General features: G+C 39.0%; 1 protein-coding gene across 7 annotated transcripts; it reads left to right on the forward strand.

The window, feature by feature from the left end:
- The first annotated feature begins 6,823 nt into the window (after positions 1-6,823).
- Positions 6,824-235,825, forward strand: Rbms1 (RNA binding motif single stranded interacting protein 1). 7 transcript variants are annotated; one of them, XM_048345347.1, is made up of 15 exons: positions 6,824-7,058; positions 134,902-135,077; positions 183,491-183,549; positions 192,995-193,086; positions 202,810-202,967; positions 205,185-205,264; positions 219,614-219,729; positions 220,879-220,928; positions 221,054-221,147; positions 223,546-223,593; positions 224,483-224,533; positions 229,728-229,838; positions 230,879-230,959; positions 232,123-232,207; positions 233,127-235,825. In XM_048345347.1, exons 1-14 carry the CDS (start codon positions 6,984-6,986, stop codon positions 232,198-232,200), a joined length of 1,269 nt encoding a protein of 422 aa, XP_048201304.1. In that variant the 5' UTR covers positions 6,824-6,983; the 3' UTR covers positions 232,201-232,207; positions 233,127-235,825. The 7 variants fall into 7 exon arrangements, with proteins under 7 accessions (XP_048201304.1, XP_048201306.1, XP_048201308.1 ...); XM_048345349.1 differs by having other exon boundaries at positions 6,831-7,058; positions 219,614-219,720; XM_048345348.1 differs by lacking the exon at positions 6,824-7,058 and adding an exon at positions 97,407-97,875.
- Positions 235,826-288,358: the final 52,533 nt, after the last annotated feature.

Below are 288,358 nucleotides of genomic sequence, written 5' to 3' on the forward strand. Positions count from 1 at the left end.
GCCCAAATTGTTATACAAATTCAATGCAATACCTATCAAAATACCTGTCACATTCTTCACTGAAATAGAGAAAGCAATCCATAAATTCATATGGAACAGCAAAAGACCTAGAATAGCCCAAGAAATTCTAGGTAAAAAAAGCAGTGCAGGAGGTATCACAATACCAGACTTCAAGCTCTACTACAGGGCCATCATTAGAAAAACAGCATGGTATTGGTATAAAAACAGATCGGAAGATCAATGGATTAGAATTGAAGATGCAGAAATAAAACCACATTCTTACAGTCAGCTGATATTCGACAAAGGGGCTAAAGGCATACAATGGAATAAACATAGCCTCTTGAACTACTGGTGCTGGGAAAACTGGGCAGACATATGCGGAAAACTCAAGGTAGACCCTAGCCTATCACCATGCACCAAGATCAACTCAAAATGGATCAAGGACCTCAATATCAGACCTGAATCCTTGAAACTACTGAAGGACAGAGTAGGAAAGATGCTAGAACTTATAGGCACAGGAAGGAACTTCTTGAATATAGTCCCAGGGGCACAACAAATAGGGGAAGAGACTCAACAAATGGGACTACTACAAATTAAAAAGTTTCTGCACAGCTAAGGACATAGCCACCAAAATAGAAAGACAGCCAACCATATGGGAAAGCATCTTTACCAGCACAGCAACAGACAAAGGCCTAATATCTGTCATCTACAGAGAACTCAAAAAACTAAGCCCCTCCAAGCCCAATAAACCTATTAGGAAATGGGCAAAGGAGCTAAAGAGAGACTTCACAAGAGAAGAAATAAAAATGGCAAAGAAACATATGAGGAAATGTTCAACATCCCTGGTAGTAAAGGAAATGCTAATAGAAACAACCCTGAGATACCACCTCACCCCAGTTAGAATGGCCTATACTCTGAACTCAGGCAACAACAAATGCTGGAGGGGCTGTGGGGAAAGAGGAACCCTTCTCCATTGTTGGTGGGAGTGCAAATTAGTACAACCACTGTGGAGAACAGTATGGAGGTTTCTCAAAAAGCTCAATATAGACCTACTCTATGACCCAGCCATACCACTCCTAGGCATCCATCCTAAATAGCAAGTCCCAAGATATTAAAAAGACATTTATACTTCCATGTTTATCGCGGCACAATTCACAATAGCCAAAATATGGCAACAACCCAGTTGCCCCTCCACAGATGAATGGATCAAAAAAAATACGGTACCTATACACAATGGAATACTACATAGCGGTTAGGAATGGTGAAATATTGTTATTCGCAGGGAAATGGTCAGAACTCGAACAAATCTCGTTGAGCGAGACAAGCCTAGACAGAAAACAAAGGGGCATGATCTCCCTGATATATGACTGTTAACAAAGGGAGACGGAGATACAGTAGAGACCAGGTCTGTGAAACCAAAAACTTCTTGTCAAATGGTATTTCCCACAGGTTTGGGTCAGCGACCCTTCACTATGTAACTAAAACCAAACAACTACTCACCATATAAAGGTCAAAAATTGACCTCTCAGTGGAAAACAATAGCTCAAAAGCTATGTATGCACGTTCATATAAGACTACTGTGGACATATTGTCTAATATCGACATTACATTTAAAGCCCTAGGTGAATTTTCTTGGGCTTGGCCACGTGGCTACTGTAATATGTTCTTGATACCTTGTATATTGTATATATGTCTACCTGACCTAGAGAAGGGAAAGAAAAACAGGGAGTAAGATATCACAAGAAATGTACACACTGCCCTTCTATGTAACTGACCCTTTTTGCACAACACCTTGTCAGAAAAATTTGTGTTCAATTAATAAATAAATTAAATTAAATAAAAAAAGTTTCCAAATTTAACATGTTATTTTGTTATGGAAGCAAGTCATTATTCTGAAAATTAGCAAATAGAGGAAAATTAGTCTGTGTGTCATGTACTAGTTGTAGTTCAAGTTAACCAGAAAGTGGAAGAAGGAAAGTTCTATACAATAAATGCAAGAAGAAGAATAAAATTAGAGTGATTGGAACATATTGTAAACTTGCAGAAATTTAAGAACAAAATCCCTCTCTGTATAACTTGTGTAAGCTACTAAAAAAACATAAAAGAAAGAAAACCACAATTCTGCAACTTCTGATGATATAGACAACACTTCTAAACATTACAACTCACTTGTGAGTAATGGACAAATAACACTGATATCACTTGAACCACTCTTGATAACATCATTAAAAGTGAGACAATCTGACATTCCATGTGTCCTGTTATCATCCACATCATATCCTCTGTTTTATTCAGTGTCATCTAGGAAGCAATCTTTGTTGAAACATACATTTGTACCTAATCCAACCCTGAGTATTAACTATCATGTATTTTAGTTGTAATCATGTGGTAAATTCAATGAGGCAAATGACTCTAGTCCTTCAACAAATAAATATCAATTTTAAAGGTGAATGGTAGTAAACTTTTATATGTTAAAAGAGGTTTCCAGGGCATATAAACCCAATTTAAGATGTAGTTTGTTTTATCCTGATTTAAATAAACTAACCTCATAAAGTTGTTTTGGACAATTGGAGAAAATGAATAATCATCATATGTTAACTACTGTTAACAAAATATTGAATTTATTAGATTTGATAATGGTATTTGCGGAAAGTTCTTATGTGTGCTTGGATGGTACTAAAACAAATGATGATATTTGTTGTTTCCTTTAAGGAAAATAAATGTGTGTGTGTGTGTGTGTGTGTGTGTGTGTGTATGTGTGCACATAGACAAACCTAAAGATAAAGAGAAAGAAAAAGTGACAACACAGGTGCTGAATTACATTCATAGGATGGTCATCATCCAATTCTCTATGCTTTTCTATTTGCTTGAAAAAAATCATGTTTAAAATTAAACGTTGATTTTTTTTTTTAGATCTGTCAGTATACAATGCAGCAAAAACACAAAACGTCTATAAAATACTTAAAGAAAAATATTGAAGCATATCCCTCTGTAATCTCCCAAGTGGAGCAAAACATAGAACATTATAATTTCTACATCTCTTTTGGCTCCTTCCTAAGTCCTTCACTCTTTCTCTCAGGAAGAACCATTATTCTGAATCTTACGTTATAATCCTCTTGGTTTTCTTTCTGTTTTGTTTTTCCTTTTTTTTTTTTTTTTGTCAGTCGTGGGGCTTGAACTCTGGGCCTGGGCTCTGTCTCTGAGCTCTTCAGCTCAAGGCTAGACTCTATCATTTGAGCCACAATGCCACTGCCTGTTTTCTGGTGCTTAATGGGAGACAAGAGTCTCATGGACATTCCTTCCAAGGCTGGCTTTGAACCAAAATCCTCAGAACTCAGCCTTGCAGGCATGAGCCATTGGCACCAGGCCTTCTTGGTTTTCTTTCTTTTTCTTTTTTTTCTATCTTGAAGTTAATACAAATGGAATCATGCCTTATGCATATTGCATGCTGTGGACTTGTTTAATTTTTCAGTATAAACTTTGGAATGGTCTACATTGTTGTGATGATCCTGCTACAGAATTCTATGTATGCCAACCAAACCTCTTTCGTCCATTCTCCAGTGGGACATTTGAGTTCTTGTCAGTGTCTTATGACTATTCCTGTGCATTTTGTCTGATGCACATATGGAAGAATTTCTACAAGGTATACTTTTGTAACTGCATAGTAAGGTGCATACAAATAAAAATGAGTAATGCTTTATTCCTAAGTGATGTCTTTAACACATCATCAAGGAAGCAGTGTTTTTAACAACTTCTCCCTTTTTCACCTGCTTTTAATATCTTCAAAAATCTTAATTTTTTGCCAGTTGGGTGGTAAATGTGGAATGCTATCTTATTTTTATTGTACTTTGCCTTTGCCATTTTACCTGCTAATAAGCATCAGCATCATTTATATGTTTGTTGACAACTCATACTTTCACCTTTGTAAGTATGTATTCATTTTTTATTATAATCAAAACTTTTCTTTGGATTCTATGTCATTTTTAAATAAGCTATATTGTGTATGCATTTGTGGTTTTTAAAAAAATGTTTTTACTCTTTTTATAGAATCCTTCTATGAACCAAGTTTCTTGTCAGATATACCAATCTTACCCTCATGTTTATCTTATTAACCCTCATGTTTATCTTATTAAAGAAACATCTCCTACATGAAGGTCAACAAGATTTCCCCCTATATTGTCTTCTGAAATCTTCATAATTCTGTTTTACGTATCTAAGGCTAATTCACCTGGACCCCACACCTACCATTGGTATTGGTGAGGTTGGCTTAGATTTCCTCTCTTCCATATGGCTAGCAACTTAACCCAGAATCATTTGTAGCAAGGTTCATTCTGGCTGTACTACTTTGTAAGGTAACTAACTCAGTCATAAATCAAGCATCTATCTATCCATCCATCCATCCATTCATCTTTGAGAGTCTGCTTTTGGTCTCTCTAAATCTGGCTACATTTTCATCATCCAGCATTTAAAAAAATCCCCCACTAAGTAGAACAATTTGGCATTTTCCCATCTACCTTCAAATCTAACCTTTTGAGATCGCACATCTTATTTCTTTGTGTTTAGTCATCTTCCAAATCATCACTACTAGTATTCTTAGGTCCCTAAAACATCAGTTGGTAATTCTTATTAGTTCTCTGCTTAAAAACAATAAGTGGCTTCATAGTGAAACAATTTAAGGAACTTTTAAAGCCTGTTGGCATTAATTATAATATCGGAAAAATTCAGCGCATTCTAGTTTCTTTCTAGTATTTCATAAGGGTAAATAAGGAGGTTATGATTTGCCTTTCGTCATCACCAAATGTTCTCACAGGAATTCCATTTATTTTATTTTATTTATTTATTCTTGCCAGTCCTGGGGCTTGAACTCAGGGCCTGAGCACTGTCCCTGGCTTCTTTTTGCTCAAGCCTAGCACCATACCACTTGAGCGACATCGCCACTTCTGTTTTTTTCTGTTCATGTGGTGCTGAGGAATCAAACCCAGAACTTCCTGTATACCAGGCAAGCACTCTACCACTAGGCCATATTCCCAGCCCTCTGATTTTATTTTTGTCAAACACACATGACCTAGAAATGTGTCTAAATCATATGAAAATACGGGTTTCAGTTCACTGTTCCATCATTGTGTGAAAGTATCTTATCAAAGGGATTTTAGAATACAAATCATATAAAGATAACACTTTAATAAACTCTGGTGTTACACTTTTTTATTATTTACCATGTGCTGTCAAAAAGTGATGATTAGAAGATGAAAAGACAAAACATAGTAATCAAGGTTTATTTAATTAGTAAAATTTGTACTTTTTTATTAGTTGTACAATGAAAGCAATTTTGGACTTTTTTCCTATTGTGCCACTTGATATGATCTCTCTTTTTGAGTTAGAATATAAAAGTTTTCTGTGGACAACTTCAGGGACCAATTAACTCCATTAAATTATATCCAGTTATGTAGTCAACTAAGGCAGTGTTCTTCTGGTGCTGTCTAGAGCTGAAACAATTAGGAGCTGGAGAGCAACAGAGAGAGGAGAAAGATTGATTTTATGTGTCACTGAAGCACACTGCAACAATATGCCGGTGTGACTTTCAAAATGGCCTTAAAATATTCCAAACTAAGGGAGTTTCCTTGCTCATGAGTGGGAGTTGACAGACTGTCTGGCAGCATTAGAAAGAGGCAGAGAAAAGCTGATGTCTATATTGTGTCCTCTGATAGCATTTTGCCTCATTGCAACAGCAGGATCCATCAATTTTGTGTGTGTGTGTGTGTGTGTGTGTGTGTGTGTGTGTGTGTGAGAGAGAGAGAGAGAGAGAGAGAGAGAGAGAGAGAGAGAGGGAGGAGGGAGAGGGAGATTGACAGGCAGACGGACAGATAGACAGAGACCTAGAGTGTGTGTGTGAGAGAGCAAAAGAGAGCTAGAGAGTGAAAGCTTTGACTAACCCCTTATGAGGAAAGGCATGATTTCTCCTCTTACATCTAGGACAACCCAGCCAAAGAACAGTAACCCTCCCAAGGTCACCTAGAAAATTAGTGTCTTAGCCCGGTCTAGGAGTAGAACAGAACCCAGGGGTCCCTATTCTAGCTTTGTGGTTAGGCACTAAATAATTTTCCTTCTCTGTGGGGGAAAAGAGAGAAAGGAGAAAGGAAAAGACAGAGGGAGAGAGAGACTCATTGAGCAAGGGATGGGGGGGGGCGGAGTATTAGATTGATCAGATTTCCTTTTTCCTTGCCTCTCTTTCTCCTTGAGACGATAAAAACTTCAATCGGGTGCCCCAAATCCACCCCAACTCCAATCACCCCATCCCGTCACAAAGCGATCTAGGCTCCTGAAGGCTGCTTGCCGACCTTCCGAGGAGCCCAGGAGGTGAGGAGTGAGGAAAACTCAGCCGTCACCTCCAGCCGGTCTGGAGCTCCGCGGCGCCCAGGCCCCGCCCCCGCCCGCCCTTCCCCCTGCGGCCTCAGCTCGCCGGCCCCTCTCCCCTCTCCCCTCTCCTCGCCGGTGCACCCACCCCAGATGCTGCCTGGCACTGCGCGCCGCCGCCGCCGCCGCTGCTGCACTTTCCACTTGTATTGATCACCTCCCGGCTCCGCTCTGCCTGCTCGCCCGCCCGAGCCCAGCGCGGCCCTTGGCAGCCCCGGCGCAGTCGGGCTCCGGAGGAAACTCCTTGGGAGCGCCCTGTCCCGGGTGTCCTCTGCGCTCTGCAGTGTCTTTCTCTCTGCCAGAGAGGAGGAGAAGGAGGAGGAGGAAGAGAGAGAGAAAAGAGGAGGAGGAGAAGGGAGAAGAGGGGGAGGAAGAAGAGGAGCAGCGGGGGGAGGACGAAGAGGAGGAGGAGGAGGAGGAGGACGTCTGGTCCTGGTTGGGAGGTGGAGCAGCCGCTGAGGCCGCCGCCGCCGCCGCCGCCGCCTCCGGAAAGGGAGAGGCAGGAGAGACCGAGACTTGGAAACCCCAAAGTGCCCGCGACCCTGCACGGCAGGCTCCCTTCCAGCTTCATGGGCAAAGTGTGGAAACAGCAGATGTACCCTCAGTACGCCGCCTACTACTACCCCCAGTATCTGCAGGCGAAGGTAAAGGGGTGCGGTGGAGGGGGGGGGCAGGGTCGCTCGAGAAGGGGGGCAGCGGAGGCGCGGGCCGGGTCGGGCCCGGGGAGGGGCGCGCGGCCAGCCCCCCGCCCGCGGGCGGACTTGATGGAAGCTTGCTAACTATAGCCCTGGCCCTGGTTGAGCCGGGCGGGCTGTGCGCGGGGCGGCGGCTTCCAGGGGAGCCGATTGCGAGGATCCGGTTACCGAAAGCAGCGGGGGCCGAGACTAGACAGGAAAGAGCCGCCAGCCCCTCCCTGGCCTGGGCGGCGGGGAGGGTCGCGGGGCGCGGCGGCGCCCCCTGCCCAGCGCAGGCTGACGGACGGCGGACCCTGGGGTCCATGGCTGCGCCCGACGGTGGCATGGCTTTGCGACCTCTGCCTAATCCAGGGCCTTGCCCTAAGATCAGTAACTCTTTGCTTCCCTCCCACGTCTGGGGAACCTGACCCTCCATCCCCACCCCTGCCGACGCGCCCCTCTCTACCTCCCGCGCGCGCGGGGCCTCAGGCTCGAGGGGCGGGCGGGACGTTTCCCTCGCCTCTGATCTTTGTGCGGTGTGGCACTTCACCTGGTTACTGATTTCTACTTTTACGCCGGTGTTTTGGGTAGGAAAGTGGCCAAAGTTCACTCGGCATTCATTGACGTCCCCTTTCATGTTCTCTGTAGTTTGCTTTTTTTTTTCCCCCCCAAAGAGGAAAATTTAGTGCAGAGACTTTAGTGCAGAGAAAGAAGTGGCTTTGTGTTTAGTTTTTTAAATTCTCTTTTTCAACAACAACAGACTACATTATACGTTTACTACAGATGGATAGTGGTGCTTTTTCAAAAGTAGCCTGGCACACAGACAGCTGATGACAAGCAAACATATACATTCTGCCTGGATTTCTAGGGACTCCAGGTACTTTGTTAATGGGTTTATTCTATTTTAAAGATTATTTGATGCCTCTCGAACCAACTTTAAAAATTATGTGGGACCTTGAAGATTTGAGATTTCACTGATTTTTAAGCTTCTGACATAAGTCTGGATGGCCAAAGGTGGATACACAGGCCACCACTGGCCATTAACATGTAGCCCAACTCCAGAGCCCTTCTAGATCACAAAAGAATCAGGTATGGATGCAGAGGCTGAACTTTCCTCCTAGATTGCAAGAGAGCCTTGCCTAACTGGTGAATGGTCAGTTCTTGCCTGGTACCAAAAGAATCTCGGATTCAGCCTTGATAACCTTTTCTTTCCTGCAACGTGTGTGGTATTGTCATGTACCTACAACATAGTCCTGCATTTGTCCACAGAAGAAAGGACACTTGTCAGCATCTAGACCAGATTTTTTTTTCTTTTTTCCTTAGCACTTGGAGTATTTCTTTTTTTTTTTTTTTCCTATTACCTTCCAATTCCCATCTTGCTTTGGGTATACCAGAGAGCAGAGTAGCAGTAGCCACAAGAATACCTACCCATTATTCATTTATGTGTGGTGCTTTCTTGGTTGTTTTCAGGAACTTGAGGGAAATGTTATGTGTGTGTGCTGAATTGTAGCTGTTCCAAGAAATTTTGTACGTAATCAATGCGCTGCCTTTTAGATGTGTTATATATTTAATGCACTTGTTTAAATTATGCAGTATTGGGTGCCTAAAGGACAGCCTATTCAACACTTAACTCTATGAATAATACATATGTACACTCAGGTGAAGAAGAAAAAAGCTATGTTTCTACAAGTATATTCACCTTAGTAATTTTTATGTACCATTAGTAAGTTACAAACCAAGTATATAACATTTAATATAGCTAATGCAATGCCATTTGTTCCCCCCCCCCCCCCCCCGTAAATAATTGAAAAGAGAGACAAACTGGCAAGAGCCTGCTCGAGTAATTAGGGTCAGATCCCAGAAAGCTTTAGGGCCCATTTTCTGAAAGCGTGCTTCCTGAATAAAGCATTTAATATTGATTTGTGTTACAGTAAATGACATTCTGAAAAGATATTTTGCTGTTTTTCCTATGAACCCGAACTCCTATTACACGGAATCCCTTTGTTTGAGGAGAAAGATACACATCCTTACTTGACCTATATAATGTGATATTAAATCTTAGTAATTAAATCTACATTCCTTATAGTAAAAAAATGTTTGCATCTCTGACAAGTGAGCAGTGACCAGATGCAATTTTTAGAAAAGCAGAGTTTAGAGCACACAACTCTTTCCCCCTTTACCTTACCTGTCTGTTGGTATTGTAGTAGCTGTGTGAGTCATTTTAAAATACAGAGACATTTGATTGGTAGTTTAATAATAAGTATTGGTTACCTAATCTACCTAAAGAGTTAAGAAACTCACTTAGCATCTGGTATCTACAGGGATAATACTTTGCCTGTGTTCCTTTCTGAAGCAAGAGGTAGAAAGCATCATTCTGTTTAAAGTATAGCAATGTGTTTACTAGTCCTAGTTGTTTTAAACTTCTGTTTGAAAGGTACATATAAAAACTAAGGAATGTCATGGTCTTTCAAAGTGGCTTTAACTTGTGATCAAGAGGTAGCTATGATTTTATTGAATCTAGGAGGAATAGACAGATGTGCTTTTTTATCAGAAAGATAATGATTAAAATGGCACTTAAAGATGAATATTGTTAAATGATGGAAGAGGTGACACTGTTCAAAAAGAAATGTACTCATTACCTGACTTACATAACTGTAACCCCTCTGTGCCTTGCCTTTACAATAAAAAGCAAAAAGAGAGAGAAAGATGAATATTGTTACCATACTTTAAAAAGTTGGAGATATAAAACCATGTTTCTTGCCTAACAGTCCAATCATTGCCTGTTTTGACAAGTTTATTCTGTGCTTTTCCTATAAAATATTAGCTGTATTACTATTAAAATAGCATTTATGGGCTCTACTGGGACAAATGACCATATCAGTATGCTTCAGTTCTTGCTACGAAAAAAAATCACCAGTAAAGTAATGTAAAGCATTAAGTAATGTAGTAGACGAGAATGGATAGAAATGAAGGAGATTATGAAATTTTTACAATACATTATTGTAGAGTAACAGACATTTCTGGTTACCTGATTTTATATGCTGTTGGGTTTTAAAAAAAAAAATTGGTAAAGACAGTCTTATCATAGCTATCCTGTTTATGGCCTGGCACAGTTATTCTGAACTGCAGTTTGATGTAGCTTTGTAAACATAAGCACATACTTGTTCTAAAGGATTTTCCAAATTTAAAGCAATTTGTGCTACATTATGAAAAAACAAATTTGGTTTCTGCTTTTCACCTACTCAAAAAAAGAAGTGGTAATGAATGTCTTAACTTGAAGACTTGTATGCAAACATTTTAAGCCAGTGGCTATAGAAATATCACTTGTTATGAAGGCAATCCTGGAATCATGGTTTATTTATTTGATAGATAAGTATGCATTTTAGTCACTGTATGCATGCAAATATTTATAGGAATTGAAACACTTCTGATGAAAGGGAAGTACACACATTTTTATATGGCTTGATACATATTTTGTACCAGCTAAAAACAATTTGAAGCTTTTATAATCTTTATTTACAGTGTTACAATATGCATGCTTCTTCACTACATAGGTATATATGGCTCTACAATATATAAAATTTGATTTATTTTTATATACAGTACTATATTTTGTATTGAATATATGTTTTATACAAAGGGAATGTGTTTTTAAGACAAATGTAATTCATTTTAAAGTCATTTTGTGTAAAATATATATAAAACATATCTGAATTTAGCTTCAAAAATCTCAAAAACAGGTTATAATCTGGAATATACAATAAAAGCCTACTGGGAAAAAGATTTTTTTTAGTAGAATGTTTACGTGCACTTACCATTTTGTTGAAATCCTTAACTCCTAAATGAGTATTGTATCAAGCAATCTGTTCCTTTAGAAATTCTTTAGGAATTAAGGGTCATGATTTGGTACATGATTTGAGAAAGTAAACAGGAAGTACGAGGGCACAAGAGGTAGGTGCTTTGTGGATTGCTTAAATGTTTCAATTTAGTAACGTGCGTTACACTGATAAATCAACTGCATTTCTGTAGTGCAATGTTGTGACTGGAAGAAGTATTGGGAGATTCAAGGTCACCTGAATGTTTAAAATGAATTTGCTTGCTAGTGCAACATTATAACATTCTTTCCAATGGCTTTCATTTCCCCACAATGTTGCTATTTCTATATTGTATTTTCTATGTAAAACTTTAAAGTACTAGGAGAAAAAAAGAAGTGAAATAAGCCATTTACTATCAATATAACTAGATACACCCCCATTTGGGGGCAATATAAACTGAATTTAAACTTAAATGTGATCAGTTTCCATATAGTACACTTTCAAGGTAAAAGTATTTTAGAAGTTTTATTGAGACATCTCTCCAGCTTCCTGTTTGCTTGATGGTTTATTAAAATAATACTAGCTTGCTTAATAAGTGCTGAAATTTTAAGTTACAGATCTTTTAAAGACAATGGATTCTTTTCTTTTTACTAAAGAGATATTCACCTGGATAGAAAACCTCGTTTTTCTTTTCACATCTAAATATCTATTAACCAATAAACATCACACAATAAAATTTGATTTATGTTTAATTTTTTGTTTTTATATGGAAAACTGTCAATTTTTTTTGAATTAGGACAAATCACATGTTGATTACCAAATTCTTATTTTATAGAGTGAAAGGTGTCTTTTTAGGCAATCTTTATTAAAGAATATAAGGGAGCACCAGAGAAAACATTATTACCTTATACTGAGCACACACATTGAACTGGCAACTCAGGCTGTCTAGAAACCATATCACTCAAGCCAACATTGCCTGATGGGAACTTTTCCTGCTTAATTTTCCAGGAAGCTCCTTCTTTCCAGTTTATTTCAGATACAGTGAAAAGATTTTTTCCTTTAATGGGTAATAGATGTTGAGAATTGATTCTTATTACTTCTTAATTAGTAACTACTGAAAGAAGCCTAAACATGACATCTGGCTATCTAGAATTTTAATTGGAAGATGTTGTTTACATCCATTTCATTGGGATATTGTAGGAAAAAACAGGGCTATGTCTTAAGTGGAAGGCTTTTATTTGGTGTAAATACTTTCTTAAAAAAAATAAAACATAGTTACAATGTGTAATATATTTAAATGTAGCACCCTAGTATTTGGTATATGATCAAAGTAAATATTCAAAAATTGCACACTGGGTTTGGGGATGCTACTTTGGACACACATAAATGTTCTGGGTTTTTTCTGTTATGTAGTTTTACCAAGTAAAGAGTAAAACCAGATGGAACGCAGCTCTGCCTCAGGAAAAATAGCCATTAGACAGTTTCTTACCACTGAGAGTTTGTCAGGTGATACATGGAAAATGGCTTGTATGTGTTAGACACACATACAAACTTGAGCCCACACACAAATTTGATAATAAAAACTAAACATTTCTTAATCGAATTGATGTGAGGAGAAAAGTGTAAAGGGAATATGACAGCTAGGCCGGCAATAAACTGAACACATATCTCCCATAATCTGATTCTTTATTTATGCTTAATGTATCTAGTCTTCTTAACATAATTATATGAACATTTTAATTTTTCAAACAAGCACTGGAAAACCATGATAAGAAAATGTTACGAGAAATAGAGGAGGAGGCAAAAACAAACACTGAGAGTAGAGACTTAATACTGACCATTGCCATGTCCCCAACATGATATTCCAGTCAGTTCTTAAATGAATGCAGTTCTCATTTTAGAAGAATAAATATAGTCTTCTGGTGAATATGAATGTCTGAAAGACAGAGATCGTATCATGAGCTAAAATAAGCACTTTGCTTGCCTATAAGAAAGTATGGTAAGCATGCATACTCATCACTTGGCAGATGATTTCTTATATTGCCTATAATATCTGGATTCTGCAATTGGATTATGTTTTAAGGTGGTAGCTTGTTGGAAAATCATGGGGCTCAGGAGAGGATAAAACACTTTCATGTGGATTGTAATAACTGAGAATGTCAATGTCATCTTCTCTGTACTTAGCATTGGGAGAAGTTGCGCAGTAAAATATCTGATCCCCATTTTCTAGCAACTCCCAAACCACTAGGGAAGATATGATAAACACAACAGAACAAATAAGTGAAAAATATTTCCAAAATAATCTACCCAGGTGGCTGTATACCAGCCAAAGGTCTTCTGATAGTGAAGGCACTGAGATTTATGTGGGAATAAAAACTACTATGTACAATGCTAATGTTTTATACCTATAGCCCTAACTAACTCAGTAGCTGAGATCTGAGACTTATCTGCTACAACATACCTGAGAATTTTAGAAAGAAACTGGACGTATGTAAATAAATCAATTATAAATTCTCTAATTGTTAATGAGAAATTTTCCTTTTTTTTTACTTTATATTTTGTCTTAAGATCACTTAGAATTTTTTTTAAAAAATACAGTTTTGGTACCTTAAGTCTTTCTTCTTAAAACCCTGTGCTTTATTTCACATTATTTCCATTTTTGTTAATTTTCTGTTTTATGCTTACAAATGTGCTGCTCAACCAACCTATTTAGTGTTACAACAGGGTGGTAATGTATCTTTAAATGGTGCCATAATGGTGTACAGAAATGCTACTTTTACTGTTTTAAACTATCTAAAATGATGTTTTGTTCTCCTAATTCATTAGCTTTCTTTATGGCAATGGAGAGAAATTCTACACATTTGGAGTTTTAGTTTTTGTTTTTTTCCAGAGCTGAGGACCAAACTCAAAGTCTTGCACTTGCCAGGCATGTGCTCTTCTGCTGAGCTAAATCCCCAACCTCGAGTTTGGAGTTTTAAAGGCTTCTAATTAGGTCATTGCCTGCAATCTACTCATGGATGATGTCTAATGGGAACCTGTGGTTTTTTTCTGAAAATAGATTTGAAAAATTATTTTTAATCTTTTGTGGACATATCTTTATCTCTTCTAAAATAAGCTTTTCTTTGCCTCTGCAAAGGAGACCTCATGCTTTAGGAGTGACTCTGCCCACTTCTTGGCCTCTGTGTGGGACTCGTCTGTGTCTCTGGCTGGCTTCTGAACATGTGCTGTGCAGTTGGGCTCCTGGGTCCCAGACACATAATAATTTCAGGGAAAGCTTTTGTGCAATGAAATGAGATCATTGCATAGAGGTTATAAATAACATTCACTGGTCTTGAAGGAAAAATGGATCATCTTCCCAGCTCTGAGAGTGTGAGCCCATTTCACAAAATACTGGTTGTATTTTTCTATGAGTTGCACAATTGAATACTTAGAATAGCAGAATTGAATGGATACAGCCATAAAACATTTTGTTCTTAACTTGTGTTTCTTAGGGGAAAAATAAAAGTGGCCAAAATGAACTTTCTATTGCAAGCTTACATCTATATTATTTTCAAGTAATTCTGTACTATTTTCCATTTTTCAGCTGTGGTTGGGAGAATATTTCATTCTGGAGATCTGAGCCCTTGTTTCCCTCTGAAATCTCAGGGAAATACTTTCACAGTTTATATAATAAAGTCTCAAGTAGAATATGTGCTCTAAATTTCATTAGAAATTTGTAAAACCACTAGGTATACTTTTTGTCTTCTCAATAGCAGCTTGGATTTTTCATGAAATATGATTTTGTCAAATGCAACAATTATGAAAAGTTTGCTGAACACCTCACTTTCAAGTAATTGGCTGAAATATACCCATAAAGTAATCTGCCTTTTATACAGCCCCACATTGATTAATTTTATTTTTCTCACTGTTCTTATTTTGTTTTTGAGATAGGGTCCTAAAATACAGCCCAAGCTAACTTGGGCCTCTCAATCTTCCAGTATCAGCCTCTCAAGTGCTGGAATTACAAGCATGTACCACCATGCTCAGCCAGTTTCATTGTTTTTAAAAGTGGAAGTTTAAAAAGAACACCAAAAAATGAATTTTCAAATATCCTTTTGTTGTTGTTGTTGTTGTTTTATTCCACATGGTTAATTAGGTACTTTTATTTGAAAAAAGGAATTAACCCAAAAAGACTTGGCTACCAGAAAATTATCCGATATTTTTCTTGTTCTCAGTGTGACTTGTTCAACTTACTAAGCTTTATTCTATGCGGTACACTTGTCAATTGCTGATTTAAAACTTGAAATTCCTTTCACATATAAATTGTTGTACCTCATGATAAGATCTCCAGCCAAGCTGTATACCCACCTTATAATTCACACATACTTCTATAGCAGTACACCATAGAACCACATCACCTAACCAGAAGGTGGTTTTTGTTTTTTTTGTTTTTTTTTGGCCAGTCCTGGGCCTTGGACTCAGGGCCTGAGCGCTGTCCCTGGCTTCCTTTTGCTCAAGGCTAGCACTCTGCCACTTGAGCCACAGCGCCACTTCTGGCCATTTTCTGTATATGTGGTCCTGGGGAATTGAACCCAGGGCCTCATGTATATGAGGGAGGCACTCTTGCCACTAGGCCATATCCCCAGCCCCAGAAGGTGTTTTTTGGAGAGGAAGGTGGGTATTCAGAGTTGGAATTCTAGGAATCCATCTTTGCCTTCATTAAGGGACTAGGAACACAACATTTCCATATAGTTCTTAAATAGTACTTTGAGCTTTTAGAACTGGGGACGGGGCTTTAGGAAGATGGGAGGTATGCCTTACAACCTGGAATGAATTGGGATTTGCAAAATCTGTTGCTGGTGCTGAGATCTCCAGCAGGGGCCAGGCCCCAGGAGATACTCACTCCTAAAATACCATTCCAGTCTGGTTTTCCTTTCTCAAGATAGATTCAGATGTAATAACTGCTTCTCTACCATTTTAAAGCAACCCAATGGTAGTGACACTAGATACCAGTGCTCATTTTGAGCTCACCCACTGGCTCTGTTACTTCAGCCTTACCTTTCTTCCTGCTTCCTGCCCTTCTGCATCCCTGAATCAAGCAAACATGGTTTCTGGCTAGCAATGAGAAGGGAACCAAGACATAAAGTCTTAACTGGCTTGTTCCATCACTTTTGTTTCTACCTGAGGAGTTACAACTTCTGGGGAAGCTGATTCCTGCCTGAGAATCAGAGAGGATGGTACATATTCATATTTGCCTCTATTTTTTAAACTAGTATCTTCCCACAGAACACAGATTAAAAATCCAGCCTTAAAGGCAAACAAAGACGGAATCCATCTATACATAGGAAGATCCGTTGGTATTTTGTTTCTGGATTGTGGCTCAACTAATTATAGTTGACATACTATGGGTGTTCTAGTTATCATACTACAGGTCCAGAAGCCCACAGCAACTTTCCTAATCCTATCTAACAAGGATTTAGACAGTGCACATTCCTACCAGCTTCCTTCCTTCTGCCCCAACTTTTCCTCTTGTACTCTTTTAAGATTGGAGCCACCGTGGGCTGATTTCTTCCCATAACAGGCGTGTGGTCACAGGTGGTAGATCCACCACCGTGACTATCACAGAATATCCATTCTCACTTGATCTGCCCGAATAGGGATCAAGTTTGTCTGATTTATTTGGGCTAAAATAATCTTTACTAACTCTTAAAACTAGTGATTATGATTAAGGATTTGCTAACTACAATTATCCTTTTGAATCAGATTTCCTTTTCTGGTTCCGTATCCAATTTTGTATGGAAATTTTAATAAAATTTTATTTAGTAATGTATAAGTGTGTTATAGAAGACAGACATGATGTAATACTTAGAATCAGAATATGTAATTAGCATAATAGAAAGTATTCAGATGACAAATGTGCATTTCTAATGAGATTGGTGCTTAAATATGATCTAGTCCAGTGGTTGACTCTTCACATTTTTTCTTTATTCATATTAGAACTTGAAGTCATATATAACTGTTTTTCTCTATCTTGATTATTCACTAATCTATTTAGTTAAAAATAATCATAAAAGAATTGTGTGTTAGGAGAGGTTGTTTGAAAAAGACTACAATGGTATGTTTCTTCCTTGGTAATATTTTTCTCATGTTAAAATTTTATTAGCAGAATTCTTAAACATGAATTTTATTTGCTTTTTTATTCAAAGACTCCCTTATAACCTACAAAAGGGTTTTGTAATGACAGTGGGTGACATCTAGTGTGCTATGCCAACCACTCTGTCTCACCGGATTCAAATGCATGTCTCAGCAGCATAGAATGTTCTTCTGTGCATCCTTTGAGCTTGCAGATTTGATTTGACTGCGGGTCTGATGATTGCCTGTTAGACCCGTACAGTGTGATCTGATCTGGGCGTCTGGGCTCTAATGAACATCTGCTTTCTAGGGCGCCACTATGGCACCTTTCTTTGTTTCCTCTTCTTTTGCCTCTTTGATTTAAATCTTGTTTAGCCCTACAAATGGGGTCGGGTTTTGTTTGTTTTTGGTATGCAAATACTTTTATCTCCCTTTTTGGAAAAAAATATTTTAAATATGAATGAATGCTCTGGGAATTGAAAAGAAGACTGAAGGAAACCACAGCTACAGTTCTGCTCTTAGCTTCCCAGTTATATTATACAAAAAGACACGTAGTTGTGATCTTATACATGGAACTACCTGGTGGATTTAATTAAGTTTGATAATCCTCCACTGAGCAGGCATTGTGTTAGGCCCTGGAAGGCACAAATATATAATTAAGACATTATTTGTACTCACAGCAAGCACAGTGGGATGTTACCTTTTTGTTTGTTTAAAATTTGTATTAAGGTAATATACTCACACAGTATAGCACACAAATTCTAAATATATGAGTTAATATACTCATGTCAGGTCCATCCAGGTGACAATATAACATTTGCAAAAGCACCCAGAAAGTATCATTTGTACTGATCAACTGTAATGACTCGTCTGACTTCTCTTTGTAGATTGATTTTTCCCTGTTCGTATACTTTATGAAATAAAATCTGATCATACCCATCCATTTGTGTCTGGCCTCTAGAGCTCATCATTATTTTGGTTTGATTCACTGATGTTATGTAGGTAGTTGGTACTTCTCTTTTTAAATAATGTTTAGTGTTCATTTACAGAATATACCATAGTTTATCTTTTTATTAATATGCATTTGGATTATTGCAGTTTGGGGTTGTTATAAATAAAATTGCCTCACTTAAATCTTGTTCGTGTCATATGTTTGCCATTTGTATGTCCTCCTATGAAGTGATTATAGATCATAGTGTATGTGTACGTTCAGCTGTGGTAGACATTACCACTTTTTTAGTCTAGCCAACGATGCATGAGAAATGGAATTTTTCTGTGTCTCTAATAATGCTTGGCATTGTTAGTTTGAGCCTTTCTTCCTGGTCTTAATTTGCATTTTTCTAATTGGTAATGCTGAATACTTCTTTTAAACTGAAGTTTGACTTAGGGCTTTTTTGATCACTAATCAGGTGTTCTATCACTTTTGAGTCACACCCCAGACATTTTTGCTTTTATTACTTTTATAAAGATGTTCACTTTTTTTTTCTTTTGGTTAGTCCTGGGACTTGAACTTAGAGCATGGGCCCTGTCTGTGAACTCTTTTGTGCTCTATCACTTTGAGACACAACTCTACTTCCAGTTTTCTGGTAATTAATTGGAGGTAAGAGTCTCATGGACTTGCCTGTCCAGGCTTGCTTCAAACCATAATCCTCAAATCTCAGCTCCCCGAGTAGCTAGGATTACATGCATGAGCCATCAGTGCCCAGCAGGCTCTCACTTTCTCACCTGGTCTGGCCTGGACCAGGATCCTCCTTGCCATACCTGGGATGACAGGTGCATGATACTGCAACCAGCTTAGGTTAAACACTGTGTGTATTTTGGTTTTAGTCTTACAATATAACCTTGAACTCCTAGTCTCAAGCTTGTCAAGTCAATAGGACTCGTGTGTGTGTGTGTGTGTGTGTGTGTGTGTGTGTGTGTATGCATATGTATATACATATGGCCAACGTGTCCTCTTTTGCAAAATCTATTTCAAGTTTTTTGCTTATTTAAAACAATGATTTTATTAAGATATAATGTACATACCATACAAGTAAACTGCTGACTTTTTAAATTGGTTTGTCATTGTTTTTTTAGTTTTAAAATATATTCTGGATACTATCCTTCATTATGCATATGTACATGACTTTCTCCCAATTTTCAATTTTTCTCTTTACTGTCTGATTGCTTGCTCTTGATAAACAGAGTTATACTTTTTCTCTACTTCTTTGTCTTCATCTTTTCTTTTGGAGGGAATATACTACTGGGGTTTGAACTGAGAATCTTGCTCTTGTTAGCTGGTGCTTTGCCACTTGAGCCATTCCTTCACTCTTATTTTTTGCTGGTTATCTTGCAGACAGGGTTTTGAGAATTCTACTGCCCAGGTTGATCTCAATTCTTTTTTTTTTGGCCAGTCCTGGGCCTTGGACTCAGGGCCTGAGTACTGTCCCTGGCTTCTTCCCGCTCAAGGCTAGCACTCTGCCACTTGAGCCACAGCGCCGCTTCTGGCCGTTTTCTGTATATGTGGTGCTGGGGAATCGAACCTAGGGCCTCGTGTATCCGAGGCAGGCACTCTTGCCACTAGGCTATATCCCCAGCCCTGATCTCAATTCTTGATCCTTTTGCTCTCAGCTCTCAAGAACCTAGAATTACAGGCATGAACTACTGGCACCGAGCTAGGAGTTCCTCATTTGAATGAGGTCTAGTTTGTCAGAATTTTATGATTGTTGCCTTCGACAGAAATCTTTACCTGTAGTCAGGAAGTTCTCTACATTTCCAGCTAGAAGCAGTAATTTCTCCCTTGCATTTTGTCCTGCAGTTCATTTCTGCATGCATAGAGTCAAGACTTTTTTCCTTTATGGAAAAGACATTTTCCCTTTTGGGATCAGTGTTCCCTCTGTTGCGAAGCCAGTGGCCACCTGTCTGGGTTCGTGTTTTATACCCTAGGGAGCCTGGTATCAATCCTTCACTGTAGCAGCACAATGATGTATACTTTTTTAATGGTCTCCACTATACTAGTTATTTTGCATTTATTTACAAAATTTAGTGTCAACATGTCAACTTTCATTTTAAAAAGAGGAAATGCTAGAGTTTTTATCAGGATGGTATTAAATCCATAGGGAAAACTTAGATTTGGTATCTTAGCATTGATGACCCTCCCAAGCTACAAGTGCGATAAAATCTCATATGTATTTGTGCTTTATAATTACCACCCTAAGTAACTAAAATTAACACAATGGCAAATTACTCTTCTTTAAAATGTTAAAATTCATAGCTCGTGAATATATCCAATGACTTCTTCAAAATCCTCTTCAAAATTTGATAGACTCTATGGAGAAAATAATTCTTTTGAAGAAGTATTATCAGATATCAAAATCAATTTTGAAAAAATAGCTTGTATTGAAACTTATATTTTAAAACCAGATGGAACTATTTTTAAATTTTTGAATGCATCTCAAATGATAGGTTTTCTCCTTTATTTTCTTTTTATTCTTTTCTTGAAGCTTTATTTCATATTGTTGTGAAACTTTATTACAGCGTAATAATGTAGTAATGTAGTAATAAGTTAGAGTTTGTTCTGAGAATTTTCTGACATCTTTTAAAGTTTGGGGTGGGAGTGGATTTGAGACAGGAACTAATTATGTAACCTAGGCTGGCCTCAAATGGTTATCTTTGTGTTCCAGCTGCCTGAGTGCTGAGATTATAGACAAGTACCACTAGGCCTGGCTCTTTTGTTTATTTTTAAAAATTATTTATATTGTTTTTATAAGGGTGGTGTACAGAGGAGTTACAGTTACATAGTTCAGGTAATGAGTACATTTCTTTTTCAACAATTTCACCTCTTCAATGGCTATCTCCCAGGGTTTCCCTTTGGTCCCCACCCACAAGTTGTATACTTTATTTTCAACATATTGTTTAGTGAGTAGTCCCTCGACTTCTGTATCCTCCTTTAGTCCCCACTCCCGCCACCTGTTATAAGTTTTTAATATGCTTCTGATACTGTGGAAGCAAAGATTTGGAATTTCTTATTTGATACTAACTGTTTTTTGTTTTTTTTGGTGTAAATCCTGGGGCTTGGACTCAGAGATTGGGCGCTGTCCCTGAGCTTCTTTAGATTAAGATTGGCACTCCATTACTTGAGCCACAGTTCCACTTCTAGCCTTTTCTGAGTACTTTATTGGGGATAGTCTCATGGATTTTCCTGCCTAGGCTGGTTTCAAACTGCAATCCTCAGATCTCAGCCTTCTGGGTATCTAGGATTACCGGCATGAGCCATAAGTACTTGGCTAGATACTACCTTGGTTAGGTACTAGCAGCAATAGTACATGCTGCTATCTAGGCTTCAGTTCCTTTAAAACTTTTCTGAGATTTTGCAAAAATTACATTTTTTCATGCTTTATATTTAAGGTTTTAGGCTTTGATTATTGCCATATTCAGCCAGCCAAAAACAACTACATAGAACCTTCAAAGCTTATTAGTTCTGGCCAGGTTAACCTAGGTAGAGTGGGTGGTTGAATAGACTTCTGAAGTTTCTTTCAACTCTAAATTTTATACTGAGAACTTATAACAACCAAGAATCATAGAACATAGAATTGGAACAATCTCTGAGGTCATCTGGTCCTAGCACTCATTTTATAGAGGAGCAAGGATACCCAGAGTGATGAGACACAGCCTAGCTCAAGAGAGACAGGGAGAGAGGGTAAGGGGTAGGGAGTCAGGAGTTGGGAGGCTGGACTTCAACTCACATGATTGGTAAATGCCATGGCTATGGAGTAAGTAAAAGGATAGACCACACACCTCCTCAGCAGTCAAGCCAGGAAACAGATCACAGGTTGGAAAGGGTGTGAAAGGGGCCAGTCAGGCTGGGCAGGTGTCAAGAGAAGTCAGGACTGGTCACTGCACTACAGGCTACCCTGAAGTGCAGGCTAGCCAGACTTATGCATTTCCTTCCACCAGCCTTGCTGCATCTTCTGCTTCACTAGAACCAGATTCTGGGTTTCAGCTTCCAAGTTTTGCTTTGCCCTCCATGTTTCTAACCCCCTGTAACTTAGCTAGGCAGTGATCATAACTCCTGGCCTATTCCTGGCCCAGTAAGGCCCTCTGTACACACCTCCTCTACTTGTTAAAATTAATGCTCTGTTCATCCTGATAGGAACCACCTTATTCCTAAGCCAACCATTACACAATATCCTGGTTTCCCCCTGAAATTTGTGAACTGGTTTGAAGGTTGCTTGCCTACTACACTCATCCTACAATTAGGCTTTAGAGGCTGTTTTATTCAGTTATGTGAATAACGTTGGAAAGACAAAATACACAGTGGGAAGCATCAATAGCTCCTTTGTGCCATTTGGGCCTAGCTTTGCTTTCCTTCTGTTTGGGTCATATATTTACTAAGTACAACTGCTGCAAAAGTCATGACTGGCTGTGTGCTACCCATTTGGGAAACAAAATTCAAAAGGACTTAAGAAATAGGAAGCAAATAAGACAGGATGATTTCCCCACAATTTTTTTTTTTTTTTTTTTTTTTTTTTTTTGCCAGTCCTGGGCCTTGGACACTGTCCCTGGCTTCTTTTTGCTCAAGGCTAGCACTCTGACACTTGAGTCACAGTGCCACTTCTGGCCATTTTCTGTATATGTGGTGCTGGGGAATCAAACCCAGGGCTTCAAGTATATGAGGCAAGTGCTCTTGCCACTAGGCCATATCCCCAGCCCCTGATTTCCCCACAATTTGAAGAAAGACTCATCAGTAAAAATGCCTCCTTGTTCATTTGCATGTTTCAAAGACTATTACAGGTCACTAACTCTTTGACAGAATTTATAATTTATGTTAAGCCATCAGGAACCATGGCTTATTAAAGGTTAATTAGATATTAAGAAAAGTGACTTTGTGAAACAATTTCTTAAGTCTTTTGGAAAGGATGAGTTTAGTTTCGCATATTAGATTTCCATCCAACTTCTTAGGATTGCATGATTGGGCAAGAACAAGATCCAACTGGAACTAGATTTTTTTTTTAATTTCTCATGGTTTTAAGGCTCTTTTCCCCTGGTTGTGTCAATCTTTTTTTGCCCTCCTAGGAGATGTGTGTGCTTGAATTGGTGAGCTCTGAAAGTTGGATGACACACATGAGGAACTGATAAAAAGGACTCCTAGGCAAGTTAAAATTGAGTTATCTGCAATAAAATCAAGTGTTTGAACCATTATTACTTGAGAAGTGTAGTCAGGGAGCTTAGTAGTAAAGTTGGGTGTTGAAAGGCTGGGGAGAGGCATACCTTTGTCAAAGACACTGGATATCTTTATTACACAGTGATTGGCTGTTTGGACTAGATGATCCTCTTGCAGTAGTGGAAGAGATCTTAACAACATCCTGAGCCAAAACATGTTGTTAATAATATTCATGTGCAAACAAATTGCTCAGAATCACTTGCAAAAGTGAATTTTTGTTACTTAATCTTCAACAATAAAATATGGGCATACTTGACATCTTACAAGTCAGGTACATTATTTGTTTAAGTTAAGAATATACATACCAATTGGAGACTTAAATGTCTAAGAAAAGAGTAATGGCTCAAAGAGAAGATGAAGAATTGTGTCAGGAATATAGGTATTTTTTTGGTTCTGATTCAAATTTACGTCTGAATCTAAAGTTTCCATTTTTAATACCTTTCATGTAATTTTCTCAACATATTACGAAGCCTAGTTTACTCATGGTCTTAAGAATATGCAGGCAATGAGTTAGAATGTAGCTCAGTGGCAAAGCCCTTGCCTAGCAAGTACAACATCCTGGGTTCAATCCCCAGTACCAAAAAAAGAAAAGACAAAAAAATACAGTTAAAAAAACCCAACCTCAAAAAAAAAAGAATATACAGGCAAAATGAAGAGACTATATCCTACTTGATATTAATATTATTAAGCACACTGTAAAACCTCACTGTTTGGAAATGAAAAATGGAGGTGTTAGAGTTTAATACTTTGGATTTTCTTTTTGTTATTACATTTTAACTTTTATTAAGTGACATTTCATTTAGAATATACAGTTAATGAATTTATATTTAACATAAGGGGAAAAGACAAAGTCAGAAAATATTAAGAAAGAGGAAGTAGATTTGAACAGGATAGAAACAATGAGGAAACAAATATCCATGTGCTTTGTGATCCACAAGATACTTTCAGTGGTGCTTCAGGTATTCATGTCATATGTCATGAGGTGTTTCTTCTACAGTAATGATGGTATGTTTTTGTTAGATTCTAGACTTGGCATAAAGCAGATTCCTGAAGACAAGTTTGAAAAAAGACAAAATGTCATTGAAAGAGCAAAAACAGTTTTCAGGTCAGACTTAAAAATATGTTGCTATAAAGGTGATGTTATATATATATATATGTATATATATGTCATCTATGCATGAATACATATATACATAGGTACATATTTAGAGAAAACAAGCCAGGTGCTGCCTGCTCACGCCTGTAATCCTAACTACTACTCAGGAGACTGAGATCTAAGGATGGTAGTTGGAAAGTCAGGAAAGTCTATGAGACTGTTATCTCCAATTAGCACCAAAAAGCCAGAAGTGGAAATGTGGCTCAAGTGGTCTGTAGCTCTTTATGTTCTAGAGTACGTGTGTCCATATCCTCCCACCCCAGTCCAGTAATTACCAAAAACTACAGTGGCCCAGGTCACTTATATAAGCTGTGTGGTATTTGAAAATAGCCTACATATATCTTCCCATATACATTTAATCATCTGATAAGTTTTAATTTGATTCCAATACAAATGACAAGCAAATAATTTTTACTTATTTTATTTTTTTAACTTTTATTGTTATATTGTATCCTGTCTTTTTTTTTCCCCTCAAAAAATATTTTCACTCCATGGTTGGTTGGGTCTGAGCATGCAGAACCCTCAGATACAGACAGCTAATTACATATCTATTATAATGTGTAGACATGGGGGACATTAAAATGAAAATTACTACTCTCTTAGTATAAAATTTCAAGTAGCATATGGATGGGGCATTATTATTGAATAGCAATGACATTTTAAAAATAAAAAGTAAAAGACTGCATTTTTTTAGGTCTGTATTTCTTTAGCATTAGCTATCTGTCTCCTTGGACCTGTGTCTGGCAACAATAAGTGATTCTGATAGAAAGCACAGGAACTCATATATCTGCCAACATACCATCCAGTGCCTGCCGCTGGAACCCATAGAATCCTAGAGAGAGAGGTCCTAAGGTTGCCGACAAGTGGTCCATTTCCCAGGGTACTGGATAGACAGTTCCAAAGGGAGGCTTGGGGATCCATAAACTCTGTTAAATAAATGAATGGCTGATTGCTACTTTTCTTAGTGGGTAATTTTGTGTCTTTCAGTTAACAGTGAACTATTAACTTTACTGCCTTTGTAAAAATCTATTATTATTACTCAGATAAATGAGATAAACAGATGCACAAAACATTGGACAGGCCTTTTGCCATTGATAATGAACACCTTTCTTTTTCTTTTATCTTTTGTATACCTTTTTAAGAAAATTAGCTATTGGTAGAGTTGTACTATGCTTTCAATAATAAAGACATAAAACAATCAAATAGATGTTGTTATTCCATACTTTGAGGTAACATTATAAGTAACTCATAACATTTCATTTCAGGTAGATCTGGAAACTTTCTATCTCTGTCCAGCAGAATGTTCTCTGCTGATAGAAATGTTCTAGATTGTACCATCTGCTATATTAGCCACTGCCCCTGTGGGACTGTTGGGTATTTCAAATTTGGAGTGTGCAATTGAGGAACTGAATTTTTCCTTTTCAGACACATGTTATTTGTGAGGCTTGCATTAGTAAACATAGTTAGGATACAAATATGCAAATATGCACTTTCTGCTTTTAAATTTCTTTATTCCATTATTTTAGCTTCTGATGTTCAGATTCCTTGACTCTGTGCATAAGAACCCTGCCAATGCTGATAATCAGCATGGAAAGGAAAAGCAACTAAGGTGATAAATGAAAGCCTAAGCAAAAAATACAAAACTCCTTGTCTGTCATATAGTATATGATTCCCAATGGTAGATTTTATTTAAACTAAGTTATAGTGAACATGGATGGCTTATCACCTAAAGGCTGCTTCAATTAAAAATGCAAATTTAAATTTATTGAACTTTTATTTAAGTTAATGGATATATATTTCTATAATACACTTTTTCTGAATACTTTATTCTTACTAAACCAGTAAAGGTCATAGATGTAAAAAAATGATCATAAGTGCTTATTGACCTACCCAGACACAGGAAATATGACTGATTACATATTAAATGTATATTACCATTGCGTCAAGATTTTCAAATTTAAAGACTTCTTTTGTCATCGGTTTTCTTTGATATTTATGTTATAGAACTTTTATAACATTTTTAAAAGTCTGTTCTGAGAATTTTGTTGTCCCTTTGGATAACATACAGTTTGCCTTATTTTTCCCCTGTCTTCAGAAGCCTGCTTAATCCTAAATTGAAAATCTGGGAAAACAGTTGCTGGAAGCTCGTACTTACTGTAGAAAATCGTTATTGTGTCATAAATAAATATGACGCTACCTGCAGCATCACTAAGCTTGCGGATATTTGCTTCTGATTATTTTCTTCTGGCTTCATTTGATCTGCTATAATAGGACCTAAGAATTACATCTGAGAAAGGCTAAACATAGAACTCCCCTATGACCCAGCAGCCCCACTTTTGGGTATCTATCCAAAAGACCACAAACAAAATCACACTAAAGCCACTAGCACAACAATGTTCATCGCAGCACAATTTGTCATAGCTAGAATTTGGAACCAACCCAGATGCCCCTCAGTAGATGAATCGATCAGGAAAATGTGGTACATATACACAATGGAATGCCTCTATCAGAAAGTATGACATTGCCCCATTCGTAAGGAAATGGAAGGACTTGGAAAAAATTATACTGAGTGAAGTGAGCCAGACCCAAAGAAACATGGACTCTATGGTCTCCCTTATAGGGAATAATTAGCACAGGTTTAGGCAAGTCACAGCAGAGGATCACAAGAGTCCAATAGTTATATCCTTATGAACATATAAGATGATGCTAAGAGAAATGAACTCCATGTTATGGAAATGATTGTTATATCACTGTTGTAACTACTTTCAACGTGCTATGTATAACTGTAGATTCTATTATTGATGATGTTCTTGTATCCCCTTCCTGTGGTTGTACCTACACTATCTCTATATCTTATCTGAGTATATTGGAATCCGTGTATTCTGGTATTAGAACTAGGAAATTGAAAGGGAATACCAAAATCGAGAGATACAGGGTAAAAAAAAGACAAACAACTACAAAAGCAATACTTGCAAAACTGTTTGGTGTAAATAAACTGAACTATTCATGGGGGGGGGAAGGGAAAGGGGGAGGGAGAAGGAGGAATGAGGGAGGAGGTAACAAACAGTACAAGAAATGTATCCAATGCCTAACGTATGAAACTGTAACCTCTCTGTACATCAGTTTGATAATAAAAATTTTAAAAAAAGAATTACATCTGAGATCTTGCTCTTTGAAAGGATTGTGTTCTAGATTTAATAACAGCAACACTAGCAATAGTAACAATAACAATGGCTTTTGTTGCACCCATTATGTTTTCATTTTTAACTATGGAGAAGTGATATAAAACGTGTGATCTAAATGACGTTCATGTAAACAGTTCAGTGTCATTAACTATAGTCTCCTTGTGCAGCCATCACTATCCTCAGTATTATAAGGTGATGTTTCTGGTTGTCTTCTTTTTCTAAAAGAACTGCCACAAATTTCCCTTCATATTAGTTTTTCTTCTTATTAGTCAAGGAATTTCATTAAAGTATTATCAAATGGTAGAATTGAATTAGCAAAGCTATTGTTTATCAACTTACACAAAGAAAACTTACTGAAAATAACTTCTAAAATGAAAATTTCATGCCACTTAAAAAAGATGCTATCATTTTGCTTTTTGCTATGTCTATTCTGAATGAATGATGTCAGAAACTCAGGTAATGCTGTAGTCCAGTGATAAGCTGGGAAGAAGAGAAACTGTGCTTGTAATGTATAGGATGATATTGCTTACCTTTTTAAAAATGTATTTTTCAAGTTTGTTTATTAATATCTAGACTTAAGCTTACTTTCTTTTGTTCATTTAATTGACTTCTTGAGATCAGAAGACAATAATGAAAAACTTAAATTCACTTTCATGTGTGATAAAACATATAATTAATTTTCAGTGTTTTAAACAAATATAAAAGATAAAACTGCCTTTCTTTCACATGAATTCAGTTTACTTGTTGCCATGGTAACCAGGTAAATACTAATACATTCCAAAGGTCTTTAATTTTTTTCCACATTTATTTTATTACTAATTCTTTGTAGGATCTTTAAAATTTTGTTACCTGAGTAAAGAAAGAAAAGGCTCAAGCACTAGAAGAGAAGCCGTCAAACTTTACTTGAATATAGGAGTTGAGGGGGTGGGAATGTGTGTTGCTGAGCAAAAGAGTTTTCAGAGCAGCCTGTTCTGGTATTTTATACCAATTATGTGCAGCTATTGCTTTGAATAATTTTGCTGCCCTGCTGAGATTTCCTTTTTACAAATCCTGGAGCAATTATAAGATGGAAGTCTGGAATGTATAAACAACGTCCTTTGAACAGTAAATGAGCCTCATTCTTCTAAAAACTCTAGGGTAGGAATGTACGACCTCTTATGCTATGGTTTTCTGCCTTCCCTTCCTTCTTCAACAAAAGCTTACAAACTAGCATCTACTTCAAGAGTGTACAGACACATGATTTTTGGCCTAAAATAATAATAAATCACATCAAATTAACAAGATCTATTGCTATCATACAATAGCGAGTGTACTTAATATCTGTTCGGTATAACTATTAATTATATATTCCTATTTGATTCTATTGCTCTTTTTAGCCTTAACACAAGGATGTTTAGTGGGTTACCTTTTCCTCTGTCTCTGAAACAGAATGTTGTATACGTGGGGAAACACACAACACTCTTAAGAGTATAACAGTGGGCTGAATTTCCAAATGCCAATTTGTTTTATGTGACAAAGCAATGTGTTAACCATGGCAAACAAATAAAAAATATTTTAAAGGGAAGTCAACTGTCGCTTGGAGTTAACTATATAAAGGCTGATCTCCATTATTTACTGAACTTACAGACCTCATACAGTGTTTACGATAAGGTCTGGAGAGTTGCCTAGCAGTGGAAAATATACAATTAAACAACATAGTTGAGCAGCCTTTTATGTTGATACTGCCAAAAGACCACCATTACGCTTACATGCTAGTCATTCTTGGAACTCCTAACATAAACAGGAATAGAGAACATTCATTTATAATTCTGTCTAAGTTAATGGGGAATTTTATTTTCTTTTATTCACAGAAACCCCCTTAGAAACTAAAAGATAGCAGTAATAAAGGAGTCACTGCAAGAGAATTGTTTCTTTGACTATGGAAGGAAAAAGTATTTGTTTGAATTCTGTTTTCTTTGCAACTGAGCCTCAGAAATCACTAAGCTGTCTGGGCTTTTATTTAAGCCTATGTAAACAGGGAGATTTTATTTAAATTAATCACAAAATGAGTTTTTCTTGGAAATAACACTAAAAATCAATACAAAATATACTTCCTACTACCTTTTTTCAGATTCCACCTTCCCCCCCCAAAAAAAAACCTAACAAATGCTCAGAGGCAATGGAATATTACAGATTACAATGAGCCAAAACACAGGCTACATTTAAGTCCACCTCATGTTTACTAGTAAGTTTGATGAGACAAACATAGTAGATCTAACTCGACTAGAAAGCAAGGCTGATTTTTTTAGTAGTGATGGCAATAAGAAAAGGGAACAATATACAACTTAAGTGATTTTTTTAAGGGAAACATAAGAGTGTTTTATAGTTCTGTCAGTCCAAGATATAATGCATATTTTAAATACACATGTTGGGTTTTCCCTAAGTATTTTTTCCTTTCAGTTTCTCCGGGATGTTTGACTTCGTAATTCTTTAAGAAAAATAGTTTATATTGACACCAAAACTAAGTGGCCTGACATAAAAAGGCAAAAGCATGAGTCAATGTGGAGAGGAAGATTTCAGTTCATTTAGGTTTTTGGATCCAGCTACTCCAGCTGCTCTCCCTGCATTCTACCTTGTTGTCTGAAATTAGGGAATTTGCATAGTATGCTAATAGAGATTTGAGTTGCTATGCACAATATTTACTCATTACATGGAAGGAAAAAAAATCTGTCAACCTGAAATAGAAGATTGGCAACATATTTATATAATTGAGTGGCAGAGAAATTCTTCTGTTAAAAGTTCAAATAATTTTACCTGGACATGAATAATTAAATAGCAATCTAAACATTCACTCCATGTGCACAAAGGCAGACATTCTTAGGAGAGGATCACAAGGGCTCAATAGCTATGTGCATAAGATCATATAAAATGATGCTTATCGAAATAAACTCCGAGACAAGGTTATTTTATTTAACTGTGGGTTTTTAAATTTTTTTTCCTTCTTTCCTTTTTTCTTTGGTTTATTCCATCTTATCACTATTTTTAGTTTCTGTAACCTTTTGTCTTGTATATAAAAGTTTACCTGATTTTGGGAGGTAAGGGGAAGCACAGAAATAGTGGGACAAAGGGTGAACCAATTCAGCAGTGAAACTCACTAGACACTATGTTGTAAATGAACTATACAACTTTGGGGGGATTGATTTCGGGAGAGAATGAGAGACTGGGTGATACTGTTCAAAAGGAAATATATTTATGGCCTGACTTATGTAACTATAACTCCTCTGTACATCCCCTTTACAATAAAATCTTTTAAAAATATCAAATTAATAATAGGAATTAAACATTTTCTATGAAAAAATGTTACTAGAAATTTAACTTTACAAAATACAATGAAATATTTACCTCCATCATAACCAGAAACTTTGTATAGAAAACTCTTGTTCTTTAGTTTCTTTTACAATATAAATCCACACTTCTCAAAACATCATCAGAACATATGAAAGGTTAATCCGATGTAGACAAGAAGATTTTCTCTACACGGCTTTTGCCTCTACTTTTTGGATATGAAGGATGAACTTTTTTGACTCCTAATTGTCAATAGCAAAAGATCAACTGGTGCTTGAAATCTCTTAAGTATGTGAATATTTATTTGCTAAGAACATATTTATTAACATATTTGTTGACACATATGTTTGTGTTAAGAACACAGCAATTTCCAGGCATATGTACAACTGGACTTTTTAAAAAAAACTTATTATAAATGTTTTCCTGCTTTTTAATGGTTCATGATTTGAGGTGTAAGTTATCAATAATTTTATGAATTTTAAAAATTATCCTATATGTTTTTTATATACGTGTTTTCATAGATATTTCTCTGTTCTCTGTTTCATGTTAAGTTATTCTTCATTTTGTTTTTTGGAGAATGATAGCTGCGCTTTGAATTTTCTACATGGTAATATTATGTTTTCCATTTTATGTATAATATATAAAATTTCTCTCCATAATCAGCATAATCAGTGTTTTTTGAACTTTTGAGTAATGGTTGCTTTCTGACCTCTGCCTTTTGGAAATAGCTCACAATAGTGCTCAACCAAGATGCCAGTTAAAATCGTGTTTCTTTGTTTTTTGGCTTGCTAATCTTGCTCCTGTAAGCTATTGGAAATAGATATCACTTCTTGCATACACTTTCCTGCTGCTATCCTAACTTTCTCACTGATATCAGTGCAATTTCACATTCAAGATTCTGTGCACATGTGGAGATTTTGGTGTGGACTGCATCTTTCCATTGTTGTACTGGACAAATTTTAAGTAGGTGTGGATCTCTTACTCTTAGAAACTGAGCCAAGAATTATGTCATGACTCTTTAGTTGGTCTGCTATTAATTTTCTGTGCATAATAAGGCTTATTGCACAGAAGCACTTATTTAGTTATATGGAGTTTTTGAAGGTTGAGAGATGTGCTTATTCTGAGGGAGCCTGTTATACCACCTGATAGAAATAGGCTGTTGTTAGCAGGCACTAACAAATGAGGTAGGAGTCAAGGATGCTTTTTGAAGGGAGATCTGTAGAAAGACTGGACAACATTACTCTCTTCTGAGCTAGGAAAAATGAAAAGGTTTTGTGGATGAAGCATCATTTGTGATGCCCTAAAAGGTAACGCTTGTGAGTGGTATTAGTCTAGAGTTAGGACAGGAGAGTAGTTATGGTGTGTGTTTTAGTCTGCTCAGTATACCACAGGAAAATACCACACAGGGACTTAAATAACAGAAATTTATTTTTTCATTCTTCTAGGGGCTAGAAGTTCAAGATCACATGTGGTGTTGGTAGGGTTAGTTTCTAATGAGGCCTTGCTCCTTGCCTTGCAGATGGCCAACGTTTTACTTTGTTCTCTGAACGGCCACATGCTCCTGCTGTTTCTTCCTCTTCTTGCCCCCTCTTTCTCTGTTTAACAGGACTCTGAGCTTATTGGATTAGAGCTCCAGCCTTGTAACCTCATTTAACCTTACTTACTTCCTTAAAGTTCTGCCTCTAAATACATTGGGGGCTAGGACTTCAATATGTTCCTTTGGGGAGACACTGTTCAGTCTCTTATATTTAGGATGGTTGATATATCCATGGATATAATCTGGCAGTATGGATATAATGACAACATTTTTGGGAAGATCAACCTACAGATGAATGAAAAGTGAGTTGGACGGGAAGGGAAGTCTTAAGTATAGGCCTTATGTGTATGTGTTTTAAAATGATTTGTTTAGGTACCTTGTCAAAGACTTTTTGAAAGCTGCTGTATATTCATTTACTTAAAACCAATATTATTTTTATCACTATAGATCCCACAAAATCTTGAAGTACAAAATGAAATATGGCTGTGATTGTGTCTTGGTTTGTATTCTGTTGTGTCTTGGTTTGTATTCTGTTGCTGTAATGGAGTATATGAAACTCCCTAATGGATAAAAAAATAGAGATTCAGGACTGGGATGTGGCTCAGGAGGCTCTGAGTTCAAAAACCTAGTACATACCCCCTTTCAGACTAAGAGGATGAGCAGTTCACTATGGTTCACGGAGAGGATAGGAAGTCTAAGAGGATGGGCTGTGCTTGTGACAGAGGTACAGGTAAGTGCCTTGTGCTACTTCAACTCACAGCAGAAAGTGGATATAAGTGGAAGAGAGGAAAGTAGCCAAAAGCCCAACATACCATCATGTTCTCACAACATAGGCATTAGTTTATTGCTTAGGGCTCTGGCCTGTACATCTCCCACCAGGCTGCCTCCTCATTCTGCCATATTGGGAATCAAACTTCAGCATGAGTGTTGGTGGGGACAAACTATATTTGAACAATGCAGATGCATACAAAAAGCTTACAAGCCAAAGTCGCTATTACATTTTTTTTCTTCTTTGAAACTTTTATTTATTTTTCAAATTTTTATTATCAAACTGATGTACAGAGAGGTTACAGTTTCATACGTTAGGCATTGGATACATTTCTTGTACTGTTTATTACCTTGTCCCTTCCCCCCCCCTCCTCCCACTTTCCCTTCCCCTGCCCCCCCCCCAAGTTGTTCAGTTCACTTACACCAAACAGTTTTGCAATATTGCTTTTGTAGTTGTTTGTCTTTTTTTACCCTGTGTCTCTCGATTTTGGTATTCCCTTTCAATTTCCTACTTCTAATACAAGTATACACGGTTTCCAATATACTCAGATAAGATTACAGAGATAGTGTAGGTACAACCACAGGAAGGTGATACAAGAACATTATCAATAATAGAAGCTATACAGATACAGATGGGACGTTGAAAGTAGTTACAACTGTGATATAACACTTGTTTCCATAACATGGAGTTCATTTCACTTAGCATCATCTTATGTGATCATAAGGGTATAGCTATTGGGCCCTTGTGATGCTCTGCTATGACTTGCCTAAACCTGTACTAATTATTCCCAATAAGGGAGACCATAGAGTCCATGTTTCTTTGGGTCTGGCTCACTTCACTTATTATAATTTTTTCCAAGTCCTTTCATTTCCTTACAAATGGGGCAATGTCATTCTTTCTGATAGAGGCATAAAATTCCATTGTGTATATGAACCACATTTTCCTGATCCATTCGTCTACTGAGGGGCATCTGGGTTGGTTCCAGATTCTAGCTATGACAAATCGCGCTGCGATGAACATTGTTGTGCTGGTGGCATTACTGTGATTTTGTTTGTGGTCTTTTGGATAGATACCCAAAAGTGGGGCTGCTGGGTCATAGGGGAGTTCTATATTTAGCCTTCTGAGGAATCTCCATACTGCTTGCCAGAGTGGCTGAACCAGTTTACATTCCCACCAGCGATGAAGAAGGGTTCCCTTTTGGCCACATCCCCTCCAACAATTGTTATTGTTAGTTTTCTTGATATAGGACATTCTTATTGGGGTAAGATGGAATCTCAATGTTGTTTTGATTTGCATTTCTTTTATGGCCAGTGATGTAGAGCACTTTTTCATATGTCTCTTGGCCATTCTCATTTTCTCATCAGAGAAGTCTCTTTGTAAGTCTTATTAATATCCCAACACCATTTTTTAATGAAATAGAGGAAGCAATCCAGAAATTCATATGGAACAATAAAAGACCTAGAATAGCAAAAACAATCCTAAGCAGAAAGAACAGTGCCAGAGGAATTACAATTCCCAACATCAAGCTGTATTATAAAGCTATAGTAATAAAAACAGCTTGCTATTGGCACCAGAACGGGCCTGAAGACCAATGGAACAGAATTGAAGACCCGGAAATGAGCCCACAGAACTATGCCTACTTAATCTTTGATAGAGGAGCTAAAACAATAGTTTGGAAGAAAGATAGCCTCATTAACAAATGGTGCTTGCAAAACTGGCTTAACACATGCAACAAACTAAAACTAGATCCTTATATATCACCCTGCACCAAAATCAATTCCAAATGGATTAAAGACCTCGAAATCAAAACAGACACCATGAAAACACTAAAGGAAGGAGTAGGAGAAACACTTGGGCTCCTTGGCACAGGACAAAACTTCCTTAACAATGACCCAGAAAGGCTACAAATCAAAGAAAGGTTGGACAAATGAGACTGCATCAAATTGCAGAGCTTCTGCACGGCAAAGGACATAGCTCGCAAGATAAACAGAAAGCCCACAGACTGGGAGAAGATCTTTACCCGGCCATACAACGGACAAAGGCCTCATCTCTAAAATATATGCAGAAATAAAAAAATTACCTTCTTCCAAAACAAAACCGCAAAGAACCAATAGCCCCCTCATCAAGTGGGGTAATGGCTATTACATTTTTTATTACTCAAATTTGGAATCTCACTCTACAAGACTGAGCACTGTGTCAATTCATATAGTACAGATGTAGGAATTTCTTGGCAGTTATACACTGTTATAATTAGAATTCATTGTAACAAGGTTCATTGCTCTTTAAAAAATTGACAATGATGCTATGACAATGACTATAGTTGATATGTGCATATCACTATTGCTAAAAAATATAGTTAAAATGAATGTATAGTACAACAAATTGACATGGCTGATAAATTGAATAAATTTAATTTATAAATATTGCTCCTTTTCATAAATTGAATAAATTTAATCTATAAATATTATTTTTTCATATAATCAGGAAAATACATATGTACTGTACACTGTTACTGTTTTGTACTGACAATTTAAAACTGTTAATTAACATATGCTAGAAAGTAAAAATAAATCAAGTTTATGCAATAATATTTGGGGAGTGTGATGTGGAGCTATTCCAAGCAGAGCAGCAGCTTGGATTTTTTTTCTTTTGCTGTATTTCTATAGCCTCATAACAGTCTGATAGATTAAAAATGTGTCTGTGTAATTTTCCTGTCTTGGTTCTGGTTTTCAAAATGTGACTGTGCAGCCGGCACCAGTGGCTCACCTCTGTAATCCTAGATACTCAGGAGGCTGGCATCTAAGCATTGTGGTTTGAAGTCCATGAGAATCTTATCTCCAATTAATTACAGAAAAAATCCAGAAGTGGCACTGTGGCCCAAGTGGGAAAGCGCTAGCCTTGAGCAAAAGGAGCTCAGGAACTGAACTCAGGCTCAGAGTTTAAGCCCCAGGACCAGGAAAATAAAAAGTGGCTGTGTAGTTTCCCTACCTTGGTTCTAGAGAACCATACTGAGTAAAAATTGTAGCTATGAGAATTTGGCTTTAGATGTCACCAATGTACCACAAGTATATTTTACTCGGGATCTCCTTTAGCATAGCAGCTTGCAAAAATGTATACTGTTTTCCCTAGCTCCATTTCATTGCTTTGGCTATTCAATTGTAGGTCAACTTTTTATCTCCTTTACTTTTGAAATCTGTTAATCACTTTTACAGTTACATTCTATAATATGTGTGTGTGTGTGTGTGCGTGTGTGTCCTACTATTATGTATGTTATCTTAGAGAGAAACTGAGGGTTCAGATAATAAATGATGAAGTAAATGATACTCTAAAGAGAAAGGGTCTCTAGGGAGGTGGTACCAGAATGAGGAACTAGATAGTGCCCTAGTAAATTATGATTCTTATGAGGTGTTGTCCATACAACAACTGGAACCTGTGGACCTGAGGTCCATCAGAGGCTTGATGTCCAGTCATACCTAGTGTGAGCAGAGTCCACCGAAGCCCAGAATCAGGGCTGTGATGGTGGTAGCAAGAGCCCAGGGGATGAAAAAAGCCCAGGCAAGAAGCTCTGGGTCCGACTTCTCTGGCAGATGGAGAAGAGGCTTGTTAATGAGGGTGAATATGGAAGAGTCTCTAAATGCCATGACAGAATGGTTCAGTGTGTCAACTTGAACTGGCTTCTGTGGAAGTTGAGAGTGTTTTTCTAAAGTGGGTTAATTTGTATGCAGCTTTCCTCTCAATCTTTTCTCTGAATTAGTTAGTGAATAGTTACTACTCATTTGTATATTCCAGTTGAATCTCATATTTTTAAATTGTAAAAGTGACATACAGAGGGGTTAAAGTTACATAAGTTAGGTAATGAGTACTTTTCTTGTTGAACACTATTACCTCCTCTCTGGTTTTCTCCGGCTTTCCCTCCTCCTGATCTCCCCCAACCCCAAATTGCAAAGTTCATTTTCAACATAGTATCTTGTGAATATCACTGTTGCATTGGTTCATTCCTTACCCTTTGTCTCACCATTTCTGTGATTCCCCTCCCATCCTCAAATCAGATAAACTTATATTCCATACAAAGGATATTGAAATAAAAAACATTGACAACAAGGAGTAAACCAAAGGGGTGAAAACTTAAAGAAAAAAGAAAAAACTGCATACAGTACACTAAGGAAATGAAAACTATTGTTTCTTTATCTTGTCGTTCATTTCAACTAGCATCATCTTAGACTTGGAAAAAAAACAAATTAAGTTAAGGGTGCCAGACCCAAAGAAACATAAGCTGGTTAACCTCATTTATTTTGTTTTGTTTTCCAGTGCAGGGGCTTGGAACTCCGAGCCTGAGCACTGTCCCTGGCTTCTTTGTGCTCAAGGCTAGCACTCTGCCACTTGAGCCACAGTGCCACTCTGGCCTTTTCTTTTTTTAATTTTAATTTTTTAATTTTTTTCTTATTTATTGTCAAAGTGATGTACAGAGAGGTTACAGTTTCATACGTTAGGCCTATCAACAATAGAAGTGGGAATAATTAGCAGGTTTAGGCTAGTCACAGCAGAGGAACATAAGAGCCTAATAGCTATGCCCTTATGAATGCATAAGATGATGCTAAGTGAAATGAACTCCACGTTATGAAAACTACTGTTATATCACTGTTGTAATACTTTCAACATGCCATGTGAAACCGTAGCTTCTGTTGTTGATGATCCTCTTGTATCTCCTTCCTGTGGTTGTACCCACACTATCACTGTACCTTATCTGAGTACACTAGAAACTGTATATACTGGCCTTTTCTATATATGTGGCGCTAAGGATTCGAACCCAGGGCTTCATGTATACAAGGCAAGCACTCTTGCCAGTAGGCCATATTCCCAGCCCCTAACCTCATTTGTAATAATTAGTATATGTCTAGGATAGTTCTAGCAAAGGACCACTCAGCTCATTAGCTATGTACATATTGTCTGGTTGACTTTCTGCATTTAATTTGTAGAGCTGATATACTCAAGGTATGGATTAGGATATTTTGGTAGAAATGTATAAAACCCTGATCCACATGGCTATATATATGAATGACACTATTACTGAGATGATAGTGATATACTATGTCCCAAGAAATGGATTGGAGACTTTGTGCATAGGGTTCCATGGCTGGATTTTGACATATATGTATGTCATAATCCTAAAAAAGGTAACTATTAAAGTTAGTGTGGTTAAAGAAAGAACATATACTAACCAATATCTGTTGCTTCTGATGTATTATTTGTTAGGCTGGCTGGCCCTATTATGTCTTTTCAGGCAAGAGTTCAAGTACCTCTTGACCAAGAAAAAAAAAATTGGTGCCAATCCTGGGGATTCAACTCAGGCGTGGGTGCTATCCTTGAGCTTTTGTGCACAGAGCTAACACTCTTCTACTTAAAACTCAGCTTCACTTCTGTGCTTTTTTTGTGGTTAATTGGAGATAAGAGTTTCTTGGACTTTCTTGTCGGTGCTAGCTTCAAACTGTAGTCTTCCAATGAGTAGCTAGGATCGCTTGTGTGAGCCACCGGTACCTAGCAGCTGTTTATTTTTTAAGTTGACTTAAGTTGCTTTAATGATGCATTAAACACCATATGTTAATAAAACTATTAAAATAATAAGAATATAGTCTGCTCATATTTTTCTGCTCTAAACAGAAATTAATCATATCCACTTAATCTGTGTATTTTAACCAAATAATCAAAATTATGCACATGCTACATGTGATATAGCACTATATGTGAATGAAAGCTAATAAAGGCAATCGGAAAGATGCATTTATGTTCCTTTTTTATTTGAAGGAGTGAAAGTGAGTTTCCTTCTACTAATTCTGGCTTTTGAGAGATATCCTTTCAATATTAGACCTTTAAAAAGCCAAGATTAGAGAATTTACTGATATAGCCATTTTGTAATTGATACTGGCAAAATGATCCAGAATATGGTCAGATACAAACACAAATTACCACTCTTAAGAGTAATTGCTTATGAGATGAGGCTAGGATTTCAGACTTTGAAACCTCTATCCTTTGGAGTGGATATGTCAATAGTTGTTAAATGATGCTGACCCATGCTTGACACCATCTTACTGTTCTACAAAACAGATCTTGCTCTTCCTTTCATTTGAATGCATACATTCCCTTCTACTTTAACATCTCCGAAATTCAGGATCATTTTGTAGTTGACCATATATTTGGACCATGAGCCTGGATCAAAGTTCAGTTCTTCTATAGAAGATTTGTGGATTGTTTGCTTGGGCTAGCCACCCACCTCTGGCCACTGGGAATGATCAGATTCTCTTCTGTAGATGTTCTTGTGCCACACTTGTAACTGTGCTTACCAGCTAGTAGTGCACATATTCAGTGAAGATGTTTTGTTTTCTTTTCCTCTCAGCTGGTTATTAGCTGACGACATGCATGTATCCTTGCTGTCTTGCAATGTGGTATGTTTAGTTCTTATTAACCTTCCCAGAAAATGTGATCCTTAGGTATCTCAGCTGTATGTAATGGTCTTCTATCAGATCATTTATGACTTGTTCAACCACTCTGGAAAGCAGTATGGAGGTTCCTCAAAAGGCTAAACAGAACTCTTGTATGACCAGCAGCCCCGCTTTTGGGCATCTACCCCAAAGATGACAAGCAGGACCACACTAAAGCCACTAGCGCAAATATGTTCATCGTAGCACAATTTGCCATGGCTAAAATATAGAACCAGCCCAGATGCCCTCAGTTGAGACAATTTTTTAAAATTTACTAATGGTAAATAGAATAATGGTTTGTACAACTGTTTGTGGTACTTTAGATGTAATGAAACACAATATTTGTTGTGATTGCCATTACCCAGCTGATACATGGTGTTTAAATACCTACATCACTTCCACCTGGTTAGTAACTAGTGGGGCAGAAAGCACATTTTGTGTAGGAGATGTTGATGGTGCCTTTGTGGATCTGAACTTGTAAGTCAAGATGACAGTGTCTGGTAGTGTTATTTCTGTTAAACAAACCTATTTGGTTGGAAAACAAAGTCCATATAATTGATTTTGTTGCCCTTCAAGTGCTGTGCCTAAGATAAACTTTGAATAGGCTCTCAAGTGAGAAAATCAGGAATCTGAGTGGAGTTTTGATTCTTCTCATTGGCTTTCAGTAAACACCCTTTCTTTTCCATTTTAGCCAGGCAATAGGACTGCCAACTCTTTTTTTCAATGCTCTGAGTAATTCTCATCTTCTTGAGGAAAAGGCATGGGAAGAGAATTAATGTTTACTTATTACCTATTTTTGTAAAGTACTTTAAGACATTATTTAATCTCCAAAATCACCTGTGGTGAATAATTATTTTCACCCCATTATATGGGAAAGGAAGCTGAAGTTCATGGAGAAGAAATACCTCCTAAGGTATATATAGGTAAGGATTTGAGCAAGATTTGAAACCTAACTTCAAAGTCAAAGTGTTTCACTCTACTTCTCTACTGCCCTGGGAGCAGAGATTTCACCTAGGTTTTTTTTTTTTTTAGTCTTTAGGCTCATTTAAGTTCTTTATGCACAATAAATATCCAAAACATATAAAGAAGTCAAGTAGAAGCAGATGTGAAGTGAAGCCATATTGTAAATTAAGCCTCTGGAGCATCAAATGTGGGTTTTCATTCTCATTTTTTTGTGTGGTGTGTGTGTGTGTGTGTGTGTGTGTGTGTGTATTTGTGTGTTGTATAAATGATGGCTTTGATGGCCACACTAGCATCTGAGAAATGAATGTTTCAGACAAAAACAAGAGCTGAGGTTCCTCCTGTTCCAATTCTTAAATTTAAAAATTCCTAAAATTAGCCCAATGTGTTCTTTGTTCTCTCATTTTCCCATGGGTATTTAATCTAGAGGGGTTTTCCCCTTTTAACTAAGATTTAACAAGATATCAGTTGAAAGCAAACAACATTTTATATTTACATTTTGTTATATTATGAAGAATCTTGGAATACATTATAATTAACTTATTGAATGCATTTAATATCATAAAAGAAAATGATGTTAGAGGCTTTCATTTTTACAGGTGTGATTGACAGACATAATGTAAGTCATTTCAGATGGCAGTAAGTTGCAATAAAAATATAATAACACTGCATATATACCATGATAGTAATAACCAAATATGTTAGTCTAATAAATACTTTTCTGATAGGTGTTAGACTTACCACAACAGGAAGCTTGCGAAGCTACATAACATAACTACTAGATAAAGACTGGAATTGTAGAAATATAAGTGGAGTGTGTGTGTGTGTGTGTGTGTGTGTGTGTGTGTGTGAGAGAGAGAGAGAGAGAGAGAGAGAGAGGTATAACCATCCCCTGGTGTTCTTGCCCCTCCCCTCCTCTCTCCTCCCCTCCCCTTCTCTTATTCTTTTTTTTTCATTTTATTGTCAAGGTGATGTACAGAGAGGTTACAGTTACAAACATAAGGTAATGAGTGCATTTCTTGTTTAACTTTGTTACCTCCTCCCTCACTTTCCCTCCCTCCCAATACCCCCCTCCCCAAGTTGTAAAGTTCATTTCCAACACTGTCTTCTGAGTATCACTGTTGCATTGGTTTGGCTTTTTTTCACAGTCTCATGTAGCTCAGGCTAACCTATAACTCATAATCTTCCTGCTTTAGCCTTATAAGCATATCCCTTCTGGGATTATAGTCATATGCCCCTATATCTGACTTCTAATTTCTTTAGTTGGCCTCTTGTTTCCTCTTGCTGTAGTCTCTATTGGGATCTTAACATTTATGAGTACCCTCAACAGAAGACACCAAGAAAGGAAGGAATATGTCCTCCTCTTCCCAAGCCACCAGTCTTAGTTCTTGATATAATCCTGGTTTACTGATTCAGAAACCAGGATTCCTTACTCCTGATACCAGTTGTGAAGTGACTCTTCTCATCTTTGGAATGATGATAACCAAACAATTGTTTTAATCATTCATTTAAGTGAAAAAGTTGAGTGAAAACTGTAGGGCTGAGTTGGACAAGAACAATCATGTGTGCATTATTGGGACCTCTACACTGCATCATTTCAATATGTTATTTCAGAAATTAAAGATGAAAAACCTGGTCTTGTTTCTGCTAAGATAGCATTTATATATATATATATATATATATATATATTACATATAATATAGATGTTACCAAGTAGTATGGTTCATACTACTTGTAACATACAAGTAGTAAGGTTCATAGGTGTGAGCTTCTATATCAGACCTTATTGTTGTTTGTTTTTGTGTGTGTGTATGTGTGTCTGTAGTACTGGGATTTGAACTTTGTGTGTCTGTAATACTGGGATTTGAACTTAGTTCTCCTCTACTTGTTAGCGTGTTTTTGTACCACATGAGCCATGCTCCCTGCACTGTTTTATTTTCTTTATTTTCCAAATAAGGTCTCATATTTATGCCTGGATTGAAACTTTCCTATTTACCCTTGGCATGTAGCTAGGATGACAGGCATACACTACCATGCCCAGATTTTTATTGGTTGAATTTTGTCTGGGCTGGCCTCCAGCAGGTATCCAATCTCCACCTCCAGATCACCCCCTCCCAGTAGCTAGGAGTACAGGAATGAGCCACCTTGCCCAGCTCCCAGCTGTGTTTTTAATTTTCATCTATGATTTTGTACTCTGTGTCTTTCCAATTTACTCTGTTAACATAGTTTCTAAGAAATGCCTCTGCCTATTATATGTTCATATTCATTTTACTGCTTGAGTCATTTTTTAAAATCTTGCATCCTTTATTTACCTGTTGGCTCTTTGATAAGCACGTAGGCAGTTCCTGGTTTTGTGTTGTACATAGTGTTAGGTATATTGCAGTGACAGGTATGTGTGGTCTGTGTGCACATGTTTGGGAGCTTCTCTGGGACATGTCTACATATGTGGTGGAGTGGAGTGGAGTGGATGAAGCTTGTGACTACCCAGTTTGCTTTCCACTGGCAAGCAGGAAAGCACTTTGACTTCATGTATTTGCAAAGAGGCTGCATTATTTAGTTAGTAAACTCAGAGGCTTTTTATATAAGGTCATATAGTAGGTGGTTTACATACTATTTAATTTCTTGAAATTTCTCCTTAGAGAAAGGCAGACAACATAATAAAGAAAACACTTGTGGATGACATGAAAAGGAACCACATGGAATGAAATAGGAGACATTGAGTTTAAAAAAAAAAAAAAAGGTTTACTATTGAGGTTGCTATTGAGTCCATGGAGGGCCCATGTGGTTGTGAAGGAGATAGTGGCTAAATCTCCCAGTAACAGCTCTGTTGAAAAGACCACATAATAATCATTTTCACCACTAAATGTTTAGCCTTGAATTGCTTGAACTTTTTATTGGTAGATATCCATTGAGAAGAAGTTCTGTATTAAGTGAGAACCAACTTCTGTGGTTATTAGATTTATCCCTTACAGATTACTGTGGACATCCTTTGGGACTAATTTTATAGTTTTATGGACCATACCTGGCTTTTTTTTTCTTTTCTTCTCCTCATACTGAGTTTCTTTTTTTGTTCATTCTTGAGGAAAAGCCCATCTCCTTGCCATGCTTTACACAAACACACACACACACACAGAGAGAGAGAGAGAGAGAGAGAGAGAGAGAGAGAGAGAGAGAGAGAGAGAGAGAGAAAATGAAGCTCTGCCTTTTAACTTCACATCTCTTCCATTCTTTGGGTGTTCATTCTTCAGCTGAGATGTCCTTCAAATTCTATAGGTGAACATGGCTAATACGATGCTTTTTATCTTGTGTCCTAATATTGTTATTAAGATTTTCTTTTCTATGTGCACAACACTAGAGTCTCAAAATCTACATAGCTTTTGCTGTTGTTTTGTAGTGCTGGAAATGGAACACATGCTAGGCATGTTCTACCACAGAGCAACATCCCCTAAAAGCACCACTCCCTAAAACCAACTAATTTTAGAGTAACCTCACTGACCTCACCTATTTTCTTTCTCTAGCTCCTTCATTTCCCACCTTAACCTGACTAGTGCTATATGATACACTACGTTAAATTATAAACCAAGAGAAGATCTTCCTGAGGAGATTACAAAATTCTGGACTGAAGCAGTACTTCAGAGCAGAGGGCCAGTATCATGTCTTTGTTGGTTCATTGTAATATTGACCACATGTGCAAACTCAGGAAACATGAAGCCCAGTCAAACTCTTGAGTATCTACCTGCCAGTACCTGTGATCACTGGCAGAAACCAGATTGTTTGTTTCACCTCCCCATATGCTATCTGGCCACTTACAGACTCTGCTCCCAAGCCCCCATCTTATCTCTCCAGATGAGTGTGTTGCTCATTTGAGTTTAGAGGCCCCTGAGCTAAGCAGAAGAGAGTTTGGAGAGTAAATTGATGGAGGAGGAGAATGCAAGGCATTTTCTAGATAATAGCATTACTAAGAACCTTCATGCACACCTTTGTTCTAGGACATCTGCTCTGCCACTTACCTTTCATCATCAGAAAACTGAACTTGACTGAAATTGTTAAAAAAAAAAAAGAAGATAGCACTAATGATTCCATCCAGCTGCCTACTTGTTCTTAGAGCTAAGAAAATGGCAACATGGCGAATGCCTTAAAAAATAACTAGCAAGTCCAAGAAGAAATTATATTCCCTCTTTCTATTATTTTCAAACGGAAATTTGTATCTGTGAAGAACTTCTGAGGGTTTGCTGCAGGCAAATACTTGTGTGAGCCTAATGGAGAAGAGAGCAGTGCAAAGGGAGGTTATAACTCATGCAGGAAGGGCTTGAGTGGCAGTGATGGATGACCCAGGCAGGCTGTCTCCCACTATCTTTGTAGCCCTGAGCATATGCTATGGCCCTAATGTGCTCCAGAGGCAGGACTGGCCACCACCGCTTCCTTGCTAGAGATGATGGGGGTGTAAGCTTTGACCCGCAAGTGAAAAAATGTGCTGACTTTACAAAAGTAAAAGTAGAGAGACTGGTTCTTCCACTTACCTTGTGATGGAGTGAGGTAACTTCTAGAACATCCAATAAGGGAACATCCACTCTGCCTCACTCTGGTGCTTGTAATGCCATTATTTGGACTTTAAATTCTTCTCATCAAAGCATTATTGCTGGTTTAAAAATAAAAGGCACATTTTCTAAGATAGCTAATTTTAAGCTTTATTACTCAATTAACTCATACTGTAGTAAACTGCTTGAAGAACTTGGAAGACAAGAGAATGCTGTATATCTTCAGAGAGGTCTGGCAAAGGTCATGGGAAGGGCACTGCTCAGGGACCCCAGTGACTAGAGAGAAAGGTACTTCCTTCCCCCCATCTCAGAGCCCCTCAATGCTATTGCTGCAATAGCGAAACCAGAGTAAGGTAAGTTGCATGCAGCATTAAAAGGGAGCAAAACCACCTAAGAGGAAAGATAAAAGCACAGTGAATTGTCTGGTGCCCTGCGACAGAAAGAGAGATGGACATTATTGTGCAGTAGCAGTTCCAGAACTTTCTCTCCTTCATAACTGGCTAGCAGATAACCCTTGGCCATACCTCACTGGCCTGTGGCCAGCTGTCCCTATTCTGATCTAAGGGAAGACTCCTAGTCTCTCTGAACTGAGTGCCTCCTGGCAGAGCTGTTTTCAGTATTGACTAGAGTGTGGTCTGAAAAGTTCTACTGGAGGTTTGTTTGTGTGTGACCAGTGTAGATTTCCTTACCACCTGGTGACATGCTAAATGCAGAAGATTCCTAGATCTGGCTACCACCTCCTGCTCTCCTGCTTCTTTGACTTGGTACCTTTCAGAGTCATTAAGAGACTTCAGTTTTGTATTCCCCACAGAAAAGCAGATGCCTTCCCAAATTGATGAGCAAAAGCAGGGCATTGACCTTGACTGCCTTGGTTTAGGTAAGGGTGGGCCAGCTGGGGGAGGAGTGAGGCCATTCCTCCACTTTGGGGAGCATCTATCATCTGTGGGCCCAAAGGTGTGTTTTAACTTATCTACAAGGTTAATGGATTTAATTGTGTTACTTGATAATTAGAAATTCTTGCCAATGAGTGTTGCTGGGGTAGGAAAAGCCATAAATCCTTCCATGGTCAGTAAGCTTAAGCTTGCAGGAAAGTGCTGTGCAGGGGAAGTTCCTCTCTCCTAATACATACTTTTGTGCATATTGGGTTCAATCAGTATTGATGAGCCGATCTGTTAGGAAGAAGATATGTGCATTAGGCCTCAGCTCATCTGTTTAGTAATGCAGTGATGCTGGGAGTATTAATGCCAGACACTATTCTGAAACATGGCTTTCCAAGTAATGGAAAAGTGAATTAAATTATTTAAGAACTTTGGTCATAAAATACTCACTGCCTTGGAGGCAATAAGATGAACTGTATGATATGTGAAATAATATGTGATTTGGGTTCACAGCGAATAATGACAAACAAGGAAAAGACAAAGGAAAGTGATTTTTATTTCTCTTAGAAATAGGTCAAATACAATGATTATGATAATTCAGACTTCTGTTTAAAATGACCAGGATTGTTAGCATGGATATTATTTTCAATTTTTTTGGTTCAGCCATTAAGAAATAAGGGCTTAGAAATTTCCCTAAAATATATTTAATCTTTTAAGCATTCAGGCTATTAAAAAGATCACTGAGGATCAAGAAGAAATATTTACATGTAAATCTTGGGATTCTGAAGAATGGCAGTGCTTTGTGTGCTATCCTGTTGATTTTTCTAAGATGGAATTAAATGCCATGTGCTTGGGGAGCCAACCAGTCTTTTTTACTTTTCTGAGGAAGAAAACAATTTATCCACACTGAGAAATAGTAGGTATATTTAGGAAATAGGAATACGTGTGCCAGTGTTAGGTAAGCATCAATCTATGTGAGTAGAAACCATGTCAAGTGGATGAATACTCTTTTAACTGTGGTATTTGAAACATTACTGGTGGTAACTTTGAGCTGAACGCTCTTAAAAATTAGTGTATTACAAAAAGCAATTAGGCCATCTGAAACTATTAGGTCTTACCTCTAAAGCTGTATCTTACCCAAATGACAGAGCTGTTTAGCTGACAGAGATGGTTTTTGTTTTTGTTTGGCTTGGATATTTCTGAATGGCTTAGAAGAGGTCAAAGCAGCATGTAAAGATTAAGATCCCAAAGGGAAAGCAGCATGAGAGTCTGATCCTTCCAGTAAGCCATTTCTCCACAGTGCTGTGTACATAGTACTTCTTATTGGACTTTGTATTTAAGTTTCTTTGAAGATGCTTTTCAGGCAGTGTATTCTGAGACCCCGGAGCCAGAGATGTCACCAACATTTCTTACTATAGGTCAGAGGAAGTTTTCGGGTGTGAATTTTTTTTCTTTAAAAAAATATTTATTTACTGTCAAAGTGATGTACAGAGGGGTTACAGTTTCATACGTAAAGCAGTGGGTACATTTCTTCTATGACTTGTTACCTCCTCATAATTCCCCCCCCCCTTTCTCCCTCTCCCCCCATGAGTTGTTCGGTTGGTTTATTTATTTATTTATTGTCCGAGTAATGTACAGAGGGGTTACAGTTTAATGCGTAAGGCAGCTAGATCCTTATATAGCACCCTGCACCAAAATCAATTCCAAATGGATCAAAGACCTCAAAATCAAAACAGACACCATGAAAACACTAAAGGAAGGAGTAGGAGAAACACTTGGGCTCCTGGCACAGGATGGAACTTCCTGAACAAAGACCCAGAAAGGCTACAAATCAAAGAAAGGTTGGACAAATGGGACTGCATCAAACTGCAGAGCTTCTGCAGGGCAAAGGACATAGCTTGCAAGATAAACAGAAAGCCCACAGATTGGGAGAAGATCTTTACCGGCCATACAACGGACAAAGGCCTCATATCTAAAATATATGCAGAACTAAAAAAATTACATTCCTCCAAAACAAAACCACAAAGAACCAATAGCCCCCTCATCAAGTGTGCTAAAGACTTAAAAAGAGACTTCTCTGATTAGGAAATGAGAATGGCCAAGAGACTTATGAAAAAGTGTTCTACATCACTGGCCATAAAAGAAATGCAAATCAAAACAACATTGAGATTCCATCTCACCCCAGTAAGAATGTCCTATATCAAGAAAACTAACAATAGGGCTGGGGATATAGCCTAGTGGCAAGAGTGCCTGCCTCAGATACACGAGGCCCTAGGTTCGATTCCCCAGCACCACATATACAGAAAACGGCCAGAAGCGGCGCTGTGGCTCAAGTGGCGGAGTGCTATCCTTGAGCGGGAAGAAGCCAGGGACAGTGCTCAGGCCCTGAGTCCAAGGCCCAGGACTGGCCAAAAAAAAAAAAAAAAAAAAGAAAAAGAAAACTAACAATAACAACTGTTGGAGGGGATGTGGCCAAAAGGCAACCCTACTTCATTGTTGGTGGGAATGTAAAGTGGTTCAGCCACTCTGGCAAGCGGTATGGAGATTCCTCAGAAGGTTAAACATAGAGCTCCCCTATGACCCAGAAGCCCCACTTTTGGGCATCTACCCAAAAGATCACAAACAAGAACACACTAAAGCCACCAGCACAACAATGTTCATCGCAGCACAATTTGTCATAGCTAGAATCTGGAACCAACCCAGATGCCCCTCAGTAGACGAATGGATCAGGAAAATGTGGTACATATACAACAATGGAATTTTATGCCTCTATCAGAAAGAATGACATTGCCCCATTTGTAAGGAAATGGAAGGACTCGGGTGTGGGTCTTTTCATATGAAGATTTCTCTCATTTGCGTAGAGATCTGAGTAACTTTAAATACAAGTTCATTTAGAAGAAAATAGGCTGTAAGGAAGTATGTCCTCTATTATAACTTTATGTCAAGTTTCTGAATCTACATTTGTGTGTGTATGTGCATGTGCGTGTGTGTGTGTGTGTGTGTGTGTGTGTGTGTGTGTGTGTGTGTGTGTGTGTGTGTGTGTTCCAGTCCTGAGGCTTGAAATCTGGGCCTGGGTACTGACTCTATCTTTTGTGTTCCAGCTAGCACTCCACCACTTGAGCCACAGCTCTGTTTCTGGCTTTTGGTGTTTAATGGGCGATACCAGTCTCACAGACTTTCCTTTCTGGTCTGGATTTGAACCATAATCTTTAGATCTCAGCCTCCTGAGTAACTGGGATTACAGGTGTGAGTCATGAGCACCCAACTTTGAATTTATTTTTTAAAACATTGGATCATTTTGATGGTCACCATGAGTAAATACAGGTCATGTCAATGCAGTTCACAATCACTTAACATATAAGTACATATCTAGGATTTGTTACCAATTTCTCTGCCATCTTGCATAATATCTGGATTATCCACAGCACAAGGTAGCTGCTTTATAAGTACTGGTTAAACAAATAATGAATTTGGACAACCAGGCTGAAATAGAAAATAGGCTTAAATGAGAGAAATAACTGAATTTTTGGATCACTCAAGTTTTTTTTTTTTCTGTAATGGTACATACAGATTGATGCTAGAAATATTTTAATTTGAAAATGTATTTAACATATGTCATAGAAACCTTTGATTCTTGCATGTTCTTTTACTTGTACAAAATAATCAGCCTCAAGAGTGGAGAGCTATATCCAAGAACACCAGGAAATCCCTGAGAAGCTTCCCCAGTAAAGGGAAGTGTGACATCAGGCAGTGGTGGTTAATGCATGGGCATCATTCAGCTGATCCTATGTTTGATGTTGTCTATTTAGAAAAAAGTCCAGACTATTTCTTACAATCATTATTGCTATGAGAAATGATTAGTTTATTTCTGTCCTTCTATGACAGGGAAATAAACTGGTTCAAATCCCAGCTCTCTACTTGCTAGCTGTGAAAACCTAAGATACCTCCTCTCCACCATCTCCTTTGGTCCTAGGGCTTGAACCCATAGCCTCATGCATGCTCAGCTTGCACTCTACCACTGAGCTGCACTCCTAGGCAAGATGATGCTATCTCTGGTGCATATGAGTGCTTTCTTTTCAATCTCTGTATAAAGGCCTCAGATCTGACCAGGTGAAGTGTGTGTGTGTGTGTGTGTGTGTGTGTGTGTGTGTGTGTGTGTGTTTGATTTGGCACAATGTTTCTACTTCTATTATTAATAAATTTGCTCACAGAGAATGAGTAGAGGTGAAAATAGACCTGATGAAAATTTGCTGAACTGACCAGATTGGAACTTCATCAGCAGAGGATGGTGTAAGAGGAGATAGAGACACAGCCAGATTGGAGGAAAGGGAGGCTGTTATAGCACTTAAGCCGTTTTGCGACATAACTTGACAATGTTTTAAAGTTATGCCTAGTCTATTTTTAATGATTAAGAGAACCTTACCGATGCTTAGAATAATAGTTACTATGTTTAAGAAAGAAGGGAAATCTAAACTATGACTTAGGAAGCTTTTTACTAAAAGGATTAAGATAACAGTGCATATATTTTATTTAATGTCTCAGTTATAACATGTTTAAAAAAACTACAAGAGAACTTACATAGATTTCATTTGCAAAAGCTTGAGTTAAAGCCACCTCACTTTCACATTCTAGCTTCCCTATCCTAGATTTGACTGCATATCCTCCTCTTACAAACATTCAGTACAGGGCTGGGGATATGGCCTAATGGCAAGAGTGCCTGCCTCGTATACATGAGGCCCTGGGTTCAATTCCTCAGCACCACATATACAGAAAACGGCCAGAAGTGGCGCTGTGGCTTAAGTGGCAGAGTGCTAGCTTTGAGCAAAAAGAAGCCAGGGACAGTGCTCAGGCCCTGAGTCCAAGCCCCAGGACTGGCCAAAAAACAAACAAAAAATATTAACATAGATCTGGTAAAACGCTTAAATCAGATAAGCCACGGAAAGCATTATGTATAGATCAGTTATGTATTTTGTGCTAAATATATTAGCTTGTGTTTTCACTCTTGTTGTTCTTGGTGTTATTACTTACTACTATCTTGCCTTTTTTGTGGTTTTTCTTTTGAAACCATTAGATTCTACTTCTTTTGTGTTGATTCCCTTTTCCCTTTATTCTTATTTATTTGTCTTGTTTGTGAATAACATCCATTATTGTCTTTATTATAGATAAGTCACTGGCCATATAAAATCTTAGGAAAGGTCCATGGTGAATAAAAATGTTCTCTGTATTTTAGCTAGATGTTGGGCATGTTTTTGGTGTTATCTCCAAGCTGGCTCACGGATTTCCTACCCCCATGGTAAATAGGACCATACAACAGAGCCAGACACTGAAGTGAGGAGCTCTGTGCTCCTTTAAACCTCTGTGAGCTTTCCAACTATGTTTCCCGCGTTTTCTTTTTCCCTTGTCTGGTTGGGACATGTCTTTTGGCTTATGAGAATATCACAAGAACATTCTAAAAATAATACTACATTTTATCTACTTTGTGTCACAACTGTATCTTGAGTGAATTTATTCCCAACAGAGAAGGATTATGACATTTCTAAATAAACCAAAGCTTCCATAACCCTTTCTTGTATATCATTGATAAAGCCTCAGCTCAGGTGGGAAAGGCCAAATTGTTGACTACAGTTAAAATGAAAACTTGGTATTTCAATCCACCTCAGATACTGGTTTTACCTTGATAAGAGGTTATAAACTTTTTGAAAGGAGAGTTCAGATTAAAAATTTGTGTATGGTTTCATCACAAGAACCATGATCAGCATTGCAACTTTGTATGCTCCGCGTATGTTACTCAAAGAAACAAGAACAGAGAGATAGCTTCGACTCAATTTTTTAAGAAGGATCAGAAACTAAGGAATATAATATTAGACTGATGGATGTTCAACTAACTAATAATATTCTAAACATGCATAAAAATAAAATACAGGGCTGGGGATATAGAGTAGTGGCAAGAGTGCCTGCCTCGGATACACGAGGCCCTAGGTTCGATTCCCCAGCACCACATATACAGAAAATGGCCAGAAGCGGCGCTGTGGCTCAAGTGGCAGAGTGCTAGCCTTGAGCGGGAAGAAGCCAGGGACAGTGCTCAGGCCCTGAGTCCAAGGCCCAGGACTGGCCAAAAAAAAAATAAATAAATAAAATAAAATACAAAACTTTTCTGTCTCATTAGTAATTCTACTTATAATAATTTTTAATTTCTCATGTTCAAAAAAGAATCAGTAAGTCTGATCACTTTACTGCACCCCTAGTCCAAAACTTGAGTGACTTATAATGCCTTCCAAACAAGTGCTCTAGCTGGCACAGCACCCCCCACTTCCAAGTTGCAAGCAGACAGGAATGTTTTCTCTCTCTCTCAGATGTGCCAAGCTCCCTCCTGCCTCAGGACCTTTAAGAGTATTTTCCTTTCCTGTGCATGTTCTCTCTCTCTCTCTCTCTCTCTCTCTCTCTCTCTCTCTCTCTCTCTCTCTCTCCCTTTCCCCCTCCCCGCATGGTTAATTCTTCCTCACTTGTCACTTCCTATTGCTAAAGTTTTTCCTCCAAACCTTGCTCTCTTTACTTGGTTTTCAGTTCCTTTCCTGCATGGAGTTTATTGCAGGTTATAATTATACATCTATTTGTATGTTTCTGTCTTGCTCACAGTTGTATACTGAGTGTCTCACCCAGTACCTGGAAAATAGAAGTTGAAAACCAAGTGCTGAATAGGTCAACACTAATTTATATTATAGGAAAAGAGGAAACAATTGAAACTGTGTGTCAGCCTCTTGTCTTTCCATATCTTAAATGGTCTACATCTCATGAAATTTTTCTCAATCAAACCATTCTAGTGTATTCTTCCTATGAATAGCAAAATGAAGACATTTATGAGTTATGAGCCAGACCACAGCAACAAACAAAGGTTAAGTTGATACAGCTCTGCCATGATAAAATCCATAATATCAGCAGAGATATGGATTTTTCTAACTCTCTGGAGGGTGATATAAAGAGTTTTGTACAGGAAGTGGCTCCCGGGGGCAGGGGATCATTTTGTGGCTTTCTGGAAAGAACAGGGGAAACTTTCACTGAGGAAAGGACCTTAAAAATCATCAGATTGGGAAGGAAGGGTTGAAATTTCCTGAATGGATGACATCGGATGGCTGTTCTTGGAAGTAAAAGTAGATTGAGCTTAAGTGAAGGGCATCAGAGTATATGCCATGTTGAGATATCAAGAGAAGTTCTGTGTGACTTGGAGGGGGTGGGTAGAGAGAGGGAGAAGAGTGGCAGGAAATGGCACTGGACTGATACCTAGACTTTGGTCCTAGGCCATTTGGGCCATTTTACTCAGGAGCTTGAGTAAGATTTGTAAGGCAGAGGAAGCTATGAAATATTTTGGCTTGTGGCTGAGCAGACCTGTGAGATGGAAAAAGTGTTGGTGTTCCGCTTAAAAACATTTCTAAGGGAGCTGTTTAATGGAGTGGCTGCAATGAGTCCTTAAATGAGCAGGAAATGACATGAGGGCCTTAAATAAATCCATACTTTGCAAAAAGGAAGGGTGTTATGGGGTGGGAAATAAGGAAGGGATTCCTATTTTAAATATGTTTTTTTTTTTTATCACGGAAGTATCACATTCTAAGAAGAGAAACTTTGGAAAATGCAGAAATTTTGATAAGGAAAATAAAGACCACAATATACTTTAAAGAATGGAAATGTTTCCAGGATGGTTGGTATAAGAAAGGAAACTTCTGGAAAGGATCTAGAAAGGTTTTTCTTTTCTGGAGAAATACCTTTATTTTGTTTCCTTTTTTCCCAGCCCTAATTCTGTCCATCCAAAGATGCGACAAACTTTTCTGTCTCAATACTCTTGGCATATGTCTTTTCCTCTATCTAGACTAGTTCCTCCTTCTGTCCCTCTGCCCTCCTATTGGCTTGCTAGCTTCAATTCTTCTCTTCCAGCCAATAAAAATAGCAGTAACAAACTATGTTATATGAACAATTTCAGAAATATTTATTGATAATGTATCCAAAATATGTCACTGTGTTTATATTTTCATTTATTATCTAATCCCCTCAAGAGTCCTATATGGTAGAACCCACAGTCACCTAATTCTGCATATGATAACAATGTCTCCCCACCCTCAACTCTACCACCAAAGTTAGGAACCCCTATAAAGTGATCTCATTTTCTCTGGGAGATTTTATTATATTAGTGTTTGTCTATGAATGGGGATCTTCCTTGCTTGGCTGTAAGTCAAGCGAGAGCAGGTTCTGTGTTCCTTTTCCCTGCAATACGCTCTGATGCTTCACTTTGTGATTATTTGGTGTTAGTGGGGTTCTTAATTTATCAGCTGCTTGACACAGTCATGCTTTAGTACCAGGGGTCAGTCTAAGCTTGTCACATACTATCTTGGCAAAAGCACTTGTCTCACCCTAATTAGGGGCACTTTGAGATCAGAGCATCGGGGTTTCCTGGGGTACAGAGACCTCAAGGTAAAAATCCTTCTCTTTCCTATCTAATCTAGTTCTCATAATCCCACAAAGCCTTCTCATTTTCTCGTCAGATTTTCTGGGTTTTGCACTAGATTCCATTCCTACAGCAATGTATGAGATATGGACTCTGGGCCATCTGTTGTTGACATTCAGATTCTCTGAGCAGTCTCCTTTAGTGGGTTCAGGTGTGCTTTTGTTCAGGTTTGACCCACCTGGTTTGCACTAAAGCAATGTAATTTGAAAACATCTGAGATGAAGATCATACAAAGAAAATTTTATAAGACTTTGGTTCACTATAGCTTTATTTTTATTTGTGGTCTGAACACTAAATTTAAAGTCCATTTGAATATTGATAAAGAACACTTTATTACCAAAATGAAACATCACTGATATTTATATTTTAATTCCAATGTAAGTTACACCTCTACATTCTAAAAATGCTTTTCTGGATTATTTTTGGAGTTGTTTCTTTTCCTTTTATCCATGGAGATTAAAAAGATGAAGGCACTAGAAGATGAACACTCTCCTTTACCCAGTTCATTAAAAATATTTTGAATATAACAAAAATGTAACCCAAACCATCCATCTGTGGAAGAACATTAACATCCACAGAGCAAACTTTGAAATTGGTTTGATATAAACAAATCAATTTTAAGAATACTATGATTTTTTCCAAACAGTTAACACAAAATATCATTAAAAAAAGCATATTTTGATTTTTCTCTCTCTAGTATTATAGGGTTGTTTTGTAGCAAAAAAAAATAGTCACAGCATTAAGTAAGATATTTAAGTCAGGTCAACACACAATTTCAAAACACTGGCTTGGGAACAACTTTAGTCTTTATCTTTGCCTTCCTGTTTATTTATAGACTGGAAAAGGAAGATATCCTTTATTAACTCTTCTGTTCCCTTGTGACATCTCAGTTGCACCGAGGCTTTCTATGTCTTCAAAGAAAGGACCATTGCTAACTCGGGGTTAGTAGTTGTCAAATCCAAGCAGTTAAGTGATTTCACTTTATTTAAAACCTAATTCAACTTTCATAAGCTTGGTCTAAAGATTTATTAGAATAGAGACCATGGAAAGAATAGTTTGTAAGTCTAGGAAATATTGTAAAAGAAAAGCAAAAGAAAATGCCATAAAATAGTTGTAAGCCCTAGTCAGAGTGCCTCTCTGTTGATATATATAATACCAACATTTAAGCCATATGGCATTTATGGTTTTTTTTCCTTTATTGTCAAAGTGAATTACAGAGGGGTTACAGTTTCATATGTAAGATAGTGAGTACATTTCTTGGTTAACTTGTTACCTCCTCCCTCATTTTCCCCCTGCCTTCCCCCTCCTTCCCCCCACCCCATGAGTTATACAATTGGTTTACACCAAATGGTTTTCTAAGTATTGCTTTTGGAATCGTTTGTGTTTTTATCCTTTGTCTCTCAATTTTGGCATTCCCTTTCCCTTCCCTAGTTCTAATGTATATACAGTATCCACGGTACTAAGACCAGATACAGTGATAGTGGGGGTGGAACCACAGGAAAAGATTACAAGAGAAGAAAAAAAAATGGACGGTTTCACATGGCATGTTGAAAATAATTACAACAATGATGTAACACTTGTTTCCATAACATGGAGTTCATTTCACTTAGGTTCATCTTATGTGTTCATAAGGGCATAGACATTGGGCTATTGTGATCTCCTACTATGACTAGCCTAAACATGTACTAATTATTCCCTATGGGAGAAATCATATAGTCCTTGTTTCTTTGGGTCTGTCTCACTTCACTTAATATAATTTTTTCCAAGTCCTTCCATTTCCTTGGAAATGGGGCAATGTCATTCTTTCTGATAGAGGCATAAAATTCCATTGTGTATATGTACCACATTTTCCTGATCCACTCGTCTACTGAGGGGCGTCTGGGTTGGTTACATATTTTAGCAATGACAAATTGTGCTGCGATGAACACTGTTGTTCTGGTGGCTTTAGTGTGGTCTTGCTTGTATTCTTTTGGGTAGATGCCCAAAAGTGGGGCTGCTGGATCATATTTTGGCCACATCCCCTCCAGGATTTGTTGTTGTTAGTTTTCCTGATAATGGACATTCTTACTGGGGTGAAGTGGAATCTCAATGTTGTTTTGATTTGCATTTCTTTTATGGCCAGTGATGTAGAGCACTTCTTCATGTGTCTCTTGGCCATTCTCATTTCCTCTTCAGAGAAGTCTCATTTTAGCATATATGGTTTTTCTGTTAAATTTTGTTACTTTTTGGCATGAAATTAAACTTAATGAAGATACTTTCAAGTGCCTAGTATTCACTCAATTGCACTTTCTAAGCATCTGAGTGCTAAGCATTCCAGGCTGAATCAAATCCAGTTCACAATTTCAAAAAGGAGGTGATTTTGGCTTTGCTACACTTGTCAAGGACAGCATCCAAGGGCAGACATTGTAATATCTCTTGACCCATAGTACTCAGAGGAGTGATGCTCTTGTACATCTTTATCTTTGGATCATCAACTAATGTTTTAACTGTCTAGTTAGGAATAGTAAAATAACAGAAGGAACTCATTCGTTAGTTTACTTATTCCCAGATATAAATGGACACTTTAAAGCAGAGATATCTTGTGCTACCTACTAGCAATATAAAAATGAAAGTCACATTGCTAAGCTGGGCATGGTGGCACATAGCTGCAATCCCAGCACAAAAGAGGCTGAAAAAGAAATTACTGAATTTGAGGCCAGTTTGGGCTATACAACTAATGAAACTCTGTCTTAAAAATAAATAGTCACATGGTTGTCCTCCAGTTAGGAATATAAACAAGGAATTTTAGTAGCCTTTATAGCAAATCCTTTTTTCCTGAACTTATCATAGTACAGGAAAGTTTTATATTCTTCTTTATAATGTAGTCTTGTGGATATCACAGGCCTTCTGGGAGAACAAAACCCCTTTTACAGTGGCAGCTCCAATTCCCTTACCTCTTAGCTTGGTTTGCAGTAAGTTTGGAACCCTGTTACTGGGTGTGGGAAGAAGTGACTCATACCATGTGTTGACCTAGATATGAAATCCTTCACCCTATTTTTCATGATTTCTTTCCTTTCTGGTGCGACCTTGGAGTCAGGTGCAGAAGGTGGCAGCCTTCTTGTAAAGAGGCAGCCTGGTCCTTCAGGGATTCTGTAGAACATACCCCCAACAGTACTGTAATAGGATGAGAAGTAAACTTTCATAGTGTCCCTATGGCCTGAAGATTACTTCACAGTACTTAATTTATCCTGAGAAGATGTCCTGTGCACTGTAGGGCTGACTGCCCCGAGAAAACATTTGTTGCCTCAAGAAGAGGAGCAAGGGTGATTCAGGTGGAGAAGGTCATAGGGGAGTGAGGAAGCTGGGACCTTTCCTGCAACCATACTCAGCTGTAGCCTGAGTGCAGTTAGGAGGAGAGGGCAGCCTCTGTGATGGGACTGGAGAGAATGGTCAGGATGAAAATATAGACAGTTGTATGATGGAAGCAGGCAGACCTGGGAGACAGTATAATAGTGGTGTCCCAGAAATAGAGAAATAGGTTCTAACCTCTGACCTCTTATAATTGATTTCATAACAAAAATTTTATTTTGATAGAGATCATTCTTAATGATGGACTTGCCCGTATCACATATGCAATTTCCAAGAGTACATAATTGGAGACCCTTACATTGGTATTTGTGTGGACAGGGGCATGGATGATGCATGGGAGAAGTGGAGGCACTAGGACTGTTTAACTGGAAGAGGAGGAAGCTCAGAAAGACTTAATCATTGCCTTCAGTTATCTGAAGAGACAGCAGGTAAAAGAGGGCTCTACTTGACTGAATAACTCCAAAAAGTGATATAAGACAAATATATAGAAGGGTAAGGGGATAGATTTGGGCTCTACCTAAAAGATAACTTTGTGGAAATTGCCTGAAGTGTACTTGGTCTGAGATGGTATATACTACTTCACGACTTGGCGGGATTGTCACTGAGGTGCCTCAAGTGTTGAACAAAGCAGGAACTAAGATAGCTTATGAGACCTTTTTGTTGATTATTTCATATTCTTTGGTACTGGAAACATAAAGCATTTTGTAGGGTGATGATACTTCTGATGTCAGTATCAGGGAAATATGCCTGACCTGAATGTCTTTTTACCCAGAGTTAACAATTTGGTACTTAAGCCATACATTTTAATTGGGTCCAGTGAATATGAACTTACTCTGGCTAACATGGCTGAAAGTCCTTGCAATGATTTCATGTAAGGGTATCTCCAAGAAAATGTCAACCCTCAACAAGGCAGTGGGTAAATAGAAAGGCACATGCTATCTTCCTCTAAGATACTGCAGATACTAGGTGAAAAAACTTTCCCTAACTCTTGTATTTATCAAAGCCAGATAGCTCAGCTGTTCGAAAACTGTCAGAATTTCTCTCATCACTGCCTCTAAGATGATGGATGGGGATTGGTCTTGCTTAGTAAATGTGCACTGTAGCAAGATACAACTTTATTTAAAATACCATTAAGATGCAAACACATTACGGCTCTTCTGAAGGCCTCTTCTTAAAACATGAATTATTCAAATACCTTCTTAATAACTGCATTGATTTCCACAGTTAAAAGCAGATCAGATTATGGAATCTGCTCAATACCACTTAAATGTTTATAGATGTTATAGTTGACAAAGACCTTTTAGACACTGATAATTCATTTCACAGGATCAGGGTGCTGGGGAACTGGCAGGACTAGTGTGATTTGTGATTATTTTTAATAAATGGGGACATTCTAACAGCCACCATTTAAGTTCTTCATTCATATTCCATTTTAGTACCAGAGTCATTGCCTGAAAATCTAGTTACGCTAAAAATCTGACCAGAAACTTTTGCATTTATATTGATCAGAAGCTTTTATGCTTCTTTTGCAAAGATCAATGCAGTAAACATGTCCTAACCTACATGTACTGGTGTGTATATATAAAAATAGCTATGAATATTTATAACAAAATCCAATAAGATTTCAGTTTTTCATGTGCTTTTAGTGTCTCATGAAAGGGTAAAAAGGGCCAAGTTTGCTAGCACGAGAAGGAATTATAGGTGAAGCAAAAATTTGATCTTAGGTTTGTTCTGCTGCCTTCATCTGGTCAATCTACCATAAAAAATGCCACACAGGGATAAAACAACAGAAATTTATTTTCTCAGGTCTGGAGGCTGAAAATTCAAGATCGTGGTGGTAGTTTGGTCTAATGAGAGCTCTCTTTGTGGCTTGCAGACCAGGCCTTCTCACTGTGTTCTGACTTGGCCTTTCCTCTCTGTGTTTCCAAGATGGACAGAAGGAGCTCTTTCATCTCTGCTTCCTCCTGATGGAATTGGAGGTGTGACTAAAGCTTTGAGTGAGAAAGTGAAGCCAGAATGTCAGGCCCTGAGTTCAATCCCCAGTATGATTGCTTGCATGTGTATATGTGCATGTGTGCTCATGCACAAAATCACACACACACACACACACACACACACACACACACACACACAGAGCTTTGTTCTTCCTCTTCCTGAAAGCCCATCAATTCTACAGGATTAGAACTTATATAACATTAATTATCTCTTTGTAGGCGTAGGCCCTATCTCTAAATTGATTGGGGGTGAGGACTTCAAAACAAAAAAAAATTGGGGGAGACCATAGCTTGAAAGCAGGGGGCTATAGACTCTGCCTGCCTGGGTTCAAATGTCACCCAAAGCAAGTTACTTACATTCTCTCATTCTGATTTTTCTGTTATCTGAGATTAAAGACAGGAGTCATTTCATAATTTTTTCCATATTGAATGAAAGAGTTAAGACATGCGAAGGAGTCAGATGGTATGTAGTATGTTTTAAGAGCTCAGTGAATGTTAATTATTTTTGTTGTTGTTGCTAAATACCAGAGTCTTACATGATTTTATATGTGTGATCTCCAAGTCCTTCATATTTATATGTCAAAAGATTATTGGCATTGGGGATTCACATTATGTTTTGAGAACTTTATAGAATAAGAGAAGAGGTTATATTTTATTATCTAAAAGTCTTATAAAGACTTGCTTCCATCAGGGTTAATCTCTGTTAATCCAGAAAGACTCAAGAGTCAACCTTTAGCTACCCATCACCAAAGGATTTGGGGATGACTTTGTGTGTATTTTACACAAATAGTGAGGGCGCAGTAATTTTCTAAGTGGTAAAATTCTCTACCGCTTACACACACACACACACACACACACACACACACAATTTTCATACTTTTACAATCAAACATAGAACACACAGAGAAATACACTTGATTACTGTGGAAATGAACGATGGTTGTTTATAGTAAGACATTTTGAAATCTTTGGGCTCCTGCAATAGCAAGTTTGAAACCAGGGATCACATTTAGTGTCTTGAAAAGCTAAAGAGAAAATACTTGATAGTTTATCAGATGCTCTGCAGGTAAAGGACAGTGGCCTAATCCATTGCCTTATATAAAATTTCCTGTGTTGAAATTGGATACAAAGTAGAATTGAACTGTTTGGGAAGAGTGGAGGAAGCACACTTAACTGATACTGATATAGTATTTTTTTTTAATGATTTGCACAATACAGTAGGTAGGGTTTAGGTTTACACAGAGAGAATGTGTTATCCACAAAGTTTTTGGTGTTTTTTGTTTGTTTGTGTGTGTGTGTGTGTGTGTGTGTGTGTGTGTGTGTGTGTGTGTGTGCTGTTACTGCAGTTTGAACTCAGGATTTCCTGTTTATGTTTTTCTGTCAGTTGGACCACACCTTCACTTCTGGCTTTTCGCTTGTTAATTGGAGATTAGAGTCTTTTTCTTTAATATTAATTAATTGATTTTTTGTCAAAATGATGTACAGAGGGTTACAGTTTCATATGTAATTCAGGGAGTACATTTCTTTTTTTCTTTTTTTTTTCTTTTTTGCCAGTCCTGGGGCTTGGACTCAGGGCCTGAGCACTGTCCCTGCCTTCTTTTTGCTCAAGGCTAACACTGTGCCACTTGAGCCACAGCACCACTTCTGGCCATTTTCTGTATATGTGGTGCTGGAGAACTGAACCCAGGGCCTCATGTATACGAAGCAAGCACTCTTGCCACTAGGCCATATCCCTAGCCAGAGATTAGAGTCTTGAAGACTTAGCTCCCCAGGCTAGCTCCAAGCTATATTCCTGAGATCTCAGCCTCCTGAGTAGCGGAGATTACAGGCAAGAGTCATCAGTGGCTTGGCTTCCACAGTGTTATGTTGTTTGTTTGTTGTTTTTTAGTGCCCTCTCTAGCAGGCAACTGGCCTTTCTGCCTTCTAAGTCCATGCTGCTGAGCTGGGCCTGCTTGTGCCTGCCTCTCTCTCTCTCTCAGTCATGGATATTTTACACTTAGAAACAGTTCATTCTAAATAATTGTACTTGTGAGTCAAATTAGAAAACTTCACTAAAATTAGAAACCTGAGTCTTTTTTTTATCTGAGTTCCTGCTTTAAAAGAAAATGAAAGTGAAATCTTTATGCACAGCAGTCTCTAGCCAATGCAGCATGTGCAGTTAAAATGACTTCTCCTTACAATACTTCTTGGCATCAGGATTGGCGAGTGATGCCTGAATGCTGAATGCAGTAGGAAGTCAGCATGCTGTGGATATGTACAATTGGCATGGTAGCTATGGTGCTGACAAAGGCTGCGATGCCACCAGTTCCCAAACCATGGATAAAACTCAGTATTTTGAAACCATCCTTCTGGGGTGAGAGGTTGGGGAAATGAATCATTTAACTATCACCATACCCAAAAGGTAATTTGATTTGTATCATAAATTTAGCATATACGTAGAACCTAGCTGAATGCCAGTGGCTCATGCCTATAATCCTACTAGCTACTCAAGAGGCTGAGATCTGAGGATCACAGTTTGAAAACAGCCTGGGAAGAAAACTCTGTGAAACTCTTATCTCCAATTAACTATGTAGAAAAAGCTGGAAGCGGCACTGCGGCTCAAGTGGTAGAGCGCTAGCCTTGAACACAAAGAGGCTCAGGGACAGCACCCAGGCCAAATTCAAGCCCTAAGAATGGTGGTAGGGATGAAGTCCTGTGGAAGGTATAGTGTGATATCTTTGTGACATTGGGGCAGGCCAAGATTTGTTATATATGACACAAAAATCTCACATCAGAAGCTAACCAGATACCAATGACCAATTTACTGATTAGGCACTACCAAAATTAAATATTTCTATTTATCAAAATATACTATATTTGAGAAAATGAGCAGAATAGTACCAGCTAAGTAAATATTCATACCATATATATCTGACAAAGGACATGGGTTGAGAATACATAATAACTTTGTATAAACCTACCATAATATGAGAACCTACTGCATCAAGTGAGCCTGCCTATAACCCAGAAGTCAGAAGTCTGAGGCCAGAAGATCTAGTTTCAGTCTGGCCTGGGCTACCTACTCCGTCAAAAAGAAAACCTAGTTAAACACTTGAATCAACATTACACGAATTAGGCCAGTGATCTAAAAAGTGTCCAATATCACTAGACACTAGGGAAATAAACGGCATAACTACAACGAGATGCTATTTCATACTCACTCAAATAAGACTTTCAGCAGGTCAGGTGCTGGTAGCACACTCCTCTAATCCTAGCTACTCAAGAGACTGAGATCTGAGGATCACCGTTTGAAGCAAGCCCTGGCAGGAAAGGCTGTGAGATTCTTTTCTCCAGTTAACCACCTAAAAACTGTAAGTAGGGTTCTGGCTCAAGGTGTTAGAGTGCTAGCCTAGAGCTAGCCCAGGCCCTGAATTTAAGCCCCACGACTGACAAAATCGTTGTCGTCAGCAGCAGCAGCAGCAGCAGCATCACCTAACAACAATGATAATGATAACAACAACAACAACAACAAAATAATATTAAAAGATTTTCAACATGGAGTGTTTGTGAGGACATGGAACACCTTGAATTCTCAGTCACTGTGGGAGTACCAATTGCCTAATCCCTTTGGATAATGTAAACAGCTTTAATAAAATTAATCCTGCATACCTTGTGTGCATAGCAACTCCACTCTTGGATATTTACCAGTAATAAATAAAAAGATACATTCAGAAAGCAGGCTTGGAATACATAAAATGTTAATGTCATGCAAACTCATTCATGAAGCCAAATGTGGAATTAATCTAAATGCCTATTAGCAGGAGATGGGATAAAATTTTTTCTCACAGTAGAATACTACTCAAGCAATAAAAAAAGAATAAACTATTCAAGCAACAATAGTGATGAATTTTAAAAACATACTAAATAGAATCCTTACTCTATAATTTTATATATGTGAAATCCACTCTAGGCAAAATCTCATGTCTGGTGCTAGACACTGTTTAGTGGTAATAGAAGGACATAGACATGATGGAAGGTAAATGGCTTGTATGTTGTTGGGAGTGGTGGTTATATACATGTCTACAACTGTCAAAACTGGAGCTGAACACATAGGATCTATAGTTCATTCTATGTTCATTGTATTTCAGTCTTAAATATATAAAAGAAAACTTATCCTTAATCAATTAAAAAATTGGAGACCTGTCAATGAAAGAAAGAATCTAGAGAATGGGAAATATATGTGATATTTCTTGGAAGAAGGAGGTACTGCCTATAATTTGTACTAGTATATGTGTATTATGAGAAGTGCTCAAAAGAGTCTTATGGAGGGACAACTGGAGTCAACCATGAACTAAAGGAAAATGAAGCACATACATCTGAGAATGACAAGAGTCCTGAATACGAAATAAATTTCTATAAATCCACCATAAAAGTACCAGTACTCTTAAGCACATCACTAAAGATCACTAAAGTCATAAGGTTCTGGAGAGCAGGAGAGGGATGAAACAGGAGATGCCAGCAATAAAGATGGCCTCTCTCTTCCATCACTTAAAGAGATCCACTCTTGGGATGCTTCAGCTGATCCTCTGCTTGTTTGTAGACTCACCAGAAGATCACTTAGTGTGTGCAGATTGAAGGTCGAGCTAACATGGGAGCATCCCCAATTCAGGAACCTCGCTTCATTTTTTAGTGATGGAATTATTCCTTGTATCCTGTTTCTCTTTTCTATTTTGTTTAAAAAATTACCTTTAAGTAGATCCCTCCTCTATTCACCCCTTCTCTTTCTTCTTATTTGTAGACTATACATTGAATTCTTGACTGCATTCTCCCTCTCTTCTCTTCTTCATTCATCTATCCCTTTCTTCCTGACCCTACCACACTCCTTTCAAGTACCTGCTTCCTTTATTTCATTGAACTTTGAAGTTGATGGAATTTACACTATTTGAGTTCTCCCTTGGATCTACCAGATTTCCATTAATACATTTGTATACATTTGCATATGATACAACGTATTTACCTGTAAGTTTATAATCTAAATCTAGGGTCCTCTTTCTTGAGGCTGGAGATGGTGGGCTCTACCTTTGTCAGAAGGTGGATCCCACACAACCATGCTGTTTGACAGAGGTGGAGAATGCCTTCACATTGACAGTTACAGGAACACATTCACAGTTACTGGAACACATTGATCCTCCAAAGACTGCCTTTCATCTGCATAAACTATAGACCTTATATAGCTTAATTTCTCGATGAAGTCTCTTAGAATGAGTTCAAAGAGTATTCTTGATTTACACATGCTTTCAGTGCTGCTGAAATAGAAAAAGGATTTGATGAGCAGTCAAAGAAGGTGTCAATATCAAAGTGACTTCCTTCCAGCAATGGAAGGAACAGCAGGACCCTAATGCATTGCTTATTTCTGGCCAACTTCTGCCAAAAATCTCAGCTAAATGTTTCTGATCACAGGAGTAAAAATAGTATGAACAGAGTGATTCTCTTACATGTTTAAAGTAGGCTCTTGGAGCTTGTTTCAGAGACATTTGCTTAAATGGAGAAGTACCTAACAAAGCTGTAATTGGTACTTTATTTTAGGAGAACTGTTATGTATCATTGGGTCCTTTGGTAAACAGAGTCTGTGGGTTTTTCTTCAAATGATCACTGTTTGTATTGCATTTGATATGGACTGTGACTTCTCCCTGCAAATCTCAACCATGTGAACACTCATAGGGTTATAGGATACAAGAATGTTAAGAGGCAATGCCCATCTGATCCTTTAAAAGTTGATGGAGAAGGGAGCTTTAACCTCATGGATTCTTTGTATTCAGATTGTTATAGACATTTCAAGATACATTCATCAGCTACAAATTGGCCTTGGTCAACACCATTACTCCTGTACTTACTGACAGGAAGACTGTTCTGTATAGAGAATATGTGACTGCAGTGTTGGCATTTCTGACAGAACTGGCAATTTCTCAATTTGAGTGAGGGGTTAGGTTGACTTTGCTTTATGGATTATGTATCACTTTCTTATGGATTACCTACCATTCTCACTAATAGTGCTAAACTAGGAATGACTGCAAGAGAAATGAGAACAATGCTTTGAGCTCCTCCTTCCCTCTCCAGTGTTGGTAGCTTCAGTGGGGACCACAGACTAGATGAAAACTGATGATGGAGCAGATTAATGCCACAAGAAGTGGCAGTAATCTGAAGTTCTGGGATGGTGGATTTTAGGATGTTAATTTGCCATTCCATTTTTATGTTGTTTGTTTGGGGTTTTTTTGTTTTCATTTTTTGTCTCTTAGCATCCATCACTCGTTTATAGTTCCAATGAAATAGACTAGGAGTTGTAAGAAACTTACCTTAGAGTAACCTCTTTGATAAGTATAGGGTTTTCCTCCTCCCTCTAAGAATACCATAAATATTTAGCCTTGCCTGTTAAGCATAATCTCATCATAGAGAAACAAAAGCAGTCTCAGTAGTCTACAAGATTAATGTTGTATAATACTTTAAAAGTTGTATAATAATTTGAAGTTCTTCTCCCATCATTGAATGAATATTTATGTTTTCTTTAAAGCAACATATAGACTGGGGTGGGTAAGATTCTAGGATGTCACTTATGCCAGAGATGGATAGTATCTAGCTGCTTAATTTCAATGTTACGGGTTTATTTCATCATTTTTCTCTATCATCCTTCATATTCCAGTATAAAGACCTTGATGGAGACTCTTTTGCTAAACACATTATTTCTAAAGTGTATTAAAAGTATATGCTACAAACAGTACAAGAAATGTATCCAATGCCTAACATATGAAACTGTAACCTCTCTGTACATCAGTTTTATAATAAAAACTTATAAAAAAAATTATATGCTATGCTTTTCCAGGACCCTACTATTCTAAACTCTTTTCAGCTTAAATAGGAGCTTAGCTCATATTTTATTTTTATTTGGTTGTGACAATAAGATGAAACAAACATACCAAGGAAGTTTGGGGAGGAATTTCTGTATAGGTATATCAGTAACACACTCAGAAATATATGTGGTTTGCCATATTGGAACTTGAGTGAAAATGGACAACTGAAAGTCCTAAGTTGACTTTTATTCAGAATAAAAAAGTTGAAACAGCAAGTTGGGCAGTCAGTGAAGTGTAGAAATAGTTAAATTGAGCCAAAACTTTGTGACTTAAAATAATAATAATATGTCTCATGATTCTGTGGCTCAGGAATTGGGAAAGAGTTTGGCTATTCCTTGTGTTAACTGGTTCACTCATGTGCATTCACTTGGTAGCTTACAGTTGGGCATTGTGGCACATTTCTGTAAATCCCAGCTGCTTGGTGATCAGGATTACCTGAGTTTAGGAGTTTACAGCCAGCCTGGGGTAGACCTTGTCTCAAAACCAAGCAAACAAACTGAGACAACAACTGAAGCTTAAGTAGACTAGAAAGTTATACAGGCTCCACTTTTAATAGCTGGTCCATCCTGCTATGCTATTAGCCTTTCTCACTCCCTGTGGCTGTTGGACCTTTTTTTACAGGATAAGATAATGGTTTCAAGATAGTTTGACTTCTTACCTGGTGGCCAGTTTCCAAGAGAACATGTGAAAGCTGCCAACACACATCACCTACTCTGTATTTACTGAACAAAGCAAGTCATCCTGCCAACCCACATTCAAGCTGGGATGAGGTAGATGCCAGCACAAGTGCAATGGCAAGTGATTGTTGGAAGGAGGAAATTGGTGATGGCTACTTGCAGATTTCCTATCCCAGTTACTTACCTAGGATGAGTTGGGATCACTTTAGAAAAATGTGCTTTTACTTGATACAATCACTCTTCAAATTATACCAAATTTAACTTGTTAGATGGTTTGCTATTGTAAAAAAATTGGAATGCTTCTTGGTGGACTGGCCAGTAGATAGGACTTTGTTAATCCATTAATGTTGATCAAAACAATATACTCAAAATTTTCTAGACTTATTAAGTAATAATTTATCTACCTGATGAAGCATTGACTGATGTATTATAATTAAATCTTTGGAATACTCTAATGAATTCATCCTTCGTGGTTTGCAATTTGGATAAAAAAGATCAATTTAATCCAGCCTTGAAAATAATCTACACTTTGCATCATGCTATTTCAGCTTTCCATGTCATTCTTCTATCTGTTCTCTTGCATTCCCCTGGGATAGTAGTATAAGTTCATTTTCTTACATCCAGAGACAATCTTAAGAAATAGATGCCCTTTTTTGCGGATCTGGAATTACAAGGTAAAAAATGCTCCCAACAACTGTGAAGACTACTTTAAGGCTTGGTGAATATGAAAGTCTGTTGTAATTGTTAGGCAGTAAGTTATATTGCATGACAGTGTAATATTCAACACTCTGAAGCAATAGACATGAAGTTAGAATTAGGACTGATGTTCTGGTCACTTTGGGCAAATTGCTTAGTTTGAAGCCTTTGTAATTTGTGACGTGAGAAGAATAATTTCCTTCTGTCTGCCTGCCGCCAGACAGTGTTGAGGAAGTTTAAGTGAATAAAGTCTTTAATACCACACATAAGGTAGGATATTGTGTGGTACAAGAAGCATTGGAATGAGTACCAAAGCGGCCAATTATTAGATGAAGTCTCAATGTAGGATCTTTCTAACAAGATATTCAGTTAAAGTATAATGATAGCTCAAAATAAAGTGTTAGCAAGACCTAACCTTCATTCAATTCTTTCTGGTTTTGTTGATTCTGTGGAATGCCAAGTTAGCTGAATTACTTTAGCCAAAGTACCAACCTGTTCTAAATGTCTCTGCGCAGATCTGGTACATGGCAGGATAATAAGCATAGGACTCAGGAAAGGGCTTTTTTGCTGTGGTAGTCTTACCATTTCTTGCCTTCTTTGACAGAATTTTATTATATGTAGTCAGTGCTCTTTTTTCATTATTTGGTTTTGTTTTGAACCTAAGGCCCCCAGGTTGAACTTAGGGCCTCAAGCTTTCTCAGCTCTTTTGTTCACAGCTGGTGCTCTCCTCCTGACTTGGTACTGTAAACTGGAGATAATAGTCTCATAGTGTTAGTCTGCTTGAGCTGGCTTCAAACCATGAGCTTCAGAGCTCAGCTTGCTTAGTAACTAGGATGTAAGCATGGGTCACTAGAGCTAGGTTTCAAAGCTCTTTCTTTTCTTTTCTTTCCTTTTGGTGCCAGTACTGAGGCTTGAACTCAGGGCCTGGATGCTGTCCCTGAGATTTTTGCTTAAGATTAGCACTCAGCCACTTGAGCCACATAGCTCCACTTCCAGCTTTTTAGTATTTAATTTGAAATAAGAGTCTCACAGGCTTTCTTGCTCACACTGGCTTTGAATTTTTATCCACAGATCTCAGTCTCTGGAGTAGGTAGAACTATAGATGTGAGCCACTGGAGCCCAGCTTCAAAGCTCTTTTTGTGGTGACTAATTTAATAATTATTTTAAAAGACCATTACATAAGCATCAGATAAAAATAAGTTGAGGCCAGAAGTGGTGGATTATATCTATAATCCTAGCTACTCAGAAGGTAGAGATTGGGATTATCATAATTCAAGGCCATACTGGGCAAAAAGTTAGTGAGAATCTCCTCTACCCCAGTGAATGAGCCAGATGTGGTAGTATCCATCTATAGCACCAGTTATATAGGAGGATTGTAGTCCAAGTCTGACAAATGAGACCCAATCTTAAGAATAATCCCAAAGCAGAATGTGTTAAAGGGTTATTAGATCAACTAGAAAAATACCTGCCTAGCAAATACAAATCTCTGGGTACAAATTCTACTCCCAACAACAAAAAGATCAAGAGTCCTGCTGGACATAAAATAATTACTATATTTAAATATTTAACTCATTGCATACAGTAGCTTGCTTCTTCATTTTTCAGGGATTCTTCTAATGATACATCTGTGCCATCTAATACAGTATCTCTGAGGTAGTTGAGAATATGTAAATTTGAACTACTTAAAGCTAAAAGTTCAATTGTATAGTCATGTTAACCATATAGCAAGTGCTGATGAGCTGCATGGGGTTAGTGTATTTATAGTGCAGATATGAAAGTATTGCAACCATCATAGGGAATTCACATGAATAATACAACTATAACCCATGTGAATTATAATATACTATGTATATAGTATATATACTATATACATACTATATTACAATACTGTGTATGGGTATTATAATCCATAGTATTTGCTCCTGTTCTCTTCCTCAAAGATGTTCTTTAATTCTAAACTGTTTGGGAGAGGCATCAGGAAAACAGGACTCAGATGCAATCCAGTTGATGAAATGCTTGGTGATTAAATGTACCGAATCCATTCCTAGAGTAAAATGGTTTGTTTGCTTATTATCTAATAATTATTTTGTATGTGTGTGTGCCAACACTGGAGGCTTGAATTCAGGAAGTTGCTATCTCACTTGGCTTTTTTTGCTCCAAGTTGATGCTATATCACTTGAGCCACAGCTCCACTTCTGGCTTTTTGCTGGTTAATTGGAGATATAGGTCTCACCATCTTTACTGCACAGGCTGGCATTCTCAGATATGAGCCTTTTGAATAGCTAGGATTAGAGTTGTGAGCCACCAGTGCCTGGATGAGATTGTTTTCTTCTTAAAAAATAATTAAAAATTTAATTCATATATTTTGCCCAAAGTAGTAGTTGATGAAATTTTTTTTTAATGGACTAGAATCATATGTGAGCTCAAACTTCTCATGAACTGGTGACTTTTTCTATTGAGTATTGTTTCATTGTGTCTTAAATTTTCCTGATAAAAGACAAAATAAACTTGGACATGATAAATTATACAGGATGCTAGGCATTCACAAGTGAGACTAAAGGAAAATATTCTTAGGAGAGGATCACAAAGGCTCAATAGCTGTGTGCATATGATCATATAAAATGATGTCTATCGAAATGAATGCCAAGAAATGGAAACAAGAGGTTTTGTTTTGTTTTCTCTCCTCCTTTGTCACTGTTTTTGATTCTGTGCCTTTTGTTTTGCATGTAAGTTTATCTGTCTTGGGGAGGGTAAAGGGGAAAACAGAAATGGTAGGACATAGGGTAAACAAATGCAGCAGTGATATTCACTGGACACTGTTGAAAATGAACTATATAATTTGGGGAGAGGAGTTGAGAAGGAAAAACTGGGAGAAAACAAGGGAAGAGGTGACCCTGTTGAAAAAGAAATGTACTCTATCTATGCTGGGCACTGGTGGCTCACACCTGTAATCCTAGCTACTCAGTAGGCTGAGAGCTGAGGATCACCATTTGAAGGCATAAAAGTCCCCAAAGTACTCTTTTTTTTTAGGATTCTTTTTTTTTTTTTTTTTTGCCAGTCCTGGGCCTTGAACTCAGGGCCTGAGTGCTGTCCCTGGCTTCTTTTTGCTCAAGGCTAGCACTCTGCCACTTGAGCCACAGCACCACTTCTGGCCATTTTGTATATATGTTGTGCTGGGGAATCAAACCCAGGGCTTCATGTATATGAGGCAAGCACTCTCACCACTAGGCCATATTCCCAGCCAAAGGACTCTTTTTTAAAAAAAAAAATTTAATTTTATTGTCAAGATGATATTCAGAGGGGTTACAGTTATATATGTAAGTTACTGAGTACATTTCTTGTCGAACTTGTGACCTCCTTCTTCATTTTCCCCCACCTTCCCTCCTCCAGTTATCTATTTAAAAATGGAAGTGGAGCTGTAGCTCAAAGTAGTAGAGCACTGGCCTTGAGCAAAGGACCTCAAGGACAGTACCCTGAGTTCAAGCTCCATGATGGATAAAAAAAGAAAGAAAGAGAGAAGAGAAGGAAGGAAGGAAGGGAGGGAGGGAGGGAGGAAGGAAGGAAGGAAAGGAGGAAGGAAGGAAGGGACGAAAGAAAGAGAAAAGAAATGTACTTATTGTCTGACTTATATAACTCTAACTCCTCCATAGATCACCTTTACAATAACATAAAAAATAAAAACAAACACCCTTCCTTTGCAGCAGCAAAATCAGGCAACTATGCTTACCTGGAAGAAAGTAATATGTGTCCTTTGCTCAGTTAAAACAATATTTCTATCCAAGATTGATTCAGATCTTGATACGTGCCAATCAAAATATTGACATTAAATAAAGAGGCCATAAAAATGTAAGATTAAAATAACTAGGATCTGAGTCCTTATCACCTAACCCAAAGTAAATTTGGATTGAACAATGCTGGGATTAAGGAGCTCAGTTTCATTACAGAGACATGTTCCTAGATATTCCACACTGCTTTCAAATGATGGTGCTCATGATGAGAGTGATGGTAAATGAGGCATGGGAATGAAATTCACTTTAAGATGTCTAGTTGCTGAAAGGCTTTCAGGTAGAGCTATGCAGATCTTATATTTAAAAACAAACCAATGAAAGTCTACAAAACCAACCCATATTTTTTCTGATCAGAAAGTTCTGATAAGTAGTATGGTTTACCGAACATGTCTTCTGCAAAAGATGCCTGTTTCCAAGCCTTGAAACCAAAGTGTGTCTTTATGTCCCTTAATGTTTGTTACTTGGTCCCACCCAATTACAGTCAGTTATTTGTGAAATTAAAGGTGAAGTCTTTCTTGTGGCTGAAAACGTAACTTCCATAAGTAGACTTGTTCAAAGTGTATTTTCCTGTCTTATCACAACCAATGAGAGGACCCATTCAGCTGGGAGATTCAGCCAGTGAGCCCAGAAAACAAGCTGCCCTAATTCATCTCCTAGGATCCTGCAAAAGAAGAATGGCTTGAGGATTGGGCAACTGGAGTGTTTTCCCAGGTGCTGTTCTGTTTGGTTTGGGTAACTGGGCAGGTAGATTCATGTGCCTGTACAGAATTCCAAACTGTGAACTGGAATGCTTGTGACCAGCTTCTCCTAATCACCATGTCATGACCCACTGATGGAGACCAAGATTTCCTCATGTTGGAGCAAGCCCAGCTTTTCTTCAGAGATCTGCATCCTGGCACAGTGCCACCAGGCTACCTGTCAGCCTGTACTCTTTCTGTTCCCAGGTACTTGGCATTCCTTATATGTAGACTTAGCCAAGGACTTGTCTTGGGCAAGGTTGGCTTGAAGCTCCTGGTGTGAGTCCTCTCACATATAAGCCAAGCAATCATTGCTGTAGGGGTTAAGTGGGGTTTTCCACAACAGGCCTACAAGTTTATCATTAAATGTCACTTGTCTTAAGTAAAATATTGCCAATATTTAATGACTACTTTTATTTCCAGAAGTCTAGAGGCATTTGGTACAGCAGGTAAGGGTCAAAAGAGAGATAGTATGCATGTGTTTGTGTGTGTGTGTGTGTGTGTGTGTGTGTGTGTGTGTGTGTGTGTGTGTGTGTCTGTGTGTCTGTGTGTGTGTGTGTGAGAGAGAGAGAGAGAGAAACAGAATAGGAAAATGTTAGTGTCTTGACAAACAGTTGTGAGCCTTGCTGTTTCCAGTGGGACAGAGAATCATATGTATAAGTCTTGTCCATTGTTACAAATGCTTTCAGATTTTCCTCACAGAGTTGTGGCTTATGGTCTCCTCATCTAGTCAATTTCTTTCTCACTGTATCCAGTACAGATCTCTATCTTCTTAGTTCTCTATCACATCACCCACCTATCAGTCTGCATTTGTACTTATCTCTTTGTTACTGAGATAGTCAGATCCTTCTTTGTATCTCTGAGAGTACCTATAATACATTAAGTTACATAATGATATACAGTTTAAATTCCTAAGCTAAAAACAGATTCATACTAAAAACGATCACCTGGAATACCTCCCCCTATAGAGCCTGTATTGAACAAGACCCTGGTAGTACAAGTAGGAAGGAAACAAAGTGCCATCTCTTTCTCTCAAGGGGCTTTCCTAACAAAGCAAGGAGGGTGGGAATAAATAACAATTTCAATTGCTAAGATGAAAAGGAAATAAAACATATGTTATCCAAAGCCTGAGAAACAGGAAAGTCCTATCTTATTTTTGGTGATTGGAGGGAAGATTTCTGGCAAAAGATAGGACTGGAAGAGAGGAATTAACTAGATGAAGAGGCAGAGGGAAATGTATTCCATGCAGAAGACACAGCATGTGAGAGTCAGATGGCCAGACCAGTTGCCTTGTAAGTGTTCACTGCTGTAAGATCAGAATACTTGCATCTCAACATCCAGGAGGAGAATGGAGCAAGATGGTGAAAGAGAAGTAGGTCGGAGGCAACTCTTGCAGAGATCTCTTGGCCATGAAAAGGGGTTGGTTCTTTTTTTTGGGGGTGGGGGGAGGTCAGTACTGGAATTTGATCTGGGTGCTGATCCAATAGACTGGCACTCTACTACTTGAGACACATGTCTATTTCTGGATTTTTTGGTGGTTAGTTGGTGATAAGAGTTTCAAGGATGTTCCTGCCCAGGCTGGGTTTGAACTTGCATCCTTAGATCTCCAACTTCTGAGTAGACACAATTACAATTGTGAGCCCCCAGCACCTGGCCAAAGGGGTTTGGATCAAGAAATAGTCAAGAAATAGTCTCTGAAGGTGTAAAATAGAAAGTTGTGCTTAGTCCACGTTTATCCACAGGGCCCTGGAAGTGGCTTCCATGGTTGCAGCGTGTGTAACTTACATGCATGTCTTTCAGGTGTGACTACCGTGGAGGCAGCATGTCCTTAGATTCACCCCAGAAGATGGTGAGAATCTACCTTAGAAAAGATCCTCATTAGCAGATGGTGAACTATCAGTCTGGATCCAATGATTTAGTAACTTCTATTTGTTCTGTTTAGAGGTAGCCCATTTAATCAATTTTGCAAACTTGAGTTCTTTCATTAGAAAATTACATGCATTAGTTACAAGAAATGATTCATTGTGAGGATTCCTCACATGTATACATTGTATCCACATCAAACTTAGCATCTCTATTACTCTCGCTTATCCCCCATCCCTTTTTAGAACAATTTTCACAGGTTCCACTGTTGCCTTTTCATTTATGCAATTGACTATTTGGACCCTGTTTATGCTCATTCATCTTCTCCCTTAGATAACAATCCAGTGGATAACCCTTCCCTCCCCAACACAGCCTGGTTCACTTTCCTGTAATTCTTTTTTTTTTTTTTGCCAGTCCTGGCGCTTAAACTCAGGGCCTGAACACTGTCCCTGGCTCCTATTTGCTCAAGGCTAGCACTCTGCCACTTGAGCCACAGTGCCACTTCTAGCCTTTTCTATGTGGTGCTGAGGAATCGAACGGAGGGCAAGCACTCTACCACTAGGCCCTACCTGTAATTCTTGTGTGTGTGCACACATGAGCTTCATGTATATGTGTGTGCACAATTGTATCAGAAGGCTTCACCATAGTAGTTTAGACAGTCTGATTTCTGTCAGTCATCTTTTTCAAGTTCATTATTAGAGTGCTATGTGTATGAACAAGATCATTCTTGAATTGTGAGACTACGCTGCCAACCACATACAAGTTTTTCCCCAAGAACACTTAGCAAGTTACTGGAAAACACTGTATCTTTTTTCTTGCTGGAGCTGTGGATCCATGCCAGTCACACACAGTCTCCAGGTGGCCCTGGAGGAGAGCGGAGGGAAACTGGAATGCAAAGGACCATGCTACTCATTTTGTTGCTCTGGAACTCAGAATTAGAAGGGTCATCTCAAAAGTCCAGTTTATAACATTTCTTGGAGTTGGTAATGCTTTTAGACTAACATTCTTTTTTTTTTTTTCTCAAATTTTTATTATCAAACTGACGTACAGAGAGGTTACAGTGTCATCCGTTTAGACTAACATTCTTAAACAGCAAGATGATAGTAGAAATATGCATAAATTGAAAGACACAAGTTCAAATAGGTTTTTTAAAATTGCTTTAATTTACAGGACTTGTAGAAATGAATATAATTGTTTAGATTACCCTGATCTAACCAAAGGATGACTAAAGAGAGCATTTTTTACTTAAAAATCTGTTATCTTGATAAATATTACTGTACTAGATAAAAATAGACAAGGAGGTATACATAAGAAAAATATCCTTTACAAAACGGAACTTGTGTTTGTTTCTAAGTGATGAGATTTTGCACAGGGTATTTAAACTTGATCTAGTGTCCTACTGAATGGCAGTGGATATAAAATAGATTATAAAATAGATTTTTAACATTATGACACATCATATAAACATACTTTACTAGTGTTAGTGTTTCAGTTATCCATTACTGAGTAGCAGGTTACCTGAAACTTAAAACAATGATGTCTTACTTTGCACAATTCCCTAGTTGGCCAGGGTCAGATGGGTGGTTCATCTGCTCATGTGGCTCTGGCTTATTCCTACATGTAGCTGTGTGCAGTTGGGACCTCAGCTGAGGAGAGAATGTCCGGAATGATCTCACATATTTCACAGCTGTCTGGCTGTGGGTTGAAATCCCTCTGTTCTCTATGTGGCTTCTTAACTTTGCAAGATTTTTTTTTCTGGCATGGGAATTCTTACTAACTAGAAGACAAACCTGGGCTTTTTTATATGGCAGTTAGCTGAAAGACTATTCAGAATTAGGTCTGAAAGTCACTCCATGATTTGTTTGTATTCCTCTAATCTAGTTGCGATGTCATCTTTTATTCAAAGGCAGGTAAAGTCAGTCCCACCCTTGATTTAGGAGGGTGAGCCACACTGGAAAGTATACATAGAAGGGGAGGAATTATGATGGACATCTGAGGCATATTCTACCGCAATTATCAAAGCTTGGAAGACTAGAATAATTTGTTTCCAAAGAATAAGCCATTCAAGCCAGACTCAACCTATAGTTTCCAGAGCTTTAAAATGTTCAATACATTTTAATATAAATGTGCTACTCTTAATAACTCTTATATATATTCAAAGTTTTTACCCTAGATGAGGGTTTATTCTAGGTTTTCTGCCAAAACCTTTTTAAAATCTGTTTATTGTCATTTGTTGTCAAAGTGATGTACAGAGGAGTTACAGTTTCCTATGTAAGGCAGTGAGCACATTTCTTACCCAACTTGTTATCTCCTTTCTCATTTTTCTCCCATCTTTCCCCCTCCCCCATCTCATGAGTTTTATAGTTGGTTTACAGCATATAGTTTTGTAAGTATTGCTGTTGCATTGGTTCGTTGTGTATCCTTTGTCTTTCCATTTTGGTGTTCCCTTTCCTTTCCCTAGTTCCAATAAATGTATATACAATACCCAAGGTACCAAGATTAAAAACGTGTTTTTGTTTAGTTTTAGTGATTAGTAGAAAGAAAGCATACCTCAATGTTACTTTCTGTTGTTACAGAAGTTAAATTCAGTCTACCTATGTATGGATACAAAGGGAAATTTGAACTCCCCCTAGTGGTTTCCTTATATTCTAACAAAAGAACTTGCTTGAGTTAATAAGACATACAATACATGGAATTATAATAGAACTTGGTTTCAAAAATGACTGGTTCTTCTCACAATGCTCACCTGCTCCTGATTATTATGGAAGGTACTTCCATCTCTTATTTTTAAAAAAGGTTCGGCTTTCTAAGATACATGAATCATAGCATATTAAAGAAATAAGAGACTTCCTATTAACTTTTTTTTTTTTTTTTTTTTTTTTTTGGCCAGTCGTGGGCCTTGGACTCAGGGCCTGAGCACTGTCCCTGGCTTCTTCCCGCTCAAGGCTAGCACTCTGCCACTTGAGCCACAGCGCCGCTTCTGGCCGTTTTCTGTATATGTGGTGCTGGGGAATGGAACCTAGGGCCTCGTGTATCCGAGGCAGGCACTCTTGCCACTAGGCTATATCCCCAGCGCCCTATTAACTTTTAAAAGTATAAAAATTGATGGCTGTTCTCTGTCATGCTAAAATTATTTTAGAAAATAAAATATTCCAATTCTTGATTAAAAAGTAAATGGAATTTTAAATTTTTATCTGCACAATTATTTTTTGAATAGGTGTATTTTTTAATTGCAAAAAGCTTTACGTAGCAACCATAGGGTAGAATTGAAACATGAAACATGAAAAGCACCAATAACCAAACTTGAAAAAAAAATAAAGGCAACAAAACCTTAAGCTTTCCTCTTTAAACACATTCAGATTAGGATGTTCATGGCCAATGGAGAAACAATAGTCATTATAACTCTTAGCATCATTCCACACAAAAGCAAGCACAGCACCAAATGGGAGGGGAGGTATAGGAAAACAACTCTCAGACAAAAGTCCACTTTTCCTAGTCTTACCCCATTACCAAAGATTAACCAGTATTCATTTAGTTACTCTGATACCTGTCCAGTTATAGACAGATTTATTCTCATCTTTTTAAAGACATTTTTTCATAGTGCTATTAGAAAAGACATTCTTAGAAAATATTGTCTTCCCACCTATGTGGGCAAACAGAGCCAACTTACCTTGTATAATCTTGCAGGTCAATACTGTATCCATCTGCTCACATACTAGGAACATGACCAGGTTTGGGAAGAATCTATAGTGGTTGTTGGTGGTGTTGTCTTAGTCTCCAGAAATAACCAAGGTTATCAGAGTGATTTCCAGAGATTTTGTTATGCTTGAGAGTAAGTTATGAACTTGTAAAATCTCACTGAAACAATTACCCCATTTGATTAAAAGTTAGACCTTTCTTCCACTACCACTCTAGCTCAACAGTTATGACTGAGGGATGTCTCTTGTGGTCTCAATTACATCCGGTGTTTTAAGCTGGCAGCATTTCCTCTGTTGAGACTGCTCTGTGTTACTGGCCAAGCTACATTTCTGTGAATATAAAGAGAGAGAAAGAGAGAGAGGTTATATTAAAGAGTGACATTTCAGAAAAACTTGAGTGTAAAAGTATAAGTGACTTTTGAGACAAAAATAAGGCACTTTATTGGTTATCAGCAAAGTTGTGATTATTAAAATCTGGAGCTCACAAATGCACACAGAAAGACTTAGAGCCATCTCATAAGCACAGTGCATGTTCTCTCCTGAATATTTATCAAAATCTAATTTAGCTAAAAGAGACCAGAGATTCCCTTCCTGCTTTAGTCTCATAGATTTGAAATAATGAAAGTGAATTTGAATTCCTTAAAGTGCTGTCTTCCAGTTCTCATAGAAATGTTTTTGGAACAGTGGTCTATGCTAACAGCTGCATTCAATCTTGAGTAAAAGTTACTTCCTGAGGAGAATGAAATTCAACTAAATCAGAACTTGCCTGGAACATAAGCCTGTAGGCAACTGTACTATGTGATTATGAAACTGGACACAGCACCCTGCTGAGGCCACTTCTTGTAAAGAGGACCCAAGAGGAACCATTAGCTGTTGTCTGCTTTTAACTCAAAGTTTGCTCTTCTAAAAGATTGCTTATTCATACAAATAATTGTCTTATTTTTAAAGAGATTTAGTCTTTGATTACTTCTAATATGCAGTTTTTTGTGGCATTAAATGTAGATGGAATTTGTATCCCTACACAAAATTATGTAGATGAAGGATATGTGCTACATAGTTGGCATTAAATTTTTTATTGTACTGTTCTGGATTTCATTTAGTTTTATTCACTCATTTATTGGAGTGTGAGCCCAATTTAAATAATTTTTCTTGTCTTCATAAGATTAGTTGAAATGTATTGTGTATATATACTATACATTATACTATTCATACAGGCTTTCAAAATATCTTATATATAGTTATTACTAATGACTTCTACTCTTCTAAATACCATACTTTTTAATTTTAAAGAAGGCAAATATTGCATTAGTATAATCTGACTATTGCTAAATCTCTGTGGGATCAAACCATAAATGGATGCATTTAGATTGAGTCATCTGGTTGTTGTTTTTTTAATGGATCATCTTTTTGTCATCTAAACAATAAATGCATACTTTTTGGTCATAGGTTATTAAGATAAAGACTATAAAGATATACTAAAGCGTTAAGGCAGAATTAACAAATGTAAGTAAAAATCCCAGCCTTCTCACTTTGCAGGAATCAGAACCATTTCCGGCTTTTGCTTTGGTAAGAAAGATGAAACTAGTTTTGTGTATTTTTTTGTTTTTTCATTGCTTGACCAAACCACTGAGTTGCCTTGAAGACCTTTGTTTATCGTTTCTTTTTGCATTCCTCTTGACATGCTCCCTTCCCTCCAGCTGTGAGATACTAATTAAAGAGAGGCCACTGTGACCCTAGGTTGTTTAGAAGTCACCAGGAATGGGGTGGCGGCACAAATCTGAACAGGAAGTGCTCGCTCCTAAAATATAACACGGCCTTTAAAACCATCTTATCAAAAATCTGCTGGCTTCTGCGAGCACAAAAAGTACTGCCTTTGACTTAAAATATGTGTATTCAAACCAAAACTGAATCTCTGGCACTTATACAACACATCATTTGTACAATTCTTGTAGGAACTTGCCACAATTTACATTACTTTGGGTTTATAAAGCAATAATTTATTTTGGAGACACTGAAATATCTAAACATTAGAGGCATATTTTAAAGATGATTAAGGATAGCATTTTTTTTGTTGTAGGGAGGGAAATCATTTATCTTGTCATTATTCCTTTTCAAGAATTTGAGGCATTGTGTTATTTTAAGAATACCTTATATTGTGTACAGAAACCTTTTTAATTTTTCACTATACCTTAATCAAGATAATAAAAATAAAAGCAGTTCCTGTTTATCATGTGAAAGAAAGTTAGCACTTTCTTTGTATTGAATGTTTAGTGAGAAATGGAAATAATTTGATAACCTGAAATAAAGCCGGTAGTACTATCTACATGTAATTATTTCCTTCTTAAAGTGACTTGATATTGCTAAATACTAATTCTTGAAAGGCACTTTCTTACCCAACTTCATTAGTATTTGTTTATCAAGATACTTTGACTGCAGACTATAAAGACCCTCTGCTGTTTGTATAAATTAGGATTGCTCTAAGAATACATAAGGGACTAGGAATCTCAGTTATGAATTCAGAGCTCAATAGAGCCACCAAGGAAGGCTGCCTTCTCATGTCTCAGAATTGACAAGAGACCCTACTGGGCACAGACCTTGTGGACAACAACTGGGCAGTTTTTCTCAATTCAAGGTTAATTGTATGAGCAAGAGTGAAATTTTCCTCTTGAATGTATACCACTTATATCAGTCACCCACTCTTTGGGTAACCTGTTTCAGACAGTCTAGCTCTTAGCTTCTCACTATCTAATGGCTTCTCATTCTTTCTTGAGTCTCTGTGCTGTTGAAAAATCCTGTGAGGCACATTACAAGTAGTAACTCCTCCCAAAGTGTACTCCTGACCTCTTGCTTCCAGTGCTTCCATCACAGGCCTCCCTCTCTCTCTCTCTGCTCAGTACCCAACTAATAGACTTCCTGTTGACCTTGGCTGAATGAAAGGGGTGGGGGGCGGTGAGGAAGACTGTCAGGGAATGAAAGTGAGAGTAAGCATTTTACGTTCTCTTTTCATTAGTCGGTAAAAGAAAAAATAAGAGGTAAATTTGCTGAATAGTAGTTGACAGCAAAAATATATTTTGAAAAATTTAAGAGGCTTAATCATCTCTTTGGGTTAAAAGAGAATTCACTCCAATTGCTGTTAAAACTAAAAGTATTTGTGTACAGAGGCACTGAAGGGGTGGAGATGTTTAGACTTGAGAACTCAGGCTAGCCCATTAAGCAATGGGATTGCTTTTAAGTCCTCCTCATGCAGTTCCTTTTAGGTAGACAGCTACACTGTCATGAATGGAGACTTAACATCAAATGCCCGAAAGTGAGACAATCATTGTTTTGTTGTTTTTAATACCATATTTTACTCAGATGAAAAATTAGAGTTTCAAATAATATCTGAAGAGTATTTTGTGTGGAGTTTGGATTTTAGATGTTCAGATGATGAATTCCTGATTACCTGAAGGTAAATATCATCTTTCAGTTTGTGTTTTACCTCCCCTTCCCTACCTTGTTGCTTCTCATCTCTTACCTTTCCGTTGATTTGCGGTCTAAAAATAAACCCTGGGAAAAGGTTCTCAATCCTTCATTCTTTTGCCTTCTTTTAGTGTTCTCACATGAAACAGAGGTTCGGAAGTTCATTGTGTAAAGTCTTTCTCAGTTATTGCTACTTGTACAGTCACTTATGAGTGAATAGACAGTAGTTATAATTAGACCCACGGTGTAATTTTTCTTTTCATTTGAAGTTTCCAACTAAAAGTTGAGTTGAACAAGAGGCTGAAATCCAATTTAAAATCCAGCTGTTCAGCTTCCTGTCTTTGAGCATGAAAATCCCAAAGTTGCCAGTCAATGGGGCTTTCGTTCCTCTGCACTTTGGAAGCAATCCACATTCCCAAATGCACTCAGGGAAATTTTCTTGTAGAGAACAAGTGTTTCTCAGAGATTCCAAAGGCTTTGTCTGTGGAAATAAAACATAACACACAGTAGGAGGGCCACATGGATGCAAGGAAAATTCTTTATGAGGCAAGCACTCTTTTTTTTTTTTTTTCTATATATGTGGTGCTGGGGAATTGAACCCAGGGCTTCATGTATACGAGGCAAGCACTCTTGCCACTAGGCCATATCCCCAGCCCCTAAGGAATTTTTTTTTTAATTTTATGAATTAGTACTTTTTTTTCTTGAATTGATAGGACAATACATTTAAAATAACTTAGGTTTCCAGAGTTACAGCCATTTACAAAGCATTGAGGTAGAACACAGGCTCTGGGAAATGGACAGAAAAGTGTAAGTGGTCAGTTGTTGGGGGAGGGGAGAGGGAGAGAATATTAAGAAGTAAATTCTGACCAGGGGACACAGAAGCACAAAGAAATGTGAACCATGAGCCATGATAGTTCTGAATCCCAATAGAAGAACCATGCTTGGTGCTCTAGATCTGGAATTCTTTTGTTCAGTGATGATTACTGATAGACTACTCATGGGTGAACAGCTCTGGAAAATATCTGGAACAGAAGACAAGAGGAGAAAAGAAGCAACTCAAAGAGAAGACAACAGGGGAGCCTAGGTGGTGGGTGGCTGAAGCTAATGTGGAACTAAGAAGTGTGACTGAATGGCCGGGTCGGGTATATAACTAGAATGGGAGATGCAGATGCACACCTTTCCACTGCTGAGCATCTTCCAAGAACTCTGACAGTCAAGGAGAGAGGAAAAACATGACTTAAGAAGCAAGAATAGCATTCCTCCCCCCATTTTTAGGGTAGAGAAGAGTTTATTGGAAGACAACCACTGCACCTGCTGGTCTTATTTCTGAAAGGAAGATATATTACTGTAGTTATGCTTTTATAGTAAAAAAAAAATTAAGTAGCCAAGAAAAACTGAAAACAAGCAAGCAAATTGACACAGAAGTTGAGTTGAAAACAGTTGGGTGAGGGTCAGGGAAGGGAGGATTATATAGGGAAATTCATTTAGAATCAAGGATAGAAGTAGAAACATGCATCTTGAAATGATTTAGAAACATCTCTACTAGTGGGATAGAGAGGAATGCCAAGAAGATATGTAAAAATAGAAGATATAACTGAGAAAAAAAGCTGAAGGAATTTCATGTAAATAGTGTCAGATGATAACTCCCTTGCTATTTGGCAGTGAAGGTGGGATTCAGAGTTTGAGGGGAAAAACAAGATGCTTGGAATTCATTCAATGTTGTGGTGGGGGTGGAAGCCACTTGGAAATGAGAAAAAATGAGTGTTTCTGCAGCACTGAAGGTATAACTAAAATTAAGTACAGGCTTAGCAAAGTCAGTGAGTGTCACTATGATTTGCATGGAAGACTGTCAGAAAGGCAGGGAGGTGAGTAGAAACTGCTGGTTAGAAATGCTCTTTGAAGGACGGACAAAAGAGGCACAAGTACTGGGACCTACAGCAAAGAAATCAAGTTGACTGTTGCACTTAGGTTGGCTAGGCGGTAGAAAAAGGGTAGGAGGTTGGTGATGCAGATGTGATGTGGTGACCTCTTAGAGCAGGGGCAGGGATGAATAAAGAGACTGAAAGGGAAGATGGTTTCTCCCTCTAAAAGGAGAACGCAATATGGGGAGAATCTCAATGCAGGTGAGGACTAATGAGCCTATGCCTGCAAAATACTTGTACCAATGTCTAGTATATACTAAGTAGTCAAAACCCTCTAGAATGCTATTATTTTAATTCATTAGAGTGTGTACAACAGATGGAAAAATGGGAAACTCAGGATTTGACCACACACAACAACACAAGTCCCTGAAGGAAAGTGGATGTATAGATGCAAGACTAGGTTTTTAGATGAAGTGATCCCATCAGAGAAAGTCATGGCTATGGACTAAGTTAACCTAACAGGGTGGCCATTTGCTGCCCACAAATGATGCTAATAAGTCCTCATGAATGAAAGAAAATTAGGACTTTTTTCATAATTGTATGCTTCTTATAAAGACTATTAAACATTTTCTTCTTCTTCATTTCAGTGAAACTATAGATTTTGATGAATGTTGTACAGTTGTGTTTTGAACACAGTAGTTCTTTGTAGGTCTGTACTTTGCCCAGTACTCCTCAGTACAAATGACGGTGGCAGTCTGTAGGTGCTACAATGAGGTGGAGAACATGGAAAGGACCATTGTGATCTTGTATTGAAAAGGAAAAAGGGAAAAGTGGGTGCCTTTTGGTGTGGAAGAGACAAAGAATCACTGGAATTTCAAGGGAAGTTGGTCATCAGGAGAAAGAAAATCTTGAGTTTCTTCAGTTATTCTAAAATGCATTTTGATACCATCTTAGGTTTATTAAGTAAATGCTTTCCCAAGGAAACATGTACTCACTTCCAAATCCTCTTTGGTCAAAAGTGGATAATTTCCATGTACCTTAGAACAAGGCATTTTCTAAACAATTCCAAAGTAAGCAAGATATACCGAGACATGCAGATAGCACAGACAGAGCACTGATAGTAAATGTTCTTCTTGCTTCCTGTAAACACATATGGTTCATTCTTTACAACAATGACTCTCAGGTGAGGAGGAAACATGTGCCCTTACCACTCCTGGTTCTGAGTCATATAGAGGTAAGCTACTGAAACTGATGGGAATGTATGGAAACCTCAGGAATGCTGGGCTGGAAAGGAGGCTAAGAACTACTGGTTTACATCACAGTCAGGTGAACGAGCACATGGTTTGCTCTCCACATGCCTTTGCACAGAGCACACAGTGCAGGGTGCCTGCTGGATCTTGCCCTAGTTTCTTCAGTAGAGGAATTGCTAGTACATAGTAAGTTGTACAGTAAGTTGGCCTAATTTAGGCATTAAAATTGTCCTTAGAAAATATAGCAAGAGGTCTTGGAAAATAGATGAGAGCAGGAAAAACACAGAGGGGGCCGACCATGAGCTGTGATTTCAACAGAGTAAACAGAGAGAGGGATGAATGTGGTTTGGCTGATGGAAAACCAGGCTTTTTCCTGGCAAAGCTCTGTTTCACAGAGCCAGAAAAGAGTGAGTTCATGGCAACCAAAACACAAATAGTAGCTGGAGTAGAGGTAAAGGGGTAAAGGAGGTAGAAAGGCCAACACTTTGCAAGTGTTAGACATGTACATTTAACCTGGTGGTTTGGGGAAGGTGGATGGTATGGTCAAAGGGGACATGAAGAGTTATTTGGGACGCAATATAGGCAACATCTGGATAAATAAGGACTGCTCAGAAGGAAAAAGAGAGTATGTAACATTTTTTCCTTGAGGAATCTAGTGGATAAAAGAGATGGGAGAAGGAAAGTGTAAAAGCCATGAGATGCTGCTGTTTTGCATATAGTATGTGTTGTTATTTCACTCTCTCAAGTGTGGAAATTAGGTGACTCCTGTGTTTAATGACTTTGATTTGTAGTCTTTCTTGATGGACTTGCTGCCAGCTTTGTGTTCTTATGGACAGTAGTGTTTAGCTTCACTTTTTAAATGGCTTGTTTTTCTTTTTTCTTTTCCCTTAGGAGAGATTCATGTAGGAAAAGTGTTAAGTGAGCAAATGAAGTAGTTACTTAAAAGAAAACTCCTAACTAGCTAAATGGTCACTTGGTGTTGTAGCACCAAGAATCAATTTACCTCCTTTGTCCAGAATTTCTAGGAAGTCAACTTCACAAGGCTGATATTAAGTAAAGATACTGTAGTTTGAGGAAGTTTCCAAGTGTATATCAGAGTAGAAAGATAGCTTCAATAGTTATCAGCACTATCTCATTCTGAATAGATTTTTTTTCCATATTGGTGCTTGAACTCAGAACTGGTGCATGCTAGGCAGGCATGCTGTTCCTTTTTGTTTATTTTTTCAAACAAGGTCTTGAATTTATGCCTAGGACAGCCTTGACCACATCCCTACTAGTCATACTTCCTACATATCTTGGAGACACAGTTATGTTCTGCCACTTTTGTCAGTTAACTTTTTGTGGGGATTGGCCTTAAACTGCAATCCTTCCCAATCCCCACCCCCCAATTAGCTAAGATCACAGGTCTAAGCCACCAACCCAGCCTAATAATAGAACTTTTGAATATTATATAATAAAGTGAAATAAAACTATATAGTTTTTCAATTATCAGAGTTTAAATTCTTAAAAAAACTTTTAGTCCAAAGTCATGAATTAATTTTTGTTGTCATTATTGTTAAACAGGGGTATAAACAAATGGGGGAAAACAGTATTTATCTTTTGTAGTCTAGTATTTTTAATTATCATAGTAAATAATTTGTGTGAATTCTAATACTTCCTAAAAGCTATACAAAATAAAATGTGTTTTCAAACCACTCAAGGCAATAGAAATTATAGAAACTGAAATTACATTCTTTCATACTGAGAAAGTTTGGCTAACTAAAAATTTAAGCATATTAAAGTTATGAGTATCTCAAAAATTGTAACTTTATCTTGAATAATAGCACATATTTGAATAGTACTTGCATTTTTGTTTTGTTTTTGTGGTGTTGGTGATTGAACCCAGAACCTTGCACATACTATTAAGTAGTCTACTGTGTCCCCAGCCTGGACTTACAAACATTTTGAAAATGTTTATTCATTTGTTTATGAACTAATATTTGTATACTTTATGTGTACCTAACCCCAAGTTAAAGAATTGGGATATATCATTGGTTTGGTATGTTAAAAATTCTATTAAATGATTTTGAAGGATAATTTTCCCTTATAACAAGAGAAACATTTACAGATAAATGAAATTCAGAGGTAATTCATAAGCTTCAGTTTAATCAACCCTCAGTTGGCGAATTGACCAATTTGTTTCATTTTCATGTCATTTTCATTATCACATCAGTGAAATGATGAGAAGCTCTGCATAATGCATGAGGAAGAGGAGGAGTTGCAAGACACTAGTCATTCCTGAACAGACTTGAATGATCAGATACTAATAGTTGCTGCTCTGAGTGTGAATCAGTCACATCTTTGTTTATAACTAGGTCATTGAATCTGTGAAGTAATTGCTTTTATTCACTTTGCAATTTCATATTAATTTTAAAGGCAATGATAAGCATTTCAGATATTAGTCTTTATAGCTGACTCATCTAATCCACTCAAAAATTCGTTTTTCAGTCTAGAGCCCGAAGAAGACTGAGCTGATACTCAACGTGGGATTCTGTATGGCTTGCCAGTTGGTATTGATGCTGTAGTCAGAATGGTACTGACTCAGGGTATGTTTGCAAGTGATAAGTTCAAAAGCACCAATAGCAAGAAATGTGGAGTGGAACAGTCAGATAAATATCTACCAATCTAGAATCCTTTCCCATTCAGCTTTCTTTTTATAGAAATACATTATGCAGATGAAACTCTTGGCATCAACTTGACTTGATGGTGGGAAGATGGATGAGAAGGGAATCAAACAGCCCCACTTGCATTTAGGGACAGATACCCCTGTTTGCTGAGGGGCAAGTTCCTCATTCGGACAGAATGTGCTAACTACTGTCAGAGTTCCCTGGAAGAGCTTTACAGGTCACCAATCTGTGCCTTCTTTTCTTAGTATGGTTCTAGTGACTGTGTGACAAAATGTATTTCCAGAGCCTAAGTTAGCAATGAAAAGGATGTGTGTGCATTTGCACAAGGTAAAATATGTGGACACACCCATATGCCATAACTTTAGAGATTAAGACAACTCACCATGCTCCCATTTCAATGCTTTGAACCTGAGATACATTTCAGAATTCACAAGGTCTTAAAATTACTGTGTTCGGCTTTTTTCAATGCTGTCATAACTTCAGGCAATTTATAATCTGTGTCATCCTAATTACATGCCATCCAATTAATATCCAAACTGATGGTAACCAATACAATTACTATGGAAATATTTGTGGGACCCTGGTGCAGAGAGATGAATACAAAGGTCTCTTTTATCCCCAAAACAAAGCAAGAAGATGTTTTGTTTTTTTCCTGACAGCAACAGTTGAGGTCAATGCAATGCCATTTCCTTAAAAAGCCACCTACAGCATTTATTATAATCTCCTTTATAATCCTAAGTGATTGACAGATTGGAATGAAAGTTTACTGCATTTAATAGACATATAAAACATATGATCACTACATTTTTACATTCAACTCTTTCTAACTCAGGCATTCAGGATTTTGCAAAGAGGATGAAACCATCATTTCTATCATTTAAGCAAGTAAGAAATCTACCTAGTTTTCTACCATTCACATACCCCACCCCCGCCCCGCCAAAACCTACTATATACAGGAGTATATGTCAAGTAAATGATTAGACATATACAGTCCATTGAGTAAACTTACAACATTGTCAATATATTCCAAAAATAGATGGTCAAGCCCTCACTTTTATGGCAGTGTAGAAGATAGAAAAACAGTAATTTACAGACTACAGCAGACATGAATTCTAGTTCCAGGGCAAAACACTCAGAGTTTCAGATGTCAAAGCTCTTTAACAAGAATTTTCTTTTCTTTTTTTTAATTTTTTATTATAAAACTGATGTACAGAGAGGTTACAGTTTCATACATTAGGCATTGGATACATTTCTTGTACTGTTTGTTACCTTGTCCCTCATACCTCCCTCTCCCCTCCCCCTTTCCCCCCCTGAGGTGTTCAGTTCGCTTACACCATACAGTTTTGCAAGTATTGCTTTTGTTGTTGTTTCTCTTAATTTACCCTTTGTCTCTCAATTTTGGTATTCCCTCTCAATTTCCTAATTCTAATACCAGTATACATGGTTTCCAATATACTCAGATAAGATTACAGAGATAGTGTAGGTACAATCCAAGAAGGTGATACAAGAACATCATCAACAGTATAAACTACAGATACACATGGGATGTTGTAACAAGAATTTTCTTACAGATATGGGTAATAAGAAAAGTGGGATGATTTTATTATTGGTTAGGATGCTCAGTGAGAGATAGTCATATCTATTCAATTATTAAAGTACTTATTGAATGATATTATATGCCAAGCATGGGGATTAGCCTGTAGTAATTCTTTCTTAGCCTTGAAATTATGTGTTTCTGGGCTTCATGACCTGTGGCAAGTTGCCTAATGTAACTGATGCAATCTACCTGTTAATAAAAAAGTAGGGCTAGGAAAGACCTGCTCTTCTTCCTTAATAAAGCATTCTTTTAATGGTCACATGTTACACATGTTTTATATCTGTAGCTGTGAATACACATACACACACAAGTCTGAAAGCTAAACGTGTTCAGAAATTACTTCTTCTTCTACTTTCTCTAACTTAGAAGAACCAAGGAGACTTTCTACAATAATCCTGTGGTTGAAACATGACGTATTTGCTACTAGATCAAATAGATTTGGGGAGGAAGGCAGGAGGGTGGATCTGGGAGAGTCTGTTTAGTGTGGTGTCAGCATTCTGGGAGTGTTCCTTACAGTTTGGCATTAGGGTTGCTGACGTCATGATCAGTCATATTGTCATGACAACACCAGAATTTCCTCATTCGCCTTCTCTTCCTCTGGGGAGTATCAGTTTGCCACAGGTCTGTCATCAGTTCTCCCCATGTGTTCAGTGTATTAGATAACCCAAACTCGTCACTCTTTAAATGCAAAGGGTGGAGAATTTTCATAAGCCCCTTAAGCCATCATATTTCAGTGTATACTCTATAGCCAAATGTTGGGAAGTTTGCCTTCATACATACTCCACTAAATAGAAACCCACTTTTGTAATTCTTTATGTACTTGTTTGAACTTAAATTTCAAAAAGTGTTTTAGCATTCTCATTTACATAAGAGGATGTTATTATATTATTCTAGCATCTTGCTCCAGGTGAAATGGACAATTAACCAAACACTAGGGAAACTTTGGAGATTTTGTTTTCTTCCGTGTTTGTAACACTTTACATCTGGACTTGTGTAATAGATGCTCCTCTTCCCTCACCCCTCAACATGTAGGAATGTCTGATAATAGCCTTTCTCCATTCTTCACTCACATGAGGGTTTTGTTTGTCCCACATAGTGTTTACTGTGTACTGTCAAGCTGTCTTTTGTGCAGGTAGTTTTTACTCATGGAAATGAGATGGTCATTCTAGGTTCAAATTAATTTTCTTATCCATAATTTGAAGTTTGGCTCTCATTTCTCACAAACTCTGATGATTTCTTAAGTGCTTTCTGCAAGAGATGAATATCATTAGTAATTTCCCAGCATACCCCAAGTCTTACTTCTTGCATATGTTTCCAGATCTTTAGGTAAACTGATTTAAAAGATTTACTCACAAGATTCCTCTCACAATTTGAGAGTTTCACCACAATCATGGAAACTTCCTTAACTTACCTTGAAATAGTGCGACAGTAACCCCTTTAACATTAAGGGCTTGCCTACAGGCATGGAGAATGTTGTTTCCTATAATGTCTTTCAGCAATGAGAGAAGATAGAGAATTAGAATTCATCCAGGCCTTTCAGCAAAAGAGTAGCTCATAAGATATGAAAAATGAGCTTCTCTTTGTTATGATTTCCTAAATAGTTTGACTTAATTTCTCTGTAGAATTTAGTCTACAGGTATGAATTTATTGTCCTATAAACTAAATCAAAACAAAATCTTGAACTTGTAACTCAGACTTTTAAAATGGATCCTTTTTCCTTTTGAAAAGAAGTCATATGCTTATTTTTATAGAAAAACATGGGATATTTTTCAGAGAACTCTTATGCCAAAAATTTGAGTAAGCTTTCAATTTATATTAACTCTGAAAAAAATGCTAAAGAAATTAATTATATCCAAACATGTTTTGTGTAACTTGTTTTGAATTTGAAGTATAGCTCCTTAGAGAGAAATGCCCTGAAAAGAGATTAGGGTTTTAGTTGGCCTATAAATATCTGTGAATTCCATAGTGAAATTAATTTCAAATATGGTCTCCTATTTTTTTTAAGGGAAAGTAGGTTGTCAGATCCAGTTCAGGATCCTAGAAATACCTTTCATCAAAATATCATTCTGACATCTGAGTACCATACCTGCTTCTCTTCCAACTCTATCTTCCCAACAATCCCTCAGAACTGGATAAAAGAGGGTAGTTACACCACAGTTAAATGAGATCTAGACACTAAGCTGGAGCAGAATATATATATGCATTGGTCAGCATGTATTCTAACAATGAAGGTGTGCCTTTTTATTCAACTGAATAGACATTTAATGTACAGACATAGTTATATGCAATAAGCCCAGTACAATTTGAAACTATTATGATTCAAAAATAAATTTCATATATATACATATAATTGAATTTCACAGCTCAGCTACACAGTGACTGTAGAGTTGGGACTGTGTCCCCTCAGTGACTCTGTGCCTGACTCTGAGCTTCACTTCAGCTCACTACCACTGCCCAGACAGGGAGTGTGGACCTTGCCCATGGCTAATAGTGATAAGAACCATCATTACTATTATTGGATAAAGGGGACCCAAATGCAAACCTTGACACTACTAGATTGGATGTGACTTTGGACAACTTACTTAAATCTCTGAGTCCCAGTAAAAGGGTTAGCCATTTCTCTCTGTCTCTGTCTCTCTGTCTCTGTCTCTCTCTGTCTCTCTATCTCTCTGTCTCTGTCTCTGTTTCTGTCTCTCTCCGTGTGTGTGTGTGTGTGTGTGTGTGTGTGTGTGTGTGTGAGATGTGTTTAGGAAGTATCTAGAACATAGCAGTTATTCAATAAATGACAGTGAGCCAGTATTATTTAGTAGTCCATGCAGAGAAGCAGCAGTAGGGGAAGAATTCATTTCTTTGGTTTTGCTCACTAGGGTAGATTTAGGAACCATCAGAACGTGGCTTCTGGTGAGACTCATGAGAGTTGCTTATGTTTCTGCTGTTCTATATATATTCTCAGTTTATAGCTATAGTTTCATTTTATTATAGTGGTTTTGTTTATACATATATACATACATACATATATATGTGATTTTGTATGTATCTAGGGAGACTTTAAGTCTGAAATAAGAATTGTAGATTTTTTTTAAAAAGCAAAATAGTAAATAACAAAAAATATTGTTGCTGCTTTAGAAATAGAGTACTTTATCAACTCTATTTTGTACAAAGAAAGGAAGGAAATTTAAAGAATTTGCTGACCCTGTATCTTTTTTTCTTCTGTTTTGCTAGTATCCAGGGTTTTTTCTAGGATCCAGCGGCTCTCAATTTTGCATTTGTGTATGTGTGTGTGTGTATTGATTACTTACAGTAACCATCACTGTGTGGCTATATAGTATGCATTAACAATTGTAATTTGCCATAACACTGAATGATTTTTTCCCTCTTAATTCCTGTCTATTTTCAATTTGGCCCACATAAACTGATGTTGAAAATGCTTTACCTGTGATGGGAAATGGAAATTGCTATAGGTGAGTTCTTTCCTTGATTGAGACATTCTATTCTTATGGCATTGATCATCTTTTTTAAAAGCTAGTTTAGCCACCATACTTTATTTATTTTAGTAATTCTACCTAATCACACAATCATATGTATACTCAATAATATGTGTATTGGGGTGTTTTAGAGAGATAATCTCCTGGACTTTTCACTGTTCCTTACCTGCTTCTTTTTAGGGAATTTGACAAATAGCCATGATTTTAGCTTTGATGACCCTGAATCCTCACCTTTTCTCCTGCTAGCCTTGTATGTATAGTTCTGTTTATTTGTGTTTTCTTTCTGATCATCTGTACAGTGCTTCTTTCTGAGTGACTCTCAAAACATTTATACAGCTGAGCATCCTACAGCATGTTATATCCTGTATTGATCTCTCCCTCATGTCGACTCCCAGAGCACAGTATTATCCAGACAGCTTACCTGGCACTGGCCACATAAACCTTGCTTTGTTGGTGCACAGAAGCTTGGGCACTGCATGGATTACAAGTGCTCATATAGGAATCACAGCATTATTTATAAGACTCTTTTAGATGCAGTTTTTACAGTTCTAAGAAATGCAGGACTAAATCTTTTAACCCTAGCAAGGTCTGGATTTTAACCCTAGTATAGCTGTATATAGGAAGGTTAGTCTGTCTTGCTTAACTTTTCCCCTTTGATCTGCCCATTGAACCTGATAACCCTTCAACTTCATGGAGTTGTTGTGAAAGTGAAATGAGATGTGAAAGCTTGAAAAAACCCATCTCATTTTAGAGTTGCTTTCTATGGGACCATCTTCTCATGTTAGACTCTCAGATTCCTGCTGTACTAGCTCTTTTAAAGTGACAAAAAGGCATCATACCTGTATGTCTCATCCCCCTGCTAGGTAGCAGGCTTCTGTATGCACTGGTTGCTGTAGTTTTATAATTCTTGATTGTATGTGCCTGCCTTACAGAATGATCTCTGAAACTACTCACTCATATTTCTTTGGTACATAGCCCCTCCCAAGAAAAGTGGACAATAATAAATGAATATTTCTAGTGCCTCTAGTTTCTTGAGGAAGGCCTTTTGCTACACATTTCTTTACCTTTTAAGGTTCCATCTGTAGTAAGTATGCAAAGCCCTCAAAAGCATACTCAGTCATCCATTCAACAAGCAGTTATTGAAGGTGACTCCATTTACCTAAATTGGATCTTTTAGCTTTCCACTCATCCCCTCCATATCCTTGCTCCTGTTCCTTGATGGCCAGTCAGACTTACTAAACAGATATTCACATCTATATACCACTACCGGAAAACCTGAAAAAACAACAACCGTAATAATAGCCATTTATTGAGTTTGCACTTTGGGGGAATGGGGGTTGTATTTTACTGAAAACAATCTGGTGAGGACAATTTTGGAGTCTGAGAGATCAGCTAACTTTGGCCAAACCATGTAGCTAGTAAATGGAAGGCTGAAGTGGGTAGCCAGATCTGTTCAACTCTGTCTCAGTTTTGTTGCCTCGATAGCAGAGTTGAGATTCATTTAAGCTGTGGGAATGGGGATGTGGTTTAGGTATATACAAGGTATGTAGGGACGATTGTAAGTCTGCCGAGCCAAAGCAGCTCTAGGGACTGCAGCTTTCTCAGTCATGTCATGGCCAAAAGCTCACCAGCTCCTGGCGTGGGCTCTACTCCTTTGCTGGCTGCCTGTCAGCTTCCTGTTTACTCATAGTTTCTGCTTCCTCCTAACCTTGGCTTGCTGATAGTTTTGGCTTGTCGTGGCCTCTACTCTACTCCCTGGCACTCTTGCAATTCCTGCCTCTTTACTAGCTGGTTCAGCTCTTGGAGTTTACTGAATCAAATTCCCAAGGATGAGAATCAGATTGGCCTTGCTCATGTTCCTTTCACTTTTTTCTTTTTGTCCTAGCCAGGTCATAGGTCACTGGGAAGTCTGAGATGGCTGTCTGTGGATCAGTATCACAGTTTTACCTTCAGGCTGAGAGTCTGAGAGAGGATGTTATATGACAGCCAGGGCATTGGTCTCACTTTCCCTTCAAACAGGATGTACATCTCCAATACAGACTCTAAAATGCTTCTTAAGATGATGTCCTTGCAGTTTCTCTGCACTGTTTTCTTTACTTACTCTGTGTTAAAACATAGTTGATTTAATGGTCAGTAAACTTTTCTAAATGAACCTCATTAGAGTCTTCCCTTTAATTGCTCTTGCAACTAAGCACTTGTGAATATGTCTAAATGATTATATGTGTTAAACACATGCTTTCATACTTCTATTAGATTTCTTAATTGGAATCTTTGGGTTTGAATGACTACATTTCATCTTATACTTTTGAAGTGTGGATAATCAGTCTTTTTTCACTTTGTAGAACTGCTTTATTTTATTAAAAGTGTGGACCTGCAAGGCTCTAGGAGCTAATGCCCACAATTCTTGCTACTAGACGGCTGATCTGAGGATTGTGATTCAAAGCTGGCCCAGACAGAAAAGCTTTATTATTAATTTACCAGCAAAAAGCTGGAAGTGGAGGTGAGCTAAAGTAGTCAAGCACCAGCCTTGAGTGAGAAGACTGAGTGAGAGCTTGAGGCTGTGAGTTCAAACCCTAGTGGACATACTTAAGTTTGGAACTTTTGAACCCCGATATTTTTAACATGCTTTTTTGTTTTTGTTTTCTGGTCCTGGGACTTGAACTCTGGGCCTGGAGCTGTGCCTGAGCTCCTGTTGCTCAAGGCTGGCAATCCACCACTTGAGCCACAGTGCCACTTCTGGCTTTTTCTGTGATTAATTGGAGAAAAGAGTCTCATGGAGTCTCAAAGAGTCTCTTCCTATTTGTGTTGGCTTTGAACTGCCATCCTCAGATCTCAGCCTCCTGAATAGTTAAGATCACAGGTATGAGCACTATTGCCCAGCTTTAATACATGTTTTAAGTCTTTTTTTTATGCTGTTCCCTATTATACAATATACATGTTGCTAATTTTTAGATATCCTTTTTGGTCTTAAAGTTATAGTCCTTTTAGTATTCTTTTAGTATTCTTACTCATTAGAATTATTTTCATATTCTAGTTTTACTTTTATCAACACCTAAAAATTAGCTGATCCTTAAGGATATCATAAGACAGCCGGCCAAATGTTTGCCTTACCAATGGCACAACATCAAGTTATGAAAAAAAAAAGGAGAGGGGAAAAAAGGATCCCTGCTGTATTGTGGTTCAGAATGCAGCTTCTTAAAGACCCATCATGATGACTGAGGTTGTAGAGACTGTTTTTGTGGGCAGCTGGTCTGAATGGTAGAGGTCTTGAGCATCAAGTGCTCAGGAAAAGTCATGTTTAATGTGAACATTTCCAGCAAAAGACTTCCATTGTCGACCTAATCTTGATAACTGTAGAAGGGCCCTGGTGAGAGGAAATGGCAAGCAAACAACCCAAATGATTGGAAATGCCATAGTAGCAGGAAACAGTCCTAGCATATGCACTAGCTCACAGCTGAAAGCTAGTTGTATTCTTAGTTGCTCTCTTTAAGGGACAGATTTTACTGTGAATTTTACCTAGCAAGTTCTTACTTGCTCGTTGTGCATGTACTAGTATGCTCACATTATATTTCTTTGCTGCCTTAAGTGAAAAGAACTAGACATATGTGTATTTTGTGCTTACAGTTGTTTTTAATAGGTAAGCTTTGCTAATCCCCATCCCTTTTTGCTCTAAGAAAGTTGGGAGCATTGAGGAATATGGAAGTAACACCCGGATCCATAGACCAGACAACCAGGATGGAGTTTTCAGTTTCTTTTTGCACATGATGCCCATGGAAGACCTTGTTTCCCTTGTGACCACCTGAAATCGAAACCCTTACTTTGTCCGACAAGTTAGGATTGTTCATTCTCATAGCAGATGGACCTTTCCAGAAGAGTGTTAGTGTCCAGAAGGCAAGGAAGAGCTCTGTCATATTTATTGTGTGTTAACATGCTGTAATCCTGGCTGGATGGGCCTGTCCCAGTGACCTCTCCAGAGATGGTGGGCTCTGGCTGGTCAGCTGCTGTAGAGGCCTTCTGTATGGCACAGGTTCTGGCTTAAAGCACCAGGGAAAGTGATGGCCAAAGGGGACAGCCCTGCAGAAGTAACCTCAGAACATGTCAGGAAACAAAGGAAATTACCTCCTCCTTTTGTCCCTTTTCTTGCCACTTCTGCATCTAATAATTAACATGACGATGGATTACATATTCTTACTTTCAGGAAGGAGAGAAGGCTTACCAACTGATGGCCTTATGTGATGATGTGATGATGGTTCCTGGTTGTTCCTTTTTTTTTTTTTTTTTTTTTTTGACACTGCCCTCTTGAAGGAGGGCTTGTCATCCTGCCTGGGAATGAGATACAAAACTTTCCCCAGTGTATTTGGGTGAGGGGTTGGGAGTGGAGATCTGCTTACTCTGCCAAAATTGAGCTTGTGAAGGTTGGGGAGGGGGAGGGGGGATAAGGAAGACTGGCAGAGGGTTGATAGCAGGCAGACTTGCTCTTGGAAGTAATTCTGCACCTTCTCCTGGGAGGGGGACAGGATGGAAGATCAAAGAAAAGAGATTAAAAAACAACAACAACCCTGGTGACCAGTTTGCTTCTTACCTCAAAGCCTGGGTGATTCCTACCATGATGCCCTTAAAAGGTGCTTCGAAGTGGGGTGCAATGCTACTGTGGGCAGGCTAGCAAGGGGGACCAAAAGGAGCGTGTGGGCCACTCCAAGGAATGTGCAGCACGCGGGGAGCCAGACCCAACCATTGCACCAGAGCGGGGGCGCCGGCGGGGTCCCCGGGTTCTATCCGGGGAGGGAGAGCTGGGGGCCTGCGGGCTGGCCGGGCCGCGGGCGCCGCGCCCAGAGGGCGGGCGGGGAGGCGCGGGTGGGCCTGGGCGCGGCGCGAGGCGGTGCGCGGCGGCTTCCCCGCCCCCGGCCGGCGCGCTCTCCTCTGGGGCGGTGGTTGAGGCCGTGGTAGGTGGGGACGCGGCGGCGTTGCTCCTCCGCTGCCGCCGGGAGAGTCGGCGGCGCCGCCAGCTCCGCGCGCGAACTCCAGTCCATGGCACATAGGGCGGCGGTCCCCGGAGCCACTCCAGTGTCGTCCGCCGCCGGGGCTGCGTTGCACTTTTAGGCGACAGTGGAGATCGAGGACGGGGAAAGTCAGCCTCGGAGCTGCAGCCCCTGCCGGCCGCCGCCGCGCGGCGAGAGGGAGTTCCCGGAGCGGCCCCGGGCCCGGCTGGCCCCCTCCCGCGCCCGCGCCCGCGCCCGCCGCTCCCCTCCCGCCGCCCGCGCCCGCCGCGATGATCTTCCCCAGCAGCAGCGGCGGCCACGGGGCCAGCGGTAACTGCAGGACGCCCTATCGCAAGCAGGTGAGGCAGCGGCGGGGATGCCGCGCCGAGGCCGGCGGACCCCGCGCTACAAAGGGCGGCGGCGAGCGGCGGGCTCCGCTCCCCCTCGCTGGCACCGGGCGGGGCGGTGACCTTGTTTCCGAGGGAGGGGGCGCGCGGGATCGGGAAAGAGATGGGCACGAGGACCTTCTTTAGCCGGGGAGATGCCCTGATCCCGCTCCGCCAGCCCGGGCTGGGTGGGACGGAGGGGGGAGAGGGACCGAAGGGAGAGGAGTGGAGAGGTGGCGCGGGCAGGGGCGCATCGGGCTGGGTGGAGGCTGAGCCCAGCCTTGCAACAAGTTTGGGGTTTTCCTTGAAACCTTTGTGTGTTGACGAGTTACGGGAATAAGTCGTGCAAGGGGTTTGCAAGCTTCAACTTGGAACCTAAAAGAACCTGTCCGAATCGGAGGAAACCCGGAAGACGTGTGAGTGTGTGTGTGTGTGTGTGTGTGTGTGTGTGTGTGTGTGTGTTCGCGCGCGCCCCCGTCCTTATTAAAAAAGAGAGAGGGAGAGAGAAACAGGAACTTCTGTCACTTTCTCAAGGTTTTCAGTTTTCAGAAGCACAGGGAAATCCTGTGACATCCTACTTGCAGAGATATTGGGGTAAACCTGAGTCATACACACGCCTTTTTCTTATTTTAATATTAATTCATACATTTTTAAAAAATAGATTGAACTCCGAAAGGCACTAAAGTGGTTAGATCAAAATTCCCTGCGGGGGGGCGGGGCGAGGAGGGGAGATGGGTAGGAGCATATAGTTGTGGCCTGTTTTGTTTTGTTTTCCGTCTTTGTTTTTGGAAGGTTACTGAAGCCATGTTGTGAGACTATCCCACCGAACCCTTTTCAGCAGCAGCAACAACAAAACCTAGCTTAAAATATGTAAAAAATGTGCAGGTCTGTTGAGAAAAGGTTAAACTGATTTAGAGGTCAGTGGCAAAATGCTTGTTGAAAAACAAAAACAGGATTGCAGATGTTTTTCCTCCATAATGAATCTCTTGTCTACATCCTTAGCCACTGAGACAAATCAATTAAGTTATTATCCCAATAATGATACCAGCGAACTGTGTACCCTTCTATGCGGACTGCGGCTCTTATTACCATCAAGACCCATGACAGTGATGCCTGGTGGGGCTTTCTTATACGGTGCCCACAGATTGTTGAGATATTTACTCCTTTTTCTCACAGTAATTTAAAAAATAGCATTAGTAGAGCTGCAAGTATTTTAGCAGGGACAAAAAGTCACATTCTCTGTTTTCTACTCTGATTCTTTTACATGTTAACTTTCCCTTTAAAAAAAGATTGAAAACATACCCTGGTTGTATGACCTCCATGTTGAAGTCCATGGAACTTTTACTTGGGTTAAGTCCCTTATTTTAATTAAATAATAAAATCTGTATGACTTGATGACTTGCTGACATAGACACACAGATTGTCTGGCTTCCCAAATCTGGTGTCTCTAAACTCACTTAGGGGCATTTTGTAAAATAAGTGACTGGGGGTGGGGGAGTCGGGCAACATCAACTTCCCAAGTGAAGTCAATTTACAATAAGTATTCTCCCAGCCTCTCAGCGCTCACCCACCTCTCTCTACCTGAAAAGATGGCTAATTATGTTAGGGCCTTGTGTATTCATTTATTTGTTGTCAGAACTCAGCAGGGTGTTAACGCTGAAATGGGAAAAGACTCTGAGGGCGAGGCATTTTGCTGTAAAGGGCTGGAGGTTTTGTGTGTGGAGGGGGGACAGCCTGCTGGCTGGAGCATGCTGATAAGATGCTCTCTTTTCACTGGGCTCTCCTTAGATTCAAAGACAAAAAGGGCTGACTGAATCAGAAAAACAAACAGACTTTCTTTTTTTCTATAGGCAAAGAAAGAAATGAATGTGTAGGCATTATACAGACACAAGACCCCGGGTACCAGTGGTATTTGAGTCAAAGGTTTCTTTTGTTAGTACTTAGTCATTCACTGGAAAAGCACACTTCCAGCCCTAGGACCTGGCTACCAGAAGTGACTTTGTGATCTCATCGTGGCTTTCCCTAAATGGGAAGTCTAATTAATGCCTTTTTGTGATGTTAAGTTTGTACTTTTAGTTCATACTACTTTGTTCATTTTGATGAGAGAATTGACAAGATTTAGGTCTATAAAGCTGTTTGTTTTTAATCTAGAAATGAAAAATATCAGCGGATTTCAGATAATTTGCACGAGGAAAAATCTGAATAAGGAATACTTTTAAAAAATCACCTTTGGAAAAGGCCTAATGGGTGAGAATCACTCATATGAGCATAAAAGTAGCAGTTAACAATCAAGGAGAACATTACTGCCTGTGCCTTGATGTCCTAAATGCTTTCGCTGGGTGCCTGATTTCATCATGTTGACAGCAATTCTATAGGCAGGTACCTTCAGTGTCTCCATTTAACAATGAACACTGAGGCATGAATTAAATGGCATGCAGAGTCTGCTACTCAGTACAAAGCCAGGATCTCAACCTCCATGGTCTTCAGGCCTTTAGAACCATCACACTACTGCTACCTGCTTCCATGCATATCCTAGGAAGCACACAGCTTCTCTGTGTCATGGCTCAGCACACTTCAGTCTTTAGTCTCAAGATGTCCAGGTTAGAGCTTCTCCCCACTCAGTGTGCATGTGTGGGGAGTTGGGGGTGGAGGATAGAGTACACGGAAGCTCTAAATTATGAATTTGTGGTGATTAAAAGCAGGATAGTTGTCAACATCATGCTTTAGTATATATGATCATACCATTTTTAAACATTTTAATGTTTTATATCCATAGGAGTCAGCCAGTGTCAGTCATAGTAGCAGTGGGTGGTGCTCAACTCTGTCCCATGTGATATAGCCATGGTATCTGGGAGCACCAATCTCCAGAGTCATCTGGGATAAACAGGATTTTCCTGCATCACAGGCCTGTGAGCACATTAGACACACACCTGCTCAGCCTTGGTGAAAGGATATGCAGCAGTCAGTATGTAGATAAAGTTTCTTGGTTCAAATCTTAGTGAATAAATGTGTACATCGTGTCACTGTTGACTGTGGCTCTTGAGATATGTACTATTTGTTAAGTAGATCTGTCTGATTATGTGAAAACAGCAAACCAAAATGAAAACTACTTATCAGGACTTTGGTAGTTGTAAAAATACTTTATTAAATCTTGGAAGAAAAAGAAGTGCTTCATGTTTAAAGCATTTGAGTATTAAAACTGTGTGTTTTTATTTGTTGTGTATTATTTCTGGAATTTTTAAAGTTTTTTTTACTTCTACTTTGGAACTGCTTTCTTGAGACAGTTGTCTTGGGGTGGCAGATAGTTGATTTCTTTTTGCAAACTCTGGCATAGAGCCTCTTGACAAGGAGGAATGTTGTCCTAGGGGATTGCTTTAGAGATCGGAGAGTAAGGATTTTCCAGTATGAATGTATTTTTACTTACAGATGGTCCATCCTCTAATAGTTGTACTTGTAAATGTTGCTAACTTGTGATGAGTGAAGTACTTATCTCCCCAATTTAAGGAGATTTACATAGTTTGCTGCTTTCTTGAAGATTAACTGGGTGTAGCTGCACGTGAGGAATTCAGCAGTGATTCAATGTTTGGCCTTGTTTGGTGGATGACATACAAAGCTGTTGATTAATCCTCTTCAAGCAGTTTCTGTTCACAGCAATTTGTGTTCCGTAGAATGAGTTTTGTTAAAGTTTAAAGTGCGTGGAAAATGTATTTAAATGAATACTGTGAGCCAATCCCGATTTGTTAGTTTCTACATAAAGGTAAACATATTTAGGCTCAGACTTTGACGATGGGGTTAAGGAGGTAGCAGAAAACTAAATTAGTATATGAGTAAGTATAAGATATTGTTTGCTTTTGTAGATTATGACTTAAATTGACTTGGTTTTGGATGTCCATCCCATAAGCTTTTGAAGAGTAGAATTCCTCATCAATGACTGCATGCTTTTCCTGCTAGGCACACCCTTGGCATCTCACTACATTTCCCATAGTTCACTTAGGGTTTCAAACACATTCCTAGATTGTGTGTTTGTTTCCTTCCTTTTAAAGACAACTGTCAAGAGTGGTCTTTGTGTACTGAGGATTGTTAGATTTTTGAGCCTTTCCTTAGTGGTGAGGGAGAGTATCAGTTCTTCAAAATTTCCAAAAACTGGTTCTGCTGTACTCTGCCAATAAACACATATCTTCAGCATGTATATCATGTATCCTCCCAGGCTCTGGTATATTTTAGTTCTCAAAATAGCCATATAAAGTAGCAAAAGAAAGGCATAGAAATTAAACAGCCCAGTTGGTAAAAGCCAAGTATCTGGGGTCAAGCACTGGGTCTGTCACCAAAGAGAAAAGAGACAGAAGTCAGTGAGGAAGAGTGGACACCCCTCCACTTGGTCTCCAGAAGACGTGATGCACAGGGTGGCCCCCATTATAGCTCTGTAATTTATTAGTGGGTGTTTTGTTTTGGTGGTGTTGTTTATTTCTTAAGAGCCTTTACCTCCAAGGTTGTTGGATAACATACTGGATTCTGAGTGAAATTTGAATTTCAGATAAACAAGGATTTTTTTTTTTTTCTCTGTAAGCATCCCAAATGTGTTGTCCAGCTGGGTGTTTTTCGTTTGTTAAATCTAATATCCTTTTCTCAGAGAATTTAAATCACTTTTGAAAACAAATTATATTTTTAAAAGCCCATGCTTATAAATCATGCAATTTCTCCTTTTTCTCTTTAAAGTTTTGTCTCTGACTTCATCCCTGTAAGCCCTGAGTATATTCAGAGTACATGTTACTTCCTAAGCCATTTGGTCTAGGCATCCTCCTACACTCACCCCAATTGAGAGACCTCAGCTTCAGTCCTGGCTCAAGCATTTGCATGCTTTCACTTATCCTTCCCTAAGCCTCAGTTTCTGTTAAGTAAAGACAATAGTACACACTTCCCATGGTAGTTGTTGCTAATCCTTCTGGGGTGTTATTATTATTAACATCCCCACAAAGCAAGCAACAGCGGGTGGTCCTAGGGGACTCTGTGTAGTCCTGGGAGACTTTGTCAATCTCTTAGGAATGAGCCCTGTTTGTGTGTTTGTGTTTGCAGCCTCTAAGAAGGGACTATGTTTAGAAATTGGATAGCCTCAGAAAGGGATAAGGACTAGGAGGTGGAAAGTGAATTTCACAGCCCCATTTTTAAAAAAGAAATGAAAAAGTGGATTTCCTTTGTAACATTCACTGTGGATTATGCCATGTTGCTGTTTACCTTTTCATAGAAAAAGGAAACCTCTTTGGTCTTTTATTTCATGCAAATTTATGAATGCAGAAGGACAAAAGTGCATTAGTAACCTTAGCTAGGAAAACCACTACCTTTTACATTTGCTTGGAAACTGACAGAAAAGATTATAAATTAGTACATTTGTGGTTAATTCCTGAATTTTTTCCTTTGTCTTATATATTTGAGTTTGAAAGATGTCATCTTTGCATTGTCTTTGGACACCTGTAGATGATTGGTGTGTGTTTGTTTTTAAACATGTGTCTATACAGAATACTATGCTTAGCATTGTAGACATTTAAACAGCTAAATTTTAAAATAATATAGACATACTATAGAACAGGAAGAAAGTTTTTAAAACTTTTTACTTCTTTTAAGAGAAACTAAAACATTAAAACAGGGAAAGAGAATTTCAGAATAGATTAGTGAGTCACTAAAACTGTGGCTATTTAACACTTTATTATGAGAGAGTAACAAAAGAATTTGGTGTTACCCAGATACTGCCTTAAAAAGTGGAAATCATACTGACTCCATTTTATTCATTAGAACAGAGGAAATTTCAAAACAATTAAAAAGAAGATCTCTATGTTTGATAGATGTTTGAACAAGAGTCTCAAGAGTGTAATCTTAAAAACATCCGGGTTGAGTGCTTAGACACACTTGTAATCCCTCCATGTTCAAGAGATGGACACAAGAAGATTGCAAGTTCCAGGCCAGCCTGAGCTATGTAGAGAGAACCCTATCTCAAAAAGCTAAAAACAAACAAAAACAAAAAGAAATATACTAAAACACTAGCAAGGTTTTCTGTGGTAGAGCCATGAGTGAGTTGCTTCTTGATTTTTTTTTCATTTTATTTCAACCTTCTAGTTAGTCCTTCTTAAGTATGTAGTTATTTCTTGGCGATCAAGAAAGAGAAAAAAATGTAGAAAATGTAATTAGTACTAGTACCTAAGAATTGTGATGAAACACCAAAGAATTCTTTCAGGTTGAAAAATCTCAAAAAGTAGCATGAAGCTGGCGTAGTGCGGCATGCCTATAGTCTCCACCATCAGGGAGACTGAGGTAGGGAGATCAGTTAAAGCCATACTGGGCAACAAAGTGGAACCAAATTAAAAATAAAGAAAAAGACATGAAGGTACTACTTTTTCTAATGCTTGACTTTTGAGGTGTGGTCTTTCTTATTCCTTATGCTTGTTTATATTTTTAGGTATTGTCAGTAGCTAACTCCCATGTTACGTTTTAGAAATTAGTTATTTATGCTCAATAATCTTTATAATTAATAACTTTTTAATTTTCCTGTATAGGCTAAAAGGACTTCTGAGCTCTTAAAAAACATTTTAAGGTACTAGTTTATCTAGATGGTTAGTATAAGGGAAAGGCAGCTACAGATACATAGACAGATGCATATATATGTATATACACATATATGTATATATATGAAATTTAATATCCTAGATTACTTTTCAGGAGAATAGGGAGGGGTTATCACAGTCTTCTATTTTAATTTGGCTTCCAACTTGTATTTATTTTTTATTGCCAAGGCAATATACAGAGGGTTAAAGTTACATACACAAGGTAGTGAGTATATTTCTTGCCACACTTGTTAGCTCCTCCCTCATTTTTCTCCCACCTTCCCTCCTCCCCGATCCCCCCAACCTTAGTTGCACAGTTTACAACATATTGTCTTGTAAGTATTGCTGTTCACACACTCACACACACAGACACACACACACACACAGAGGGAAGGGGGAGCGAGGAAGGGAGGGGAAAGAGGGAGGTAAGGAGGGAGGAAGGGAGGGAAGAGAATTCTGTATTTAATGTGACAAATCAAGAGTCTTCTACCTGTGTCAGAATCCTTTGGATATATTTAATTTTGACTACTCATGATGATCTTCATTTCAAATTTACCTAGCTTTTAACATTTGGAAAGAGTTTGCAGCAGGAGGTGTGCTTTCTTTCTTTAATGTATAGTATAACCATGAAAATGTCTGTGAGACATACAGGACCCAGGTGATTATGGGCATTGTAGAAACAATTGTTAGTGCGCAACCAGGGAGAAGGCACATTCAGTATACCTGGAGATTTAGGTGTCCATTGCAGAGGCTGACAGGCTTAAGGATCAAAGGAAGAGGAGAGAGCTGAGCAGAAGATAGAGAAATGAGGCTAAGGGAGAGGGGATGCAGTGTTATCTTGCTAAGTTCTTACACTGTTAGTTAATGCAGCAACAGTCTGTGCATGTCACATTGTTTTGTTGCTGTCTAGGTTGGGAGCAAACATGTAGGCTCGTTGTTTTTGCATTAACTCACATTCTTTATCCCAGGTTTTTTTTTCCCATCCTTCCCCCCCCCCCCCCATCTCTATATATCAGTCCCACCATTTAGCACTTGCTGGTTTTTGCCTCTCCTTTTGGGGGAGCAATATATGTCACCTGTTTTGAAGACTACTAGTGCTCAAGCCAACTGTAACCTATTGAAAAGGTATAGAGAATACTTTGTTTCTACTTTGTATCCTCCATTCAGTGGTCAAATATATCAGACCAGTTGCAAGAGACTAGTTACTTTGTTTAACTGAAACTGGGAAACATTGTGTTTAATAGTTATTGAGTATGTAGCATAGGTGGTTTTGAAATATACATACATCCTTAGGAAGAAAAAGGATGTCCATGGTGTCCAGAGGAGAGGTCAGACAGAAAAGCAGTGAGGAACACTTTTAAATCAGTGCTGAGACTGTGAGGAACCAAAAGATGGCAGTTACATTGTAGATGGGAGGGGCAATCAAACATAGGGACACAAAGACTGTAAATTAAGTGTAAAGTGTTAGAGACATTGTGTATCTCCTAGGTAGAGCTTCAGAGCTTTTATAGGCTTGTCCAATGTATCTGTCCTGCAATAAGTTTTGTGACTGCTGTGGCAGAGAGCTGGAGGATGAGACAGGATGCTGGTTGATCATGGAAGGTGACATTTCAAGGGGAAGGAGCATTGCAACCCAGCATTGAAGATAAGAGAAGACAGGATTTATTAGGGGGCTAGTGAGAAATTCAAGCCAGCAGGATGTAGTATGGAGCTTGAGTTGTAGCAGTGCCAAGATCAAGTTAGGTAAAGTGGACCACTGGAGAGCCTGAATTGAGGAGATATTGTCACAGCTGAAATAAAGATATGAATTAGAGGAGTGGCAGTGTAGATTTATTAAGTAGAACAGAAAAGATTTGGCTAGTGACTTACTGATTGGTGGAGGGAAATATTTTGAGGAAAGAAAATCCTAGGCTTCTAATCTTAAATGATTGAAAAAGGAAAAAGTGTTGAAGAAGTACAAGGCTGTTATAGAGATATTTGACATTTTTAGATGTAAAAAATAAGTGGGATTGCCAAATTCTACTGCTATTCTATGTCCAAACATCAGGAATTCCAAGTCCCAGCTGAGTTCAGCTTGGTTTGTTATAAGAAAAAAATTGTCAAGACTGAAGATCAGTCATACTTCCAGTAAGAATGCCTCTTGGAGTTCAGAGATGAGTTGTAAGCATTTCTGTACTGCTTCCTTGGTTTGCCTTGAAGTCAGAATAGAGGCTGACTCATATGGGTGTAGGGGATTTTTATGTTGGCCCTGGATTCTGAGATTGTTTAGAGTGGAGCACATGTGGCAAATCTCTTTATGGGTTATATGCCCCATCTGTAACTGTATAGTCATTTCTAACACCTGTAAAATAGCAAGCAAGCTCACTACTTAGTTAAAACCTCTCCCAACTCAATAGGATGTAGCCAATGCACGGGTGAAGAGATTAGAGATTAGAGGATTCATCCTACCACAATGGAATAGTTTCTGGGGAAAGGCAATGATTTGGCTGGCAATTTTAATTTAACCCTATGCATGATACAAGTGTGATTTCTTTATTCCAGGTAGAAATTTTTAGCCAATAATTTGAAATACAGAGCTGGAGCCTAGAGGCATAAAGTATCATTTTTCCAGAAAGGAGTATCAAGAAAAAAGGTAGGACAGAACTTAGAGAACACAGGTTCTGTACAGGGAAGGAGGAGGTTAAGCCTTTGGCAAAGTGAGGAACAGAGATGACAGAACTCTGGGAGAGACCAGAGGGGCATGGGCGCCATGGCAGAGTCCTTTCAAGGAGAGGTGTTCAGCTCTTTTAAATGCTGCCCAGAGGTCAATCAAGACAAAGGCCCAGTGAAAGGCAGTTGGAAATATCTTCTCGGAGGTCTTTGTGAGCTTTTGAAACAGAAGCTTCAATGGAGTCTTGTGTGTGTGCTGGGCAGGAATGGGGTGGGGGAGCAAGGAGGAAGCACATTCCACAGGGTTTAAAGGGTGAAGAGGGTGTATGTCTTTTGGAAAGGCCAGGCCCAAAGGAAAGACACAAGGCTGTTGTAGCAGCTGAATGTGTTTATAAGGAATAAATAGATGAGAGAAAAAAAAACCCACAGAATAATTGGAAGTATGATTTCCTCTTAAGAAAGACTGAGGCAGGATAAGTCCTATAGAAAGGCATCTCTTCTGAGCATTTCCTCTCCATGAGACCTGAAGAAGAGAGGCTGTGCCCCGGGCAGCTAGGAAGATTAGGAAGCTGACTAGTTCTTTAAGAGGTTACATTTCAGGTAATGGATTAGGTCATTTGGTCAAGGAAGGGGAAGGGAGGGATGATAAACAGAATATTCCTGCTTAAGAAGTGTAAGGAAAGGATTTCAATAGCTGTGCTTAGGAAGTTATGAGCATTCAGTGGAGATGAGTAAAAAGATGACTAAGCTCTAGTGAGGGCTCAGAAGTCTGAGCCAACAAGATATTCTTTATTCAGCAATAAAGTGGGGTAGTGATAGGGGATCTGGGTAATGGATTTATATGGAGTTTGACATGGGTAAGGTGAAGATGATATATATTGATATCATTGTTATAAAGGCTGAGAAACCAAAGAGAGATGAAGTATTTTCAGAATAAAGAAGAGCATAGAGATTCTCATGAGATACAAAAGATACTGGGAAAGAGGGAAGATGATAGATGTAGAAGAAAGAACTGGTAGTAGTAATAGTCATTGTTAAATCAGGTTTAGAATCTTGAAGATAGAATTCTAAGACCCTTGACTTTCTAGTCCTCGGTGCCATGAAAAACAAAACAAAACAACAAAAAACAAATCCTATGAGTTTTTTGAGAGGATTAAATGAGATAAAACATATCTAATGTTATGTACATATCATAATACCTGAGGATATAGGTGGTTATAATTATTGGGATGACGCTCTTATATAAAGTATGCCTTTCTATTACTATTAAAATATTTGTGTAAATCAAATATTTCAAAGAGATCACAAACTGAAATACATTACTTTTTTTCTTTATTGTCAAAGTGTGATACAGAGGGGTTACAGATTCATATGAAAGGCAGTGAGTACATTTCTTGTTCTACTTGTTACCTCCTCCCTCATCTTCCCCCCTCCCCACTCCCCATCCCTTCTCGCCCCCAAGAATTGTGCAGTTGGTTTACACCAAATGGTTTTGTAAGTGTTTCTTTTTGAATGGTTTGTCTTTTTGTTCTTTGTCTCTTGATTTTGGTATTCCCTCTCCCTTACCCAGTTCTATTACCCATATAAATAGTATCCAGGGTACTCAGATGTGATACAAACTACAAGCCAAACAAGTTTAAAAGACATCAATTTCAGATGAGATTGGGTGCGTTCAGGGTGGTATGGCCATAGACAAAACATCAATTTCAAAATATCCTGTTACTTTGAGAAACAGAAAGACAGATGTGAATATCACTTGAATATATTTCATTGTTTCCCTAAACTCATTTGATCATGGGACCACTGACTATATTCTTGGAACAATAGTTTAATGCCTCCAAGCATATTTCTTAGGCTTTCTGTGTCTTAATACTCTTAGTAGCAAACCTAAGGATAATAGTGGTTTAATGTTACTGAGATGATTAGATGAAGCTATATATGCAACAGAACTTGACGCACTACCCAGCATAGTTTCTCTAGCGTCTTCCTTCCTTCTTTAAGTTGTCTCCTCATGTGGCAGTTTGTCTAAAGAGGCTCATGGAGCTTTAATTATTACTAGTATGGCAGCTTTAATTGAAGAAGACTGTCATCTTTCTACTCAGAAAACAATGTGACATGAGAAGGATATAAAAAAAATTCCCCTCAGTTTTCATTGGAAAAATAGAAATGATTTTTATATGAGTTCCCAACTTAAGGGTTATTAGATGAGTTAATGTAAGATAACAAGCTCTATGTATGTATGAGGTATCATGATGTTAAAGGTTTTTGAGATGGATGCTCTAAAGTGGTAGGTGAGAATTTTGCTTCCTTTGACATCCAATTTTAAATTGATGAAGTTTTGTTGTTTAAAGCTTTTGTCTCCAAATTGTGTTCACTAAAATAATCCAAGTTGGGTTCTATTGAATATTGAAAAATGTTCTAGTAATTAAAATACCCAGTTCCAAAACAACTTGGGAAACATCACATACTATATAATATTACGTTGAGGAGACATGGTATGAATTAGTAGGAACATTTTTGAAGGCCACAGTAAAAGCTATTTATCCAACTTTATGGATTTTATTGGTTTCCAGAAATGATTCATTCATAGAACCACTTTGCCCTAGACTATTACTAGCTATATTCTTTGCACAGCCTGGGAGAGCACATACTTAAAGCAACCATTCATGTCCAGAGTTGGGAGGGATAGTGGAGATGATCTGGATTGGCATCTTTAATTCACCCAGAAGACATAGAAGGATTTCTTGAGAAGCCTACGTCTTTCAAGGCAGCACCCCCCTCTCCTGTCCTCATCATCTTTGCCTTTCCAAAGGTGCCATATCCCACATCATTGCTGTTGTAATGAACTCGGCTTCTAAAACAGTCATTAATAGGGCTTTAGAATTGTTTCCTTGGGGTGCTGAGTAGGCTTCCGGTGAAAGTTATCTTTAGATGAAACACTAGAATCAGCTTTTATTTCTTTTTTGCTGGTAATTTCTCCTGTCTTAAAATCAATTTCCCCACCTGTTTTATTGCTTTTAAAAATATGAACCAAGTCAGAATAACTGTGACTTGAGAAATCAGTCTAGTTTAAAATGCCAGTGATCTGGAAACCCACACATTCCAGTTATTAATGAATACTCTTGCCCTCTAACTTGCCTTTCTCTCTTTCATGTAATTGGTTGTGGGTAGACAAATTTGCATAGTTTTAGCCCTTTCCTGCATGACTTAATACAGCATGCATAGTTTACTCTGTGGTTTCTAGGTGTAAGTTCCTGTGTAGAAGAGAGTGCACTTAAGACTTTACAACCCTACTGTACTGAAAGCCCATCTGGAACATACACTGTGTTGTGTGCTTTTGAAAAACATGAATGGCCACTTCAGTTCTCTTATCATTGGGATATTTCAGACATTAATTATTCTTTCACTTGGGACATTTCTCTTTTTGTTGTTGTTGTTCCCTATTAGGTTCTTAGTTGCCATGTCTAAAGAAAAGCAGTATGTACGTGGGTGCGATGGTACATGACCATAATTCCAGCATTTAGGAGGTAGATATCTTTTTTTTTTTTTTTTTTGGCCAGTCCTGGGCCTTGGACTCAGGGCTTGAGCACTGTCCCTGGCTTCTTCCCGCTCAAGGCTAGCACTCTGCCACTTGAGCCACAGCGCCCCTTCTGGCCGTTTTCTGTATATGTGGTGCTGGGGAATCGAACCTAGGGCCTCGTGTATCCGAGGCAGGCACTCTTGCCACTAGGCTATATCCCTACCCCCAGGAGGTAGATATCTTGACTCATGTTAGTGAACACTCTACAAACACCAGTTGCCTTCGTCTTTTTGAGGGGACACAATTCAACTCATAACAGCCAGGTTCCATATGCTCGCTCAGTGTAAGGCAAAACTTATCAGCCAAGCATAGGCCTAAAATAAAGCCACAATACTTAAGACATAATTGTGGTCACATTAACTACTGTAAAAAAGTATTTAACAGGTGACTCTGTTGTATGTAACATATAAGGTATTTGTTTTTAACTTGCAGGGTAGAAGACATGTCTTTACAGAAGTAGTTTAAAAATGTAAATAGCTTCACTTACAGCCAGCCTTCAGGGTCCTCCAGAATTCCTTCTCTGCTTTGCTCTGTACCTACCATTCTAGACAAAAATTCCTTCCTTGATTCTCCTTTCATCTCCACATCTTTGTTGTCACCAATGGCCACAGAATTCCTACCTTCCTACTTTCATGATCATGACCCCTTTGTCTTCAAGTTGAAATACAGGCTGGACTTTTTCCAGGAAGATCATCTTTGTAAACTCTCTTTTCTTTAGGCCTTTTACACTTGTGGGAAAGCAGAATTCTGATGTGATGGTTTTCTTGCCCACCATCTCTCAGTTTGGTGTGTGAGGGTGGTGTGTGGAGACGGGAAGGCAGTCATGGCTTTTGTAATGCCAGTGCCCAGGCATCAAGTTAGCTCTGTAGGAATGAAGTGAGTACCTGTAGTTACTGGGTAAGCTGTTCTTAACAAGGAAATTCTTGCCTGGTAGTAAGTTCGTTTTGAAAGCTGTGTTAGAAATTTTAGTTGAGTGGTGTTAAATTGTAAGTTTTTTGAGTGTTATGTAGGAATCGCAAGGTATACATATGTTCCATTACATACCTCTCACTATTGTTATTCTCAACCTTTTAAAAAATCTTTTCTTCCTTTTTTATTTTTAAAGATTATCAAGAACATACCCTAGGTAGGTTTTTTCAAAAAAGAAAACAGCTTAATTAGCCATTTATTGTTCCAAATGGATTCTTCCTGATATATATTTTTTGCTTAATTATTCAGAGTTTTTTAACCTTTTGTTTCAGTGTGTATCTCCTTACCAAATAGTTTGTTGAATATCTTTGAGTAAGGCAATCTCTACTTCTCTATAGCATACTATTTACTTAATGTTGTGCATATTAGGGTGAGGGGCATACTTTGTGCTTGGAGCTTCCTTCAGAATTCTGTTCCTTAATATATGTAAAACCTGGATTTTCTCAGATGGAACTGTCCCAAAACACATCCAATGCATAGAATCAGGCACGGGCAGGCTTTTTGGTTCTTATTCTACCAACTGTTTCAGTGCTGGCATTGCCAAGTGTCATGAAGTTCACTTCAAGGTGCTCTACACTTTCTACCCAAAATGAGGTCATTGGGTTTTCCCAAGTGGCCACTTTCTGAAATCTGTGGCCACAGACAGTGACATAATTTGGGAAATGAGCATATTTGCAGTTGACTCTGAATAGAAGCAAAAACGTTTTTGGGCTGTGCAGGAGGGTGCTAAGAAAGGCCTCTCCCAAGGGAAGCCTCTCAGTAGATGTGGTTGTATTTGTTTTCACCCAGTCTAATGCTGAGCTGTTAACCTAGAGCTGGACATTGAACTCTCTGCATGTCAATTAGTGGGGAGCTGCCAGGCCTCTCACATCTAAGGGATGGTTGTCTCAAAGTGACAGATCAGGAAAGGAGAAACTGCTTGGATCAGCTGGAGCAAAAGAGGATCTGGAGGGTGCGGCCAGAGAACATGTGGTTTTCCAAGCTAGAGACATCTTCCCCTGAAGGCAATGAAGAAGAGGTCAAGTGTGAGGGACAAGATGGTGGTTGCTTTACTTGGGGACCAAACCCAGAACCAGAGTGCCCAGAGGAAGACTCAGATGCCCTGTAGAAACCATGAAAGGCCCTTTCCAGTGGGAAAGACAACAGGCACCCCTGGATTTCAGTGGCAGGCTCTCAGGACAATGTGCATCAGAATCTCTTGGGGCTCTCACAAAAGTGAAAATTACTGGGTCCTGCTACAGCATGCTCATCTGAAGCAGTGGAAACATTTGAAGGTCTTTAGGGGCTCAGAAATCTGAGGATATGGGGGTGAAATACCCCTGAGGAAGGGTTCTACATTGTTTCCATGTCAAAAAATGGACTGAGTAAGCTTGAACATCCAGCAGTGATACAGGGAGGAAATGTAAACGTGTGCCCAATAGACAATGACAGCTTCATGAGTAATTGAGTCAAGTGGATCCAAAGAAAAACTGGGATAGTTCTCATAAGGCAGATGTCAGAAAAGTTAACAGCACACATTTCTTGGAAACTTGGTTGGCCAGGGTCCTGGTGTAGCTGGACTGATGCACTCAAGCAGTTCTATGTTTCTGCTGGAAACAATCTCAAGGGTTTAGTCTGAGCTGTGGCCAGCTCTTCCCTCCTCTCTCCACCCCCTTTCCCTTCCCTTCCCTCCCTTGCCCTTCCTTTCCCTTACCCTCCCCTTCTTTTTCTGTTTTCCTTTTTTCCTGTTAGACATTTGCCTCATAATTTTTAAAGTAACTTTTTGGTGTGGCATGTGTTGTAGGGTAAGAGTCTGTGTGTCTTACAGAAAAGGGCAAGGGGGCTGGGGATATAGCCTAGTGTCAAGAGTGCCTGCCTCGGATACACGAGGCCCTAGGTTCGATTCCCCAGCACCACATATACAGAAAACGGCCAGAAGGGGCGCTGTGGCTCAAGTGGCAGAGTGCTAGCCTTGAGCGGGAAGAAGCCAGGGACAGTGCTCAGGCCCTGAGTCCAAGGCCCAGGACTGGCCAAAAAAAAAAAAAAAAAAAAAAAAAAGAAAAGAAAGAAAAGGGCAAGGAGGAGAGATTCTTCAGCATGTAGTCTCCAAATACAGTGAATGATGTCTGTGAATTGTCATTTGCCTTCTCGTCTTAGTCCCTCTTCTTAGCCTCTTTGCTGTACATATAGAATAACAAGACTGCCACCAGTAGACAAAACAGGAGAGGTTTCAGAGCTCACACTGTTGCAGAGTCCCCACCACAGCCAGCAGAGGCAGTCTGACCTTGGCATACAGTTCCTGCCCCTACCTCCACACGCTCATCCTCCAGCTACAAGACTTGCCAGGAAAATTAGTTCATTTGAAAAAAAATGCAGTGATTCAAAGCTCTCCTAAAATGTGGAGGCTTTACCAAGTTTTTATTCATCCATCCTAAGGGGTAGACTGTAAAAAGAAGCATTAAGATAAAAAGATTCCTTGCTATAATGTATTTCACTCACCCCAGGCTTTTCCCCATTATCATAGCCACCCCAGCCCCATTTACTACAGCTAATAATAGTATTTCGAATTTTTTTTTGTTGGTTGTAGGGCTTGAACTCTGGGCCTGGGCACTGTCCCTGAGCTCTTCAGCTCAATGTTAGCACTTAACCACTTGAGCCTCAGTGCCACTCCCAGTTTTCTGGTGGATAATTGGAGACAAAAGTCTCGTGGGCTTTCCTGCCCAGGCTGACTTTGAACTGCAGTCCTCAGATCTCAGCCTTCTGAGTAGCTAATATTACAGGCATGAGCCACCGGTACCTGGCAAGATATTGAATTTTTAACTGCTCTGCAAGCAATCACATATCACAGAGGTCTATTGGATAGCTAGTAGGGAGGATAGCCAGGAAAATCACTGTCTTAACATTGGAGAAACAGTAAAAAGCTGGTGATCAAATCCATTGAAAACATGCACTTGGTCCACCATGTAGAAAACATGCTTGTCAGTTCCTTAGATGACACCTAGCTAGGAGGAGGAATGAGGACATATACAGAATGCTAGTTAGATTCTGAAGAACGCTAGCGTGCCAAAAGATGAGCCCAAGTTAACAAAAAGGAGTTGAATAGGAATAAACAATCATAAAATCTTGCATTTTGGTTAAAAAAACACTGAGGGAAATTTAATATAACTCCATGAATAAAAAGACATCAGTGGCTGATGTTTTAGTTTGTGTTCTGCTAACATAGGATATTAAATGGCTTCATCAAGAATTTATGTCTCCACAGTTCTGGATACAATGTCTGTGAGTAGATGTTGTTGTTGAATTCTGTCTTTTGTGTTTGCAGAATGTCAAGTGCAGAATCTTTACATAATGGACAGATCTACAGAGCTCCAGAGAGTGGGGAGAGCCTATGTCTGATAGCACTAATCATGAGGGTTCTACCCTCTTGGCCAAACCACGTCCTAAAGGTCCCATTGCCTAATACTATTACATCGTAATTTCCACAGATGAATTTAAGTGGACACATACAATTGGTAACAATTGGTTTGACCATAAATGAGTATCAACCAACAAATGGATTTGGCTGTTTAGTGTTACCTACATTAACATAGCTAGAATAATAGCCAAACAGAGTCATATGACTGTGTGGAAAACTCTTAGTTTAACATTTTTTTCTCTAACTTGAGGTTTTTGAAGTCATACTTACTTTTTTCCTCTCACAGAAATGTCATATTTAACAGTTTGAGAAAATAGTAATTAGATTCCCTTGTGTTAGCCTAGAAACCTAAGGGTTTTTTCTCAATTAATTTTATTAGTTTATATTAATTGTAAAAAGTGAGAAGTTTCGTTGTGTTTTCTCTGTACATGTAATATATTTAGATCCTATTTACCTTCTTTAGTACTGGGTACATTCAATTGTTTGTTTATTTATGGTGGTACTGAGGTTTGAACTCAGGGTTTTGCAGCTTGCTAGGCAAGCACTCTACCTCTTGAGGCCTACTCCAGAACTTTCTTACATATGTTTTTAATGCAGTTCAATTTGTCCTTTTCCTATGTGCACTCATTTCATAGTCTTTTTAGAACTGATAGTGCCCACTCAAGTTATGAGTCCCTTGTTAGCAAAGATTTGTCATACTTTCTATTAATTAGGGGAAGCATATCTTTCTTGTTTGTAATCACAGTGAAAGTTTTGGATTGGTGGCCTTTGTTTTCACTGTCCTCATGTTCCAAGTTCCAGAATAGCTCTGCAGGGACTTACTATATGGCCAAATCCCTTCTGGATGTTCACCTTCCCTCTGCTGGTGATAGCAACCATATTCTAGGCATATGGGGAATTCAGAGAGGGGCTTTAACCCCAAAACATATATATTTAAAAGTGCAGATGGCTAAACAAACCCAGTTTAAAAAGTGCAGAACTAGGGCAGAACAGGTAGCCATTCCAGGGCCTTTCCTGAGGAATTACTCTACCAAACTCACCCTAGCTATACCTGACTTTAATCTTTGTGTTTTCCTTATTTATTGTCAAAGTGATGTACAGAGAGGTTACAGTTTCATACGTTAGGCCTTGGGTACATTTCTTGTACTGTTTATAGGATCCTTGTTCTCTTCCCTCTAATATCCTCCATTATTTTCTTCTATGTGTTCATGGAAAGAGCTCCGGAATATGAGAGGGAATTGAGCAGTTGCTTTCTATACAAGTCAGTTTGAGATGCTTCTGGCTACCTCAGTATCACATCCTGAAAGACATTAAGGAAGGTGGACTCGAATGTAGGTTTCACACTGAGGACTTCCTGCACGCTTGACAATTTCCTGAGGGGTGTGTAGTTATATAGTCTCCACATCAGCTGGTAGCAAGAATAGAACAAGAATAGAATTAAGTAGCTTGTCCTCACTGTACATATGAAGGGATGACACTGGGAGGTGTTAAATAGGTAGCCCAAAGTCAAATAGGGAGTGGCCAAGGTGGCATCTGAACTTGGGGCTGATTTCAGAATCCATTCTTCCAGCCCTAATTGCTCTACTGCTAATCGTGAAAGTCACGCAATCTGGCTAGACCTTCACCAGTGGCTCATGCTATAATCCTAGCTATCTGGAATGCTGAGACTGGCTGAAACTTGAGGCTAGATAGTTGGGCACTGTAGCACTTGCCTCTCATCCTGTCATCATGGAGAGGCTAGCCTGAGTTGAAACCTCAGTACAGAAAAAGAAAAAGTCATTCCTGCAAAAGAAGATATTTGGTTATTGTTATTTGATTTTAGGTTTAGAGCATGTCATTGAAGAAGTGTAGTTCTCATGCAGGGTCTAAAATTTGGATGATACTGATGATGATAAAGGAGGAGGAGAAGAAGAAAAGCTAAGCTTTTGCTGTGTTGTAGCATTCAGATGGTTCAGAAGTGAACTGGAGCATCTGCTATTTTCCATTGATACTTTTGAGTAAATAAAAGCACATTTTACTCATAGAAAAAATTTGTACTTTGACAAGGGACTGCATAAGATGATCTGTACATTTCTTGTTGATCTAAATATGGTTAGTGTATTCTTTTTTATTTTAAAATTATTATTATAAAGGTGATATACAGAGGTGTTACAGGTAGGCAAGTCAGGTAGAGAATACATTTCTTTTTGGACAATGTCACCCCTTCCCTCACTGTTTCCCAGTTTTTCCCTCATGTCCCCACCCACAAGTTGTATAATTCATTTTCAACATTTTGTCTGTAAGTACCACTGCTGCATTTGTTCACCCTTTATCCCTCCATTTCTGTGTTCTCCTTCCCCTCCCAAAGACAGATAAATGAACAAAAAAAACTAAACCAAAACAGCAACAAAGAACAAAACCTTTGTTCCCATTTCCTGGAGTTCATTTTGATAAATAGCATGCGCATAGTCATTGTCCCTTTGTGCTCTCCTCTCCTAAGAGTATCCTCCTTTGGCTTAGTAGATTCTTACATAAAAATTATACTTATGTATAACCTGTGATTGAGCAGCTAATAGTTAAAGTGGGAGGGGGCTAAATGGTCAAAATACTTAACTGGAGAAAGTTACTATACTTGGTTGAGTACTGTTCACCTCAAAATTTAGACTTTATGTTGAAATCAGGACATTATTTACAGCAATAATTAAGGATCTTGAGATAAAATCAAACTGGATTTACATCGGACCCTAAATCTAATTATTGTTGTTTTGTTCAAAAGAAGGCATGAGTTGGGCAGTGGTGTGGCTCAGGTCTGCAATTCTAGCTACTCAGTAGGCTAAGTTCCAGAGGAACAGAGTTCAAAATCAGCACCAGCAGAAAAGGCTGGGAGCCTTCATTTCCAGTTAACAAGCAAAAAATCTGGCTGCAGATTTGTCTTAATTGTAGAGTGCCCACCAAGAAAGCAAGCTATAAATGAAAAGTACCTAACCCTGAATTCCGACTCCAGTACTAGAGGAAAAAGGAAAGAAAAGAAAAGAAGAAAAGGAGGTATGAAAGAGAAGGGCATGTGAAGATAAAGACAGAGGTCAGAATTCTTCCTCAAGGACAATAGCAGCAGCTGGCACCGTTTCCTGGAAGAAGCATAGAAAGATTCTCCACTGGAGCTCTCAGAGGAATTATTGATCTACCAACACCTTGGTTTAGCTTCCTGAGCTGGGGGAGAATACAGTCCTATTAAGTTACTGTGTTTGTAGTAATGTGTTTCAGCAAACAAAGGAAACAAATACAACCTTTTCCCCTGCTTTCTGTCCATTTATAGTTCATTTTGTTTAGCTTACTAAGTGTATACTGTGTGTTTTCCTGGCAAAACAATCCCACTGATTTGTATTGGGATTGCTGTGCTTATTCACTTCACATTGTAAAGAGAAGTGATGAATTTCAGGGGCCAACTTTTTTAAAAAACTGTACTGGAGGGATTTGGAGGTACTTGGATTCATTTAAAAGAATTTTATCAAGCCACTTGCATGACTCCACTTACAAGTTAGTCCTGTGAAACAAAACAAAACAAAAACAACTCACTGACTTCTAGTTCTCTGAAGTTAAAAAATATCAATTAAAAGGGTTGGGTTGAATATGTCACTTTTCAGTCAGAAGGCTAATAAAGCAAATCCTGGCAAGAATGAAGAACAACTACCTGACCAGGTGTGGCCATTTCCAAAGGCAGAAGAATCCCAAAATAACCCATTCTTCTCCAAGGTGTGTGGTAATTCTGATTCCTCTGTTTTGTAAAGTCAAGTATCCATAGATCTTATGTATCCAAAACTAATAGGATTAGGAATATTAGGACTCCATTTTTTTCTGAATTATAATACTCTCAATAATGATTTGTTTGGACACCTGGTGTTTTGAAGTTGTTTGTTGTTGTTTTTGTCAGTTCTGGGGCTTGAACTCAGGGCCTTAGCACTGTTCCTGGCTTCTTTTGGCTCCAAGCTAGTACTCTACCTCTTAGCCACAGCGCCCCTTCCAGCTTTTTTTGCTTATGTGATGCTAAGGAATAGAATCCAGGGTTTCATGCATGCTAGGCAAGCACTCTACTGCTAAGCCACATTCCCAGCCCTGTTTTGAATTTTTGAACTAGCAGTGTTCAAAGTTCACCCGTGGTGGAGAAGGAGATTGTATAGAGATGCTTCTGAGTATGGAGAGGAAATATACTAAATTTCCAGTGGAAGTAAAGATCATGTTCCAGCTATAGAAATGACTTTATTACTAGACTTCCCAGGTGCCAACTCCTTTGCAGTTTATCTAGACTCCTCTACCACCATCTTGTTCTTGCTGTTCATAGCCCACCTCCTTGTCCCCTGTTCCTTGGAGCTGTTTAGTGCACATTTTTAATCTCTGCTGCATACCAGTCTGTTTGCTTGTTTGTTTTTGTTTTTGGTGTTGGTGTTGGAGCTTGAACTCAGGGCCTAATTGCTGTTCCTTAGCATTTTGGCTCAAGCTGTTGCTCTCCCACTTGAGCCACAGCTCCACTTCTGATCTCTTTGCTAGTTAATTGATGTAACTGTCTTACAGACTTTCTGGCCCCAACTGGCTTTGAATGGTGATCCTCAGGTCCCAGCCTCTTGAGCAGCTAGGATCACAGGCATGAAGACACTGGCACTTAGCTTCTGGCTGTGTTTTTCACCAGACACTTTTGCCCTTGATCCAAACTCTGAGTTCTAGGGTGCAATGAACAGGTCAGGCATGACACCTTGTTTTGCAAGGACTTACAGGATAGTGTGTGTGTGTACGTGTGTGTGCACTATTCTTTCATACCAGTGTAGCAAGATCACATTAAAACGTGTTGTTTTTGTTGATATTAAATATCATACATTAAGAGGATTTAAAGAAAAGTAGTATATTTTTTTTATCCATGCAGCATTGCACTATCAGTATTGCAAGAAAGAAGGACCTGGCTTTCAGCCTTATTGTTTTGCAAGCAGTTTCTTGAGCCAACCTTTTGGTTTTGTTTTATTGGAAGGGTTTTAATAATCATGTCACAGTTAACACTCTTCATAACAAAGGCACAGTTTTGTTATTTCTATAAAAGCCTTAATTGGTGCATGTGCTTATCAAGTAAGGCCCCCAAACAGTGAAAGTAAATGGCATGCCCTTCGCTTACTGCCACTTCTTTTCCACTGAGCTCCTGCAAGCGTTGGCAGGCTGACCTTATTTTGCAACCAGACCCACTTTGTCTGTGACCTTGGGGAAATCTATTAGCCTCTCCTATTCCTTATCTGTAAAACCAGGATAAACATACCTATCTTATTGTGACTAAATGAAAGAAGGTGTACAAAGCCTCCTTTGTATATAGTAGTAAATGCTACTGAGGAAATAGATAAATAGAAAGTGCTCAATCACATTAGCAGTTACCACTACGAATATAACATTCTCTATGAAGAATATGGTTTCCAGAGATGATCATCATTTAAAATATTTTCCCCTCTGAGTTTTGCTTGTTTTGCTCTTTGTTAAAGATAAGAAGAAAAAAAATATTATAGATCCAATGCAAATGGATGAATAGATTGCTGAACATGCCCACCAACAAAGGGGAAAGTATTGTTCCTAGGATTTTATCTGTTTCTTGGATCACTGCTAGATAGAATTTGCGTGTCAACTAATTAGGTTTCAGGTGAGAGTAGAGATTTCTAGTGAGAGAGACTGGCTATGGAGTAGTAGTGTAATAGGGGCAGAGCTTCTAATGTGTTTGTAGATGGAGCACACTCAGATAACCAACCCATCAGGGGCTGATGGACCTATCTGTCTCTGATCTTTATAATTTGTTACTTTTAAATATCTATCCATACAGCATTAAGCTGCCATTTAGATTTGTGTCTTGTCTTTGTGTGCTGTGTGATAGGAAGTCTTCACAGTCCAGTGATTTGAGTAAGTTCTGTAAAACTGAGAGCTAGTCCTGGGCTGCGGAGAAGGGCCATAGGCCCTTGCACCCTCTGCCATGAGCAATGGGTGGGTTTTTCTCTCTATGACTACAGTGAGAAAAGGAAGCTTGTCTGTCTTTCCTAAAGTATCTTCTACACTAGTAATTGTTATAGCTTGGCTCTTCCTTTTTTTTTTTTTCGTCATCCCGGGCTTGAACTCTAGGCCTAGGCACTGTCCCTGAACTCTTTTGCTCAAAGATAGTTTCCTACTGCTGTGAGCCACAGTGTTACTTCAGTTTTTCTGGTGGCTAATTGGAGATAATTGTCTCACAGACTTTCCTGCGCAAGCTGCCTTTGAACCAGGATCCTCAGATCTCAGTTTCCTGAGTAGCTAAAATGACAGGTGTGAGCTACTAACACCCAGCTGCCTGGATCTATCATTGTTCATTCATTTTACTCTGTGTCCTAATTTTTTAAACTGGGCTGGGAATGCTGTGTTAAGATTTTAGTAAAACAAACAAACAAACATGTGAGCAGACTATCTGAATACTTGAATTTTGTATCTGTGAAAGTATCTTCATGAAGATACAGAGATTTAAGAACTCTTAGATACCCTTGCTGCCTTTTTTTTTTCTTTTGGAAAAAAGTGACTGTAAGATGTGGATGGTCTATGTTTCAACTCCCCAGAAGTCTGTTCACCTGACTGTAATTTTGGTATGGCTACAACTCATACCTACCTTGTACTGGTCAAACTTTGCTGCCTCAGCAGTGCTGGGGCTGGGACCTGGCTTTCTATTTACTGTTCTTCAGCCCTCATGAGCTGCTTTGGGATGGATGTGGGTGCAGCAGAGAACTGGTGCCTTTCACTGACCACTGAATGTGGAGTCCCAAGAATCAGTTTCATTCTTCCCAAGTGCATCATTGTAATGGTTCAGAAGGGATGAGCTCTAATCTTCTTGCTTGTGCACTTGGAAAGACAGAGATTTAGGAAACCCATTTTGGGTATTCATTGCTAAGAGTTTAGTTTACTCTGGGATCTCAGTAGCCATTTAATTATGTGCAGCAAAGGTAAAAGTATTATAAAGAAATTAAATGGCACAAAAGATGGAGATCTGCATTTGGGACAAACACCTTGCTGTCCTCTGATCCTCACAACCAACCCTCAAGCACACCACACATGGAAGTCCTCCATCTCTTCCTTGGAGAGCCAGAACTTCCCACAAGGTTCCTTGGGAACAGAGTCATTGGACATTGTTTTTGTCCAGTTATATGCATCTTTAGTTCATTTTGCTAAAGAACATAAACTGATGTGTAATTTGAGCAGCAGAGAAGAAAAAGGTGTTCTGGAAGAGTCATACTTTACTGAACAATTCATACTTTACTAAGCAATAAACTCCCACTGTGAACAGAGTTGTGCAATAATTTGGAAACTAAAAGAAGAAAATTGCAACTGGATTATGTAAATGCTGAAATCTTCTCCTAGATTCTGCTTCTGAGCAAAGTCTACTTCTGTCTGTCAGCCTCAGAAGAAGGGAAAGGAGGGGAGAGCTGTGCCAGCATCTGACTTTCTTGGTTTCCAGGGTGCCCGCATGTTCCTGGGTTGCTAGATAGAATCATGACAACAGTGATCAGACAGCCATGCATGGGCTGACTCCAAGAGAGAGGAATGAACATCTCAGCATCATTAGTGATAGATACAAATATGCAGCGTCATTAAGTGGAGAGTAGATGTGTAAGACAACGTCCCTGTGAAGATATGAAAAATGCATAGTCAGGAGTCAGAGAGGTTCACTGTGCTGGTGGTCTGCTGGGCACAGGGCTTCTAATTGAGATTCAGACTTAGGAAGGAAAACCAATTCATCTTTGAGAGCTACTTTGAGCATCTGCATTTGTGACACTTTATGGTAAAAGCAAATGGTCTACTACACAAAAAGGAAATCTTACAGCATCTCCATTTTATTTTTAAGGAAACATGATGAATTCCCTTTTCTAAGTATATAAATTTGTGACAGGGAGATAGGGGATGGCAATTGGTTTTTAATCGAGTCCCATTGAAGTTGCATTTGACTCTGCATGTACTCTTCTGACTGAAAGCCATCAAAGTCTAATAGTTACCCTGCTTGAGTTTTGTATTTTCCTTAAAGCAGATACAAATGAGGATGATCACATGTGCTAGTTACCAATTTATACTACAGTTGTGTGCAAGAGTAGTGAATGGCATTTGTGGGTAGGTTGTAAGCATTTTAAGTGATAAATTCAGTGGGTGTTATGAATTTCCTTTTCTTAAAGCAAGAATTGGATGTCAGCACAGACATGGACATTCAGCCTAAGTCATCTGGCAGCATTATAATAAATACAATGTGTACAAATGACCATCAGAATTGTGCTTTTCTTATGATATCTTAACAAGCCTGGCAGATCAATTTTGTTCATTTCTAAACAACTTTAAGCTTATACAGTCAGCCTTAAAGTAATCAGCACTGGTGCTCTTTGACATCAGTGATGTGAATGGAAACCTAACTCTGCTTCTAATTTGCTATATGCTCTTGAATGTGTGGTTTGAATTTTCTGGCCTCAGAGATCCTAAAAAGTGAAAAGTTGGATTCAGTCAGCATTTCACAACATTTTTATTTACTTATTTTAAATTCATTTTTAAATTTAATTTTATTGTCAAGGTATAATGTACAGAGGGGTTTACAGTTACATATATAAGGTAGTGAGTACATTTCTTTTCAAACTTGTTACCTCCCCCCCTCTCCCACCCTCCCTCTTTCCAATCTCCCCCCCCAGCCCAAGTTGTACAGTTGGTTTATAACAAATTGCCTTGTGAGTATCACTGTTTGCCCTTTGTCTCTCCATTTTGATGTTCCCCTTCCCTTCCCTAATTCAGATAAATATATGTACAATACCCACCAAAATCAAATATAGTGACAACAGGGGCTAAACTATAGGAAAGAAAGAAATAATTTTACCTAGTACATTAAAAATAACAACAGTAATAAAAATCACTTGTTTCCATATCTTGGAGTTCATATTGCTTAGCATCGTCTTATATGATCGTATATGCATAGTCGTTGAGCTATTGTGTTCCTCTGCTAGGACTATCCTAGATATATACTAATTATAACCAATGAGGGAAAACATAGAGTCTATGTGTCTTTGTGTCTGGCTCACTTAGTATGCTTTTTTCAAAGTTTTTCCATTTCATTATGAATGGAGCAATGTCATTCTTTCTGATAGAAGCATAGAATTCCATTGTGCATGTATACCACATTTTCTTGATCCATAAAGCCACAATCCTTTTCATAAAAATAAAATTAGTGGGCCACACATGGTGGCGCATGCCTGTAATTACTCCCAGCTACTCAGGAGGCGTAATTGGGGAGGATTATGGTCAATCTGAACAAAATGTCCATGAGACCACCATATCAATCAATAAACTAGGTATAGTGTTTCCTGCCTGTAGTCCTAGCTATTCTAGGAGGCTCATGGTCTGAGAGTGGCTCAGGTTAGAAATATAGACCCTATCCAAAAAAGAATGGAAGGGTTAAGGACATGGCTCAAGTGGTAGAACACCTGCCTAGCAAGTACTAGACCTATGGCCCTGGGGGGAATAAAAAGTTCTTTTATTCTTCTAGTGGCAATTTCCTGAATTTTATTATCTCTGATGTTCCTCCTCCCTCTTGCACCTTTTTATTCTAGGCAAATCCTGGACTAGAAATCAGTGGAGCAGATTTTTATGTCACTTTGTGAATAGTTGCAGCTCAATTTTTCCTGAGGTTGGGTCTTCCGGAACTTACCTCACTCACACCTCGAGTCATGCTTTGAGCAACCCTGTGAACATGTCCCACCCTAAATGGCCCAGTCACATTCCGCATTTCCAGGGTGCAGAATTCATAGTAGGCCACTTGATATCCTATGTGCAGTTGGCTACATTGGTCAGGGTGAGGGTGTTCTTGCACTTATTTCCTAAGTCACTACCAGCATTTCTTAAAAAAAACAAAACAACTAAAAATGTACATTATAAAAAAAAGACTGCTATTTCATCAAACTTGTGTTTCAGTTTTCTGTCTGTGCTTATGTGCATGCGCTTTGGACAGCTCAAGCAAGAAGTCAGTTTCTAATGTGGGTCTTAGACAAAAACTTATTTTTGTCAGTAGGAACTCACCTCTCCCCTCTTTTGATACAATCACAGGTGTGTACTAGAAATACGTACACTACTACACAATAAAAGTCATTCTATGCAAGCATCACTTCTGTTCTGTAATTATTAATGCTGTATCAAATATAAGGTGCTGGACTGTACCATGAGAAAATAACCATCAATCAACATCAGCTAGGTGTGATAGTGCACCTGTAACCACAGGACTTCTGGAGGCTGAAGGAGAATCATGAGTTTGAAGTCTGCCTGGGTTGCCTAATTGACTTTGTTACAAAGAAACCAAGGATGAGGGATTTGACTCAAGAATGGAGTTCTTGTCTAGCACAAATGAGGCCCCCATCCTCAATCCCCAGCACCACCCATACACACTTAAGAGTTAATTCTGGAGTTGTATTAACTTAAAAGAAAACATGCCTGCTGTTATTATGGATGTTATGTTTGGATGTATAAAAATCACAACACTGTCAGATAAGATTTCAGGTGTAAGTTTTTGTTTTTTGTTTTTTTTTTTTTAGGGATCATGCTACTATTTTAGTCAAATTCTACTTATTTCTTTTTTTGTTTTGTTTTGAATAATTATTTATTGTCAAAGTGATGCACAGAGTACAAACAATACTTTTGTTTTTCTAGGGATGATTCATAAAACAATATTGCAAGTTTGCTTTCATGTCCCTCTGCACTTAAAATACACAAATGAGTTGAATAAAATGTTTTATTTCTTTTCCTCTTCCTTCCTTCTTTCCTTCCTTCTTTCCTTCCTTCCTTCCTTCCTTCCTTCCTTCCTTCCTTCCTTCCTTTCTTTCTTTCTTATTGGTAGCTTACTCATAATTTTTAACTTAATGTTTAGTTAATCACTTTGCAGTATTTTCCAATGCATTTAATGTGGAGAAAGTGTGTTTAAGAATGGCTAATTTCAAGGCACAAACTGTGCTGGAGATCCTACTGGGGCTACAGCTGGGAGGAAGTTGTCAGCCCTGGAGTCCTCTCTCCAGGGAGGAGGGAACTGCAGAACACAGCAGAGGTGTTTGGAACTGTCATGGTGGAAGCAGTTTTTCACTTCCCTTGCAGGCTGTCTTCCTTCAGTTTACTTGAAGTCAAAAAGGGAACGAAGGGTTATACGAATCCCCTTTACAAGGCTCTTCTGCAGCCCTAGAAAGCTCAGGACAGAATTGCGCTGTGCACCTTCCTTCAAGAGAATCAGCAATGTTGCATCTGAAGCTGGGCAGAATTTTGTTTCTAATAGCTGGTTGTTTGGGATAGAAGTTGCTTACTGTTTTGAGTTTTCTTCTGAGGTGGTTTTAGAACTATTGCCTTATCCGTTTATGTAAAAGAGTGAACAGAATGTGAAGTGAGACTTTTTAGGTGCTTACCCATGCAGACATCAATGTGCCAGGCTGCTAACTAGCACACTTTCCTAGCAGAGTTAAATTCATCAGGTGATTTCAGCAGTAATGCTCTTTTTTACCTGGAGCACCCTCCAGTTTTGTGTTTTGAAAATAGCCTTGTTTTTTGTGTCAAATTCATTCCTTTAGGTTTAATTGTAATATTAATCTAGCTGGTGTATTTTGACTATTTCCTTATGATGATTTGTGACTCAGTAGACACTCGGGGTTGGCCTGAGGGGCACAAAAAGGCAAGGGCAGTATGCTGTGCCAGAGGAGGGCTGTTCCCTGGGGCCTGCTGCTTTACCCTCTTGCTCCATTTCCCGGCTGTCTACAGACAAGCAGGAGTACTGTGCCACCTGCTTGGCTGTGTCTCAGTGTGCATTACCTGGAGCCATCATAAGAGGCATTTGCCAGCCATAGCATTGTAGCCCTATGTATCTCAGGAATCATCCAACACAGTCATTTCCCACTGCAACCACTAAACTGTCAAGGATGGCATTCATTTCTGTTTCTGGTCAAAGTAGAACTTGGAGTTGGATTTGCAAGGTTCATTTTTTATCTAGTAATTTTTCTTTCCATGAGGAGTTAATGCAAAGATATTCATAGTTTGGGGCTTTCCATGAACCAACCATCTTTTTCAATATGGCCTTCAACTTCTTTTTCTGTTCCTGGGACTTGGGAGTAACCTGTGATGTCCTGTCTGTTTCTACTTTGTTTTCTAGATTTTCCTCCTGTCTTTTTCATTTTCTCAGACCAAACAGCAGATTGTCAAGAGCTTCCTCTAAACCAAACAAGTCAGGCATTTCACTGACTTGTGCAGATGGATCCTTCTAGTCTTTATCTTGGTAGTTCTTTCCATCTTTCAGAGTGTTCATTTCTTTTCCTCAGCATTGCACACCTGCTCTGCCATCCTCTCTTCAACCTAAACTCTTTACAATTTTTAGAAACATATTATTCATTCTTCCCTGTTACCTTCTGTGATATGGTTGAGAGTAGTTAAGGCTAAGGGTCAGCTACTAAAAGCTTTTCCTTTCTAATGAATGTGTTCCCTGGCAAGGAGCTTTTGAAACCATTGCCTCAAGACTCTCACTTCCTTTGTTAGCTCTTCTGTTTACTGGTAGGAACTTAAATTTAGTGTCTTCTGTTTGGTATCTTCATGTTGGCCCTTAATTCTTTAAGGACTACCACACACTTCTCCAATGATACCTCTAATCCCCCTCACCAGTGCTGTTACAAAAACTACAGAAACAGATAGCACATGAGCCCTGCTGTGTTTCCTGACCTGGAGTTCTCAGTGGGCAACTTGGAGTCACTAGGGTTCCTGGAGGAACCAGTGGAGGAACAGAACAATTGTGCTCACAGGAGCACAATATTACTCTTGAAAATTAAATGGTAAGAAATCTTTCTTCTTTTCACTCCTTTATAACCATTACCTCTATCCCCCAAAATTTCAACAAGCTCTTTTAATCCTGAGGGACATTCCCCTTTAAGTTGCTTGCACATCTTCAACATGGTCGCCACGTATTTATTCCATCAGTCATGTACTTGTCAGTAGTGTGAGTCTCAAGTTAATTTCTTCCATCTGAAGTCTACGAAAATGATGTTTTATCCATAAATTTAAATGAAGAAATTTCTCTGCAAAGGTTGCATGCATTTTTACCTGCTGCAGTCTTTGATCCATATCACAGAGAATTACTTATGAAGCTAAGAAAAAATTATTTTTAAATTGTACTTGAATAATTAATATAACATGGATTCCTCTCTTTGACAAGCTTAAATACATTAGTAAGCTGGTGCTTCATTCCATAATCTTGAGAACCTGCAAAGTTTATTTCAGTACCAGGGACAATGAAGATATGAGAACCAGTAATTAATTAGCTATGTGATTTATACTGTAATACAGTTGTATCAAATGGGGTTCAGATTTTCCTCACTTCGTCAGCAATATGCAAAGAGGCATTCTTCTTCTTGAAACTTTGTCTTGCTCTTTAATATCCTTGCCTCAGACATTTCTGCCCTGACCTACCAGCAAGAGCACCTACTACCTGGACAGACTCTCAGCTCTCATTGGTTCATTATCCACTTCTCAGATTTGTTTTTCCAGTTTCAGTACCAGTATTTCTCCTTCCCAGCCACCATTCCCAGCCTCTGGGTCATGAAACACAAACCGCTTCCTAACTAGGTTGAAATTGCATTTTTTTTTCAGTGTCACTCCAGCTTCTGTTTGAATTGTTCTTTTAAATTGGTAAATAGCTTGTGCATCTTGAAAGGTGGGCCACTGTCTGGGAATTAGTGTAGAATGTAGGGTAGTCTTTAGGGTAGTAGTTAGTTTGTGCTAGACTTGATGTTGTGCTTTTTTTCAGTGAAATTGATAATGTGTCATAATTTTTCTAACTCTCAGGAACAACTGTAGGAATTATTTTGCTTCGGGATAAAGGAAGTAATGCTTGTGTTCAACTTCCCTGCTGTTTGGGGAACCTTGGGGGTGGTGTGGTATGTGTGTTTGTGTGTGTGTATTGTAATTGAGATGTAGGACTTATAACATTCTTTAATTTGGGTGGGGATTATAACCTTAAATTTAAGAATGATAGTATTAAAGAAGACTTGAGGGAATTTAAAAGGCAGATCCTGTTTCTTTCCCTTAAAACTAGACTTCTTAGGGAAGTTGCTAAGTGAGGAGGTAGGGAGAAGAGAATGACTTCGGCTATAAGATGGAGCTGAGTACTGTTCTTTAGCTTATTAGTTGTGGGAAGGACATCAGAGTGGAATCTAAAATGACAAGTCTTTAATTTTGATGACTAAATTCTTTGATGAATAAATATCAGTAACCATGTGCATGGTTACTAATATATTCTAGTTCATGTGGTTCATTTTGCTTCTTCTGTAAAGACTGAGGTATAGAAGACACTTTGTGATGATTTGTGGGGGATGGGTAATGTGCTAGAGAAGGAACTTGAATTGCATTATGGACTAGTTATACTAGATGTCTGTTGTCAGTGATTATTTTCTTATTGTAGGACTCCTACTGGATCTTCCTGGCAGAACGGAGACATGTGTACTGTCTGCCTTCACAGGAAGTGCTTCCCCGGTGTTGTCCACACAGGAAGTCCTTTCTTCCTGACTGCTGTGCACACAGGAAGTCTTCCTTGACTATTGCTCATACAGGAAGTCCTCCCAAGAGCTAATGAGCACTCTTCTGCTTACTTCATGCCACTCATGTAGGCAGGCCAAGGATTCTGCTAATCCTCTCCCTATTTGTTTCCCACTGACTTTGCTTTCCAGCATTTTGGGCATACAGACTAAGACTAACTAAACGTTATCAAGGAAACCGAATTAACTTAGTTTTCTTGCCCTGTTTACCTAACATAATCTGTTGAAAGGCTGGGATATATCAGGCACTATGGAGGATGAATGGGTGTGTAACTGTGGTCATTACCACTAGATTCCCTAATTAGGCTACATGTGGTAAAACTAGCTGTAAGCCTTATCTATAGGGGTTTTTTCAAATTTAATGGCAGGGATTTTGAGAACCAAAATGTAAAAGGACAACCAGGGGTGAAAACAGATTTTAGTGAAATCATTCCTTTGTAAGTTTCTTTTGTTTCTTTAAGCCTACCATTCATGCTGTTCTGGCACAAACTGCACCGTGTAATTGCTTTAAATTGATCAAGTTCTCAAGCTGAAGATAAAGACTTGTCAGAGTTTGCAAACTCTGATGGTCAAACTGTATGCTGTAGCTTGTAAATTGGACAGAATTCATTCATTTTTTAAAAAATTGTGCATTAGATCCATTTTTTACTTATTTTTTATTAAATTTATACTTGCTTATTTGCAGTGCTCGGGGTTTAACTCAGAGCTCGATTCAAACTAGATAAGTACTGTGTCGTGGGCTACCTCCCCACTCCTCATTTTTCTAGATAGAGTCTGACTCTGTAGCTCAAGTTGTCCTTGAAATCAGATCAGGCTGGCCTCCAACTTATGATCAGAAGCTTCTGCTCCTGCCTCCTGAGAGCTGGAATAGAAACTGTGTTATACCCTACTAAATTTAATTTCAATTGCTACATAAAAGTTACACATTAAAGTTAGATATGTTAATAGAGTAACATGATGTTTTGGTATATGTATGTGTTGTGCAACATTTAAATCAGGTTGAACTGTCTCAGACATTTATCATTACTTTATGTTGAAAATTTTCAAAATTCTCTAAGATTTTGAAATGTACAGTAGTTCACTATCATTTTAAAATGCATCTGTTCATGTAGAATTGCACACCAGAATGGCTGACTCTTGTCTATCTTTGATTAACCTTTCCCCATCTCTCCATTTCTGCAACTTTTCCCGGCCTCTGTTGACCACTATTCTGGTCTTAACTTCTATGAGATCAGCCTTTTCAGATTCCACATGAGTGGAATCATGAGTGGGAGTGGTATTGGACTTTGTGCCTGGATTATTTCACTTTCATAATGACTTTGGGTCCATCCATTGCCCTAATGCTGTCACAAATGACAGGATTTCATTCTTCTTTGTTTCTGAATAATATTCCACTGTGTCTGTGTACCACGGTTTCCTCATTCATCCATCAGTTGAGGGACACTTAGGTTGTTTCCATTTCTTGGCCAGTGTGAGTAGTGTTACAATAGACATAGGGGTACAGATGTCTCTTGGTCAGATTGACCTTATTGCCTTTGGAAATAAATTCCTACGCATGGGATTGTTGGATCATATGATAGCTCTGTATTATCCAGTTTTTGTTTTGACACTGAGTTTTACTATGTAGCACTGACTTACTTTGAAATCATGGTCATCTTGCCTCAGCTGGGATGGGAGATATCCACCACCATATTTGGTTCTATTTTCAAGTTTTTGAGGAACTTCCATGCTGTTTTGCAGAGGGATTGTCCAAATTTATTCTTTTACTTTTGTCTTCTTCCTTTGTGTGTGTGTAGTTGAGAGGATTGCACTCCAAATCTCAAACCTGCTAAGCTTTACCACTGTACTATTTCAAAATACCCAGCCCCTCAGAATTTGTTCTTTGATAGAAAGATTTATGAGGTAGAATTTCTAAACCAATGCTTCTTAAAGCTAACCTTTTTTTCCCCTTTTAAGGCACTCACCAACTGTGTGCTCATTAAATGAACTCAGAGGCACCTTTTATGTTCTTAGCATAGCTACCAATGGTATTAAGTTACATTTCAGAAAAGCTTCAGTTTGGTAATTAGATTGAAATAAGGATGAGCAGAGCAAAGGAAGGGAGGGGAACAGGACATTTTTGTTGTGGAAGGAAGGGGGTTTGGAGTGCCATTTATTGTAGTTTTAGAAGGTTCTGGCTTTGATATCTAGCAGTTGTGGATTCAAATTCCAGCCCTGCCTCCAACTAGTATGAAACCTTAACACATTCATGTGTCTTGAGACTCACTTTCTCGATCTACAGATGGGAGAACAATGATATAACTGTTTCTTTGTTTTCTGTAAGGCAGTGCATATAAAGCACTCACAGCAGCAAATAGGCAGCTATTCATACTGTTGTTACTAATACCATTTAAACTATAATCAACCCATTCTAAATAATTTGAAGTAAACATTTTATTGGATTTGAATTTTCTCCTTTAAATATGTGTGTAGTCCTTGTCAGAGCTTGTTTTTAGATTGAGTTCTAGAAAATTAATCTTTGATTTAAAATTTTCTCCACCAGAAAAAAAATGACAACTAAAGATACCTCAGTTTTATTCCAAGCATCTTCCTCTGTCTACAGACAGGTCTGAGAAACAGCAAATCCTTAAATTTTAATTTTCTTAAGGAGCCCCTTCTCCATCCTCTAATGAGAATACTGGAGGATTTCATTCCCTCCTAGAACAGACCAGTGGGAAGCAGAAAGGTACAGTCTCCCCATCTGCTTGGCACAGTGAGAAAGTATTACTGTAATAAATATGGATGCTTGTCAGTTATATATTAAATCAACTGTATAAATTCAGAAGTATAAGTTATGGGTCTAGTTCTCCTGTCAAAAATAAATACATAAATAAAAACCTACTACTTTCATGTCCAAATAATCTGGAAATAAATCATACCCCAAACATTTCTTTCAATCTTGCAAGTACACTCCCTTTGCTACCCCAGACAAAGGAGAGGTTAGAGTAGATACAGGTTTGGGATGCAGTCTTTGGAATATCCAATGGTACATTTGCTTTTTGTGTTGATGTAATCCAACAGAGCTGTAGGATGAGAGACAGATATGTTCCATAGGGCTTCTCAATTTCTCCAAGTATCAAATATCATATTATTGAATCCAGGACTCAAGAATTCTGGGTAAATAACTCTACCACTGAGGTATGCAGGTCCTGGGGACAACCTCATTCTCCAGCAGCTGTACTCAACATCCTGAGTCCTACTGTGAATGTCAGTGTGCATTGTGCCTTGAATATTGTGAATATTGTCTTTTTTAAAAAAATATTTCTTTCTTTCTTTATTTTTTTTTGGCCAGTCCTGGAGCTTGGGATCTGGGCCTGAGCGCTGTCACTGGCTTTTTTTATTTTGCTCAAGGCTAGCATTCTGCCACTTGAGCCACAGCGCCACTTCTGGCCATTTTCTGTATATGTGGTTCTGGGGAATTGAACCCAGTGGCTTCATGTACAGGAGGCAAGCACTCTTGCCACTAGGCCATATCCCCAGCCTGAATATTGTCTTTGACACTATTCAAAAGATATTTAAGAGACAAGTCAGCTTTATCTAGTTCTATCTAGAGCTGTTCTGTGTGTCAGTCAGAGGCTTCAGGCAATGAGGTCAGTGTGAGCTAAATCCCATTAGGAGAAGGGCAGGAGGATTGTGCAAACGCAGGCAAAGATGGAGTGCCTGCAAAGAAGGAATACAGGCCTTGTGTGGTGCTGCTGAGCAACTGAAGTTGCCAGCTTTGCCAGAGCTAAGAACATGGCCTATTTCCACTCACTAAAGGCACAAATTACACAGATTGGTTAGATGTGGTCTCTGGTGGGGCATTTCTGTCTTTTGAATTGAGCAGTACTATTGTTCCTGGTTCAAGTTCAGCTTTTAGTTAAGAACATTCCCACACTGACAAAATATTTATTAACCCTTCTTGCTACTCTCCTTCTAAGTGAAAATCTCTTAAGAGAGTAAACTTTGATGATATCTTATAAAGGACACTGGGCACTAGGAGGAAGAATCCAAACATGTAAGAACAGAAAAATGTCTACTGCTGTGAATGATATACTGTGAGATTACAATGACCAGGGCAGAAATGTGATGAAGAACTAGGAGCCTATAGTGGGCAGCTGAATTTGTGGCGAAGTAAATAAGGATGTGTTTTTATTACAAGGGGTCAGCTTGTCAAACTTTTCCTTATGTGATTTAACTTTTCCTACCCCATGCCCAATTTTCTTAGCTGTGATAGTAGAAGTCACGCTATGAGATTTGAAGTGTGTTAGATGATTACTAATATGTGATGTCCTTGGTATAGTATATTTGTTTATTTAGAAAAATGGGAGCTGCCATTCCTGTCCTGTTGGTCACTTGCTGTGAGAATACTTTGGGTTGAGCTCTCCCATCCCAAGCTGAGCCACTTAGCTTCCTCAAAAGTCACATGTGTGACATAGGGTCAGAGAGAATTATCGGGTGTGGGTACAATTTCAGACATTCTTCCTGAATGGCTGCTGACTATAAACCACACTCAGACCTTGGTTGCGTATTTTATAGGAGTTGGGGTCATTGCAACAGGGCCATTCTCACAGGGGTTAAATTTCACAGGGTTAGCCAGACAGAAGACAGCAGGCCTGTGGCTCTCACCCAGACCCTCAGTGAAGCCATGTGCTCCCCTTAAATAAAGTCTTCCTGAGTTGAGGATTATACTCTTAACTTTCTTGTACTTAGAGAGAAATCTTTTCTTTTTCTTTTCTTTTTATCTTTTAAGAACCCTCTTAATAAAATGATCAGCAGCTCTCAATCAAATGTTCTTCAGAATTTGAAAACCCTCTCAGAAGTGTAGTGATTTTTAAATTACTGTATATTAAGATGATGTTCTCATGTGGCTCTGTGCAAGTTAATTTTGCGTCTCAGAAGATGTGTTCCTTAAAATGTGCGAATAAATTGATTTTACATAAATTTAGCCACACTTAACATGCACATAGAGAATTTGTTACTGACTAAAATCCTACTGCTTTATATTGAAGGAGAGATCTTTTTTTGTAATAGAATGAATACATTTTTAAAGGTGTAAATTAATATTTATACATCGGAGTTGTTTAGTATAATCTGTATTTAAGCCTTGGTAACTTCGTCTTAATTTGGAGATCATTACAGGCTGTCAGCGGTGCTTGATCCCTTACCACTAGCATTCTGACACTCCTCATCTTTGTCCTGCAGCAGTCTCTGGTCCCAGCGCACCCCATGGCCCCTCCCAGTCCCAGCACCACCAGCAGTAATAACAACAGTAGCAGCAGTAGCAATTCAGGATGGGATCAACTAAGCAAAACAAACCTGTACATCCGAGGCCTGCCCCCCAATACCACCGACCAGGATCTGGTGAAGCTCTGCCAACCGTAAGTACAAATGCTCTTGTTCCTATAGCTGCAAAGCATTTCCTTGGTCATATTGTCAGTGACATCACTTGTGTCCTAGGAAACATTTCCAAGATATAACCTGTGGTCCCTCAATATTGCAACTATAAGATGATTTCTGAGTTTTAAGTGCCTGGACGCTTAGCATGAACATCAGCAAAATGCTGTAAAACAAAAGCAATTGGAGCATTTCCTCAATAGAACTTTGTTTGATGAGCAAATGAAAAATATGGAAAAACAAAGGAGGTAACATGTTTGGTAAGAAATGTACTCACTGCCTTACTTATGTAACTGTAACCCCTCTGTACATTACTTTGACAATAAAAAGAAAGATATGACTTTCCACAATATGATGGCTAGATCCTTTTTTAAGAGTGTTCATCTTTCATAGAAACCCCCTCTAGGGACCAGTCAATACACTAAGTGAAAACTTGAGCTGTCATTATTGACAGAAAAGTAGTTAAGAATGTAATCTCATTTTTATTAACTTATTTTTTTATTATCCTTAAGTAGTTGTACAGAGGCATTTCAATCCAACATGTCAGTTTGTGAGTACAGTGCATCTTGATCAATGTCATCCCCTGTTCTCCCTACCCCAACCATCCTTTCAAGTTTTCTGTTTTCCCACATATATACATTGAATACTATGACTGCATTTTTCCACCTTCAGTGTGGGCAATGATTTTAAATCCTGCTAGGAGAGTATTCATCCATCATCATGAGCACCTGCAGTTTTTTGGTCCGGGTGCTCACCCTGGTCTCTGTGGAAATAATAACCCACTTCCACTTCCTGCATCTTACGAAGTAATGTATGCCTGTGCATAATGTTTCAAAGTAAATTTGCATTATATGCTAATGTTATTGATGAATAGAATATAAATGTGCTACTTTGCTGCAATTACATTAACTGGCTAAGTAAGAAAGCACTAATTTACAAGAAGTCAGGAGCATTGTTGAGTGCAAAGATCGTTGTGGAAAGACTGATCATGTATCGGATCACATTGAGCAATAACTGCCTACACAGATAAAAGCACTTTTTAATTAATTAATTTCTATTGTAAAGGTGATGTACAGAGGGGTAACAGTTAAATATGTCAGGTAGTGAGCACATTTCTTTTTGAACAGTGTCACTCTTACCTCCTTATCTCCCAATGTTTTCCTTACTGAGCCCCCCACCCCAACAAGTTGTACAGTTCATTTTCAACATGTTGTTTAGTGAGTACCACTGCTGGTTTAGTTCACCTTTTCTCACTCAACTTCTGTGCTCCTCCTTCCTCTCCACAAAATAGATAAACTTACATACAAGACAAAAGGTACAGAAATCAAAAATAGTGACGAAGCGGGGAGGGGTAAAATTAAAGTAACAAAGAAAAATGCATTTCCATTTCTTGGAGTTCATTTCAATAAACATCATTTTATATGATTATATGCACATAGCTATTGAGCTTTAGTGGTTCTCTCCTAAGAATATGCTCCTTTGGCCTCACTGTTTGAATATTTAGAATCCTTTTTAGTTTCTCATGTCCAAATGTAACTTTTTTGTCTTTCACCATCCATTGTGTTTACTTATACATTTATAGGCACATTCTATTTACTACAAATGAGGGAAACCATGAAACCTGTGTTTCTTTGGGTCTGGCTTACTTAACAGCACTTTTTATTTATCCTAAGAGAGTAATGGTCCTTTACTGAAGGAAATTTTGCATAACTGAAGAAGACTCTTACTGAAGTGCCAGATTTTGAAGCAGGCCCCACTTTACCATGTGAACCCCACCTTACCACGTGAACCCCACTTTACCACGTGAACCTGAGATAAGCAGGCCCTGTGAGCAGACCCAGGACAAGCCCATTAGGGCCCAGTCGGTCTAGAACTCTAACAGCTGGGAATGCTAAACTCTGACCACCCCGAGAATGCCTCGAACCCTGAGCCAATCAGATTTGTACCTGTGTCCTAATCTTGCTTGCTTGAACACCTGATTGTTGTAACTTTGTTTTTTGCCTTTATAAGCCCTGTGGAATCGTAGCTCGGGGCTTCCTCCTAACCTCCGCTGTGTCAGTGGGTAGGACGTGGCCCGAGTTGCAGCTCGCTTAAATAAAGCCTTGCCTTGCTTTTGCATTTTGGAACGTCTGAGTCTCGGTGGCCTTCTTGGTGGTCATTTCGCGATTTGGCACAACATTACTAGAGAATATTGCCCATTGCCTGTAGGATATTCTTATGTCAAAACATCTTATTTGTAGTTTCTTATTTCTTTTGTGCTAGATAAAGTCCAGATCCATTGCTTATTTTCTTTTTGTAAGGAGAAAAATACCCAAAATTGATGGGGGCAGTATTTCCAAACTGAGACTAAAAGCAGCATGTGGCCGTCCATACAAGGCAGTTGGGGTTTTGCTTTATTTTATTTTGAGAGAGGAAGGTTTGGGCCACAGGTAGTGGGTCCATTAGGATCTGGAGAGCTTTGTAAAAGGCCATCACACTCAGCTCCTTTCTTGTGCCTTCCAGTGGCTCCCTTTTTTACCAGCCCTCTTGGACTTGACTTATGTACTTGGCTTCTAGGAAAGTGTGTCCTGAAAGCAAGTCCAGTTTGGGGGTTTGTCCTGCCTGGCCTGAGGCGGCAGGAACCCTGCCAGGTGTGCCCTCCCTGTTGCTGCTGTTCAAGACCACAAATAGGCCTTTTTCTATCTTGTCTGCTGCTGGCCTTTCATCAGCATCATCTTATGCTTCTGCAGCATAATTACAGGTAGATGGAGCGCCATGAAGTCTAAGAAACTAAAAATATAGCTTTGTAGGGAACAAAAGAAAGAAGCTAACTCTCAAATTGTCTAAGTATGTGGGGAAAGAGAGAGGATTCCAAAAGGCAGATTGTCCTTTGATTATAGAGTAAGTGCTGATATCAAGGAGACAGGAAAGGAACCATAAAATAAAAGAATAATGCCATGGTTCGTGTACAGTAAATATGTATTTGAAAAAATGAGCCAGTTATTCTGGTAATGAGTCAAGTCATATTCTAAACATAGTAGAAAAACATTTTATCATTTCCCCCAGAATATTTATTCCTTTCTTATTGTTTGTCTCTCTGATATGTATGGATTTTCTTAGCATGGGTAGAGATTATTCTCTTTGCATCTACCAGTAGCAGAAATAAGCGTTTGCCATTAGCACTTCTCTTCTGTCATTTGCACAAGAAAGCTCTTGCAAGATCCAGGCTAGATATTAAACTCTGATGATAATTTTCTTGATGGGTATCTTACAAGGCAAGACGTAACAATAATTGGGGATGTTATCTCAAAATCAGCTGGAAGCTTCATTCCACTTAGCACAGAAAATCTAATAAATTCCACATTTGACTTGCTGACAGTTTTATGTCTTAAAGTATAGAGAAAGCCAAAAAAAAAAAAAAAGCATTCATGTCTACACTTAATTGTTTCCAAAGAAGAATAGCCAGCCAGTGACATGGAAGTGACAAGAAACTTATGGGAAAGTGACTCATCCTGGAGCAAACAACCCAGTGGACATAATGAGAGATTTTCAAAAAATGAGTATCTATACTTTCTCAGAAAATCCAGGTATAAACCCATACCTATAAAAAGGATAAAAATATTTTAAAACTGAAAATTTAGTTACAAGTTGACCTGATGAGGCTGAATTGGGAGAGGAAGTGACAATTGAAAGAAATGAGCTCTTTCTGGGGCCTATCTAACAGAGATGACACTAACAGAAAAGACACTTGCAAGTGTTTTTGTTTTTTTAAATAGCGGACTAAATCCACACAAACAATGCATGGAGTTTAGAGCCATATATAGCATGAGGTTTTTTTTAAAGTGGAAAGGAAAACATTATATACATCATGTGTGTATGTATGTATGAAACATATATAATATATCTGTATATGTATGTATATATAGATATACACCTAAGTGTGTATATATATGTCATATGTATATGTGTATGCATGTGTATATTTGTATATGTATTTCTTTATTTATAATGCTATGTTTGGAGTAGAGCATAGAGGTGTTAGAATGTAGGAAAAAAATGTTAGTGAAACAAGACAGATGTGGTCATGTTAAGAGTAAAGAAAGACCATCCTTGAAACTTGGATTCATAATGCTGAAAGGTATGACCACCATGGTTAAGAGGAAAGATACCTGGGCAGTAGAGGTCTCAGCCTGGAAGGAAATCAGTTTAAGTTACTGAGAAGACTGGCCACCAGCGTGCAGTACCCGTGGTCACAGTGATAATGCACAGATTATGTGCACTGAAAGTAGATCCATCTTTTAGGAGCATTTCACAGAATAAGCCAACAAGCTCCAGTTGTGAAACGTGCATGGGAAATCTGGTGATCTCGTGACACCCACCCTCCCAGGCTGTTGCAACCTTGTTCCTCATTTCTAATACATCCACTACCTTAAAAGATGTATTAGAGCGAGTCCTCCATGCTAAAATTAGAGTATATTAGAATGGGTTCCCAGCAAGTTCAGGGGATGGAATAGTCTATGTGACAGCAAGAAGTAATCTGTACACCTTAATTTCCATATATTCCTAACTTTCCCTTTCCTGAAATCAAGCTAAGCATTTATTTGTCATATCTACTTCTCAGTTGAACTTCTAGCTTTCATTGCTTGTGGATTTTTTGTTTTTTTGTTTTTGTTTTTGGTCCTTTTGTTTTCAGGTTCTCAACCAAAAGTGTACCAAGATCATAGAGAGTCATCATTTCCTTTAGCTTGTTTCCCTGTTGTCTGCCTTTCATCCTCAACTCTTTGCAACCTCTTGTTTTCCCAACTGTTTATAGAGTCACTGTCTCATAGGATTGTTTTCTATCTACCCTTGCCATTGTTCTATATATTTTCCACTGAATATTTCAGCCTAAACTCAACATTATCTCCTTCCTCTCAAAACTGTCACTTTCTCAGATTTATGCCCCTCACTGCACTTTGAAGCAGCCATTTACTGCGTTCCACCCTGTCTTAGTCACCATGTCTTGCTGATTCTTCCTTCCCCTTGGAAAGAAGCATTGGGTGCTTCTTTCCTTGTTCCCCATGGTGTGACAACAGAGAATCATTTGCTCTTGTGGTCACTCAACCTCACCTCAGGCACATCATTTCCTTGATTCCATAAGGCCAAAGCCCAGTTCTCCCTGGGTCCTGCATATTTAGGTCACACTAATACATCTGCTGCTTATGTTCTTGCTTATTGAATATATCTGCTTTATTTCTATACTGTTCTCTTCTCCAATTGTCTGTTACAGTGCATAGCAGCATGTCGGTGATGGTATAGGATGCTAACATCCTATCAATCTTCACAGATTTCTCATCTAGCTTATAGCATTAGTAGAGTTGGGGTTTCTGGGTTTTGAAATCCCGATATTACCTTGTCACTCTGCTTGGCAAGTGCCTGATATACAATCCATAGCCTATAAAATGGGTCTAATAATGCTTTTCTCAAAAGGTTATGATCAGGATTAAATCATATTCAGGTTGGATGTACTTGGGACCAGAAGTATTTCAGACTTCATATTTTGAAATTTTTCTGTATAATGAGATTTCTTAGGGATAGTATCCACATTTATACACATAGTCCATTATGTTTCATAGACACTCTATGCCTATAGTACCAAGTTGTTAATGTGTTCTTAATGTACCTGTGTTCTGATTTGGACCCATCACATGCAATTAGATGTGGGACTTTCTACTCACGCAGTCATATCAGTCTGTGAAAGTTTTGCATTTGGGATTTTTTTTTATTAGAGATGTTTACCTATAGGATGTGGATCTTCTACTTCCTAGAACCTAGTTGTAACTGAACAAATACTAATCCTTCTTTGCATCTCAAAATCTTAGCTACTAGTATATACTTAAGTTATATTTAATTTAATGTTTAAAGCTAAGAAGAAAAATCCCCACTAGACTCTGATTTTGAAAGCTGGGAAAGCCAGGGGAATCATTTGTGTAGCATAACTATAGCTGCTTCTCCCTTCAGGGCTTGGTTTGTGCATGCAGAAGGGTAGTTGCAGCCTCATACAACATACCCCTAATTCGTTCTCTATCATTGTGAGCAACAGACTTAGAAAATATTCCAGTGTATATATTTTTAACACATAAAACCAGGATTTGTGTGCACCATTTGGTCCATAGCTCTTCCTGGTTTATTATAGGAGCCAACATGTGAGAGTCTCTGCTGGCCAAAGCTGGGTAGCTTAAAGATGAATTACTACAGTGCTGGGTGCTCCTGACTCATACTTGTAAGCATCACTATTGAGATCTGAGGACTATAATTTGAATCCAGCACAGGGAGAAGAGTCCATGATACTCTGTTTAACCACCAAAAAGCTTGAAATGGAGCTATGGCTCAAGTGGTAAAGTGCCAACCTTGAATGAAAAAGCTAAGGGACAATGCCCAGGCCCTGAGTTCAAGCTCCGGCACTGGCCAAAAAAAATAAAAAGATTACTGCACCATTGAATTTTTATGAGCCAATCCAAACCTCACTTTAAAGGGAGAACACTTTGTAGACATTACAATAAAAGGAAGTGTTTCTTCCTCAGCCACTTTGGATAGTACTCTCATTTCTAAGCTAATTCTTAGTCAATCTGTTTCCTTCCTTTTATTCAAGCAATTTCTAATTTGTTTCAAAGTACAGAAAAACATATGATTTTCATATTAATGTGAAACTAAATCTAGCTTTCAATATGATAGCCTGTTGCTAATCAAAAGGAAATATCTTTGAAATATAACCAATTTCAATGGTTATAATGGCCAATACATTTTAAATTTCCTACCCCTTTGTTACAGGTATTCCTTGTTCTTTTGAATATAACACTGATCTGAAAATGTGAAGTAGAAAAGCAAGACAGGTCAACAAGAGGTAGAAACAACCAACCCTAGTTCAAGACAAAACAAAATAATGTGTTGTTTTTTTTAACCAGTGGTGTTTCGTGAGAGCACAGAGGAAAGCTATGTTAACCTTGACATGAGGGGCTGGAGTCATATTCTGGGAGATGACATACTGACCTTACAGGACAAAGACAATTTCACAAAGATAAGTAGTGGTATTTCTAGGCATCAAGAAGAGTCTCAGAGGTGTGCAAATGCTTAGATGTTTAAAAATGCACAGAAAAGAATGAAAGAAAAAAGGTCTGAAGGCACAAAGAGAGCTTCTTGGTGGCAGCTAGTATCCAGCATCTGTTATCCAGGGCTCCTGTTGACCAGAAGGTAAAATGTAGTTGTCAAGGAAAGTCAGGATCTGCAGGCCAGGGCATGTTGTTAACATCTTGAGTGAGAATCTTGAACGTTTGGATTGTTTAGTTACAGAGAAGGATTTAGCCATTGGGATGAAAGAGGAGCATATCCAGATTGCTGCTTCTCTCCTGAACAGTAGTTCTGAGCAAAGTAGAAGTTTGTCCTGGAGGTGAAGACTCTCAGGTGCTGGAGAAGATTTGATTCACTACTGTGAATGAAATGGACTAGAGACTGGTGACCCAAACTTCATCGGGGGAGGGGGGGTGGTATCAGATATGGTATCATCAAGATTTGAGCCAGGATTCAGTTCTGAATAAAGAGAAAGTTTGAATTGTATTGACAGGAATGGTGCTAACTCTGAAACCTTTCTCTTGGATCTAACTTCTAGCTCTCCCTGTGTTTCCCAGATGTAGTAGGGCTTTGCTCTTTTTACAGTATCCATAAATAAATTCTAGTGAAGCATATGTCAGCACTGATTTTAGATTAGCTTTTGTGTGTGTATGGGCTGGTCCTGGGGCTTGAACTCAGAACCTGGGCACTGTCTCTGAGCTTTTTGGGTCAAGGCTAGTGCTGTACCACTTGTACCAGAGCTCCATTTCCAGCACTGATTTTAAAAGAATACTGTAGGTTGTTCTGATCGTGTTAGCTAGCGCAACTAATGGGAAAATGAACAACTTAGGAAGTATCTATCTTCTTTCTTTGGGTATCTCCACTTATGTCTCTAAGATGCCTTAAACAGTCTCTCTGCTATTTCCCCTAAACCATGGAATTAAATGATCATCCTTTTTCTTTCAAAATAATCACACTACTGCTGCAGTCACTGCTTTATAGTGACATAAATAGAAACAAATGACAACATTGTAGTCACTTGAGTTTAGAGTTTTAAGAATTATATTTTACTGCCTATTGAAAACCATACCCAGTGAATTTCATAGATTTCTTTGGATGGGGCTGGGAATATGGCCTAGTGGCAAGAATGCTTGTCTTGTATACATGAAGCCCTGGGTTCAATTCCCCAGCACCACACATAAAGAAATGACCAGAAGTGGCATTGTGGCTCAAGTGGCAGAGTGCTAGCCTTGAGCAAAAAGAAGCCAGGGACAGTGCTCAGTCCCTGAGTCCAAGCCCAGGACTGGCAAAAAAGAAAAAAAAAAACCAAAACATAGATTTCTTTGGACATAGAAAGAAAGGGAAATGTGAAGTAGTAAAAACAACAACAACAACAACAAAAAACATTTCTTCTCAGAAGATTTTTTTTCAAAATGTAGTCTTTAGTTTCTCAAGAGTCACTTTTGTATTGATCTCGATGATTCTCAACACATTAAATAGTAATAACAATAGTTTCTAATACATGGTTTGCTAGCATAACAGAATGACATGTAATACATTACACAGTGAGGGTTTGGACCAAAGAATTTGAGCATTTGGCTGAAAAGCATGATCAAAGAGGTGGAGTTTTCAGACTGTGTCATCTAATCTGTACTAAGTCAAAGAGTCACTGATTATAATTTAACTCTTTCCTCCTAGATAGTATTCCAGTGAGATTCTATGTTACTGAAGAGTTTAAAGAACATTTAGCACTTGGAAAAAGTATATAATCTTTATGTTTTTTCCCCCTATAATAAACAGAAGTCGAAGCAGAGTTGAGGGCTCAGGAGCAGTAGTGTGTTCTCTAACCCGTTTCCATTTACCTCTTAGGTTAACCAGGCTTAGATTCTCAATAAGAAATTCCAGAAATCCAGTACTTCAGGAAGTACTTCATGTATAGTAGATCTTGAACATACCAAGGTATAACCTAAAGACTTTTGAAAACCACAGAATTGCGCAAACATAATTGTGGCATTAAAAATGATCTCCATGAAATAAATAAATACTAGTTTTTCAATAGAGAAACATCTCACTTAGGCCTCTATCTGCTCTTCTTTTAGGTTTGTCTGTCTGTTGAACTATCTGTTTGTTTCTTAGGTAGAGGCAATTCTAAAAATAAGGAGAAGAAAAGAAAAAGAATGGAAGGAAGAAGAAGGAAGGGAGGGAGGGAGGGAGGAAGGAAGGAAGGAAGAAAGGAAGGAAGGAAGGAAGGAAGGAAGGAAGGAAGAAAGGAAGGAAGGAAGGAAGGCAGGCAAACTCCATAAAATAAAAAATAAAAATTAATCTTAGAGAGCTACCTTGTACAAATTCAAGAGAAAATCTGGACTTTACATTATAAACTGTGCTTCTTTACTGGCCATGAGGATTGCTCTATTCTGTGGAATGCCCATAATTCAAGTATGTGCTGTAGCAAAATAAAAAATAATGGTAGGTCAGAGACTTTTAGTGTCTTGAGTAACTTAAAAACTTCAAATACAATCACTGCTAAGTACCCACTATTATGCATGGACTTGATATTTCTGGCAGAAAATCTGTTGTACTTATTTTCTTAATTTACACTTAGTGTAAAATCCATTGGTAAATATGGATATTTAGATGTTTATCCAACCTCATTCATAGCTAATTGACCTTTTTTCTTATGGGTCTTTTTGTTACCCCTAGGCATACTAAAGAGCCATTCTCTCCTGTAATGTCCAAATTCTGCACAGGATGCTGCTAGTTAATTTTAATAGTAAAGTTAGCAAAATTTAATTGGGAAGCCAGCACTGAAAATGAAGATCATCACCACTCAGGTTTTGTTTATTTTTAATCATTCTGTCCTTTTCTGTGAGTTCAAATGGTACTTATTATATGTTCCTTCCTGCTTCCATTATATGAACAGTAGATTTCTGTAGCACCTTGGTGGTATTTAACCATATGTGAAGGTAAAGGTAGTGTCATAAGGAGCAAAAATCTCTAAAATCATTTTAGTGCACAGAAAGATGACTGTAGTTAACAATATTGCAGATTTCAAAATATATGTTCTCAAATACACATTTGTACTGTCTCACCACAAAGCCATTTTAAGGTGTTCATTTTGCTAATTACCTTGATATTTATCATATATTGAAACATTACATTCTACTTGGCAAATAGGTTTGATTTTTATGTGTCTGTCAAAAGTAAAACTTTTAAAATGATATATTAAAAATTCCTTGTATAAGTATGTCAATTATTTTATTTTTTAATCCTTATAAAACTCCTTACCCCGACTGGTGACCTCCATTACAAGGATTCAATTGAGGGAGACTTCTTTTTGTTATTACTCAGGACACTTTAGCTGATAATAGTGGAGCCAGAACTTGAGTTCAGACAGTCTGACTCCAAAGCCCATACTGAGAACCACTGTGCTTTCTGCCTCCCAAATGTACTTGGAATGCTAGTTTGTGATCGTCTTCCTCCTTGCCAGAGCCAATAGTCATCCATTTGCCATAGACTCAGAAGATTCAATTTTTTCCCCAACCCTGAGATATTCTGCCATGATAGCTTTAGCCAGATTTTGTTTAAAAAACAACAACAACAAAAACAAAAACCAGCCAATAGAATAAAAAGTTCAAAGGGTTCAGGGATATAAAAGGAACCTATCTTTCTTTTTTTAATTACTTCATAATTTATTCATTTGTTTTTAATTGTTATTGTAGATTTGATTTTCAGAGAGGTTACAGTTACATGATGCAGGTAATGAGTAATGAGTAGAATTCTTTTTGAACCATGTCTCCCCTTTGGTCACCCTCTCCCAGCTTTTCCCTCCCATCCCTACCCACAAGATAGACAGTTCATTTTCCACCAAGTGTTTAATGAGTACCACTGTTGTATTTACTCACCCTTGTTCTGCCTTTTATGTGCCCACCTATACCCTCCCAAATACAAACTAACAAAGGTAAACAATTAAAAAAACAGCAACAATGGCAACTAAAACAGACCTCTTGTTTCTTTTTCTTGGAGTTTCACTGAATATTATTTTATATGATTAAATATAGATAGCTATTGAGCTTTTGTCACCCATTCCTATGTATATCCTCCTTTGGCCTCAGTGTGTGAATGTCTGGAGTCCTATATAGTTTATCATGTCCCAGTTTGTATTCATCATTCCTTGTGTTTACTTGTAGATTTATAGGCACATTCTAGGTACCACAAATGAGGGAAACAGTGCACCCTGTGTTTCTTTGGCTCTGGCTTATTTCACTTAATATATATTTTTCCCAAATCTTTCCATTTCCTTATGAATGGTACATCATTCTCTCTGATGGATGAATAGAATTCCATTGTGTCTATATACAACAATTTCTCCACTCATTCATTCACTGAGGGATTGACATTTAGGTTGATTCCATATCTTGACTATGTTAAACAATGCTGCAGAGAACATGGTTGTGCTGGTGGCTTTAGGGTGGCCTAGTTTTGGTCCATTGAATAAATTCCCAGAGTGGGATTGCTGGGTCATAGGGAAGCTCTAGTCTTTTCAGAAAGACCAGATACTGTGAAAATATTACAGGAATGGGTAGGGGAAACCCTGGGCCTTCTAGGCATAGGGTGAAACTTCCTAAATAAAGATCCAGAATAACAACAAACCAAAGAAAGACTGGATAAATGGTATTGTATCAAACTGAAGAGCTTCTGTGTGGCAAAGGACATAGCTAGCAAGATAAATAGAAAGGCCACAGCATGGGAGAAAATCCTTACCATCTGTTCATCAGACAAAGGCCTCATATCTAAAATATACTTAGAGCTCAAAAATTAACGCCACCCCCCATAAACCCTCAGAAACTCAACAACCCAATCAATAATGGGCTAAAGACTTAAAGAGACTTCTCAGAGGAAGAAAAAAGAATGGCCATAGACACATGAATGGCCAAAAAGGAACTCTATTCGACTGTTGGTGGGAATGTAAACTTGTTCAACCACTCTGGAAAGCAGTATGGAGGAACCCGTCTTTCTTGACATCCAATGAAGTCATCCCTTTGGAATAGTTGGTCACTGAAACACAGCTCATGGTTAGCTAACATGCAATGCTCAGACATTATACAGCAAAGAGAAAAGTATGCCATTTATCATGTGCTTGATGCCTGAGAGTGTTTGTGCATAGATAAAGAAATGTTCTTTTAGGGATTATTGCCTGACAAATCCTAACGGCTTTAGAAAATAATGGTAAATATAGAAGCATTATAGTTGTCCTATAAATGAACATTCTTTCATCCGAGTAAAACTGATTGTCATCTTGGGTAGAAGTAAGTGGCAAGTCTTATTTTTATGTGACTTAATCAGTATTTATGAAGCATCAAGCCAATTCTGTTTGGTAGATACTAATTATGGCACAAGTCTTGCTTTCCAGAGTTTTTGTCTTATATAGAAAACAAACTTCACATAAGAAAATAGAAGGTGCTCCCAAGATTAAGAAGTGATTGCCTGTGATGGAAGTGGCATCAGGAAAAGTTTAGAATTTGAATGAGTCTTCAGGAATGGGTGGGTAGCCCATGCTTAGGGCTGGAAACAAGGCTAACTTGGGTGTCTACCATGTCTGTTTTTTGTTGAGGCCATATGACAGTAGCTATTTAACATCAGAGGAATCCTTGTGTTTCACAGAGAAGGTAGATAATGCAGGCTACCTCAGAGTTCCCTTGATATAGAACAGAGGGCAGGTCTGAGGAAGATGATTCAAAGATGACTGTACGATTCAGTTCTATGAAACTGGGAATTTGGTATCACGAATAATGATGTGAGACTGAAGAAGAGCTTATTTTTACTTTCTTGCCTAGCAATTCTCATCTATTCTCAGGGGAGTCTTTCCAAGTTGAATACCTGTTTATTTTATGAGTTTGTGCACTTTTGGTCTGATTAGTAAACAGAAAGTGAAAATATGTCATTTCCAGACTGATAAATCTCCAGTGCTCATGTTGATAGACTAGTAATTAACCATTGTTTTTGTTGGCTGAAATAGGTGACCTATTCATTTATCATTCATTGACTATTTATAATGTGTTACCCACTTTCAGTTGAGATAAACTTTGTGATCATCAATAGTAAGATCTGAATATTTTCCAACATTTACTTTCTTTAAATTTTTATATTAGAAGGCTAAACTTTTTTAAAAGTGTTTGTTTGTTTTAATTAATAAAATGCTTGCAGCTGGCTTTGGACTGGAGACTTTTGAGAAAAGAGATTTTTTTTTTTTTCTGAGAGTCAGGGGATGAGTAGGAAGAGAATAAAGATTAGTTTCCATAAATGGGGTATCCAGAATTAGTGAGGAAGTAGACTCATAACACAAATAGTCCTGACTGTGTTCATGGCTCTTTCAGGGCTGTAGACTCACTCCACTCCTGACTCACTCTCGCATCACTGACCTGGCCACCAGGCTTATATGTGTCTAAACAGACCTTGTCTTATTTTCTTCTTAAGCCACATTTTCTTCCTGCCTCTATTACATGTCATGTGTCCCTTTAGGAGAGACTAACTTTAGTTGTTGTTGCCAGATCTGGGACTTGAACTCAGGGCCTAAGTGCTGCCCGTGAATATTTTTTGCTCAAGACTAGTGCTCTACACTTGAACCACAGTTCAATTCTGGCTTTTTCATGTTTAATTAGAGATAAGTGTCTCATGGACTTTCCTTCCCAGACTGACTTCATCTTCAGATTGCAGCCTCCTAAGTAGCTAGGATTACAGACATGAGCCATCAGTGCCTAGCCCAACTTAAGAAAAAAAAAAATCAACATTTTCATGTACAATGAAGACTTTCTTATAATAAGAGGACTGTTCTTTAAAGATGAACTAAAGAGGCTGCTGTTTATAGTTCTAGGAACAAAGTAGTTCTGATAACCCATTTGAACAGAATCATACCACACCAACCCCCCCTGAGATTTTCTAAAATGTTTAATCTTCATCTCCAGACTGAGACCTTAAATTATGAAACTGTTGTCAATTGGAGCTTTTGCTCCAATACTTTGCCTACTTAAGTGATTGCATGTATCTCACTAATAATAAAAACAGACAGCCTTCACATCTGTAGATTCTATGTCCATGATCTCAACAAATTGCATGATAAAAAAATAATTGAAGAAGAAATTTCACATGTGCTGAACATCTACACTTTTCTTGGCACTGTTCTCTAAACAGCACAGTATAGCAGCTGTTCACACAGCATTTACAAACTAGGTATTATAAATGATCTAGCAACAATTTATTTTTCTAAAATGTATACAAGTCTGTTATTGCTTTAGTTATTTTTTATCACAAGGTATTTTTATAATATGGGATCTTATTTATGTAGCTGGGTAACTTAGAATTTGTTCATCAGTTTGGGGGACTCTTCCTTTTCAAAAACTTAGATACCATATTTTCTAATAGACTTGTTTTTACCTACTGTGGCTTTATGAATCAAATCAGCTGAATTTGAAAACAAATTCAATAGGATTTTTTTCAAGGCTTAACTCAGTTTTCTGAACAAGCAACTCCTATCCTCACATAAACTTGCTGATGTATATGTCACTCAAGAAATTTCAAATTTCAGTGAGAGACTTTTCTCCTGAATAACAGTGTTGATAGGGAAGTATGCATGTGTAATATGTAATGGAACTTCTGATTGTGTTCAGTCCATGAACACAGGTAGCCAATGTAACTAGCTCCTGTCTATTTCCCCACCCCTTGTCCACATGGAACTGCCTCTTTTTATCCCAAGGATAAATTTATGTAATTGAAGTCCTTTGGAAGGATTTTTCTGGGGCCTTTTATGACCAGTTTGTCCCTCCAGAATGATGTGGACATGTTCTGGAACATCACAAGACTGGATGGCTTAGAGTGGTCTTTATTCGCGTTAGATAGGCAGCAGAGAGCTGGAGATAATTTAAAGTATGCATCAGGACAAGCAAAAGTTATATTGGAATACTTCCTTATTTTCCATAAGGGACTTGAGCACCTGGGGGTTTGGGACTCTGAGCCACGCTGATAATGAGAGGACTTTATTTTGTTTCTTAGGCTTTCCCCCTACTCTTCTTTTAATTGCTAAGTTTGCTACCATGCAATTAAATGTTAAAAAGCCATAGATGAACCAGTGAAATAGCAATACTTACAAAACTATATGCTATAAACCAACTGTACAACACAGGGGGCAAAGGAGTTGGGGAGGGGGGAAGGTGAGAGAAAAATGAGGGAGGAGGTAACATTGGTAACATGATAAGGCCTGTACTCACTGCCTTACATATGAAATTGGTAACCCCTTTGTACATCACTTGACAATAAATAAATCAATTTTTTAAAAACCCATACTTAACTCATTTTGACTTTGTGTTTGAGTCAAAAGAATTTGGACATTGATTTAATTTAAAAGTTTATTGAACTTTTCCATCTCTAATCTGAATTAAAGAGCTTTACATCTTCTCTAGTGAAGCAAATGCTGACAAAGAGTGCTCATGAGAATGAGACTTCCTATTCCAGTCCCCTCCATAGATTGATTGAGAATGCCCAGAGAGATACATGGAGAGAAGCAGTGTAACATGCAGTTGTACTAAGGAGCCACAGGCTTGAGCCTGCCACTTGGCTCTGCCACTTTCTTGAACAAATTACTTGTGTGTGCTCTGCTTTCCTCTCCTCACCTGTAAAATTGGACTAACAGTAGTGCCCACACCACGTGAGTTCATGTAAGGATTTCTGAGCATTTCCCAACATGTATTCATTTTACTGCTGTCTTTGTCTTTCTGCCTGTCTGTCTGCCTATATCTATCTGGCTGTCTGCCTGCCTATCTATCTATCTATCTATCTATCTATCTATCTATCTATCTTCCTGGGACATTCTAATGTTTAATCCCAGGAATTGCCTATGTTTCTTTCCCTTTATGTTACACCTGAGCTGAGGCTCAGAGAGTGTTAAATGAACCATCCTGGAGTCACAAGATTAGGAAGTGGTAAGCCTGAGGATAGATTCCCTACCTCCTGGAGCTCCTACCTCCCTTGATTTGCCTCTTTACTTTCTGTAAGTAAATGTAAACGCTGTCCTTAGCTCTGCCCTTGATTGTGAGTATGAAATATCTACATTTTCACTTCCTGCCAAAGAACCTAACTTTATTCTCTCTGTTGTTCAGCCCTTATCAGAACCTAGGGATTAAAGAATTCAAATTTATGAGGAATTGAGTAAACTCTTTGGAGTTTCTTTGCTCACTGAAGAGCATTCCAGCTTTGTTGGGGTGCCCACTGAAAAGGGCGGTGTTTTAGATTGCATTGGATTATCATGATAGATGAGGCTTCCCAATGCTGGAGGTGACAGGTATTGCCCAGCCTCCAAGGGTGGGTGGGATGAGTACCTCCTTACATTTGTAACAGAACTACCCCAATGTTTAAGTTAAAAGCCTTCTAACCAAATAAAGTATTAGACAAAACAACATATACATATATTTAAAAGTAGGAGTTCTAAAAGAGTACAAATTTAAAACACATAAAAACCATTGGTACACCAGTTTTGCTAAACTACAAAGAATGAAGTTGTGGCCTTCGGTGTTTTTGGTCACACAGTATCAGTAACATATGTAATGTGAAATATCAAATATATTTCTGTATTTCACTTTGGTTATATGGCCTTTGGGAGATCCTTGTTGTAAATGTGACAATTGTTAATAGCTCATTTGTCTTAGAATACTCTAGAATCCGATCTAGAAGCTGGTTACATACCAGAAATTTTGGTCTTGACTTTGACTTTGCAATAATACAGCTATTTTATCTATTTTATCTATTAAGAGCATGTCTCAGTAGATATAAAAGAATCAGTACCAGCCAATGATGTCATTTTGTCATGACTCAGTCTTCTAGGCAGGTTGCTGTTATACAACTGGCTCTTCGATGTTGGGAGAGTTTGTGCCAACCAGTTGTACCTGCTTCTGGCCTGACATTTGTTTCAGTGTGATGTGTATGTAGGTCATACAATTTTATACAAGTAAACATGTGCCGACGTGAATTCTGAATTCTAACCTTGAGTTAGAACTTATATAGTCATCAACTTACTTATAAGAAGCCCAAAATGTGTGCGAGGAGATGCAAGAACGGTGTTTGTCCAATGTCTACATGTGAAGAAACCTAGTACAGATGTGGCATTCAATGTGTTGAAGTTTGGCATGTCATATGTATGTATTTTCTCCTTGTTACCTGTTTATATCTTATATGTTGGATAAGAAATGTACTCACTGCCTTATGTATGAAACTGTAACCCCTCTGTACATCACTTTAACAATAAGAAATGAAAAAAAAGACAAAGTTAAAATTTAAATTGGAAAACAGATGGAATCCCTAAATCACCCTCTCAGGACCTAGTTTGATAGGCATGGTTCCAGAGAGTGGATTATGTCCCTGGGTGCAACAGTGCATGCCCAGAATTTAGTGACCATTTGACCAGGCATTAATACAGGGTGTGACCATTTGCAAGACCCCTTAGAGGAAATTTCTTTCAGCCTTAGAACTAAAGAAACAGAACTTGCCTTGGGCTCAGGGTTTTACTCTTACAGATGCCCAATTTTATAATAATATTTCCTTCTTACTTTGAACACTAAGACTTTCTTAGTCATCAACGCATCCAGTGTCCACAGTTCTGCAGATCACATTTGGGCTTACATATCTACACAATAACACTACTCCTCGCTCTACTTTCCCCTCACCTTGGACTCCTATTGCATGTATTTTTGCCAGAAGCCTCAAACTTTTGAGACATGATATAGATAAATATTTCTTGTGCTGTCTTCCTGCCCTCTTAAAATCACAGTAGAAGGAATGTTGCCTGATTGTTATCTTTTATAAGCTTTACAGCAATCATTATTCTTATCAAAGTGGCTCCCTGGTAACACTGATACTTCAGATATCTAATGGCATTTCCACCAGAAAGGAAAATCTGGTCCCTTTCCTAAAAAAAGAAGCAGATGTACACAGTTCCCTGGATTGTCAATAAACATTAAAATCAGCCAATACTCAAAAGGCGTGATTTGCAATAGCTTTTAGCTTTACTAAAAGGAAGGTTTTCGTATACCCATTCTCACTTGAAACTCACTTTGGCCTTCAATTACCAAAGTGACAAAAGGCTTGGCAACTAACTTTGTTGTTTGTATCTTTGTTTTAGCTGAAGACTTTTTTTTTCCTCTCTGATTGGATTTCTTTTAACCCTGACAGTTTGGAATTTATTGCTCTCGTTTATAAACTACCCACAAGGACAATACTTTTGCTTTCTTTATCAAATATGCAACCTTTGATAAATTCCCAGACTTGACCTTGAAAAAGCATTCTCCTCTGGAAGTTGTTCTTCCTGCAGAGTTGGTAACAAGGTCCCCTCCTTCTCTCCCCAGCTTGTCTTACTGTTTGGATGTCTCTTGTAACAACAGCATCCTATATTGGCCTGTATGGTAATGATATATCTATGATGAGATTTCAGAATTGTTTTACTTCCATTTGGGCTCACCTGTACCCCAGTCTACATACATTTTATTGTTTTCTGACTTAGGATACTGCTAAACCCAGATTGTTGATTTTTGCTTACATTTTGTAAAGAAATATCAGCAAATAGTTTTGAATGAATAAATGCCTCTTTGGCACAAAGGAATGAATGCTGGGTTATGAGCCCAAATCCTGAAGTACAGAATCATCATCTTAATAATCAAATTGAACATCTTTCTGAGCAAAGGTGTGCTCACACCTTCTCTCTGTCACAGTCTCTGTCTCTCTGTTCTGTGTCTTTGTCTCTGTCTCTGTCTCATATGGATTACTCAGTGCTGGGACAAGTGATAGTGAAAATAAAGCAGGTTGAGTTTTACCCTGTCCCATGATACATATTCTTCTCTCAGCTTTCCACATCTATTTATTGTGACTTTATTGTCTGCATTTCTGTAATATCAAGTAATCTTTGTAGTAAGGCAATGTATTGAAAAATAGTAAATAACTAACTAGCCAATTTAAGCCATTAACTCTTGGTTGGTGACATAAGTAAATTGAGGCCAAATAAACAAGTAAGTGGCCATGTACCGACTCATTTCCTCTCCCCTGGCAGGATTGCTAATAAATAGATGACAACACTTTTTCCTGCTGGGCCTGGCTGGGCCTTAGAATCCTTCCCTACACAACACCACCACAAATCACTCATCAGAGTTGGTCTTCAAGTTGAAGGAAAGCTACATGAAACTTCTAGCAAGTTCATTTTTGCTCTGTGATCCAAGAAAGGAGAGATGAAAGGTTACTCTGTCTTTCTAAGGACTTAGAAGCTACTTGTTTCCTAGGCTTTGTTTTGTTTTATTTCTCAGTCCTGGAGCTTGAACTCAGGGCCAGCTTGCTCTTTGTGCTCTTGTTCTTTGTGCTTAAGGCTAGCTCTCGGCCACTTGAGCCACAGTGACACTTCCTGCTTTTTCTCAGTAGTTTATTGGCGATAAGAGTCTCATGGACTTCCCTGCCTGGGTTGGTTTTTGAACCATGATCTTTAGATCACAGCCTCCTGAGTAGCTGGGATTACAGGTATGAGCTACTGGCACCTGGTTGGTTAAAAAAATACATTAAATATTACTTCATGACACATTAATAAACCACAGTGGCCCGGCACTGCTGGCTCATGCCTGTAATCCTAGCTACTTAAGAAGCCAACACCTGAAGATCCCAATTTGAAGCTAGCCCAGGGGGGAAAGTCGCTGAGAACCTTATCTCCATTAATCACAAAAAACTGGGAAGTGGATCTGTGGCTCAAGTAGTAGAATGGAAGCCTTAAGCATAAAGGCACAGGGATAGCACTCGGGCCCAGAGTTCAAGCCCCAAGACAGGCACAAAGGAATTGAATAAATAAATAAACAAACCCTAGCAATCACTAACTGGGCTTATCTTTCAGTATAATAAAGAAATAGAGCATGCTAATTTTTTCAATTTTCTGCTTGTAGAATTTTACCTTATATCTTATATGATTGTCAGTTTTCAAAGCATTACTAAACCTGATTCAGATCACACTTAAAACTTGTACTTCAGAGTCATTGTTAGGACCAATTATCATTGAACAATGCTTGTGCTGAAGAGTTGCTTGAGATAGATTTCTTGTCAATCCAGCACTTCGTCTGCAGGTCATTTGGTATATTCGATCAGGGCTAGTTGATAGTCATTAGACAAGCTCTCCAGACAACCGCCAGCAAGAAGTCAACACTTGAAACAGTTGACTTTTCTCAAGCCATTTTGTTCCTGCTTCCTTTGTGTCATGCATTCCTTTACTTCACTTTTTGCCTTTATTATGTCTTCTAGGATGTATCTGCTTACAAGCTGCCCTGGGTCTTTTTCTAGAACAGTACAGGACAGACAGGTATACACACATATATATCTATAGATAGACATAGATGTACATATACCAGTATATAATATATATGGTGTGCATATACTCAAGCATATACACAAGTTTATATGTTTGACTTCATAGCTAGATGAATGTCATTTTTACTTCTTTAAGTACGGTAAGGTAAAATCAGCTGGAAATCATTTTATACCTCTGACAAAAAGGATATTTTGAATGAGACACCATTTGAAATATCTTGAAGAGAGTATTTTAGATGTCAAAAGCATGTCTTGTTTTTGTTGTTTTGTTTTGAAGTACACAGCACTGCTTTAGGGTAGATTTATATAGTGCTTACCTTTCTAAATTTCAAGTGTACTAGATTGAGTCTTTAACTGGATAACAATCAGGGAAAGTTGTTTAAAGTAATACAATTACAGATAATAAAAATGCAGTTATCATTCTGTTCTCAAATGGTCAAAGTTCAGAAATGCTTCCTCTGCTCTTCTCCATGCAGTGGGAACTACTTAATCTGTTACTTTTGTTTTAGCCCCCCCTTCCCCATCATGAAGTTTAAGATTAAGATACTGAATGTGAAAAGAGCCTTGTAAAGCATAATCACTGCCTGAACAGAGGAGTCGGATGTAGGCTTATACTGATATACTGTTGTATTAGATTTCTGAATTACAGGAAATATATATGAGAATAAACCATCCTGTTAGTTTCATCTATAGTATTCAAGGTCTAGTATGAATTCTTATACTTGCTGATCTCCAGTGAAGAAGTTTTCCAATCCTGACACTGTCTTGTGTTCACCACTGTGTTGTTTGTGATCAAGGGCTTGGGTTGCATTTAGCACCCAAAGAGTTTATTATGCAAGTATTAAATATTGTTAGCCTCATGTCTAGACCAGCATGTCCATGTTCAAGAGTGCATTCTGTGGTGATGTGTGTTACAGCTTATCTCTAAAACAAATTTTAAAGAACCAGACCAAAGGAGTGAAAGAACTGAGGCTCTAATTCAGTTTGCTTTGTTTTGTTCTTAGAATAAAAGGCAGATATTGGAAACTCTGAAGACTGGGAAAGGCTTCCAAGATTTGTGGATTTTTGCTTAACAAGTAATTTAGTAAAAATAGGCTTTTGCTTTGAACCATCCCACCTACTTCACACCATGTGATATCACCTTTAACTCAAAATTTTCTTTTTCTTATTTGTTTATATTTATTTGCAATAGCACTAGACATTGACACCTGGCCTCACACTTGCTCCACAAGCACTCTACCATTTGGGCCAAGGCCCCAGTCTTTTTGCTTTTACTTTGTTTTTTAATAGTGTTTCCTAACTTTATCCATACTGGTCTCCAATTACAATCCGTCTACTCTTACCTCCCAGTAGCTGGGTTGCTTCTTGAGCCACAGCTCCATCTCTATCTTTTTGGTGGTTAATTGGGGATGGGTCTCATAGACTTTACTGCCCAGACTGGCTTTGAACAGTGGTCCTCAGATCTCAGCCTCCTGAGTAGTAGCTAGGATTACAGGTGTGTGCCACCTGCACCTATAAATAGAATATTACTAACTTTTGCCCTTTCTGGCCTTGGATTGTGATCCTTTTATTTCCACTTCCTCAGATATCCAATCTTCTTAAAGTTTAAGTCTGACATTTAAGTCTGATAAGTAAGGAAGATTACTATTATCCCAGCTACTCACTGCCTCCCTCCAGGTGACAGTCAAAATAATTAATAATTCAAACACACTCCACTCAGTAAAAGTACTGGTAAACTGGATGTCATTCCTATGCTGACCTGGGATTGGAGTTGAAAGGATTGAAGGAAGGGGATGGAAATGTTTCTAATTTTTTCATGGAGTTTTTAAGGCTATAAATTACCTGTCCTCTTCAAGAACAAGTAGAAAACAAAACTTAGGATTTGAATCACTTGACAAGCAGACCTGATTCCAGGTCTTGAACCTAACAGTTACTAACAAAGGTTTGGAAGATTTTTATTTCAGGTCGTTTGTTCATTAAAATGGCAACATTAAATGAAATAAATATTTCCCGCCCTTAACCTCTTCTGTCCTAACTTTCACAAGTGGATGGTTTCAGTTCCTCCTGAAAGAACCCATCTTAGTGTGGAAACACTACCAGGCTGGCCTCATGTGCTAAAGCCTTTCTGCCTCTAAATGCTGATAACTCCTGCTTCCCTCTCCTCCCATGTTTCCAGCTTCACTCTCTAGAAATTATCTGTGTAGAAATGTCTAGAGTAGCTCCTTTTCTGAACTGTTTTCCACCTATGGTCTGCAGAACCTGCATATTCTGCAGGTGGTTACATTTTCCATTGTGGATTCCACAAGAGACTAAAAAGGGTTGTACTTTCAGTTGTACTGAAATTATTGTACAACCTTGGTTCAAGTGTGCCAGAGATGAAGTCTCCATTTTAGTAAAATAGGGATGGAGTATTAAGATGCTAAGCTTGCTGTTTTGCATATCCTAGGTGCCATGTAGGCCACCAAACTCATGGACACTCAGCACTGGACACTTAGCATTGCCATTTTATTATAAGTTAAAGATCAAGAAGATTTTGTAGAAGAATATAGGATGACAAATGTGTGGTTTTAAAACATATATTGGCAGGTTTTACAATATTATTTTAAATGTCAGCATAATTTCAGTCAGTAATTTCAGTTTCTTATAGGCAATGTTCTTGAACTTTGATAAATACACTATATAATTTGCTGAATTAATAACACATGAAATGAGATATTGTGAGCTGACTTTCTGGATGAGTTATTTTTCAGTTTCAGAAAGGGTTTGTTGTAATTATTCTCCTAATGGCCAAGCAGATATTGTACAATAGTGTTTTACGATCATAGACGCCACACAAGGATCTGTTTCATGTCATCCCCACTCCCACTCTCCCTGGTTGATAATTAAATTTTACTCCAGGTGACTCCCAGCTGAGGTCAGAACTTCCTATAATGGCAATAATGCCCATTAATAACTGTGTGGTAGCCAGTAGCCAGCTTTTAATTAGAACCAGTAATCTGATAGGCTTAGAAACACAACTGGAGGCCACTGAACACCTTCCATATCCTTATGCAGAGCCAGGACAGCACCATGCTGTAATTTGGCCACAGTAAGATAGCAGGATGAGGTACAGTATTAGCAGGAACCAGTGTGTCCTTTTAATTCATGATACTCAAGGTGAATTTCTGAAAGGCAGAACAGCCATTTTTGAAGGAACAGGTAATATCCAAACTGGGATGATTTTAACTCTATGAGAACTCTGATTTTCCCTTCTTTGGGTATAGTTTGATTGAAGTAAATATTTTTATTAGTGTATGTTACTTGTAATGGTCAGAGGGTTCAATGGGACAATTCTGTAGATATATACAATGTACTTGGATCATAGTCACCACTCCAGTTTTCTTCTGTTTTCTCACCTGTAGACACCCCACTTCTTTTTTCTAGATGACTTTATTTCTATTTTTGTTTTTGCTTTATTCTTCCTTGGCTTCCACAATTGAGAGAATGCATGTGACACTCATCTTTGTGGGACTGGCTTATGCCATTTAGCATGATGACCTCAAGTACCATCCATATTCCATTCATCCACTGACAGGCACTTAGGCAGAACCTATAACTTGGCCATTTCCAATGGGCCTTGATTGACATGGGTGTACGGGTACCTCTGAGGTGAGTTGTGTACCCCCCTGGTCAGTAGCCTGTCCCTTTGATGTGCTCTGTCATGGAAATCTTGCCTGGGCCAACAGTTGGAGCATCTCTACATTTGCACGAGGAATTAACATAGCACATGCTGGCTGCTTCAGTCTCTTGTTCCAGTTCTTAGAAGGTTTTTGTTCTTTTTTTTTTTTTTAAAGATCGCTTGAAGATTCACGTAGCAAAGTGATGATAATGCAAATTTTTTTCTTATAAAACATAAGAGGAATTGAGTTTTCTTTCAGAAGTACTAACTTGGCATAGGGCTCTTAAAGGACTATCACATGAGCAAATGAAGGGAGTACTAACGGGTGTGTAGACATTGTGAGAATGTCCCATATCTCTGCTGGAATGCTGATTTAATTACATCAAGGAGAGCCTCAACTATTTGACAGAACTAGTGTTTGAACTCCAGGCCTTAGGCTTACTCTTCCACTCCTATGCCTCCTGCCTATGCCCCTACCTATGCCTTCTGGGTAGCTGAGATTACCATCACACCTGACTCTATATTGACTTATGGGGTCTTGATAATATTGTTGTCTAGACTGTCCTTGAACCATTATCCTTCTGATCTCTGCCTTCTGAGTATCTGGGCTTTCAGGCATGATGTACAATATTGGGCCCTAGACATGACCTTTTGAACCTTTATCAAATAATCAATCCATAATATGATTAGAACAAATAACTTAATGAATATAATATCTTAAATATTCTTTTTGTCAGGTTTTCTGATTTTACATTATACGTTTTGTATGTGCAGGTACTGTAATGGATAATAGTAATAGATGTGGATGACTTAGGTGTTTAAAACATTTAGGAGGTTTTCTGTCTGTCTCTGTCTCTGTCTCTCTGTCTCTGTCTCTGCTTCTCTCTCTCTCTCTCTCTCTCTCTCTCTCTCTCTCTCTCTCTCTCTCTGTCTTTCTGTCTCTCTCAGAAGATGCTTTTTGCCTCAGAAGTATCATGATACTAACTGTGCATTAATAGTAGTGGGCTGCTTTTCTTTTGTTGAGAATCAGTCAAATATTTCAGATATTTCTCTGTAAATGATATTAATACAACTGCAACTGAGAATGGGATATATCTTAACCAGCTCGATGAAAACAGCTTACTGTCATGTGATTTTTCCAGAAAGTTTTATCAGGTTTTAAGGTAAAACTTTGAAGATTGTGAAATGAGACTTAGTTATATAACCTTGCTGGGTAAATCAAACAGTCTCCAGGTTTGTAGAACTTTCCTTTGGGGGGAATTTCTTAAGAGTTCTTTTTTTCTTCAGTATAGGTAAGTTACTTTAAAGTATTTTACTACAGTTATAAATGTTTAAAACATAACTAGATTGGAGATAAATGTTTAACCTTAGATCCTGCTTATATTGATTTATCAGTGTACATATTCACTGAGATTCCATTTGAAATGGAAGGAAGATTGAAATATGAAGTAAGTTACATGGACATGGAAGTGTATCTTGCTGGTTCGATTGAAAGCAGATGTTGGCATAGTTCAAATGTCCTGTCCCCTCTTCAGTGAGGACCATTTCATGATGTCTCTATGACAGGGACAGTGTCCTCAAACAAATGGTTCTGGGTTTTTTCCTTATCACAATAAAACTAGATTCATTTGTCTGCTCAGCTCTGCTTTCCCCTGGGCTCTTAACTCTCCCTTCCCCACAGTGAAGATAGGGTTGCATTAGCCTTTTGGGGTATCAGGAAGGAGGCTTTCTGTACCTGTAGCAGGTGGTAGGGAATCAGCTTTAGAGTCAAAATAAAAGTCCCAGGGCCCAAACCTTTCTTGCCCCAGCTGCTGGGCAGGGTGGACACCCCAGAGAAAGAACATGCATCCTAGCACCATCAGTCAGAATACAAACAGGAAACAACCAAAATATTTAGAAATAAATATGTATGAACTTACAGTGCCCATGAAAGTACATCATAGTTATTGCAGATTTTTGAAGAATATTTAATGGCATGAAAAACACTCATGATATTATTAAATAAAAATGATAGAGTATTTCTAAATTCATCATTATCCTAATTTTAATAGAAGAAATGTTATTTACTGATCTTCTCACATATATATACACACATATACTTACATAGATATACATGTATATACATATATACATACACACTCGTGCAGACACACTTATTTTTGAGACAATGGTCTCATTGTGTCATCTAGACTGGCCCGGAACTCACAACTCTACTGACTCAGCTGAGATTGCAGGTATGCACCACATGCCTGAATCATGTATATATATATTTTTAAAACCCCTAAGAAAAATATATAAATTCCCTTTTTTATAACATAAAACAAATTGAATGTTCTATAAAAGAGGAGTATGGTAGCTGAAGTGGGGGCAAGCCTGAGCCACCACTCCATTGTGGGAATAAAATTGTCCTCTGCGGTAACTGGGTACCAAAGTCTGCTTAAAGATCTATTCATTCTCTCTTTCACAATATGCTCTTTCACAATAGCTCCTTTTTTTCCCTAAATATTTATTACTATACCTGTAAACATCCCAGCTTTCTGAAAGATTAAATTGAAAGTTTCCCCTCTTTCTCTGATGGTACTGGAGTTCAGACCTGGGGCTTCATGCTTTCAAGTCAAGTACTCTAACATTTGAACCTCCCCCTCAGCCCTCTTAGCTTTAGCTGTCTTTTTTGTTTTCAGATAGGATCTCGAATTTTTGTTGGGCTTGGTTCACACCACAGTCCTCTTAGGCCAGATGACCAACATACACCATCACAACCAGCTTATTTGTTGAGATCAGGGGCTCACTAACTTTTTGCTATGGCTGGTCTCCATGCTCCCAGTCTTTGCCTCCCGAGTAACTGGGATTACAGGTGTGAACTACCATTCCTGGAGGAAAATTTTGTTTATTTTGTTTTGTTTCTGGACGGTATTCATAGTTTGTCTATGTCAGAAAGTCATAGTTACCTCCATTTCTTCCTGTTGGGTTGCTGCTGGTGCCTCCTATGGTTTTTCATTACTAAGAGGGTTCTTTCCTTTCTTCCTCTTCCCCTGTGTACCCTGAGGTCAGCTATTGAGTTTCTGCTGCTACTAGACTATGCCTGAGAACACCAACAGCAAGCTTCTGGCCTCCAGGGAATATGTTTGAAGAAATTCTTCCTTCCAATGTGTAACAGTCTCAGATCCATTATAAAGACATGAATGTAGCAATGTCCCTTTTAAAAATTTGTCAGTGGGGTTGAACAGATCAGAGATGCTTTATTATGACTTTCTTATCTGGCTGTTTTTTAAGTATTTTGTTTAGTATATTTTAGATAGTGTTGATTCATCAATAAAGTATAACAAAGGAAATTCCACTTTTTATCATTTTCTCTAAAAAGCAACATATACCCACAAAAAATGGAAAATACAAGGAACAAGTAAAAACCAAAGCAATCCTGTTGCTTATAAATTCTTCTCTGTTTATGATGGATACTTAAAATGTGTACATTTAGTGAACATAAATTAATTCACTAAGGACTTGGAGCAGAATAACAAATTTCTGCCTGGGCAGACATAGAGGAGGAATGATGGACAGACACATCAGGACTAAACTTTAGGGGCTTCTGAGGGAAGGGACACGGTCACTTAACAGTGAGCTATGGTAAGCATGGTGAGTGCTAAGTATTCAGATATCACAAATACAAGAATGAAATAAAAGCCTTGCAAAGTGTATTTCTTTGCAATAAGAAAAAAAAGTGAAATAAAAACCAGCCTAATTTTAACTACCTGTACCTTATCTCGGTTTAATCACAGAGACGTGTGTTTGTGTGTGTGTGTGTGTGTGTGTGTGTGTATCTTTTAACTGTATCGCTCTCACACTCATATGTAAAGGTGTATGTCAATACTGATATATATATATATATACACATATATATATATGTAATCACTATGTAGGTATGGACCCATAGTAAATATGTCACTGTGCTTCAGTTCCTGACAGTATGGCAAAAATAATTTACAACACTTTTAGGTCACCACAGCTGATTTTCGACATCAACATAGCTTTGATAAAGTTGTTTCCAAATATACCAGAAACACAAGGAAAACTATTAAGCACATTATAGTTAACGTAAACTTCAGAAGGTAAGAGCTCAAGTCTTTGTTCTCCTGGAAAACAGTTTATACAGAATATTGTTTTTAAAATAGCTTGGTAATCAAGTTAGGATTTATGCTGTCATTGTACTATTATCTATATTGAAAACAAACTAGTTTCAGAGGGAAAGACAAGATGTATTACAGTTAAAGGCTAAAAAGGGAACTGTGACCGTCTAATTGGACTGAATACAATATAATTTTCCTCCAGAGTCTGTACAGCTGGTGTCTGGCTATTTCTCATTGTATCATGCGGGGACAGAAAGAATCTGGACAGATCCTAGCTGCTTTTGTCAGAGTTGGAGGAGCCTCGGCTTTTTTTTGTTTGTTTGTTTTTGTTTTCTTGTATGGTGTTCTTCATGGGTAAAGTAAGGACTCTGACATCTGCTCTGAGGTTGGCATGAGATCACAGGTGGACAGCACCTGGACAGCACCTAGCACACACAGCATAGGACTAAGACTGCCTCCCTCACTTGCCCTCTTCTGACTGCCAAATGTGTCCAGTGCTTTTCAGCACTCCAGTTATCTCTGCCCATGACCATTGCCTTCTTTCTCAAAATTTAATTCATTATGTTAAAAGCCAATCATTGTTTATTAAGTACCTATTGTATAAAAGGCACTGTGATGGACAGCACAGAAGAGAGAACATATAAACATCTAGACATAGTTTTTATCTGTGATTAAAATTTAAGATTAAGGTGTTTGAGAGAAAAACAGCAGGTAGGTTGGGGAGTATTTGGATGGGTGGATGAACGAATAGACAGATGGACAGATGATAGACAGACAGCAGGATATGATGGCTGCTTTCCCAATTTCCCAAAATATCAGATTTGGTTGGGAAATGCGTTTGGCTTACAATTACTATTCATAGACTCTATCAACATGGGAAATATAATGGGATATACCTTTTAATATCAAACATTGTATTCTATCTATATTCTGGTATAGTCACTATGGTAAATAGAAAATGAAAAGATTTTTTTTATCTACAAGTTTCAACTTTAGTAGCTATATATTATTAGATAGGCCATTTCAATGTAAAGATGTATGGAAAACAATTTTATGAAATGTGTAATCTATTTTTTATTTAGGAATTCCATTTTATTCAGGAATTGGGAAAACATTTGGTGGTTCAAATTATTCCCTTGTTTCATTTCATTTTTTTCTTTTCATCTTTTTCTCCTGGTAGTTTGCAACAAACTACCACACTTTTCACAATTCCCCGCGTTATCCAAAATAATGTTAAATGTTGTCACTTAAAAATCTTAACCAGTAAGCTATAATTGGTAAATGTCAATTCCCAATATTAAGGAATTTGGTTTGCAGTGATTTGAAAGTGTGTTTAAATAACCTAATCATCACTACATGCTACGTTATCCTTTCCATATAATTTTTATTTTAAAAATCAGGACTGCCTGAAGTTTTAATTTCCAACTTACAGGTATATAGTTTTACTGTTTATTGTTCCTTAGTTTTGGCCTCACCTTTCCATTAGGAAGGCTGTCACCATTTTGTCACGTTAGTAAGGCATTTTTGGTGCTGAGGTACTTTATCTGAAGGAAACTTTTGCCTGCTTATCAAGCTCATTGCTGTCTCCAGAGCTTCGCACCTGCTGTGGGGTCAGCTGGCATATTGTTTGCAGGACCCAGTATATGATTTGAGACAGTGGCACCTGCACACCAATGCCTGCCCAGACACTAAGGGAAGCTGAAATTCTTCTTGCACGTTACTGAGCCCTTTATTGAGAAGTTGTCAATTCCTTATAGGTTTCCTTTTCCTAATTTGCAAGAAAGCTGCCTGAATGCTCTTGACTGCTCTGCTTGCTTTGCTCGTGTTCTGTAGTAGTACCCAGTTACAATGGGAAATCTGAAACAGAGATGTTACATACACAAGGTTCATTACCTTTAAATTTACTCAGTTCCTTGTTTTAGATAGTGAGCAAAGTTAGGTGGCTGCCCCTGGGTTTTTGTTTGATTTACTTTTTGCTTTTCTTAAAATAAGGCTGAGCAAATAAAATTGCACTGTTCTGACATGGGATCTCAAGTCATATATGTAGTTCATACTACTCGGAGTTTATGTGACACTGCACATTCCTAGCCTCAAGAGTTAGGAATGATGAAGACAGAATTAATGGTGTATTATACCATGCCAGGCTTCACTTGCACTGGGAGGTTAGCCACAGAATTTTAGCAAGTAAATTAAAAGGAGAAGGAAATGCTACTGGGACTTTACAAGTAGATCTTGCTAATTAGACTTTCCTATCCCTATCTTCCTTAGATCCAATGTTTAAAAAAAAATAACCATACAAGTGCAAAAGTTGACATATTGCCCTAATCTGTGCCCACTTGAAAGCAACCACCATAAAAAATCTCAAGTATTAGTCAGTGACTACTCTCACCATGATTGAAATGGGTCCAAGCTGCTATTTTCTGTGGGAAGGAAACTGTTAAACTGTGAAAGAGGCAATAAGACATAATGCATGCAGCCAGGAGCTACACTTGACCAGCGAGGGCTTGAAAATGCCTGGTCCAAATAGAGATGTTCTGGCGATGGGAAATATATACCAGATTTCAAGTGCTTGGTAGAAAAATGTTCAACTACTCAATGATAGTTTATATTCCTCACATGTTGAAATGATAATACTTTGGACATAGTGGGTTAAAGAAAATATTATTGAAATTAATTTCATCTGTTTCTTTTTATTTTTAATGTGGCGACTAGAAAATTTTAAATTACATATGAGGGTTGCATTTGTGGTTGGCATTCTATTTCTCTTGGACAGCACCAATCTGGCTTTTCAGGAGAAAATATGTTATACGATGTTATATCTTGTTTTCTCCTTGGATGCCTGGGTTGTCTTCTCATGGAAACAAAGACATAGATTCTTCATTTGTTGCATTTTTTCCTACTCCCCAGCCATTCTGTAGTTTATTTGGTTTTTAGGTTATTTAAACCTTTCTCTATAATTCTTGTGGCAAAGTCTTTGTGCACATTGTTTGTAATTTTTTTAGGAAAATGACTCAAAGCTTTTACTATCAATTGCCAAATTGCTCATTGGGTGTGACCCATTTACTCTAACCAGAGATATATGTCTATTTCAATAATTTTTTTCCTCCACTCTGAGAATCTTTTCTTAAAAATTTGTTTGTAATTGTTGTTAGTATCTATATCAATTGATTCAATAGTGTGTTTTCTCTATTTGAAAAGGGAAATCAATATGACATGGGCAGTGCAGTGTAAGATAATAGGAGAGAATGATGAATGACGTCTACAGCTATTATTGTAACCCACACTGGGTAAAATTTGTGTTAACTTGCAGTCTGTTCAGAAATAGATCAGTGACCCTTCCAAATTGCTCATGAATGTCTGGCCCTCTTGTCAACCATAAAGATCCCAAGAAATAAATACAATTCAAGAAATAGCTAGCAGGGTGAATCTTGTGGGAACTAGTCCATAGATGTGCCCTAGAAATGAAGTTAGCATCACCTGCAGTTTTAGAAGTACATAACGAAGATCCTGGGGGAAAGAATCCTTCTCAACTGGGAAGTTTTTAATTGGCATGGCTACAAGGGATACAATTACATCAGGATTGCAAGTCCAATTAACTAAGAGTTTAGAAAAAATCTGTTCAGTGTTTTCTGAAGTTGAGAAGAACAAATGAAAAAGAAATCTCTGAACATATTTTAGCTTTCCTCCTTTTTATTTAGCAAGCAGGAAGATGGGTTTATGCCAAGAAATTGATCACTGCTGTTGCCGGAAGCACATTAGCATTTCTCATATATAAGCATTTGAACAGTTCCCTAGGAGGTGGCTATCCTGTAATTGTCATGTCTGGGTTTGCTATATGGCAGTAATAATAAGAGTAGAGTTGCTTGGCCAATTGATGAATTGGATACTCCCAGACATAATTACTGTTTTTCTTCTGCAAATTCTATATTCTGAGTAGTGTTGGTGGTACTGCAAATTGTGACACCTTTGCATTTGCTAAACATGGCTCATTTGTTTGATAATATAGTAATTTAAAAACACATTTTTTTGGTTTTTGCTTTCCCAAAAAGTAATGCTTTATACATTTTCTCTCTCCTTTTTCTCAGATGATAGATTGTCCAATCGCAAACCATGCCAGGAATTATTTCTTTTTCTTTGCTGCACTTATTTGTAGAAATTGCACCCTTTGGATTCTAAATATGTCTTTTTCTTTCTCTCTGCTGCAGGGTTGGTTGTGATAGATTTTAATCCTCATCATGTGCTTTGTTACGTAATGAGCTGAGAGCTTTTAACATCTTTTTTTCTGGAACAAATATTTCTTTTATTTCAGGACAAATCTTAGGTATATATAAAGCTCCAAGTATTTAACTCAAATATTATTTGAGGGGGTTGTTTCTTCCCCTAGATCATTTCAAGGCTGTGGTATATTAGTATAAACCCAAAAATTGTGATTTAAATGTGTAAGTAAAGAGCTGGATCTGGGGCTTGAAACAAACCACTTAGTACCATATCCCTAAACAAGAGGATCATGGTACGTGACTTCCAGTGCTGCCATTCTCTATGGCAAGGGTCCCATTTTGACCCGCTAGTAATGTTCTTGTCTATACAGGCGTCAGTAGCTCATACCTGTAGTATTAGCTAGGCACTTAGGAGATTAAGATTTGGATGATGGCTCAATGCCAGCACAGGCAGAAAAGTTAGAGACTCCATGTCCAAATAACCAGCAAAAATCCAGGTGAGAGGGATGGTTTGAATGGTAAAGAACCAGATCTGAACAAGAAAGCTGAGGAGAGGCCCTGAGTTCAAGTCACAGTATCTGCACATCCATACGCGCGTGCACGTACATGCACACAGACACACACACAATTTCTTTTCCCTATTAGCTAATAATTTCCTTTCTACTTGTCATGGGAGTTACTACTCCAAGAGGAACCCAACTCAGACTTCTTCTTTGTTCTTAGGACTTCCAGATAACCCAGTTTCTTTTCTGGCTTCTTTTCTGCTTTCAGTACAATGGAAAGATGAGGTGTTTATCCTCTTGGCCTTGACTTTGCTTCTTCTCTAGAACATGACCAACTCTACTTCCTGTGGTAGCTACCACGGCTGGGGCATGGTGCATATGGTAGCCTTTATAAAGTATGAAATGTGACAAGTGCCTTTAAAAGTTTATCAAAGAAGTCAAGTATGTGTCATAGCTTCTCCCTGATTCTTACCCTTACTGTTCCCATAGTCAAACTAGAGATATGGAAAAAGCCTTCACTTATAAGCTCATTTGTTTACTCAAAACTATTTTGTGGAGGACCTAAGATCCTATTTTCTGCAAACCTCTTCAATAATATATCAGAGAAATGGAAATCTCTTGGTACTGTAGATGAATGCTCTGTGAATAGTAATGAAGAAGGATTTTCTCATTGAAAAGAACAAATGTATTTATAGAACTGAGTTCTCAAAAAATTCATTCTTGGAACAGAGATGTGTGAGCCTCTTAGTACACATGCTACAAGGATAGGTGTTTTATCACTCAAGTTTGTGTCTTCCAAATGAATTCATTTTATGTCTCTTTTCCTTAAAATTTGCTATGCAGGTTCAGGCTGAAAAGATCAGTGACTTCATCTCTCTAAAGTGTTGGTTGGTGTTTGAAAGACTGCTTTGTTATCATCTCCTAAATTCCCATCACAACTTATCCTTGATCCCTCTGTGATTGAATATCTCTTGTGTTTTATGCCCAGCCATTACAAGCAAACTTGATTTTTCATTTAATGAAGCTCAAGGTGCTTATTTCCGTCCACCACCTATGCCCTTCAGTCCTATGTTGTTGCCTTTGTAAAAGCCTAAGAGTCAAGCCTAAGAATGAGCTACAGATTAAGCTCATCTGCCTTCTTTCTGAATCAAGATGTTTGTAAGAGGAAACATGCAGGGCTTGGAGCAATTAGAGAGCCCAGTATAGGCCTGAGCGTTAAGGGGCAATTATCACCTTCCTGGATGTGGTTTGGAACAGCCACTACTTTGTGGAAGGTTCCAGGCTGGTGTGATGGGCCTGAACCAAGTTCAAGAAAACAGACATTTTGGTAAGCTAATCTCGCAACACTTAAGTAGTGGGGCTTGATTTTGTTTAGTACTGTGTCTTTTATTTTACCTATATTCTAAAGAAGGTGCAGTGTGCCCAATACAAGAGAATGGGTAGTAATATTGGGATTGCAATATAGATAATTTATAGAATGCAGACAAGAGCCAGGAATGATGATGCACATCTGTGATTTCAGTTCCTAGGAAGCTGAAGCACAATGGTAGCAGAGCCTGAGCTTCAAAAGAAAACTCAGTCTTAAAATAAAAGTCAACTGGACACCTGTGACTCATGCCTGTGATCCAGCTACTCAGGAGGCAGAGAGCTGAGGATCACAGTTTGAAGCCAGCCTGAGCAGAACAGTCCCTCTGAGACTCTTATCTCCAATTAACCGCTCAAAAGCACTGTGGCTTAAGTGGTAGAGTGCTAGCCTTGGGCACAAAGAGGCTCAGGGACAGCACCCAAGCTCTGAGTTCAAGCCCCACGACTGACCAAAAAAAAAAAAAAAAAGGAGGACACAGATAAACTCATGCCGCACCTAAAGTGAAACTTAAAGGAAAACAATCTGTTCTCCTTCTCCTGGTCAGATCACCATGCAGTACTTATTGGACTGACGGATGTACTTACCTGGGTGATGGACTTTACCAGGGCTGTCATAGCTCCAATCCCATTTTAACAATGGTACTTTACTTTCTTACTCTTTAAAGGATAGAGCACTTTATACTGACTTGCAAAGAACTATATGTGTATGTGTATATGTGTGTTAACATGTACAACTATGTTATATCATGAAGCTCCCTGGCTGCATTCTTTGAGGCCATGCCTTTAAGATCCTAATATCAGTAGAGGATTTTGGCTCCCTTCAGCTCCTTTCAGGGCATAAGGAGCCTTTCAAAAGGTCTATAAAAGCTGGCCTCTCATGTTCAAGACTCACTTTACCCTGATTTTTTTTTTTTTAAACATGCAAGGTCAAACCAGTGCTGATCAAAGCAGCAAAGGAAGCAGGAAGTGGAGGAGCCGGGGCTCTGTTATGCTACTTCAGCGGGATGGTGGCAGGAAGTACTGGGCGGAAGCCATTACTGCCAGCGCACCCTCTGCAGCCGAATCCTGGCGAGAGCCCTCAAAAACCTGACCCTTCTTTGTCTGTTTTTTTCTTACAGTTTGTTTGCTGCGTTGCCACTTTTACAGTATTTTATTTAGCTGATTTTGTCTGAAATGGTAACTTGAATATAAGTGCTTAAGGTGTGGTCATTTCTGATATTTTTGCCATGAGTCTTCTGATCAATAATTCTGTATTGTAATTCTTAAACTTATTGACCTCTATTTCATATATCGTCTGTTTCTTGAAGCACAGATTCTAAGCCCCTGCTTACCAGCCTGCTATATTTCAGTGCTTAACCAGATTTTTGAATTTTAAGGACTGACAAGCTAAAGAAAAATAATTAGTGGTTTGAGATCCAGTGTGGAGTGAAATTTCTGTTTTGTCAAAAAGAACACAAACTGAAACAAGTACCATATTTTGTAAAGAAAAGGACATTTTAATGTGAGAGCAAAATTTCAGATGTATATAATTGCAGAATAAATGTGCTTTTTTTTTGTTTTTGTTTTTGTTTTTTACAAATTTTCTTTTCTGCTTACCAGTGATTATCTTCTCTTCCACCTGTTTTGTGAGCCCTGAAGTTGCCCTCACTTTGCACCACAACTTTTTGGCAGCAAAAATCCCACCTCTGTTCCCCACTGAGAAAACTTCCTTCCCAAGCCAGCACCTGCCAGACCTTCAGCTGTGCCCTCCTCCAGGATAGTTTCTAGACATTTGCTCATGGTGCTCACTTTTGAAAATGCTCAGAAGACAGCATCAAAGGGAAATTTAGAGAAAGTGCACTCAGTCCAGAAAGTACTCCATGAAAGCAGGCTGCGGGCATTTATTTATTCCTGTACTCTTTTCTTCTGAATTTCACAAGTTTGTTATTTCCCAGGCACTATGTCGAGGTCTAATATTCAGAGCAGAATCAGACAGTACAAGAGCACACACACCAGTGGAGTTCACAGCCATGCAGACCGAGGCAGCACAGTTGTGGTGGTGGTTTGGACCAGCTGCATAGTACAAAGGTATCAGGGAGCTTGGCTGGGAAAGGTCAAACAAAAAAGCTTGGTGCCTGGTGTTGGAGAGTGCTGTTAGGCAAAGTTTTGCTGGCTGATCCTGAATTTCCCAGGAGAAATCTCATCTTACAGAGCAGAAAATGTAAAGGAGCATGGCAGGAGACGGATCCATATAGGACCTTGCTTACAGACAAGCTGCAGTTATTATATGTCTGATAGGGAAGCTGTCACAAGAGAAACCACAACACGTGTAGCTTAAGACAAGAAATGTTCTTGCAGTTCTGGGGGCTGGAATTTCACATTTAGGGTATCTGTGGGCCTCAGTGCAAAGGGGAAATCTTTTCTCCTTTCTAACTAGCTGTGGTGGTTTTCCAGTAATTCTTAATGTTCTAGCTTGCAGCTATATCCCACCACCCTCTGCCTCCATCATCCTGTGGCCTCCCTTGCATATCACTGTGCTTGGATTCCTCCCACAAGGACACCAGTCATAATAGATGGGGGCTTGCCCAAAGGGCCTCATCTTAACTTGATGATACCTTCAAAGATCTCTTTCTCCAAAAGTGATAGCCAAGCAGGTTGCTAGTGGCTCATGCCTATAATCCTAGCTATTCAGGAGGCTGAGATCTGAGGATCAAGGCTTGAAGCCTAGGAGACTAGGCAAGAAAGTCCATGAGACTCTTAACTGCCATCAACCACCAAAAAGCCAGCGCTGGAGCTGTGGCTGAAGTGGTAGAACACTAGCCTAGAGCAAAAAAGCTCAGGGACAGTGTCCAGGCACTGAGTTCAAGTTGCAAGGTGGCATGCACATTCGTGTGCACGTGTGTGTAGACACACACACACACATACCTGCCAATAACAGAACTCTTTGGTGCATATTTCACTAGAGGCTTTACACCAGGTTCACTGTGCATTGACCATCCTGAGCCCTGTTACTTGTTCATCTAATTGCCCATTCAATCCAACCAAACTTATTCTCCCCACTTTTCTTGCTCATGAGCAAATAATTTTCTAAATTTAGCTGAAATAAAACAAGTTAGGTGCTAATGACTCACACCTGTAATCCATTCAGGAGGCTGATATCTGGAGGACTACACTTCAGAACTGTAATCAGCAAGCAAAAAGCCAGGCTGGAGGTATAGTATAGCTTAAGTGGTACAGTGCCAGCTTAGTAAGCACCAGACCCCAAGTCAAAGTCAAGTACCACTAAAATTAATAATAATAACAACAATAATATTCAGTATTCCAAGGCAACTCTGTCTTCCTTACTACCCTTCCGTTATAGAACCTAAGTTTAATAATGTCCTTGACTTGCTCTGGAATTTTTTTTTATAAATATCTCTAGCTTTCTGTTTACTCATCCATGCCAGAATTTTACTTACAATCAACATTACTCTTACCTGCCTTTATTTTCTAAGATGCTATTTTTAGTCAAAAAAATTGAATGGCTTATTACCCCCCACTAGCACTCTCGTTGTATATGGTTATTCAAAACAGAGATGATTTAGGAAATCGTTACTGAATGGATCACATGCATCAGAAACACAGCCCCAGCTCTAGCTACATGCTCTCATTTGCCAAGGCCAATCTGATCACCTTCTGGAATTCTTAGGGAATTCAAGCTATACTGAGAGTGAGATGAGTAGATGTGTATTCAAGCTATGCTGAGTCCTCTTCATTTGGGACATGGTAGTTGAATTCAGTTGACACCTAACATAATTTTCCAGAGTTCATTTCTCTCATCACATTCTTTCATATAAAGATAATTCCTCTTTCATTTTCTTAAGCTTTAAGTTTCTAAGGTTTTAGATCTGTATTGTTAGATCTTTGGAATGAGTGAGCATCTTTATCTGTAGTATCTAAGGACAAGCTGGGAGGGGATCAATATGGGACCTAATTTGTTTTCCTTCATGTGATCTGTTTTTGGTCACAGGTGACCTTTCAGGTAAATATGTTCAAAGACAGGACCACTGCTAGTAGGCTAGGCCAGCATTTCCTTGCTTCTGTAGGCCAGATGTGCTTTTTACTAGTGACACAGGTATATCATAGCCCTAGATTTCTTAGAGTTAAAGTGAGTAAAACAGTTGTTATTTCCTTTGTCAGTCTTTTCTCATTCTAGCCTACCAAGGTCATGGGGGCAGTGGGGGCTTCCTACTTTAAAAAGGGATAGACAGTTCTGGAAATCCATACACACCAGTGCAGTATTTTGGATCAAAACCAATATTAGCTTTCAATTCAAGAAATGTCCCACTTGACTCCTGCCTTTAAAGTTTATGTGAGAATTGGGAAACTTCTAGGTAATTATGCACACTCCATTTTAATAGTTTCAGATGACTGGTTTGTTTCAGACAGCACCTTTACTCTTGCTTTCTGTCATACTGTTCTTGTTTTGAATGAAGCAGTCATGTATAGTATTCAGTGTCAGAGTTTTAATGCATTTAGTTTCTTTTTTTTCTTATTTATTGTCAAAGTGATGTACAGAGAGGTTGCATTTACTTTCTAAAGGCTCCAAGCACAGCTTTTGGCTGTGCGTGTGGGGGGGGGGGTGATTTCCAGTTTCAATTTATTTTTTAAAATGCAACAGATTTAGAAGCACCTGAAAAACAGTCATCTGGGATTTTGCCCCTTTTTACAGATTTATTTTTTGTGTTTATTTTTATTTCCAAAAGACTACCAAATTATCTTACTTCCCTCTAATGTTTTTATAAACTAAATTGGGATAAAATTCAAGGCCATGTCCATTTTCCAAGGCAGAATGAGTATTTCCTTTTTTCCTATCACTGCCAATGTCCCTTAATTTCCTACACCAAACACTTTTTAGGGAGAAACAGTATATTACCTGTTTGCATTTTATGCATTCAACCAACACATCCTTGAAAGTTTATAATATATAAGTAACTGTGCTGAAAAATAAAATAGAGGGTATGCTTCTTCTCAATTGCTTGCAGCACGTTGGTTAGTGTGAGTAGGTACTCTATCTAGGTCAAAGCTTTCAGTGATGTCCTTGTTCAGGGGGAGGATGGAAAAGACTAACATGTATTAGTTATTAAATATGTGATATATGTCAATCACTGGGAGGATCAGCAAATATATCCCTGCCACAAAGCTGGCCATACACCATATTAGCACTTGAGGACAAATCTCTGACAATTCTGCCATGTCTTCCTTCTGAATAAATCACTATATACATATACATATAGATCTATTTACATACCCATGAAAGCTAGATTATCAGAACAAAATACAATACAGGTTTTGGTGAGGAAAGAAAACAATGAGGGAACAATCACTGCTGATTCAATTCAGAAAATAAAAACTTTCTATAGTAAGTTTGTATTAAATGTCAGATATTAATTAGTCTTGGAAACTTTTAAGGGTTCATTTTTATAATAGATAATAATGCATTTTACTTACAAGATCCTAGGTTTCGTTTTGAGTGTGTAATATGTCCCATGGCTTATTAGTCCTTAGGAACACTAATTTCAGTCTGGCTATCTGTGACTGTACCCTTAAGTGCTTCAGTACAATGACTTGTGTTGAAAAAATATTGACATAAATAATGTAAATTACCTCTGCTGTGCTGCGTACTTTTAAAAAGCCATAAAATAGCATAAAGCCACTTTACCTTGATTGCATATCATAGAATAAATACTAAACCATAATAGTATGTAATAAATGAAATGCTTTATAGTGTTGTTTTCATTTAGAAGAGAGACTGTATGTTTTTTCAGAGTATGGCAGAAACAGCTGTACTTTGGCTGTTTGGAATGAGTTCTAATGTTCATTTGGTATGAGCATTTTAGTTCAAACTATATATGGGAGAAAAAAAGCATCAATTGTTACCTTTATCTACTCTTTAAATCAACATAGTTTTCATCAGGAGTGCTAATTAGGCTACTTACTGAGTATGATTCAAAATTTAGGGCGAGGTTCATTAGTCCCAAAATCTGGGTACAAATGGCCAATTTCATTTGTACTGAAAGGAAGTATTTATCTTAAAACTCAAGTTGTGAAAAATTGGATTTGTAGATGTATGTGTTTTCTCTTGAAAAATTGAGCCCTACTACTTGTTTGGAAGATGTGATTTATTCTCCATCAGGCGGCCAGTCTAGCTAAAGAAGATACTATGCAAGACCCCATGTGGATGTTCTGAACTTACACTCAGTCATCTCCATACCTCAGGGTTGGAGTCTGTCACTGGAGCTAACCAAAAATCACTGCTTTGTCCGGAATGTTTAGAGAAGTGAGCTTGATAGTTTCCTCCCCTTGTCTCCAAATTCACAGATGCCATGGCTCTCCATACTGTCTTCCATGGATTCTTTTTCTCAGATGGCAAATAGAGCAAAAGACTTCTATAGAGATGTGCTTTGTCTTAAATCTACACCCCTCCCTACCCCTTTAGTGCTTTTTCATGCTTCAATTCTCGCAGCTCTCCTCATCCAGCCAGATTTTAATTTCTTGAGCCATGAGTATTATTGCTATAGCACACAAAGAAAAAGGCTAAAAAATAATATGTGACACCTCTTTTTGCTAATCTTGGAGCATAAGCTTTTTCATTAATCTTACTAAAATCTTGCTTGTGTCATTTCAGACTGCAGTTATGAAATTTCCAGCCACATTCTGTTTCCTTTCTCCTTTTCCTGGAACCAAAGGGTCACCATGGGACTATTTCAGACTTAGTTTCTGTTCCTCTCACATATCCTTCATAGCCCACCTGGAATTGCTTTCCCCTGTCTTTCTTGTCCAACGTGACATTTTTTTCTATGCTTATTATCCCTTTGGTGAGCATTTATTATACAAGCTCTCATATTTTTATTTTAGCACTAAGATGGGTTTTAGTATGAAAAAATGCTCACATTCCCCAATGGATTGTCCATTCACTGGCAGGTGTGTTACCGTATACATTTTTCATAGGCTGGCATGGAGAAGGGCATAGTATAAGTCATTCTATAAATATGAGTGGGTTGATTTCTTGACTTGGATTCTCCTTTATGGTGATACTTATCTTTCCTGTGATCCATTCACCTTCAGAATTTCAGTTCTCTCTGACCTTTAGCTCTGCAGTAGCTTTTCTTGCCAGGCATTCTCCTTCTTGAAACCCTGGCTTCAATTCCAACTACATAAGATACAGTTTCCTGTTCTCTATATACCAGCAATCATTTATTAATAAAAACACATACAACAGAAGCAGGCAGGGCGAAAAAAAAGGGAAATGAAAAAAATAGAGTAACTTTTTACACCGGAAATACTTTTATTTCCTGGAAAAGTCTCAAGATATCATGAAAATCATCAGAGTGAACAAAAGTAAAGCCTAATAGAATCTGTTTGAAATTCTTTGCCAAATAAACAATTTTCACTATTAGGGAGAATTCAGCCTAATGTGGATAAAGTATTTCTCTTACTTTCATTTTACTTTAAGCTTTATTCCCCAATAAACTTTGCTATTAACTAAACAGATGTCATTTTTTATACTGTGTTTTCCTTCCTCTGTCCCATCACTGTTAGAAAAGCTAAAGCAAATTTTAGGAAATTTCCTTTTTCTGAGAAGCCAATGAAAAATAATAATAGAGCAACAAAAAAGGCAAGCTAGCAAAGTGCATCCACAGTTCCTTCTGTGTATTCATGGGAGGTTATGGGTGTGTGGGTATAGCCCTATGTGTATACATAGGTTTTCCTTTTCTCTAACAACTCTGAACTATAAGAAGTTTTGGCTTGTAATCCTTAAATTCATTTATATGCAGTGCATCAGTGAGTTCATTCTCTGAAGCTTTAGAGCCAAGTGTGATTCCTCTTCATTGATACTTACTTATATCATGGATCTAAACCTAACTAAAGTGGACCAACATTATTTGTCTAGGAAGTCTGGAGGCAAGTGACTCCTTCTTGAATGTCAGCAGCAGTGTCTCAGACATTAACAATGACAGTCTGCCCTTTCCTCATTTGAAGCTGTGCAGAATTAAAGTGGAATTGCTTTGAACCTGTGGAACAATCTGTGGTTGGTAACCAAAGTTTTTGCCATTGTCAACATGCATGGCCTTTAAACTACAAAGCAAACTTCCTGCCTTGCATCTTCGTTATTTATTAGCTTTGTAACTTTGAGTAGATTCGTTCCACTCCCAAGTTGCACATCTACAAAGTAGGGCTACCACTCTACCTGCTCAGAACTGGTTGTTGAGAAAACACTGACCTAAATCACCTAGAAAACATAAGATTCTTACCTGAATTAACTCACTAGGTCATCAGCTTTTGAGTGGCTTTTTTCTTACTTTTGTCTTCATTTCAATCCATCCCTGACTATTGTCATTTGTAAGGCTTAACATCTTTCATGGGTTGAGAGGTGGATAAGAGGCTCCCTCTTTGTTCTGCAGGAGAGCTTCTGCTGCAATAAATAAATAATAAAACCATCATCCTATATGCATGAGTAATACCTGACCCTTTTACAAACTTAAAAGTATTTTTTATTTACACACACAGAAACACCGGTTTACACTGCCTTTTCAAGTTTAATAGTAAGGTTCATAACATATTCCAAAACTTACACTAACACTGCAAATGACCCCATGATACCTTAAATAAATCTACTACTAAAATGACCACTATTAAGATAATTTACCCACCATTATCGCCACCTGTTGGTGGTAGTTGGCTTGCACTCCAGTTTCCAAAACCTCTGTGTACCTAGGACACCTGCAAGCTCTCTAGTAAATGGGGGGGAGGTACACACACACACACACACACACACACACACACACACACACACACAGAGAGAGAGAGAAATACATATTAGAGAATCTGTAAGGATTTGCACTAATATTCACTAATATTCATATCCAAGTTTCTGTTAATTTAAATTTTCCAAACTACTTTTCTGCTTTCTAATTAAAATAATGTATATTACTTTTATTTGTTTGTTTGTTTTGTTGTTCATGGGGCTTGAACTCTGGGCCTGTGTGCTGTCTCTGAACTCTTCAACTCAAGACTAGTGCTCTAGCACTTGAACCATAGCATAACTTCTAATGTGTATACTTTTACAATTAAACTAAGTTTATGAGAAAGGTAGAATTTAAGAGGGACTAAATATTGGGGGCAGGGGAGAAAAATTAGAAAGCTCAAACTAAAATATATTTGATTTTGTATCATAGCAGATAAAAGAAGACTATGTTATAAATGGAAATGGGAGAGAAGTGAGTAATGCTAAGGGAGTTGTTGTAGAGTCTAAGCAAAGGGGCTTATCAGCCATGTTCACTTGGGCCAGCAGAGCTAAATGTGAGGTTTTATTCGTTATTTTCTCCCTCCCTTTGAAATTCTAATTATTCTGTAGTCAAGTCTCTTAATTACTCTTTATCCTTTCACTGCCAGAGCTTCCTCTGGAGTGGATTATCCACTCTTAGCAAAGAATATTATAATCTGGGTATCCAGAGCTGTGGTCTGAGCCTTGTTACTTTGAAGCTAGATAAAACCCAAAGACCTGAAGAATCTTCACAGACATTGATTTCCATAAAATTCTATGACTTGCATTCTTGCATATGTACCTCCATGGTGTTCTTAGAGTGTGAAATCCCCAGTCAGGGAGCCTGTTTGTCTCAGTGTATTGTCTGTTCCTTTTCTTTAAGGGTTATTTTTAAAGAAATTTAGGTGCAGATAGGAAGAGGAGGAGAGGAAAATGTGGTAGCTTTCTGAATTTTGTACCCAGATACCTGTGGATCTTATAGACACTGGTATTTGAAAATAGATTAAATGTTAATTATCAGTAATATCTCTCCCATTATTAAATCTTTCTACAAATATTACTAGCAGAGGGAGTTAGTGATTGCTCTCTGTCCTGCCACTCACTTGTCCTCTTCCTTGAGATAGCATTTGAACAGAGGGTTCTGCTCCATAGTGCAGATCTTCCTGGTCCTTTTTTTCATGCCATCTGAACTACTTGTTCTGTGTCCCATCCCACAGTACCCCCCGAGTTAACCAGAGCATGTGTGATTTAGTGTCACATCTTCCAGGAATGGCTCTGTATTTCTATGGGAGTGTTTTGGCTGTGAGTGATGCAAATAAGTGAACCACCCCCAAAGAGAAGGTGTTTCACAAGAGGAAACCCTTCAGCACCCCTCAGGTGACCCTAGATAAGCAGCTTCCTGACCCACTTGTTTACACAAAGCCAGCAATGAGTAGTCATATGGACAGAATGAAAACCATCTTCCAATTTTCTGGGAAATCGTGGTCCTCAATTTTAACTCACAAATCTTCATGAAAACCACAATAGAAAGTAAAACAGATACAGAAATCTCTCTTTTCTGTTTTCTTATTCCTTCTTCTTTCAATTTTGTTTGTTTCTTATAATTAAAATAAAAAAGAATTACTTGGACTTGAAAAAAAAAGAATTTCAATGCCACCAAAGGATCGCATGTGTTCTGTTCCTCTCCTTCCTTACTTTCAGAGTATAAAGAAAACATTGCTTCTTAAAATAATTTCATAGATAAATCAGTGAGAATTTAAGACACTTAATTTTTGAGCTTTAGGTTTCCAGGCAAAATAGGTAATAATAACATTTTCCTCATAAGACTGTGAAGAACATGACATCATCCATGCAGAGTAATTGGCCCAGTGCCAAGAACATAAGTAGGAACTCAATAAATGTAATCCCTTCTCTGTCTTTTTATATAATAGCCAGCTAAATGGTTGTAGAGATTAGGGATGTTTTCAAAGAAAAGATGATGTTTGAGTGAGTCCTTCAGGATGGAGCATGGGTAGAAAGGACTAATGTGCAGATGAGAGGAAGGGATATGTTTAAAAGTAGTGTTTGGGGTTAATTAATACCAGCCAGGTCCTCTTGGAAGGACAAGAGGCTGAGAAAACTTTTACATGCTTTTGCATAGGTCTCGGCAGTATAGGAAGAAGCAAATTTTTGAAACATCAAAGATAAAGCTCAGCAGATTGTGGACTGATTAGACTTGGAAATGACTAAATGCTACTGACCTAGCTTGGTAGAGGACTGGAGGAGGGACAGTGCAAGTGAATGAAAAGAGATACAGAGAGGAGGGGGTGGGGAGTATATTAGGGGTGCTGGTAAAGATGGGATTTGGAAAAAGATGGGACTTTACATATCTTAATGTAATATTAGGACATTTAAGTAGAAAGAAATAAAGACAAATGCCAAAGAGCTGATGGGATTTCAATAGCCAGGAAGGAGAAATGGGCATCATCAGGGGAAATCCATGAATTCCCTAAGAAAAGGAAGGGTTGATAATCAAATGCTAAACCTGACAAAGGTACCCAGTGCAAGAGAAAGAAGAGGACTTAAAACGCAAAAACAAAAAACAAAAAAAACTCAACCTCTGAAAGAAGGTGAAGAAAGGTGGAATGAGACTCATACTCAGGATTACCAGGCCCCAGAGGGGAAGAAAGAAACATGAGACATGGATAGGAATGGAAGACAATCGTCACCTGTAACAGAAATCAAAAAGAGCCACAAGGTGTAGAAGGGGTATGGCTATCCAGAGCCCTGACCCTTTCCCTACTCGTTCATCTCCATGTCTTTCCTGATGTTCAGTGCTGAAGGCAATGCCAGAAGTGGAAGGGCAGCCCCTTACCTTCACAGAAATGGCATTCTGTATGGTTGACAAAAGATCTTGTCTTCTGAGTCCTCAAACATAATCTCTCACTCCCGTGTCACTCAATCCCCTTGTTGTAATCTGAACTCACATAAACTTTTCTCCACTTTTGGAAAAGTGTACTTCAGGAATGCAACCTAAAAATGCTTTCATTGGAGACCCTTGCAAACGAGAGAATGCTGGTAGTGCTAGGCATATAATCTACATAGAAAGTGCTTGCTTGAAGGCAGACTTTAAATCACTTGATTTTTTTATAATCATTCAGATTTTTAAAATTATTTTTGTAGGCTTAGTGGTCTGTGCTAGCATTGTTATAAGTCCTCAGAATCACTGCAGAGAATTGAAGGTGTTTGTGCAACATTTTGCCTGTTGGATGGAACGATCATGTGAACCTTGAATTGCTTTTCTTTTTATGCCTCGTTAGTCCTCATTTGACTACATGATTACACAGATTGTAAAGATGAAAAATTAGGCAAAAGAGAGGAGTGAAGTTGTTTAAGCCATTTGTTTCCTTCCCAAATACATTTCACCTGGTTTCAATGCATAAAATAGAAGTCTGCAATATTCACAATAGTTTGGAAAGCTACTCACGTACTTAGATTTTCCTAAAACTTTCAAGACTCTTGTTATTATTTAGCTCATTTGACTTTTTGAAATACTAGGGTTTGAAGATAGAACCTTACCAGGTGCTCTACTGCTAGCCAAACCTCCTGCCTTTTTTTTTTTTTCCATATGGTGATTTTCCAGATAGGCTCTTGCTTTTACATTTCCCACAGCTTAGATGACAGGTGTATTGCCACCATGCCTTACTTTTTCTACTGAAGTGCATTTATAACCAGTGCTTTTCTCCCAGGTTATCCTGGAAGTATGATCCTCCTCAGCTCGGCCTCCCATGTAGCTGCAGTATCTGGTGTGCAGCACCAAACCAGCTATTAGTTGATCTTATATGTATGCCTGGGTAGACCTCAAACTTCTGTCTTTTCAATCTCAAACTCCCAAGTAGCTAGAATTCTATAATCCTGAGTAGTGGCATGAACCAGCGCCTGTCTTTCTGTTGACTGGGCAGGAAAGGGTAGCTAGGAATAGAACTCAAGACTTTGTTCAGGCTAGTGATAGCTCTGTCACTGAGCTATCCCCAGCCACATAAACTCCATTCTCTCAAATCAATCACAAGATGGGTATAAAACAGCAAATGGGAAAATTGTTAAGTTGATTTATAGAAAAATAGAATTTGGAATGTTGCCATACATAAGTGAGGAAACCTAAGCCTCACAAAGTTATGTGCATTTCCCAAAGTCTTACTATGATTTTTAAAACAAGTTTTAAAAATTAATTTGTAAAAGATCAACATAAATGAGAGTTGTTTGCTTCAAGGTTTACACTATAAGAGGGCATTGACTCAGTGTGTATATTTAAATTACATTGCCACTTTAGTTTCAGAAGCAATGCACTAAATTTTAATATCCTGCATTTTTCCATCTCCCCAACTTCTATGACACACTAAGTAATTTGAACACATTCAAGCACACCAGTTACTGTTTTATAGTCTCAGTTGTCTGTTTCTTTTATACAAGTACATTCTCACCCCTTAATAGACTGTGTGATTATTATCAGTGAGTTAGAAGTGGTGTTCAAGTAATATAAAATATTTTAGTTTAAGCCAGGTGCTGGTGGCTCAGACTGTTATCCTAGCTACTCAGGAGGCTGAGATCTGAGGATCAGGGTTAGAAGCCAACCAGAGCATGAAAGTCCATGGGATTCTTATATCCAAATAACCACCAAAAAGCTAAAAGTGTGGCTCAAGTGGTTGAGTGCTAGGCCTGAAAAAAAAAAAAATATTCTCAAGGATAGAGCCCAAGCCTTGAGTTCAAGCCCCAGCACCAGCCGTCCCTCCCCACAAAAGTCTTTGGTTTAAAAAGAAGGGACCTGTTTGTTCCTATTAAATTTGTTAAACATATGCACATGCACACCCTCAGTTCTGTGATCTGTAGCCAGGCAGCTCTGTCTGCAAAGCCAAAATAAATAGAATAATGCAGGCAGCTTTTCCACTGTTACTGTTTCATAAAGACTGTGTGGGTCAGAGAACTTTAATCTCTCTGTTGCCTTGTATTTCTCTTTGTATTTGACTACAGACAGTGTTATTAGAGGACAATATTTTTTAGAGTACTGATTTCCTATTTTCCCCTAGTCTGTCAGGTAACTACCTGTTCTTCAAAGCCAAACATCAAGCTATAATCCAAAGACTCAGAAGGAGAAACCTGGCCATTCCCTTTTTGCAGTTTAGTTTGAAATTTAGAATTCCCATGGCCTACCCCTTAGTAAAGCACACTTTGTACTTTAAAGCTTGCAGATGTTTGAAAAATATGCATGTTCTTTGGACTTAGACATTGATAAGAGTTCCTTATAACTTCTTCGTCTTTTGCTTTTTCAGATATGGCAAAATAGTCTCCACAAAGGCAATTTTGGATAAGACAACAAACAAATGCAAAGGTATGATTTTTGTGACTGATTATTTCCTAAACCATAGCCTTAGAAAAATGATGAAATGAACTTTCAAAATGACCCCCAGTTTATTAAAAAGCAAATCTCCTATGTCACCCTCTTTCTGTCTTGCACAATATCAGCTTGTTGCTTACGTTTGTTTTGTCCCTGGTTTAAGTTTTGGCTGGAAACCCAACAGTGAATAACAGTTTGCCAGAATTCCAGATTTGGCACCAGTAGAGTTAACATGCAAAATACTAGCTGGCATTTAGCCCTTGCTTTTAAAAAGGGATAGAGTTAGAAAATAGCTTTTCTTTCCTGAGCCTGAGGAGATTAGAGCTGCTTACTGAAGACCATTGGACTGTACTAAAGAACTGAAAAGATTACATATTGTGCAAATTGGCTCTATTAATTAGAATAGAGTAGTTTTAAGCAGTACTTAATTACATGTTTCAATACTCCCAATTGTTCTCTGCTGAATGCCTGTTGACAATATTGGCAGCGGGAAGGAGAGACCCATTTTTCACTGACCAAATTGTACCAGGGAGGGGGGGTCATGCACCCCTTTGAAATATGCTGCTGCATTAATTTGATGCACTGACCTTCAGTTTTCCATGTAATTAGGATGAGCTCATCCAGCTCCATGAACTGCGAGGGGTGGCATCTACAGTAGGCCGCACAGATGCTGTATGGTTGTGACTTTTAATGATCCAGCATCTTAACAATAGGCATGGCATGTGATTTCTAGGAAAAGGGAAGAATGGAGTCAGCTGACTTTGAATCTAACTACTGACCCCATGAATTCAAGTAAGGTTGACAGGAATGGGCAGAGAAGGCAAATCTCCTCATTAATTAGACCCTAGTTTTTTCAAGAAGTAGGGACAGGGCAGTGGAACATAAATGAACCCCACAGTAGGGCCTCTCCTTGTAAGCCAACCATTTCCTTTAATCTAGACTTGAAGTGGTTCATTGTATTTCTGTCTCTTCTTCAAAGTGCCTAGATTTAAAGGAGCTATTGTGGAAAGTATCTAAGCCCATGTTTAATCAACATGGCACATTAAGGCAGTTTTGCCTTGGGACAGAGAATAGAGTGTGCTTTATGGAAAATGCTACCCAATAAATATTTAAAATGAATTAAACTAGGAGAAAGTCAAATTGTAGATGGAAATGCGTACACTTAGTTGCCAAGATTAGTGTTATTTAGCATTCATAAATGATTTGGGGAAGCCGCAACACAGAAAATAAAAATCTTTTGGTTTTATGAAGAAAAGTAGACGCTTGCAGGCACAAAACAGAAAGCTCATTTCAAAAGGTTGTTTCAAACCAAGAGAGAAATCATAATTGATAAGTGGTTTTAGCCTTACCATCCATTCGCTCTTTTTCTTCTCTGCCACAAAAGAAATCTTATGTAGCAGCTCAGTATGCTAAAAAAGCAGAGCTTCTGTATTAAATGAAAGAAAGGCCCTAGAGGTCTCCCTGTTGAAATGCTCCACCTTACCCTGCACCAAAAAACATCACTGTGCAGCCCATTCCCTAAGATACTGATCCCACAGTATGCTTGTCATGACCAAATACAGGGATGGCTAAAAACGAACTAATGATAAACCTAATATCAAATACCAAACACATATCACCATATTGCAAACTGTTGGAAAGTATCCAAAGATTTGTGGGGCTTCTCAATAAAATCAGGTGTAAGTCAGAACTTATTTGAAATTCTTATGGACCTTCCCTTCACATGGGGATTTTGGAAGACACTGCCCTGTTGTGGACTAATGATAATACCCTCCAGGGCTGTCTTCCTCTTATAGCCTGCAGACAGTGAGTGTCAGCAGATGTCTAGAGGGGAGGGGCAAGGGTCAGCAAGAATGGGTTGAAAAGTTCTAGAAGCCAAAATGAAAGTGTTTGGAGGAGAGGAGCAATATTAAGACAAATGAGGAAAAATAACAATTTGATTCATAGTAAAGTTAGATAAGGTGTTATTTAAGATAGCTTGTCATGGTAAGCAGGTGAGTATGTACAAATAGAAAGATGACAAATTGATAGATGAATAGATAAATATACACTAGATTACAAAGTACATGAAAAGTGCTTCTGCAGCAACTTTGTTATACACTTAACTCTTAGAAATTAAGTCAAGAATGATGTGCATGGAAAATAAAGATCTTACAATGTTGTAGAACTTTTTTTGTCACAAATTGTATCTTGGAATCACTTTTGAACAAAATTAAAGAAAACTTTTTAAGTCTGAAAAACATGTATCTTAGCTGTTGAAGATCCAATTATTATTTTTATATTGCATTTTTAAGAGTTATATCAGCAAAAAGCATTTAAATTTACTGGTAATGTTGTATGTGGTAGTTCAGGACAAAAAAAAAACAACCCTCACAAAGGGTTGATTGTGAAACTAAGCATCAATACTAAGCGTATAAAACCAGCATACATATATACTCATTCATTAGTAAAAATAAGTGGAGATAAGTCAGAACAAGGAAAAATACAAGCAAGAGCAATTTCCTAGGAACAAAAACAAAAACAGAGAACATAGCAATTCTCATGATTTAGGTATTACACTATGGGGAGAGAGAGCTTGGATTTCAGTGAGCAAGACTAGTGTAACTCTTCTTAATCCTCGATCCTGAAAAGTCTCTGCAGAAGTTTGGTGAGAGGATCTTCATGGTATTTCAGTGACCCTCACCTTCAAAGACCTTTTTCTACATTTGTGTTCTTTAATCCATAGACCCTACATAATTCAAAGTTTATTCAGTATGCTATTTACTTTAAAGTAATATAGAGAAAACAGCACCAGGTTGCATGCTTAACTGTTATAGTTATCTTCAACAAATAATTACAAAGTGTTAGAGCAGGATTCAACAAAGGCCAGAAAAGGGGGTAAACAACTAAATACAACAATCACTTGTATCTCTTATTAAGAAAATAGGTGAAAAGAACATTCATATTATCTGAGTGGATTGTAACTTAAAGAACAATTATATCTAAGATCTGTTCATTTTATTGGCAATAGCAAAATTGAGGGGGGAAAGCTAAATATCTTATCAGTAGAAGCCATACCATTTCAGTGTAGCTGAGTGTTCATTTACATCCTGCTGAAACTGTGTTTGTGGATAGCAGTGAAGAAAAGTGGTAGGGAGCACTTGTGTGTGTGTGTATGCATGTGTGTGTGTGTGTGTGTGTCTTTGTGTCTGTGTGTATGTCTGTGTGTGTGTCTACAGCTGTACAATATTGTATATTAAACTAAACAGATTTCTAAAATAACACTCCAAATATGTTTAACCTAATTCCTAACCCAGAAGTTGAGTAGTAAATATCCTTGGCTTTGGCCTAGATCAACTTTCTTTTTCTCCCTAACTTAGGTATTTCTCTACTGTTCAAATTAAGCCTATTTCAGTCCAATTCCAAGTAATACAAAGAAGCTGCTTCTTGCTTTGGCTTTAACATTCATCTCTTCTAAAACATCTATTTTTGTAATCAATAGTCTACTCTTTTATTATGTATTTTGGGTACTAATGCTGCTAAAGTAACCAGACTCTCAGGCTGTCTGTTTCACTCCTTGTCTGCATATCTGTTACTTTTAATATTAATAAAATACTGTCTAAATTAATATTTCCTCATAACACCTGGATATAAACAGTAGGCTGCCCCCCTTCTATACAACCTCAAAATATACTTATTCATTTTAAATTAATTTTGGGGACAAAGCATGATGAAAAATGGCTGTAATCCCAGCTACTCAGGAACTAGAGTCTGAAAGATCATGGTTTATATTCTACCTCAAAAACAAGCCAGATGTAATTTGAGCTGCTAGACAGATAGAAGTTGGAGAATAACCACAGGGGTAAAGTGTGAGACTATAATTAATTAATTAATTAATTAATTAAAAGTGAAAGTGCTCACAGAAATGGAGGGATGAAAACAGCAATGGTACTCAGCGGACACTATATTGAAAATGAACTGTTCAACTTGTATGTGGGGAATGGGAGGGGAAAACTGGAAGAGAGTGAGGGAAGAGGTGACGTTGTCCAAAAAGAAATGTACTCTTTACTTAACCTCTCTGTAATCACCTTTAAAATCACAATCAAAAAAAAAAAAAAAAAAAGCCCAGCAACTCAGTGTTTGGGAGATAACTCCTGAGTATTATAAAACTGTTTGTACCCATGACATGGAAATTTATTGAATTTACTTATTGCCCAGATTATCATTAAATTTATTATTAAAATACCTAATGCTTAAAAGTTTCTAAAAAATAAAGAAGCAAATTACTGGACTGAAGAGCCATGTGCTGATCACTCACACTTGTAATGCTAGCTACTCAGGAAGATAAGATGTGAGGATCAATATTTGAAGTCACCTCAGGGAGGAATGTCCACGAGACTTATCTCCAGTTAACCACCAAAAAGCTACAAGTACAGCTATGGCTTAAGTCGTAGAGTACTACCCCTTGAGCAAAAAAAAATCTCAGAGATAGCACCCAGGCACTGTTTTTTAAGCCCAGAAACCTTTCTCTCTTTCCCAACCACCCCCCTTCCTCTCTCTCTCCACACACACATACACACAGGACTGGACTCAAGTGATAATACACTTGAGCAAGTGTGAAACCTTGAGTTCATTCCCTGCCTAGCGCTGCCAAATAATGATAATGATAATAAATGAAATTAATTTAATGAATTTCAACTCTGATATTTTGTCTGAGACCCATGTTCCTATAACAGTATACCAAATAGAGTTTACCTTTCTTTCAGTAATGGTCTATTTTATTACAGTAAGGTACACAGGTTCTATTAGATTCTCAGAGCCATTTGTCTTTACTCTGTGTGAGTCCTGGTCTTTTTATTCTTTTCTATTTCTTCTTATTGGTTTCCACTGAGAGTTGCCATCCATGTGTGTATTTGGCAGCTCTACCTTCATTCCAACCCCTTTTCCCCCAATTTCCTGTTTTGATTTGTTGTGGCCTGAGAAAACAGATGACCAGCTCCATAAAATGTTTGTGGGACTATGATAAATAAGCTATAAACCACAGCCTCTCGGCCAGTTATGTGTTTCATCATATTGTGTTTTGCTTTGAGACTTCAGGGCACAAAGTACTCAAACAACTATTTGGGGTATCTGGAAGTCTTTCCATTTCATTCCTTATTTTGAAAGGATGTAATGAATAAATACTTTTAATCAGGTATAAGATGTAATTATGTCATATTTATAGCAATGCTTCTACTAATGGTTGTACTTAACTCATGTTAAGAAGGTTTGACCTATAGAATAAATATAATTTTGCTTCTGACATGTTTCAGCTTGGTGGGATGATTCCATCTTTTTTGCTGCATCATTATATTAAATGAAATATAAGTCAGACCCAGAGAAGCAAAGGATCCATGTTTTCCCTCATATGTGGAAGCCTAGATCTAATTTATAGATGTAGAAGTAAACAAATACGGAGTTATATACAGTTGTACACAAATGTACTAACCAAAATATGGTATTTGCAGAGAAGAATTCATATGATGTAACTCCTTAGAAAAACTAACTCACCAACTAACAAAATGAATACTTGTAAGGTTGGGGGAAGGTCAGTGGGAGGGGGATAGATGAAGAGATGAAGGGGGAATGCTATCATAATATGCAATTCAGATCCTACAAAATCAAGAAAATAGAAGGGAGGTATTGGGTTGGGAGGAAAAGGAGAAAATCATGGAAGAGGTAACATTGATCAAGATGAATCATATTCGTAAACTGATTTTTTGAAATAAAAATTCCTTTGTACAGCTACTTAAAAATAATTTTAAAAATGTGGGGAAAAAAAACCCTCAATGCCTCTAAAAAGTAAAACTGTCTGATGTTCCTTCCCCACTTTTAAAACCTTGGTGTTTCTCTGTAGCTTCTATTATTGATGATGTTCTTGTATCACCTTCCTGTGGTTGTACCTACACTATCTCTGTAATCTTATCTGAGTATATTGGAATCCATGTATACTGGTATTGGAAGTAGGAAATTGAAAGGGAATACCAAAATTGAGAGACACAGGGTAAAAAAAGACAAACAACTACAAAAGCAATACTTACAAAACTGTTTGGTGTAAGTGAACTGAACACCTCAGGTGGGGAAAGGGAAAGTGGGAGGAGGGAGGGTGGTATGAGGGACAAGACAATACAAGAAATGTATCCAATGCCTAACGTATGAAACTGTAACCTCTCTGTACACCAATTTGATAATAAAAATTTGAAAAAATAAAATAAAACCTTGGTGTTTCTACAAGGCCTTCAAAACAGAACTCACACCAATATTCTCAAACTCTTCAATGACATTGAAAGAGAACGTTCACTACCAGACACATTCTATGAAGCCAGTATAACCCTCATCCCAAAACCAGGCAGGGACTCATCACGGAAAGAGGAATATAGACCGATTTCCCTGATGAACATAGACTCAAAAATTCTCAACAAAATTCTGGCCAATAGACTTCAATAGGTCATCAAAAAAATCATACACCACAGTCAAACTGGATTCATCCCAGGGATGCAAAGTTGGTTCAATATATGCAAGTCAATTAATGCAATTCACCACGTCAACCAAAGCAAGGTAAAGAACCACATGGTTATATCACTCGATGCGGAGAAAGCGTTTGATAAAATCCAGCACCCATTTATGCTAAAAGCCCTGGAAAAAATTGGGATTACAGGGAACATTCCTGAATATAATCAAGGCAGTTTATGACAAACCAACAGCAAGCATAACTCTAAATGGTGAAAAACTAAAGCCATTCCCTTTAAAATCAGGAACAAGACAGGGATGTCCACTCTCTCCCCTTCTCTTCAACATAGTACTAGAATTCCTAGCCAGAGCAATTAGGCAAGAAGAAAACATGAAGGGTATCTAAATAGGAAAAGATGTAGTTAAACTTTCTCTCTTTGCAGATGACATGATCCTGTACCTAAAGAACCCCATAGAATCTACCCGCAAGCTACTAGAGCTGATCCAAAACTTTGGCAAAGTTGCAGGATATAAAATACACCCTCAAAAATCAACAGCCTTTCTCTATGCTAACGACCCAAAGACTGAGGCTGAAATCAGGAAAACAACTCCTTTTGCAATAGCCTCAAAAAACATAAAGTACCTAGGAATAACCTTAACCAAAGAAGTGAAAGACCTCTACGATGAGAACTTTATAAACATGAAAAATGAAATTAAGGCAGAACTAAGGAAATGGAAAAACCTCCCATGCTCCTGAATTGGGAGGATTAATATAATCAAAATGGCAATATTGCCAAAGGCTATCTACAAATTCAATGCAATACCCATTAATATCCCAACATCATTTTTTAATGAAATAGAGGAAGCAATCCAGAAATTCATATGGAACAATAAAAGACCTAGAATAGCAAAAACAATCCTAAGCAGAAAGAACGGTGCTGGCGGAATTACAATACCAAACTTAAAGCTGTATTATAAAGCTATTGTAATAAAAACAGCTTGGTATTGGCACCAGAACAGGCCTGAAGACTAATAGAACAGAATTGAAGACCCAGAAATGAACCCACAGAACTATGCCTACTTAATCTTTGATAAAGGAGCTAAAACAATAATCTGGAAGAAAGATAGCCTCTTTAACAAATGGTGCTGGCAAAGCTGGTTCAACACATGCAACAAACTAAAACTAGATCCTTATATATCACCCTGCACCAAAATCAATTCCAAATGGATCAAAGACCTAGAAATCAAAACAGACACCATGAAAACACTAATCGAAGGAGTAGGAGAAACACTTGGGCTTCTTGGCACAGGACGGAACTTTCCTAACAAAGACCCAGAAAGGCTACAAATCAAAGAAAAGTTAGACAAATGGGACTGCATCAAACTGCAGAGCTTCTGCATGGCAAAGGACATAGCTCACAAGATAAACAGAAAGCCCACAGATTGGGAGAAGATCTTTGCTGGCCATTCAACAGACAAAGGCATTATATCTAAAATATATGCAGAACTAAAAAAATTACCTTCCTCCAAAACAAAACTGCAAAGAACCAATAGCCCCTTCATCAAGTGGGCTAGAGACTTAAAAAGAGACTTCTCTGATGAGGAAATGAGAATGGCCAATAGGCATATGAAAAAGTGCTCTACATTACTGTCCATAAAAGAAATACAAATCAAAACAACACTGAGATTCCATCTCACCCTAGTAAGAATGTCCTATATCAAGAAAACTAACAATAACAACTGTTGGAGGAGATGTGGCCAAAAGGCAACCCTACTTCATTGTTGGTGGGAATGTAAACTGGTTCAGCCACTCTGGCAAGTGGTATGGAGATTCCTCAGAAGGCTAAACATAGAACTCCCCTGTGACCCAGCAGCCCCACGTTAGGGTATCTATCCAAAACACCACAAACATAATCACACTAAAGCCACCAGCACAACAGTGTTCATCGCAGCGCAATTTGTCATGGCTAGAATCTGGAACCAACCCAGATGCCCCTCAGTAAAAGAATGGATCAGGCAAATGTGGTACATATACACAATGGAATTTTATGCCTCTATCAGAAAGAATGGCATTGCCCCATTTGTAAGGAAATGGAAGGATTTGGAAAAGTTATACTAAGTGAAGTGAGCCAGACCCAAAGAAACATAGACTGTATGGTCTCCCTTATAGGGAATATTTAGCACAGGTTTAGCAGAGGATCACAGGAGCCCTTACGAACACATAAGATAATGCTAAGTGAAATGAACTCCATGTTATGGAAACGATTGTTATATCACAGTTGTAACTACTTTCAACATGCCATATGTAACTGTAGCCTCTATTATTGATGATCTCCTTGTATCACCTTCCTGTGGTTGTACCTACACTTTCTCTGTATCTTATCTGAGTATATTGGAAACCAGGTATACTGGTATTAGAACAAGGAAATTGGAAGTGAATACCAAAATCAAGAGACACTGGGTAAAAAAAGACAACTACAAAAGCAATACTTGCAAAACTTGTGTAAATGAACTGAACAACTCATGGAGGGGGGAAGGAAAAGGAGAAGGGAGAGTGGAATGAGGGAACAAACAGTACAAGAAATGTATCCAATGCCTAATGTATGAAACTGTAACCTCTCTGTAATTCAGTTTGATAAATATATATATATATATATATATATATATATATATATATATATATATATATATATATATATAAACCTTGGTGTGCAGATGCCTTTTGTTTCTCTGTAACTCTAGATCTGAACTAGGACAAAGTTCTCCCCTTCAGCCTTCCAGCCCTCTACTTTGAAGAGAGTATCTGGCCCATGATAAACTTAGGGCAAATAGTCCTACTCAGGAAGCCACAGCACCATAGCTGTGGAAACACTCTCAGGACATGCCCATATCTGTTGCATGCCTCAGAAACAAAGGGAAGCATCACCCTCTTACTCTAGCATAAAATAACCAAGTCTGTTTCAAATTTCAGGTTATGGTTTTGTCGACTTCGACAGTCCTGCAGCAGCTCAGAAAGCTGTGTCTGCCCTGAAGGCCAGTGGAGTTCAAGCTCAGATGGCAAAGGTAAATGGAGAATGTCACCCCTGAAGCCTGGCACAGCTGCACTTCCCATCACCACTCACGTTCTCCCTTCACCATACCTGTCCTGTGCTGCCAATGGCCTTAGTAGCCATTGTGACAGACATTTATTTCCCTCAATTTAATGTGTAGAGGATTTGCAAGAGTATAATGTGCAGAGTAAATGATACAATCCATAAGTACATCAAGAAATCGCACCAGATTTTTTTCAGGTAATCCAGAATTTAGAATTGTTTTAAGGTCTGGACTGTATTCTAAAATCAGTTTTAAATTTTCAGTGCTCAAGGAATTTATACATATTAGATGCATTTCAAAAGAATGCCATAATGGAGTATATAACTGGCACATACATGACTTCATACAAATTAGTACTTGAATGCAACAAGCTACAGATGCTGTTATATCGATGTAATAATTGGACGTTTTAAACACATTATTTATGGGATTTAAGTCTATGTTTTAGTAGTTCCATAAGAAATTTTTTCAAGACCTTTTTGGTGAACTTTCACATTCTAGAATTCTTATTGAAAAACATTCCTGTGGGTTCCAAATATGCCTAAAATGTTAAAAGTAGATGATGAATATCATGTGCTTCGTGTTTGAGAAGTATTTTAGCATAGTATTCACACCAAAAGGCCTGAAGTTGTCTCTGAAAATTTTTTTGTGATTATTTCCCTCCATGGTGTTTATCTAAAATCTAGAATATTATAATTTGGGACTTTAAATAGAGTTGAATTTTCCTTTAACATTTGTTTAATCTTCAAAATGAGACAGTGGAGATGTCCAGTCCCTTTGAAAGTCAGGGCGCCCTTCACAGGTTCATTCAGTGGACTTTGACAAGTTGGCCATGCTGAATGTAAAGCACTAGGCTAGGTACAGTTGTAATTCTAAAGCTAGAGGGACTTCTGATTGTGCTCTAACCCACTTTGAAATGACCATGATTTATTTTAGAACTGAGATCCAAACATGAGAATAATCCTCAAAATGCCACTCACTTCTTAAGTGTTTATGTTCTGTTGTAGACATTCATTTATACACCAAACACATCTAGAAGCCACACAACTGAATAGATACTTCTGTTTGAGACTTTGTTGCCCAAATATAAACTTCAATTGTGTCCTGATACCTCGTAAGTACAGTACAGTTAAAGAGATATGCATGCAACAATGTAGATGTTCCTCATCTTTCATTTTTCCATTGCTATGGGAAATATTTTCAACCCTAAAATGTAACTAACAATTTGATATTTCGAGTATACTTTTCAAAAAAGCAACAATTTTACATTATCTGGCTTCCTGAAGTACAAAGGAAAGTAATTTTATACTGTTCTCTGTTATTTCTGAATGGTAGCACATGATCATTCCCTGGAAGGCATTCACATATAAGGAGGCTTATTGAAGCTAAAGGACTCTGAAGAAGAGATAAATTACCTGCTAAGGTCTAAGAAATAAGTTACCTGTTCAAAATCTATCTGCTAACTGCTGCTATAAACCATAGGCCCAGCAATCAGAATAGGAATTTGCTTTGAATACAAGAAATCCACCCAGATAGAGGTTTTAGGGACTAAGGAAAGTGATGGCTTTTCTAAAGTAATCTTGCCATATAGTATTTTTAAAGCTTTATGTTGAGTTGAATTTGTGTTTTCTTGAAGTTCAGGATAGAAGTTAAACACAACCTGTAAATTGTAAACATTGTGATTTTCCAGGTCACTATACATCACATAGAGCAATTTCCTGTGGTATTGAAAACCAGTGAGGTTTTCAGACTGTGGTGAACATGTAATACTTGTTCTGCATATTGATTTGCAAAATGTTTAATCTCACCTCGTAATCAGTGAGTCGCCTCCTGTCCTCTATTCCATCCATTCTAGCTCACTGTTAAGAAGTTGTTGCTTTGGATCAAATTTAGGATAGATCCCATGACTCCTCCTGCCAGTCATCATTTAAGGAAGTCTTTTCACTTGTTTCTTTCATTGCAAATCTTTCTGGCTGACTTTTGGGGGCTGAGAATGCCTCTTGATTTTTCACATTTGATTAGACTCCATGAAACATACAAATCTTTAAATACATTTTCAACCATTCTTGCCTATAGTTCCATCATCCTATCTCCGTTGTGATGGTACAGGACTTTGTATGATGAAGGCCTCAGGTTATAGTTCAAATACAGTATGAGCATGTTGGAATCACGTGTATAGTTTTGAAAATTGTTCCAGAGTCCACCAAAGGGAAATTCAGAGACATATCACAGCCTACATAGCAATTGTCTCCTGACAACTTGGTTCACAATTTGTAGGAAGCAGTGCTTAAAAGATTTCCATATGACCATAATCACTAACTCTGTGTAAACACACAAAGATACTTTACATTTTAGAGAATTATAGGAATATATGTTTAGTAGAGCAGTTGAAGTTGTGACTGATGTGTAATATATTATCATAATTTTTTATTTAAAATAATGTGGAAGCATTTTAATGTTAACATTTTGGTTAACACGTGCTTCATGTTTCCATGCTAAACATTTATTTTTCAAGAACAGATCATTGATGTTAGTGTATGATGCTTACAATTTAACTGTTTGGTCCTTTTTGATAAGATCTTAGAAAATCAGATAAAGTTAGTAAAGTTTTCCCCTTCTCACAGACAAGTCCCATCTTCTTTAAGTAGTATGTTTGCAAGTAGTCTGGGAACAAGATTGGCTCTCTTTTCTATCACTAAAGAGTGTGTTTTTTCACTGCACTCTTCCATCAGCTCCCTAACTGGCCAGTAATCCCTCCAAGGTTGGAGGTGTGAAGAATGGAATGGTTGTTGACCTGACAGTGATGTAATCTGGTGTTAATTTATCTGGCCTGGCAGTATGCTGATGCTTTCTCTCATGAAATGCTTCAGGCATCTGTTTTTCTGACCTATCTGCCCAACCATACCACATCCCCAAGTTGATATTTTCCCTGAAGGTTTTTGAAAGAGTAATTTCCTTGGACTGATACCCTCAAGTCTTAATAACCCAACCCTACCTGTGTGGCCCAAGCTGGCCTTCAACATCCATATCACAGCTTCACTACTGGGATTATAGGAATAGCCAGCCTGCTTTTGATCTGCCGTGGGCAGTTATCAGCAGAAAAGTAGTTAACTTCCCAGCAACACTTGAAGACCCCTTTAACTAGCCTTTCTTCTTTTTCCCACTCATTGCATTTGAGTTGGGCATTAATCTATTGTATCTAGCACCCTCTGTGGGACACAGATCAAGCTTCCTGAGTAATCTGTGGAAGGCTCTGTTGCCTAACTGGGGGTAAGGGAGAAGAGCAGTCAGGCCATGCTGAGTGTGAAGCCATGGCTGCCTGTCTCATCACCGAATTGCCCACTCATATCTGTGGAAGGCTCTGTTGCCTGACTGGGGGTAAGGGGGAAGAGCAGTCAGGCCATGTTGAGTGTGAAGCCATGGCTGCCTGTCTCATCACCGAATTGCCCACTCGTAGCTCTTCCAGTATCTTCTAGACAGAAGGTGGGGGTCATCTATTGTTTCTCTCTATAGAATATAAGAACACTCATCACCTGCTATTTTGTGGCATCTCCTGAAACAGAAAAAGGCCTATTTTATCAAAATCTATTTAAAACTGCAGAGGTCTTTTCTGAAAATTTTCATGAACAGTTACCTCCCTTCACATCATTTTCAAAGTCTGGCATATTAAGGGACATAATATATTAAGGATGCACTATTTTGGAAATGTCTTTTCAAGGCATTTAGTCAGGACAGTACTGGATATAGATTGGCACTATATATCGTATCAGCAGTGCACTTTGAATGCCAGCTTCCCCATGGATTGATAATGAGCCCTGTTCAAAGGCCTCCTCCAGTAGGCTTTTCTACTGCAAATTGGCTAGAAGAAGGATCCCTTCCTCCAGCATCTGTGGGGAGGATCAGTAACCCAGCTTCAGAAATGCTGGTCATGTGCCAATCTGCATAGTATGCATTTCTTCAGGTCCCTGTAGAATGTCTTGGATCTGATTTCTTTTTTCACTGTATCTTTGCAGTTACAGAATGTATTGTAGATGCCAGCAGATCTCTTGTTCTCCAGGGTTTGTGTGTCTGAACTTGGGTTAACCTCCTTATGCTGACTAGATCAAGGAGCACCTGGCACTCATCTTTTGGGAAAAGATTTCTAAGGAAGTTTAAGTCGAACAAGGGGCACACACTTTTGTCTAGTGAATTAATCAGGATATTAAAATACATTGAAAGCTCACATGCTGAAGATTTTATCTTATATAATCTGGGCAAGTTAAAAGGTATTCAATTAAAGACAGGCAGAAATGTGATGTTGTATGACACTGGTTCCCTGAATTAAGAAATGACCCCAGAAAGATTCAAAACGGGATTGGAAATTGTTCAAAAATGATAATATGAGAGACCAGTGCTTTTTTGAATTCATGTTTGAAATTTTAGTGACTTGTTTAGTACCTGCCATATGGTAGATATTAAGTGTTTGTTTTGTTGATAAAAAATCAATTAAGTGAGGAAAAAATGAGCTTGGTAAGACATGGGCTATTAAGAAAGAGACATGTTAGCCAGGCCTCAGAGACTCGCTCCTATAATCCCTTCTATTCAGGAGGCTGAGATCTAAGGATGAAGATTCAAAGCTAGTCCCAGGAGAAAAGCTTCCAAGACAGTTATCTCTAATTAACTGGCAAAAAGCCTGAATTGGAGGTATGGCTCAAGTGGTGGAGTGGCAACTGGGAGAGAAAAGGTAATAAGCAAGAATGCAAGGCCCTGAGTTCAAGCCCCCAGAAGAGAGAGAGAGACAGGAGAGGGAGAGGGGAGGGAGGAAGGGAGGGAGGGGAAGGAGGGAAGGAGGAGGGAAAGGAGAGAAGGAAACAGAGAAAAATGAAACATTTGAAATTGTGCCTATGGAGTGCTCTGATGAAATTTACCAAATAGAAAGAGCCTTGGACCGTATGGAAATCCTATTTATATTAAACTTGGCAGATGTTTCACATATGTGACTATCTCAGATAAAGAGTATGAATTCTATGAAGAGAAAGGAAAAGAAACTCAGATAACAAGATAAAAAGATGTAATGCATAAAGTAACATGGTTGGTATCTGTTAACAAAGTAACTTCTCTAGACCTATGCCTGGGGTCAGTAGACCCTCGGGTGTTGTTTGGCTGGTGGGAAGCTTGCACATTTTTCTCAAGAAATAGACAGTCAAGTGAACGGGTAAGAAATCCCCCTGCCCCCACCCAGAGGTTCACCATACTCCAAGCAGTTTGCAATTGCATGCTCGTTGGACCTATTCAGTACAAGAGAAAACAGATGTCTGCTCTTCCTGCCAAGTCTCTTTCTTACATTTTAGGAACCATTCCACACGCACAGGGAGGTTTTTGTTAATTTCTTTCAGATGATGACTGAGTGCTTTACACCATGTGGGACCTCCAAGCCCCGCTTTTCTACTCAAGTGAACATTAGTGCCGTTTATCCCTCTTCTAGCCAATGTGGGATCTAGTTTTCCACTTGTTCGAGAGGCCATTGAACCCCTTCTGTGCCTAAGGATATAAAGAAGTCCATCGCTCCCACTTTTGATTGGCCACCAGTAATGGCCACCAACAGAATAACTTTTTTCAGACATAGCAATTTATTATTTAGACATAATAAAACAGAGTTATGGTTTCCATTGATTGTAAAGAGACTAAATTATCCTCATTCAAAAACACCACCAAGGATATACAAGGGCTTACAAGTATATGATCCATTCACTCTGAATGAATAGTGATGAGAGAGCCTGGTCATTTGGGGAATTAGATAGTTTGTGGCTGATGCTTGGGGTTTTTTCCCTTTTCTCTTGGTTTTAATTTTAAAATTACTACATTACCATGGGCAATGCTTATAGGACAGGTTGACCAACTGAGAAGAAAGATAAACCTAACTGACAAGGTTTTGCTATGGAAAAACAGACATTGAAGAAAATCATAGGAAATATTTATACATATTTAGTCTACCCCCTCTCATTATTATCAAATGAATTGAGAGCCCTTTTTTCTCAATTCTGATTTTTAGCAATTTTAATATTTTTTCTTCACTGATAAACTTTTAAGTTGAATCAAGAACCCGTAGAATATGCAATAGTTGTATTAATATTCTAATAGCAATCTACTAAAACACAGGAGGTTTAGAAAGTCCTGAGCATCTGCATTGTTAACTCCCTTTTGAAAACATTCCACATGTCTGACAAATTCTCCTTTTGCACTCTCTTGAATATTATTGAGATCACCGTGAAATAATTTTAAAAATCCATAACATTTTAAGGTACATCTCTTATATAACAATTTCTATGCCATATCTAAGGAGTATTTTAGTGCACTTTAATTAGGGAGTTGCCAGCATCCTTCTGGATCTGACTAAGCAGGAGTGAAGAGTTTTTCTAAGATAGAGGAATGGCAGGATGGAGCCTGATTGCAACCTCCAGAGCTCTGTTCATCAAGGTGTGGCTTTCCAACTACAATTCCTCTCCCAAGCCCAACATGGCTTTTCCTCCTGAGGTATTAAGGTTACTTGATAGTATTAGTCAGGAGATTTAAAAACTTAATTTATTGTCAAAGTGATGTACAGAGGGGTTACAGTTTCATACATAAGGCAGTGAGTACATTTCTTATCATACTTCTTACCTCCTCCCTCATTTTTCTCCCATCCTCCCCTCTTCAACTTTCTCCCCTCCCCACCCCAGTTGTACAGTTGGTTTACAGCATATTGTCTTGTAAGTATTGCTGTTGCATTGATTTGTCTTTTACCCTTTGTCTCTCCATTTTGATGTTCCCTTTCTCTTCCCAAGTTCTGATAAACATATATACAGGACATCAAAATCAGTTACAGTGACATCAGTCAGCAGAAGTTTATTGGAACAAACTCATATTATTATGAGTTGATTGTGAAGTTGAGTGATTTTTGTTTTTGTTTTTCAATGAAGCACAATACTGAAAGGAAATTTTGCAGCTCAAGCATGCTTCTTAGGCCTTTACCCACAGAGTCTTCCAGTATGGTGACTGGAAAAATAGAGCCAACCTTCTTAGATAGCTGCTCATAGTCTATCTCAGCCTTGTGATTTCTGCTTGTTCCTCAATCCTTTGTCCTATGAATCAAGTATTTCCTCATTTCTCTAAAAGAGAACTCCATCTGTCCCTCCTGTACCCATTATAGTTTGGATACTTCTAGCCTTCATTACATGTTTCTCTCTCCTGTCTCACTGTAAGCTGCTAGATTGCAGGAATTGAATCACTTATAGTGAGAGTCAGGGAGATGTAAGAGACATCAGAAGTGCCCTTTGGCTGCATGACCACCATCAGGAAGAAAAGACTGTGCTGGCTGGTGCAGGACAGATTTCTGTAGCAAGTAATGCATCTTACAATCCTGGAAAGCACTGGAGATATTGGAAGGTCAGGGCCTACAGGAGATGGCTAATCAAGGAACAGAGTGATCTGGGGGAAGATGCTAGAGGAAGCAAGTGAAATGAAAATGAAGGAAAAGACTTCACCTCTATCCACCTCAGTATTTCCCTGCACAAGACTTTGAAATACCATCTGTATTATTATACTATGTCTATTAAACAAATCACTTCCCAAATTTCAGACATGAAAGATACACTTTATATAACTGACAATAAAAGGTTTTGCACATCAGAAGGTAATCAGTGACACCATACCAAACCCATCTAATTTTTGCTAAAAGCAAATAAAGTTAGTTGCCTATGAATAGCTGATGAGAGACAATGTTCAGTCTGCTTTTGAGCATTTGAAAATGTTCAGGGGGCTGGGGATATGGCCTAGTGGCAAGAGTGCCTGCCTCGGATACACGAGGCCCTGGGTTCGATTCCCCAGCACCACATATACAGAAAACGGCCAGAAGCGGCGCTGTGGCTCAAGTGGCAGAGTGCTAGCCTTGAGCGGGAAGAAGCCAGGGACAGTGCTCAGGCCCTGAGTCCAAGGCCCAGGACTGGCCAAAAGAAAAAAAAAAAAGAAAGAAAATGTTCAGTATTTTCTTAGACTACCTGCTCTTCCCCCCATGCTCCCTTGACCTGCCCTGTAGAATCTGGGCCACCCAGAGTGAAGGCTAGTACTTTATATCTTTGGGATTGACCTGTTTGCACACTGCCTTCCTCTGTGCCAGACCAAGAATCTAAAAGAGCAGGACTTTTTCATACTTCCCAGTATTTGATAACCTTAATTGTTGACCACTGGGTCATTTGCCATTCCTCAAATACCAGAATCTGTGTGTGTGTGTGTGTGTGTGTGTGTGCGCGCGCGCGCGCGCGCACTGGAGATTGAACTCAAGATTTCCAACATGTTAGGCAAGCACTGTACAAATCAGCTAAACCAAGATTGTTATTATAAATCTTATCACCTACATATAGGATGAAAAGTCAGTGTTCAGTCTTAAAGATTTTAAAAAAGAAAAATATTTAATTTCAGACTTAATGCTAAGATACATTGGAAAGACCTTATACAAATTCAAACATGCATAATGCTTCACATGTTTTTTTTAAAAGATCTGCTATTTGGGAAATCTAGTAAATCATAATGAGTGTGTTATTCGATTGCCAAAGGCTAACCCGTCAATTAAGGACTTACAAATAGTACTTATTAAAGAAAAATCGAAAGCTTTCATATGCATCAGTATGTAAAGATACAATTGGGGAGCTGGGGGCGCAGTTCATTGGTAGAGTGCTTGCCTAGAATGTTTAAGACTCTGGGTTCAATATTCAGTACAGATCTTTAAAAAAATGATACAGTTGGTTAATAAGATTAAATGATGTTTTGATGAAGGCTGTGCTAATCACACAGTTCCATAGGTGAAATTTGCTTTGGTCAGAAACTATTCTTGCTGTTAGAGAGGTTTTCTTTCTTGATCTAAGAGCACTGCTTCTCAAACTTCCATGTGCTTACTAATCATTTGAGATCTTAAAATACAGCAACTTGTTATTGTGTGGGTCTGATTCCTGGAATTCTGTAACTCTAATAAGCTTCCAGGTAATTTCAGTTCTGTGTGCCCCTGAATCATATATCATTCTTTGTAGAGCAAGGATTTAGGAAACCTACCTGTCTCATCTACTTTTGAGTTCAACTTTTCTAACATTAAAATTTTGCTCTGCCCATTGTATGCCACTTTCTGTGGCTTTGAGTTTCTTGCCTGAGTTGCATTAGATGCTCTCTTTTCTTCCACTTGACCATGACTTAAAGGTAGTATTTAAAGTGAACTCACACTGCTCATACCAAACTAACTGCACACAACTTGGTCAGAGCCCTTCTTCATGTATCTCCAAATTGAATTATTAGCAGTTTTAGCCCCTTGTGCAATAGTGTGCATAGAGTGGACTTCTAAAAATAGCAGTGGAGGAGAGGTTGGTTATTTTTGGAAACCGCAAACAGCTGAGGTTGTGGTTTCATGAGGACATCGTCTCCATGTCATCGAGCCTGCCAGCAGAACCACCTTCTGACCTGCTAAGAGGGGCTCTAGGGACTATGTCTGACCTGTGCAGATGGTCCAAGCTTCAAACACTATTTCCCGGTATCCAAGGTGACATGAGTGTTCTATACAGCCTATAACCTTACCAGGAAGTACTTGAAAAGCACTTGAGCAAAGAGAGTGACTAAATAAAAGTAGGTATGTTCACATAAATCCCTCACGATCTGTTGGAAATTGATAAACAATTCTCTGTTCCACTTTAGCAACAGGAACAAGATCCTACCAACCTGTATATTTCCAATTTGCCACTGTCCATGGACGAGCAAGAACTTGAAAATATGCTCAAACCTTTTGGACAAGTTATTTCCACAAGGATACTACGTGACTCCAGTGGCACAAGTCGTGGTGTTGGCTTTGCCAGGTAAGCACACTGCCCTCTCCTTCCCTATTACATCAACAATAATAGCTCTGCTAAGTTATCCTAGAAAATAGAAATTGACCAAAGAGAGAAAAATGAACCACTTGTAATGTGAGCTTAAATTAATGACATATAACTTTTTCCAAACCTTGTGGTTCATTATAATTTCTGAACCTGCCTTTGGTGGCCTATGGCAAGGAACAATCATATGAGCAGTAATTCGGAAAACATGTGTCCTATATTTTGATTAGTTATACTGGGATGTTTCTAACTTCTTTAAAAATATCAACTCTGCTGGGTGCTGGTGGTTCATACCTATAATCCTAATTACTCAGGAAGCTGAGATCTGAGGATCACAGTTTGAAACCAGCCAGGGCAGGAAAGTCCGTGAGACTCTTTCTCCAGTTAGCCACCAGAAAACCAGAAGTGGTGATATGGCTCAAAGTGGTAGAGCCTTGAGCTGAAGAGCTCAGGGATAGCGCTCAGACCCTGAGTTCAACTCCCACAACAACAACCAAAAAAAGTCAACTCAGCTCCTAAGTTTCATAGATAAAATGTTAACTCTCATCATATAGACATTTGAGCCATAATCAACACATGATTTAGTTCAATCTTAAAATAACACCTCAGATCAAAACAAAACAAAGATATAAGACCTAAATACCATATAACATTTTAACATAACACAACACCTACTAAGATTTCATAATTCTTCAGATTTTTTTCTGAAGAAATAATTTCCCAGTAACACTATTTATTCCTTTCATTTAATTTTCATCCCTTCCAGGAAGGATACTTGAGGGTAATGGTTAATTGGTTTCTAGAGTAAAGATATTAAACCCATTTTTTTCTTCAAATTATCAACATAAAGTCCATATGTCAAAGCTGATTTTATGGGATGAATCATTATAGTTTACAGTTACAAATAGTATTTAGATATTTCAAATTGTTAAGTTCAGTTTTGAAGGACTGACACTTTAGACAAATGCAATCACATCTTATCACAGACTTGTAATGTCAACAAAACATTATTATTACATGTTATTTTACAAATTCAAGAAAATTTTCAGGCAGAAAAAAATTATCTCCATTGTCTCCTAGCTTCCAAGTCATGAAATATGGGCTATTACTTGGTTCTTTTAGAATTTATTTATTCCATAGCTTTGTTAGGCCTGACAATTTTGTAATAAAAATAAAATATCCTATCACTAGCAAGTTTCTAAGCCCAGTATCTCCACTGTATGCTCTCATTGCTTAAAGAATCGCATAAAGTCAGACAGTGGAGGATGCCTGTAATCCTAGCAATTGGAAGGCAGAAATAGGAGTATCACAAGTTTAAGGCTAGCCTGCACTACATAGTAAGATTGTTTCCAAAACAAACAAATAAATGGATCCAGGTGAGACCTTGGGTGGCTCAGCATCATCCCATCATCTCTGTGGGTGCTGTTCAAAACGAGATTAGCTGTAGTACCTCTTCATTCAAAGGCAGAACCTAGTTAAATTCTACGCATTTTTAAAATTACTAACTTCTCGGGTAGCCCATTTGAAGAAGATTGTTCAGTGTTTCTTCCACTAAAGAAAAATGAGTCAAAGTAACTTAAGTCCCTCCCACAATTGTTTTTCAAACATTGTTAGCCATCTTAGATATAAAATAAATTGTAAATTTAATCTCTGGGTTTTCATTACTCCTTCAAAGTCAAAATGACAAAGCACATAATTGACTTTACTAATTATAAAACATGAAACATACTAAGACACACTCTGATTGGCATGAGCTGTTGTCATGATTCTTTATTGTCATTTATATGAATTCATAAAAGGCAATAATACCCTTTTTTAGAGGACCCATATTTTAGCAAGTAGCAAATACGCTAGTCTATTGAATGGTTGATTTTAACTCAGTAGCATGACTAGGAAAGCTTTTGTGTATTGATTTCCAGTTCTCAACAATTAGAACAAAATTATATATTTGGTAGTCTGGTGTTAAATACTCTGGATATAATTCTTTCATGATTCATAAGGTACCAATGTCTGAATTTATTGTACTGTAGAAGTACAAAAGTAACAGTTACGTAAAAGGATGACACCTCTTTTCTTTATCATATTCACATTTTTGCTAAATTTAACTCATGTCCAGAAAACCTGAAAAATGCACATGTACAGAACAAAATGAAATGTAAGCTATCTCTTTATAAATGTTTTGTTGTTTTCTATAAATAGGATGGAATCAACAGAAAAATGTGAGGCTGTTATTGGTCATTTTAATGGAAAATTCATTAAGACCCCACCAGGAGTTTCTGGTATGTTGTTTGTCTAAAATTTTATTAGTAATCTTTTTGTAATATGTCTATAATTTTTGCACATGATGACTGTTAAGGAGCAAAAACTGGTATTACTCTTTAAAATGTCTTTGCGTCTACAAATAAGACTTAAAGTCACTCTTGTTCAGACACTGAATGTGTATTCATTACAGCAGACCCAGTGGTAAGGAGCTACCTGATTATAAAGCATTACAGAACCCAAAACTCCTTTGATGTATCAGCCATATTTTTACCCACCCCATTATCTCCATCCTCAGTAAACTTGCAATATTCAGGCATATCTGTTGAAGGGTATGGCATCTCTCCATCCCAGAAGAGCCTAGAACCCAACTCTTACAGCCTTTAAAACATCTCCTCTTGAGTCACCCTATGTTGTCATTAGCAAGAACACTACACTTCAGAAGCATTTCATATACCACGGTCACACACATTCAGTCAAATTCTCAGAGAATCTGATCTCAAATACAACGTGGCCCTTCCATTTTCACTGTTGATTGGACCTTCTTCACCTGCTTTCCATCTCCACAAAATCTGGTCTCTGCTTGAGTGCTGAAACAATTCTTTTAGTGGAATTCTCCATTTTTCTGAACAATAAATGGGGCTCACACCTTCCTGGTAGAACATTGAACCTGTATTGAGCCTTCAGCAGTCCAGCCTCCTCCTGTGTCATTTGTCTGTGAGAGGTTGACACTGCTTCCACTTCCTCAGCACCATGGCTCCTCCCTCAGCTTCCCTGCCCTCCCCACAGCAGTCCCTAACTCCCTCCAGGTAGACAACTTCACTGGACTCAACGAACTCTTGCCTTTGTTTCCCCCCTTTTCCTTCCTCCAAATCTCATGAAGAAGGATTTCAAAGCTGTCTTTTTAAGATCCCATCCCATATGAATCTTGTTCTACCTCTCTAATGCATTCAAGTTTCAGTCTCTGCCTTTTGCTTGCATTGTTTTCCCAATGAAACAAAAAATTATCTTTGATTAATAAGGTAAGAGACCTGTGGCAAGACTAATTAATGAAGAAATTAGAGAAATTTCACAAATACTAGAGGAACAAAAAAAGTTCATCATCACAATCACAGAATTCAATGGATACAAAATTCAAAATATGAACTATATAATCCCAAAAATACAGTCTTGTGTTGGAGAACCTTCTAGTCTTTATGATCTTAAATTTCAGAATAAGCACTCTGCCTCTCTAGCTCCTTCTGCAGACACTTCTAAAGGTTGGCCCTTGCTTCTCTCCAGTGTGCTATCTTCCCCTAGCAGGCAATTGAAATTCCTCTTGGTAGACTTCTGGTTTTGTGTGCTAGAGAAGCTATAACAACAACTGAGTGACTTAACCAATCAAAACTTAGTGGCTTGGAGTTCTAGAGTCCAACTTCAAAATGAGCAATTCTTCACCTTCTAATGGCTATGGGGAAGCACCTGCTCCAACCCTTGTCTTGGCTTAGTAACAGCCACCTTCTCCTATGTCTTTTTCCTTGACTTAGAAAAAACTAGTATCAACTACAGCACCCAAGCCACAAACTGAGGTCTGGACATCCATGACCTCCTCTGTTCATCTGTCACATAAATTCATGTCCTTCCCTTTTTCTTTCTGATTATTTCTAATATCTGTCTTCTTCCTCAATTCCCATCACTGCCTCATTTAACCTCTTATTTCTCACCTGGGCCATTAGAGCAGTTTCCTGAATACCTGTCCTGTGTAGTCTTCCATCTCTCCTATTGCTTCTTGACTAGTCAGATATAGACAAACTATGTACCTCTGTCTGGCTTTACTACCAGAAATCATCTCTTTCCACAGAAGAAAAGATCCTAGAATGACATTGGAGGCACAGGTAACTGGAGCTTTTTGCAGTGTGCAGTCCTTTCTTCTTCCATTCCCTGTCTGCCTCTCTGCCCTCTCCCAATACTGAACATACTACAGTACATCATTTCTCTTTGCCTTCTCTCTTGTGATTTCCAATCTCTGGGGACCCTGGTATCCCTTTGACCTGGCTGTCTCCTCCTCGCCCTTCTAGACTCAGCTCACAGCCTGCCTTCTCCTTGCAATCCTGTAGCCAGCTCAGTTACAGTCTGTTGGTGGACACCCCCAAGGATGTCCACCTATATCACAGCCCTGACCATGTTTACACATACCCACCCCACTGAGCTGCAAACTCCAAGAAGTCAGAAAGTTTTCTCATCTCCTTATGTTCATGCCTAGTCTAGTGATTGAACTATACTCAGCAACAACCAATATTTGTGGGTTTTGAATAAATCTAACTACATTATAATGCCAAGACAGTGCGACTTCCTTATAAACCAGCATATGGGAGAAAATTGAAATACCTTTTGATTTACAGCCAGTCCCTGTAGCATGCCGTCTGACAGCAGGCAGTGTCTCAAAATTTAGAAACTACCTTACCTTACTTTGAAGGCAAGGTACTGAGATTAACATAGGAAAAAAAGAGAAGAAACTACGTTGACTCTGTTGAATTGTTTCTACCTTGTAATTTTCATCTTCTTTGTTAGATGCCTTAACATACCTTGGCTCTGCTTCCCAATCTGTATTCCAGATCATCCAGTCATCATCCATCCTTAGGCTCATCAGCTAACAGCCCCACTTTCTTGCCTCTACCCATATATGCCCCAGGGAGAGGGTGGGGTTCCACCCTATGTTGGAAGAGGTGTACAAAGGGCCCTTTAACAGTGCTACCCAGACCCTGCTAACTGGTCTTTACATTGGGTCAGCCACATCAGGAAGCTCTCTCCCAAATATAAGCTCTCTCCCTTCAGCAAGCAAAGCCATGAGCACACTTCTGAACTAGGCAACAGAGCCCAGAAGAGCAAGCACAGAGCCTCTGTTCCACCCCACCAACCAGAGCTTTTCTCCACAAAGTATATCCAGCAACCTCATCCCCTTTTAAATGCAAAAATAGGTAACATTGAACTAAATAGACCCAGTGAATTGAACCTAACTGACATAAAAGGCTGGTCATGACAAGCCTACTTCTGGATGAGCACAGAGGCCATCTCAGCATGAATCCCAGTTTGTCACACAGGACACAGCCAGAAAGCACTGAGGGATTTTGAAATTAGATTAATTTCAGCCAGGAGTCACTGAAGTGAGCAGTTGCTACAAGGCTATGTATAACTGGTATTGAGTATTTATCCTCCTGTGGCTCCAAGGTCCCATCTTTAACTGGATGACTGATGATGCCGATTAGGGAGTCACTTTAATTTTCTGTACCCAGTTTCATTTCATAGAGGAACTAATTTGTAAGTCTGCAGTGCCACAGGCTACATTTGATCTTGTAACACTTAAACCTGACAGACACTGCTTCAGTGGCTATCTCCGAAGGTGAACTGCTTACAGGCACAAGTTCAGCGTATAAAATATAAGACTTAGAAGGACTATTCTGAACAACTCAACCTAGTAAAAGAGTTTCCTATTTGTCCTATAGTTTACTTTTGTGTTACCATCACCAACATTGAATGGAAAGGAAAGATATGTGTATATACATATATGTATATGTGCATAATATGCACGTATGTATATATATATACGTATGTGTGTATGCACATATAGGCATTTATATGTTCATATGTATACACACATATCTTTTGGGGAAAGGTCGAATTCATGCCAACCATGTACTTTCAAGTCCTGAATTGTACACTTTACGCTCAGCCTAAGGGTGGTAGAACCTGGTTACAATAAGGTACCATGAAAGGCTCCCCCAAAGAGCCATAATTATTGGGAAAAGCTCTACGTGGAAAATGCTCTTGGAAACTACTTTGTAACTTCTGTGGGTACAGAGTGATGTACAAACTTCCTGTGCCTAGCACAAAATTAAGTAACAAAACAAACACCAAAGCCAAAAAATAGTTCCTGTCCCACAAAGAACTTCCAACTGAATTGGGAACTAAGACTAATACCCAGGGAAGATCATTAGACATTCAGAAATAGCATAAATTAAGTACTGATTCTGAACATAGAGTCAATAACTGGAAGGCAAAATTGTCCCCCTTCAGAAATGCTCACAATGTTGATTGAACTCATTTGTTTTGTGTGCCTCATTTGTCGCTTGGCACAACTTAGAAGAAACTATTTTCTTCTTGCCATAGTGGTGCAGAGGCTTCTATAATTATTGACATGTGGTTTGGAAATCAAGGTTTAGGTTTGTTTTGTGTTTTTTTCCTTGTATGGGTATGACCAATAGCCTGAAGCCTACTTCAAAGAAAACATTCAGTAGACATGGCCATGAAGTCCTTTGGAGAACAAAAGAGACTGTCCACCCCCAACCTCTGTGACACTCTGAGCTCTATTGCACTTAACAAAGTAGAAGATATTATCTCAGAGTTACACAACATCAAAACAAGTGTGTCCTGAGTGCTTTTCCTACTTGAACTTTCCTTGCTTCTTAGTTCCTTCTTTCCCTCCCCCTCTCTCTCTCTCTCTCTCTCTCTCTCTCTCTCTCTCTCTCTCTCTCTTTATTTTATTGTCACATTGATGTACAGAGAGGTTACAGTGTCATATGTTAGGCCTTGGGTACATTCCTTGTACTGTTTGTTACCTCCTCCCTCATTCCCCCCTCCCCCTTCCCCCTTTCCCTCTTCCCCCATGAGTTGTTCAGTTGGTTTACACAAAATGGTTTTGCAAGTATTGCTTTTGGAGTCATTTGTCTTTTTATCCTTTGTCTCTCGATTTTGATATTCCCTTTCATTTCCCTAGTTCTAATACCAGTATATACAGTATCCAGTGTATTCAGATGAGATACAGTGATAGCACGAGTACAGCCACAGGAAGGGATACAAGAGGATCATCAACAAAAGAAGCTACGGTTTCACAGGGCGTGTTGAAAGTAATAACAACAATGATATAACACTCGTTTCCATAAAATGGAGTTCATTTCACTTAGCATCATCTTATGCGTTCATAGGGGCATAACTATTAGGCTCTTGTGATCCTCTGCTCTGACTAGCCTAAACCTGTGCTAATTATTCCCTATGAGAGAAACCATAGAGTCCATGTTTCTTTGGGTCTGGCTCACTTCACTTAGTATAATTTTTTCCAAGTACATTTCCTTACTAATGGGGCAATGTCATTCTTTCTGATAGAGTTATAAAATTCCATTGTGTATATGTACCACATTTTCCTGATCCATTCGTCTACTGAGGGGCATCTGGGTTGGTTCCATATTTTAGCTATGACAAATTGTGCTGCGATGAACATTGTTGTGCTGGTGGCTTTAGTGTGTTCTCAACAAGTGGGCTAAAGACTTAAAAAGAGAATTCTCTGATGAAATGAGAATGGCCAAGAGACATATGAAAAAGTGCTCTACATCACTGGCTGTAAAAGAAATGCAAATCAAAACAACATTGAGATTCCACCTTACCCCAGTAAGAATGTCCTTTATCAAGAAAACTAACAATAACAAATGTTGGAGGGGATGTGGCCAAAAGGGAACCCTACTTCATTGTTGGTGGGAATGTAAACTGGTTCAGCCACTCTGGCAAGCGGTATGGAGATTCCTCAGAAGGCTAAACATAGAGCTTCCCTACGACCCAGCAGCCCCACTTTTGGGCATCTACCCAAAAAAATCTTAGTTCCTACTTGCAAGAAGTAAAGAAATCTCAAGTAGGTAGAGATTAATTCCAGTGGAAAAGACTATAGGCTAGGGGTCCTGAGAAAGGGTTTATAGATGGCTCTCTTGGCACTGCTTGAGACTTACACCTAAATCCTAGTTGTATAAGAGGCTGAGATCTGAGGATTACCATTCAAACTCACCTTGGAAAAAAAAATGCATATGACTCTTATCTCCTATTACCCACCAAAAAGCAAGAATTTGCGTTGTGGCTCAAGTGGTAAAGCAAAAAAGCTAAGCAACAGTGCCCAGCATATAGATATAGATAGATAGATAGCTATAGATAGATAGATAGATAGATAGATAGATAGATAGATACATACATACATACATACATACATACATACATACATACATATACAACCCAGTACATATATATGCACTGGGTATGTGTGTGTAAATATGTGTGTGTGTGTCATTAGGAAACAGTGAAAGCTTTAAATAATATTTACTTTCTCTGGACTTGCTTCTTTTATCATAAGAGAATTGTCTTTGAATGTAGTCAGTTTATTAGATACTACTCTGCTGTCATATTTCTAGAATGGTTGCTCTGTATCTTCAGCTTCTTCATGGAATGCATATAATTATTGAGTAGAACCAAGGAAAGACAAAAGTACTGCCAGACAAGGGTAAACTGCACTTGCATACTGCAGGCTCAGTGCTAGGCAGACATAACATTTCATAAATACAGTCAGAGGATGGCTTATTTAATGATGCACATTGTTTAGCTAGCGTAAGCAGAATTATCCAGGATGATTCCTGTCAGCGTACTTGGATTCTTGCACAGTTGGCATTTTGCCTGTGACATTGGAGCCAAACACAGAAGAAGAAAACAAAACAAGACTATATAGTATTGTCCTAGTTCTTTCCTAGCTTCCTCAGAGAGACGCTGCAGGTCTTCTCTTCCCTAGCTGGTATAGATGATGATCGGTGCTCCTCTTACTGATCAAGTCAAAAATATGCTCTTTCCAATAAAATTACAATTAAAAGAAAAAGAATAAAATCCACTTCAAACACAATCCCCAAAAGCGTTTTCTGAAAATAAACAGTGAACTCATCTTAACAGTGACACTTTTATGGAGGTCTCTAGAAGCCTGCATGGTAGGAAGTCAGCTTGTGCATGAATAGACATTTCTCCTACATCATCCTTTCTCCTGCTCCACACTTCATACCCAAGTGACACAGCTGGGCCTCCCTGTACCAGTCACGCCCCACTCTCAACTGCGTCATGGTGCATAATACCCAACATGTTCATAGCTTTTTAGGTACTGCATTATAATGTTTAGTCCAGTCTGTTTTCTAAAATGCAGTTTTCTTTTTAAAAAATTATTCCTTTTGTTATCTGCTATTATTGTTAATTACTATTATTATTTTTCCTGTCCTGGGGCTTGAACTTGAACTCAGAGCCTGGGTGCTGTCCCTGAGCCTCTTTGTGCTCAAGGCAAGTGCTCTACCTCTTGAGCCACAGTGCCACTTCCCTAGTATTAATATTTTTAATGAGACTTTATCTTATAGCAGAAGTTTATTTTAAATGAACATTATAGTTTATGGAGGGGAAAATTGCTTATAATTTTTTCCCATTGGCAAAAGGAAAGACAATTTTCTTCTGTCTTTCCATACCCAATTTCTCATTTTTCCCTAACAATGCCAGAGGATTCTTCTTTGTTTGGATTTATCTTGGTTTTGAATGCTGGCTGGTTTAGAGCCAGTCCGATTTTGGAAATTCCCTAACCTGTATAAAGAAAACCCATGCTTCTTTGAGACCTTGGTGAATTCTGCAGAGGTTTTCAGAAACTACCTAATACTTGATAAATAAAAGTACACCTATGGATATGTAGTGTGGTAGTGGTTTTCTATACAATGAATGTTAGACACAAGTCCAGGAAGGTCTATTCATGTAGGACCAATGTCTGTAGAAGAAAACATGCCCCAGACAGAAACACTGTGGTCATTATGATTTAGGGATTTGTCTAAACATTTCCTCCAGTACCTGGAAGACAATGCAGTATCTGCAAGAATAATGCATGAGAAACGTTAGCTGGAACTCTCCTGGATCTGAGAACAACTGTTTCATCCTGCTCATCCCATACCTGCCACCATCACCACCCCACTTCCTTAAGACCAAGGTCAACTATGTGTTCAGTGCTACAGGAGACAACGTGACCACCCATCTCTTGACCTTTCCACAGTGTTCTTGGTGGTTTGAGCAAGTCCTTGTATATTAGGGCAGAGAAAATCATTATGAAGAGGTTTATAAGTGTGGGATCATGGTATGAGTGCTTATTCAATTCTGTGTGGTGCCAGCCTCACAGCCAAATCACATAAAGCTGTCTGCATCCTGGCAGAGCTCCAGAGAATTGTGTATGCTGACTGCATCCAACGCCTTCAGTGTGTTGTATATGCACTTTCTGTGTCCTCCTATTTTTCAGATTAAGTATGTGTCCAGCACCCACAATTAACAATTCATACTCTCTGTTTACAGTGATGCCATTAGGGCAGGATCCCATGCCAGGAGACAGAAACATTAATGTTAAAAGAAGAGCTGGTTTTTAGGTGAAAGGCCCAAAGACTTCTTCACATGTTTTCTCTGCTTTTGTGTGTCCTTAACATTTCTGTTAAAGACATTGTTATTAGGTAAAAACAGAAATTGTTGGCACCTCTGTGACAAAGTACAGCCAGTTTTTATTCCACAGATTCTCTGTCCACCAATTTGTCCAATCATGCATCAAAAATATTCAGGAAAATAAAAGACATCCATACTGAATATGAACAGACTTCTTCCCCTGTCATTCTTCCCTAAACAATACAAAATAACAGCTATTTACATAGCATCACATTGCCTTAGGTACTGTAATCTAGAAATGATTTAAAGTGTACCTGGGCATATGTGAGGGTTGTTTACATCTTATGAGGAATTTGAACACCTGTGGATGTGGGTATGTACAGCAGGTCCTGGAACTAAAACCTAGCAGGTACCAAGGGACACATCTGCTACTGCCTGTACCTTTGCAGTCGATGTACTCATGCCTTTGGAATTGTAATCTTCTCACATTATGAGATTCACCCTTCAGGGGTTGCTGTTAGGTGGAATCACTGCTGTGAGAGCAACAATGTGAATCATGATCCTCAGATCCTCAGATCTCGGCGTCCTGAGTAGCTAGGATTGCAGGCATGAGCCATCACTGCCCATCTTCTAAGCACTTTCCATGTCTAATGTAACAGCCTTTGAAGTAGAAACCATTATCTGCATCTCACAGATTGTGAAACCAGAGACAATGAGTCAATACCTAGTAAGTTTCAAAGCCTCGGAGCCTAAAGTTGAAGCTAGCATCCCAACCACCCTATAATACAACCATCAGTATGGAAGTTGGCCCTAAGATTAAAAAAGGTAAATTAAGATACAGAGAGGCGTTCATACAGTGTTGATTACAATAATATCGAAACTATTCATGAGCTCTTTTCAAATACAACACTATGTAACCATAGAATAAATAATTCTATAACAAGGTAGGGAGGGTCCACAGTATAAATGGTAGAAGAAATGGACTAGCATTGCAAATGTGAAAAAATGATCAGCAGAGATTTAAAGAAGCATGCAGAATATTAAAATATGTATGTTGGGGTAGTAGGGATATTGAAGTTTTTTTTTCCTATTTAAACAAGATTTAGCGAGTATCAGTCTCACAAATACCAGGCATTTGTAAAACAGACTACATTCATGCTATGAGGAGGGCATGTTGGAGAATTCAGTTAGGATATCTCAGATGGCTCTTAAAGGGGCTAAAAAACAGACTGGGGTTTGCATTATGGTGTTGCCTGGGGCTCTCAATAAATGCTCACAGTTAAACTGCAGTATCAGACTTTGGGAGACATTTGTGCCTATTAGTTCAGCTGAATAAGAAAATAAGTTTTTCCTATTTGGATGATGAAAAACAGAATCTGAGCTGAGAGATTTCAGAAGATGTTTGAGGCTAATTTTCACTTAAGGGAAATTCAGCCTAGAAATTTGGGTGAAATTTGATTTTGTTTTTTTTTTTTGTTTTTGGCCAGTCCTGGGGCTTGGACTCAGGGCCTGAGCACTGTCCCTGGCTTCTTTTTGCTTAAGGCTAGCACTCTGCCGCTTGAGCCACAACGCCACTTCTGGCCATTTTCTGTATATGTGGTGCTGGGGAATTGAACCCAGGGCCTCATGTATATGAGGCAGGTACTCTTGCCACTAGGCCATATCCCCAGCCCCTGAAATTTGATTTTGGATAGTTTGTATAAGTCTTTTATCACTACCCTAAGAATACATCTTAAATTGCACATCACTTCTCTGAACTCTTTACCTTTGTGCAAAACTGCTATAATTGCAGAGTTGGTAATGTAGAAAAGTCAGGTCAAATGTTATATACTAATTTTGGAATGCTAATGTACCAAAACATAGCTATTGTTTATAGCCATAGTACTAGTATTTGACACTTCCCTTTCTACCCCAGAACCTTGTTTCTGAAACACAATCAGGGAGGCCAGTTGAAGGTCTGTGCTATAGAACATGCCAGCATCACACACTCTCTCTCTAGCCTTACCCTTGAATCCATGTACTAGGCTCCCCGAAACAAACCATGCACCACCTTATGGTTTGAAACAAGCCACAGGAGAGGAAAATTAAATGAGGACCTCTCATTTTGTAGCAAGCATATACATGCACTGAAAAATAAGTGAGCTAGCTTGATGCCAGTGTCCCGTGCCTATAATCCTAGCTCTTCATGAAGGCTGAGATCTGAGGATCAGGGTTCAGAGCCAGCCTGGGAAGAAAAAATCCTAGAGACTTATCTCCAATTAACCAGCAAAAAGTCCAAAGTGGAAGTGTGGCTCACGTGACAGAGTACTTAGCTGTGAGTGAAAAAGCCAGATGAGAGTATGAGGCCATAAGTTCAAGCTAGACCTTTGTTTTTCTAACCCAAAAATATCTAACTGAAATATGACCTTTGTGCAGCATCAGGCTAAGTGCCAGATATAATAAATTACAATAAAGTATAAATAAATTGAACAATAAATTATATCCTCTTGCTTTCTGAAATTTCAAGCAGTTTCCGAAATCCTCACATAGCTTCCTCACCTTCCCTAGGAAACATGGACAATGTTTATGATAATTAAGACATTAATAATGTAGTGGTGTAGGCTCTCCTAATGCCCTCCAAATGAATGGAGCAGCAATTGCAAATAACACCTGCATCCATATTTTGCTTCTATGTAGCATTCTTATTAAAACAAGTATAAGAGTAACAGTTCCCTTCCTTGTAAATGAGTTGGGTTTTTATAAGATCGGTACGCTCTTCTCCTCACTGTACTAAAAACCTCGTGGAAGCAATGATTGCAGTTTATCCACCATGGAATAACTGGTTTTCATATTCCTTTTACTATGTATATACTCAACAAAACTTTTGGCTGATAAACCAAAAAAAATCAGAGAGGAAAGAGCTGTGTTTACTTGCACTCCTGGTTTCAGAAACAAGGAGCCTTGAGCTATCTAAGCAAAATGGCATTCCTACGGCTTACAATTCTTTACAATAAGTAAATTGTTTGACTAAGATAAAGCACACCTGCCAGTTCATGTGCTACTTTAACTGCTTTACTTTTTTTTTTGCTTTTAGAAGAAAACTGTCTTAATGGCAGAAAAAAAAAATGCAGTAAATACAATTTGACTTTGAAAGATGCTAGTATATACTATGCCATTTGCTTGGTTTTAAATGATGTATTTGCAATACATACCATCATTTAGTCACCTGATGTTTACCATATCACTATCCATTATAGCAGGCTTTACTGCCACCTGAGATTTCTTCTTTGACAGAGCAGAGTCCAGATAAAGGACTATGTATTGCAAAAACATCATCTCTGGATAGGGACACGGGGCCTTTCAGTGAATATTGAGCTTCTCTGTATGCCACGGTGTTCACTGCCTACCTGGGCACCCTGAGGTGAACTTCCAGAATGAATCCAACTTGGTTGCTTACTTTCTCTGGAAAAAGTTATATTAATGGAGAAAAATAATTGATACTACTCACTGAGCTAAGTGTGAAAAGTAGTTTATATCAACCCTCTAGATGAAAGTATCTCCTTGCAGTGAAGACTCATAAAGTGCCAGCTTCTCAGCAGGGCTTACTGTACCCTCATGAGTTATGGGATTATGGATTATATCATTCAAATGTCAATGGAGAATGCAATACTCAATATTACAAGGACCTTTCCAGATATACACAGAGTGAGATCTTGCCTTTCTCCACTTGAGTTCTTGATTTGTCCTTGTCACAGTGAGGTATCCCCCACCTAACATCACCTACACATACTCTGCCCTTTCTAGCCATCCATAGGCCTTGCATACTTATTGACACTAGGGATTATGGGATGGCATGTTCAGTATTGGAGTTTTAAGCAACATTTTCTTCCCTTCCTACAAAGCTCATTACTTAATGGAATTCCAGCTGTAATAAGTTCTTACTCTCAGAAGGGTTTATCCTTCTTGGGTAGTATATTCTCAGTCCTAACTTTTACCTCAATGATCTAATTGTGGAATTAAAAGGACCATCAGTGGATTGGAAAGCTTTCTTTCTTTATCCCTCCTTCTTATTTACCTTCTGCAATTATTGGTGGACATAGAAAATACTTGGTCAGCATATTTTTGAAGGGACAGATAATTTAGTTTCTTTCTAGGGTTTGACCTCAGGCAGGCTTTGATCATATGTAGTTTGTTTTACATGGAAATTCCTTATCTGGGAAAGCTAGGTGATGGGATCAGAAGGTAAATAATGAGATACTTTGTAAGTAGCAGAAGCCATAGCTCACCACTGCTCTCACCAGATCCCTGTTTTCTTCTTCACACCTGATGTATTAGTCCATTCTTTATTGCTATAACAAAATACCTTATCCTGGATAGTTTTGTACAGAAAAAAAATATTTAGGTTCAGAATTCTGGAGGCTCAAGGATAGGATGTTAGTTAGCATCAGCTTGGTTCTGATGAGTACCACACAGCAGGTGGCATTTAAGACAAAGCCAGTGAGGAGTGTAGAGGTTGGTCTCATACTGTAAGAACTCAGGCTCTCATGTAGACCACCTTTATTCCTTCTGAGGGCATGCCTCTCAATATGGACCAAACTTCCAAGACATGAACCACATCCAAACCATAGCAAACCCATTCAGAAGTGCCATTCAGAAGGGACTCTCCTGCCAACACATCCCTTGAGAAGGGCTCGCCTCAGGGAGAGAAGATGGTGCCAACCAACAGCTCATCTGCACTGAGAAGAATTGCAGCTCCTTGTTTTGTCTTGTTTTGTTGGCAGAGAAGTGTAAAGAGACACTATTGCTTCTACCCTGTCATTAGTGGGTGGGTAATAGTGATATAAAATAAGAGATGAATTAGGATAATAAGAGGCGAAGGAGAAAGGAGTAAATTTTCCACAAGTAATATTTTTCTCTTCATGGTTATTTAACTTTGAAACAGAACTTGAAAGTAGTAATCACATTTCTATAGTAGACAAAAGACCAAATGTATGAGCCAGACAGGAAGGTGTGAGTGCCTTTATTACATTAGCTAGAAACCTACAGGAAAAATGCACAACTGCCAGAAGTGCCTGCTGTTTCCATAATAGAACAGCGAAGAAAATAGAAAGTCACAGGTGCCCTGGTAACCTTAACCCTCAGGAGCAGAGATCTTTTAAATGAGTCTACATCTTTTGCCATGTTTGCTCCTTGGGTTTTTCCTTGGATCATATTAAGGTGGATCAATAGTAAAGTAACACCAAGAGAGAGGGTTTACAGCCCAGAAAAATTTAAACTGGGAGGCAAGTGTTTTCAGTTTCCTCATGATGGCTATTATTTACTACTGTGTTCCCAAATAAGAAAATGACAGCTATTTATATTCATTCATTGAATCAGTCAAGATGTAAAAGGCACCTACAAAGCACTAGTTCTTTAGGCACTGGGATTCAGCGATGATGAAATACAGGAGGAGAACCAGACAGTAACCACAGTCACAAGTAAATGTTACAAATGTTCTAAGTAAAAACAGGGTATGAGCCAATACAAGGGATTGAGGCCCACTGGCAGAAGTGGAGCTCTCTCTGGGAAGCTACAGTAGCTGTGTGTGTGTGCACATGCTCACACATACACACACACATGCATACATACATCTGTTGTGGCTTGAACACTGATGAACCATCCTCTGAGGAGAAACCAAAGCAATCTTCTTACTCCAATGCTTTTTACACTTTTTATTCTGAGCCCACTAAAATTCCATCACTAGACCATCACCAAAATAGTCATGAAAAAAAATAGAATCGATCTTTTTTTTCCTCACCTTAAAATGCTAGTGTACAACTGGGTCATGCCTATAATCCTATCTACTCAGAAAGATAAGATTGATTTGAGGACCAGGGCTCAAAGCCAACCCAGACAAGGAAATCCATAAGAATCTTGTCTGAAATTTAACCAGCAAAAAGATAGGAGTGGAGTTGTTGCTTAAGTGGTAGAGCACTAGCCTTGAATAAAAAGGCTAAGGGACAATGCCAAGGCCCTGAGTTCAAGTTCCAGAATTGCCACAAACATGCATGAAAGTGCACACACACACACACACACACACACACACACACACACGAGTTTTATTTTGTCATCAGCACATATACCTAATTTGGGTTTTATATTATTTTTTCCTATGTACTCAGCTCCTACAGAACCTTTATTGTGCAAGTTTGCAGATGGAGGACAGAAGAAGCGGCAGAACCCAAACAAATACATCCCTAATGGAAGACCATGGCACAGAGAAGGAGAGGTGAGACTTGTAAGTCCTTTCCTGAAACTTGACGTGAGTGCATAATTATGCAAGCCCCCCATTAAAAGTTACACAATAAATGTCTTGCTTTGGCTGTGAACTTCAGAAATAAGTGCCAGGATTAACCCTTCTACCAGTAGATGTCCGGTTTCAACTCTTTCCAATATATGCATACAATGTTAAGGTCGTCCAGGTGACATACAGAGGGGTTGCAGTTACATACATAAGGTAGTGAGTGACGATGTGGTTGTGGTTCAAGTAGTAGAGTGCCAGTGTTGAGGGAAAAGCTAAAGGAGAGCATGAGGCCTAGAATTCAAGCCCCAGTACTAGCACAAATAAAAGGAAAGAGTAAATAATAATAAAATAGTATATTTTTCATTGAATTTTTAATCTCATTCTTTTGAATAGTTTCTTGAAGAAAAATAAAAACTTCAATTTCTTAATAAAATATTAGGCCTTGCCCAGCTTCAGTGGACCACACCAGTAATCCTAACTACTCAAGAAGCTGAGATCCTAAGGATCACAGCTTAAAGCCAGCTTCAACAGGAAAGCCCCCTAAGACTCTTATTTCCAATTAACCACCGAAACACCAGAAGTGGACCTGTGGCTCAAGTGGTAAAGCACTCAAGTGATAAAGCACTCAAGGACATTGCCCAGGCCCAGAGTTCAAGCTCCAGGAATGGCATGCACACACAAACACAGACACAGACACAGACACACACACACACACACACACACACACACACACACACACACACAGCCTTGACCTCTCTTTATTTATTTTCAATGAATTGTGATATTTAAAAAAATACAGGTACAGGTATGTCTAGAGAAAATTTTCTAGAATCTGTGCTATGCAATGATAACCACCAACTACATGTGGCCATCCAATGACTTGAAATTTAGCTATTTCACTGGAGAGACTGAATTTTCTATTTAATTTTCAATAACTCCATGTGTCTAGTAGCTTCCATATGAGATCGCACAGGTCTAGGGCTTAATTCTCTTACTAAATTTACAATTATGCCTGCCTAACAGAAACTCACGGTTTTATCAAATGCTGTTATTACTCACTTAGGCTGCAATGACTGTTAGAAATGGAGTTTCAGAATTATGCCTTTCAAAATGAATGTTCACACTTCCTTTTCCTTCCTATAGGCTGGAATGACACTCACTTATGACCCAACTACAGCTGCTATACAGAATGGGTATGTCATTTATACAAATGCATAATGGCTTAAGGGAAAATGAAGGTGGAAAAAAAATCAGACATTTGTTCCTTGAATTATTCCATTTAAGGATTACTTAATAAAGGCTTTTGTGTTTGTTCTAGATTTTATCCTTCACCATACAGTATTGCTACAAACCGAATGATCACTCAAACTTCTCTTACACCCTATATTGCATCTCCTGTATCTGCCTACCAGGTTTGTACCTTTAGGATATGTCAGCAGTGTAACAACTTGTGTACCATGATCTCTGCTGCATTTTTATGTGTCTCAAAATTGTGAACAGTTTCTGATGAAATTTAAGTCAAGTTTTATGCAGCCTGGATACTCAGTTTAGAATAAGCTGCTTTGTTGTTTATCAGAGTGATTCTCTTTTACATATAGGAGACTATAAAGCCAGGGATTAAATATTTGTTCCATGTCAGTCCTTGCATAGCAGTTCAGTAGTTGAGTTAAACCCACACACTTCCTCCACCCAGGCTCTGCTTTTGGATACCATATGCTCTAAAAATGGAAGCTTAAAGAGAATTGCCGTAGAATAGATGTAGACCCTCGCTTCTGTCTCTTCATCAGCAGGAACTTATATATAAGAACAAGAAACCTGCCAATACACATGTTTCCCCTACGTAACATTAAGTGATGCAGTTAAGATTAGGGACTCCTCCCCCACCCACAAAGAGACCCCGCCCTTGTTCTGGTTGTTTTATATGGAGTCTTTACCTTAAAATAAATTCCCATTGAGAACCAAGAAACCTTGTTAGGCATTGTGTCACAACAGCAATGCACCATTGTAATTGTATTGCTGGACTAACCCCTGGTCTCTAGGCACACAGCAGTGCGTGTGCTTTTTTTTCCTTCTGTGTCAGAGTCCCTCTACCAGGTCTGAGACCCTAACTGCCTCCAGGAGATTGTTGTAACAGAGTTCAGCCACTAGCATGGGGGAAAAGTCTTTTCTGATGACTATTGAGACCCTGTGTACTAAACCTTTTTGCATTCTTGTTTTTAAAACAAATGAATTATATGTACTATTCTTAACTTCTAGAATAATATATATAAAATCTCATAGCTAGGTTATCTAACAAAGCCTCAGTTTCGACATCTTTAAAATGAGGATAATAATCATTGCTATTTCATAAACTTGAGAGAGTTACAAGAACTAAATGTGACTATGTAAAGTTCCACATATCACTCATATTTCATTAGCATTCAGTGATGTTAGCTATGATTATCATTATCATTATTTACATTGACTCTATTTTTCAATAATGGGTTCGTTAAGCCAGTATCTCAGCTTGTTTCTGTCTTGAAAATATGAAAATAGCTTTAAATAACAGAGAGCCATTAGATGCAATAAAACTGAAATCAGTATTTACCGCTTCTCTTCAGCTTGTAGGTTCTCTCATCCTTCTCCTGAATTGTCATTTCTTTTCTTTTCTTTTCTTTACTCTCTCTGGGCTGGATTACTTATTCTGGTGCTTCAATCCTTAGGGTGTAACAATCTATTTAGTTAATGCTTCTTTGATTGTTTAGACTTCAGATTCCTATCTTTTCCTTGCTTCTGTAAGACTAAGATCTACTATAGTGTATTTTCCCCCAAGAAACAATTCCTGTGTCTGTTATTAAAAGATAATCTTTAATTATCTGAACTTAGAAGTCTACAATATTTATAAATCTCTATAATTAAGGGCAAGTCTAAACTTGTTCTTAGGCAAATGAGAGATTGTACATAATTTCAACATATGTTGCTATAGATATCTCCACTATTAAACTATATCTCTATTACCTTCTTTCCCTTTATAATATAAAAGTAATGTTCATATCAGAATCATTTTATAGAATAAAAATTTAGAAGGCCAGTGTTGGTAATCAACTTGATACAGCTAACTGGAAACAATATATCATTTCAAAGGTCTGATTTCCTCTCCTGGGCATCCTGTATTTTTCTAAGATCCATGTGGAATTTCATTCCATTTGCCTGATGCTCACTGCCATGGCCTCTCAGATGGATTCTTAAACCCCTATGTTCAGGGACAGGTAGGGTCATGGATGAGCTTTAAATAATCTGTGATCCCTCTTGTTTGCAATATGTTGCTAATGAATGTGCAATTTGTTTGGGGTGGGGTGGGAAATCTATTTCTTTCTACAGGTTTTCAAAGGAATCCGTGACCTTAAAGAGGTTGAGAACTAATGGTGAACGGTTAATAGAACATAGATGATTATTTCCATTTTTGTAATTAGGGAACATTCAGGAATATAAATTGATAGCAGTTGATTTACTGCCTAAGAAAGCCAACTGGATTAGATGTCATAGCTCCTTAATCTCATAGTGTGAGAAGCAGTAACCATTAAGATCATGTGGAATACCTGGACGAAGTTGGGGTCAGTAGGGAGCTGCTTGCCTCTGATGCTTTACCCAGTGAGCACCCTTCACTCAAGTTGGGGTGGGCCTTTCTCCACTAAACCACCATATGCTTATGCAGTTGGATTGGAGAAATTGGCATCTGCAAGAAACCACCAATACCCCAATGGAAAGGCTACAAGTCCAGATAACTGAAATGTTAACAAGGCAGAAGCACTTAACTTTGGTCTGCCTTAGGTGGCAAAGGAAACCAGAGAAAACAAGTATCGGGGCTCTGCTATCAAGGTAAATCACAATGCATTCTTCCCCCATGACTCTTCCCCATATCCTCTCTATAGAACCTCTGAAGTTAACACTAGGGAATAGACAACAGGAGGGTTTTGTTATTAAGAATTGGAAATCAAGACTTGTTTTCAAATTACATAGGCCCTGGAAATCCCTGGGCATCAAAACATGGAGCAACCTGATCTTGAGTGGCAGACTAAACATGCTTTCTTTCCTGCCACCCAGCCTGACTCTCACATCTTCTCATTTGGGGGTCAACCATGGGGATGCCCTTTTAACTGTAGATGTCAAGATCTAGTTACCTAAGTTTAATTTCCAAAATCTAAATTTCAGATGTTTATTTTTTTCTAACTAGAAATTGACTTCCATACAAGATTTCTGAAACTGAACTTCCTGTTTATCAAAGAGATATTGTATTTCCTGATTCTTACTAAATAAGTATATATACTTTGAGGGTTAGATTCTAATAAGATTTGTTGGAACTAATCCTCATTCATCTGTTTTCCTTATAAAGCACCTGTCCATACTTTGATTGTAACATTTTCTACTAATTACTTGACTGGTTTAGATGTTTTTCTCCCTTGCTTAGACAACAAATTTCCTTTGGGTGGGAGCCCTTGTTGAGTTCACCTTTTTCTCTTTGGTGTCTGATACTCAGTAAATACTTGTTGAGTGGGCAAATAGAAATTGGTTCTAAATAATCATTCTATCCCATTCAGAGTGACCAGTTTGCCAAGAATTCTAACTGCCTTAATCTTTTTAATCATTGATAGTATTGTTTCCTTATTTTCCTTCTGTAGATTTTTAACATGATTAGAAAGAATTCTAGAGAACTAGGTAATCATTACAGTGGGAATCAATGTTTCTTTCAAAATCCTCCCTTTTCCAGGTGCAAAGTCCTTCTTGGATGCAACCTCAACCATATATCCTACAGCACCCTGTAAGTTTCTTATCTTATCAGCTTTGTGTTCTGCCATTAAGCTATGTATGGATGCTTTCTAAGTAACAACCCTCTGCCAGAGGTGGTACAGGAGTAGGGACATTTTAAAGTATGGAGTATGAAAAGATATAGGTTCATTGCCAAACTTACATTCACCTTTGTCTTAAAACAAAATTGTACTAAACATTAAGTTAAATTTGCTGTTAAGGACTTAAAATTCATTCTGTTTATACTGAAATGCCATCATACCCCGTAAAAATGGCCTTCATCAGTAATATGCCAAAAATAAATGCTGGCAGAGATGTGGAGGAAAAGTAACAATATTACATTGTTGGTGAAACTAGTATAAACTGGTATAAACTAGTGCAACAACTATGGAAGGCACTTTGGAGATTTCTAAAAAACTAAACATAGAACTACCCCCATGAGCCAGCAATACCACTCTTGGGGAATTATACAGAAGAGTCCAAGTCAGATCCAAGTCAGGATACAGCAAAAACACTTATATACCCATATTCATTGCTGTACTATTCACCATAGCAAAGTTATAGAAACAGCCCAACTAATCTACAATGGAGGAGAGGATCAATAAACTATGATATATAAATATGTATATTATATAAGTGAAAATGTATTATATATTATATGTAAATGAAATATATTGTGTATATTAGGTAAATGAAATATATCACACTATATAAAAGTATGCTATTAAAGAATATATTGTATAGATAAGTATTTTATAATATACCATATAAATGTTGTTATTATATAATTATGTATATTGAAAAGTACATTTTAATATATTATGTATGTTATACTTAAGAATTTACTCATCCATCAGGAGGAATAATATGTCTGCAGGGAAATGAATGGACCTTGGAAAATTACATTAAATGAATTAAGTTAGGCTCAGAGAGACAAAGAGATAAATCTCAAACAAATGAAGGCATATACAGGATCATATGCAAAACACAAACAAATTGATTAAAGTATGGTGTGTAGGGCTGGAAATGTATCCTAGCAGTAGAGTGCTTGCCTAGCATGCATGAAGCCCTGGGTTCGATTCCTCAGCACCACATAAACAGAAAAGACCAGAAGTGGCACTGTGGCTCAAGTGGTAGAGTGCTAGCCTTGAGCAAAAAGAAGCCAGGGACAGTACTCAGGCCCTGAGTTCAAGCCCCAGGACTGGCAAAAAAAAAAAAAAAAAGAAAGAAAGTATGGTGTATACAGGAAAGGATTCCAATGGTATAACTCCTTTGAATAAATAATTTACAGTTCAACAAAATGAATACCATAAAGCCACAATATGTGTTCGCGACATGAGGGGCAGGTCCAAGGGGAGGAAGGGCAGATGAATGGTGAAGGGAAGGACGAGTGAATACAGTCAGCTAACTTGAGGGGATGTGCCGGGTAGGGAGATGTGAGAGAGAATGATGGAAGAGGTGACACTGATCAAGATGCATCATAGTCATAAACTTACAAGTTGAAACCCGTTTCTACAAGTACTTAAAGATAAATTTTAAATAATAAAAATAAAATACGCTCTGTGTGAGGAAGGGTACTCTTCTTCTAATATGAATTCAACTTCACCTTATTATTTGCCATGCTTTTCAAGGAAACATAAAAGCTGGTTTGTTAAAGCAGGAGTTTAAAAGTTGAGAACTAAGAGAACTAAATCACAAACCAAGCTAAGAATGTTCACTGTGACCTGCATACTTGCCATAAGAAGACCTAAGCGTTCTAGTAACCAGAAGAAAAAGATAAACAAGTTCACAATATTTATATAAATGGATGGATTTCTTAGTAAAAGAATTCTCGACCTTATATGACAGGAATTCACTTAAGTGTTCCTCCTAAAGTCGATACTATGTAATGTAAAACTGTATGTCTGAAATAATCTAAAGATAAGAAGCTCTGAACAAGTGACTTTTCTTAAGAAGCAAATAAAATATGCAACACAGAAGACTCCCCTGATGACATATGAGTGGGGGTATATATATATATATATGATATATATATTATATATGATATATATGTGATTATTTATACATATATCTGTGCTTTTAGACACACATCAACAGATCCACATATAACCAAACATGTATGCATAACAAAATAATATGACCAATACAGTGTTTAAAATGTTCTGTCCTACGAGTGATTTGGCCCACACATATCCACAGAAATCTCTGTCTCTGACAACTAGATGCTGCCCTATTTTGAAATAGTGGAAATCAACCCATTTTCAATTGGGATCGTCCAAGTAAACTACCAACTTACAGATGGTGCGAAGGAATGCAAAAAAAGATCAGGAAACTCCTCCACATTCTGAGTTTCTGAGTCATTTTTATGTTACTCTATTATTTTTGACTATATAATAAAAGTGAAATGTATCTTTCCTTTTGGCAACTTTTAGAGGCAAAGACAGTAGTTCTTTTTTAATTTATTTATTGTCAAAGTGATGTACAGAGGGGTTACAGTTTCATATGTACAGCAATGAGTACATTTTTTATCCAACTTGTTACCTCCTCCCTCATTTTTCTCACACCTTCCACTCCTCCATAATCCGCCCCCCTCGAGTTGTACAGTTGGTTTACAGCATATTGTCTTCCAAGTATTGCTTTTGCATTGGCTTACCTGTCTCTCCATTTTGATGTTCCCCTTCCCTTCCCAAGTTCCAATAAATTGTATATACAATACCCAGAGTACCAAAATCAGTTACAGTGATATCAAAGGTAAAACCATAGGGAAGAAAGACAAAATAAAAAGGCATAATTCCACATGAAACATTGAAAATAACAACCACGATAAACCACTTATTTCCATAACTTGGAGTTCATTTTGCTTAGCATCATCTTATGTGTTCATATGTACATAGCTATTAAGCTATTGTGATCTTCTGCTAGTACTATCCTAGACATGTCCTAATTATTACCAATGATGGAAACATAGAGTCCATATTTCTTTGGGTCTGGCTCACTTCACTTAGTATGCTTTTTTCCAAGTCTATGTCCTTACAAATGGGACAATGTCATTCTTTCTGATGGAAGCCTAGAATTCCATTGTATATATGTACCTCATTTTCTTGATCCATTCATCTACTAAGGGGAATCTGGGTGGGTCCATGTGGTCTTGCTTGTAATCCTCCAGGTAAATGCCCAAAAGCAGGGCTGCTGGGTCATGGGGAGCTCTATGTTTAGCCTTTTGATGATCCTCCACACTGCTTTCCAGAGTAGTTGAACAAGTTTATACTCCCACCAACAATGTACTTCCCTGCCAGCATCTGTTGTTACTAGTTTTCTTGATAATGTTCTTACTGGAGCGAGGTGGAAATTCAATGTTGTTTTGATTTGCATTTCTTTTATGGCCAGTGATATTGAGCACTTCTTCATGTGCCTCTTGGCCATTCTCATTTCCTCTTCAGAGAAGTCTCTTTTTAAGGCTTTTGCCCATTTATTAAGGGGGCAGTTGGTTCTATGAGGATTTCTTTTGGGGGAACTTAATTTTTTGAGTTCTGATAGTAGTTCTTTCTCTCTCTCTCTCTCTCTCTCTCTCTCTCTCTCTCTCTCTCTCTCCCTCTCTCTCTCTCTCTCCTCTCTCTCTCTCTCTCTCTCTCTCTCTCTCTCTCTCTCTCTCTCTCTCTCTCTCTCTCTCTCTCTCTCTCTCGTGTGCGCGCGCGCGCTATCCCTGGCTTCTTTTTGCTCAAGGCTAGCACTCTGCCACTTGAGCCACAACGCCACTTCTGCCCTTTTCTATATATAAGGTACTGAGAAATTGAACCCAGGGCTTCATGTATAGGAGGCAAGCACTCTTGCCACTAGGCCATATTCCCAGCCCCTTAATTTAACTCTTAAGAGGACATGAACAATATGGGCAAAATGTTTTTATCTGAGAATCCAATACCTTTTGCCATCCATATTCAAACATTTAAACAATTATAAATTGCCTGCACATCCATCTCTGCCATCAGCTGGTATCTAATTATCAATAAAACACAGTGCACTTAAGGTATAGTAGCTACAATGATTAAATAAAAACCTACAGAAGTGTTTATAAAGTGTTAGAACATTGCATTCTCAGGCATCACTGATTGCAGAAGTGAAGAGGAATGGTCAAGCCAATAGAACATTATGTAGGAAAATTATGCAACTCAAAGGTACAATCACAATGAATGTATCACAATCTAGTACTGGTAATGGCACAGCTTTCAATAAATTAATATTTAAAAATATAATACTAAATGAAAGTCTCATCCCTAAATATGAAATGTCTTCATATTCTCTGACTGCATGCAGCTATGTGCATACAGAGACTAGAACCCCAGCAGTAGTACCCAGTGCTGTTCATATTGGTTCTGTTTACAGGCTGGAATATGAATGGTTGGGTTTTTTTCCTTTCTTCTCTTTTTTCCTTTTTTAATTGTTTATTTAATTGTCTTTAAGTAGTTGTACAAATGAGTTGCCATTTAACAAAGTAGTAGTCGTCAATACATCTTAATCAGTGTCATACCTTTCAATTTCATCCACCCCACACACACCTTCCCTTCGAATTTTTGAATTTTGCAGTATACACATTGAATTCTTTACTACATTCTCCCCCCTCTCCTCCTCTTCATTCTTAAATAAATTTTAATAACCAATATTTTTTAAACTTTTTAAAAAGAACATGAAACTAGGGTAGAATTTCTATGCCTGCCTGAACTGGCCTCTCTCCCAAGAGCACATAGATAATAAACTTCTGAGAAAGACAGTGAATTAAGAATACACTCTTAATTGTAACAACTTAAACCTTGAACCAAGTGACTTGTGTAGAATATTTTTTAAACAAATCATTATATTGGTCATATTGTTTTATAGTTATTTTTTAAGAACTGGTCTTTTTTTTAAGAGCATTTGGTAGCTCTCGCCAGCCAACAGTCATCCCAGTGTATTTCCTGTTGCAGCTCCTCCTGCTGGAGTTTAGCTTAATTAAGGCATGTTTGTGGCCTTACTTGCAAAATACCATTTCCCCTCCTATGTTTACAAAGGCTCAGGAAAAGTCATCTGGAAGATTTTAGGAAATTGTTTGTAATACTACTTGCAAGCTTAAGGTAGATTGTTTTTGCTTCATATACTTCAACAAACAAAGGGATTTTTCTTGCAAAAGGTAGCTCCTTCAGCTTGTCTGAGTTGTTCTTGTCTCACCTCTCCAGGGTGCTGTGTTAACTCCATCGATGGAGCATACCATGTCACTACAGCCGGCGTCCATGATCAGCCCCCTGGCCCAGCAAATGAGTCATCTTTCCCTAGGCAGCACCGGAACAGTAGGTGGCAAATTAATATCATGTGTCTGTGTGGACAGAAGAGCATCAATTAATACGCCTGCATCATTTCTATCAAAGCATGTACTCAGAGATGACAAAGATGGTATCTGGTCCCTTCTTCCCCGCCCACATTGCCTTCCACACTGTCAATAGACAGCTATTTTCATTACTCAGCGGAACATCAATCCTTCAGGGGTCCTTTGCCAAAATGTAGCAGCCTCACATGCCCACCTGTAGTGTCTGAAGCCTGCATCTCAGCTAGTAAAAGATAAAAGTGATTAGTGCTGGGAAAGACAGGAAATATTTTGCACTATTCCTTTTACCAAATTTGGAAGCACTGAATCATGACCCTGAGGATGATATCTTTCACTAGAATCCAGGAGATTTGGGTGGATAGTAGGATGAGCTAATACTAAATCAGATTCCAGGTTGGAAGTTGATTATAGAGTTTAGATTATAAGTAATAGGCAGGCATTTGACTCAGCCTGTGTCTACAGTAGCTTTAAAGAGCAAAAGACAGTACAGTCTTCCCCTGTTGTTGGTTTTTGGAGTGTGTGTGTGTGTGTGTGTGTGTGTGTGTGTGTGTCTGTCTGTCTGTCTGTCTGTCTGTGTTGTGTGTCTGTGTGTGTTCTGGTCCTAGGGCTTGAATTCAGGATCCGGATACTGTTCCTAAACACTATCTCTGCTCAAAACTGTTCTGCCACTTGAGCCACAGCTCTACTTCTTGGTTTTTGGTGATTAATTGGAGATAAGAGGCTCTCAGACTTTCCTGCCCTGGCTGGGTTTGAACCATAATCCTTAGATCTCAGCCTCCTGAGCAGCAAGGATTACAGACATGAGCCACCGATGCCTGGCTGGAACATGGGATTTTTATTTTGACAAACTAGAAAAGCTGCAAAGTTAGAGTTCCCTTTCCATATGACACATTTGCATGTGTTAATTAAGGCAAACTCATTTGTGTTTCTTCCCAAATTCCCAAGATACTCTGCATTATTTTTGTGGCTTGCCACTGCCCCTCCTGACTGCCTTCTCCTTTTCAGTACATGCCTGCAACGTCAGCCATGCAAGGAGCCTACTTGCCACAGTACACACACATGCAGACGACGGCGGTTCCTGTCGAGGTTGGTACTAGGTGTCCAAAGGCTATTCTGGTAGTGCTTAGCTTAAGAAATGGGGAACTCAAAGCAAAATCTATCAAAAGACAAACATTTGCATGAAAAATTAACTTTACTGGGAGTATGCACCTAGAAAGTGCCTTCATAGTGTCTTCATAGACAGTACAATATCTAGAGTGCATGCTCAAGACTTCCCAAAATGTTTTTCAGTCTTGTAGCATATCTCAAAACCTTTCAGGCCTGTTTATTGTCACCCCAAAAATGATACTTACAGGAACATTAAGGTAACACAAGAGTTTGCAGTCCCACTACTAAGGAGATTATATCAGTAATAAGAATAACAAAAATAGATCAGTCATAATTCAAATACTTAAGAAGGAAAGCTGATATTTCAGAAGTATAGTAGGCATAACAGAGAAACTACATGTGTTTTCTGGAGGCTATTGGTATAGATAAACACTCTTAGTTCTTATCTTGGGAGATACATGTATGAGGAAAATCCAATAATCTGAATTGGAATTAGAAAAAAAAATTTCTGTAAAGCACCCTTAAAATTCCAAGGAAATTCAGATATCCAATTGATCTCACCCAGTAGATAGATACCAGAAGTTCCATTTCCAGGAAGAACCATAGAAATGTGGCTTATTATTATTACTTCTAATTGTGCAACTTTATACAGCCACACTTACCAGAACCCACAATGACTTATCTGCAATTGCAAAACACTCCAAAACTTTATGAAAATACAAATTTCCTTTTTAACTACAAAAATGAAGAAAAAAAACTACCCTTTGGAAAAACCCATACCCAACTTGCATGTTGGCAAGACAAAATATTCCTCTTATACTTTTACTGTAGAACTATTGATATGTTTGATTATGAAATGCTACTCTAGACCCTACCATATATATGTATACATGTACCATGTCTCAGGTTCCACACCACATCTGGCCCCAGGGGTAAGACTAGACAAGTCAAGCTTAAAAGAGGGAGCTCTTCTTGGTCTACCATATTTCAGCTAACTAAAAGTCTTAAAAACTCTACATGACATTAAGAAACTCACTTAATATGCTTGAGTTTAAGGTGCATGCCTTGGTATGCAATCCGGTGAAAGTAGCAGAGTTTGGCTGTCGTTGCTAATCTGTCTCCTCCATTCTGTTTCATTGTAGGAAGCAAGTGCTCAACAGCAGGTGGCTGTAGAGACGTCTAATGATCATTCTCCATATACCTTTCAACCTAATAAGTAACTGTGAGGTATGAGGGAAAGGTCTCCATTATCATGGGGCTAATAACATCAAGCAACATCTAGTGTTTGTTGTTGTTGTTTGGGGTTTTTTCCTCATAAAAATTTATATATAGAATAATATATAATAACTCAGATTTGAGTGTACTGCTTCAATTATAAACAAGCAACCTTATTAAAATGTAAAAATCAGTGATTCTGTGAAGTTGCACATTTACCATTCTGTCTAAAAATAATGACTATTGAGTATTATTGAAGCGAAATATATACTCTCCCCCAAAACATAAAAATCTGTATTACCACAAGACAGCAGGTATAGTAAAAATAGTTGTATAAGTATCCAATTTTGTATGTTCAGATACTTATCAGCTAAAGGAAATGTAGTACATTGTGCTACTTCAGTCTTAAAAGATTAGCAGTATCTTGATTGTGAGTTTAGATTTAACATCAGTATCCTTAAATCAAAAGATTGTATTCCCAACTGTTTCTTGTCTCTCAAATTTTCAGACTTTTCACTTTACTGTGCATATTGCTATAAAACTCCTCTGTAGCAACTGGCTTCTGGATTGCTTCTAGTGATAACACATGTATTGCCAATTTGGAGATCCATCTGAATTTGTCTCTGGTCCTCTTACAGAAGAAAGTATTTGTACAAGTCTCAGATTTGAAAAGAGAACTCAAAGCATTGAAATTGACCCTCTGGCCTGGAGACTTGCCTCATATTTGGAGCACTTGCCAAGCAAGTGGGAGGCCCTGAGTTCAAACCCAAGTAATGCAAAAAAGAAAGAAAAATATTGCTTCAGTTTCAGGATATACGACCAGTGATGAGTAGTCTTACTCAAACACATGTCTATTTAAAGCAAGAAAGGGATCACAAAGCTCTGCTGCTGTATTTGATCTACAACAGCATCTATTCTTCATCTTTTCCAGGTGGACAGAAGGATGTTCCTACATGAAGAAGGGTGTGAAGGCTGAACAATCATGGATTTTTCTGATCAATTGTGCTTTAGGAAATTATTGACAGTTTTGCACAGGTTCTTGAAAAATGTTATTTATAATGAAATCAACTAAAACTATTTTTGCTATAAGTTCTATAAGGTGCATAAAACCCTTAAATTCATCTAGTAGCTGTTCCCCTGAACAGGTTTATTTTAGTAAAAAACAAACAAAAAACACAAAAAAATAAAAAGATTTTTATCAAATGTTATGATGCAAAAAAAAAGGAAAAAAGAAAAATGAAAAAAAAAAAGAAAAGAAAAAGAAAAAATGAGAGAAAAAAAAAAAGAAAACTTCAATTTTCTGGGTATGCACAAAGACCATGAAGACTTATCCAAGTGCATGACCGGATTTTTGTAGTTTTGCTCATTTTGTGTTTAATTTGTGTTTTTTTTTTTCAGCTGTATGAAATGGGCTTTCTAAAGTTTTAACCGTCCAACTTCACCCACGGTGTTTGTGCTTGCCGTGCGAGTGGTCCTGTCACTCAGTGTTTCTGTCCATGTCTTTTCTTAGCTTCCCATTTTTCTTTCCACGTAGTGTGAAGTGTCTTATCCTTTTCTATGAATTCCAATTTGCCTTAACTCTTTTGATGCTGTAGCTGTTTCAGTAAAAAGTTAGTTCAAACTAATGATGTAGAATGCTTTGACCAAATGAGCTGGTCTATTATGCCTTGTAAAACAGCAGCATAGGGCTTTTAAAAGGTAGTCAATAAAAGTTGCTGAAATTTTGGCTTTTTTTAAATATGTAGTAGGTGTTTTTAATGATTTTTTTCACATATGTGTAAGGTAGTGAAATGCAAGAAGGGAAAAATGTTTTGTGTGAAACACGTTTTCTGACTGGGGAACTTTTAATAGGATAACTTGTTTGTAAGGCTGTATGCCAAGTTTCCTCTGATAGTTTGACTGATTTAGGATATCTGCTGTATGATGCAATGTAAAGTCTTTTTTGCCTTTTTTTTTTTCAGGAAAAAAAAACTAACTTGATGTTCTAGATTTAGTGTAGGTAGCGTTGGGACTGGGGGTGGGGGGTGGGGGAGGGGAGTCACCCCATGTTTTGTCCTTCCTTTATACTGATGATAGTGCTTTAGAGTGAGGATTTATGCCTGCAACCTGGCAAACCGAGAAACGTTGCTATTGCAATCAAATGGCAAAAGCTGAAAGTAAGGATTTCTCTTCAAAACATATGCTGAGATAGGAATAGAAGCAAAATGATTGGCTACTAGCTCTCTCTCTCTCTCTCTCTCTTTTTCTCTATTAGGTAAATTTGAAAAAGTAAAAAAAAAAAAAATGACTTGGCACTTTTAAAGGTAACTTCACCAAAGACCGAAGAGCCAGTAACCAGTAGCTCCAACTTGTCTCAGCATCACATCTTCTGTGCTCTTTTATTTTTGCCGGACCAGTTTGCGGTTAGGAGGATGTGCCTTTTTTGTACCTTTGCATTTAGGTTTTATAGTTTTAATTGATGTATGGACACACACAGACAAACAACAACAACAACAAAAAGCATGAAGGAAGATTTGGACCCAAGCAGTGCCACACTTTGCATCACTACAAGTGTTTAAGTGTAAAGAAAACCAATTTTGAAACTATGAAATTCCTGATTCATAAATACACAGTTATTTCTACTTTAGTACATAGGAGATGATTCACTGTTATTAAAGCTCTTTTCTTAAAGCAATTGCGTATGTTTTCAAAGCAATGATAAATTAAGTTGTCTTCCAAAACTGTGTACTTGTCTGGTCAGCTGTGTATGATCAGTTATCTACCTCAGAGTCTGTTTTCTTTTGTGCTGGGACAGGTTGCTGGCCCTCCCTGTTTCCACAGACCAAATCCTCCTAGCTCAGGAGCTAGGGCTAAGCAGTTATTTCTTTCAAGTATTTTTTAGTTCTTAAATTTTATTGCTTGTATTTGATTATCAATGTCAGTGACATTTCATAGTTTCAAAAGTCCTTGCTGCTCCAAGAAGTGTAGCTTCTAGTAAAAAAAAATTACATAGTCATAAGAGAAATGTGTTTTGAGTTTTTTTTTAATTTTTTATTTTGTTTCCTTTTTTAAGTTGTGGTATTATTGGTTCTATGCTCCCTGAAATATTACTGCTTTGTGAAAGTCCAGACTGAACGCAGCACCCTCCATGTACCGAGTATGTTTCTGAAACTGGGTCTCTCACTACTTGATTTTTTTTGCATTAGTTATGAAAGAAATTTGATAGCTCAGTTAGAAGGGGAGGGGAAATCTGCTGCTAGAAATGTCTGAACTAAGTGCCATACTCGTCTGGGTAAGATTTGGGAAACAAACCTCTGTACATAAAAAAAAAGAAAAAATCAGTTAAACATCACATAGTAGACAGCCATTAAATTATAAAAAAATTAATTTATGAAGAAAGACCTTTTGTACAGATTGAAAAAAAGATTTTCATAGAGATATCTATATGATCAAGAGAGTTAATTTTTTATTTGTGTTTTACTAGCGCCACAAACTTGCCGGTGGTAACTTATTTGTCCGGTTCAAGATAACTCTGTAGTTTTCTTTCCTAGAACTTGTTAAACGCCAAAAGACATTTTTGAACTGTACATTTGATCAGATTGTTAGCTTTTTCTGTTTTATTTCTTTTGAGAACCTTTGAATAAAAAATATCCAAAACTATTCTTCCTGTCTATTTTTTAAGTAGATTAAATGTATATCAGAATTTGATTTTACTTTACTTCAGATCTCACTCTTCAGCACAGTATATTGGAATAGGTTGAAAAATATGTCAGTCTCAATAGGGACTAAAAATACATTTTCTTGAATCAGAAATCCCTTTCCACTCTCTTGTTGCCAGTTATTTAAATCCACGAAATGACCTGAGACATCAACCATCAGCCCAATACATCTCATCTCAGCAAAAGTCCAGCCCAAAACAAACCTACTCTCTGTCTGGTACTGTTTTTGATTTTGGCTTTTGGAAGTGTTGGACTTAGTACCTTGCCATGCTAGGCAAATATTCTTCCACCGAGTTGTACCCTCAACATTGTTGGTGTATTCCTAAGGGGCAAAGAAGCAGACCCATTACCTTCCTCCTTTTCTAGTGCTATCCTTTGACTCATTGTTTGGGAGGATGGATAAAAAGAGTCTCCGTCTGCAGCAAGCAAGCATGTGGACAAGGTGTCAGAATGATCTTGCTCATGCCGTTATGACCAAGTCTTCATAAAGTGACCTTATTTGGCTGTTCCCAGTAGCAGGCTTACATGCAGCATTCATAGTAGAGTGAGAACTGTTTCCCTCTGCTTTATGGGAAGGCACCTAATCTGGGAACTCAATGAAACAGACCAGAGAGGAAGCCACAGGCCGTACCAGACCACAGAGGGTGGACACAGAAAAGCGCTGACAGGTCTCTCTGAGCTGCGCAGAATTGAAAACAGGTGGGTTTGGATTAAGTACAAACTACAGCGAGTACTCATTTCTCTAAAGCATGAGACTCAGAGGCAAATATTTGATCCAAACCATTCCATTGCTCACACAAGACAAAAGCTTATAAACAAGACTGCAGCTACCTCCTACCCTCTGAAGTCCCTGAAGCCATCTGCTCTGCTTGAATGCCTCCAAGGATGCCACTCCATACCACACAGAATATCCTGTGTCTTATAAACAGCTCTCAAACCTGCCTGTGTACCCAAAGTTATGTCATTGTAATTCCCACCTACCATTTTGATTCTGCTAAATGGGCAGCCAGCAGTCAATTGTGTGCTTGTGTACACACCAGTACTGGGGTTTGAACTCAGGGCCTAGGCACTGTTGCTTAGCTTTTTGACTCAAAATTAATGCTCTGCCTCTTAAGCCACAGCCTTACTTTTGGCTTCTTGGTGGTTACTGGGAGATACGAGGCTCATGGATTACCCATCCTGTCTGAGCTGGCTTGGAGCTTTGATCCTCAGATCTCAACCTCCTATGGAGGTGGGAGATGGGACTCCTTGGTTCTGCTGTTCTCTGAGTTGGGCATTCCCTCTGAGCTTTACATCTTTCCCCTCAGGCCTGGCTCTACCTCCACACTCAGCTCACCTTCCAGACTGTACCACCAATGACTAGGAACAACACCTAGATCAGAAGAATTGCCTGGGTCTGTGCCAATCCCTTCATTGTAGGTGGAAGAGTTCCTTTCTGACTTCTCAGATGTTCCAGATTCTGCAGGCAATGAAGATGTTTCACTTTTTTAATTTCAGGAAGTAAAGTTTAAAAAGAAGACCTTGGATGACATGAAAGAAACTCAGGATATAAGGTGGGAGGCATTACATAGATACTGTATGATCCTAATTATAAAGCAATATTTTACATATCAAAGATGACAAGAAAGCACTCCAAGGTGCTGAGCTGTACTGAGAGTACTAGGGAAAGTTCATATAGCCTCATTTATATGTTTCTGAAGTTTTCCAGTTTTCTACAATGAAAGCATTGTATAATAAAAAAAAAAACCTTTAAAGATATTGTCATATCATTCTGAAAGTAGAGAAGCCACAATGCTCTTAATATCCCTCTTGGCACATTTAATTTTCTGCATTCAAAAGCTACTACACCAGACATAGAAAAACACAATGATAACATGATGTGGCCTCAGTCCTCAGGGGACAATCTTGTGGAGAGAGTCTATTGTCTATAGTGACAAGATTGAAAGGAGAACAAAAGCAAGATCTAAATAAAGAGCTTTGGAAGTCCAAAGAGAAGACAAAAATAACATGAACATCTCTCCTGAGAGTTTTGCCTTTCATTTGCATATTATCAACCAATTCCTTCTCACTGCTGAGAGTTCACTCCAGAGCAGCCATTTTGCTCACTGACTCTACCATCTGAGAGGTCAAACGGTTAGGAAGACAAATGGGATCTTCAGTAGCTCTTTTCCAAGAGTAGGTGTCTAAAGTAGTGCCATCCTTTTGCCACACTTGCTCTGTTTTGTTTTTAAGTCAAGCAAGGAAAGAGATGCTTTCAGAATACCATCATCCAATTTTATTTACCTTGGCCATAGCATTCCCATGAGCTGTTGTGCATTTCAGATGCTGAGAATAATTCTCTGGTTCCCAGCACATTCCCCACTAGCACAACACTGCCTTCCAAAGCCATTTCAGACAGGGCTCCTCCAGGAAAGACAAAGCTGCAAAGATGGTGGGAGGTTGGATCGCCATCCGTGTTCTGAATTTTGAGTCTCTCATCAGATCTAAGCTATCCTGTATTAGGTTCCTCTCACAGATCCCATTGCTGTCTCTTTCAAGCACAAAATCTATTTTGTAATAACACACATGTTCCAGATCCTCTCTCACTTCCTACATTCACTCCTGGAATAGAAGAGAACACAAGTCCTTAGGCTATAGATCATATCCAGCTATACCTCAGACTGTCCAATTTTTCCCATCCCAACAAAGCAGCAGTCATAGGCTGAGTCACTGAGCTGACAGGTTTGGACAGGTGCTTTCTCTAACTAGGGAGCAGGTAGATGGCACTTTCTAGTCACTAATACTATGATACTATAGTTTCCCAAGGGCACTCACAGATAATAGTACATGTCTACCATCAAAGGACCTGTGAGAGGCAAAGACAGGTCAGGGAGCCCTGTGCGTGAATTTCTGAGTTCTCAGAGTCTCTTCTAAATTCAAGAGAATTTACCTTATTTACTTTTTTATATATTTTAAGTAGTGGTACAAAGGAGTTGCCATTCAACAAAGTAGTATATGAATACAATGAGTCTGGAGAATTTTGTATTTGCTTTCTAAAGTGTTTTCCTTCATTGGCTATACCACTACATTTAGTAAATGTTTTTAGAATTTCTGAAACACAAAAGTTGCAAATAGGATACAAAGAACTTTTAATTTAAGGAAAAATCTGTGTATCCATTGCTCCATTACTCCCTACAAACAAGGGAAGTCTCCTACTTGGCGCTACTGCAAATATCAAAATGAGGAGAGAGTGGGGGGCGTGGGGGTCCATATGTGTCTTAACCTCAAACCTGTCAAGATTCAACAATTACTTAGGCCATGCTCTTTGTTACAAAAAGATCCAATTCCAATTGGTACATTGCATTTAGTTGTCACTCTTATATTCTCTCCATATAACTAGCTCACCTTGTCTGCTTTTCATTTACATGACTTGGACATAACAGAAGATCAGAGACCTGTTATTTTTCAGAGCATCCTCAGATGAAGGGACTTGAAGTTTCTTCATCACCTACATCAACAGGAATGTCTGCTAAGTGAAGACCTGTTCTCCCTGCACCCAGCAGAAGGGTGTGACTTCAATCTTCCTATTACAATAACCATCCCTTGGATCCCATTACTGAGGTGCATCTGCACTATAAAGTGTCTCTTGATTAATAAGTATTTTCTGGAGATGTATTTTGAAACAAGGATTCAAGTTTTCCTATTTTATTCAATGGGTTATAAATAGTCATCATTCTTATTTGTTTTGATATTTAAATTTAGCCAGTGGGAACCCCTAAACACCAGCCCCTAGGGTTTTTAGACCTGCTCTCATCTTTCTTGAAGCACTGCATTGTCCCAGACTTATCTTGTACTTTCTAGAGCTAGAATCATCTACTCCAAAACGCACTGGCTTTTCACTGAAGAGACTCATTTTGAAACTAAGTTCAGACATATCACTGTTCGCAAGACCTACTGATAGGTAGCACTAAAAAATGTGCATTGTTTGTATATGTACATATTCACACCTGTCTCAACTGTGTAAATATTGGAAAACATGAGTTTTTCACATTTATATTTCCAGTTTCAATCAAATACCACAGGACTCATTTTCCCCTTTCCTTTTGAAATTCTCATTTCTAATGACAAACCTGTCAAATTCTTGATATACTTATTGATATGATGGGCCCCTATATGTAACTGTTCCCCATCTTTGATGCCTCTCACATTATTGTGCACCTTCCTCAGCCTGCCTCTGCCTGCTTGGGCTTTTTCATCTCTTTCTGAGGGGCTGGGGTCATGGGGGAGCTTTCTGCTCTGGATGTCTGCCTATAAGCAGACAGGACTCTGTAGCAAGGAGCAGGAGTAATCACCCAATGAGAGCAGGTGCCTCCAAAAAGCTCTTGTGATGAGAAAGAGTTGTCCCATGAAATCTTCTCATCTCTCACTGTCATATGGGGTGTGATAACGGTTTGAAACACTGAGCAGGAAGGCTATAGAAATGAAAGAGAAAGGAAACAGGAAAAAAAGACAAGAAGGTAGGTAAGTACAAAGTAGTAGCCACCAGTAGCTCATGGCTATAATCCTAGCTACTCAGGAAACTACACCTGGAAGATTTCAGCTTGAAGCCAACCTGGGCAGAAAAGACAAGACATCATCCTTCATTAACAAGCAAAATGCTGGACAGGTATGGCTCAAGTGGAACACTGGATATGAAGAAGGCTCAGTGAGTAGCGTCCCTGAATTCAAGCCTGGGTGTTGGCACTAAATAAATAATATAGGAAAAAATGAAGATAAAATTAACTGGTGTTGAATGTCACCTTCCTGGAATGGTGACCTAAGGCCTGGTAAATAAGCTGAAGGCCACTACCTATGATGTGTACTCAGGCAAACAGTGATGCTTCCAAGATGTCAGCAGTGAGTGGCCATCTCAGAGGCCATGAACCCCACATCCTGCAGAAATACATGATCCAGATATTTTTCAAGAGCTTCCCAATAGTATCCAGTCTGAACCTCACAGAGCATGGGGGCATTTCCTCTCCACTCGAACCATCTCATTAACTATGAGTTTATTCTTTTTCTCAATATATTAAACTTTCATTTTTCAATTAAACCTCAGCAAACTGGGACCAGGGTGAAATGAAAACAATTTTGAGAGCTGAGGCTTTGTGTTTAAGCGTTTAAGAATAAAATGAACTGGGGACTATAGTCCTAGCTACTCAGAAGGCTGAGATCTGAGAATGGAGTTTCCAAGTCATCCCAGGCCTATGAGATTCTCCAATTAACCAATAAAATGCTGGAGATGGAAATGTGGTTCAAGTGGTAAAGTGCCAGCTTTAAGCATGAAAGCCTAATGAGTGCTCAATGCCCTGAATTCAAGTCCCCGAATTGGCACGAAATAAAAGAGGGGAAAAAGAAAGAGCTACAATCTCATATGTTTGTGGGAGCTAGTAAATTCCCTAGTGGCATCCATCTCCTCTGTTCATGTCTCACTTGGCCCTCTATATGGCTGTAATCAGTGCTGTCAACCCACTGGCCTCCATGCCTCCCTCTTTCTTCTGAGATCTTCTGTCAGGTCTCCATGCTTCAGAGAATAGAAGCTCCTATTTGCAGACCAGAGAATCCTGTTGACTTAGTTCAGTGACCTCTTTGCTATATTTGTCACTGATAACTTTTCACTTCTTGAATTGCATTCCCTTGCTTGTAATATACCCTCAAGCCCCACCAAGTTTCAATGCGATGACCCATTTGACTGCCTCTCATGCCAATTTGGGGCTATTCTGGACATGCTCTACTGAGCATTCTTGCACATGTCTCTGGTTTACCTGTACATGCCTCCCTCAAGAATACATGACTAAGACTGCTTTATCCGGGAGCATGCCTAGCTTCAGTTTTATATGATAATAACACCCAAATGTTTTTCAAAGTGGTAATCACCACATTGTCTCTTGCAAAGAATGCCTCTACTTGGAAATCAAAGAACAGAAGAGCTCCATGTGGCAAAGCTGGGCAGTGAACATAAGAAAACATGGCTAGCTTTGGAACTGACCCTCATGGGAAGGGAAGGAGAAGGGAGGGGAGAGGAGGGAAGGAAAGGAAAGGAAATGGACCTAAGGTATGGCTAGCATAAATGGCTGTCCATATAGAGTTGTTTTTGCTTTTCTGAACACTGGGGGGTAAAAACTTCTCCATTCTCCTGAGAATAACAAAGTAGGTTAGACTAAGTAAGGATGTAGTTCATAGTTAGAGAGACTCTGCGGATGAAGATCATGGTTAGGGGGTCTCTGCTGCCTCTGCTATTGTTCCCGGACAGCCAAGCTGTAGAGCTGACTAGGCAGCTACAAGTCAATGCTTACCATCCATCCCAGGCTCCCAGGCCTCATGTATATCCTCTCCTGGTGTATTAATGCCTATGTTGACTCTCACAGTCTTGATCCATATAGTTCACACAAGAGACTCTATGTTCTGATGCTGGCATAGCCTGGTGAGATGGTGAGATGTTCTTACTTGCCTTTCAGTGCTGGTTCACCGGCATAGCAAGGGAGGGTGGGAGAGGGTGGAGGTAGTGCACATGGATATTATTCTGAAGTTGCAACTGAGCATTATCTATGTTTCTCTCCTGCACAGTACTGAGAAATTGGGGCCATGTCTTAGTCATCATGGAATCCTTCCTTTTCCCTACACTCCTGATGCCTCACACATGAGGTACCTAACCTGCCTCTTGTCTAAATTCTAACTTTATATTCATTGGGAATAGTGGAGGGGCCCTGTTCTTAAGAACTCTGCTGTCATTTACCAAAAATATGTCAGAAAGACCAAGAAAATCTAAATCATTGGGGGGTGAATGGCATTCCAAAATCTACTGCTTAAGGATACCATACTGTTTGCCCATAATTCTGAAAATGAGGTTACTAGGACCAATGACCTATATTAACACAACACAAATTACTCCCTATAGGTGGAAACTCCACAAATACTCAAAAACTTCCTGCCACAGCAGCCTGGGAATGACTTAAGAAAACCAGCACTGATGGACTGGAATTTTGTACGATGGCTTGATGATTCTTTTCCTTGTGGAAAAGGCTGCCAATATGCAGAGCACACACGACACATCAAAATGTATCCTTCGAGTTGTTCCCCATTGGGGCTGGAAAGAAGACTGCATGATACTTACTACCTGTACACAATGAAGGTTCTCTGTGGTCACAGAGCAAATGTTTGACTGAAGAGGAGGAATTGGTGGATCACCAAAAGCCATGCTCTAAAGAGCTACTCCGTGCAGCAAAAGGCATGTTTTCTCATGTCTGCCCACAGGGAAAGCCTTCCTCTAATTCTCATAGGCCCTAGTGCTACTTCCCATCTCTCCATTGTTACAACATACAAAGCTGATCTTAGTAACAGCAATTCTCTGAAACTAACACTGCCTGCCCAAGCCACAAAAACAGCCACCTCAGCTCATTCTCTTACTTCTATTTCCTTCCATGTTAAATCATTCATAACCCTTATGTGTTTATTTTTTGAATTTCAGCACATTGACCTTGTACACTAGATACTGTGATCTCCCTTCCTCTCCAGTTCCCAGAAGCCTGACCTTGAAGGGTGGCATCAGAAAGGCTCCCTTGCCTCTGGCTTCCATGTGGCTGCAGTTAATGAGAGGTGCTGGCAGTTCTGTGGGCTTTCAGGCCAGGATGCAAGAAGGATCCAGTGAGGTGTGATCATACAGGCTTTCTGCTGTGGGCCACAGATTTCTAGTGCCCCCCAATGTGGGCTAAATTGTACCCCTATCACATTCATATATCAAAATCCTGACTACCAGAACCTTAGATTCTGGTTATACCTGGAAATACCACCTTTAGAGGAAGTAATTAAAATAAGGCCATCAGGTAGGGCACTAATCCAATAGAACTGGTGAAATTTGGGCACAGAGAAGCAAAATGAAACCAGTTAAGTTGAGAGGGTCAATGGGTTGGGGAAGATGACAGAGAATAATGGAAAGAGTGATACTGATCAAAATGCTTTACACTCAAAAGCTGAAATGTTGAATTGAAAACCCTTTGTACTACTGCTTAAGGTTTTTCTTTAAAAGAAGCTCAATTTAGCTTACAAACTCATAAGTAAATATGCTGGATGGTACACAAGTGGATACAAATGTACTAACTGAAATACAGTAGATTCGAAGAACTCAAATAGTGCGATTTTTTTTAGAAAGCCAAAATCAAGTTCAGAAAAATAAAACACCAGGAAGTAAGTACTTGGAAGGGATAGAGTCAAGGAGAAAGTGGTAGACAAATGATGAGAAGAGGGGGGAAAATGCAGATAAGAATCCAAGGTATCTCCTACAGAATTAAGAAGAGTAAAAGAAGAGGTGGGTAGGAGAGGAATAGGTGAGAAGGTTGAAAGGAGTGACATTGAGCAAGATATATTGTATTCACAAACTGCTTTGTTAAATGGCAACTACTTGTACAAATACTTAAAAATAATTTTAAAATAAATAATTTTTTTTAAAGAAATGAAGCCTCCAAAGAAACCAGGCTTGCCAGGCCCTTCACTGTGGCCATTCGAAATGGTTTTCTGTTACTTAGGCCACTGGTCTGTGATCCTCTGTAATGGCATGCTAGGCAGACTAAATTGGTGCCTTTATGTAAGTCATAAGCTCTGATCAAGGCCTTCTCAGAGTTGAGTCCTTCCCTTTCCTGCCACTGTTGGTTCCCTGAAAGATCCCGTGGAAACAGCCTTCATTAAAGTGGCTTGAGTCATCTTTCTCTGGTGCACAAGGTGCTACTAGCAGGAACTTAGGTTCATTTGTTCCCCTCACAATTTGCCAAAGCCTTTCCTAAAATGCAATCTTCCCTGATGGTGACAAACTAGACAGGTTCATAGGTAAGTGCCTCCTTCTGCCATGCTGCTGGGGAAAAAGCATTTTCTAAAAATTTCATGATCACCAGAAGCTGTTAGACTGTGCAACCTAGTGGTTAACTCTGCAAAAATAGAGAACATGGCCAAGCAAGGCAAGGTTGACATTGTAACAATGAGTGAGAAAGTGACTGCTTCGAAAAATGAAGACAACATGTGAAGGTATGCACTTATTTGTTTACTCACTCACTTGGTAATTTAGGGAGGTCCTTGTACAGGCTAGGCAAGCACTCAGCCACCAATTGACATCCTTCCTCTTCCCCACAACCCCCTCCCCCCCGCCATGTGAGCAAAGATATTTAGAATTGTTTCCACCATGGTGTAAGTTTGTTTCTGAAAAGAATGGTAACCTTCTATGTTCATTGATGTCAGTCACTGTCACCAAACACCTGTGAGAAATGATTTAAAGGAGTAAGGATTTGTTTTGGTTCAGAGTATCAGTGGTTTTAGCCCATGGTGTGTTGGTTTCATTGTTGTGAGCCTGTGGAAAATTTGGACATAGGTGGGTAGCTTGAAGTGAAACCCAAGCTGCTCTTTCTCAGGGAAGACCAGAAGTAGAGAGGTGCAGAAACAAGAAGAACTGAGGACCATACATACCCTACACTGACATGTCTGAATAACCTCCTTGCTCCACCAGGCACTATCTTCCCCAGTTCTACCACCACATTTCATAGATGATTCAAATTATGAACGTGTCCATGGAAAAATCCATTGATGAAAGCAAAATCCTCAGGATCTAATCATTTCCTCAAAGCCTCACCTCTGAATACTGCCACATCAGGGAACAAGCCCACAAAACATGAGGGGAGGGGGGATATCATATCTAGACCATAAAAGTTCTGATACATTCACATTTAAAACACTGAAAAATAGAATTCTCCCAATTGGTTAAAAATGCCCCTACTGTCTACTTTCAGAGGGCTCTGAACATCTCCTGATCCCTATGTAAATATAGTTCATCAATCAGATCTCTTTGCCTCCTAATATTTGGGGGCTTCATCAACAAGAAGCACTTTTTGATTCAAAGATCATTTGACTGATGCCAAAAACAGAAATGTTTTAGAAAACTTTCAGCAGAACCTTTGCATAACTGGTAAATAGGACTAAGAGAATGCAACCAAAAAGCCCCTCCTGCACTGTTTCCTAAGATTATCTTTAGCTATGCCAGCTGCTGAAACTAAACCCTCATACAGTGTTCCCATGTCAGTCAGGAGAGTGGGCATATTTGATTGGACACTACCTCTCAGCAACTTTTGGAAGTACTTGGAATGTGTTAGAAGACTTAAGAGACTTCCTCAAGTGGAAACCCAAAGGAAAGCCTTTCAAAAACAATAGAGGGAAACAAGAGGGTCAGCTCTTCTCCAGCTCCATATCCTGGCCAGAGATGGCCAGATGGGGCTGCCATCTTGTCTAATTCTGCCACATCTTCCATACACTCCTGAGTGTCATGTTGGACCTGAGCCTTGGGTTTCAATACTATTACAATGTGTGATTTTTGGAGATGAAAGAAAACATTCCAGCCTCCTCAGAGAGAATAGCCAGGCAGATAGACTGAGACAATGCCCCAGAGCTCAGTTCAGCATGCCTTTTCTTTACTGCCCCCAGCAAAACAAGAGTCTAGCTGCAGGCAGAGTTCTAGGAAATATAGTTATTTATTTATACTTATTGCATTTCAGGCAAATGGCTGGGAAATGCATTGCTGAAATGGAAATATTATTATATGATTTTATTTTTCAGAAGTTTTCATTGATACTAATTAAAATCTGAAGGAAAAACAAGGAACCTTAGGAGGTAATCACTTCTCTACAGAGCATGCTGCAGCCTCTAGCTTTCCTCCTAAAAGACTAGATGCATCCAAGGTACCATCAAAGTACTGAAGGTTGCATTCAGGCAACTTTAGGTCCTTGTGAAAGCCTCCAGATGAGATGTCCGAACACTTGGATAATCCAGCCTTCTTTGCAAATAGGGAAAAGGAACTGGTAATGTTAACTGACAGTAATCATAGCATCCATATACAAAAATCATAGCTTTGAAAAAGAAATACATGATTTGTTGTTGCTTGGGTTTACTGATGTTTTTAATACTCTGTTTGTTTTTAATGTTCGTTAAGGAAGGAATTAATGGGCTAATTAGGTAATGGCATATTAGAGATGAAGGAGTTGAAAGGAGAACATCCCTGATTCTCCTGCTCAGCTCCTAGGGTGCCTTCTAAGCACCAGAAGAATGGAAACACAAACTGACCTGCACCAAACCCACAGTCTATAGAAGCAGTGCTGGCAGATCTTGCCAATTTACACACCCATGACTTCTAGACTTGGATCACCTCTTTTGGTCCCAGAAAATAAGGCAGTTATCCAAATGTTATGGGGCTTCAGGAAAGAGGTCTCCAAAAGAGAGAAGTCCTCTACCTTCTCTCTCTCTCTTTCTCTCTCTCTCTCTGTTTTTTATGCACATGCATACATGCATGCATGCATGCACACACACAGAGAGACTTTTAAGGGAAGAAGCCAAAAAAATTATTATTGATAATAAAACCAAGAAGAGATAGCATACAAACCAGACACAGATGTGAACACATCAGGTGAGAGGTACACTGAGGGATCAAATAGTACTAGGCTTTATGATGAAAAAATAGATTAGGGGTTTGACGTTAATTTGCCTTTTAATAAATACTTCCCTTTGTTCTGAACACCTGTTCCACTTAATCATTCTTGCTGTTACAGTATTAGAGTAGTTGGGTCCACGGAAATCAAGTTTGATCTGTTCAAATTTGGGTCATTATGACATAGATGTCTGAGAATCTCTTTAAACAAAGGATTGGTTCTGCCAGATGCTTCCTTTAAGACAAATGTCTTACCTACCTTGAGATACATTTTTTTCCTTTGCGAACACTTTTATGATTAAAGGAATCATTATCTCGAATGTTTTGTTACCAGGACAAGTGTCTGTCTTTACAATATCCTTGATCACTTCCCAGAACATACTAATTATTTGGGAAGGCTGCTCTCTTTCCTTTCTTTTTATTACATGTTGCAGCTTATTGGGGGAGAAGAATTAAAGCAAAAAAGAACAATTATGTGCTTTTAATCAAGCTATTCATTGATACAATGTTTATCTCTGAACTCCTGGCTTATTTTTCCTATGCCTCGCTTTCCCAGATCTGTCCTGACTCAGTCCCAAATTGTCCCTTCTAAGATGATCTTCCAAATGGGTACCTGAAGGGGAGTGTGAGACACCCTCCAACTCAGAGGTATCTGTCAATAACTGCACATATTCTGCTCCATCCAAGTGCAAAACTTATCTGCCTTCTCAATATAAAGAATGTTGCAAGAACTTTTAATTCATTGAAAAATGAAGGTAAGGTTTTGATTTATTATAACTTCACTATCTGTTCTCTGAGGTCAACAGATTATTTGGGCCATGTGGCAGCCTTGTCCATCATGTTTTATGGTGAGGGCCATTCCTATCATCTTTGCTGGGGAGCAAAGAGTGGAATTTTAACTAGGCATTTCCTTGTGTTTAGTAGCTAAAGTCAAAAGGCCACATTCTGCCTTCAGCTATGCATGAACAACTTCCAACTGGAGTTACTCATGTGTATCTGAGTTTAGTTTAAATATTCTGTCTCTTGGACAAATAACATCATTGGTTTTGTTTTTAAAACTTTTCAGTGTACATGCAGAGTAAGCAATAGCATTAATCAAATTATTTGCTGTTTTTGAGGAAACGTTTAGCTTTTAGGACATTTTAATCTCTAGTCCAGTTCATGTGTTGCATCTTTATACAGACCAACCACTGGGCTTGAAGACAAGCTTATCTTGAAGGGTTCATTAGCCTAGACAGATCCTGTTATTTCAAAGACAGCTGTGGTATGGTGGGACACAATGGGCCAGGGCTTAGAAGAAGCCAGATTAACTTACAGCCGTGAGAGCAGTTAAATGCACTTGGGGAACTCACCCAGTCTTTCCCAGTATCTTGGCATCTGTGAATTACCAACTTTGCAAGGTTTAATTGACCTTTAAAAAGATAATAGATGGTATATAGGGTGGTGGTGTGGTATTTCCCCAAAAGAACTTTGTTACATACACAAAAAAATAAATGAAATTCCCAAATAAATGTCCAATAATAATGGAGATAGTAAAAAACAACTTAGAGTCAAACATTGATTGTGGGAGTATAAATTGGCATAACCCCTTTGGAAAGCAATTATAATAAAGACTGATAATATTGACCATTTAAAATTGTCTTCTCTGATCCAGTAATTCCTCATAAGAAACTTTGTCACAGGAAATAAAAAATAATAATATAGAAGGAAAATAAGTGGAAATGACCTAAATTTGAAGCAAATGTGGCAATGTTAAGACACTTAGGTTGTGTTTTTGCAGGTTTAAGTGAAGAAAAATGAACTCAAAATGCACAACCTCTATGATCACATATTTGCAATAGAAACAAAAAAAATCATTAGAAATGAAAGGACTGGGAAATATAATAAAACATATGTCCCAGTAGTAATTAGTACAAGGAAGCAAGAAGATGGTTTGGGTACAAGGATTACTTGAACTTTCATCCCTCTTTAAAAACATATACATGTACATGTATACATATATATGTGTGTGTTGGATATATATATACATATATATGGTACTCAGTGTATAGTAAATACATTTTGAATGTCATATCTTAGCTTATAATCAGCTAGAACATCTTGCTCAACTAGCTTTCTAATTAACTAAAGTTTTTTCCTTAATTAGCCCTGAAAAATAGTTTTGAAATATTCTCCCTAGTGGTTTTATCTTATTTTTCCATCCAGCTATCTGTAAGATGATAGATTTTTCAGGCTAGCACATTTGGCATCTGGTCAAATAGCAAAGGCTTGAATTTAGTTGTTGAGTGTCATGAGGCACAACATCAAAGGAATGTTCAAACATTGCTTCCCACATACCACATGGCCCATGTCATTTAATCCTCAAGAACACAGAGCAGCGGGTGGTGGGCGTCCATGGCAGAAGACCGTGTGTTTCCATCCACAGGAGTCTGGGGGGACTGGAACAATAATGGGATGAACATGGTGTGCTCTGAGTGTAGTCAATAGGTCAATTTCAGAGAAAGCTCTTTAGCACAGTGTGGTGAATTTAACCAAGGAAGCAGGTACAGTAATCCCCCTACTAATTTACAGAAGGAGAATGAAGCACACAGTATAGGCAACTTCATGACTACTTGGCTTCCTAACCCACCAGAAGTAACATGTATTACCTTCAGATGAAAGCCAACAGCAGTGGTTTTCTTCTGTGCTATACAGAATACCATTTTTTCTCTTTCCAGTGTGTCCACAGGCCCCCATGTGGCAGAGTGCCATGCCCCAGAGTGGAGGCATCCACCCAGAGCACATGGGAGGTGAATTTTACAGAGGACTTCCACCAACATGGCAGAAACTGCATCCGTTCTTCCATTTCAAATGGAGCTATCTCTTCACAAGTTCACTTAATGATAAAAAAAACTGTTTAAAAATAAAAATACTTTAAAGGCTTGTAAAATCAACAAAGCTTAGAAAAAAACATTTCAAAAACCATAGCTAGCATGGTGGCGCCAATCTGGAATTCTAGCAGTAGAGGAATGAATGTTCAAGTTCTGCATTAACCTGTGTAGCAAGTTCCATGCCAGCCTGGGCACTTAGCAAGACCCTGTCTCAAAAAAGGCTTTCTAATCCCTCTCACAAAACATGCTCTTATGAATACACATGTATGTACACACAGAGACACACACAGACACATACACACACTTCTTGTATGTAAAGAAATAGCTCAGATCAGAAATTTTTTTCAAGACCACACAGCTAGTGAAGTCAAGATTCACACCCAGTCTCTTGGCTTCTCTGCTGACCTTGTTTCAACATTCCTCATACTCCACATGGGGTCTAAGCTGCTTGGCTCTGATTAGTACTGTCTATCAGAAATTTAAAAGCCAGGTAAGATGAGGCAAAGTGCTTTGTAGTCAGGCTGGAGTTCAAATTCCGACTGTCATTTACTATGGGACATCCTTCTCCAGGATAACTAAGCTCTCTGAACCTCAGGCTCACCTATGAAACAAAGACCTTATGCACTGCTGCATGATGTGGGGGTGAGAATGAAAGGAAATAATGCATATCAAGTGCTGAGGAGGGCACCAGCATACCATGGGATCTTAATGAACATAATCCCCATTACTACTATGGCCCTTGCTTGAAGACAGACCCAAGTCCTGACCTTCCTTCTACAGCCTTAAAGAAGATACAGTCCAAACCATTCATCCTTCTTGACAGACTCTGTGTGCTTATTTCTGTACTCAGCTTTGCCTGGCAAAATTGATCTAATTCAATCTGGACCACTTAATCCTTGGCACCATCTTTAATACTAATCTCATCAGTTGTTATTTTCAGTATCTCATTTACCCAAACAGGCAATTTTTTTTTAGATTAGTGATTTTAAACCTAAGCTGCCAATAAAGTGGAATTATCTCGAAAACAGTAAAATCCTGTTGAAGGAATGTCAATATAAACACATACAAGATGCAGTGTTGTGTGTCACCGGCTTGGCTACCAGCTCAACTGTAAACTAAGCCAATGCTATTTTAGGGAATTAATATCTATATTTGCTTACTACCTCAGCCACCCTATCATCTGCTAGGGTTGAATGTCCTTTCAGAGTGAACTTGATCCTCCTGTTTCGTATTTGGTCTCGCTCCAGAGAAGTGAATGCGCTGGCATAGTTCTGCCATTTGTCAGCCAGAAGTCTGGCTACACATTTGCTTGTCAATCTAAACCTAACCTATCCTCATAATGTGCACTTGGGGTTTCCTGTAACCAAGCAGACATTCTGTCACAGACCAGCAATAGGTTGCCAGAGTGGTCGACACCCATGTGCCTTAATGAACCACCTCGCTAGGCCTGTGGAAGAAATCTTCAAATGGAATGAGCCTTTTCAGAGATGATGACACCAGAGAATGGATAAAGTCTGTTTCTTACCACAACGAGGATAAATGGCATTTCTGCCAAAGGCTTTTGCAAATGGGTGTGATTCTACAAGGCCGCACATGCTGACACAAGAGACTCTACCCTCACGAGTGAGTAGTTTCAGGGATGGCTAAGGAACTCAAGGCCGTATCTCAGAGCGGGCAATCAACTGGGTCATTGATGACTTCCAACACTCTGCTTTGAGGAGTTTGTTCATATTGTAATTTTCACTGTCTCGCCATTAGTGTCCAGATGATTTTGACCTCAAGGTTTGATCTTTATTAACTTGACATGCTTTGTTTCAAGTGGGTTCCCTGGCATTTGGATTCACACATGCTTGTGTCAGGTAGATTTCAAAATCTGTTTCTAGATATGTCATAGAAAATATAGAAACCTACCTATTTCATAAATAGTTCATCAGTAACAGGTCTAAATGATTCAACAGTCTCTTGGTAAGATGTTAAGGTATGTGTTTCTGTTTATAGTAGTTGTTCACTTTTTGTGTGACTCAAGTCTTCATTAATAATGCTGGCATTTTTCAAAAGTCAGGAAAGGATTGCTGAGGAGCTGGGAAATTAAGCAAGAAAAATAAATCTCAGTTCTCATTGGCAGGTAAATGCTATGGGACCTGTTGCTTCAGTGTTTCTAGATGGCAGAGTGGCGTTTTAGTATAGAACTAATATGTGAAATACAGGGAAAGACTTCCAATTTGGATTGTGCACGAAGAGCACATTTGTTTCTACAGGTGTCTGAAAATGCTGGGTTTCATTATTATTCACTATAGAAATGACCACTAGTACTCTGGTTTTAAAAGTCCACTATTCATGGATGTTATCCATCCAAATAATGTATTCTGTAAAACTAAAGACGATTAGAGAGAGCTATTTTGTATTGGCTCAACTTATTGAAAATTAGTTTGCTGTTGTGAATTCTGAAGAGGTGAAGCAGATCTTCACTATAAAGTCACTTGGTAAAAATATAAATATTAGTGTATACCTAAGTAAAATCTTGTGCTTTAGTGAAAGCAAAAATGCCTTCCTTCATTCCGTTGTCTTTTATCTGACTTACGCCCTCTAGCGTTTCTAAGATGAAGTACAGTGCTCAAAGTTCAATTTGCGTGGTATTTTTTTTTAAATCTCAGTATGTTCCCCCAGACGCCATACACTAAAGCAAAATTAATCACCAGATGTTTTGACCAGAGCTCTAGGTGACAGTAAGAATTCTTTTACCTGCAAATTTCAAAATTATTAGCATCTCATATTCAAATTTCACATCCCAAAGGGGCATTTAACATCTAATCTGACTGCTATAGTTAACTTCTCTGCCTTTGAATCCTTCTATCCTAATTTACTTTTACTGTGGTATGCAGAAGAGGAAAGGATACTCTAATGAACTAAAGCATGTAAGTGGGGGCTTATTTGGCATATTTCCCAGGGGTAGAACTTACACTTCGATTCTTCTGAGGTTCAAAGTATTTTGACTCAAGAAAAATACAAGCGATTAATTTTTTTAATGGCCTCACAAAACCGAGGACAAATTTTCAGATACAAAAGCCCTTAGTCAAACCAGGAGGGACAGCCACTTGGAAAATGTATTGCTTATGAGCACTCTTACTTCACAGAGAACAAAATATATTTCCAGAGCAGTCAGCTGCTATGATGTTACTTTGGAAACCAGCCACAGCTGATTAGGAGAACTAACTATAGGCCAAGGTCATCTGGGGATGCACCCAGCATAGCACCCACACTTAACCACAGCACCTGGGTCTGCCAGACCAGCCCAGACTGCTACTTTCAGTGAGATTCCCAAAAGAAGTTCCTTGATTGTCTTTCATGGTGCTATAGCATCCATATTATGCAAAACAGTGCTGAACAAGTCTCAGTTCTATGCTCCAATGACCTCTCTCTTTTATCCTATCTCTTTTGGCACTCCTGCTTCAGGTTCACTGATATGTTAAATCGTAATATTCAAATGTACCTTTAAAGAATGCAAAACTCACCCATTCATAGAGCTCTGCTTTGTCAATCATATCACCCCTGTACCTAAGCAAGAAACCTTGGGCTGATTTAGCCTCCTTCCCTCATCTTCTATTGCCAGGCTTCATCCACTCACACTGACCAGAGTCTGCTGTTGATCCTCTCCTCTTCCTGGCCCCTGTCATTGTAGATCCACCATACTGCTCAGATTGCTGTATAATTTTCCAACCAGCCTCCTGGTCTCCAATTTACCAACATTCAAGCAGCCTTTCTCTCACAACGACAATCCAGAATACTTTTCTGTTTAAAATACTTTTATGATGCCATCATCTATAAGACCTCCAAACCTTCAAAAAATCCCTAGGGTCTTCACAGTTATAATAAAGGCAGTTATAATTAAAGGCAGTTATAATAAAATGCCATGTGGTGGGTAACAAAATAAATAGAAATCTACCTGCTTTCAGCTGTGGATGCTGAGAAGTCTAAAATGGAACAAGAGCCTTCTTGATGTGTTATTCCATGATTAGCAAGAGATGGGAAAGGAGACCAAACTCATCCTTCCATAAGGAACATAGCCCTGAAAGAATGAACTCAGTCCCATAATCATGACAATAATTCATCCACAGGAATAGCCTTCCCTCATGATCTCATCATATCATCAAAGCCCCACCTTTCAGCACTTTTACAATGGTGCAAAACTAAAGCTAAAATCTTGAAGCACATAGTCAGAACATAAAACCTCACTGGCAGAAAAGATTATTAGAGATCTAGAGATTTCCCACTCACTCTTCCAACCTTGTCTCTTCTATTTCTTCTGCACCACCTTTCCATCAGAATATGTGGTATGTTTTGTCCAAAGTGTGTACAATCTCCCAGCCTCTGAACTACTCCACTATTCCATATCTACCTCCTGACTTACTTTTCTTCTAGATTAAGTCTGAGCATGTTTGATGGAGCTTTACTGGCCCTGCACAGTTTTCACAAGTAGGTACTGTTAGTCTATCTATGATGATATCTGCTACTATACTTTTTTGTATCACTACACATCTATATGGACACATGTTTGCTTTAGATCCTTCCAAATTCAATTTATTTGATGTTTTTGTGTGTTCACAATGTCTAGAGCCATACAAAAGAGAAGTTGACTTCCAACATCCCAAGCTGAGTTATCATCTAAGCCCCATACTGTACTACACCTCAGAAAAACAAGCTAGCTACCAAAAGGTGAAGTGAAAAAGTCTTGGGGAAAGGGAGTTGGCTAAGGCATGAACAAGGATATGTTGGGGCTTTTGGACCTATGTGGAGAGTCCATGTATGGGTGATTTGGGGACCCAGTGGACTGTTCAAGTTGAGACAGCACCATCCATGGCTCATGCATATACTATATACTTTAAACTCTCTTCTCTCATTTGATGACATTACACTCTGATCGTCTTTGCTAATTCCTAATATGGATGTAATGTAGGGTAATCTGGAAAACTTGATGTTGAACTCAACAACAATTAGTGTAATTGGTCAACAATGTTAGACCTCAATAATCAAACACATAGCATTTCCTAGGGAGTGATTCCCAGCTCTTGTTATCAAAAGCAGACAGATGGCTGACCTGGAGGAAAAAGGAGGGAGGCAGGGTGGTATCCTTGCACAGGGTTTCTAGAACTTCTTGTGTGGATACATGATCATCATTTCCTCAGCACAAAATAGATGGACAGGAGCAGGCAGATTTGGGCTTTCAATTGGACTGATCTATGTAGTGTGCTGTGATTTTTTTCTGGTTTGGCTCTCAATGATCATAATTTTGTGGGTTGTGATTGGTGCTGAGAGAGTCAGCTGGGCAGTTCACTTTTAGATATCTCTCTCTCTCTCAGTATATTTTTGTCTTCAGTACTGATAGAATAAATCCATGGCCTTGCACATGCTAGACAAGTGTTCTACCACTTGAGTTACATCTCTTTCCACCGGGCCAGATGGCTGGTCTAAGCTAAATCTTGCTCACATCTCTTATGGTTTAATAGGCTGCTAGAGGATCTGCTCTTTAGGACCTGCAAGATTAATTTGAGCTTACTTTTATAGTGGCCCCATAGGTTTAGTGAGGCAGGAGTTGTTGAACCCCGGTCTGCAGGTGTTTTCCAAGTCTATAATAGTCTTATGATCAAAATAAGTCTTACAGTCTAACCCAGAATCAAGAAATGGAGAAAAAAGATTTCTTGATAGAAGGAGTGGCCAAGAGGTTGGAACCTTAGAAAAGCAGGAGCATGTGGGCATTTTGCATTCATGTCACTTTGTAGAATCCCTCAGCTTTCCTTAATAATCAATGTTCATGCATTGCACGCTGCATTCTGTGTACATTGGTTTAACTATGGGATGGGGTAGAACTCTCTGTACAAATGAGCACAAAGTCAGGCACTGACCAGCAGCCATATGAAAAGTTTGAGACTGTCTTTAGGAGACTAATGAGGAACACCTTGCCTTCACTGATGTTGGCCTGTCCATCTGGGGAAAATGACAAGACAAAGAATCCTAAATAATTCTAAGGGCGAAAAGTGGCAACATTCCCCATACTGGGTTTTAGAAGCAGGGTTTTAGAAAACTTTTGAGATATAGCATGAGACTTAGTCCAATTCTCACTAAGCAACAAAGCAATGTGGCATGGGTGAACCATTGCTTCCTTCCACAAACTTGCTAACACACATAGTCCTCACCATTTCTGTGGGCTATATCCAATTGTCTCCAATTGATGGAGGAACTCTGGTCTCTTAAAAAGAAGCAAAAAATAAAGATAGACTCTGTTGAAGAAAGAAAATTCCTGTATGTTGTACAACAACTTGAAGATGGTAAATAACTGATCACTGGTGGTTCATACCTGCAATCCTAGCTACTTAGGAGGTGGATATGTTAGGATCATAGTTCAAAGCCAGTCCAAGCAGGAAAGTCTGTGAGACTTTTATATCTCCAACTAACCATCAAAAATCTAGAAGATCTGTGGCTCAAGTGGTAGAATGCTAGCCTTAAGTAAAAAAGCTCAGGCCTTGAGTTCAAGCCCCAGGACCAGCACACAAAGACACACACAGACAAAGAAACACATGCACACGCACACGCACACACACAATAAAAAAATACGAATGGTCTCAAAGTGATATATTCTCTATATATGTAGATAGATATAGATCAAAAAATTTACCTATACGTATATAGAGGAAAAGGTACCTTAACATGTTATTAAATATCATGCATTTATTTATTTATTCATATTACCTTCCCAGTCCACATAGTCATTTAGACTTTCTACTATTGCTGAACAAATACCTTATTTTCCAAACTAAGTCTTGAACAGCTTGTAAGATTTGATTACCTGTCACCCTCTGCATTGTGGGAAAAATGAAGGGATGTCAATGTGAAGCTCATTGATGGATTGATCACTTGGATCAAGGTCATGAGAGAGGATACAAACAAGGCAAAGGGATCCTCTTCTTCACTTAGATACTATTTTGCTTGAGCCAATGGCTGATTCACAGATAATCACTGGATCTTAACCAGTGACAGCTGGGGCTTACTGCTCTATATCCACCTCCTCATCTTTAGTCTTTCTGCAAAAGCAGAAAACAAAAGGGCCCTGCACAGTCATCAGACAGGCCACTGACACAGAAACAGAACAAGCCAAAGGCCTTCTTGCCCAAGACTGGCTTTGGGGAGCCACCTTCACATACATGCTAAGTTAACAGAGTGGGCAGCCTCCTCATCCATTCTTTTAGAGGAGGAGTCAGAGGAACGAGGCTCGCTGGGTTTTCCAAGTGACTTGTTGTGGTAAAATGATGGAAGGAGTGATGTAGCCCATCAGTCAATCAGTTCTATGCCAAGTCATAGTGATGTTGGTATTTCATGCCAGTAATTCTAACAGAAACTGCCTGGCATTTTTCCATTCCTTTAGCAAGACTATAGTTGTAAATCAGCAAGTGTGTGCAGCAGGCCGCTTCAGGTGGGTGTCAAGAGCAGTGTGGAAGAGGCCTCAGAATAATTTAGGGTGTGAGTCTAGGAAGGAAGGAAGGTTAGTTTTGCTATTTAGAACCAGAGCAATATGCCAAACATAGTTTTGGAGAAATGCTTTAAGACATCAGTCTTGGAATTTGGACTTAGGAGATAGATAGAGAGAGAGAGAGATTGATAGATAGATTTAAAAAAAGAAAACACGGGCTGGGAATATGGCCTAGTGGCAAGAGTGCTTGCCTCGTATCCAAGAAGCCCTAGGTTCAATTCCCCAGCACCACATATGTAGAAAATGGCCAGAAGTGGTGCTGTGGCTCAAGTGGTAGAGTGCTAGCCTTGAACAAAAAGAAGCCAGGGACAGTGCTCAAGCCCTGAGTTCAATGCACAGGACTGGCAAAAACAAAAAACAGGAATGCATACATTTTTTTACCATCATGAATTTTAGCCAGGTTCTTATCTCTGACCTCTGAGCATGCTATAAATATGGGAGGCAATTTAGCAATAATCTACTTTGGATTAATGAAAATCCCTTTTTATTCAACTCATGAGAACAATTTATTTATAGCTCTAAGAGGAAAAGAGGGCAGGTATCGTTCTGACTGAAGGGGATTGAGGACAGAAGCTAAACTTGTGGGGAGAGTAGCTTCCAGTTTTAAATTTTAATAACAGGGTAATATCAGGCAAGAACTTTGGCCTGCCTGGGCCTTTCCTTCTTTATCTCTAAAATAACAGAGCTATTCAGAGGAGAAAATATAACAGAACTTTGTAAAGTATTAAGAAGGCTGAATGAGAAGCAGTCACAGTACACTTTGTGTTGTTATCATAAGATGCATGAGACAAAGTAATTTATAAAAGAGAGAGCTTTATTCTGACTCCCTGCTCCAGAAGTCCTGGTGTATTCTGCCTGCATCCACTTGACTTCTATCAAGAAAAGCAAAATGGAAAGACAGCATGAGTGGGAGAGACAGGGAACAAAGAAGCTCACCCATTTTAAACAATCGATCTTGGTGTTATTAACTCATCCTCTCAGGGTTCACATTAATCCCTTCATAAGGATGATCAAGTTATCCATGACAAAGTTACCCCTCAAAGATTCCAGGACTTCTCACTATCATCAAATCAGCAATTAAATTTTAACATGAGTCTTTGCTTGAGACAAACCATGTTCAACCATAGCAGAAACCATGGTGAAATGATTTTTTCAACCAGCAAGCTATCTTGGGCTAGAACTCATGTGTGTCCGGACTCTGCCTAGAGCCCAGCAATAGCTTCCCTCTGGCCTAAGGACACTAGATTGCTATCAGGCAGAATTAAAGAAGAATGTGAAAAGTTATATCTAACTACCTCCCAGGTGCCACCTGTCCCGATTTGCCAAACTATCAAGTTACAGAAACAAGCAGGACAGAATAAGTGTTCATCAATGGGAATAACCTAGCACAAGAATTTATGGAAACAACTCATGGAGGGAGCAGAGGCTCTGTGCTTTCTTCTATGGTCCTGGCCCTGTATTTCTGCACATTCATTCCCCTTAGGTGCCTCAAATATTTCCTCTTCCACTGGGTGACTGTTGACTTCTCCCAAGAGACTCTCAACAAACCCTCCCCTTCATCAATTCAAATGCACCCTCACCCCTCACCCCCCCCCCCCTAGCGCCAATAGGAAAGACACCCTTGGGACCAATCTTCCTAACAAAAGCCACTGGGAAAGACAGAAACCTCCCAAGCAATATTTAAATCTGATGACACTTGTTAAATCATTCCTTTGGCAGCCAAAGGAAACACCAGGGGTCCATGAAGACACTGAGAAAAAGGAACAGCTTCAGTCCTAGCCTTATGAGAGGCTGTGTGGGACGGACACAGGCAAGCTCCACATGTAGCAGCCAACACTCTGCACATAGCCGGTCAGATGACAAGTATTTACTGATCTGGTGCAGTTGTGGCTGTGGACCTGAGACCAAGATTTTAACAGCAAATATATTAAGTAAAGAATGCAAGGGGCTTGGGATTTAGCTCAGCGGAAGAGCGCCTGCCTGGCAAGCACAAGGCCCCAAGTTGGGTCCTCAGCTCTGGAAAAAAAAAAAAAAAAACAACCAAGAATACATGCCACATACTAAGGGATAGGACAGGAATGTACCAGGAGACTAAGAAGAGTGGGAAGAGGGTATGAATTTGGGGACTGGTGCTCTACTACAAGCCCTTTGGAACTTCAGTTACATTTCATATGGTCTTGCAATTTTTGCTCTGGCTGGCCTGGAATTATGATCCTTCTATATTCCTGGGATTGCAGACCTTATTCTTTGAGATAGGTTCTTTTGCTGGGGCTGGCTTTCAAACCATGATCCTTTTATCTTCATTTCCTAAGTAGCTGGGATTAGATGTGATTAGTAAATGTGAGCCATTGTTCTCAGCTTTAAGTGATTCAAATAGACCTCTGGAAAATGATGCTAATAGGCAGCATAGCCAGTGCAAAGGCTCTGAGGTAGAAACATACTTGGGGTGTCTGGAACACACTGGGTTGAGGAGGAGGGTCGAGAAATGAGTGGCCAGAGAGGGAGTGCTCATAGGCAGATGTGTGAAGTTTATATTCTTTAGAAAAAGCTTGGGGCACTGTGACATGATCTGACCTGCTTTGGCCTCTGTGTGGTGGGCCACAAGAATCATCATTTGTATTGAAAACAATCCCCTTCCCCTTTTGTTCTGGAAAATGTTGGGGCTATTGCCTGCCAAGCTGGCTCATCCTCACCCCTGCCCCCACTCCATCACAGCTCCTTGCTCCCTGGAAGCAAAGACCCACCATGTGCCCTCTGAGCAGCATGCGGAGGTGGACAGAGAAGCAGGAGGCGCTCTCATTCTGTTTGCAGACTTCCCTGTAATTCCAGCTCCACCTGGAAAGATCCATTAGAGCTAATTAACGACTCCCTTCAGTAGGTGACTCTTCACTGTGATTAATTCTGGGTCAGAGACAGAAAGCTCGTTCCATTATGGTTCTTTTTAAAAATTATTATCATTCAGGTTTCTAATACTGCCATGAACTGCCGGTGAATTTCTGAAGTCATGTTCCCTAGCTGTCACAACTTGTAATAGAAAAATTCAATTTATAAAGAATTAGGAGAGGCAGGAGAGGCATGCTCCTCGGTCTAGAACAAAGGAGATCAATCCTGACACAATGGCAGCATGACATTCGTGGACTTTGAAGATTCCAAGCTTCCTCTCCATTAATTAGAGAGAATCAAGAGTTCTGCTGGTTAATTATTTGCAGAAATTGCACTTTGCCAAAGCAGATGCCGACTCACTCCAGATGCCTCCAGCTGCAGCTCTGTGTGATAATTAAAGTGTGTGTCATACAGCCCTGGCTCCGGCTGGTCGTCAAGTAACCCACTGGATGGCCATGGCCAGCCCCGGCCACCAGGTTTAGGTGTGGTCCCAGGATTTCCTAGCACAGAGACCTCAAGAGGCTGACATCACTTTGAATGTATGACCTTGGACAGGTAGACCTTTGAACATCACAAGAAACAGAAGGTCTTCTACTGTCTGCTCTCACGAGGTAACTGTTCATCAGTCAAGGGCATTCATCCGCCAGGCTTAGCTGGTCCTCTTGTGCTGTGGTTGTTAAAAGTATGTATACATTGTACAAAAGTTACACAATCTAGAAATAGAAAGGGAAAATGTAGATTTCTCTGACACACACTCCACCCTGCCATCTCACCCTCCTGAGACACCCATTGCAAGTTTTCTCATATTCTGCCAGAATACTTACTGCAACATTGTCTATTTTCCTAACCTGTCAGATTAGTAGCTCTCAGGACATCCACTTGTGTTCATCCATGAGCACCTCAGCTCTCCTCAGCTCTGTGACCACAGAGTTAACCTAAATTCCAAGCCACGGTTTACTTGAATTGCGTTCAGGGTGCAAGGACACTGGCATCTATTTGTATGACCTTAGTAAAGGGGTTTTGTGTGTGTGGTTTTTTGTTGTTGTTGTTGTTGTTATTTGTAGGTGTAATGTGTAAATATTGAGCACTGTCCTTTAGCTCTTTCAATCAAGGCTAGTGCTCTGCCACTTGAGCCACAACCCTACTTCCAGCTTTTTAGTGGTTAATTGGAGATGAGTTTTTTGGGTTTGTCTATCCACTCTGGCTTTGAGCCACAATCTTCAGATCTCAGCATCCCAAGAAGCTAGGATTACAGGTATGAGCCATGGGCACACAGTGACCTCTGTGTTTTTACGTAAGTAATGAGAGGTAAGTCCAGTACCATGGGCATGTTATGTGCAGTGCAGCTGCACCCACATATGCTGGGGCCAACCTTTAATCCAACCACAGGTACTACTGGAGAAGAGGGTTGAAGTACATGAGGATTGTACACACTCCCAGTACTGCAGAAGTGAACAGATGCTCTGGGCCTGCTCCCACCTCCTGGGGTCTAAATGCAGGACTAACTGCTATAGAATGTTGTCCTGATCAGCCCCAGGCTTCATTCGCCATGGGGAAGACAGCAGACAGTGCCAAGTCAGTGACATGCCCTTCTAGGCATTGTTTTCTTGGGTGGGGGGGTGGTTCATCCCCCTTCAGAGCAAAAGCTAGACAAGAAGTAGAGTATGTGATTGGCATTCAAAAGCCATGAGTAATGAGTGTGGCTGTCTTACAGGTTTTTCCCCACATACCTACACTGCCTGGGGTGTTCTGACATTTGTTGGCATGAAGACCCTTGGGTTATTTCACTGTGCATTTAGAAAGTATTTTAAACTCTTTCTACTGAGTACCAGAGCTGCCCTGGCTGACCTCAGACCCCCCTCTCAAGTCACTAAAGTTGCTCTAGCCACTTCACTACCTCCCAGATCTAGAAGGTAGTAATCAAGTTTCCTACACACTTTTTTGTGCCAGCCCTGGGACTTGAACTCAGAGCTGAGGCTCCAAGATTTTGTGCTCAAGGTTCTACCACTTGAGCCACAGCTCCACTTCCAGATCTTTTAGTGATTAATTGGAGATAAGGGTGTCATAGCCTTTCCTGCTGGGGCTGGCTTTTAACTGTGATCTCAGATTTCAGCCTCCTGAGTAGCTAGGATTACAAGCATGAGCCATCAGCACCCAGTTTCTGCACATCTTAATTATACTATTTACTACACCATTCATAACTCATTACTAGATGGTCTCCTTACTAGAGAGTTCTCTCCTCGAGGGCAGGGAGCATGTGCTAAGTGTGTCATTGCTGTAAGCACCTGACTAGAAGCAGGTACAGGTTTGTGCCTGCAGTATTTTATTTTTTGTTTGTTTACTTTTGGTGTGGGTTCTAGGGTTTGAACTCAGCCTGGCTGTGGCCCCTGAGCTTTTGTGCTCAGAGCAATAGTTTTCCACTGGAGCCACAGCTCCATTTCTGCTGGGTGCAGATTTGAGACCAACTCTGTTTCATTGTGCTTTGATGGTGTTTGTTCAGTAGTGGGCTTTCGCTGTGGCCATGGTGACTGTTTCTACCACAACATCAGCTCCTGCTGGAATTTCCAGGCTACCTTTATTCCTATGGTGTTTGGATTTGCCAGTCCTTACAATTAATTGTGTGAGCCAATCTCTGAGAAGCAAGGCCAACAAAACAACAACAAAAATAAAAACCCTCTCCCTTGTCTTACTGGTTCTGTTTGTGTCCAGAACAGTGACAGGACACAAATAGGTCCACGTGCAGCAGCGCTCGCCACCAAGTTCATTCCACGCTTCTTTTTAAAGAGCCATGACACACCAGGTGTGTGCTAAATGCTAGGAACAACACGTGGAAGAGGCTCTTTTAATCTGAGAGAGGGTTTAAGGCAACACAGGAGGTGTCTTAAACAAACAGAGCCAGCCTGGATTTTTTCAGGAACTAGACTCAGACAGTGAGTCACCTGTGGCTGCCTTTGCTTGGGGCCTGGCATTGAGCCAAGAGGAATAAAACACATTTGCCAGATATCTAGGACACCCAGGCTTTGTAGTGCCAAAAGTGAAAAGGAACAGAGCTGGAGGGAGATGAGGGGAAAGAGATGATGAGGCTGTAAGCCCCTGAGGTTGAGAAAGCTTTCTCCCTGATGGTGACCATTACCCAGAATTCCTCTTCCTGGTGTGGACTTCCACATGTACCTCAGTTCCTTTCCCAGAAATCCCAGGGTTTCTCATCAGTCCAGAATCTTCAGTGAAGGCCTGGCTTTGGATCATTAATGCAAGTTAATGACATATCAATGATACAGAAAAATGGCTAGTGAGAGGAGCAGAAAGAGCCTTTGTTCTTTGTAGTTTTCTTCTGAAATGCCACCTTTTAATCAGTGTTTAAAGGGATATGTTACCATTCTAAGTGTTTTACTGAAAAAGATATGAGGGAAAGCAGTATAGAAACAATATCAACCAGGAAGATTTAAAGAAAAGACAGAGGTTAGCTTTTCTTATATTCTTAGGATGACTGTCATAAGGCTCTGTTCCTGAGCCAGAACATGCCTTCCTTCTCCCTAAGGGATGGTTGCCTCTATAAGCAGCTAGAGCTCAAAGCTAGGGCATAATTGAATGAGGCTTATAGCACCAATACTAAATGGATAAAAAGACATTGACTGCTGTCCATCATAATCAGACCTTCATCAGTGTACAAACCTATGATGACTATGGCTAGAAGATTACCCTTTACAGTTTTTTCATGGCACAGCCATTCTTGGTAGTCCTAGAACCATTTAGATTTCCAGTTAAGACACTTTAGGACAGCATTCTTGTAGTTTCCTTTATTTCAGAAAGCTGTGTATGTGAGGGCTGTGTATGTGATCTGCCACCAGGGGTTGGAACCCATTTCCAGCTTTCTGGGCACCACCTCTGGCCTACACCCACATTACAGACCGCATTGATAATGGTTCTTACCATACGATCAGAATCCCACCTCAGCCTCACTCTCTCCTTCACAAACCTCTCCTTCACCCTACTTATCCCTTCCCCCCTGCCACAGGTTTGGGCTGAACTTTGTGCAAGTTAGATATGGCATCTGTTTACAAGTCTGTTGTCTTTATAAGACTTTGAACTGCTCAAGATCAAGAGCTATGACATTTCCTTTCTGTGGCTCCCAACAGTAGCACCTAAAAGATATTAGTGTATTTAGGTTCTTGAAAGACAGGCAGCCTTTAAGCCAACATTTGAAAACAAGTGGTTCTGCTAAAGTCCTGCATTTACCTGGGGCCTTCCCCTGTGACATGATTCAGACCAAAATGATTTCACAATTACAACAGCCAACAATTCCAAGTGCTCACAGCACTTCAAGTGTTTCGTATGATTTTTAAAACAAAATTGAATTATGTGAATTACACAGTGGGAAATCTGGAATCTCAAAAAACAGCATGGAAAGAAGTAGAATTATAGGTCAGATCAGCTAGGCTGGCCTTTTCTCACTGTGCCATGGCACCTTCAAAGCTATCACTACTGGTGGGGCTTCACTAAGATGCCCCATCAGGCCCAGGTCTCTCTGTAAAGGAGTCTCAAGTCCTGGGGATTTTCATCAGAGGCTCCCAGGATCATAGATTCTGTAGATACGACATGACTGCTACACACCTGCCTATCTGTGGTAGAACTTTCCAGGTCTTACTCACAGGGTTCAGTTATTTCCCAATGAATCACAGTTAACATTCCCTCAGCTTGAAAAGATACAGCTAATTAATGTTGGAGTTCATTTAGCTTACAATCATCTTATGTGATCATATGTACATAATTATTGAGCTATTGTGATCCTCTCTGCTAGGACTATCCTAGACAAATACTAATTATTACCAATGAGGGAAACCATGGAGTCTATATTTCTTTGTATCTGGCTCACTTCACTTAATACGATTTTTTCCAAGTCTTTCCATTTCCTTACAAATGGGGCAATGTCATTCTATCTGATAGAAGCATAGAATTACATTGTGTATATGCACCACATTTTCTTGATCCATTCATCTACAGAGGGGCATCTGGGTTGGTTCCATATTTTACCGATAGTAAATTGTGCTGCGATGAACATAGTTGTGCTGGTAGCTTTAGTGTGATCTTGCTTGTAATCCTTTGGGCAAATGCCCAAAAGCAGGGCTGCTGAGTCATGGGGGAGCTCTATGTTTAACTTTTTAAGGAACCTCCACACTGCTTTCCAGAGTGGTTGAACAAGTTTACACTCCCACCAACAGTGTAGTAGGGTTCCGTTTTGGCCACATCCCTGCCAGCATCTCTTATTATTAGTTTTCTTGATAATAGACATTCTTACGGGGGTGAGATGGAATCTCAATGTTGTTTTGATTTGCATTTCTTTTATAGCCAGTGATATTTTAGACCATGAATAGCCACTCAGTGCTGGGACAAACTAGCTTAATAGTCAAAGAAATAGAGGGTGATCTAGTGCTATAGAACAAGCATGTTTCTTGCCAAACCTCAAAGACCACCTAAAATGATCAACACACTCCAGAAAGAAGCCCCCCTCCCTGCGACCCACGCCCAGGGTCAGAATCACCAGGATACACTTTCAGAACTCTTGGCCTCAGAAACAATAAAAAAAGAAGTAAATAAATAAAAGTAAGGACGGCAAGGAATTGCCTTCCCATCCACTACCTCTTCCTCCCAGCTCTGACATTGCTTGTCACAGAGCACACTCTGTCACTGTCCCAATCCATCTGTGTCCTGTGTACCGACAGATAGAGCAGGAGGGAAGGAAAAGGAGCTATGAGAAAAGCAGTGAATTCTAGACAGTAGGGAGGGCAGCATGCTTCAGGTAGGAACAGAGTCTTGAAAGGAAAAGTTAAAATAGTGGAGATGGAAGGAAGGGCATTGCATGGGTTTAGGGTCCTTTGGACGTGGGTTAGATAACATCATTGGAGCAACTGGATGCTGGGGATGGGTGAGCCATGGATTTGGTCAGGGTGGGTAGAGATGGAGCAAGGACAGCATGAGTTAGGGCTGGAGGGTCTTTGCCTAGAGAAGTCTGCAGAGAGCTCAGTAAATATTTAATGGTCACCCACCCAGGTGGCCCCTGGAATCCTTTAAAATCTTGGCATCAAGGTAGTGGCTGTAAGCTTCATCCACTGAAGCATCATAGGAGCTCAGGGATCTGCCAGTAACTCCTCTCCGGGGGTAAGAGGGGTGGCAATGAACATAGGAAGCAAAGCAAACTTGCTCCATACTGCTCATATCTCTCAGTGAAGGTATGTAGATACTACAAACAACAGTGAGAGGTCAGCACAGTCCATACTGGAAGTGACCATTGCTGGGGTTTTGGATTTGGGGGAGAGGGATTCATCAGGATGAGGAGAGTAGGAAGCAGAAGAATGATTTTCCATTTGATAGAAAATAGTATGACCAGCTAGTTGGACTGGATTTCTTACTTCTCTCCACATAGAAAGCTTACTAAATATTGGATCTCATTAATCACCATCTTCCCCTTGCTCTTCTACCCTCATTGGACACCTTGCCATTTCTTGGAGCATGAGCATACTCCAGCCTCAGGTCCTTTGTGCTTTTCATCTTCTCTGCCTTAAAAGCATTGCTTTAGAGTTCCCCGTAGCCTCTTCATTTCCACTCAACACCATCTTTCAAGGATGGCTTTCATGACCAGTCTGCCCCCTTGACCATGCCTATCTTCCTTCTGTGCTTTTGTTCTTTTTTCTTAACACTTTTGTGTAAAGTAGTATCTATTTTACCTCCTTTAGGATATAAGTTGTATAAGAGCAGGCACTACTCCTCTGCCTATTTTATATACCCAATACCTGCAATAGCACCTGGCTTAGTGGAAGATCCACAGAAACTCCGGGATGACTAAAGGCTGTTTCTTGTACAGCACAGGTTCTGGGGATAGACCCTGTCTTACAGACCATTTCATCTATGTATATTTTAACCAACAAAACAAAAATTAGGAGTCATATGATAAACTAAAAAGTTATTGTATGCCGGGTTCAGGTCGCCTCCCCTGGCACGAGGGGTCAGGCTCTACTCTACTTTAATCGCTCCCTTTCTCACCCTCTCTCCTGGTCACCCAACCCACAGGTAAGGCTAGAGTGGAGTGGGGGGCTCAGGAAAGACCTCAGGTGCACACGGCCATACGAGATCGCTTTTCCTCCCTCCTTACCCTTGAAGAAAGCCAGGCATACAGGGATCTCGGAGACAGCTTCAAGAGCAACTCTGATTTAATAAGGGAGTAGCTAGCAGTTGATATAGTAGGGGGTGATGAGAAAAGGGGTGATTGACCAAGAGCTGGCGATAGGCTGGCGAGCTTGTCATAGGACCCGCTCATGAGCTAACGTCACTTGCTTAGCACCACCCCAGGGGCAAAGCCTGCGAGAATGGGGAGCACATGGGCTGGCGAGAAAGTTGGGGGGCTGGTCGCAAAGCCAGTTCTTCTGGTTCTGGACCCAAAGAATTGTGGCCTGCTTCCGCATTCCCCCAGGGCTGGAGGAAGGGCGGCGTCTCGGGAGCACTCTCCTCTGCCCTTCCCCCTCAAGGCTAAAGCTGAACCCCAACATCTGCCCCTTTTACTTTTATTTTTTAGTTTTTCTTTGAACAGCAGGAGGCGCCCTACTCAAGGGCCCGCCATGTCTTAGGTTGCCCCCCCATGGGGGGTCTTACCCATCCTGGACAACGCCCTTGCTCTTCAGGCTAACCTGCCTGCCGGGATGGCCAGCCCAATGACAGGACTTGGGGAGAGTGGGATTGGCACTTGAAAGAAAGCCCTGATAATTTTTCTCTCATGCCAGTGGACCTCAGTGAGCAGCAGGTCCTAATGGTCGTGTGAGGAGCCTCATGGGGTTCCTAGATGGCTAAAAGGCCAAAGGCCACTTGTTATCTAGACAGCTCTGGCCTATCGCTTACAATATAAGAGACCCATGTGTCTAGCACAGGGCAATGTAAACATAATGTAAATGGGAGCATAAAGCAGACATGAGCATAAGCAATTGTAATACAAGGCAAATGCAAACATGAGCAACTGTAACAGATGAGCAATTACAACACAGGCACAAAGCAATGGAGGGTCTCTTATCTGGCTTAGTCCATAGGAAATAGAGGAATCCTGGTCCATTCTGGTGTCACTCAAGGTAGTGCAGATGGCTCTCCCTTTCCTCGATGGTGAGGTAGAGGTAGGTTCAGGCCCTGGTGATTTGGCAGCCAGGGTGCTGGTAACTTAATGGTTGAGGTTAGTAAACACTTTATAGCAAACATTGCAGCAAGGTGCCAATCCCTTGCTTATTGTAAACATTTATCATAAAACATTAAGGTGTCCAAATCCTTTAGCTCCTACTTCCCTCCAATGGGGGCCCCTAAGATAAGCAGCAAAGGGGGGAGCAAAGGGAGGAACAACAGTGTGCAAAATTTCCCTTTGGTTCTTGTGCAACGCTGTGGGCCACGCTGCCACAGCAAACATTACTCCAAAGGGCGCCAGGCAAGGTCCAGGGAAGAAACAGGGCTGACACTGGGTCCATTGCCGGTACAGGCAGGCTTTCCCATTTCTCCATAGAAAAATCCATCACAGTCTTTGCTTTCCTGAGAGGAAACAAGGAGAGACATCCCTCAAGGGCAAGTGCCCTTGGGTGGTCATTCTGATGAACAATATTTTAAGTCTCTAGCTGGTATCCAGATTGGATTTGGTTCCCCAGTTGGGAAAACGCATTTGAAGCCCCTTCCCGCACTGATAAGTGGGTCTGGGCCTCGCCATGCCGCTGTGAGGGGGTCCTTCCAACGGACTTCCACCTTTAAGTAGGGTGTTTGGCTTGACCAGTGTCTCTGGAAAGCCGACAGAGGTTGGGGGCCAAAAATGCCGGGCTCGGCTCACCTCCCCTGGCACGGGGGGTCAGGCTCTACTCTACTCTAATTGCTCCCTTTCTCACCCTCTCCCCTGGTCACCTGACCCGCAGGTAAGGCCAGAGTGGAGTGGGGGGCTCAGGAAAGACCTCAGGTGCACACGGCCATACGAGATCGCTTTTCCTCCCTCCTTACCCTTGAAGAAAGCCAGGCGTATGCGGATCTCGGAGACAGCTTCAAGAGCAAATCTGGTTTAATAGGGGAGTAGCTAGCAGTTGATATAGTAGGGGGTGATGAGAAAAGGGGTGATTGACCAAGAGCTGGCGATAGGCTGGCGAGCTTGTCATAGGACCCGCTCATGAGCTAACATCACTTGCTTAGCACCACCCCAGGGGCAAAGCCTGCGAGAATGGGGAGCACATGGGCTGGCGAGAAAGTTGGGGGGCTGGTCGCAAGCCAGTTATTCTGGTTCTGGACCCAGAGAATTGTGGCCTGCTTCCGCATTCCCCCAGGGCTGGGGGAAGGGCGGCATCTCGGGAGCACTTTCCTCTGCCCTTCCCCCTCAAGGCCAAAGTTGAACCCCAACAATTGTATGCCTTGGTCTGTTCAGAATGGGGTAGGGGGGAGAGAAGCCAAACAAAGTACACATTAGTCTACATAAAGAGGTAAGAATTCTGACAGTTTTTCTCCAGAAACTTTTTGTACTTATAACTCTAGATGCTGGCATGAGGAATGACTAGATCTAGTAGGTCTAGCTGTAGAACATTTTGCTGGTTCTTCTAGTGGTTCCCTTTGGCTTATAACTCTGCAGGCACTTCTGCACATTCAAGCCACCTCACAGTTCTTCAAACTCAGTTGTAGTTTAACAGTTGGAACAGGTGATCTTATAGAACCCGCATAATAGATATGAGTGTTCCATGCTAGGCCACAAGTTCACATTGAAGAATAATGTGTTTGGCTGGGAGCCAGTGGATTGATCCAGTAATCCTAGCTACTTAGAAGGCTGCAATCTGAGGATGGCAGTTTGAAGCTAGACCAAATAGGAAAATCTGTGAGACTCATATCTCCAGCAAAAAGCTGGAAGTGGTAGAGCAACCAGCCTTGTGCAAAAAAGCTCAAGCTCAGTGCCCAGGCCTTGAGTTTAAGACACACACACACACACACACACACACACACACACACACACACGAATAATGTATAATTGACATACTATAAATTTAAGGTAAAATGTTAGGAAAGAACATCATTTGATTATGAATATCAAACAATGAAATGTAAATTGAATTAGAAAATGTGTGTTTATGCACCTCAACATGACCATGCTTGAGAGAAGCACTTGAAGACATTGAAAATAAGCCTTGAATTTTTAAAGAAAAGCTGAAAGTTTCTGCTCTAGTTTGGTGGCCCTTCACTTCTTCCCTTCTCTCTCTCTCTTTGAAAAAAACTTATTGTAAAGGTTATGTACAGAGAGGTTACAGTTACATAAATAAGGTAAGGAGTACATTTCTTTTTGAATGGTAAAACCCCCTCCCTCATTTTCGTTTACCCTCCCCCCAAGTTGTAAAGTTCAATTCCAACGTAGTGTCTAGTATCATCACTGTTGCATTGGATCACCCTTTGTCCCTGGGTTTCTGTGATTCCCCTTCCCTAATCAGATGAATTTATATATAAACAAAAGGTACAGAAATCAAAAACAGTGACAACAAGGACTACACCAAAGGGGGGGAAAAGAAAGAAAAAGGAAACAATAAAAATAAAACCGCGGGCTTGGGATATGGCCTAGTGGCAAGAGAGCTTGCCTCGTATACATGAGGCCCTGGGTTCGATTCCCCAGCACCACATATACAGAAAACGGCCAGAAGTGGCGCTATGGCTCAAGTGGCAGAGTGCTAGCCTTGAGCAAAAAAAGAAGCCAGGGACAGTGCTCAGGCCCTGAGTCCAAGGCCCAGGACTGGCCAAAAATAAAAATAAAAATAAAATAAAATAAATAAAACCGCTTCTGTCTTTTGATGGTTCTCTCCAGTGTCTTCCCTGCCATTTCCCTTCACTTTTGCTGGCTACCTACTTTTCCATCTACCCCTAACCATGGTAAAGTTGTTTTATTTTCTTATTTATTGTCAAAGTGATGTACAGAGAGGTTACAGTTTCATACATTAGGCCTTGGGTACATTTCTTGTACTGCTTGTTTTAGCTCATGTTGTAGCCTAAAGTAAAAGTCCCATCACAAGGAGAGAGAGAATTTGTCAAGATCACTTTGGGCTGTCCATTTGAGAGCATGTCACTCCTCATTTGGATTCCTATGCAAAGAAGAAAACACTTCCTATGTAGAGAAAAAAAAATCTTCTATAGACAGAAGAAAAAACATTTTCCTTGTCATTCAAGGATATTAGAAATGGTAGAAATTCAAAACTCTTTTCTGTTTAAAATTTCTAAATATTAATGAAATAAATTATCTTTTCAGCTTAGATCAGAGAGTAGAGTCGATAAAAGCAGGAAAAGTGTATTTTAGTAAATTTTCCCACAGTACAAACAGGGAGATGAAATACAGTATTCTGATACAATGGAGTTCAACTCCATTTGGGAATGTGAGCCAAAAGTTCTCTGGATCTTCAGTGCATCCGATACAATAGAAGAAAGTCTAGTTAGGAACCGGAAATGCCCTGCTCCTGACATCTTGGTGAGTCACAGTGCAACTTCACCTCTGTAGTGAATCCCAGAACTCCACCTCATTATCTTTCATTAGTCTGGCACGGGGACAAATAGCATGGTAGAACTGAAGTTGTTAAGGTTTTAAAAAAAAAATCCTAGGAGTCGTGTTATATTAGCTGATCAAAAAGTTACTTCTGGCCATCTCTCCAGTGTTTCATAACCTGGGTAATTAGGCAACTGTTAGTCCTTTGACACCACCTAGGAAAGTCCCAGGATTGAAGCAAAAAAGTTAGAAGGAAATCACTCAGACTCTGGTATTTGTTTTGGAATCATTTTCAATAATATAAGTAGGAAGTTCAAATCTTCAGAGCCCTAAAGAGCTATTTGCATAAGGAGAGGCCATAAAGAACCAGGGTATGAATGCTACATTTCATAGCTGCTTTTCCTGTGGACTGGGTTAGGCCTGTGAACTTTAGAATCTGGAATGGGGAAACACACTTAGTTTATGACCCAGATCAAAATCTTCCTATGTCAACTACAGAAGAAGGAAATCTGCTTCCCAGGGACCTGATACTTGGGCGTCTGGAATGCATACCTCCCTATAAATAACAAGGGTATTCAGCCATGTGGTTCTTTCTCCCCAACTGGGTTGTCTAGAGATTTCAGTTAATGCTGGGTAAATAATTAGTCTGTGCCCTTGTGGGAGAAATGCTTGGGTGTAGAGAGATTCATGAAGGACATTAACCATTTTTGCCACCTCTCTTGTCAGCTACAGCCCAGTATAGGCATCACATCTTTTGCTCTGAGACTCATTTACTTACCTGACAGAGTATCTCAACTCACTAAGAACCTTTCTCAAAGGCAAACCTTGAGGCAGATAGGAGATGGAGGCTGTTTTTCAAAAGCACTAGTCACAGAGATTCGGAACCTGACATTGTTGTCCTGATTGAGAGATGCTGTCACTAAAGAGAGCTTGTATCTTATCTACAAAAAGAGAAGACTTTTCTAGTTCTAAAAATGGAAAGAACCAAAGCCAATGTTATAAGTATTACCTGTTTATCAACTATCATACCAAATGGGTCTTGGTAGGAAGCTGAGGCTAAGTAAGCCAAATAAAACTCTCACACACAGTTTATACTCCTTTATGATGCTTGTTAGAAGTTTTTATTTCAGTACAAATCTGAAAAAATAGGGAAAAGATACCTGTTTGCCCTTGAAAAATATCAAAAGATCTGGTGCTGTTGGACATGAATTCTGCCGTCAACAATGTAGCTAAGCTGGGTGGTAGGTAGCCTTACCTTCAGATTAGGCCTGTAGCCTTCACTTTGGGAGTCCCTACAGCCTCTGTTGCCATCTGCACCTGGTCTCCTTTATGTTATCCTACTCACACTGGAAATTGTGATGCTTGCCTTATGCTCCCCAACTATACTAACCTCCCCTTCAGTACCTTTTCTAAGAGCAAACTTGCTTCCGAGAGAGTGGCAGAGACAGAGAGGAAGGTTACTAGACTGGGATGTGCCTGGTGACCAAAACACTGCTCTCTAAACAAGATATCCTTGTCCTGATGAGGAGGGAGCCAAAGGCCAGGAAGGACTCATGGAAGGACAGAGGCACAGGCAGAGCTTCTGTATACCATAGAAATGTAACACACACCACAAAGCTGAGCCATATATGCAATTGAAAATGTTCTAAAGGTTTCATTATAAGGACGTGAAATGAAAGATGAAATATTTGTTTCATCATTCATCAATTTAAAAGTATTAGGGAGATATCTTGCATTCTTCTTAATCATATTGCCTTTAGAATCAAATGCATATTTTATCTTTGCCATGCATCTCCATTGAAATTTGCCACATTTCATGGGCTCATCAGCCTTGTGTGGTAGTGGCAGCCATATTGGACACTTACTTTTTTTTTAATCAAGAAATTATTGATCGGGCTGGGAATATAGCCTAGTGGCAAGAGTGCTTGACTCGTATACATGTAGCCCTGGGTTCGATTCCCCAGCACCACATATATAGAAAATGGCCAGAAGTGGTGCTGTGGCTCAAGTGGCAGAGTGCTATCCTTGAGCAAAGAGAAGCCAGGGACAGTGCTCAGGCAGCTGAGTCCAAGGCCCAGGACTAGCAAAAAAAAAAAAAATTATTGATCAAGTAACTATTGTTGCCTAAAGTCTTCTTCACCAGTTATTTATGGCACTCAGAAGAAAAACGCTCTTACTGAGTGCTCACTATGTAGTAGATATAAGAAAAATTTGTTTTTAATTTGAGAGTTCCCATAAAGAAAAAAGATGGCTAGAGGACAGCTGCATTGAACAATGTCTAATATACTTTTCTAACTCTACCTCCTACTATTGCATTTTACTGGTATTTCTCAATCATAGTTGTCTCATCTCTAAAGCTGGAACCAGTAATATCTTCCTTAAGAAGCTATTGTGAAATATATGAAAATGCTTTGTAAACTCAAAAAAAACTACAAAAATTTAATCAAAAAAGCAGCTGTATTTCATTGAATGTCTGCCTCTGTGCTGGACATTTTGCCTGGCAAATTGGGCAAACATATCCACCTTCCTATTTATAATACTTCCATCAGATGATATTTTCCAGGTTTTAAAGGGGAAGGGACTGAAGTTTATGGAATTAAGTAGCCTGAGTCAAAAAAGTGGTTAGTGGAGAACCAATTACAGCCTTGCAAATAGACTGTATTATCTTTCACTTTCTGAAAACATGTTAGTGATTTTAAGGATGAAGAATCTGAGGCTTTATAGCTATATATAGGAGGATTGTATGGATATCAAATTGACAGCCAGGTAAACTTAGAATTAAAGAATCATTATTGTTTTCATTTTTGGTTTTAAAATGATTATTGAGAATCTTTTGTAATCTTCCAAATGAAGAGCTAAAGCTTTTAAGGTTGAAACTCTCTAATGAAGGACTAGTAAACAAATTCATCACAATTTGGTGATTCTGATTCTTCTTCATTCAAATACCTTCAATCTGCATTAGTCTATCCTGATTTCTTTTCCTGTTCCCTGGGGAATGAGTTTCGCTTATATAATGAGATGATTTATCATCAACTTATTCTAACGCCAACCTGACTCATGCAAATATCGATGTGACTGAGTTCCTTCATAATTGCCCGAAAATGACACACTTTATTATTCTGCATGTTTGTCCTCCACCAAAACTTTCTTTATATGACTCATGTGCACGCACAAATGTTTCCCAGTGCAATTCCTTTCTAAATATTGCTCCCACTTCCCAGAGTGCCTTGTTCCTATCCTTCCCACTCATATTTCATTTGTCCTTCAGGACTCATTTAGCTGAAGTCAGTGGCCTGCCCACTTCAGGGAGGAAAGCTTGTGTTGTCCACACCTCTCATTTGACCTCATTTTTTACTCCACCTTGTGTTGTCATTGAACTAATCCATGTGTGCTTTTACTCAGCTCAACAGAGGTTCCGGCAAGACAGGGCCCTTGTGTCTACAGTGTTTTTACATGGCAGAAGTACTTAATTTTTTTTATTGATTAAATGCATGAATACACTTCTTCTGTATAACAGGGCTGGATTTATAATAGGTGTGTAAGAGCTGCTGAAAACCATATTGAATAATCCTCCTTTTCTATACAAAGGTAACAAAGCTCTGTCATGCTCTCAAGGTTCTTAATTGTCTCTTTCTCCTTTCCTCTCTGTTACATCTCTGTAGACTCTGAATGTCAGTTACTAAATCATGCTGGATTTCCATTTTTTTTCCATCTATTTAAGAGCACTTTGGCAGTGCTATTCCCACTTAAAATGTATATTATGATACCCTCCAGCAAAAGACTGAATTATGCTGCAAAATATATGATCAGACTAACGTGGAAAGCAATATAATTGGTAAGGATATAGGAAAATGTTGCTCCAGGTGAAATGAAAAACTAATTGAAAACTATGACTCAACCATCTGCATTTTTTCCTAGTTTAATAAAGCAGTACAAAATGTACAGAGGCCAGAACTAAACTCCCTCTACCTTTGAAGGTAATGAGTAACTGTGACTAAGGATTGAAGAAAGTCTCATACTCTGAAAAAAAAAAAAAAAGAAGAAAATAAAACCTCATGTGTGGCTAGCCCTGGATACTCCCAGTTCTGAGAAAAGTGAACATATTGTAAGCCTGAGTCACATGGGTGTTATCTGTCACTAAGAACTCCTAAGGAACAACTATTACCTTTAATTTAAAAATAGCAACAGTGATCAAATTTAGGGATCTATAAATTCCTTAAGCTGCCAGAGGCCTTTCTATAACACATTCACTCTTTCTCAAGGTTCTTCATATTTTCATCAAGTTGTGTTTGTGATGTCAGCAGGCAGAGGGACACAGTGCATGGTGGCTGAACAGAACACTTCTCTGCAGTCTGAGCTTTCAGGTCCTTGGAGAATAGACTTGGCAGGTAGTTTTTTTTTTTTCATGAAGACAAGTCCTCAGATTTACCTTTAAGTAAAACAAATTAAATTCCAATGTTAAGACTGTTATCAGAAATCTCCAAGGCCAGCCCAGCACCTGAGTACTCCCTCATAGCCGCAGGTATTTCAGTGTGTAAACAGAACTTTGAGTCTCTTGAATACTCTATGCCTGCCTTGGACTACTTAGACTCCTTGGCTTTTTTTTTTCAAATTTTTATTATCAAACTGATGTACAGAGAGGTTACAGTTTCATACGTTAGGCATTGGATACATTTCTTGTACTGTTTGTTACCTTGTCCCTCATACCCCCCTCCCTCCTCCCCCTTTCCCTTTCCCCCCTGAGGTGTTCAGTTCATTTTTCACCAAACAGTTTTGCAAGTATTGCTTTTGTAGTTGTTTGTCTTTTTTTTTCCTGTGTCTCTCAATTTTGGTATTCCCTTTCAATTTCCTACTTCTAATACCAGTATACACAGTTTCCAATATACTCAGATAAGATTACACAGATAGTGTAGGTACAACCACTGGAAGGGGATACAAGAACCTCATAAATAATAGAAGCTACACATACAGATGGGATATTGAAAGTAGTTACAACTGTGATATAACAATCGTTTCCATAACATAGAGTTCATTTAAGTTAGCATCATATTATGTGTTCATAAGGGTATAGCTATTGGGCTCTTGTGATGCTCTGCTATGACTTGCCTAAACCTGTACTAATTATTCCCTATAAGGGAGACCATACAGTCCATGTTTCTTTGGGTCTGGCTCACTTCACTTAGTATAATTTTTTCCAAGTCCTTCCATTTCCTTACAAATGGGGCAATGTCATTGTTTCTGATAGAGGCATAAAATTCCATTGTGTATATGTACCACATTTTCCTGATCCATTCGTCTACTGAGGGGCATCAGGGTTGGTTCCAGATTCTAGCTATGACAACAATGACCCAGAAAGGCTACAAATCAAAGAAAGGTTGGACAAATGGGACTGCATCAAACTGCAGAGCTTCTGCACGGCAAAGGACATAGCTCGCAAGATAAACAGAAAGCCCACAGACTGGGAGAAGATCTTTACCGGGCTTTCAACGGACAAAGGCCTCATCTCTAAAATATATGCAGAACTAAAAAAATTACCTTCCTCCAAAACAAAACCACAAAGAACCATTAGCCCCCTCATCAAGTGGGCTAAAGACTTACAAAGAGACTTCTCTGATGAGGAAATGAGAATGGCCAAGAGACATATGAAAAAGTGCTCTACATCACTGGCCATAAAAGAAATGCAAATCAAAACAACATTGAGATTCCATCTCACCCCAGTAAGAATGTCATATATCAAGAAAACCAACAATAACAATTGTTGGAGGGGATGTGGCCAAAAGGGAACCCTACTTCATTGTTGGTTGGAATGTAAACTGGTTCAGCCACTCTGGCAAGCAGTATGAAGATTCCTCAGAAGGCTAAATATAGAACTCCCCTATGACCCAGCAGCCCCACTTTTGGGTATCTATCCAAAAGACCACAAACAAAATCACAGTAATGCCACCAGCACAACAATGTTCATCGCAGCGCAATTTGTCATAGCTAGACTCCTTGGCTTTCTAGCCTGTGGAATTGACTGTGATTGGATTTTAAAATCTACATTAAAAAAAATCTGAAATGGGGCTGGGAATATGATCTAGTGGCAGAGTGCTTGCCTCTTATACATGAAGCCCTGGGTTGGATTCCTCAGCACCACATATATAGAAAAAGCCAGAAGTTGTGCTGTGGCTCAAGTGGTAGAGTGTTAGCCTTGAGCAAAAAGAAGCTAGGGACAGTGCTCAGGCCCTAAATTCCATCCCCAGGTATGGCAAAATAAATAAATAAATAAATAAATAAAAATCTGAAATCATCAGATCCCTCCATCAGTTTCTCCCTAGAAACACACACACATACCACACACACACACACACACACACACACACACACACACACACACAGAGGCACTAGCACCTTTTTCCATCGTATAGAATAATAGAATAAGTCGCTGTGCCCTGGTCTAAGCCCTCTGTATTCTGAGTTGCTAAGGGGCTTCTGGTTTTCATACTTGTTGTCTAGGATCCTTGACACTGTTTCATGTTCTTGTCTCATTCTCCAGCAAGTCCTGACAGCTCCCCAACCCATATTACCAACACCCCAAATCTGCTGAGACTGACCAGGTTAGGAAATAGCCACCCCTGGCCACATCCCCATTCCTTACTTCTATCAACTCAGGCCTGGCTCAGTCTCTTCCCTCCTCAATCTCTCTCTTTCTCTCCTTCATTTCCCCTTCCCTCTCCTTTCTCCCCCTTTCTCCTTCTTTCTCTTTCAGTGAAGCTCAATTCTGCTAGAGTATAAAACCAATCTTTTTGAAACATAAACTGAATCATGCTAGGCTCTGTTTGCAACAAGTCAATTCCCTCTGTGATCAAGGAACAACTAAAACCTCCCTGCCTAACAAAGCCATCACCTGGGTCTTCTTGGGCTGATTGCTTTTGGTGTCCCCCACTCTTGCCCATCCCAAGATAGAACTACCTGAATTACCTTCAGTGTCACATAGCTCCTGCCACTCCTCTCTTTGGAATCCTGTGATCCTTGCAAGGATGGTCCTCCTTAAATCAGACTGTCATATCACCTCCCCAGAGAAACCTTACCCGATGTCTTGCTTTAAGTCACCACCTGGTGACCCTTCATTATGTCATGTTAAATCAATTAGCTACAGAGCATTTATTACAATCTGATAGTCTTCTATTATTTTCATAATTTATCATTCATTTTTCAACCATTGCACTCTTTCTCTTACCCCTATATATCTCCAGTGACTACAACTGCACCTGTCACACAGTAGGAATTTAGTAAATGGTTTTAATTGGTAATTAGATAAACAACATGGCTATTGCCATGGCCAATAGCCATCTACTGAGCATTGACAGCTGCACTGCTATGGCTATTTTGCTACAATGTCTCCTTCACAGGATTACCTCATTTAACTCTTGTGGGATCAGGGGGGAAGAAATCCAGGTAAAGAAATTGAGGGCCTTGCTATGAAGAAGCTCTATGATGTTTTTCTACCTAATTCCAGAAAGAGGAGTGTGCCGGAGGCTCAACGCTTTTCTCATAGTAGAGCCAATTGTGCCCAAGCAGGGATCAGACACAGAAGCCCAGGACCAGGCACAGTCTCCATATTTGCATGGGAGGTTGCCTGGCATTGTCCATCTTGGAGTTTTTTGGTATTTGTATTTGATTTTTGGTTTTTGTTCTTTTCTTCTAAAGGGGCAAGGAGAGGCTGGTGAATGGACATGGATACTAAGGGAAAATGGGGCCAAGAGGTGCAGGACGATGACAGAGGTTCAGCCTAGCTGGGCATCTACTAAGAGTGAAGCCAGGGACAGAGGCTGAGCAGAATAGGTACCAGCAAAGTGCTCTGGGGTAGAAACTACAAAAGGTATCACAGGATGGGGTGAAGGCAAGGTTTCCCAGCCTTACAAGGAGCAAAGCACAGTGGAAAGAGGAATGCCCAGAATGCAAAGCCATGTGGCATTTTGCAATAGGATCAGAGGCCAAGGGCTGGCTTTCTGACACAGGCTGGCTCTTCATGAAAGGTGTTACAAGGAGGATTTTCATGAGGGGTGTCCTGGAGCTGTGTCTGAGCTGTGTGTTGAAGTCTCAGTCTACCCAGAACATCCCGCATATTGAGTTCTATCTGAACTTAGCACCCAAAAAGTCACAGAGGCCCACACCAGCAAGTTTAGAGGCCTGTAACAGGTGAGGCTGAAAGAAATCTGGGCTCCAGCAGAGGAACTGGGACATGGGCACCCACATAGTGGTAGCTTCACAAGGCTGGCAAATCATAAACATCAGAGAACTACAGACTGTTTTTTAACATTCTTGATTCATCCTGTGGACTTATCCCTGGGGAAGTAGAGAGAGACTTTGCAAAAACAGAGGCTTAGAGTAGCAGCATTATGCAGATGGAGCAATCAGCTAGAGAAAAAAAAAAAAAGATGTGTGGAAATGTGATCTAATTGGCCCCAACAGACTGGTGAGGCCTGGGGACATTTGGTTACACACCTACCAAGGAGGCCCAGTAGACAAGTTTAGACTTACCCAGCTGGGAGGTAATTAAGTACCAAGGCCAAAGAGGAGGCAAAGAACTGGTGGGCAGAATGACAGGCCAGTAGTGGAGCCCAGCCCTGTATAGATAGTGCTCCAAGGCCACCCAGATCTGATTCTGTACTGAAATGAGTCTAATTAATTAACATGAGCACAGGATAGTCGTCTGCCCTAGGGCTACCATCTGCGCATGATTAGAAAATATGGAAAAGGGCTTCCTTCCTTGCAGTGCCAGTCTAATTCCTATGGGAAGGATCCAAAGCTCTATAGTAAAAGGCTCCATTGAGAAAAGAGCCATGGAATTCTCTGTCTTTGAATCAAATATGAGCAAATACAACTTATCTCTTTTTGTTGCTGTTTTGTACAGGTATCTGGGCTTGAACTCAGGGCCTGGACACTGTCCCTTAGCTGTTTTGCTCAAGACAAGTGCTCTACCACTTGAACCATATGCCCATCCTGGCTTTGGGGTGGTTAATAAGAGATAAGTCTCGCAGAGTTTCTTTTCCCAGACTGGCTTCAAACCATGATTCTCAGATCTCAGCCTCCTGAGTAGGTAGGATTACAAGCATGAGCCACCAGCACCCAGCAACTTATCATTTATATTGCCAACAACAAAATTTCAGCTTGGTATATCAGAAGGCAGAGGCTTTGACTTGGCTACTCATACATTCTCCAAAGCCTGGCTGGGGTCTTGCACATAATAAGCACTTAGAATGTGCTGACTACTGTTGAAGGATTAACTCCAAAAAAGAAATGAGAGCTTTCCTGCCTGGGGAGCTCTGCTCCATGGAGTGTTGTGTGGGAGAAAACAGGTCCTATCCCACTGGCCTTCACAGGAAATATAAGCAATTTTGAAATTGATTTGAATTCCAATCAAATAATAAGGCAACAAAATAATCCTGCCTTTTGGCATGGTCCAGCAGTCCCCATTGTATATTTTATTCACCACCTGCTTACCCGTGTGTGTGTGTGTGTGTGTGTGTGTGTGTGTGTGTGTATGTGTGTGTGTATGTAAAAGAATGATAGAAATTTTTACCATCTATACTCGCCATGGTGAGCACTCCAAATACTATGCTAGACAGCTAGAATAAACATGCATTAGTATTCAGGCTGGAGACTTTAAAACAATGTCACTGTGGAATAGCCAAGGAATCTCTAAAGAGTTGTAAAAAGAAGTTCCTGGTCAGTACTCAGGGTGAGGGGAGAGGTTAGTGGAGTAGAGAAGTCTGCATGACTTCCAGATGTCTGCTATAGGGGATAAAAGGCTTACATGTGTATCTCATTTATTCTTACTTAAATGAACCTGAGGGAAGGGAGAGGGGAGGGGTGGTGGTGGTGGTGGTGGTGGTGATAGTGATAGAGTAACTGTGACAATGGTCTGTGTGGAATCCAGGCAAGCACTACCAGGAAGTCAGCCTATCTCACAGCCTAATGTCATCACATGGATCCCAAAGGGGCTGTTATATGAGCTCAGATGGTCTCAGGACTGTAGTCTTGTGGTTATATGGCTTACTGTGATTGCTACTGCTGCATGGTTCTAGCTATTGTAACCTAGAAGGTGATGGAGCTTTTAGGAGATATATCAGTCATTGAAAGGTAGTTGGCCCTTCTAGAGAATTCAGGCTATCTAAGACCCTGTCTTCCAATTCATATGGCACGTGCCACTCATGCCCACAACTTTTCTAGAACATCATCCATCTGAAGTGTTCTGCTGTTGTGCCCCTAAGTACTTAATGGGTGCCTTTGTTGGAGCACAGTGCTAGCTTTTGGTTGGAAATATGTAACTACCCTACTTTGATAGGAAAACTGAGGTTCTTTCCATCAACTATTGCTTCTGAAATGAGAGTGACTAGTCTGTCCCCACTAACTTGAGAGCCAAAGGAGAGTCACCAGTGAGATGACAGCACAAGAGCCATCCATGTCAGACATGACAGAAGTAAACCAGAAGCTCTTGAATCCCAGCTCTCCCTCTTGAGTTGAGTCCTGTGAAATTTTAAGTAAATTTAATTCAGTTTTTCTCCCATTATTTTTCATTTTTATTTACCACTACCCATTGGGCCAGAAGCAGAATTGTCAAAACATTCCAGTGAAGCTGAATTTTCAGTCAGTCGGGAAACAGCAGGAAGTAGGATTTATAGATTTGCATTTCCAGGCAGGCAATTCCCCAAACCTCAGCTTGTAGACTTGATTTTAATTAAATAAATGTACAGGCATTAATGGTAGTAACTCTGTGAATCCCAGGAGCGAATCCACATAAATCAAGATGAGATCCTTAACGCAAAGGCAGTGACATCCCTGAGAGAGCACTGACAGGTGGGCATTCGGAAGAGAGCGAAGGATGCATGCAGAGGGACAGGTATCCCTGGGAGGTCAGAGGAGGTATGTCAACGATGCTGTCACACCTAGTACCAGACTAGAAGAAAAAGGTTCTTGCAGCATAATAAATTTGTGGGGTGTTTTTCCAGTCATGGGACAGGAGTAGCCATTAGTGAGGTGTTTTTTTTAATTTTTATTATCAAACTGATGTACAGAGAGGTTACAGTTTCATATGTCAGGCATTGGATACATTTTTTGTACTGTTTGTTGGTTTTTGTTTTTTTTAATGATGGTCCATTCTACTAAATTTCAGATACCTCTACCCCACCAGCTTATGTAAGTTACTTAAATCCTCCAACCTAAGTTGTTTTATTTTCACAAAGGGGATTTTTAATACAATGAAAAGCTGCTATGAGCAAACTCTAAATGACTGCTTGAGCAGTAGAGCACCTGCCTAGCAAGTATGATGTCTTGAGTTCAAATCCCAGTATTGCCAATACTTACTATAAATAAATGAGTTTTTTCTGCACACTGTAAATCACCTTATCCCACCGCCCCAAATCTTTCTTGGCTTCCCATCTCACTGACAGGAAAACCCAAGTACTGTCTAGAAGATTCTGGCTTCCTGCTAGCTCTCAGAGCTCCTCTCTAACCCCTTTCCCCATATCAGTGGCTCCAGTCTCAACTGGTTGATTTCCAGTTCCTGGCACATGAAACAGCCTAACCTATAATTAATTTGTTCCCTGCTCCCAAAATGCCACTCCATCCAAATTATTTCCTCTAATCACACTAAACAAAATAGCACAGGACATCTCCCTCAGTCCTCCTCCCAAACATCTCCCAGCTATTGCTAGCTGGCTATCTCCAAAGTTTATGAGGCTTATAAGGATGCCCTCATGATTCACCATGCTTTCTAGTTAGCATCTGCTTCTTGTGGTGATTAATCTTGGTTATCAACATCATTGGATTGAGAAGCACCTAGTTTAGTAAAGCATATGTGTGTGTATCTGTGTGTGTGTGCGCGCGCGTGGGCGAGAGAGAGAGAGAGAGTGTGTGTTTCCAGAAATAATCAACTAATAGAAAAAATCAGTTCTGAGGGGGAGTGGGCAGCACCATCCCATAAGCTGGCCTAATGGAGTAAGAAGGGGAGGAAGATCCTACTACCACAAGCTTTCCTCTGTTTCTTGGCCTCCTTTCTCTGTCATGTCTCTTTCATGATGGACTCCAAACCGCTAAAATTGTGATTCCCAAATTACCCCTCTTTCTTTTATTTCTTTTTAAAATTATCTTTTAAGTAGTTGTAGAAAGGGGTTTCAACTCAACATGTCAATTTATGACATTTATGATCAATGTCACCCCTTCCCTTCCCGCACCTCCCCCACCATTTCTCTCAGCCTTACCCATCCACTCAAGTTGCCTAAAATCCCTCCTAATTTAAAATTATTTCTCTCAGTTTTTAGTCACAGTAGCAGAAAGTCCAAGTAACACGTATTTCTTACTCAGAATCTGTGGAACATTCCCTGCCATCCTTGGAGGTGTGAGTTCCTATCAGGTACAAAGCTACCTGCTGTGGAGCCTGCAGTTCTCAAGGATCAGAGGAGTACTGGGGGCACAGAGAATGCCTCATCCAGGCTGTATGCTAGTTTTCCATCTTATCTATGCATCTGCTCTAGGACCTCAGGGTTTAGCCGTCTCTGAACAATATGAGTAGAAACTACACTAGCCTTCTCTCTTCCTGACTTTGTGGCCTTATTCAGTAGCATCTTTCCCAATGTTTATCTTCAAAATGAAGGAAAAAGCTTTTATGCATCTCTGCTGTACAGATATCAATAGACACAAGTGGATATCAATGAGGAGGTCTGTATGTGTGCCCAGAAGTGGTCTGAATAGAATAATAGTGCCCATAGGGTGCCTTTATGCACATTAGGAAATAAATGATGCCCCTTCTTCAAGAACCTAGACTTCCAGCTTTTAGGTAGCTGTCATAATAAACAGTCATACCTACAATTTCAACCATGTGACTTGTATTTCCCTCAGTGCCTTATTGGGCAAGGGTCATCTGAATAGTGCATCACCTTTACCTCAGTGTCTGCACACTAGAAACAAGCAGTAAACTTTGGTTTGTTCAGTTATAATGTCTATTAACCTCTGAAGTATAATACTCAAGCCAGCCTCTCCCAGAATTCTTAGTTCTTTGCAGATCACAGATCCTCCAGGACTTCTCTAGAGCCCTGACAAAAACAGTGTGAGTGACATGTGCCTCCCATCAGCTCTCTCATCTCCAGCTCAGCTGTAGAAGCAGAGGGGCACAGGGCAGAGAGCTGGCCAGGGCAGGCCTGCAGCTGACTGTGATGGTAATTTCCTGACCACTGCCAGGCTGTGCTGCAGTCAGACTGTCTGGAGCCTGGAATCAAGCCAGACAGAGGCTCCCTTCTCCCACACCCCAGTAGGTGAGTCTCTCTCAATAGCATAGGCTACCACAACCAACCTGCACAAGACTTCTGGGTCTGGAAACTATGAGCCAAGAGAACAGGTTGTGTTGCTTACATTGTTCTGGCCTAGAGCTTAGCAAAAACACAATACACTGGGATGGCTGTACTCAGGACTAAGATTGAAAACACCTATCTCCACCCCAAATACATAGGCCAAAACAGGTTTGCTCATAGCAACAAACAGTCCCTGTACTTCCAGCCAGGCTTCCTGGCTGTTCATACCCAGATGCTTCAAATCTCTTCATCTAAAACTGCCAGCCCAGAGCTGCAAAAGACCCCTGAGATGCCAGTCCTGCACTTGTGACATGGCAACGGGGCTCTAGCGTCTCTCGAATACTATCTGATCCCTGCCTGTGGTCCTTCATCTGGAACCCATAGCATGAGGAAAAGTTGATCACTACTTCAGAGCAGCCCACCAAGTGATAGTCTACTTCAAGATAACAAGAAAAGCAGACTGTGGAAATGAGCAAGAAAAAGAGGCTCAAAATAAAGTGGAAATGGGAGAAGAGAGGACTAGGGCTTTGGAGGTGAAGGAGGGTTCTCCTTTCTGACTTGAATACAACTATAAGCAGGATGACATTTAGTAAGTTACTTAATCTCTGTTAATACTAAGCCCCAATTACCTTATTTTCTTTAAGAATAATATTTACGCTCACTTCAGAGTTAAGAAATGACACCAGGTATTTCAGCAGAATAAATATACAGAATTGTGGATTAGGTAAAGATGATTGATTAGACAACTAAAAGAGTGAAAAAAATGTAACATATTACAGCAGTAGCAATCACAGTAAGTAACAGCAATCCTTAGAGCTAGGAGGCAAAGAGAAAGAGGTGGGTCATTATAACTGAGAGACTTAAAGGAAAGGCCCCATGTGGCTGAGAATAAGATCTCTGAGGTGCATTGCTGGGCTGGTATGTGTAAGGGGCATGGTAAGGCTGGTTCTGTGAGTGCTGAAACCAGCAAGTTGGTTTTGACTTATTGCCGTGGTAATGAACCCAGTGTTGGGGCAAGGAGACCTCATTGCAGATGCATTATTGGAACAGGAAGCCACTAGGGCATGGACAAGAAAGAGCAGATCCCCCCTCCCTTCCAGACTCGTAGTCTCCCTCTATTACCCCTGCTGACACAGCCCAACCAAAAGCAATGTCAAGGCAGAAATAAACTTTTTGGTATCTGCAATACAGGCAGGGTATGACAAGCCTGTCTACAGCCCAGAAATATCAGCTTAACAAATGATCCTCTTGTACATAGGATTAAATGTATATAAAATGCTCATCACAGTGCCATGTGCACAGTACCATAGTAAATGCTGTTATTTATTATTATTATCAATCATCACCATCAATGTCATCATCATTACCACCAGAGAAAAGTGGCCTTGGCAATTGGATGGCAGGCTCTGTGAGGTTCATTGTGGTGGAAAACAATGTTTGGATTTCTGTTTGTGATAATCCCATTAAGAATATGAGCTTCTGGGTATAATGTAAAGGCCCAACATGATATCAAATAGTAAATCCACAAATGTTTCTTTTCCTCAAATTTGTAGATATCAAATAGTAAATTAGTCATGTGAATTTAATCTCTAAGATATCCACCCCTTACAATTCCTGTGCCTTGTACTGGGTCAAATGCCTTTAACCTTCTCCCATCACCAGCCCATGTAAATCACTGCAACCATCCCACATTCATTCCTTCCGCCCAGTGCTCACCTCATTAGACTCCTGGCACTTGCAGACTACATTCCTGGGATTAACATTTAATGCTCCCAGCAATCTGATTCCAGGGACAAGGAAATGCTACTCTTAATTGTATCTATCACCCCCTTCTCATCCTAGAGCCATATTAGAGTAACAAGGAATGAGAACATCAGGTGAGTCGGGAATCCAACACATCTCCCTTTGTATGTCTTCATGTGGGCTTGAACTCAAACTATCAAAACCAGAATCTGCAATCTCTTTCTACCACCTTCCTCTCAGCCTTGAGTCCTCATCTCATGCCCTGAGTTCAAGTGCTGTTCCCTCTTCCTGTTTAAATTAGAGGTTCCACTTTCTTTTAAAGCTGCCATCTATACATCTGAAGCTAAGGCTAAATAGGCTGTCTAATAACTTTAAAATCTTAACCAGTTGCAATGGCAGTGTGATTTCCTTAAAAATGTCCTGTGATGGCTGAGGGACAACTGCCATGCTCCTTCACAGCCTTTCCTCCCTCAGATCTGAAGGCAAAGCTCCTCTCAGGAATGTTTGTAGATTCATAGCAGAAAGAAAAGAGTGATGTGCCAGGGCAGCTCTTCCAGCTTCATCTTGGAAGTAGCATCTATCACACCCGCTCGTGTTTCATTGTCTAAACTAGCCCACCAACTTCCTTTGGGTTCAAGGGCAAGAGACGTATGAAACTGTTTAAACTTACAGTGCAAGACACATGGCCAATGTGACCTCCATGAACATGGATGTCTGATTGTCCTAGAGATTACATGACACTTTGATCCATAAGAGTCTAGCAGCCTAGTTAAGGATTCCATCACTTTACACCTGTATTATTAATTTTCAGGGAGTGATGAATCTGATCTAATCTAGTTCCAACAGAAGTGTTTCCACAGAGCCTTGTGGGTCTCTGTTCCTCTAATGTCTCCAAAATACATTCATGGTGGAATAGCAGCCATGATAAAATTTCCTAAATGTTATCATCTTGTCATTCCCTTGCTCAGAATCTTCACAGCTCCCTATTGCCAATCAGTTCAAATTAGATCCTGTAGCCTGGTGTTCACAGCTTCCATCCTCCAGCTTTTCCTTTCATGCCCAACTCTATCTCAGCCCCCAGCTTTCCAGACCCAGCTGGAGATGGCAGGGTCTGACAGTTTCACTTCACAATTCTCC

Source organism: Perognathus longimembris, chromosome 4 (assembly GCF_023159225.1).
Source record: "Perognathus longimembris pacificus isolate PPM17 chromosome 4, ASM2315922v1, whole genome shotgun sequence".
In the NCBI taxonomy this organism is placed as follows: domain Eukaryota; kingdom Metazoa; phylum Chordata; class Mammalia; order Rodentia; family Heteromyidae; genus Perognathus; species Perognathus longimembris.

Excerpts from the sequence above, each read along its gene's own strand:
- Rbms1 (XM_048345347.1), top strand. The coding sequence starts at position 6,984 with ATGGGCAAAGTGTGGAAACAGCAGATGTACCCTCAGTACGCCGCCTAC. Across the intron at positions 183,550-192,994 it reads GACAACAAACAAATGCAAAG|GTTATGGTTTTGTCGACTTC; the intron begins GTATGATTTTTG and ends TTCAAATTTCAG. Across the intron at positions 193,087-202,809 it reads TTCAAGCTCAGATGGCAAAG|CAACAGGAACAAGATCCTAC; the intron begins GTAAATGGAGAA and ends GTTCCACTTTAG.